At 38.7% G+C, this 288,358-nt stretch overlaps 3 protein-coding genes, 1 long non-coding RNA gene and 1 other non-coding gene across 21 annotated transcripts; 2 read left to right on the top strand and 3 right to left on the bottom strand.

Moving 5' to 3' along the window:
* Positions 1-63,667: 63,667 nt before the first annotated feature.
* On the bottom strand, positions 63,668-77,358 carry CCNA1 (cyclin A1). Of its 9 annotated transcripts, none has more exons than XM_054446427.2 (9): positions 74,082-77,358; positions 73,783-73,971; positions 69,149-69,395; positions 68,833-68,957; positions 68,156-68,379; positions 66,840-67,044; positions 65,782-65,895; positions 64,230-64,363; positions 63,668-63,924 (listed from the first exon to the last, which is right to left on the bottom strand). In XM_054446427.2, exons 1-9 carry the CDS (start codon positions 74,256-74,258, stop codon positions 63,873-63,875), a joined length of 1,467 nt encoding a protein of 488 aa, XP_054302402.1. In that variant the 5' UTR covers positions 74,259-77,358; the 3' UTR covers positions 63,668-63,872. The 9 variants fall into 9 exon arrangements, with proteins under 9 accessions (XP_054302402.1, XP_054302404.1, XP_054302403.1 ...); XM_054446429.2 differs by having other exon boundaries at positions 74,275-77,358; XM_054446428.2 differs by having other exon boundaries at positions 73,783-73,968; positions 74,275-77,358.
* A 68,079-nt stretch (positions 77,359-145,437) lies between these two features.
* LOC134738051 (uncharacterized) lies at positions 145,438-164,118 on the bottom strand. Its single transcript, XR_010123541.1, has 3 exons — positions 163,538-164,118; positions 146,926-147,033; positions 145,438-145,952 (listed from the first exon to the last, which is right to left on the bottom strand). It is a non-coding gene; the product is annotated as an uncharacterized LOC134738051 (long non-coding RNA).
* A 1,978-nt stretch (positions 164,119-166,096) lies between these two features.
* On the top strand, positions 166,097-203,484 carry SPART (spartin). 4 transcript variants are annotated; one of them, XM_054446426.2, is made up of 10 exons: positions 166,097-166,372; positions 176,578-176,649; positions 177,104-177,915; positions 181,366-181,563; positions 183,430-183,585; positions 186,257-186,380; positions 192,627-192,821; positions 194,570-194,728; positions 194,812-194,902; positions 202,448-203,484. In XM_054446426.2, exons 3-10 carry the CDS (start codon positions 177,106-177,108, stop codon positions 202,713-202,715), a joined length of 2,001 nt encoding a protein of 666 aa, XP_054302401.1. In that variant the 5' UTR covers positions 166,097-166,372; positions 176,578-176,649; positions 177,104-177,105; the 3' UTR covers positions 202,716-203,484. The 4 variants fall into 4 exon arrangements, with proteins under 4 accessions (XP_054302401.1, XP_054302399.1, XP_054302400.1 ...); XM_054446425.2 differs by having other exon boundaries at positions 166,181-166,729; XM_054446424.2 differs by lacking the exon at positions 176,578-176,649.
* Positions 203,485-209,241: 5,757 nt separating this feature from the next.
* CCDC169 (coiled-coil domain containing 169) lies at positions 209,242-280,402 on the top strand. Of its 6 annotated transcripts, XM_063650764.1 has the most exons (9): positions 209,265-209,478; positions 211,259-211,338; positions 223,807-223,917; positions 224,000-224,040; positions 253,662-253,760; positions 253,960-254,013; positions 259,161-259,237; positions 277,293-277,333; positions 280,189-280,279. In XM_063650764.1, exons 1-8 carry the CDS (start codon positions 209,396-209,398, stop codon positions 277,294-277,296), a joined length of 549 nt encoding a protein of 182 aa, XP_063506834.1. In that variant the 5' UTR covers positions 209,265-209,395; the 3' UTR covers positions 277,297-277,333; positions 280,189-280,279. The 6 variants fall into 6 exon arrangements, with proteins under 6 accessions (XP_054302395.1, XP_063506833.1, XP_063506834.1 ...); XM_054446420.2 differs by lacking the exons at positions 277,293-277,333; positions 280,189-280,279 and adding an exon at positions 276,271-276,736 and having other exon boundaries at positions 209,242-209,478; XM_054446419.2 differs by lacking the exon at positions 277,293-277,333 and having other exon boundaries at positions 280,189-280,402.
* On the bottom strand, positions 240,546-240,652 carry LOC129012056 (U6 spliceosomal RNA). Its single transcript, XR_008493551.1, has one exon. It is a non-coding gene; the product is annotated as a U6 spliceosomal RNA (small nuclear RNA).
* Positions 280,403-288,358: the final 7,956 nt, after the last annotated feature.

Here is a 288,358-nt window from a genome sequence, read left to right as displayed (position 1 = left end):
TAAAACAGGAGAAAATCTATAAAACATAAGCTGATTATTTGAGAAGATCAAGAGAATTAATGAATATCTAGCCAAAGTAATCAGGAAATAAAGAAGACACAAATTACTAACCTATGAATAAGAGAAGTGAACACACTACAGATTCTACAGATATCAAAAGAATAATAGAGAAATATTTTGCATAACTTTATGCCAGTAAATGACAAATTAGATGAAATGGACAAATTCCTTGAAAGACAGAAACTTCTAAAATTCATTCAAGAAGAAATAGATAACTAAAATAGTCCTATATTATTGAAGAAATCAAACTTACAGATTAAAATCTTTCCACAGAGAAAAGTTCAGGCCCAAATGTCTTCTCTGGTAAATTCTACCAAACCTTTAAGGAAGAAATAACATCAATTCTAAACAAATAATTTTTCAAAAATTGAAGAGGATGAATTAATTCCCAACTCATTCTATGAGACCAGGCCAATATTACCCTGATACCAAAACCAGACAAAGACAATAAAAGAAAAAGGAAAAAATCCTTATAAAAATATATGCAAAAAATATAAACAAAATTTAGCAAATCAAACCCATTAGTACATTATGACCAAGTGAGGCTTACTTTAACTTTCAAAAAATAATGTAATTCATATATAAATTAACTAAAACAGAAAAGTTGTATGATAATTTCAATAGACATATATAAAACATTTGACAAAAATCCAACATCCGTTCCTAATAATACTCTCATTAAATTAAGAATAGAAAGGATCTTCCTCATTCTTATAAAGGGCATCTGTGAAAAATCTACAGCTAACATCACACTTACTGGAGAAAAGCTGGACACTTCCCACCAAGAGCAGGAACAAAGATTCTACTTTCAGTACTTGCATTCAATATTGAACTGAAGGTTCTAGTCATTGCAATAATGCAAGAAAAGGCATCTGGATTAGAAAGGAAGAAACAAACTTGTATTTATTTGCAGAAAACATGTAGAAAATCCAATGGAAAGTACAAGGACTTTTGCAGAATGCATTATCAATTTACAAAAATCAGGCTTGGTGCGGTAGCTCATGCCTGTAATACTAGCACTTTGGGAGGCTAAGGCAGGTGGACTGCCTGAGTTTCAGACCAGCCTGGGCAACATAGTGAGACCTTGTCTCTACAAAAACTACAAAAATTAGCTGGGCGTGCATGCACCTGTAGTCCCAGCTACTTGGGAAGCTGAGCTGGGAGGTTGGCTTGAGCCCAGGAGGTGGAGGTTGCAGTGAGCTGAGATCATGCCACTGCAATCCAGCCTGGGTGACAGAGCCAGACACTGTCTCACCAAAAAAAAAAAAAAAAAAAAAATCAATTGTACTTCTGTATTTTAGCAATGAATAACCCAAAATTAAAATTAAAAATGCAAATGCTTTTACGATTGCATCAAGGAATATTAGGGATAGATCTGAAAAAGATGTGAACCATGTATTGAAAACTACAGAATATTACTAGCAAAACATAAGGAAGACCTAAATAAATGGAATGATACACTCTATTCATGGGTCAGGAGGATAAATGTTGGTAAGATGTGGTTCTCCTTCAATTGATATATAGAGTCAATACAATTACAACAAAAATCCCAGGGAGCTTTTTAAAAATAGAAATTGATAAACTTTATAAAATTCATGTAGAAATAAAATCTACCTAGAATAACCAAATAATGTTGAAAAAGAAAAACAAAGTTGGACGACTGGCACTACCTGATTTCAAGAATTATAAATCTACAGAAATAAAAACAACATGGGACTGGTTCAGTGGCTCACACCTGTAATCCCAGCACTTTGGGAGGCCGAGGCAGGCAGATCACTTGAGGTCAGTAGTTTGAGACCAGCCTGGCCAACATGGTGAAACCCCGTCTCTACTAAAAATACAAAAATAAGCCAGGCATGGTGGTAGGCACCTATAATCCCAGCTAATCAGGAGGCTGAGGCAGGAGAATCACTTGAACCTGGGAGGCGGAGGTTGCAGTGAGCCAAGATCATACCACTGCACTCCAGCCTGGGCAACAGAGCGAGACTCCATCTAAAAAAAAAACAAAACTAAAACAAAAAAAACACAAGGTTTTTGCAAGATGATAGACAAATGGATCAACAAGGAAGAATAAACAGCCCAGAAATAAATCCATGCATATTTGGAAAACTGATTTTGACAAAGGTTCAAAGGCAATGTAATAGAGAAAGGATAGTCTTTTCAACAAATGATGCTAAGAAAATTTGATATCCAAATTAAAATTTTAAAAGAACTTGGATCTATACCTTGTGTATAATATACACAAAAATGAACACAAAGTGGGTCACAGACCTAAATGTTAAATCTAAACCTTTAAAATAGCTACAAAAATACATAAGAGAAAATCTTTATGACCTCATGTTAGGCAAAGATTTCTTGGACACAACAATAACAGCATAATCCATTAAAAAGTTATAAATTGGACTTCTTCCAAATTAAAGATTTCTGTTCTTCAAAAGACACTGTTAAGAAATGAAAAGGCATCCAAGAAACTAGCATAAAATTGTTCAAAACAATATATCTTATAAAGAACTTGTATCCAGAATATATGTTTTTAAAAACTCTGGAAACTCAATAAGAAAACAAGTGACCCAAAAATTATCGGCAGAAGATCCAAACAGACACTTCGCCAAAGAAGACGTGCAAATGGCAAACAAGCACATGAAAAGGTGCTCAACATCATTATCCCTTAGAAAAATGTAAACTAAAACCACATAAGATGCTATTACAAACCTATTAGAATGATCAAAGTTAAAAAGATTAAACAGACCAACTATGGCAAGAATGTGGAGGAACTAGAACTCTCATAAACTACAGATGGAAAACAGGTTGACAGTTCTTTGAAAGTTAGACATGTATTCACTACAAGATGCCACCATTCCCATCCTAGGTTCTTACTCAAAAAAAAGTGAATGGATCTGTCCATACAAGAACTTGTACATGAATGTTCACGGCTTTATCTGTAATCTTCAAACACTGGAAAACATCCAAGTATCCATCAACATGTTGAATAGAAAAACTGTAGTATATCCATCTAATGGAATACTGCTCTGCAATAAAAAGAAATGAACTATGGATATATTAAATATATGTTACAGTGTGACTGAATCCAAAAATAATTTTGCTGTGTAAAAGAAGCCAGACGAGGCCGGGCGCGGTGTCTCACACCTGTAATCCCAGCAGTTTGGGAGGCCGAGGAGGGCAGATCACCTGAGGTCGGGAGTTCAAGACTAGCCTGACCAACATGGAGAAACCCCGTCTCTAAGAAAAATACGAAATTAGCCGGGCATGGTGGCACATGCCTATAATCCCAGCTACTTGGGAGGGTGAGGCAGGAGAATCACTTGAACCCGGGAGGCAGAGTTTGCAGCGAGCTGAGATCATGCCATTGCACTCCAGCCTGGGCAACAAGAGCGAAAAACACCGTCTCAAAACAAACAAACAAACAAACAAAAAAAGAAGCCAGGTAAAAAAGATTGCATAGTACTTTACTGTTTCATTTATAAAAAATTCTAAAATATGCCAACTAATCCTTAGTTTCATTAAACAGATCAGTTGTTGCCTGAGGATGGAGGAGTGGAGTGAAAGGATTAAAAAAGGGTTATGAAGAAACTCTTCGGGGTGATGGCTGTGTTCATTATCTTAATGGGTGTTGTTTTCATGTGTCTATTTATAGTCAAAGCTTATCAAATTGTATATTTCAAATATTGACACACTTGCTGTGTGTCAATTACACTTCAATAAAACTTTTTAAAGTTAGTTTCTCAGCCACAATATCCACATTCAAGTGTTCAGTAGCTACATGTGGCTAGTGGTTACCACAGTAGACATTTCTAATGTAGAATATTTTCATAGTCACAACAAGTGAAAATGGACAGTGGTGCCCTAGAGTTTTGGGAAGAGGCTTTCTGAGAATACATAGACTGGAGAAAGGTGAGGAAGGCACCCAAGAGGAGAAAAACCAATGCCTGCAGATGGAGGGTTGTTCAGCTGTCAATCCCCTGATGCAGCTGAGTAACATGAGTTATAGCGAGTCAGCTTCAGGAGTTCTGGTTTCCTGTATCCTTTCTCAGAATCCACAAATAAGCATTTATAATGGATAACTCTTGGTTTTTCAGTGGCGGAAAGCACAGCTACTGCAACCACTGTGGAGCTAGAAAGAATTATTAGGTGAAGCTTAATTACTTCAGAGATTGTAAAACTGATGCAGGAAGAACATGGGGTCTTGAGATCTAAGAAAAGAATTAAGCTCCACAAATTGATAGGTCTTAGAAGATACAGCTTAACGCTGCTGCTATTAGCACTGTTTATGTCTGCTGGCAGAAAAACATTTACACACTTTTCCTAGGAATAAAATTCCCAGTTTCAAAGTACACATGCCAGGTGGCACTTAGCAACAAACTGACATGCAGAAGGACTAGGAATAGCTCTGCTTTTCGATGTATGAGCTATTTTAATAATCCTGGATTTCTGAGCCGCATGCTTCTTTGGATGTATATTTGCTTCATCTCTCCAGTCTCTTGTGCACATTTGCCTTCTGCTTGTCAGGATTGTTTCTCTTTACACCCACTCCCGGAAAGTTTCACTATAACATCACCTATTGTTTGAGAGGTGTGTATTTTCCCATTAGTGTAGAGCCATGTAAACTCATTGTCCTTATTTTTTATTCCCTTTTAGAGGTCATCCTTTTCCCTGAACACTACTATCTTTAGAATCCCTCAGATTTCTGCTGTTCACCATTACTATGGCTTCCACTCTCAACCCAATCATCAACCAAGAACTAAATCACCAGTCCCTGGAGAAAGAAGGAAGAATCAATTACACCCCTAGCTCCAATACGTGCTTCTTATTAAAAAAAAAAAAAAAAAAAAAAGCTTACTCTCATTAATCAACAATCAATATATTTGGGTGTGGGAAGTGGTGTAGTATGTAAGAGACAGGGTGACAGAGGGCAAACAAGAACTAGATAATCATGATTTTGTCTTCATTAACATACATAATAAACTTCCAAATTAAAGGTATCAGATTGCCTCCAAGCTCTGAGTCATTAGATGAGAATTCAATTAAAGGATGAGTTTTGTTCCTAAATTTAATGAAGAGGCAGTGCTGGATTTTGCTACTTCTTGTTTCCTGGGAATATGAATGTGAAAGAATGTGAATATATTCCTTGCAGTTTATTAGAATGCCAGAGACTTGTCTCCCTAGACATCGGAGGGAGAACCCGTCATCTGTGGTAAGTTTTTTCCCAAATGGGAAGACATTAGAAGACCTATATTTATAACAAAATTATTTAAAATTTTAATGTTCAGAGTTTTTCTGAATCTCATTATATTGGAAAAATAGACCCAAATTTTTCCTCTGTGACTTTGCTACAATAGCAGCAAACATGTAATAATTGCGGAGGTATCTAAGGTAAAACAAAATATTTTTCTTTTTTTTTTTTTTTTTGAGATGGAGTCTCACTCTGTCGCCCAGGCTGGAGTGCAGTGGCGCAATCTTGGCTACTGCGGGCTCCACCTCCCAGGTTCACGCCGTTCTCCTGCCTCAGCCTCCCAAGCAGCTGGGACAACAGGTGCCCACGACCATGCCCGGCTAATTTTTGCATTTTTAGTAGTGACAGGGTTTCACCGTGTTAACCAGGATGGTCTCGATCTCTTGACCTCATGATCTGCCCACCTCGGCCTCCCAAAGTGCTGGGATTACAGGTGTGAGCCACCATGCCAGGCTGGTAAAATTTTTTTTAAGTTTAACTAACATTTGTTGAATGCTTACTAAGTGCCAGGCATTGTTCTGAGAACTTTATAAATATTAATTCATTTTAATCCTTACAGTAATTGTTCTTATTATTATTATCTCCATTTCAAAAATGAGGAAATTGAGGCACAGAAATGACTTGCCCAAAATCACACAGAGAGTGAGTGGAAGGGCCAGGATGAATTAAACTCCTGGAAATTGAGATTGATGGAGAAGATTTAACATATACATTTTGTCTATAGATAAAATTATTGCACTGTATTTGTGCTACTTAAGCTTTCCTAAAAATTCAAAATCGACAAAAATTAAAATTAATCATTAGGTATATTTCATTCTAATCCACTTAGACCATCACAATGTTTTACAGGACTTTTCTGAAGTAGAAATCTCCAACTTTAAAAGGCCAAGTACTTTTTTTCTCAACCTGAGGAAAATGCCTAACAGAATCAAAGTTTTCTTCTCAGATATTTACATTATTTATAATTAAAATTTTAAGGCTGCAAGTGATAAAAACATTGCATAGAAAAAGTGATTTCAGTTTAGTTCAGAAAAAAATATCGTGCATATCAAAAAAACACTCTACAACATTAATAAGTTTATTTAAATGACGAAATGATTAATAATTTCCCAATGTTTTCTAATAAATAGCTGCATTTAAAATAAGCTTAAAACATTTAAATCCTTAAGGGACAGCATAAGATTTTTGGAAACTTCATCTATTCTACCTAAAATGGTTTTTAAAAATCAGATGTTAGTTGGAAAGCAGACATTTCTGACCAGCAAGTATTAGACAACTGGTGGGAAGAATTATAATCTTGGGGAGCTCCCTCTATCCCTGAAGCTCTTCAGGAGAAACACAAACTCTTCTGTCTGGTGGTTCCAGAACTGAGATATTCTCTCCCAAGGCTGCAATGCTCTTCCAAGGGCCATGGACATTAACTCGGAAGAGTCATTTTTGCATTCCATTGCCTCATGCTGAGAAACAAGTGGAAAAAGAAAAACTATCCTACTAAAAAGTTAATTTGACCTCATCTTCCACTACTCGCTATTGGCTCCAGTTACATTAAATTTCTCACAGATCCTCAAATAAACCATCACACATACCTTTTCCTTTCCTTAAAATACCTTTTCTCTACTTTCATTTCCACTTGAAAATTCCTTCTCATCTTCAAAGTCTGCTTCATGTGTCACCTCAACCTATGTAAAGTCTTTTCCATCCCCTCAAGGCAGAGTCTTTGCATCCAGGTATAGGAACCTTCTGGGTCCAAGACCCAGCCAAGAACCCAGGAGACAATGTACTAGGGGGAAACAGAGTATCTGCAAGAAAGAAGGACTCTATGGGTCCCAAATCCAGCAAATATAGAGAAATCAAGATAAAATAGCCTCTGGAAGCCAAATAGAGGAATGCCAAACTCTATGTATTAAATAGCTCCCGAAGAAGTGCAGAAGTCGTAGGAGCAGGAGCCACAGAACCTACATAGGGTCACAGGGAGCAGGGATAAGTGAAGAAAGAATGTCCATTCATTTCACACACACACGTGCACAGGCACACACACTCCTTGCATCTATGAAGGCGTCACGCTAGCACTGTGGGGATTACAGAGATAAGACAATAAGACATAGTATTTACTTTTTCAGAAGCTCACACTCTATTTGGAATATTTTTTTAAAGATCATTAGTTACTTTGTTAAAAGTTAAATGTAATAAACACCATACATGAGATTAAAAACAATATTTTTTGGAAGATAAGCACTTGATTCCAGAATCCAAGAGCAAACATGACACAGAGTGGTTCCTGCTATAGCATCCATGTGGAATGAGTGGAAGAGCGTGGGCTTTGGAAATGGGCAGATTCGTGTCCAAATCCCGGCTTGGCCACTGCTTTGTCCTGTGATCTCTGTCGGGTTACTCTGAGAATAATGCCTTCCTAGTATTGTTGTGAAGCCCAAACAAGAAGATACTTGACCTAATGAAGGCACTCATTGAAGGTTGGTTTCCTCTCTTCCTCTTGTCTTTGGGAGAATCGGACCAGAATGCTCACTCTGCAGACCACCAGGTGATATGCCCTGGGAATAGCAAGAGAAGTAGCACACGTAGGAAGCCAGGAGCACTCTTCTGAGTGTGGATTCCCTGGACTGTCAGGAACTGCCTTGCTTCTTGGCCCCTAAATCTTCACTTCTACCTACTTCCTCCACCTGGAGGCTCAGCTTCATCCACATTATACACACACACACAAACACACACATGTGTGTGTGTACACACGTACACACACATACACTTTTCATCCCGTGACTGTTACCCAGACTCTTGGATGGGCTCTAACCTGTTGCTGGCCTCAAAGCCGAGGCCTCTGATTCTTGTTGCTTCTGTCTTTACCTGGGTTCCTGATACTGTGCCTGACTTCTGAGCGTCTGATCATGTTTTGCTTCCCTAAGAATAGCTCCCTGCACCTTGCTTAGTGGTTCTCCCTGGACTCAACCTGGGCTTAGACCAGCTTACTTTGAGGAATGCTTAGCCAGGCCCCCTCCTTAACACCCCTGGCCTATTTTCTCTAGGGCTGTAGTTTGTTCCTTGAGAGGAAAAAAAATAATACGTAATGTCTGAAAGATTTCCATAATCAGGTTGAAATAAATGCATAGAGGAAACAAATCCAAAAGATTCCAAAAATATCTCTGGAGAAGTAAAAATATGTAATCCTCCAGTGACCAAGTTCTGTCACCATGACCAAAATATCTTGCCACTATTCCTGACTCTCCATCTGCATTGCCAGCACCTTTTCTTGCAGACATTGCTGTGATAACTTACCAACTGGTCTTCCCACCTCCAGCGTGACCTTCTTCTGATCCAAGAATCTAATAATTCAAATGCTTAAGGAGAAGAAACAAGAAACACAAATGAGTGGCCAGGGCTGTGTAATTACATATGTAAACACAGTGCAAATAGTGGATTGAGAGGAACAAGAAAGCACTTGCACCATATTTAGGAGGCACCCACTCCTCAGCTATACCTCATAGTTTAGTTAGCTTCCTCATGCATTTCCAGGAATGCATGCCAGTCTTTCTAGAATATCCTCTTTTTTTTCCCAAAGAAAGATACCCTAAAGTTCAGATTTTATGTTAAAAAAAGCCCAAGTGCTGACTGCACTTTTTTCTCTTTTTGATCTAATAAAACTCCTTACATACTTTAGCCGTATGAAGTTGAGTTTTTGTCATGAACAAACCAAATTTAATAATTAATACAATTCTTTAATGAGCTGAATACACGGCTGTCTTCCAAACACACTTGTGAATTCTCAGAGTCAAGAACTGTGTCAAAGTCACCTCTGTATCCCTGCTGCTTCATAGCGGCTGGCACCAAACTTGAATTTAATTATTTACAAATGAATGGATAGATGGATAAATATATACTCTTTGAAGACCTAAGAGCAGAGAATTAAAATTCGAAAATAATAAGCTGTAGGGGGATTTAGTTCTTGAAATTGTAAGAAAATCTCATTGAAACAGATATTTATGTTTCTTATTCAGGCTCCAACCTCCTTCAAGGAAGGAGGGCTTGCATCTGAGACCTCAAAGGCTGCCATCTGTGTTGACCCCTCGTGAGAATGGGCAGTCAGTTAACAAAATGTCAATGCGTTCAAGCAGAATGAGCACAAAACTCATATTTCCTTGGGGTACAAATTTACTTGGAGTAAAAAGGCAAGTAATGATCGAGTCTTCCCGGCTACAAGGACAGATTAAAGAGGCTTTAAGAAACAAAACAAAACAAAAAAGCTTTAAGTTTACCATTGTGGATAATGTCTTGTGTAATAAGAGGCAATTACACACTTGTGCCATTGTCAGAGGCCATTTCTATGCCCAAAGTTGTTCTTCCATCTTGCTAACAGTCATTCATTGCTTACAAGGAATTGCTTGCTATATTAGATGACTTTGTAAAGGATTGACCTTGGACTGTTACTGCCAGATGTGCACAAAGCCTTCCACTGTATGTGTGAAAAATAAATATCTTCTCCATTTTCTTTCCTAAGCATCAGTTTCTGGTGACACACCAGAATAAATTGATGGTCACCTTTGGAAAGGTGTTGGCGTACAGCTTGTTAGAGTGGAAGGGCAGCTCTCAATTATCGGGTTGAAACTTCTAACTTTGGTCGGAGGAGCCAAGATGGCTGAATAGGAACAGCTCCCATCTACAGCTCCCAGCGTCAGTGACGCAGAAGACGGGTGATTTCTGCATTTCCATCTGAGGTACCGGGTTCACCTCACTAGGGAGTGCCAGACAGTGGGTGCAGGTCAGCGGGTGCGTGCACCATGCGCGAGCCTAAGAAGGGCGAGGCATTGCCTCACTCGGGAAGTGCAAGGGGTCAGGGAGTTCCCTTTCCTAGTCAAAGAAAGGGGTGACAGACGGCACCTGGAAAATCGGGTCACTCCCACCCGAATACTGTGCTCTTCCGACAGGCTTAAAAAACGGCGCACCAGGAGATTATATTCCGCACCTAGCTCAGAGGGTCCTACACCCACGGAGTCTCGCTGATTGCTAGCACAGCAGTCTGAGATCAAACAGCAAGGCGGCAGCGAGGCTGGGGGAGGGGCACCCGCCATTGCCCAGGCTTGCTTAGGTAAACAAAGCAGCCGGGAAGCTCGAACTGGGTGGAGCCCACCACAGCTCAAGGAGGCCTGCCTGCCTCTGTAGGCTCCACCTCTGGGGGCAGGGCACAGACAAACAAAAAGACAGCAGTAACCTCTGCAGACTTAAATGTCCCTGTCTGACAGCTTTGAAGAGAGCAGTGGTTCTCCCAGCACGCAGCTGGAGATCTGAGATCAGGCAGACTGCCTCCTCAAGTGGGTCCCTGACCCCTGATCCCCGAGCAGCCTAACTGGGAGGCACCCCCCAGCAGGGGCAGACTGACACCTCACACGGCCGGGTACTCCAACAGACCTGCAGCTGAGGGTTCTGTCTGTTAGAAGGAAAACTAACAAACAGAAAGGACATCCACACCAAAAACCCATCTGTACATCACCAACATCACAGACCAAAAGTAGATAAAACCACAAAGATGGGGAAAAAGCAGAGCAGAAAAACTGGAAACTCTAAAAAGCAGAGCGCCTCTCCTTCTCCAAAGGAACGCAGTTCCTCACCAGCAACGGAACAAAGCTGGACGGAGAATGACTTTGACGAGCTGAGAGAAGAAGGCTTCAGACGATCAAATTACTCCGAGCTACGGGAGGATATTCAAACCAAAGGCAAAGAAGTTGAAAACTTTGAAAAAAATTTAGAAGAATGTATAACTAGAATAACCAATACAGAGAAGTGCTTAAAGGAGCTGATGGAGCTGAAAACCAAGGCTCGAGAACTACGTGAAGACTGCAGAAGCCTCAGGAGCCGATGAGATCAAATGGAAGAAAGGGTATCAGCGATGGAAGATGAAATGAATGAAATGAAGCGAGAAGGGAAGTTTAGAGAAAAAAGAATAAAAAGAAATGAACAAAGCCTCCAATAAATATGGGACTATGTGAAAAGACCAAATCTACATCTGATTTGTGTACCTGAAAGTGACAGGGAGAATGAAACCAAGTTGGAAAACACTCTGCAGGATATTATCCAGGAGAACTTCCCCAATCTAGCAAGGCAGGCCAACATTCAGATTCAGGAAATACAGAGAATGCCACAAAGATACTCCTCGAGAAGAGCAACTCCAAGACACATAATTGTCAGATTCACCAAAGTTGAAATGAAGGAAAAAATGTTAAGGGCAGCCTAAGAGAAAGCTCGGGTTACCCTCAAAGTGAAGCCCATCAGACTAACAGCGGCTCTCGGCAGAAACTCTACAAGCCAGAAGAGAGTGGGGGCCAATATTCAACATTCTTAAAGAAAAGAATCTTCAATCCAGAATTTCATATCCAGCCAAACTAAGCTTCATAAGTGAAGGAGAAATAAAGTACTTTACAGACAAGCAAATGCTGAGAGATTTTGTCACCAGCAGGTCTGCCCTACAAGAGCTCCTGAAGGAAGCTCTAAACATGGAAAGGAACAACCAGTACCAGCCACTGCAAAATCATGCCAAAATGTAAAGACCATCGAGACTAGGAAGAGACTGCATCAACTAATGAGCAAAATAACCAGCTAACATCATAATGACAGGATCAAATTCACACATAACAATATTAACTTTAAATGTAAATGGACTAAATGCTCCAATTAAAAGACACAGACTGGCAAATTGGATAAAGAGTCAAGACCCATCAGTGTGCTCTATTCAGGAAACCCATCTCACATGCAGAGACACACATAGGCTCAAAATAAAAGGATGGAGGAAGATCTACCAAGCAAATGGAAAGCAAAAAAAGGCAGGGGTTGCAATCTTAGTCTTTGATAAAACAGACTTTAAACCAACAAATATCAAAAGAGACAAAGAAGGCCATTACATAATGGTAAAGGGATCAATTCAACAAGAAGAGCTAACTATCCTAAATATATATGCACCCAATACAGGAGCACCCAGATTCATAAAGCAAGTCCTGAGTGACGTACAAAGAGACTTAGACTCCCACACATTAATAATGGGAGACTTTAACACCCCACTGTCAACATCAGACAGATCAACGAGACAGAAAGTTAACAAGGATACCCAGGAATTGAACTCAGCTCTGCACCAAGCAGACCTAATAGACATCTACAGAACTCTCCACCCCAAATCAACAGAATATACATTTTTTTCAGCACCACACCACACCTATTCCAAAATTGACCACATACTTGGAAGTAAAGCTCTCCTCAGTAAATGTAAAAGAACAGAAATTATAACAAACTATCTCTCAGATCACAGTGCAATCAAGCTAGAACTCAGGATTAAGAATCTCACTCAAAACCGCTCAATTACATGGAAACTGAACAACCTGCTCCTGAGTGACTACTGGGTACATAACGAAATGAAGGCAGAAATAAAGAGGTTCTTTGAAACCAACGAGAACCAAGACACAACATACCAGAATCTCTGGGATGCATTCAAAGCAGCATGTAGAGGGAAATTTATAGCACTAAATGCCCACAAGAGAAAGCAGGAAAGATCCAAAACTGACACCCTAACCTCACAATTAAAAGAACTAGAAAATCAAGAGCAAACACATTCAAAAGCTAGCAGAAGACAAGAAATAACTAAAATCAGAGCAGAACTGAAGGAAATAGAGACCAAAAAAACCCTCCAGAAAATTAATGAATCCAGGAGCTGGTTTTTTGAAAGGATCAACAAAATTGATAGACCGCTAGCAAGACTAATAAAGAAAAAAAGAGAGAAGAATCAAATAGATGCAATAAAAAATGATAAAGGGGAATATCACCACCGATCCCACAGAAATACAAACTACCATCAGAGAATACTACAAACACCTCTACGCAAATAAACTAGAAAATCTAGAAAATGGATAAATTCCTTGACACATACACTCTCCCAAGACTAAACCAGGAAGAAGTTGGATCTCTGAATAGACCAATAACAGGAGCTGAAATTGTGGCAATAATCAATAGCTTACCAACCAAAAAGAGTCCAGGACCAGATGGATTCACAGCCGAATTCTACCAGAGGTACAAGGAGGAACTGGTACCATTCCTTCTGAAACTATTCCAATCAATAGAAAAAGAGGGAATCCTCCCTAACTCATTTTATGAGACCAGCATCATCCTGATACCAAAGCCAGGCAGAGACACAACAAAAAAAGAGAATTTTAGACCAATATCCTTGATGAACATTGATGCAAAAATCCTCAATAAAATACTGGCAAATCAAATCCAGCAGCACATCAAAAAGCTTATCCACCATGACCAAGTGGGCTTCATCCTTGGGATGCAAGGCTGGTTCAATATATGCAAATCAATAAATGTAATCCAGCATATAAACAGAACCAAAGACAAAAACCACATGATTATCTCAATAGATGCAGAAAAGGCCTTTGACAAAATTCAACAACCCTTCATGCTAAAAACTCTCAATAAATGAGGTATTGATGGGACGTATCTCAAAATAATAAGAGCTATCTATGACAAACCCACAGCCAATATCATACTGAATGGGCAAAAACTGGAAGCATTCCCTTTGAAAACTGGCACAAGACAGGGATGCCCTCTCTCACCACTCCTATTCAACATAGTGTTGGAAGTTCTGGCCAGGGCAATTAGGCAGGAGAAGGAAATAATGGGTATTCAATTAGGAAAAGAGGAAGTCAAATTGACCCTGTTTGCAGATGACATGATCGTATATTTAGGAAACCCCATTGTCTCAGCCCAAAATCTCCTTAAGCTGATAAGCAACTTCAGCAAAGTCTCAGGATACAAAATCAATGTACAAAAATCACAAGCATTCTTATACACCAACAACAGACAAACAGAGAGCCAAATCGTGAGTGAACTCCCATTCACAATTGCTTCAAAGAGAATAAAATACCTAGGAATCCAACTTACAAGGGATGTGAAGGTCCTCTTCAAGGAGAACTACAAACCAATTCTCAAGGAAAGAAAAGAGGATACAAACAAATGGAAGAACATTCCATGCTCATGGATAGGAAGAATCAATATCATGAAAATGGCCATACTGCCCAAGGTAATTTATAGATTCAATGCCATCCCCATCAAGCTATCAATAACTTTCTTCACAGAATTGGAAAAAACTACTTTAAAGTTCACATGGAACCAAAAAAGAGCCTGCATTGCCAAGTCAATCCTAAGCCAAAGGAACAAAGCTGGAGGCATCACGCTACCTGACTTCAAACTATACTAAAAGGCTACAGTAACCAAAACAACATGGTACTGGTACCAAAACAGAGATATAGATCAATGGAACACAACAGAGCCCTCAGAAATAATACTACACATCTACAACTATCTGATCTTTGACAAACCTGAGAAAAACAAGCAATGGGGAAAGGATTCCCTATTTAATAAATGGTGCTGGGAAAACTGACTAGCCATATGTAGAAAGCTGAAACTGGATCTCTTCCTTACACCTTATACAAAAATCAATTCAAGATGGATTAAAGACTTAAACGTTAGACCTAAAACCATAAAAACCCTAGATGAAAACCTAGGCATTACCATTCAGGACATAGGCATGGGCAAGGACTTCATGTCTAAAACACCAAAAGTAATGGCAACAAAAACCAAAATTGACAAATGGGATCTAATTAAACTAAAGAACTTCTGCACAGCAAAAGAGACTACCATCAGAGTGAACAGGCAACCTACAAAATGGGAGAAAATTTTCGCAACCTACTCATCTGACAAAGGGCTAATATCCAGAATCTACAAAGAACTCAAACAAATTTACAAGAAAAAAACAAACAACCCCATCAAAAAGTGGGCGAAGGACATGAACAGACACTTCTCAAAAGAAGACACTTATGCAGCCAAAAAACACATGAAAAAATGGTCATCATCACTGGCCATCAGAGAAATGCAAATAAAAACCACAATGAGATACCATCTCACACCAGTTAGAATGGCAATCATTAAAAAGTCAGGAAACAACAGGTGCTGGAGAGGATGTGGAGAAATAGGAACACTTTTACACTGTTGGTGGGACTGTAAACTAGTTCAACCATTGTGGAAGTCAGTGTGGCGATTCCTGAGGGATCTAGAACTAGAAATACCATTTGACCCAGCCATCCTATTACTGGGTATATACCCAAAGGACTATAAATCATGCTGCTATAAAGACACATGCACATGGATGTTTATTGTGGCATTATTCACAATAGCAAAGACTTGGAACCAGCCCAAATGTCCATCAATGATAGACTGGATTAAGAAAATGTGGCACTTATACACCATGGAATACTAGGCAGCCATAAAAAATGATGAGTTCATGTCCTTTGTAGGGACATGGATGAAGCTGGAAACCATCATTCTCAGCAAACTATCGCAAGAACAAAAAACCAAACATTGCATATTCTCACTCATAGGTGGGAATTGAACAATGAGAACACTTGGACACAGGAAGGGGAACATCACACTCTGGGGCTGTTGTGGGGTGGGGGGAGGGGGGAGGGATAGCATGGGGAGATATACCTAATGCTAGATGATGAGTTAGTGGGTGCAGCGCACCAGCATGGCACATGTATACATATGTAACTAACCTGCACATTGTGCACATGTACCCTAAAACCTAAAGTATAATAATAATAAATAAATAAATTAAAAAAAAAAAAAGAAACTTCTAACTTTAAGATGATAAAAACAAAGTCCCAAGAAGGTCCTATCCAACTAGGGCCCATAGCTAGTTACTAGTTATTGGTATATTCACAAAATTGAAACTCTAATTATGCAGTTTTTCTGACCTTGAGATATAAAATGCCATTCCTCTAAAGGGCGTTTGATACATTAGCCAAATTTCAGCAGTTAATTTACAAGTGAGCAATTTTGATTTTCAGATCTTGTTATCAAGGGGAAACGTCTGGACTTTATAACCACCTGGCCTAAAGCAGTCAAGTCACGAATACTCTTTTTTCCTTTATTAAATCCACACTTCAGAACATTGCATTGGGAGGTCAGAAGTCCCTCTTCTCTGCCTGGAGCTCAGAAGCACTTGCAGCTGAGGCAATTCCTGCCTCAGCCTGCTGAACCTTGGGGGTGAGAAATAGAAGACTGCTTCCCAAGCTGAGATTACTGTTAGCACACCAAGTATTAAGGTCAGCTCCACGGAGGTTTGGGAGAACTTCCTGCAAGCTTTTGTTTGCATGCAACTCTGAATCATAAGGTACTGGAAAACACATAGCTTCAAAAGCATTCTTTGCTGCTGCTTGCAGCATGGGCAAGCTGCCTTTACAGACTTGGGGCATCCTTTCCCAAAGATGTTATGAATACTTGTAAAATAAAATGGTAGCCAGAGAAATGCTACTGTCCGCTAAATCTCAAGCCGTTATTACAGAAAAATAAGCTTCCTGGAGATCCCCTACACTGATTATCATTGAATTCTCATCAGTAAGTTTGTCACAGCCATGATGTCTTTAAGGAATGCCTGGGTAGCCTTTGTAATAGGCAGGTGCCTAAACATCCCAATTTAATGAGTATCTGCCTAATTGCAAAAATATCTATGAAGACCTTTTTCTTCCTTCATAACCCTGCCATTTGCCACCATGAAGAAAAACGCATCTCACATGAACCAGGTCAGCCCTGCATAACTCTATGGAGAAACAACAATCTTTTCCTGTTTGTCGCGTTTCTATGGCCCTTCTTGCCTTCTATTCCCCTATTACCATGATCTCTGAGCTATGTTTTTCCGGCCCTCAGGAACCCCCAGATTCAACAACATTTCCATGATCCCAAAGTCTCCCAATTTCACCCCTACTACCACTCAGACATGTTTTTTCCCGCATAACTTCTCTTTCAGTGGGCAAATAACTAGTTAATCTGAGAAACAAAACTGGTGTCTCCTGAACTTTTGTCATTTCTCAGCCATCTTCTTAATTTTCACTGTATTCATAAACCACCACTGCATTGTTGACTGAATATTTTTATTTAAATTGACTCACTTTTTAAATGTAAATAATTGCTTTAATTCCAATCAATGTCTGTGAAATTATAGGTTTGATATGTTGTTTATTTTAATGTGTATTAAGACTATTAAAAGTAGTCATTGATGTACTACTAAAATTATCTTGTGTTCCAATGGTGGTATATTTCTGAAACTTTGCAAAGCAGTAAATTAAATTAAACCCTTGGCTGCTATTGGCCTAGAAAGTCTCCTCTTCTGAATAAGAATTGCATTTTAATGGAAACCTTGTGTGTATATATACACTATATATATATATATATATAGTTTTTACTTTGAACCCAACTGAAGGATGGCAGGAAAATGATGTAGTGGAAAGCATATAAATTTTTAAGCTGGAAAGAGGCAACTTGTTCTCAATTTATATTACACTATTTTATTACACTATTTAATTTTAATTACACTATTTAATTACACTATTTTCTAACATCGTTGCTGCCCTTCCTTACTGAGCCCATCCTCTTAGGCCCTGGGAAAAATGCAGCTTTGTCCTCTTCCAGGGCATGAATGTCAGCCCTAGAGTCTCTGGACAGATCAGATTAAGAAAGAAAGGTTTGTATCAGGGGTCTTCAGGATATTCCAGAGATTCCCCTGGAAACTGGGGTGCCATTCTATGTCCCACTCCCTGCCCTGCCCTGCCCTTGTCTATGGAAGGATCATACTATCACCCCTTATACTGACATGTGACTCATGTAACTTGCTTTGGCTAATAAAATGTGAGAGTAAGGAACATGTGCTGCTGCTGAGTGGAAGCCTTAAGAACCATCTCATGAATCTGCCATCAAGTTCAACTGCATTTTTTTAAAGGCTCTATTTCCACTCATGAGTGACCAGCATGTCAGCCCTCCAAGAGCATCAACTAGTGTTGATGTCCCCATCAACTAAAGGGGACCCTTTAATCCAGTGAGTCAGCTTTGTGGAAGCTGGTTATGAGAGCTGTCCGTATTTCCTTTTATTAATGATTAGAGTTATACAATATTTTCATAAACTTTTTTAAAGTTATGTTGGATTTTATAAGCCACAGTTTTAATGACCATATTATACAAATTTATTGAACAGCTTACACAGTAGAGAACCAAGTCTTTCCTAAATTTGCAAAGCAATTATAATACATTGTTAAGTTTTATAACATGATCATATTTTCATCTTCTTGTTTTTACTAGAAAATTGAGCTTCTCTTGGTTTTCTATATAGAATAATTCCTATACTAGAATTTCAGGTCAATTCTATTCTCATTGGTCTTGGCTGCAAAGGTAAATCTCTTTGTCACAATCTATCCCCATTCTCAAAAAGATAAACCAGCTCAGGTCAGATTTTGCCACAGTCAATGTTTTTAGGAAGCTTGAATGAGTTAGAGCACTCCAAATCAACCTTTTTTGATTCTGCTATGTCATTGAATAGAAAACATTTCTTACCTATTATGTGCCTACCTCAAACATACTCTCTTAAGACATAAGTTTTTCTTTTTCTTTAAAATTGTAAACAATGTTAACTTAAAGAATAGTATAATGAAGAGTATAAAGAACTGAATACCCTACACTCCAAAATCCCACTCAGATTTCCCCCAATATTTCAATAATGTCTTTCATAGCTAAAGGATCCAATCCAGGATCCTTTGAACCCAGTTGCCTCGTCTCTCTAGTCTCTTTCAGTGTGGAACTATTCCTCAGTCTTTCTTCATTTTCATGAATTTTAAGGTTGTAGGCAGGTCATTTTGTAGAATATCCTTCAATTTGAGTTTGTTTTACATTTTGCCATATTTTAACTTTGATCATTTGATTAGGTAAGTTTATGTTTAGGCTAAACTCATACTGACAATTACTCCCCTCCACTATGTCTGGATGTGGCAAGCAGAGCAACAAGGCTTGCACTGAGGCCAAGACCCAGCCCTCCTGGGTTAGTCTTCAGTTTTTGACAGGTTGTGTGCACTTCCTGCTCTTCAAGGGCAATTACTATGAGAAAGTAAGGGCTGATATGCCAGTGTGCTTAGTAGTGGTGTTGGAGTGCCTGACTACTGAGATTCTGGAGTTGGCAGGCAATGGGACCTGTGACAACAAGAAGACATGTATCATCCTGCACCACCTGCAGCTGGCCAGTTGCAATAATGAAGACCTCAACAAGTTGCTGGGTAAAGTCTTTATCACACAGGTGAGTGTCTTACCCAACATCCAGGCCATGATGCTGCCCAGGAAGACTGAGAGTCACCTCAAGGTAAAGGAAAAGTAAAGTATTAATAATAACACTGCCTTATAAACCAAAGGCTCTTTGCAGAGCCATCTTAAAAAAAAAAGGTCTTTTGAAATAAACCAGTTAAAGAAAAAAAGAATAAAAAAGAAAAAAAAAAGGCTACAGGACTTATGGGACATCATTAAGAGAATAAATGATCATATTACCAGAATTTCAGAAGAAATAAAGGTGAAAAGGGCATACGAAATCTATTTAATCTAGTAATAGCTGAAAACTCCCCAAGTCTTGGGAGAGATATGGATATCCAGACCCAGAAATCTCAAAAATCCCCAAATAGATTCAACCAAAAATGTTCTCTTTGAGGCACATTATACTCAAACTTTCAAAAGGCAAAGACAAAGAAGTTTTAAAATAGTAAGAGAAAGTATCAGGTCACATATCAGGGAATCCTCATTAGATGAACAGCAGATTTCTCAACAAAACTATACAGGCCAGGAGAGAAGGGGATGATATATTCAATATATTGAAAGAAATAAACTATTTGTCCATTCTCATGCTGCTATAAAGAACTGCCCGAGGCTGGGTAATTTATAAAGGAAAAAGGTTTAATTAACTCACAGTTTTGCATGACTGGGGAAGCCTTAGGAAACTTACAATAATGACGGAAGGGGAAGTAAACACGTTCCTCTTCATATGGCGGCAAGAGAGAGTAGTGCAGAACTAAGAGGGGAAAAGCCCCTTATAACACCATCAGATCTTATGAGCACTCATTCACTACCGTGAGAACAGTGTGGGGGAACTGCCCCCATGATCTAATCACCTCCAACTAGAGCCCTCCCCCAACATGTGGGGATTGTAATTCAGATTACAATTTAAGATGAGATTTTGGGTGGGGACACAGCCAAATCATATCATATACCCAACAAAGCTATCACGCAGAAATGAAATAGAAGTAAAATCTTTCATGAATAAGCAAGAACAGATAATTCATCACCACTTGATCAGCCTTACAAGAAATTCTTAAGGGAGCACTGTATGTGGAAGCACAAAGACAATAACTACAGTAATGACAACATACAAAAGTATAAAATTGTGTATCTTTGAACAGATACACAAATAAGAAAGATAACATAATCAAACATTATCACTACAGAAAACCATCAAACTCCAAAGATAAATAATGAGCAAGAAAGAAAAGAACAAAGATATATAAAATAACTAGAAAACAATGAACAAATGTAAGTCCTCACCTATCAATAATAACTTTGAATGTAAATGGATTAAATTCCCAAATTTAAAAATATAGATTGGCTGAATGAATAAAAGACACAGATCCAACTATATGCTAACTATAAGAAACTCACTTCATCTATGACACACATATTTTCTTTGTCTGAAAGGATAAGGGGTAAAGCCAGGCATGGTGGAAACATTCCTACAGTCCCAGCTAAAAGGGAGGCTGAGGTGGGAAGATTGCTTGAGCCCAGGAGCTCAAGGCTGCAGTGAGCTATGATTGTGCCACTGCACTTTAGCCTGGGCAACAGAGCATGACCCTGTCTGAAAAAAAGAAAAAGAAAAGAAAGAAAATGAAGGGATGAAAATAGGCATTCCACAAGGCGGAAACCAAAAATGAGCAGAAGTAGCTATACTTATATCAAATAAAATGGATTATAAGTCTAAAACTATATTTTTAAAAAGACAGAGAAGGTCATTATGTAATAATAAAGAGATCAACTCAGCAAGAGGATAAAGCAATTGTAAATATATACTCACGTAACACTAAAGCACATATATATGTGTGTATATATATATGTAGGGGGAGATAGACTTCAATACAATTATAGCTGGAGACTTTCATACACTACTCACAGCATTGGACAGGTCATCTAGACAGAAAATCAAAAAAGAAGCACTCGATTTAGACTGCACTATAGACCAAATGGACCTAACAGACATTTATAGAACATGCCATCCAACACCTGCAGAATACACATTCTTCTCATCAGCACATGGAACATTCTCTAGAATACACCATATGTTAGGCCAAAAAACCAAGTTTCAACAAATTTTTAAAAACTGAGATCATATCAAGTCTCTTTTCTGACCACAATGAAATAAAACTAGAAATCAATAACAAGAGAAACTTTAGAAACTGTACAATTACATGGAAATTAAACAACATGGTCCTGAATGACCATGAGTCAATTTCTTGAACCAAATTAAATAAAAATGCAACATACAAAAACCTATGAGACACAGCAAAAGCAATACTGGAAGGGAAATTTATAGAAAAAAAACACCTTCATCAAAAAATAGAAAGATTTCCAAAAACAACCTAATAATATTCCTCAAAAAACTAAAAAAAGCAAGAACAAACCAAACCCAAAATTAGTAGAAGGAAATAAATAGTATACATCAGAGCAGAAATAAACAAAATAGAGGCTAAAAAATCAATACAAGAGATTAACCAAATGAAAAGTTGTTTTCTTAAAAGATAAACAAAAATGAACAAAACTTTATCTAGACTATCCAAGAAAAAATGAGAAAAGATCCAAATTAATAAAATCAGAAAAAAGGATATATTACAACTGATACCACAGAAAGGATCATTAGAGACTATTATGGAAAACTCCATACCAATGAATTATAAAACCTGGAGGAAATGAATAGATTGCTGACACATGCAACCCATCAAGACAGAACCAGGAAGAAATAGAAAACCTAAACAGACCAATAACCAGTAACAAGGTTGAAGCAGTAATAAAACATCTCCCCAAAAAAGAAAAGCCAGGACCAGATGGCTTCAATGCTGTATTCTAACATTTAAAGAAGAACAAACACCAATTTTCCTAAAAATATTCCAAAAAGCTAAAGAGAGGGAATGATTTTATACTCATTCTATGAGGCTAACATTACCCTAATACCAAAGCCAGACAAAGACACACCAACAAAAAGAAAAGTACAGGCCAAAATCCCTGATAAATGTAGACGCAAAAATCCTCAAAACATATACCAGCAAACCAAATCCAACAGCACATCAAAGTATATACCATGATCAAGAGGGATGTATCCCCCAAATGCAAGGATGATTCAAAATATGTGAGTCAATAAATGTGATCTATTTCATCAACAAAATGAAGAATAAAAACCATAGAATCATCTCAATAGATGCAGAAACAGCATTTGATAAGATTCAACATTTCTTCATGATAAAAACTCAAAACAAATTGGATATAGAAGGAGTATATCTCAACACAATAAAGGCCATAGATGACAGACCCACCACTGACAGCATACTGAATGGGGAAAAGTTGGAAGCTTTTACTCTAATAATAAGAATGAGACAAATACACTCACTTTCACCACTCTTATTTAAAATAGTACTGGAAGTTCTAGCCAGAGCAATTAGACAGGAGAAAGAAATAAATGACCTCCAAATTGGAAAAGAGAAAGTCAAATTGTTCCTGTTTTCAGATAACTTGTTCTTATATACAGAAAAAACTAAAGACTCCACCAAAAAACTCAGGACTGATAAATGAAGGCACAGGATACAAAATCGACATACAAAAATCAGTAGCATTCCTATACATAAACAACAAACTAGCTAAAAAAGAAATGATGAGAAACGTCATCAATCAAATGATGAGAAAGAAACAAGGACTACCATGTGGGCCATTCATTCCACTTCTGGATATATATCCAAAAAAAGGAAATCAATATATTGAAGAGTTACAGAATCAACTTAATTGTCCATCAATGGATGACTAGATAAAGAAAATAGGATACTATTCAGCCATAAAAAGAATAAAATCCTGTCATTTGCAGCAACATGGATGAATCTGGAATCATGATGTTAAGTGAAATAAGCCAAGGACAGAAATACAAATATTACATGTTCTCATTCATATGTAGGAGCTAAGAAAGTAGTATCTCATGAAGATAGAAAGTAGATTGCTGGTTACCAGAAGCCAGGAAAAGTAGGGAGAAAGGAGGAGTGAAGAGAGGTTGATTAATGGGTACAAATAAACGGAAGAAGAAATAAAACCTAGTGTTCGATAAATCAGTAGAGTTACTATACTTAATAATCAATTGTACATTTCAAAATAGCTAGAAGAGAATAACTTGAATATTTCTACCATAAAGAAAATACACATATTTAATGTGATCAGTAGCTCAGTTATGCTGAATTGGTCTTCCCACATTATATGCATGTATTAAATTATCACAGATACCTGACAATTGGTACTTTTCTTTTTTTTTTTTTTGAGACCGAATCTCGCTTTGTTGCCCAGGCAGGAGTGCAATGGCATGATCTCGGCCCACTGCAACCTCTGCCGCCCAGGTTCAAGCGAGTCTCCTGCCTCAGCCTCCCGAGTAGCTGGGACTATAGTTGCCTGCCACCACACCCAGCTAATTTTTGCATTTTTAGTTGAGACGAGGTTTCACTATGTTGGCCAGGCTGGTCTCAAACTCCTGACCTCAGGTGATCCGCCTGCCTCGGCCTACCAAAGTGGGTACATTTATTATGTATCAATAAAATATATAAAACAGAAAAGAGATATGATTCTGAAAAGAGAAGAAAGTGACAGAGTCTATGGCTTTTAGCCAGACATAAGAAAAAGCACTTTATTGGAGATTATATCTTATTGAAAAGCAATTTATTTCTGGTATGGCATGCATATTAAACTTCCTTCTTGTTGGCACATTTAATCCGTTTTTAGAATCCTTTGGAATATTAAATTTCTAATGTTTGAAGCTAAACCAAAACTGAACACTTTCAGGGGACAGAGTTGAAGCAGATAGAGCACACTGGAGGATTTTATAGTTATTCAAATGAGAGCTGGTGGTGGGAGCACAGGCTAGGGGGAGGAGCAGGCTGACTTGAAGGGCAAGCAGGAGGAGATGAGCAGAACATGCTCACTGTGCAAGAAATGCAGAGGAATTGAGGATGACTTCTAAAATTTGTTTGAGCAGCTGGATGGTGTTGATGCTATTTAAGGAGATGAGATTTGTGGATGGGAGAAAGGTTGGAGGAAGTGCAATTAGGAGTTGTGGCCTCTCTCTCTCTCTCTTTCTTTTTCCTTCCTTCCTTCCTTCCTTCTCCATTCAGCCACTCTGTGTCTTTTAATTGGAAAATTGAGTCCATTTACATTCAGTGTTAACACTGATAAATAAGGGCTTACCACCCTCACTTTGTTGCCCGTTTTCTGGTTGCTTGTAACTTCCTCTATTCCTTTCTTTCTTTCTCACTGCCTTCCTTTGTGGTTAATTTATTTTCTCTGGTAGTATGTTTTAATTCATTGCTTTTTATTTTTAGTGAATCTATTATAGGTTTTTGTGTTGTGGTTACCATGAAGCTTACCAAAAAAGTCTTATAGATATAACAAGTTATTTTAAAGAGATGACAACGTATCTTAGATCACAAAGAACAGAAGCCAACAAAGAGAAAACTAAAAAACCTCTACACTTTAAATTCATCCTACCCACATTTTGACTTTTTGTCATCTCAGTTTACATATTTTTATATTGTCTGTGTCTTACGAGATTGCATAGCTATCATTAGATTTGATAGATTTGTTTTTTAGACTTCATACTAAAGTTGTGAGTGGATTGCAGTCACAATTACAGTATTAGAGAAATCTGGGTTTGTCCATGTATTTACCTTTACCAGTAGGTTTTATACCTTCACATGTTTTCTTTTTGCACATTAGTGTTGTTTTTTTCAGACTGAAGAACTTCCTTTAGCATTTCTTATAAGACAGGTCTGGCAGTAGTGGTGGTTAAATTATCTCAGCTTTTGTTTGTCTGGGAAACACCTTGTCTCTCCTTCACATTTGAAGAATAGTTTTGCTGGATGCAGTATTCTTAAATAGCAGGGTTTTTTTCTGTTTCAACATTTGCAAAATGGCATCTTATTCCCACCTGACTAATATGGTTTCCTTTGTAAAGCCTGTTGCCAGACGAATTGGAGCTCCTTTATATGTTATTTGCTTCTTTTCCATTGCTTTTTTAGGATACTCTCTTTGTCTTTGATTTTTGAAAGCTTGATTATTATATGCCTTGGTCATCCTATTTGGGTTGGATCTGTTTGGTGTTCTCTGACCTTCCTATATGGATATTTACATCTTCTTCAAGTTTTGGAAAGTTTTCTGTTATTATTTCTTTGAATAAGATTTCTACTCCTTGCTCTTGCTCAATTCCTTATTAAACACTAATAATCCTGAAATTTGGCCTTTTGAAGTAATTTTCTATATTGTGTAGGCAATTGTCATTCCTTCTCATTCTTTTTTCTTTTTTCTTGTCTATGTATTTTCAAATAGCTTGTCTTTGATCTCACTTATTCTTTTCTCTGCTTGATCTGTTCTGCTATTGAGAGCCTCAACTAGCCTCAACTAAATTTTTCAGTTCGGCAAATGTATTTCTCAGATCCATGATTTCTATTGATTTGTTTTTATTATTTCAATCTCTTTGTTAAATTTATAATGCTAATATGTAATAAATTTATGAATTGCCTTTTCATGTTATCTTGATCACTGAGTTTCCTTAAAATTGTTATTATGAATTCTTGGTCAGAGAACTCATGTAGCATCATCTTGTCACAGTCAATCACTGGTTTCTTGCTTTGTGAGGTCATAGTTCTGTTTGCTTTTGTTTCTTGCGTACATACTTTTATATTTTTGCATTGATATTTCGCATTCGTTATTTATTCCAGTTTTCTCTGTCTTGCTTGCTTTCATTTTCATTGGGTCTGTTCTCTCAGAGATTCTTTATAATTTACCTGTTAAATATTTTCCCCCACTAAGTGAGGAAAAATGATGCTGCTGCTGCAGCATTTGCTAAAGAGGAGACAGCAACTTAGTGATTTGACTCAGTTCTAGTAAATGATTGGAGCACTGCCCACCTCAAATGGGGGATAGCTTAAACGGATATTCCAGTAGTGTGGGTTGGTTGGTTAAGGGTTTGTGTCCAGAGGAACTGTGGAACATACCTTTTACAGCATGGCTACTGAATAGCCACTCTGATTTGGTGTGTCTTTTGGTTGAGTTACAGAGCAGAAATTCCAGGGCTGGGGATGGGAGTCTTGCCTCCTCCTTTTGACTCTGCCTGTCTTCAGGAATACTTCTCCTTTTAGGCACTCATAATATTTCCTATGGATTGAAGCAGAGACAGGTTTCCTGCCAGGGAACCCAAGATGGTGGGGAAGCTGATTGTCCACCTCGCTTTCACTTTTCAAAATGTCAAAATCTTGAGTCGGGGAAATTTTCCACATACTTGATGCTGGGCAGATTGGGGATGGGGGAGTGGTGTCACAGATATGGGAAGTCTAATTCTCTTACTGTCGAATTAAAGTTTTTTAACTTCATTGTGGACCCAGGAGCTATCTCATCTTTATACTTGAGTTCTGGGATATTGCTAGTGATGATCTCAATACTGGGTATATATATATATTCATTTTCTGTGGGGGAAGTGAAGCCAGCTTGCTTCTAAGCCACAATTTTTAAAACAGAATGACTTGAAGAGTATATTTCTTCCTATTTAAATAGTTCTACACGGAATAAGAAACTAAAAGTAATGGAGCAAAACAATAATACACTTCTCAAAATGCAACTGAAAACAACCTGTTTCTTGAGAAAGATTAAGTGTGTGTGTGTGTGTGTACATACATATGTGTACATATATCAGCTTTAAGAAGCATGTGTACATATATCAGCTTTAAGAAGCAACATTTGCTTCTGTTTAGACCTTCTGTTAAAGTTTATTTCACTAGTTTCTTATTTATTTAATTAGAGTTGTACAACTGCATGAAAGAAAAGAAGAAAGAATCATTTGTACAAATAACAGAAAACCTATCAATTTCTTATACTTCCTCAATTCAAGCTCCTTTTATCTTAAAGGGGTGGTTTGGCAGTGAGTGTTCCTATTTGGAATGGAATGAATGGTCAACTTTAGTGGACAGAACATGCACATCTAATTTCCTTTTATGCTATAAGCACCCTACTTTTAGCAAAACTACTGAATGGCTTCTTCTGCCTTTGAATAATGTTACAAGGTTTGCACTGTTAGTCTTATCATAAGATAACCCTTCCCAGATGGTATTTATATCTGGCAGTATGATGATTAGAATTAGCATTTAATTAATTATGCATATTTAACAACTGCAATCCCACATAGATTCTATTACCTGGAATGCTACTGGATTGCTTACTATTTCAAATTCTTAGAACAAAAGGTATGTGCAGATGTCCCCTTTTATTGTATCATATTCAACGATGACATTGTAAGTTCTTTTAAAATTTACCAGAAGTGCAGTTTGTGAAATTAGATCAATTTTACTCTGATACTGCCTGTGGTGAAAAAAGAAAAGAAAACAAGAATTTGAAACTCCTGGAATACAAGCTAGACTCTGCGTATCACCTGGACATAATGCCTTATCACACATATGTCTTGCCTTTCCTTTACCTCAAGCTCTAAAAAGTTATTCCAGAGAATGGTAGAACCTTCCTGAGAGGGCATTTTAATTTTATCAAAATACCAACTGTCCTGTGGCCATGACAACGGCTTTCTTACCTCATGCAATTTCTCTGTACAGCCATATAAACCTTAACCAAAGCTTTCAGTAGATTTTAAATTGAATCACTATAATTCTCTGGTGTTTTTTCTCCACAGTTCTTGGTACTGAATTATACAATGTTATGTGTGTTAGAAAGTGGCTTCCTTTCAAGCTCCAGGGTAGGATAATGAGCAGACAGAAATTTGAGCAGCCATTTCTTGTATATGCAGGTAGAATATTTTTAACCCTTCCTATGGACATTGAGAATCAGAATCCCATGCTCATAAGAATAAATTTCATAATCTTGGGTCAAGATTACAGACAATAGTCACTGACAGAGGAGACCAAACTTCACATATTTTTCATTTTTCTCCTTTCTCATTTTGTGTATGAAAATGCTACAGTAAGTAATGTCAGCTTTAATCCCAGACCACCCAATCCATTCTGTAGCCTGGATGAAGTTTCTAGACAAATGCAATCATGTCAATATCCAGTTTAAAATTATGCACAGTCCTCAAGATAAAGTCCAAATTCTTTAACATAAATTCAGAATATTTTTCCATTTGGCATCTGCCTAGATCAGTGGCCTTAATTCTTGCCTCTCTTCTCCAGCCAAACAGAACAACTTTAAGGTTCTTAAATTTAGCCAAGTAGGTTAAGCATCCAAATTATTTATGCCACCTAGGTATGCTTCTCTAATCCCACATTCCTGGCCTGGATAACCCCTATTCATCCTTCAAATCTCAACTAAGAGGTGGTTTCTGACTGAGGCAGAGCCAGATGGCCAAATAGAAAAGCTATTAATCATCCCCCGACAGGAACACCAAATTGAACAACTATTTATGCAAGAAAACACCTTCATAAGAACAACAACAGGCCAGGCACGGTGGCTCATGCCTGTAATCCTAGCACTTTGGGAGGCCAAGGTGGGTAGATCACCTGAGGTCAGCAGTTGGAGACCAGCCTGGCCAACATGGAGAAACCCCATCTCTACTAAAAATACAAAAATTAACCAGGCATGGTGGTGGGTGCCTATAATCCCAGCTACTCAGGAGGCTGAGGCAGGAGAATCACTTGAACCCTGGGGGTGGAGGTTGCAGTGAGCCAAGACCCTGCCATTTCACTCCAGCCTGGGCAAAAGAGGAAGACTCTGTCTCAAAAAATAAAAATAAATAAATAATAATAAAAAAAGAACAACAGATGAGCAATCACAATACCTACTTTTAGCATAACAACAAGGAAAAACACATTGAAAAGGGCAGAAAAAATAGTCTTGCATTACCTGTACTACCCATCCCCCAACTCCATACAGGGCAGCCAAGAGGCAGAATCTGTGTGCTTTGTGGGAGGGAGAGCAAAGTGAGAGTGGACTTTGCATTAGAGCTTAGTGCTGCCCTGTCACAGTGGAGCACAACATTGGCATCATTCTATGGGTACCCACAAAGGGAATATTTAGAGCAGCCCTGGGCCAGAAGGGAATTCCCCAACAGAAAGAGTCTGAATTCCAACCCGCTTCACCACTGGCTGATTAAAGTGGCCTAGGGCCCCAAATAAATTTGAGTGTCAGCCAGGCCATAGTGACTGCAATTTTTGAGTGAGCCCTGGTGCTGTGCTGGTCTCAGGAGCTGTGGTCTCAGTGTGCCACTCAGTTATAGTTTTTGACTTGTAGTCTATTTCACCTACTATAAGTATTGTCTCTTTTTATGTCTTTTGATATTGTTTATCTCTTCTTGTATTTATTATTTTTGGTATAGTTATCTTTTAGTGTTTAAGGTATGAACGGATGTTCGTGATGCTTGTGGACATTCATTAATGTCTGGGTATTGGAGAGTTAGATACGTATTCTAGTCTTCAGAGTCTGGCCTTGTTTGTACCCATTCTTCTTGGGAGGGCTTTCTAAAAATTCGAAGGGGATTGAGTGTTATCTAAACCTGTGGTTACTGCAGCACTTTGAACACTAAGGGGTACCCTAAGCCCAGGTATGCTGCAAATCTTGCAGACTACTGGATACAGAGCCCTTGCTGGACCTGGGGAAGATAAGGGATAATTTCCTGGGTTCCTAGGCAAAGTCGCTTTCTCTCTTCCCTCTCTTTTTTTTTTTTTTTTTTTTTATAAAAGAGACAAAGAAGGTCACTATATAATGATAAAGGGGCTAATTCTTCAACAGTTTATAACAATTGTAAATATATATGCACCCAGCACCACAGCACCCAGATACATAAAGCAAGTATTATTAGAGCTAAAGAGACAAAGTGAACCCCAATACAGTAGTAGGTGGACTTCAGTACCCCACTTTCAGCATTACACAGATTATCTAGACAGAAATCAGCAAGGAAACATTGGACTTAATCTGCACTGTAGACCAAATGTATTTAACAGACTAATAGACAATTACAGAACATTACATTCAACAGGTTCAGAATACACGTTCTTCTCATCAGCACATGTAGCATTCTCCAAGATAAACCACATCTTAGGCCATATAACTAGCAAAAACAAATTGAAAAAAAAGTAGAAATCACATCAAGTGTCTTTTCTGACAACAATGGAATAAAATTAGAAATAAATAACAAGAGGAACATTGGAAACTATATATGTATAGTTGGAAATTAAACATCATGCTCCTTAACAACCAATAGGAAGAAATTAAGAAGAATATTAAAAAATTTCTTGAAGCAAATAAAGATGGAAACATAACATTAAAAAACCTATGGAATACAGCAAAAGTATTACTAAGAGGGAAGTTTATAGCAATAGATACATCGAAAAAGTGAAAAGACTTCAAATAAATACTTACTGATGCACCTCAAGGAACTAGACAAGCAAGAAAAAGCCAAACCCAAACTTAAGAGAAGAAAAGAAATAATAAAGATCAGAGCAAAACTAAATAAAATTGAGAGTGAAAAAACACAAAAGAGCAACAAAACAAAAAAATTTTTTTAATATAAACAGACAAAACTTTAGCTAGACTAACAAATAAGAAACAGGGAAGACTCAAATAAATAAGATCAGAGATGAAGAAGGAGACATTAAACTGAGTTACCACAGTCATTCAGAAGAGCACTAGAGGCTATTATAAGCAACTATATGCCAATAAATTAGAAAATGTAGAAAAAAGTAGATAAATTTCTAGACACGTAAACAATGTACCAAAATTAAACCATAAAGAAATAGAAGGGGGCGGTTCCAAGATGGCCAAATAGGAACAGCTCCAGTCTACAGCTCCCAGCGTGAGCGACGCAGAAGACGGGTGATTTCTGCATTTCCAACTGAGGACTGAGGTACCAGGTGCATCTCACTGGGGCTCGTTGGACAGTGGGGGCAAGGTAGTGGGTGCAGCCCACCGAGTGTGAATCAAAGCAGGGCAAGGCATCACCTCACTTGGGAAGCACAAGGGGTCAGGGAATTCCCTTTCCTAGCCAAGCAAAGCTGTGACAGATGGCATCTGGAAAATCGGGTCACTCCTACCCTAATACTGCACTTTTCCAAAGGTCTTAGTAAATGGCACACCAGGAGATTATATCCCATGCCTGGCTCGGAGGGGCCCACGCCCACGGAGCCTCACTCATTGCTAGCACAGCAGTCTGAGATCGAACTGCAAGGCGGCAGCAAGGCTGGGGGAGGGGCGCCCACCATTGCTGAGGCTTGAGTAGGTAAACAAAGCGGCCGGAAAGCTCAAACTGGGTGGAGCCCACTGCAGCTGAAGGAGGCCTGCCTGCCTTTGTAGACTCCACCTCTGGGGGCAGGGCGTAGCCAAACAAAAGCCAGCAGAAACCTCTGCAGACTTAAATGTCCCTGTGTGACAGGTTTGAAGAGAGTAGTGGTTCTCCCAGCATGGAGTTTGAGATCTGAGAACAGACAGACTGCCTCCTCAAGTGGGTCCCTGAACCCCAAGTAGCCTAACTGGGAGGCACCCCCAGTAGGGGCAGACTGACACCTCACACGGCTGGGTACTCCTCTGAGATGAAGCTTCCAGAGGAATGATCAGGCAGCAACATTTGCTGTTCAGCAATATTTGCTATTCTGCAGCCTCCGCTGCTGATACCCAGGCAAACAGGGTCTAGAGTGGACCTCCAGCAAACTCCAACAGATCTGCAGCTGAGGGTCCTGACTGTTAGAAGGAAAACTAACAAACAGAAAGGACATCCACACCAAAACCCCATCTGTATGTCACCATCATCAAAGACCAAAGGTAGATACAACTACAAAGATGGGGAAAAAACAGAGCAGAAAAGCTGAAAGTTCTAAAAATCAGAACACCTCTCCCCTCCAAAGGAATGCAGCTCCTTGCCAGCAATGGAACAAAGCTGGATGGAGAATGGCTTTGATGAGTTGAGAGAAGAAGACTTCAGATGATCAAACTTTTCCCAGCTAAAGGAGGAAGTTCGAACCCATCACAAAGAAGCTAAAAACCTTGAAAAAAGATTAGATGACTGGCTAACTAGAATAACCAGTGTAGAGAAGTCTTTAAATGACCTGATGGAGCTGAAAACCATGGCACAAGAACTACGTGACGAATGCACAAACTTCAGTAGCCAATTCAATCAACTGGAAGAAAGGGTATCAGTGATTGAAGATCAAATGAATGAAATGAAGTAAGAAGAGAAGTTTAGAGAAAAAAGACTAAAAAGAAATGAAAAAAGCCTCAAAAGAAATGAAAAAAGCCTCAAGAAATACGGGACTATGTGAAAAGACCAAATCTACATCTGATTGGTGTACCTGAAAGTGACGGGGAGAATGGAACCAAGTTGGAAAACACTCTGCAGGATATTATCCAGGAGAACTTCCCCAACCTAGCAAGGCAGGCCAACATTCAAATTCAGGAAATACAGAGAATGCCACAAAGATAGTCCTAGAGAAGAGCAACTCCAAGACACATAATTGTCAGATTCACCAAAGTTGAAATGAAGGAAAAAATGTTAAGGGCAGCCAGAGAGAAAGGTCAGGTTACCCACAAAGAGAAGCCCATCAGACTAACAGTGGATCTGTCGGCAGAAAGTCTACAAGCCATAAGAGGGTGGGGGCCAATATTCAACATTCTTAAAGGAAAGAATTTTCAATCCAGAATTTCATATCCAGCCAAACTAAGCTTCATAAGTGAAGGAGAAATAAAATACTTTACAGACAAGCAAATGCTGACAGATTTTGTCACCACCAGACCTGCCCTAAAAGAGCTCCTGAAGGAAGCACTAAACATGGAAAGGAACAACTAGTACCAGACACTGCAAAAACATGACAAACTGTAAAGACCATCGATGCTAGGAATAAACTGCATCAACTAACAAGCAAAATAACCAGCAAACATCATAATGACAGGATGAAATTCACACATAACAATATTAACCTTAAATGTAAATGGGCTAAATGCTCCAATTAAAAGACACAGACTGGCAAATTGGATAAAGAGTCAAGACCCATCAGTGTGCTGTATTCAGGAGACCCATCTCACGTGCAGAGACACACATAGGCTCAAAATAAAGGGATGGAGGAAGATCTATGAAGCAAATGGAAAACAAGAAAAGGCAGGGGTTGCAATCCTAGTCTCTGATAAAACAGACTTTAAACCAACAAAGATCAAAAGAGACAAAGAAGGCCATTACATAATGGTAAAGGGATCAATTCAACAAGAAGAGCTAACTATCCTAAATATATATGCACCCAATACAGGAGCACACAGATTCATAAAGCAAGTCCTTAGAGATCTACAAAGAGACTTAGACTCCCACACAATAATAATGAGAGATTTTAACACCCCACTGTCAACATTAGACAGATCAATGAGACAGAAAGTTAACAAGGATATACAGGAATTGAACTCAGCTCTGCACCAAGCAGACCTAATAGATGTCTACAGAACTCTCCACCCCAAATCAACAGAATATACGTTCTTCTCAGCATCACATTGCACTTAGTCCAAAATTGACCACATAGTTGGAAGTAAAGCTCTCCTCAGCAAATGTAAAAGAACAGAAATTGTAACAAACTGTCTCTCAGACCACAGTGCAATCAAACTAGAACTCAGGATTAAGAAACTCACTCAAAATCTCTCAACTACATGGAAACTGAACAACCTGTGCCTGAATGACTACTGGGTACATAACAAAATGAAGGCAGAAATAACAATGTTCTTTGAAACCAACAAGAACAAAGACACAACATACCAGAATCTCTGGGACACATTCAACGCAGTGTGTAGAGGGAAATTTATAGCACTAAATGCCCACAAGAGAAAGCAGGAAAGATCTAAAACTGACACCCTAACATCACAATTAAAACAACTAGAGAAGCAAGAGCAAACACATTCAAAAGCTAGCAGAAGGCAAGAAATAACCAAGATCAGAGAAGAACTGAAGGAGATAGAGACACAAAAAACCCTTCAAAAAATTAATGAATCCAGGAGCTGGTTTTTTGAAAAGATCAACAAAATTGATAGACTGCTAGCAAGACTAATAAAGAAGAAAAGAGAGAAGAATCAAATAGATGCAATAAAAAATGATAAAGGGGATATCACCACCAATCCCACAGAAATACAAACTACCATCAGAGAATACTATAAACACCTCTACGCAAATGAACTAGAAAATCTAGAAGAAATGGATAAATTCCTGGACACATACACTCTCCCAAGACTAAACCAGGAAGAAGTTGAATCCCTCAATAGACCAATAACAGGCTCTGAAATTGAGGTAATAATTAATAGCCTACCAACCAAAAAAAGTCCAGGACCAGATGGATTCACAGCTGAATTCTACCAGAGGTACAAGGAGGAGCTGGTATCATTCCTTCTGAAACCATTCCAATCTAGAGAAAAAGAGGGAATCCTCCCTAACTCATTTTATGAGGCCAGCATCACCCTGATAGCAAAGCCTGGCAGAGACACAACAAAAAAAGAGAATTTTAGACCAATAACCCTGATGAACATTGATGTAAAAATCCTCAATAAAATACTGGCAAACTGAATGCAGCAGCACATCAAAAAGATTATCCACCATAATCAAGTGGGCTTCATCCCTGGGATGCAAGGCTGGTTCAATATATGCAAATCAATAAATATAATCCAGCATATAAACAGAACCACAGACAAAAAACACATGATTATCTCAATAGATGCAGAAAAGACCTTTGACAAAATTTAACAGCCTTTCATGCTAAAAACTCTCAATAAATTAGGTATTGATGGGACGTATCTCAAAATAATAAGAGCTATTTATGACAAACCCACAGCCAATATCATACTGAATGGGCAAAAACTGGAAGCATTCCCTTTGAAAACTGGCACAAGACAGAGATGCCCTCTCTCATCACTCCTATTCAACATAGTGTTGGAAGTTCTGGCCAGGACAATCAGGCAGGAGAAGGAAATAAAGGGCATTCAATTAGGAAAAGAGGAAGTCAAATTGTCCCTGTTTGCAGATGACATGATCGTATATCTAGGAAACCCCATTGTCTCAGCCCATAATCTCCTTAAGCTGATAAGCAACTTCAGCAAAGTCTCAGGATACAAAATCAATGTACAAAAATCACAAGCATTCTTATACACCAACAACAGACAAACAGAGAGCCAAATCGTGAGTGAACGCCCATTCACAATTGCTTCAAAGAGAATAAAATACCTAGGAATCCAACTTACAAGGGATGTGAAGGTCCTCTTCAAGGAGAACTACAAACCAATGCCCAAGGAATGAAAAGAGGATACAAACAAATGGAATAACATTCCATGCTCATGGATAGGAAGAATCAATATCGTGAAAATGGCCATACTGCCCAAGGTAATTTATAGATTCAATGCCATCCCCATCAAGCTATCAATAACTTTCTTCACAGAATTGGAAAAAACTACTTTAAAGTTCACATGGAACCAAAAAAGAGCCCGCATTGCCAAGTCAATCCTAAGCCAAAGGAACAAAGCTGGAGGCATCACTCTACCTGACTTCAAACTATACTACAAGGCTACAGTAACCAAAACAGTATGGTACTGGTACCAAAACAGAGATATAGATCAATGGAACAGAACAGAGCCCTCAGAAATAATACTACACATCTACAACTATCTGATCTTTGACAAACCTGAGAAAAACAAGCAATGGGGAAAGGATTCCCTATTTAATAAATGGTGCTGGGAAAACTGACTAGCCATATGTAGAAAGCTGAAACTGGATCCCTTCCTTACACCTTACACAAAAATTAATTCAAGATGGATTAAAGACTTAAATGTTAGACCTAAAACCATAAAAACCCTAGAAGAAAACCTAGGCAATACCATTCAGGACATAGGCATGGGCAAGGACTTCATGTCTAAAACACCAAAAGCAATGGCAACAGAAGCCAAAATTGATAAATGAGATCTAATTAAACTAAAGAGCTTCTGCACAGCAAAAGAAACTACCATCAGAGTGAACAGGCAATCTACAGAATGGGAGAAAATTTTTGCAATCTACTCATCTGACAAAGGGCTAATATCCAGAATCTACAAAGAACTCAAACAAATTTACAAGAAAAAAACAAACAACCCCATCAAAAAGTGGGCGAAGGACATGAACAGACACTTCTCAAAAGAAGACACTTATGCAGCCAAAAAACACGTGAAAAAATGCTCACCATCACTGGCCATCAGAGAAATGCAAATCAAAACCACAGTGAGATACCATCTCACACCCATTAGAATGGCAATCATTAAAAAGTCAGGAAACAACAGGTGCTGGAGAGGATGTGGAGAAATAGGAACACTTTTACACTGTTGGTGGGACTGTAAACTAGTTCAACCCTTGTGGAAGTCAGTGTGGCGATTCCTCAGGGATCTAGAACTAGAAATTCCATTTGACCCAGCCATCCCATTACTGGGTATATACCCAAAGGACTATAAATCATGCTGCTATAAAGACACATGCACACGTATGTTTATTGCGGCATTATTCACAATAGCAAAGACTTGGAACCAGCCCAAATGTCCATCAATGATAGATTGGATTAAGAAAATGTGGCACATATACACCATGGAATACTATGCAGCCATAAAAAATGATGAGTTCATGTCCTTTGTAGGGACATGGATGAAGCTGGAAACCATCATTCTCAGCAAACTATCACAAGAACAAAAAACCAAACACCGCATGTTCTCACTCATAGGTGGGAATTGAACAATGAGAACACTTGGACACAGGAAGGGGAACATCACACACACCAGGGCCTATTGTGGGGTGGGGGGAGGAGGGAGGGATAGCATTGGGAGGTATACCTAACGTAGATGACGAGTTGGTGGGTGCAGCACACCAATATGGCACATGTATACATGTGTGACAAACCTGCACGTTGTGCACATGTACCTTAGCACTTAAAGTATAATTTTTAAAAAAATTTTTTAAAGAAAAAAAAAGAAATAGAAAACCAGAACATACTCATAATAAGTAATGAGATAGTAATAAAAACTCTCCCATCAAAGAAAAGCCCAGGCCTAACAGAACTAAAGTCTGCTAAATAAAAGGTTTTTAGAAAAGGCCAGGACGTACTTTCTTCATTGCTGAATTCTACCAAACATTTAAAGAACTCATACCAATTCTACTGAAACTCCTCAAAAAGTTAAAGAAGAGGGGATACTTCCAAACTTATTCTATGAGGCCAGCATTACCTTCTATCAAAACCAGACAAAGACATAACAAAAAAGAAACAAAGAATACTACAGGACAAAAGCACTGAGGAACATAGATAAAAAATTCTCAACAAAACACTAGCAAACTGAATTAAACAACACATTAAAAAATTACTCATTATGATCAAGTAAGATTCATCCCAGGGATGCAAGGATGGTTCAAAACATGCAAATAAATAAATGTTATATATCACATCAATAAAACCAAGGGCAAAAACTATATGATCATTTCAATAGATGCTGAAAAAGCATTCCATAAAATTCAACATCCCTTCATGATAAAAACCATCAAGAAACTGGATATAAAAAGAACCTACCTCAATACAATGAAGGCAATATATGGCAAGCCCACACCTAGCATCATACTGCATGGGGGAAAATGAAAAGTCTTTTTTCTAAAATCTGAAACAAGACAAGGATGTCTGCTTTCACTATTTTTATTTAACATAGTACTGTAAATCCTAGCTAGACCAATTAGACACGAGAAAGAAATTAAAGGCATCCAAGTTGGAAAGAAGTCAAATGTTCCTTGTTTGCAGACAATATAATCTTATATTTAGAAAAACTTAAAGACTCTACCAAAAAAAAAAAAAACTGTTAAAACTGTTTAACAAATTCAGTAAAGTTACAGGATACAAAATCAACATACAAAAAGCAATAGCATCTCTACATGACAACAAAAAAATCTGAAAAAAATAAAGTTATTTCATTTGCAATAGCTACAAAAAATACTTAGGAATAAAACTAACCAAACAAGTGAAAGGTCTCTACAACGTCAAATATAATACATTGATGAAACAAATTGAAGAGGACACAAAAAATTGGAAAAGTATTCTGTGTTTGTGGACTAGAAAAGTCAATATCAGCAAAGTGTTCGTGCTACCCAAAGCAACCTACAGGCTCAGTGCAATCTCTATCAAAATACAAATGACATTCTTCACACTCACACACAAAAAAATTCTAAAATTTATATGGAACCACAAAAGACTCAGGACAGGCAAAGCCTTCTTCAGGAAAAGCTCTGAGCTGAAGATACCACATTACCTGACTTCAAATTATACTACAAAGCTGTAGTAGCCAAAACAGCATGGTACTGGCATAAAAACAGACATACAGACAAATGGAACGGAATAGAGATCCTTATATAAATCCACACATTTATAGCCAACTCATTTGGGACAAAGGTGTCCAGAACCTACAATGGGGAAAAGACAGTTTCTTCAATAAATGGTGCTGGGAATATTGGATATCCTTAGGCAGAAGAATGAAACTATACCCCTATCTCTAACCGTATACAAAAATCAAATCCAAATGGATTAACAACTTAAATCGAAGACCAGAAACTCTAAAACTACTAGGACAAATCATTGGGAAACACCTCAGGACAATGGCTGGGGCAAAGATTCCTAGAGTAATACCTCTAAAGCACAAGCAACCAAAGCAAAAATGATCAAATGGGATTACATCAAGTTAATAAGCTTCTGAACAATCAAGGAAACAACAAAGTGAAGAGACAGCCTACAGAATGGAAGAACATATTTGCAAACTATTTAACTGGTAAGGGATTAATAACCAGAATACATAAGACACTCAAACAATTCAATAGCAAAAATAATAATTTTATTTTTAAATGGGCAAAGATCTGAATAGACATTTCTCAAAAGAAGACATATAAATGGCCAATAGGTATATGAAAAAATGTTCAATATTGCTATTCATCAGGGAGATGCAAATCAAAACTACAGTGAGATATTATCTCACTCCAGTTAAAATGGCTGTTATCAAAAAGACAGAAAATAACAAATGCTATGAGAATGGAGAGCAAGCGAACCACTTTTATTCTGTGGTGAGAATGTAAAGTAGTACAGCCACTACAGAAAACTGTATGGAGGTTCCTTCCAAAACTAAAAATAGAACTACCATATGATTCAGTAATTCCACTGCTGGGTATATATCCCAGAGGAAAAAAATCAGTATATTGAAGAAATACCTGTACTTTCATGTTTATTACAGCACCATTCACAACAGCCAAGATATAGAATCAACTTATGTGTCCATCACTGGGTGAATGCATAAAGGAAAAGTGGTATTTATACACAATTGAATATTATTCTGCCATAAAAAGAATAAAATCCTTTCATTTGCAACAATATGGATGGATCTGGGGGTCCTGGTGTCAAGTAAAATAAGCTGAGCACAGAATGACAAATATTGCATGTTGTCACATGTGGGAGCTAAAAAAATGTACATCTCATGAAGATAGAGAGTAGACTGGTGGTTACTAGAGGACAGGAAGTGTAGGGGAGGTGGATGGGGGTGAAGAGAGGTTGATTAAGGGTTACAAATATACAGTCAGATAGAATAAATAAGGCCTAGTGTTCGATAGATCAGTAAGGTGACTATAGTTTACAACAACCTGTTGTACATTTCAAACAGAAGAATAATTCAAATTCTAGTGTAAAGAAAAGACAAAAATTTAAGAGCAACTAGTCTAACTTGATCTTTACACATTATATGAATGTATTAAATTATCACATGTACCCCAAAAATGTGTACATATATTATGTATCAATGTTCTAAAAGAGCGAATTTTGTCAGAAAGAACATTTCTACCACAAAACATTTACCCATAAAGGATTCTTTGCAATGAAGAGCACTTATCTTTTCTATATAGTGAAGGTACGTAGTGTTTAACTATCCCAGCTGCTGATGCTTCCTTGTGATTATTGTATTTGTTTTGAGATTTATAGCAGTAAAGAAGACATTAAGAAATGAGGTCCTGGAAGCCTGCTGCAGTCTCAAGATATCAGGATTAAGTTTATGAGTAATAATATTCACACACCAACAGATTAAGATAATAAACACCACCATCACTTTATAGTTAGGTTATCTTGGGATCTAAAATTACTTGTACTACATTGAGCAGTTAAGATTCACAACCCTCATTTTCCCATACTGAAGAGCTCGACTTCTCTGGATATATAAGCCCTTTTGTGGGAAAGATAAGTAGATTGCTGTCATGCTCTGTGATTACCCCATAGAGCATGATGGCAATGACAACTCTATCCTCCCATTGATAGGAATTTTTCAGAAATGCCTGGTTAGTATTATGATTGCTATATTATAATGAAAACATCTGTTCTGAAAATAATTTTGGCAGTTATCTATAGCACTTACAATCTTTTACTTCTTTGATAATTTCTCTGCAATATTTAAAGACCTCAAAACCTAGGATGTTGGTCTTGCCTAAAATGGAGAACAAAGTGTAACTTAATCGCTCCCTCCTTCCATATCCTACTTCCCAATCAATCATGTAAAAATGAGAACAGCAGCAAGTTGTCCAACATCGCAGCACTGCACAACTCCAGTGTCACCATTTACCTTGTATCTCTGGTGTGCAGCATAGGATACTATAAAATGTGAATTGCACCCCTCAAGTTGGGCAACGTGGCAGAAGTAGACGTCTCTTTTCTTCAGGGATGTGAGCTTCAAGCTACTTACCTGGGATTTAAAACCAGATCCTGAAAATGTATGCAGGATAAAGAGTCTGGATTTTCACTTTTTTCAGATTAACAATTGCATTTTTTCATGTACTATGATTAGGTTTGCCAGACTTACCGCAACAGTAACGGATACTAGGAAGAAATATAGAGCTGACTTAGAAAATTGATTAGTACTGGTCAGCACAGTGATATTAATATACTGGCATGACAAGTGGGACTGATGGATGCAATGTAAGTTTGTGCTTGCTTAAGAAGGCAAAGAAACCAGCACTTACCAAACACTATGTGTCAGGCAGCTTAATGTGTATTATCTCATTAAATGCTCAGAACAACACTGTAAGGAAAGCACAGTTATTTCTATTTTAAAGTTGAAGAAACTGAGACTCAAAAAGCTTAAGGAATTGGCACAAGTTCTCAGAGCTCTTTGCACAACTTCATATTGTCACTCAAGTTAAGTTTAAGATGAGTTTCTCCTACACAACAACAAAAAAAAATAAAGTTAAGTCGTTACCAGCTTAGAATAGACTGTTGACATTTTATGTAAACCTCACGGTAACCACAAAGCAAAAGTCCCATGCTAGATAAAAACCAGATAAAAAGTAAGAAACCAAAGCACACCACTAGAGAAAATTAATAATTACATAGGAAAATAGCAAGACAGGAGGAAAGGAATGTAAGATCTACTAAAGGATCTACTAAACAGCAAAAAAAAAGTAATGGCAGTAGCAAGTTCTTACCTGTCAATGATCACCCTGAGTGTAAATTGATTAAATTCTCCAATCAAAAGACATAGAGTGGTTAAATGGGTTTTAAACCCAATACAACTATGCTGCCCACAAGAGACCCATGACTCTTTTAAGGACACATGTAGACTGAAAGCAAAGGGGTAAGAGAAGATATTCTGTACAAATGGAAACCAAAAGAGAGCAGAAGTAGCTATACTTATATCAGATAAAATAAACCTTAAGTCAAAAATGCTAAGATGAAACAAAGAAGGTCAATACGTGATGATAAAGGAGTTCATTTTTCTTTTTTTCTCTTTTTTTTTAAATTTATTATTATTATACTTTAGGCTTTAGGGTACATGTGCACAATGTGCAGGTTAGTTACATATGTATACATGTGCCATGCTGGTGCACTGCACCCACTAACTTGTCATCTAGCATTAGGTATATCTCCCAATGCCATCCCTCCCCCCTCCCCCCACCCCACAACAGTCCCCAGAGTGTGATGATCCCCTTCCTGTGTCCATGTGTTCTCATTGTTCAATTCCCACCTATGAGTGAGAATATGCGGTGTTTGGTTTTTTGTTCTTGCAATAGTTTACTGAGAATGATGATTTCCAATTTCATCCATGTCCCTACAAAGGACATGAACTCATCATTTTTTATGGCTGCATAGTATTCCATGGTATATATGTGCCACATTTTCTTAATCCAGTCTATCATTGTTGGACATTTGGGTTGGTTCCAAGTCTTTGCTACTGTGAATAATGCCACAATAAACATACGTGTGCATGTGTCTTTATAGCAGCATGATTTATAGTCCTTTGGGTATATACCCAGTAATGGGATGGCTGGGTCAAATGGAATTTCTAGTTCTAGATCCCTGAGGAATCGCCACACTGACTTCCACAAGGGTTGAACTAGTTTACAGTCCCACCAACAGTGTAAAAGTGTTCCTATTTCTCCACATCCTCTCCAGCACCTGTTGTTTCCTGAGGAGTCCATTTTTCAAGAGCATATAACAACTGCAGATATACATGCACTGCACATCAAAGCTCCTAAATATATAAAGCAAATATTAATAGATCTGAAGGGAGAGATAGGCTGTAATACAATAATAGTATGAACATCAATATACCACTTTTAGCAATGTACAGATCATCCAGATAGAAAATAAAGAAGGAAATATTGGACATAAACCACACTTTAGACCAAATGGACTTAACAAACATACAGAACATTTTATCCAACAGCAACAGAATACACACATGGAACAGTCTCCAGAATAGATCATATGTTAGGAAACAAAACAAGTCTCAATAAATTTCAGATTAAAATCAGATCAAGTATTTCTTACAACCACAATGGTATGAAACTAGAAATCAAGTAACAGGGGGAATTTTGGGAAATTTACATGTACATGGAAATAAACAACCTTCTTCTGAACAAACAATGGGTCAAAGAATACATTAAAAGTTACATTTAAAAATATCTTGAGACAAACGAAAATGGACACATAACATACCAAAACTCATGAGATGCAGCAAAAGCAATTCTAATAGGAAAATTTATAGCAATAAATGCCTATGTCAAAAAAAGAAGAAAGATCTCCAATAGACAACCTAACATTACACCTCAAGAAGCTAGAAAAAGAATAACAAACTAAGCCCAAAGTTAGTAGAGAAAGGGAATAATAAAGATCAGAGCAGAAATACATGAAATAGATAGTAGAAAAACAAAGAAAAGATCAATAGAAGGTGTTTTGAAAAGATAAACAAAATTGACAAACCTTTAATTAGACCAAAAAAGAGAGAAAACTCAAATAAATAAAATCAGAAATGAAAACGGAGCAATTACAACTGATACCACAGAGATAAAAAAAACATAAGTGACTATTATCTACAACCATATGCCAACAAATTGGAAACCTTGAAGAAATGGATACCTTCCTAGACACCTGAAATCTAACAAGACTCAATCATGTAGAAATAGAAAATCTGAAGAGATCATTAATGAAAAAGGAGAGACCAGGCGTGGTGGCTCACGTCTGTAATCCCAGCACTTTGGGAGGCTAAGGCGGGTGGATCACCTGAGGTCAGGAGTTCAAGAGCAGCCTGGCCAACATGGTGAAACCCCTTCTCTACTAAAAATACAAAAATCAGCCAGGAGTGGTGGCATGCGCCTGTAGTCCCAGCTACTTGGGAGGCTGGGGCATGAGAATCGCTTGAACCCAGGAGGCAGAGGCTGCAGTGAGCTGAGATTGCGCCACTGTACTCCAACCTGGGAGACAGAGGGAGACTCCGTCTCAAAGAAAAATTTAAAAATAAAAAAATAATAATGAGGAAGGAGACTCAGTAATAAAGTCTCCCATCAAAGAAAAGCCGAAAACTGAATGGCTTCACTCCTTAATTGTACTAAACATTTAAAGAATTAATACCAATCTGTCACAAACTCTTCTCAAAAATTGAAGAAGAAGGAATACTTCCATACTAACTTTATGGGACCAGCATTACCCTGATACCAAAGCCAGACAAGGACTTTGAAAAGAAAAGAAAATTACAAGAAAAGAAATTTACAAGAAAAAGAAAATTACAGGCCAATATCGCTAATGAACATAGATGCAAAAATCCTCAACAAAATACTACCAAACCAAATTCAACTGCACATTTAAAGGATGGTTCACTATGATCAAGTGGAATTTTTCCCAAAGATGCAAGGATGGTACAATATATGCAAATCCACAAATGTGATTCACCACATTAACAGAATGAAGAACAAAAAAAGAAGCTGTAACATCATCTCAGTAGATGTAGAAAAATCATTTGCCAAAATTCAGCCTACTTTTATGATTTTAAAAGAAAAAAAACCCTCTCAACAATTAGGTATAGAAGGAATGTATCTCAACACAATAAAGGCTATACATGACAACCCCATAGATAACATCATACTAAATGGTGAAAGTTAAAATGTTTCTTATCTCACACGATATACTTAAATCAACTCAAAATAGATTAAAGACTTAAACATAAGACCTTAGTCTAAAAAACTGCTAGAGGAAAACATAGTTGAAAAGCTCTGTGATATTATTCTGGACAATTATTTTTTGGATATAACTTCAAAAATACAGGCAACAAAAATGAATATAGACAAGTGATACTACATCAAGCTAGAAAGTTTTTGCACAGCAAAGGAAATAATCCATGGAGTGAAGAGACAACCTATGAAACAGAAGAAAATATTTACAAACCACACATCTTATAAGGGATTAATGTCCAAAGTATATAAGGAACTCAACTCAATAGCAAGAAAACAAATACAATTTTAAAATGGGCAAAGTACCTGAACAGACATTTCTCAAAAGAAGATATACAAATTGCTAATAGGTATATGATAAAATGCTCAATATTACTAATCATCAAAGAAATGCAAATTAAAACCACAATGAGCTGTTACCTCACACCTGTTAGAATGGCTATCATCAAAAAGACAGAAGATAAGTTTTGGCAGAGATGTGGAAAAGAGGGAACCCTTGTACACTGTTGGTAAGATTGTAAATTAGTTCAGTCATTATGAATGATAGTATGGAGATTCTTCTAAAAATTAAAAATAGAACTACCATATGACCCAGCAATCCCACTACTGGATATATATTCTAAGGAAATGAAATCAGTGTGTGGAAGAGATATTTGCATTCCCACGTTCCTTGCAGCATTATTCACAATAGCCAAGATATGGAGTCAACCTAAGTGTCTGTCAACTGATGGATGAATAGATTTCAAAAGTGTTGTATATGCGATCATGCATCACTTAACAGTAAGGATGTGTGCTAAGAAATGCATCATCAGGTGATTTCTTTTTTTTTTGGAGACTTAGTCTTGCTCTGTCGCCCAGGCTGGAGTGCAATGGTGCAATCTCGGCTCACTGCAACCTCCACCTCCTGGGCTCAAGCCATTCTTGTGCATCGGCCTCCCAGGTAGCTGGGACTACAGGCATGCATCACCACGCCCGGCTAATTTTTGTATTTTTAGTAGAGATGGGGTTTCACCATGCTGGCCAGGCTGGTCTCGAACTCCTGACCTCAAGTGATCCACCCGCTTCGGCCTCCCAAAGTGCTAGAATTAGAGATGTGAGACACCATGCCCTGCCTAACTTTTTTTTTTTTTTTTTTTTTGAGACGGAGTCTCTCTCTGTCGCCCAGGCTGGAGTGCGGTGGCGTGATCTCTGCTCACTGCAAGCTCTGCCTCCCAGGTTTACGCCATTCTCCTGCCTCAGCCTCCCAAGTAGCTGGGACTACAGGCGCCCACCACCATGCCTGGCTAATTTTTTTTGTATTTTTAGTAGAGATGGGGTTTCACCATGTTAGCCAGGATGGTGTCGATCTCCTGACCTCAGGTGATCCACCCGCCTTAGCCTCCCAAAGTGCTGGGATTACAGACGTGAGCCACCGCGCCCGGCCCCAGCCTTATTTTTTGAACATTCTGTTCAACATGTTACTATACTGAATACTGTTAGTGACTTGCAACACAATTTTATTGCACCTATTTGTGTATATAAACAAAAGATACAGTGAAAAGAAGTATTAAAAATTGAATTAACGGTATTGGCAACTGCTTGGAATAAAGACAAGGAAAGAGTCGAAGATCCCAGGGTGTCTAGTATAGTACTGGTGTCATTAACAAGAGCAAACAACCAAAACAAGACAAAACAAAAAACAGAGGAAAAGGAGATTTGGGAGGAAAGATGATGGCCCAGTTTGGGATATATTGAATTTAGTTGATAATCTGTTATTGGGTACATAAATAAGTAAATAATAAAATAGAGGTACTTATCTCCTCAATTACGCACAACCTAGTGTTTAGGGAGGTTGGAACTCTACTGTTTACATGTGTGAGAGACAAGCAGCCTCACATCTCTGTTTCTCAATATCCTTAAATGTAAAATGATGACGATGGAAAGTTACTCTTGGGGATGAATCACAATCAAATGAGCTGGTATAAGTAAAAGATTAAAACAGTACCTGGCCCAGAGCAAACACTCCAGAAATGCTAGATATTGCCGCTGTTATTTGTTCCTGTGGCAATAAAGGTCTCCTTCTCATCCCACTTTTGTGTGGAAGACAGAGATAGCAAAAGCTTCTGAGATGACTTAGGGCCTAAGATTCCTGGAACTCTTTGTGGGTAGCTCCAGAGGGCAATTCTATGTCTATGGATGAAGAGTTAGTGTTGCTGTGGGAATCTTAGAGTCAAGTGCTGCAATATGCTCTAGAAAAGTGCAAAATTTTGTGATTTGGTGGAGACAACCTGTACTAACTCTCAGGAGTCAATTGTTAAATGTCTGAGAATTTTGCCGCCAGTTGTTGAACACAGGATTATTAAAAATAAAATTATTATTTTTATTATTTTATTATTAAAATATTAAAAATTATTAAAAATAAAATTATTTTTATTTTTAAAAATATTAAAAATAAAATTTTTTTATTTTTATTAAAAATATTAAAAATAAAATTGTAGACCGGGTGCATTGGCTCACGCCTGTAATCCCAGCACTTTGAGAGGCCAAGGTGGGTGGATCACCTGAAGTCAGTAGTTCGAGACAAGCCTGGCCAATATGGTGAAACCCTGTCTCTACTAAAAATACAAAATTAGCTGGGCGTGGTGGTGTGCTCCTGTAATCCCAGCTACTCTGGAGGCTGAGGCAGGAGAATCGCTTAGAACCTGGGAGAAGGAGGTTGCAGTGAGCCGAGATCTCGCCACTGCACTCCAGCCTGGGCGACAGAGGGAGACTCTATCTCAAAAATAAATAAAAAATAGAAATAACAAATAAAATTGTATAAGCTTACAAATAATTAAGTTATACTAGAAATAAGGTAATAAATGCTCAACACTCATAATTTTAATTATTTTTACTACATTTTAATATTATCTATGTTCTTGAGGTTATTCTTATCTATTATATCCATAGGGTGGAAATACTGTATAATGACGTGCTACTCCACATCTCTTCACAGCATTGAATGATATCACAATGAGAGCTTGAAATCAGCCATGGTGAGAATATTTATATCACATAAGTTGATAACTGCTATGAATTTATTTATTGTTTTGTTGATTGATTTGACCAGAAAATGGCAAACGGTAACACATAAAACAAATCTAGTCCATTGCCCATTTTTGTATGGCTTATGAGCTAAAGTGGCTTTTACCTTTTTTAATTGTTGAAAAAAATTAAAAGAAGAATGATATTTTATGAAAACTATATGAAATTCAAATTTCAGTGTTCATAAATAAAGTTTTGTTGGAATACAGTCACGCTTATTGGTTTACATACTGTCTGTGGGTTGCTTGTGTGCTACAGATGCAGAATTGTATAGACAGAGATAGTTGAGATAGAGACCATATGGCCTGCAGAGCCTAAAATATTTACTATCTGGCCCTTTACAGAAAAAGTTTTCCAGTTCCTTGTTTAAACTTAAGAAAGTGATGGATAAAATGTAAATAATGCAGATTAAACTTTTTAAATATGTTATGTCTCTGGCCATTGCATTGCGAATAGTATTAAAAAATTGAGGAAATATTCTTCCAGCATTCCAGTCAATGACCAAAAAGTGATTTCCCACATACATCTTTGATGTTTTACTTAGTCTCATTCATTGACTTATATCAAAATATCCAGTAACATTCATGTGACAACTACATTTGTTTCTCAATGGCAACTGTAGATTGGCTATAGATTTTAAAATTTCAGCAAAAATTAACAGAAGTGTTCTGTAAGAATCAATTAGCTATATGAGTATTATATTTTTTATTATTTGTAAGTTGTATGCTACATATTCTTTACATTAGTACAATTCATAAGCATATGTACATATACATAGGCATACTTTTTTTCTCCCAGAGAGCCAGTTGTTAATTTTTGTTTGTTTTTTGTTTTTGATAAGGAGTCTCACTCTATCACCCAGGCTGGAGTGCAGTGGCGTGATCTCGGCTCACTGCAACCTCCGCCTCCCAGGTTCAAGTGATTCTCATGCCTCGGCACGCTAGTACCTGGGATTACTCGAGCCTGCCACCATGCCCAGCTAATTTTTGTATTTTTTAGTAGAGATGGGGTTTTGCCATGTTGGCCAGGCTGGTCTCGAACTCCTGACCTCAGGTGGTCTGCCCGCCTCAGCCTCCCAAAGTGCTGGGATTACAGGCATGAGCCACCATGCCCGGCCCAGTTGTTAAATATTTAGTAACATATTGCTGGCTCAGATCCTTTCCTCACCTTTTTGCATTCTTACCTCCCCTGGGAAATGGAAAAATCCCAGTTGATTCAGGGAGTTGGTGACCGTTTCTTCTACAGCAGTATCATTCTGGTATTCTACAATGACAACAGTTCAGGGGCTGGATGACAACAGGTCTAGGGACTGAATGAGTTTAAAATGAAGATTAGACCAGGATCCCTCTGCGAGTCTTTTTCTTAACATTAGGCTTAATAACAACCTATTATTCAATCTTAACAGAATTCCTGAACTGTGCCCGTGACTTCTCATGAGTTTTGGCTTAAATTATTTTCATCTGGGATTTCTTTTTTTCTTTTCTTATTCTCATTTCTCCAAATTGGCCTGGAATCTTGCCTGCTGGCACCCCTGAATCATAAAAATCTTTTGATAGTCTCCCAGGTGACTTACAAGCTTGGACGTCACAGGTGACTTACAAGCTTGGACATCATCTAAACCTGCCTAGTAGAATGCTTCTTCCTTGCTGCCCTTGCCTCAAAAAAGTTACACAAACTGAGACCCCAGGAGCCCCCACCCAAATTAAACCCAGCCTCTGGGCAAACATTAAGTAAGAGACAACTGAAAGGATTACAAGCACTCCTTGTTCTCACTGAAAGCCTCTAACTACACAGACAGAAGGGCATGCTGGAGGCCTCATTGCAGAACTTGGATGTTAATGCCTTAGTCATTCCTTCCTCCCTAAATTTGTTAAGGCTAAGATTATTGGGGTCACTCACAGAAAATGAACTAGCACAGCTAATTCAGCATTAATAATTAGGTGATGATATATTTATATAAATACAAATGCATAAAAGCTTTGAATTGGTAGCATCGTAAGAGAATATATTAACTGATTATTTTCTAAAGTGAAAGAAATGTATGCTGCTCATTTAGAAACTGTTCATTTCACCCAAATGTGCTTCCTGAGCAAAAATGTGTTTTAGGCACCAAATCAATGCTTTTATGTAATCATTTTAAAACTGGAGAGCCAGTTTAGATTACAACCATAATCAAAATTCATAGCGTGACGTTTTTTGAAACATTAGGTGTCTGAGAAAATTATCACACGACTTCACCATGGGACTGTGTTGCCAATTGATTTTAAAACTACACTGATGATCTCACAGTTAGCTTTGGGCCCATCATTGACTAACATGTCACATCCCACCTTCCATCAGCTAACTATGTTCTTGTCGAAAAAATGTGAAGTCAAATCTGCTTATGTTTTCTCAAACCAAGGAAAAACAGGGGGTGTAATGTTTTAAATTAAGCAAGGTTGTTATTCTTGTAGGTATAGAAGAACTTAAAAATACTTTGTACCAAACCAGAGATCCCTTATTCATATTTCATGTATTAAGGTAGCTCTAACTATTATATTTCATCCTTTTGAAAGTTTCAGATTAAGCAATCTGTCTTTTCCTCCTCATGGATGACTTGCAAAAATAGTAAAACCTATTTTTCCAACAGGTTGCCTAAAGCAACAAGATTCCTATTATGTAAGAAAAAAATAGATTGCTTATATTTAGCAAATTAATTGTTGCCCCAAAATACGCCCCTAAGGTTATAAAATTCCTCCTTAAAGCTGCTTATTAGAATGGAGATCCATTTTAGTAAAGTTACAAATTGTTCATGGCCAACAGTCACATCATTCAATGTGTTGTATAAATAGCAGTAGCTAATGCTTGGGAATAGAATATGATTATGACCTTTATTATATTATCACACAAATTTTGAATGGTTTATTTCATTAATAACACTGATTATTAAGTGAGAAGATGGGCTTGTATACTGAGGCTTGACTACATAGGATAAACATTTCTAATTCCAGGAATAAAACGAAGACATATGTACATGTATATCCATATATGTATCTATATCTTTCTATGCTTACACATATGCATTCATATCTATATAATCTGCAATGAGTTTGTTTTCTTCAGGCATAATTCAGTTTTACTGAATTAGACAAAACCCCCCAGAAAAGGTATTGTATCATCATCCAACTGATTAGAGTCTGAGTTTTACACTTTGCTTCAAGCACCTGACATTTTCTTCTTGTTCTGGCAGCCCCATTTTTAGTTCCTCCCTCCTGTTTGGCCAGAAATGAAACCTTGACAACATTCCACATTCCCTTGCAATCTGATTATAAATCACATCTGTGTGTCTTCTCAGCAGCAAGCAGGAGCTTCATGTGGGGCTGTAGAAAGCTGCACAGCTGGAGCTAAACTGTGTTTTTATTCAGACTCTGCAAGAGAATTGGAGAATTATAGGCATAGATAATAAATACACCTCCAGGAGAAAGGATAAAAGACAAAAGGGGGTCAAACAAAATGAAGAAGCACAGGTAGAGGGATACAATGTGGTCTCAGCTGCAAAGACTGAACAGGAGGCTGCTTCCTGTCAAAATTCACATCAGCACTTGGCCAGGAACTGGGTGGCATCAGAAAATGCTTCCTGAAGGAGACAATGCCTGAGATGTGTCCAGAATCACTCACACTGATGCATAATGAAAAAGGAGACAATGCCTGAGATGTGTCCAGAATCACTCACACTGATGCATAATGAAAAGATCATTGGACTTAGAACCAGAGATCATGGTTCAAGTTCTAGGCCTACTACTCATTAGCTTTGTGATCTCCAGCAGTAATCATTGAAGCTAACAGTTATCACCTCCTACTGTGTATAGGCAAGCACTATGCTAAAATCTTTGTGTGTATTAACTACCATATGAATAAGGCCCAATTATTTTCATCTCCATTTACTGCTACGGAAACTACATTACAGAGACATTAAGTTACTTGAGTCAAGGAATGAGTAAAATAAGTGGATTTGAGCCACTGCCATGAACCACTACTGCAAACTCTAAACTTGCCAAGAATTTGGTTAGTTTTCTTAGATATAAAATGAGACTAACAATGTCTGTCCTAGTCTCACATAATCTTGTAAGGATCAAATGTAATAATGTAGTTGAAAGTGCACTGAAAAATTTATATCCCAGAAAAATACAAGACCTTAATTCTTTTTCTAGCCACTGTAGCATTGAATGACTTTGCACTGTTGCTTCATCAACAGGTGCCATAACTATACTCCCCAGCCCAGAGCTACAAAAGTTCTTTGTGGTCATGTCGTGTGCTTAATGCCCAGAGGATATGCTAATTGTTGGCTTCACCACCCATAGGACACACACCCCTGGATGAAAACAATTCTTGCCTAGATGCTCCCACTCCCAACACTGTAAATGTGATACGTCATGTGAAGTACCAAATGTGAAGCACCAAATGTGAAGCTCATGTTACTCACAGGAAACACCACGTCATTAGGGTTGTGCTTAAGGATTCCATCTGGAAGACTCCATCTGAGGCCTGTTCATGCACCAACTCCCTCCAACCTAAGCCCAGGTGTTCAGGAGTTATGATCTTGAACTTGGTTTTTCCATGGTTTCTGGAGTTCCTTTCTAGTTAAGCTTCCTAAGTTAAGGGAGAGGGGGCAGTTGAGTTTACAGTACTGTGATATGACCAGATCCGAGATGTTTTGCCTCTTGAGTTTAACGGAATAGAGAAAGAAGGAGAGAAAACCTCTGAGGGCCTCCCAACTACAAGCAGAGGCCTAACTCATGGACTCTCTTACCCGTCTGTTGTTGTGGGACAGACAGCTCTGAGCAGAGAGATGGCAACTAAAAACTAAATGCTGACTTTCTGCACATTTCTCAGAGTTATACTGCCACATAGAGGACACTATGTGGTTGACAGGAAGCAGGAGAGTGACAGAGATGGCTCCTTCTCTCCAAGTTCGGTGTTTGTTTAAGTACAGGATAGATAATCAAATAGAATGGGACTTTTTAAAACATTCCATTATTTAAATTTTGTCTTGCTGTTTATTTCTAGCAGATGTGTAACAGTGTCTACAGTCCAAAGCAACTCTTGGAACAATGAAGTTGAAACCGATGATCAGTTCTTGAAGGTTCTAGTCTGAAACACCAGCCAAACTTTATTAAGCTCTTACATTTCCAGCATTGAGTTGGGTGCTATAGGCCAGTGCTTCTCAAACTTGAGTGTGCACACAAATCTTCTATCTTATTGAAGTACAGTTTTCAAATTCAGTAAATCTAGGTTGGGGCCAAGGTTATACATTTCTAAAAGACTTCCAGACAGTGCTGGTGTTGCTGATCCATGGACCACACTTTGAGCAGCAAGGCTATAGAGGAAATAAAGAAAAGAGTAGTTCTTCTCTTAAGGAGCTTGTATTTTGCCACAAGATTGACTACTAATATTTGCTTGAAAGTATCAGTCTGAAGCTTTCCAGATAATTTTAAGGATCTTTGAATAACTCTCAATATATAGAGCCAAAATAATTCTCCTACAAGGAGTATTTGTATGTGTCTTGTGGAATCAATGTTTTTAAGTTGATGTTATGGAGTTATAAGTTTCAGAATTCTACAATGTCAGATGTTAGTAACCCAAACTTTAGTTTTTCCTGAAAGTGAAAATATAATAAAATCACTAAGTGCTTAATAATACGAGACATTTAAAAGTATTCCAGTAATTTATCTTCTGTCAATATTTAATACAGAGCCCATCACTAACCTGGTGATTTATATTAGCAGCATTCAACAATTTAACCCCAGGGGATTTGAGGAAGAAGGCTGCAGCTTTCCTGATGCCTCATCTGGGCACAAGGGCAATGACTATAATGCCAACAGGTCTAAGGAGCTAGAAATCTTCCTTAACAGCAGCTGAAGAATTCTTTTTTTTTCTTTTTCTTTTCTTTTTTTTTTTTTTTTTTTTGAGACAGGGTCTCACTCTGTTGCCCAGGCTGGAGTGCAGTGGTGGGATCACGGCTCGCTATAGCCTCCACCTCCTGGGCTCAAGCAGTCTGCCTGCCTCACCCTACCAAGTAGCTGGGACTGCAGGCATGTGCCACCATGTCCAGCTAATTTTTATATTGTTGTAGAGATGGGGGTCTCACTATGTTGCCCAGGCTTGTCTCTAACTCCTGGGGTCAGGCGATCCTCCCACCTCAACCTCCCAAACTGCCAGGATAACAGATGTGAGCCACCATGCCTGGCCAAGAATTATTTTAAATTCTTCTATTTAAAATAAAGAGCTGGATAAAACTTTGAAAGAATTATAGAAAATTTACTAACAGGTAATTTAAACATATCTGTAAAAATCAAATTATAAATAATATAGAGGGCCAGTCTCGGTGGCTAAAACCTGTAATCGTAGCACTTTGGGGGGCTGAGGTGGGACGATTGCTTGAGCCCAGGAGTTTGAGATCAGCCTGTTTGAGGCCCTGTTGTTACGAACGAATGGAAGGAAGGGAGAGAGGGAGGGAGGAAGGAAGGAAGGAAGGAAGGAAGGAAGGAAAGAAAGAAAGAAAGAAAGAACAAACGAACGAAAGAAAGAAAGAAAGAGAAAGAAAGAAAAGAAAGAAAGAAAGAGCGAAAGAGCACCCATGCATGGTGTTGCATGCTTGTAATCTCAACTACTTTGGAGGCTGAGGTGGGAGGATTACTTAAGCCTAGGATTTCGAGGTGGCTTTTGTGGCTTAACTGCTCTATAACCACAAATTTCCTTGCATTAGTTATTCTATTTCTAGGGGCTTTGATGAAGCTGTGTCCCCCTACCATTCTGCCACAAAGCTAAAGCTTTGGGCCTTTATGTCATCATGAAGCGGGTTTTGTTTTTCAGGAATTGAAGAATCATTTTATTAAAAAGGCTTCTGAATTAGCCGGGCATGATGGTGCACACCTGTGGTCCTAGCGACTCCAGAGGCTGAGGTGGGAGGATCACTTGAGCCCGGCAGGCAGAGGTTGCAGTGAGCCAAGATCGTGCTGCTGCACTCCAGCCTGGGCAACAAAGGGAAACCTCGTCTCAAAAAAAAAAAAAAAGTGAGGGGGCTTTCGTTTATGGACTTCAAAAGCAAGTATGATTTATGATACATCAGATTACATGCAAAATAAAGTCATTGCTTATTAAATGGCAGCTCAGAAAGAGTTCTCTTTTGAAGGCAAAAATTTTCTCTCTAAAACAGATAAACACATAAAGGCAAAAAAAGACAGTAAAACTCTGGACTTTTCCTCAAAAAGCCATTGGATCCCCAGTCTTCATCTAAGAAACTCCTTTTGTGTCAAGACTCTAACCAAAGTTTTGCTTTATCTCCCAACTTCTTATACAACAATAAATGTGCTAATTATGAAGAGAATGAACTTTTTAACGGTACATTGATATCATATACTCTTAACCTTCAATTGCAATTTTTTTCTTTTAACTTCATTTTATTGAAATGTATTTTGAAAAGCTTTATACTTCCCAGATATAGTACTTTATAATTGATTGGATCAAGAGCTAGTGATTGTCTAGAAAAAGCATAATCCTTCCATTCATTCAACCAAATGTGATTGACTCTCTAGCTTAAAGCCAGATGCTGGGAGTCCAGGGGTGAAATGCGTCTACCTGTGCTCTAGGAGGGGAGGCAGGCAAGTGGCAGCCAGCCATACTGAGGGACACTTTCCTGAAGCTGCCAGGGGAGCCGAAGCCAAAGATTAGCTCTGAAGAATCACCTCAGAGGTAGACAAGTGGTAAAGGGAAGTGGCAACCGTTTTTCAAAAAGAGAGAAGTATGTGGGAGAGACCCAGGGGATGGAGAGTGTGGCCCACCCAGGGAACCACAGGTTAACTAAAGTGGGTGCTACTTGGGTGGGCAGGGTCTGGTGTGGGAAGGGCCTGTGCACCCCATATTTTATCCCAATGATGATAAGACATTGAAGAATTTGATGCAGGAAAAAGATATCATCAATTTCATCTCAGAAACACTAGAAACAGTGAAGAGAAAACCGAAGGGTGGTGAGATGGCTGCTACAGGGATTGATACAGATGAGAAATGACGGGCAGGGACAGCAGGAGGTGCAGACAGAGATGGATTCAGGCCCCGGGGACATAACTCCTGTTACGCTTTATTTCAAGGAGAAATTCTAGTTTGACGTTTCATCTCACCTTTAAGCACCTTCTCCAGCCCAGCTCTTGCCCTAAATGTCAGAACTGTCATATCAAATTGTCCATCCCCAAAACACAGTATGTCAATCTTCCCACTTCCCCAGCTCTTGCTTTTAGTGCTTGAGGGGGAAGGAGAGGGAGGAGAAATAAGGCAGAAATGAGATGCTGTACTATTATTTAAAGGCCTAAATCCCTATGACCCCTTTCTGTTGCCCTTAATCATTCTAAAATAGTGCTATTCTCAAGAGAGTATGCAGTTTGTGACCAGCAGTCAAACTTCTTGCCCGAGTACTGTTAGGTTTAAGACATATAACAAAGTGAATTCTTGCTGACGTTTTCTTTCTTAAGCATTAAAGATTTTCCAGCCAGTTACTGTGGCTCACTGTGTAATCCTAGCACTTTGGGAGGTTGAGGCGGGAGGATCGCTTGAGCTGAGGAGTTCAAGACCAGCCTGGACCACATGGTGAGATCCCATCTCAACAAAATATCAAAAAAATTAACCAGGCATGGTGGCACATACCTGTAGTCCTAGTTCTAGGGAGACTGATATGGGAAGATCGCTTGAGCCTGAGAGGTTGAGTTTGCAGTGAGCCTTGATCACGCCACTATACTCCAGCCTGGGTGACAAAGCAAGACCTTGTCTCAAAAGAAAAAAATTTTCCAAACAATCGAACAGAATCTCAGATCACTGAATTCCCATGGGCTGATATATGTATCTGAAAGAGCATACATTCAATTGACACACATTCACTAGTTATATATTCTAACGTGTTAGAAAACATGTAACTAGCATATCACATCCATTATTTCAGGAATATTACTGCTAAGAAGATGTTAAATTAAAGTAAGTCTTTTTGGGTTTTTTTTTTTTTTTTTTTTTTTTTTTTTTTTTTTTTTTTGAGATGGAGTCTCGCTCTGTCGCCCAGGCTGTAGTGCGGTGGCGTGATCTCTGCTCACTGCAAGCTCCGCCTCCCAAGTTCACACCATTCTCCTGCCTCAGACTCTTGAGTAGCTGGGACTACAGGCACCCACCACCACGCCCAGATAATTTTTTGTATTTTTAGTAGAGACAGGGTTTCACCGTGTTAGCCAGGATGGTCTCGATCTCCTGACCTCATGATCCGCCCGCCTCGGCCTCCCAAAGTGCTGGGATTACAGGCTTGAGCCACTGCGCCCGGCTCAAGTTAAAGTAAATCATTTTAAAGGTGACATCTAGATATGGCAGAAATAGTAAAAATGGATCAGTAGCTCAAAACCGAAAAATACTGACCCAATCAAATTTATCATTCACCAAGAGACAGAAGTTTGGAACACTAAGTGAGATGCCCACTGTGGCAAACACAGGCTGTTTATCAACACTAAATTCCCCTTTTGTACTGGTCCATTTTTTTTACCTGAGACTGGGTAATTTATAAAGAAAGGAGGTTTAATTGACTCGCAGTTCCATATGGCTGGGGAGGCCTCAGGAAACTTACAATCATGGTGGAAGGCAAAGGGGAAGCAAGCACCTTCAGAAGACGGCAGAAGAGAGAGAAAGAGCATGTGAAGGGGCTTATAAAACCCCTTATAAAACCATCAGGTCTCACGAGAACTCACCCACTATCAGGAGAAGAGCATGGGGGAAACTGCCCATGACCCAATCACCTACCACAAGGTCCCTCCCTTGACATATGGGGATTATGGGGCTTATAATTTGAGATGATATTTTGGGGGCACAGAGCCAAACCATATCACCTTTCCTCCCAAGCCTGCAGCTAAATCACGTCTCCCAGCCCCCTGCAGTCAGAATGTGTGTGCTCCCCAACCCCCCAGCCCCGCCACGTTCTTTCTCTTTCCTCACCTGCCAAATACAACAATACCAGCGGGGACTCCTAGGGAAGGATGGCCATGTGGAAGCAAAAGCTCTCTTTCCCCAACACACACTGGAGAGTGACATGAGATAAGTCTTTAGGGTGGTGGACCACAGAGATTTAGGGATGGCTAAAGTAATTAGCTTACCTAAATGCAACCAGCATCACACAAGTAACAGCCAAGCTGGAATTAGGACCCAGGTGTCCTGCCTAAGGGTCTTTGTTAAGGATAAATTCCTGGGTGAAAGGAGAAAGCCAGTACTTTCCTTTCATTCTCAGTTTCAATTCTCTTAAAAGAATGAGATGCTGAGAAGCACCCAAATTGCAGAAAGTACGTTTTAGATGACACAAATTTAAAGTCAGTACTGTGACAATGAGATATTCATCTCCACAAGTTGATAACAGGATGTTATCATTTCCATTGCAGACTGAAGCAAGGAGAGAAAAACCTTTCCAGCAGGGTTGAGCTTAATCAGATGAAGCCAAGTTGACCCCATTCTCTCCCCTCAGCACCTGACCCAGACATCTATCCAATGTCAGTTTGAGGCTAGGGCAGCGGAGCACAGAAAGCATCCTGGTAGTACTTTCCTGTCATGCTTGGGTCGAACTCCATCCCGAGCTGCTCGCAGAAGCAAGGCAACACATAGGCACAGCCCAGCAGCTGGTAGGTGCAGAGCCCAAGCTTCCACTCTGAGCTTCAATGTAAGTAAGTGTCCTGATGCACCGTCTCCATTAGCTGAGTCTGCGCTTGATAAAGGGCCAGGATTGGCTGCTCTCCCAGCCTTGGGTACTGTGCAACTTTGCAACAGTCTGTATAATTAAAAGGAATTCCATTTGTTCCACGGCAACCCAACAGCAGATTTCCTGCTGGGATTGTAGCTTTGGGTATTCTCTTTCTCCCTTTGCTTACAAACCAGAGGGAGAAAAAGGTGGTTTTGTTTTTGAATGTGATAGCCCAAACCCTGATCATAAAGATGGGATGTCTGCAATGGATGTAAGTCCCCGTCCTACAGGTAACACTTGATAGTGCAGGGAAAGAGCAATCAATGTCAAGGGTTAAACCTGGGGAAAGGGGGAAGGATATTTAGGATAAAAAGTTAATATAACTATAAATCAGTTGAGGACATTTATGCACTTGCTGTGAGTGGGCTGAAACTGCATAACTATCCACCATTCCCTTGTGTGTTTGTTGCAAAGTGGGAATAGCTCTCCCTTTTACCAGTTAGCTAGTCAAATTTCACAGGTAGCAACAAGTTGATGCAAATAATTGTGTCTTGACTGATGTGAGCAAACATACGGAGATGCTCAGCAGGATATCCAGCCAGAGTGAAAGGGAGGAGACAACTAAGGAGAAGCGAGTACCCATCAGCCTGGGCAAACACCTACTCTGGTCAAATGAACGGGCCCATCAGCTCAGTCAGTCAACTTACCTGCCTCAGAAAACTTCATCTTCTTCAAGAACATTCCATCCACAGACCCTGCTTTGACTCAGTTACCCATGGCCTCCTTCCCAGGTCCTTTGTCCTCATGCTTCTCCCCTTGGGCCTTCTCCCTCATTACTCTGGCTCACTGAGCACTGACCATTTAGTTTTTCAAAACTCACCATCAAGTCCAGGAATCACTGATGAAAGACATATTAAACAATTTGCTGCCTAAAGTCAGTTTCTATTCATCCTGTGATGAATGGGACATCCTCCCTGGGGTAACAAAAACCATCCTAGGAGACCTGGGTCTTGCACATGAGCCTTGCCCTGGAGCCAGGATGCCAGTGGGGACAAAGGCATGAGCTCTGAGGAGCACCTCCCCCGCCTCAGGCCCCATCCCCACAGTCCAGACACATGGAACATAAAGCCTAGCCGTGGCACTGGCAAGGGCACTCTCAGCAAAGAGTATACACGCCCGTTTCCAAGTTTTAGTGGTAAAATGTCTAGATATTTTAACTCTGGTGGCAAAAACATACTGGGAAAACAGAAACTGAACAGTTTGAATATATCCATATAATTTCTGGGGCTTTTGCTCCTGATAAAGGGTTGGCAAATGCTTTTCCTATAGTTCTGTCTCATGGCTCACTTCAACAAGAGCCCCTATGTTCATGATCATGCATGAGTTCCTCAGAAAGGCCTGGATCTGTCTGAAGTCACAGGTTAAAAAGCCTGCAGAGGCAGACAGGTATGGCACTCCCACACCCACAGCCCTGTCTGAACAAATTTCCATTGCTGGCTGACAAGGAGTGGGGTAGGAAGATGTGGGAAAATCAACAGAACAGATAATCATCGTGTAGTCATATAAGACAATACAATAGTATAAATAACTAGGATTCTACTTATTCATATAATCTCAAAAAACAATGCCGCCTAAGATCCCTATCACTGAAGGATGTGAGAAAGAGTCAATAACCATTACATTTTAAAAACAAACATTGTTTATGGACACATTCTTATGATGTATAGTCATGCATTGCTTCACAATGGGGATATGTTCTGAGAAATGCATTGTTAGGCAATTTCATCATTGTGTGAACATCATAGAGTGTACTCACACAAACCTCGGTGGGATAGCCAGCTCCACACCTAAGCTGTATGGTATGGCCTCTTGCTCCTAGGCTACACACCTCTACAGCATGTTACTGCACTGAATACAGTAGGCAGCTCTAACACAATGGCAAGTATTCATGTATCTAAACATATCTAAATATAGGTAAGGTACAGTGAAAATACACAGTACTATAATCTTATGGGACCACATCATATACACAAATCATTGTTGACCAAAACATCATTATATGGCACAAGATTGTATAAAAATGATGCACGGATTTGATCAACACCAAATTCAGGGAAGAAAAAGAATGAAAACAAGGCACACGTAGGCTGCTATTCCCTCTGAAACTGGGCAGGAGATACACAGGTGATGGTTATATTTCTATTTTTAGATAAAGTATTTCAGAGACATAAAAAAGCACTAAGAAAGGGAAGTCTAAGATAAGGATCAGGCCTTTGCAATCAGTGGGTGTGTGTGTTGTGGGGTGGGATGGGGTTTGGGCAAACCACTATCAGCAAGGAACATAAAAGTTACGTGTTCAGTCCTATAATATGTTTTTGTAATTGAGAGTCTAAATTTTGCATTTGGTTTTAGAAACAAAAGCTCCTTTGTAAAATAATTCACAGTGGAGAACCTATTTCTACAAGGTCCCCTCTAGCTGACACAAAACATTGTAAGGTAAGAATATTACTAGTGAAAGAAACTGTTATTGTGTCTGGGTCCATTTCAAAACAAACACACATATCACAGGAAAGTGATCAGCCAACACAAGTGTGTAAAGGATGAGAGGAAGCTTCCCTAGCCAAGTCCAAAGCCTTAAGGCTTGAAAGGGACAAACACAGCACTTCTACCACCAAAACCTTACCCAGAATTGCCCTCAAGCTGGACATGGGTGGCACACACCTTAGTCCCAGCTACTTGGGAGGCTGAGGTGGGAGAATCACTTGAGCCTGGGTGGTTGAGACTGTAGTGAGCCATGATTGTCCCACTGCACTCCAGCCTGAGCAACAGAGGGAGACTCTGCCTCAGAAACAAAACAATAAACAAACAACAACAAAAAAAAACAGAACTGCCCTCTCCCACTCCCCGCTTGTGAGGAAGCAATTTGTTTGTCATCCTTTTGAAGTACAAAAGGATAGTTGGAAAGTTCAGCTTGTTCATGCAGTGAACAGAAACATACATAGTCATATATTAGAATATGAAATAATGAGTTATTAATCATATAACATAAAAACAGAATTCAGTATTAATACAGGTCCTGTATCCCCTTTGTGAACTGTGTGCAATAAATGTCAAAACATTTAGGGAAATAATTTCTTCACTGGACCCAGAAACGGAGACACCTTGAGAATGTTTATCTGCTGGGAAAAAAAAGCAGGGTGGAGAGAATGCTAAAATCTTTTAAGAACTTTTGGGTACTTTAAGAACTTGCGGGTACTTTAAAATTTTTTAAAGACTTCATAAAATGTGGCTGTATTTTTATGTTTATAATTTCATTAGAGCTTGAAATAAACAATATCTGCAGTGAATTTCATCTATACCCATTTCACCAAAACCTGCCTGAGTGTAATCTCTTCTATGTAAAGGAATCTAGAAGACATGGATTTCTTATCTCCTTGAGAGGTTTTGGAGGTAGAAAAAGCAAATCATGTCTTCGGGACTGCCCCATGGAGTCCCCTCTCCAGAGGCCCCTCTGCAGAGGCACACATAGCCCAGAGAGCTCAAGAACTACTGGTCCAGGGCAACTAATTTTGGTGATAACAAGAGCACAGTGCAAATTCACATTTAATCCCCAAAAAGCACCACCCACCCTCAAGGCCAAATCTACTCATTTTTCCTTCCAATCTTTAAAAGAAATTCTAAACAATTGTTTTGTTTTCCATTTTACCCATCTTGTAGCCTACATAAGTGCTGGGTGGACACATTGGCTCACGCCTGTAATTCCAGCACTTTCAGAGGTCAAGGTGGGTGGGTGGATCACTTGAGCCCAAGGGTTCGAGCCCAGGAGTTCAAGACCTGCCTGGACAATATGGCAAAAAAACCCATCTCTACAAAAAAATAATAATAATAATACAAAAAATTTGCCAGGTGTGCCAGGCGTGGTAGCTCACGCCTGTAATCCCAGCACTTTGGGAGGCTGAGGCAGGTGGAACAGTTGAGGTCAGGAGTTCAAGACCAGCCTAAACAACATGGTGAAACTGTCTCTACTAAAAATACAAAAAAAATAGCTGAGTGTGGTGGTGGACACCTGTAATCTCAGCTACTCGGGAAGCTGAGGCAGGAGAATCACTTGAATCCGGGGGGCGGAGGTTGCAGGGAGCCAAGATCGTGCCACTGCACTCCAGCCATGGTGACAAGACTGAAACTTCATCAGAAAAGAGAAGAGGAGAGGAGAGGAGAGGAGAGAAGAGAAAAGAAGAGAAACCATATATAGATTAGTGAAGTGAACTGTAGATAATGAAAGATCATGAATAATTCAAGCCATACCAAAGCTTAGGGTAGAGGTCTCCCAAGAGACACAGTTGAAGGGTTGGGTTCATTATTCTGATGTTCCTTCCAAAGGTGAAATTTGCTTTTTCTACTTCCCACAGCATCTTCTAAGACAGAAATATATGCTTAATGGGTGCCTAAATCAAACCTGATCATAGACATAATAGCAGCCCTGTACAAATGAGCATGCTATCCTTGGATTAGAATTAAATGTCAGTGACCTCTAAGAGGTATGTGACTACATTTGGGTCTCAACCCCTGTCTTACTGACTAGGATGGTAGAGTGAAGCTAGAGCAGGCAGCGCTTATTCAAATCCCTTCACCCATCTGTCTAGGCTGTCCCTTCCTTCCTTTACTAATCTATGGAGAGCTACCTGGGGAATAAAGAGACAGGAAGGAAAAAAGCCTCAGAGCAGCCATTTACCAAACATGAATATCCCTGGGTGCCTTGGAATACTTAATCCTATAGCATGCCACGTTTACAAAACCAGTTTTGAAGAATACTTGAAATAGACATAACACTTTTAATACTCTCAACAAACATTCCAGACGAATATGTCAGCCATGATAATTAGTAAATAAGTCTAACACATGGTCATAAGACAAGCAGTTTATTGTTTAAAAAATGTTGGACTATATTACAAACTACTAAAGTCTAAGGGAACCTAAATTCATTTACATTTTTAAAATGTCATCTATATTGTAAACAACATTAGTTGATCCAACCTGCAGAAGCCTATGACAATTAATGGTACTTCTGATGTGGAGGTGAAGTTCTGGAAGTGCTTCCATTCAGAAACTTATTGTAGAAGAAGAACTGCAGGTGGCTCCATGAGGGACACACGCAGGTACCTGAAACAAGACCCAAAGCAAGGTCAGCACAAGCCAAGGACTTCGGTTTGATAAAATCTCAGGCCACAGAAAACTTTCCAGTAGTTTTAACAGAATGGAAGGAAGCTGGCTGACTACAAGTATTAAAAGCTGATAAATTATAAATCTAGGTCTCTTCAAATTTATTTGTAAATTTGTACACGTAACCTTACTTTTCCAACCTGGCACCAGATATACAATTTAATCTATTTTTAATCTAGTAACCATTACCATAACCCATTAAGCTTTAAATAGAGAGCTAAGATATGAAAATGTCAGTGACTTACTTTGAAGCCTTGTACTTCTCCCTAATTGCTTGCTGAGGTCGATGGGGTATATCAAGGTACGCTTTATGAAGCTCACTCAGGCAAGGCACAATTTCACTTAATGAATACCCTGTAAATGCAGCAAGGGTTTCTGGCTAATCAAGACAAAAGAAAAAAATTGCTTCACATAACTTTATATTAGATATCCGAAGATAACCAATTTGAAATAAAGGGAATCAATCCCTTAGTAAATATTCACATTCATCTCGAAAGAAACCAGAACCCCCTTCAGAGACTTTAGATGTAAAGTATCAGAAAGAATAGCCAGGGCTCTAAATTTTCTCATATTATAAATTTATAATGCTCAATTTGGGGCTGGATCACTTTTTCCTTGTTCCCTCATGAGTGAAATTTTTACTGGTCCTTATAGAGCCCTGCTTGCCTGACCATTCTATTTGTACACAATATGAAAAATTTTTAGTCAAAACACTGCAGTGCTGGAATAATTGCGGCACTATTCACAATGGCAAAGACTTGGAACCAACCCAAATGTCCAACAATGATAGACTGTATTAAGAAAATGTGGCACATATACACCATGGAATACTATGCAGCCATAAAAAATGATGAGTTCATGTCCTTTGTAGGGACATGGATGAAATTGGAAATCATCATTCTCAGTAAACTATCGCAAGGACAAAAAACCAAACACCGCATGTTCTCACTCATAGATGGGAATTGAACAATGAGAACACATGGACACAGGAAGGGGAACAACACACTCTGGGGACTGTTGTGGGGTGGGGGGAGGGGGGAGGGATAGCATTAGGAGATATACCTAATGCTAAATGATGAGTTAATGGGTGCAGCACACCAGCATGGCACATGTATACATATGTAACTAACCTGCACATTGTGCACATGTACCCTAAAACTTAAAGTATAATAATAATTTAAAAAAAGAAAAAAGAATTGCTTAAAAAAAAGTAAAAGAAAATTTTTTAAAAAAGAAAATGCAGCAGAAAAATACATAAGCATTCATGAAAATAGGGGTAGACACCCCACTTCTTTTAGTACAACAGTGAGCCTTCAGAATAAAACCTAGGGGTCCATTTCTAATGTTGCCACCTTCTTGGGCAAGAGGCAACACTTTACTGCCCTGTTGTCTTAAAAGCCTGAGGTGCAATCTTCTGGCCATCCTAATTGGACCCAGGTTTTTTTTTTGTTTTTTTTTTTTTTTAAATATAGAGGGTAAAAGTCAACAACTTTTGCTTGAAGCGGTCAATGATTGTACCTCAAGGGCCCTCCCTGAATAACAGTGGGCACTGAGGTTTCCAGGCCTGCTTCTGTTGAAGGAGCATGTGATGCTATCTCCTTGACTTCCTGCAATCTCAGTCCTCATAGAGTGAAGCCATTGAGTCAAAGCCATGATGACTGACCTAGAAGACTCAGTGGCATGTTGTGGTCTGCTGTCAAGTTGACCAGATCCTTATTAAACTAACTTGCCCTCATAAGAGGCAAGCCCATTCTAGATAGACCTTGAATTTCATCTAGAAAGAAGTTAGAATCTTACCCAAAAGTGCTTGTTCACAGTATAGTTTGCCAGACAAAAAGCTGCTGCAGCTATCAATGAAGGAAGATATTTCAAGAATGGGTCTGCTTCAAGTAGACTCAGCTCTGCTACATACTAAGCACAAGAGAAGAAAACACATTGGAATTAGAAATGTGACTAAGGTCACAAGTAAGCCTGGAAATGGCAAGGAAATAAATGGTATCTTATCTTTGTTCAGTCGGCATCTACAAAAATAGATGCTCAAAATTATTTACTGGGTTAGTAATTGGTATGCCTGTCTATAACAACAGTAACATTTATGTTTTGGTAAAATGTCAATACAAAAGTATTTGGCCTACTCAAAGTATAGGTGATAGGTTACTTTTCTTACGCTAATAGTTTAGGTTTATGCTGAGATAAAGTGGTACTGCTCTGGCAGCTGGAATTGGAACAGAGATTTTAGCCAAAAGACAAAAATATTAAAGCTATTAATCTATCAGGCAAATGCATGCAGTTCAGAGACTAGAACAGCACCAGTGGGAACATCTCATATTAGAAGAAACATAGTAAAACATGTGGACATCCTTATTACTCTTTGCACAGCACATAAATACCAGATATCCTAGATCATGGTCACTGGAAACCCAGTTGACCAATCCAATACTTCAATGCCTTCAACTAAAGTTCTGTAACTCCAAACAACCAAATAATGCTCATTACTTAATATATTAGGATGAGCCTAGAACCTTATTAAACTAGATTTACTTTGTTCCCACTCTATAAACCCAGGAGGTTTTGCTTGTATGTGGTCTGTATCCAATAAGGGAACAGTTTCCAAGCTTAAATTTTTAAATAGTTGGGTGATTAGAAAACCCATGCCTGCCAAACATAGTCAATAGTAATGCCTTATAACCAAAAGCTGGGTTCTTAAAATTAGCTCTCTTTCAGCACTGGAACAGTTTTTCTGGGTCTGTGGGAAGAAAACTGAAAAGGAAAAAAGAACTGAAGGATGATTGGGAAAGGTTGATTTTTACGCTCCTTGGCACTGGAAGTTCCTAGAAATCACGCGGCATACACACCTTAGCCAGGTTCTCAGTCCTGACGCACACTCCTTGTCGCTTCAAGTACTGAAGGAGAAACTGGTTGGTGGTTGGTACTGTCAGATCAAAAGCTAGAACTTTCAGAAGCAAGTGTTCCATTTTTAACAGTTGTCGTTTTGTGTACGTATCATCGGTGATGTAGACAAACTCGTCTACTTCAGGAGGATATATCTCTTCATATTTCCTGGGAAAGGAAGAGTTTTTAGAAGTAAAACTTGGAACCTATGGCTCTACTCCTGTGCTACCATAAGCCACGCCTCTCCGCATGGCCCTTGCAGACTTACTTTGCAGCCACATATCCACTTAAATACCACTAAATGACTCAAGGCTATGAAAATATTAGGAGCTTGTTTCTGGACCAAGAACATGATTATTACAAGGATAGGTTATATTTACTGCTAGGAGTAGTAACAGAAACAATTTCCAACCAAGAATTTTAGGTTTGGGCCTGTGATACACTGAAAGATTCTGAATGACAGACACTACAGGTAAATTCCTACACATTCTACAGACCTCAAATCACTTCACAGAAAAAAGTGTTATAATCAACACAATGATAGAAACAAACTCCACAGGCCTCTAGTTTTTAAAAAGATGCTGTTCAACTTTCTCCACTGAATTAGCAAATGATGCTTATAGCCAAGAGACATAATGATATAATTTCACTATGATCAATCCTTTCTTTTGCCTTTGTTTCTACTTTCTTTAGGGGAATTTTGGCAAGTTTTTTATGCATTAACAATAGAATGTTTGAGACCAGAAGGACAGAAAAGAAACTACTACTCAGCAACAGGTCACTTAAAGGTAGCTCAGCCACAACCCAGCTCTCTTTTCCCACACAATTAGGTACTGTCATGAATGACTGATAGTAACAGGAACCAGTTGAAGTAGTTTATTCACTGTAACCAAATAAACCTGTTATTATGGGTCATTTGCTAGATCATGAAGATAGCTTTTTGTAACCACACTGTCTTTAAATAGGACTTAATAGATAGGAAATAGCAAAAAGGCTACACTGCAAAATAGTTAAATTAGATCCTGAATTTGAGCTGATGGCTGCCTTAGTCATGACATTGAACTTGTTGCTATAAATCATAACCAGGTGATTGAAGAGTAAACATGTGGTAGGATTCAGTTTCTCAGTCAATCCTGTGAAGAGGATGATCTTTTATCAAAGGACACATGACTAGTTTTCTTTATCAAGCACTGCATTTCTTCAATAAGAAATAGAGGACAAAAAATCAGTGTTTTGACAAGTGATAGTTTCATATTATGCAAGCTGAAAGAACACTTACGAAGCCAAAAGAATAGCTGCTGTTCCTACAAGCTGCAGTTTCCCTCTCAGAACAGACATACATGAAAGGAACCTGTCCAGGAAGTTGACAGCCAGATACAGGGTCTCTGCTCGAAGTTTATATTCTTCCCCAACCTCCACCAGCCAGTCCACCAGAATCGTGCGCATGCCTTCCGTGATGTCTGGCTGCTTCTTCATGTAGTGTGCTTTGGGTCTGTGCCTTATCTGATTGGGAAAAGGTTTTGATATTTAGCAGTTGCAATTTCAGAAAGATCATTCCACAATACAGTTGCTATTTAAAAATCTCGCAAGCAAAGGTTGGAAAGATCCTGATCAGAGCCAAATAAGTGTTTATCATAACAAGGAAGAAAGTGTACATTTCTGGTTCTGTAAAGTAATTGGTTACAAATTAACCTGGGGATTCGACGGGGCAGGGGAGAATGGCAATATGAATTATTCCTAAGAGTCAAATATTTAACATATAAACCCTTTGAATCATGTAGAAATAGTCCAAGCAATTGCGACTTGCCATCACAACTATTATTTTTCATAGATATTCTTATGTTTAGCTAGCATAAGAGAGCCATTCACTAGTGGTTATGGACCAAGAGTTTATAATTTATCTTAGTAATAAGAGCTTGGGTCCTGAAGATTGAAGTAGAAGGTGGGAAAACTTACTTCAGCTTCCCTAAGGTACTGATAAATTTCTTCAGCATATTCAGTCACATTTATCACATCTGTGCCAAGACTGGATATATCTTCAGACTGGGAGAGGAGAGATGAATCTACCAGCATAGGGGAAACTGCAAGAGTTCAACATTGTCAGATAACTCATTTAATTTAAACATTTGTTCAATCCACTAACCCTCCACAGGCAGTTGTAAATACAGTTATTACTTGCTGTTTTTCTCTTGCTAGTTACTAGCTATTGAATGCTGCAGGCAGTTATAAATACAGGGTACCATCAGCCATCAACCATAGGCAAGTCAGTTACCTGTGTTGAAATCCAGCAGGAAGTGCAGGTCTGACTTGAGTGTGCTGGTGTCTATTTCATACACATCCTCAAACGCCATCCCCTCTCTGACCAAGCAGCTGTCTCCATCTCCCTGCTCTAGTTCATCCATGTAGATGTCAAACCCTTGCTTGGGGGGTTCTTGGACCCCACAGTCAGGGAGCACTTTCTTTCCAGCTGGAGGGAAGGCATTTTCTGATCCAGAATAACACCTGATTCTTGTGATCCCCTAAAAAACATTTAAATCTTTTGTTAGAGGCCACGTCAAAGACCACAGAGGCAGTGTGAACCTGCATGACTCAAACCAACGCCTGGGAAGGTAAGATAAATTCTAAACTGAAAAATCTATGTTGGCAACTTAATTCCAAAAAAAAAAAATCTTCAAAAGTGTAATTTCTCCCCCCTTATCTTTGTCTACATTTGATATTTGGAGAAAGAGCTACCTAAAATTTTAATCTACCTCACATATATATCAAAGGAAACTCAAGATTGTAGAAAAAAGAAAACCTATAGCTCTCTTCCGAAATGAAATGGGTACCACATGTAAAGGGAAAACTGTAAATTGGCTTTTATATTTATAGCATTATGAGATTTTATAAGTAGTCAGCATAACTCTTGATGCAGTGACTGAGTTCCTACAATTCCCCTCCTTAAATAAATAACTTTTTAGCCAGAAGTCCCCTATAATGTTTCCATTTTATATCCACTTATTAAGAAACACGATTTTGGAAACTGATGCTGCTAAATTCTCTTACAAGCCACAGAACCTTTACATATGACATAATGCATTTACTCTTGGGGGAATTTCTTAATCACTTCTCCTTTTTCTCTATTCTTATAACACGAACAATGGGAACAACTGTGGTACAACCACAGTAAACAAGCATAATGCATCAAACACTGTTGCATATTAAGGTGAGCCATGCCAGATGGCATGAATGTCAGCTGAATCAGGGCAGGTGGGCAAGCTCTATGAACCTGAGCTATATTTATGCAAATGCCAGCTCTGTCTACCACATTAACATTTTGTTTATAATGTATCTTGGTGTGTACTGTTGAAGGCTACTTCTAAGTTAGTAGGTGATTCCATAACTTTCCCTTTTATTTATCAAGTTAAATAGGTGATTTATGTCTAGTAAGAAAACAAACACTTATGGTAGTAATTGGGGGGAAATCACAAAGACAACAAAGAGTCACAATCATAAGTTACTGTAACCAGATAACCAAGTTACTGCTAAGTTTGACTCTTGTTACAACCACAGCTCCAAGTTACTGCCAGGTTTGACTCTTGCTACATAGATACTGTGTCCATAAGCTGGGACGTATATTTAATAAACAAATATTTACTGAGTATCTACTATGTGCTAGAAGCTTTTCTCGTGCCCAGAATTTAGCAGTGAACAAAATGTTTAAAAAGAACTACCCTGATGGAGTTTATACTCTAGTCTGTGGGAGAGGAAGGAAACAAACTAGAAAAGACACAGTAGGAGCAAACAGAGCAGAGTGAGACAGTCATATACGCCATGAGGACAGAAAGAAAAGAGAGGCCAATCATGAAGGACTTACCATAGGCCAATTAAGGATTAGTTCTCATTACTATTATTTTGTTTTTGTTCACCTGCCAAGGCTGATCTAAGAATTGGCTTTTATTCAGAGACAGGAGCCCCTGGAATTTTGGGCAAAGGAGTGGCATAATCTTTTCATTTCTTAAAAGGATTATTCTGGTTGTGCACAGGTGGAGAGTAAGTAAGCCAATCAATTACAAAACTTGAAAATTCTAAGTGAGACACAATAGGGATTTGAACCAGGGAAGTAATTGTAAACCATGAAGAGCAAAATGGTTCTAGACATTTAAAAAGTAGAGCTAATAATATTTTCTCATTAGATTAGGTGTGGGGTGAGAGAAAAATAAGAATCGAGGAAGACAAATGTTTGGAGGCTAAATAACAGAAAGGATGGATACTCCATTTACTGAGATAAGGAAGACTTGGGAAGAGCAGTCTGGGAGTAGGGAAAAGGATGGGTGTTTCGTTTTACACATTGCTTATTATATGACCTAAGTGGAGATGCCAAGTAGGCTCCTGAATATGTGAGCCTGCAATAAAGCTCAGAGGCCCAGGCCAGAGATAGAAATATCAGTCATCACCAAATAGAGAGTGTTTAATGCTAGGAGACTAAGAGGCTACTAAGGAAGTGAGTGCAAGATTTAGATCAAAGACTAGGTCCTAGGGCACTCTAACTTGTAGAGACTATATATATATATGAGTAACAATTAGAATATCAAACAGTGGCCAATGAGCTAGGTAGAAAACTTGGAGAGAGTGGTGTTCTACAAGCTGAATGAGAAGAAATTATTTCAAGGAAAAAAGAATGATCAACCATGTCAAATAATGCTGATCAGTCGAGGAAGGAAAATACTATGAACTGAGTCAAAATAGAGCAGGAAAAGAACTAGAGACAGAGAGCATTCATCCAACAAACAATGTGTGTCATCCTGGCCAGGCCCAGGTCTGTTCAAAGTAATGGACACACAACAGTGAACATGACAACCTAAATCAACACATGGATGGAGCTTACATGTTAGTGGGAAAGGCAACATTATATATGTCAAGATACGACAGACTCTCAAGATATGTGGCTTTAAATGGGATAGCTTCTGTCCCATTACTTAAATTTCTTTAAGCACTTAAATTACTTTAATCGACATAATGCAAACAGTTCCTAGACCTATTTCCTTGATATTGGAAAACTAACAAAGAAAATTCGTCACCATTTCTAGCTGAGAAAGGGACTGGTCAAGGTGATTTTACAAAATCAACTTCTTCCCTGTGGTCCAGATTCCAGGGTTGTAATACTGAGAGGGAGCATTTAGTTGAAAGGTTTTTAAGATGGAAAAATGGCAATATATTTGTATGCTTACAGGTTTGGCCCAGTAGAAAAGAAAAAACTAATGAGAGAAAGAGAAGTGGCTAGAGTGACATCCTTGAAGAAGCAAGAAGACATGAGTATATTGTACACATGGCGGAGGGGGGGCACCTCGCATGAGAGCAGGGACATAGCAGTCACATAACAGGATGTAGATGGCAGATTATATGGCACACGGGGATATGTGGAGATTCTCTTCTGCTTGCTTCTATATTTTTAGGAAAATAAGATACAAAGTGATCAGCTGAGAGTGGACATGAAGGAGGAGGTTACTGAGGATTAAACAGAGAAGGGAAGGTACAAAATAGATTTCTAAGCAGGTTGTAGAGGATAGGTACAGGGAAATGCAGAAGTGGCACCAGGTAACATAAGAGGTTAGCAACTGGGAATTTAAAATGCGACCATTCAACACAGGCACATCTGACAATTCATAACAACCAAATTTTAGGCTTTAAGTTTTAAAAAGCAAACATTGCTGAGCAAATTAAAATTTGTTAAAACCACTTCCACTCAATTTTCTCCAAAGCTTTGAACAGATCACGTGAAGAGTCAGTAGATGAGGGGCTTCTAATCTAGTTTCTACCATAGCTTTCTTTTGGCAGAGGCTTAAACCTTTCAGATTTTCTCACCTATGAAATAGGAAAGGCATAGTTTTCAGTCTGTTAAGGTATCTATGATCAGTTAAGTTCACACAACTAATATCTGAGGGACCATTACCTCTTAGCATAGCTGCTTAGTCAGTACTGGGAAGGTGTCTGCCTTCAAAGCACCCATTTTGGAGTAATCTAGTCTAGCCTGATCTAATCCTGATTTTAACACTATCCGCAATGAACACAGCCAAGATTACCTAGGTTTGCTTTAGGCACAGCCTGCATCAATGTGAACACTGCTCTAACCTGGAGGAATCCCAGTTCCACAGTTTATTTGGAAGCATTCACATTTCCTTTTAGCCCAACCCTTAAATTACTTTAATATACATAACCCAAACAGTTCCTAGACCTATTTCCTTGATAGTGGAAAAAATAACAAAGAAAACTAATCACTATTTCTAGCTGAAAACCGAACCCCTCAAGGTGATCTTAAGAAATCAACTGGCCTGCCACCGTGGCTCACGCCTGTAATCCCAACACTTTGGGAGGCTGAGGTGTGCGGGTCACCTGAGGTCAGGAGTTGGTGACGAGCCTGGCCAACATGGTGAAATCCCATCTCTACTAAAAATACAAAAATTAGCCAGGCGTGGTGGTGGGTGCCTGAAATCCCAGCTACTCAGGAGGCTTTGGCAGGAGAATCGCTTGAACCCGGGAGGTGGAGGTTGCAGTGAGCCGAGATCGTGTCACTGCACTCCAGCCTGGCGACAAGGGCGAAACTCCGTCTCAAAAAAAAGGAAAGGAAAGGAAAGGAAAGGACAGGACAGGACAGGACAGGACAGGACAGGACAGGACAGGAAAGGAAGAAAGAAAGGAAGGAAGGAAGGAAAGAGAAGGAAAGAAAGAGAGAAAGAAAGAAAGAAGGAAAAAAGAAAGAGAGAGAAAGAAAGAAAAAAGAAATAAATCAACTTCCCTGTAGTCCAGATTCCAGGGTTGTAATACTCAGGGGGAGTTGTAGGTACAAGGGCAAGAGAAAAGCACCTGGCACCAAAGCGGGAGAGCCGTTCTACACAAGCATCATTCCCAGTGCGTCTGAGTCATTACCTGGCCACAGGTCCTCCTGTACTGCCCATTTTCAGTTAGCAGCCCTAGCACTGTCCTCTGCGGGGGATCCTGGCCCAGCGGGGCTCTGGTGAGTATCTGACAAGCATCGGGATCTCGGGCCGCTGTAGCCAGCACAACTCCACTCTTGGGGTTGCTGCAGTGCATTGCCTCAGACTCCACGGGCTGCTGCTACCAGGGAAAGAGAAACAGACAAGCCGGTTAGTCAACCCCGTCCACCCGGGGCTCCAAGGACACAGAGAACCTCTAGGAGGGAGAGCACCAAGCAATGGGACTAACACCAATTGCTGATCTTCCCAGCAATTATTAGGGCTGAAAGGACAGGTGCGACCGCACAGGCTCTCAAAGTTGCTCTGAATCAAAACAGTCATTTGAATCCCTGAGGGAGGCTTTTTATCCCAAGACCTCGTGTTGGGCTGGAAGGAGAGAAAGATTCTGACAAGCCTCCAAGTCGGCATACTAAACCCACATTACCTGGAAGTTGAAATCTGGGAGCCCCGTTCTTCCCCAGATGAGATACTCTTCTGCCCAGCCCCCAATAAATGATCCAGGGTACATGACTGCGGGAAGGCCGGTCTCCATCCCAAGTGACAAGCAGGGTGCTGCGCTGCGGCCTCCTCCCACCAGACAGGAGGCCCCAAAACCTGCCTGGACCCCAAAGCGCGCCCCGCTCTTCCCGGCGTTATCTTCCTATGTGTCCGAACAACTGGCAAGTGCACTGGAGGATCGGAGTTAAGAAGTGGCCGGCTGGGCGGGGCAGGGTTGGGCAGGGCCGGGCCGGGCGGGGCAGGGCGGGGAAGGGCGGGGCAGGGCAGGGCAGGGCAGGGAAGGGCGGGGCGGGAAGGACCAAGTGTCAAGGGATTCCAGCCTGGGAGGCGGCCGGGCTTAGCGCTGCGGCTGACCTGCCCACCAGCGTCTGTTGAATCGGCCAATCAGCGGCGCTCCCGGACCTAGCGGGAGCGTTTCCATGCCGACCGCGGCAGGCGTGCGCTCTCCTGGGCCGCATCGCCATGGCGACCTGCTCACCTGACTCGCTCCGGGTGGACTCGCCGCGACCCCTGGGCGTTCAGGCCCCTGCGGGACCAACGGGCGACGGCCCTCCAGCTCCAGCTGTGCGTTTCCGCCCGGGCGAGGTGGGGGTGGCCGCGGCCGTCTGCACACGTCCCCTCTGGTCCGCGCCCCCGGCCTGGGAGGGCGGACTCGCCCACCCCACGATGGCCCCGGCTTTGGAAGGGACTGTTTCCGTGACCCGTTCTCCCAACAGCCGCTAACAACCCCCTCTAACGTCTCCTGCGCGGCCCGCTCCTGAGAACCCTGGCTCGGGAGAGCGACGCGGGGTCCTCGGGGCTGCGCAGGCTGCGGCGCCCTGCCCACGCTGGCCCGAGGGCGCGGCTCGCTCCGGGTCGGCTCACACACCTACGCTTCCTGCCGGGAGGCGGCTGGGACGCCGCGGGGCTGCCCCAAGTGCAGTCGCGGCAGTGTTGCGTCTCCATCGCTGGGGGTCCTTGTGGGCCGCGCCTGCCCCGCCAGGCTCCCGGTGCATGTGGCCTGCGAGGCGGCAGAGGAGATGTGGGGATTTAGGGTCGCACGCGGTGCTCGAGGTCCCCACGAGAGGTCTTCCCCCGCGGGCTCCTGCGCAACTGCGTGAAGCCGGTCCGGGAAAGCCAAGATTGTGGTCCAGGAAGAGGAAGGAACGTGGGCGACAGAGCTGGGGCTTGGGACGTTGAGGGGGTCGGTGGCAGCGCTCCGGGCTGGGGGCTGGGCCGGCGGCCCGGCCGCGTGGGGAGAGGAGTCCCTGGGGTCCTTATACGGGGGGCTCCTGGAAACCCGGGGGCTCAGACGCCTGCATAGGTGACTGACAAGCCAGGTGAAATAATCGAACTTTATTTTTAAAAAAATAACATGTATATATGCACACACACATTACCAATGCTATATAGTCTGTTACTACTTTTGCTTTTTTTAAACATCCATCCCTAAATCTCTAAATCAGACCCAAAGTCTATTCAAATGGCCACTTTATGCAAGCAACGGTTATCACCGTTTTTCTAAGTGTGCGTTATTAACATTTTCACCAAGCAAACTGAGTGTGGGCATTGCTTTAATGGGAAAATAGTAGTATTCTAACAAAAGCGCGGGTTGAAAGCCGTGCAGTTGAGTCAAATATTAAGAAGTTGGTAAACATCTGGAGAATCAAGGCTGGATGAGGGAGGAACGCCGAAACGGATTTTGTTCAACATGAAACTCATTTCTATACGTTTGTCACAGACTTCTATTCCTTGAGGGACAGCAGTCCGCTTGCACCCCAGATTTCCTGTGCCTTTGAATATGAAGGAAACACGGGAACTCTGGTAACATCTAGATTGCCGCAACAGAGAGTCAGAGGCCAACGGGGACCAAATGCTCTGCTTCGCAAGGTGAATGAAAGGAGCATTTCTGTCCTCTTGCCTGGCGCCACTATTGGATATCTTCCCGGGAGCCCTCCCCCACCTGCCAACAGTGTTGTTATTTCCTGGGACGCTGAAGGACTCAGTGGCTAACTCCGTCTGGGACTCTACAGCAAGTCCTGCCAAAAGCCTGAGTCGCTTGGGAGCGGACAAGATTGGCTGCGCTCACGAGACCTGGTCCTTTGTACACCCCTTTTCATCTGATTTCTTCGGACAAAAATGACCGAAACCTCACGCCCTTTTCCTTTTCTCCAAAACAGAGGGGCTGGCGCAGTGTTTGTTAGTGGAACCTGTCGTTTTGATCCTCTTTTCTGGGATTGAAGCTGAAGCCAGGGTTGGAGTCGGGGCGTGCAGGGAGTGGGGAGCGCCCGACTCCTGCAGAGGCGGATCTGAGGCTGGTTTTTCTCAACTCAGATGTGGCCAGGACCAGATGACAAGGCTACAAAGGTGTCCAGTGACTTTCAGCCGTCTTTAGCCTTAAAAAAGCCTTAAGAAATAATAGTAACCAAATGAGAACCTCGGATAATTTAATACCCCTCCCCTTATCTGAATGGCTGCACCTGAATCCAGCCTTAATCTTTATGAAACAGGATTATCATGAATATCTTTTTTCCTGTTCCATCCACTTTGCTAAACTTGGCAAAGGGAAATGGTTAGTTTATGATTGTTTTATTGTGCTATCTTAGAATTCTACATTGTCGTTACAAGCCTCTGGTCATATCTTAAACAGGAGAGTGAGTCCGATGAACTGATATCTACGTGTGCATGTAAATTCAGATACGTGTATAACTTGTGCAATACTTATGGTTTTCTTGGCTTTAAAAAATATCTACACTGAGGCCGGGCACGGTGGCGTACGCCTGTAATCCCAGCACTTTGGGAGTCCGAGGCAGGCAAATCACGAGGTCAAGAGATCGAGACCATCCTGGCCAACATGGTGAAACCCTGTCTCTACTAAAAATACAAAAAGTAGCTGGGCGTGGTGGCGCGCGCTTGTAGTTCCAGCTACTCAGGAGGCTGAGGGAGGGGAGTTGCTTGAACCCGAGAGGCAGAGGTTGCAGTGACCCCAGATCATGCCACTGCACTCCAGCCTGGTGACAGAGTGAGACTCCATATCAAAAAAAAAAAAAAAAAAAAAAGTCTTCACTGAATATTGTGTTCCAACGAGTAATGATTTATGACATAAAAACAAATTTAACTGAATAGGTGTTCGATTTTTACTTTAAAAATCTAAACTAACAACTTGGCCTTAGAATTAAGAACAAAAGGAGCAGAGGGAGTAGAAAGGACTTTCTCACAAATTACACAGTGTTAGTGGAATGCATAATTATAATGTTGCATTTAGCAACATTATAATCTAATCTTGATTTTGCTATGCAATCACGAGGCACAGTGTTTGTTCGTGGAACCTGTCGTTTTGATCAGGATTAGATCAGGATTAGATTTGCATAGCAAAATAGGATTAGAACTCAAACATAAGTAGATTTTAATTTTTCCCATCTTTAAATAAACTGTATATTTGGTAGTATATTGAGAATTAAACAATATAATTGTAAATATAACTTCTTTAATATCTAAAATATTTGGCATAACTTAAATACTAATATAACCCCTGTTTTTTTTAACTTAAAAAGTTCGTTGGTCGGCGCTTCCAACCTGGCAGTGAATGCTCAACTAGCTTTAACTCTAGGATTAATTTTCAAAATAAGGATGACAGCTGAATTCTTTACTAGGAATTTTGTTGTTGTTGAGACGGAGTCTCGTTCTCACCCAGGCTGGAGTGCAGTGGTGCGATCTCGGCTCACTGCAAGCTCTGCCTTCCGGGTTCACGCCATTCTCCTGCCTCAGCCTCCCAAGTAGCTGGGACTACAGGCGTCGGCCACCAGGCCAGACTAATTTTTTTGTGTGTGTTTTTTAGTAGAAACGGGGTTTCACCATGTTAGACAGGATGGTCTCGATCTCCTGACCTCGTGATCTGCCCTCCTCAGCCTCTCAAAGCGCTGGGATTACAGGCGTGAGCCACCGTGCCCGGCCCTTTACTAGGAATTTTTAAAACCCAAAAGTCCTATTAAAATCAATTCCCTTCTCCAAATTACAATTCAGACAGTCCTTTCAGTTTGTCAGCAATTACCCGGTATTTCAGAGGCAGTTATTCTATTGCATTTGTTCATCCTAGCTAGTAATTAACCTCCTCTTGAAACATTTCAGTTTTTATTAATTAGTATGAAATCAGGTTGTTTTTCAGGATGAGGCTGAAAGAAAGATTTTTAAAAAAACCCGCCAAGTTTATTTAAGGACAGAGGTCCATTTAGGGACATATTTTGCCTCTTCATAACATGCCTCTGTCATTCTCAGGTATACATTTAACTAAGAACATAGTTTGAACAGTAAGATGAGAGATAGATGTTGGAAAGAAACAAGGAACCAGCTGCAATTTGTGACATTTTAGCACTTAGCTCCAGGGAAGATGACTAAAGGATTGAGTGAGTCCAGCTTGAAAAGCAGCCAAAACTGTACACACCTTAAGGAGCATATTTCATTAGGTTGTGAAAAGTGGATCCCTTAGTACATAATGGGTGAAGTAAGTTTTCATTAAGACTTGTAAGAAGTCACCTTCTCCAAGTGAAAATAGTATGAATACATACATGAGATTAGACAAAGTCTACTGTTCATTCATTTCCCAAAGTTTTTTGAGCATCCATTGTATGCCAGGCAGTAGCTGCGTATGAGTATGACAATAAAAAATGATCCCTGCCCTCAAGGAGCTGTTGTTCCAGGTAAGGAAAAATAACAGATAGTCATGGTGCAGCATAATTAGTGTTTATTTTACCATGAGGAATACAGATGTATAAAGGGGGAGCAGTTGGAGCTTAAGAGAAAAGGAACAAGGTATGTTGCTGGGAAGACTTGGAGGCAGTATCCAGATGATTAAAGTCTTAAAGACAGGGCGAGGGCCTGGCACGGTGGCTCACGCTGTAATCCCAACACTTTGGGAAGCTGAGGCAAGCAGATCAATTGAGGTCAGGAGTTCCAGACCAGCCTGGCCAACATGGTGAAACCCCGTCCCTACTAAAAATACAAAAATTAGCCATGCGTGGTGGTGAGCATCTGTAATCTCAGCTACATGGGAGGCTGAGACAGGAGAATTGCTTGAACCCAGGAGGTGGAGGTTGCAGTGAGCCGAGATCATGCCACTGCACCCCAGCCTGGGTGACGGAGCAAGACTCTGTCTCAAAAAAAAAAAAAAAAAAAGACAGGGCAGGAAGTATAGTCTACATACATCCTAGAAACGGGGCACCCAAAGAACGGGAATTTTCAGCGGTGTTTACCCAGCACCTTCCAAGGGAAAGCTCTAAATTGTGATGTCCAAAAATACCCCTCACAACTGTCTCTACTGGCTCAGGTACAGACTCCATGAGCAATTAACTCATCAAGAAGCCAACCTCCCAGGAGCTTGGTGAGAGGAAGAAGTTTCTGCTGACTTTACTTACCATGAATTAGTCCCTAATCATGTGCACAACTAGAGATGCATTATTAAAATCAGTTTCCCATGATGCACAGTTGAGGCCTTTCCCAGATTCTGCACCAAGGAAAAAATAATTTCAGTGGGACAATACAGCCATTTTCCATTACAAATAATTGGGAAAGTTATTTTTAATTTCTGTGGATACATAATAGGTGTATATATTTATGGAGTACGTGAGATGTCTTGATACAGGCATGCAATGCATACAAATCACATCATGGGAAATGGGGCATCCTTCCCTCAATCATTTATTCTTTGTGTTACAAACAATCCAACTGTACTCTTTTTGTGATTTTAAAATGTACAATGAAATTATTGACTACAGTCTCCATGTTGTGCTATCAAACGGTGGATATTATTCATCTTTTCTATTTTTTTGTACCCATTGCCACTTCCCCAAGCCCCCAATTATCTTTCTCAGCCTCTGGTAACCATCCTTCTACTCTGTATGTCCATGAGTTGAATTGTTTTGATTATTAGATCCCACAAATAAATGAGAACATGAGACGTTTGTTTTTCTTTGCCTGGTTTATTTCACTCACCATAATGATCTCCAGTTCCATCCATCCTGTTGCAAATGACGGGATCTCATTCTTTTTTATAGCTGAATAGTATTCCATTGTGTATATGTACCACATTTTCTTTATCCATTCACCTGTTCATAGACACTTATGTTGCTTCCAAATCTTGACTATCCTGAACAGTGCTGCAACAAACATGGGAATGCAGATAGCTCTTCAATATATTGATTTCCTTTCTTTTGGGTATATACTCAGCAGTGGGATTGCTGGATCCTGTGGTAGCTCAATTTTTAGTTTTTTGAGGAACCTCCAAACTGTTCTTCATAGTATTTGTACTAATTTACATTCCCACCAACAGTGTACAAGGGTTCCCTTTTCTCCACATCCTCCCAACATTTGTTATTGCCTGTCTTTTGGATATAAGCCATTTTAACTGGGGTGAGATGGTATTTCATTGTAGTTTTGATTTGCATATCTCTGATGATCAATGAGGTTGAGCACCTTTTCATATGCCTGTTTGCCATTTGTGTATCTTCTTTTGAGAAATGTCTAATCAAATCTATTGCCCATTTTTGATCCAATTATCCATTTTTTTTCCATAGAGTTGTTTGAGCTGCTTATATATTCTGGTTATTAATCTGTTGTCAGATGAGTAGTTTGCAAATATTTTCTCTCATTCTGTGAGTTGTCTCTTCACTTTGTTGATTGTATCCTTTGCTGTGCAGGTGCTTTTTTACACTTGATCTTAGCCAAAAGCCTAAGAAGCAATATGCAGGAGCTTTTTAAACTTGATGTGATGCAATTTGTCCATGTTTGCTTTGGTTGCCTGTTCCTGTGGGGTATTTATTGCTCAAGAAATATTTGCCCCAATCTATGTCCTGGAGATTTTCCCTAATGTTTTCTTGCAGCAGTTTCATAGTTTGAGAGGTCTTATATTTAAGTCTTTAATTCATTCTTATTTAATTTTTGGATCTGGCCAGGGACAGGGGTCTAGTTTCGTTCTTCTGCATGGGGATATCCAGTTTTCCCAGTACCATTTATTGAAGAGACTGTTTTTTCCCTAGTATATGTTCTTGGCATCCTTGTCGAAAATGAGTTCACTGTAGGTGTATGGATCTGTTTCTGGGTTCTCTACTCTGTTACACTGGTCTATGTGTCTGTGTTTATGCCAGTACCATGCTGTTTTGGTTACTGTAGCTCTGTAGTATAATTTGAAGTCAGGTAATGTGATCCCTCTAGTTTTATTCTTTTTGCTTGGGAAAACTTTGGCTATTGTGGGTCTTTGGGGGTTCCATATATATTTGGGGATTGTTTTTTCTATGTATGTGAAGAATGTCATTAGTATTTTGATAGGGATTGCACTGAATCTGTAGATTGCTTTGGGTAGTATGGACAGTTGAACAATATTGATTCTTCCAATCCAACAACAAGGAATATTTTCCCATTTCTTCCATAAGTGTTTTCTAATTTTCATTATAGAAATCTTTTACATCTTTGGTTAATTCCTAGGTATTTAATTTTATGTGTGGTTCTTGTAAATGAGATTTTGTTTTTATTGCTGTTTCAGATTGTTCACTGTTGTCATATAGAAATGCTATTGATTTTTATATGTTGATTTTGTATCCTGCAACTTTACTGAATTTATCAGTTCTAATAGTTTTTTAGTGCATTCTTTAGGTTTTTTTTCAAATATAAGATCATATCATCTGCAAACAAGGATAATTTGACTTCTTCCATTCCATTCTGGATACCCTTTATTTATTTTTCTTGTCTGATTGCTCTAACTATACTTCCCACACTATGTGGAATAACAGTGGTGGAAGTGGGCATTCTTGTTATGTTCCAGATCTTAGAGGAAAGGCTTTCAGCTTTTCCCCCATTCAGTATGATACTAGCTGTGGGTCTGTCATATATGGCTTTTATTATGTTGCAGTATATTCCTTGTATCCCCAGTTTTTTCAGGGTTTTTAATCATGAAGGGATGTTGAATTTTATCAAATGCTTTTTCAACATCAATAAAAAACCATATGAAATGATCATATGGTTTTTATCCTTTATTCTGTTGATATGATGTATTATAATGATTGACTTGTGTATGTTGAACCATCCCCACATCCCAGAGACAAATCCCACTTGGTCATGATGAATGATCTTTCTAATATATTGTTGAATTAGGTTTGCTAGTATTTTGTTGAGGATAAAATTTTGCGTCAATATTCATCAGAGATATTGGCCTATAGTTTCCTCTTTTTTTTTTTCTTTTTTTTTTTTTTTTGAGATGGGGTTTCACTCTTGTTGCCCAGGCTGGAGTGCGATGGCACAGTCTCAGCTCACTGCAGCCTCCACCTCCCAGGTACAAGTGATTCTCCTGCCTAAGCCTCCTGAGTAGCTGGGATTGTAGGTGCCTGCCACCATGCCTGGCTAATTTTTGTATTTTTAGTAGAGATGGGGTTTCCCCATATTGGCCAGGCTGGTCTCGAGCTCCTGACTTCAGGTGATCCACCCGCCTCCGCCTTCAAAAGTGTGGGATTACAGGTGTGAGCCACCGTGCCTTGTCTGGCTTGTAGTTTTCTTTTTTTGATGTGTCTTTGTCTGGTTTGGGTATCAGGGTAAGACCGGCCTCATAGAAGGAGTTTGGCAGTGTTCCTTCCTCTATTTTTCAGAATAGTTTGAGTAGGGTTGGTATTAGTTCTTTAAATGTTTGGTAGAATTTGGCATTGAAGACATCAGGTACCAGGCTTCTTTTTACTAGGAGACTTTTTATTATGGCTTTGATCCCATTATTTGTTATTGGTCTGTTCAGGTTTTGGTTTTTTTTTTTTTTTTTTTTTTTTTCTGGTTCAATCTTGGTAGTTTGTATATGTCTAGGAATTTGTCCATTTCTTCTAGATTTTCCAATTTATTGGCATATGGTTGCTCAAAGTAGCCACTAATGATCCTTTGAATTTCTGTACTATCAGTTGTAATGTCTCCTTTTTTCATCTCTGATTTTATTTATCTGGACCTTTTCTCTTTTTTTTCTTAGTTACTCTGGCTAAAGTTTTGTTTAGTTTAACTTTTCAAAAAACCAACTGTTTGTTTCATTGATCTTTTGCATTTTCTTCATTTCAGTCCCATTTATTTCTGCTCTGATCTTTATTATTTCTTTTCTTGTACTAATTTAGGGTTTGGTTTGGTCTTGCTTTTCTAATTCTTTAAGATGCATCATTAGATTGTTTATTTGAATTTTTTCTTTTTTGATATAGGCACTTAGAGCTATCAGCTTCTCTGAGTACTGCTTTTGCTGTTTAGTATGTTGTTTTGACATTATCATGTTTTCAAGAAATTTTTCAATTTCCTTCTTAATTTCTTCATTAACCCACTTGTCATTCAGGAGCATATTGTTTAATTTCCATGTATTGATTTCTAGTTTTATTCCATTGTGGTCAGAGAAGATGCTTGATATTATTTCAATTTTTTTAATCTTTAAGAGTTGTTCTGTGGCCTAACATATGGTTTATCCTTGAGAATCATCCATGTGCTGAAGAAAAGAATGTGTATTCTGCAGCCATTGGATTAAATGTTCTGTAAATATCTATTAAATCCATTTGGTCTGTAGTGCAGATTAAATCCAGTGTTTCTTTGTTGATTGTCTGTATGGGAGATCTGTCCAATACTGAAAGTGGACTATTGAAGTCTCCACATATTACTGTACTGGGGACTATCTCTCTCTTTAGCTCTAATAATATTTGTTTTATATATCTGGGTTCTCCAGTGTTGGGTGCATATACATTTAAAATTATTATGTCCTCTGGCCAGGCGCAGTGGCTCACACCTGTAATCCCAGCACTTTGGGAGGCTGAGGCAGGCAGATCACCCAAGGTCAGGAGTTCAAGACCAGCCTGGCCAACATGGCGAAACCCTGTCTCTACTAAAAATAAAAAAAATCAGCCAAGAGTGGTGGCATGCCCATAGTACTAGCTACTCAGAAGGCTGAGGCAGGAGAATTGCCTGAACCTGGCAGGCAAAGGTTGCAATAAGCTGAGATCGCTCCACTGCACTCCAGCCTAGGTGACAGAGCAAGACTCCATCTCAAAAAAAAAAAAAAAAAAAAAGCCTAAAGAATCTGTATAGTTTTCAGTTGTGAAAATTCTGTTTGGAAAGAAGAAATCACAAACACATATAACTTTTTAATAATAATGATAAGTCATAAAGTTGTGTGCATGAATATGTGTTCTTTTTTGGCAATTAATATTTTTTTCTGACTGAATAAGGCAGCTTGGTGGCTCTATCCATGATATCAGAACTATTTATTATTATTTTTGGTTTTTATTGACAAAGAATATCTTTTTTCATCCATCAGTTTCCATTACTGAACACGTTGCCTAATCAACAGTGAAAAAAAGTCCACCTGAAGTACACTGTTCTCTGTTTATATGAAAAGCACAACACATTTTAATTTATTCTAATAATAGACACAGAAGTTGCATAAATGAGTAACAAAGAGTCTTATGCAAAGTTTAGTCTTTTAGGAGACTTTAGTCTTATTTAGTCAAATACACAATTAGCCACAAGATAATTAGAGTGAAGTAAAAATTTTCTAAGAAGTCCAGAGAAAGTTCTGGTTAAAAGCCACATATGTTTTCAGTTAATTACAGAAATGAAGAAAGGTTTCTTGAAAGTGGTGATTTTGTGTTTAGCCTTGAAATCTGGATCTGGTTTTGATCTGCAGGGTTTGGGGAACCTATTTTAGGAAAAGAGTTCTGCATAAGTAAAGACTCTGAGAAGATGATTATAAAACATGTTTTGGGTTATGCTGATGTCCTATAACATCTGAGATTATAGTAAAGGATACACTTTACAATCAGGAACATTGGGATAATGTCCTGTAGTATTTTTGAATGCTAGAATAAGGAGTTTGCTGTGGCACTTTTAAACAGAGGAATGATGAAGTTAGAACTATGTTTATAGAAGAACCATCTGAGAGCAATGAGTAGCCCGGGATTTGGGAGTAGGAGATGCTTCAGGAAACACTTGCTAGAGGAAATGACGACCTGAACAGATCATGCCCTGGACACAGAAAGAACAGGAGGCTCAGTGAAGTCACTCTGACCACAGAATCTAGATGACTTAGCAACTGACTGTATGCTGGGTTTGAAGGAGAAGATGGAGACAAACATATTTTGCAATTTCTAGGTCAGGTTGATGACAGGATAGTGGAGCCAGAAGATTAGCTAAATTCTGAGGAAAAAGAAAGTGAAGAGCAAGTTTGATTTTCAGACATCTTAATCATAAAGTCTTTTCTAATAATTGCCCAGAACTGCCACCTTTCCCTCCACCTCCATCCCTACGTATGTATGAGTTTTGATAATAATGAATTCACCTTATTAACAGAGATTGATTATGGAGTTGGAGATAAAAGTAGATTGATTGTAATACATTTGATACAATGTACCCCCACTGTAAAATAATTATTAGTAGTTAGACAGCTATTCTAGGAAAACCCGTGAAGAGGGAAAGAGCAGCAGCTTCCTGTCTACAATTTCAGGGTCCCACTCTCCCATTCAAAAGGCTCTCTTCCAAAATCGTTAAGTCCCTTAGCGTCATGGATGACATCTTCCTCAACTTTGCAAGCTCTTTTCCTGGCATAGTGCTCAGAACATAGTAGGTACTTCATAAATGTTTGTTGATTAAGTGATTGAGCAATAAGATGCAAGTCATGCTTGTTCCAAAAATGAGAAAAAGATGGCCTCTCTATATTGGTGTTATGTGGTTTACTTCTTCATTACTGACCAAGACCATTGGCTCAAAAGCCTGCCGGCAGCAAACTCAAATTCTTGTACAGCCAATTGTTTTAAATTTGGCCCAAGAAAGCATATTTTTTAGTCATTCAGAGCCTGCCTGCTTTGCTTACCCCAGAAACTCCACAGACATCTGTTAGCCTTAGATATGCCAAACCCTGAGGCTGTAGAAGACCCAAGTCCGTGCTGTTCTTCCTAACTCTGACCCAGAGCCTCCCACATCGTGAGGCTGAGGGACATCACCTAGCCAGGTAACCTCCTTTCTCTGATTTTCCACTCCCCAGGGAGTTCCCTTGCTCTCTTCCCCTTTGGGTGGTGGCCCCACGCCATTGTCTCTGGAAGGTCTCCAAGATCCCTGGGCTTCACCCCCATCTACACTCCTACATGCGAGCCTGTCCAAGCACCACACAAAGCACTTTGTGTACTGCTGCCACCTGGTGGTCATATCTTTCCCCTACCAGCCCCGAAATTCCTGCTTTCATGACATTATTGTTCGTGTATGAGGGAGGAAATCTGATGTATTAAATTGTTTTTTCAAACCTATGTGTTTTTTTCTTTCTTCCTTCTTAGGAATTTCATATTTTGTCACTCACTGAAAAAATTCTTAGATCTGAAAAGCTAGGAGGGTACTTGGAGATCATTTTATTAATCCCTGTCTTATGTAGGTGAGAAAACCTTGGTTCAGACCTATCTCCATCAAATTAAATTTCTAAAAGTGACGTTTCAGAAGTAAATTAACACTAATGAATTCTAATTCTATGATTTATACTAAGAAACTAATCATAAATAGGTTCACCTATAGAGCTTTTTATAATAGAGGAATTAAAAATCATCCGTATGTTTCAAATGAAGGGATTTGTTAAATGAAGTATAGGGCAGTAGTAGTCTATAGTGACAACTATGCAGTAATAGTCTGAAAAACTATTATAGAGTCATGTGAAATTATGTAGAGAAAAAGTGACATACAGAAATGTTCATAACTTATTTTATGAGATAAAGTATAAAAACAGTAAGTTTAGTATGTTGGATTTTCACTTAAAATTTTTATATGCTTGGAAGAAGCACCAAAAATAAATACCAAATATTGAGTAGTTATCTGTTTGCATCGCAGGATTAGCTGATCCTAGTTGAATTCATTTGTTTTATCTGTAGTTTCCAAATTTCCTATAATAAAAATATTAATTGCTGAATAATTAAAAAATTATTATTAAAGAAGTCAATTATCATGGCAAGCTGCAAGTTCAAGCTAAATGTGTTATCCAATATAACTTTCTGGCTGGGCACGGTGGCTCACGCCTGTAATCCCAGCACTGTGGGAGGCCGAGGCAGCTGGATCACTTGAGGTCAGGAGTTTGAGACCAGCCTGGCCAACATGGTGAAACCCCGTCTCTAGTAAAAATACAAAAATTCGCCAGGCATGGTGGTGCACGTCTGTAATTCCAGCTACTCGGGAGGCTGAGGCACGAGAATCACTTGAACCCGGGAGGTGGAGGCTGCAGTGAGCAGAGATTGCCCCCACTGCACTCCAGCCTGGGTGATGAAGTGAGACTCTGTCTCAAAAACAAAAACAATAAAAAACTTTCTGCAATGATGAAAATGTTCTGTACCTACATTTCCTATGACATGTGGCTACTGAGCATTGGAAATGAAGCCATTGCAACTCAATAACTGGATTTTTAATTTATGTAGTCACAGGCAGCTAGTGGCTACCATACTGGTTAATGCAGGATAGACTAGGTGGTAGTTGAGAACAGTCATAGCACATTAAGAGTGATCATAATTAGTCTAGATCTGCTACTGTGTATGCAAATGTGTATGTTTTTCTTGACTAGCTTCCCCCTAAGTTACTATACCATAATTTAGGTTAAAGTGTACCAATAAATGATGACATGAAACCATCTATGTAGAGGTTTTTTTGAGAAACAACTACTTCATCATGTGATTTATAAGGAAGATCCATTTATAAATGAACAAGGAGAGTTCATCCAGAAATTACATCTTCCTTGTTAAAAAACTGTTCATTCTTTTCCAGGATCATGCAATAGTCCAGGGGTAGAACAAGAACAGCTAAAAGATCAATCTGGATTTTGTTAACCTGGAAAATTAACCCAACTCTTATCATTTAACTTTATACATATACTATCTACCTAGATATGCTGAATGCTAGACTTACATAATAGTTGTGTAAATTGTTGCTTAAGCTTCATTTTTGTTACTGAAGTTGTTATGTTAAACTTTGTGACCAAATTCATACCCTCCTTCCATAATTTAAGAATTTGCCTCTCAGATTGACATTTAGACTTGTGATATCCTCATTCCTCAGACAATGCTTTATCAGCACCCAAGATAAGTCCTTATTTGAGATATATTGCTTCATTTCTTGCTTCGTGACTGAACAGACACATTATTTGTGTAAATGAACCTTATTGGAATACAATAAGCTGCCTATCTGCTTTCTGGAAAATATGAAATAGATCATTTACGCAGCAGTGTGCTCACAGTTCTGTCTTTTGATACTATTGTTATTAGACTAACAGGTTCATGTGCCTGCTCTCAGACCAATACACTGAGACAGCAGAGAAAGTTTAATGATTATGAGGCAGACGAGTGATAAGATGGGAGGAGACTCTTAACTCCATCTCCCTGAGGTGTTCTGGGCTGAAGTTTTTGAGGGGATTATGGAGAGTAAGGGGCTGGAAAATTGGAGTCATTGATTGGTTAGGGTAAGGGGCATGAAATCATCAGGATGTGGAAACTGCATTCTTTGGTGAGTCAGCTCTTTGTGGTATCCTTCAGAGCAGCTGGTGTTAGTAGTTTTACGGGTACAGGGGAACTGAAATCATATCTCAAATTGAAAACTCAATATTTCACAATGCTTTGGTTTTCTATAGAGCAGTTAAGAAAAACGATAGTCTACAAGGTCCAATGATTCTGGAACATTAAGCAGCAAACAATTATGAGGAAGCTGGTCAAAGAACAAGCTGACCTAATGATTAATGTCACTATGCTGTAAGCTTGGCTTATTTTTGTTTTGTTTCTCCACCTCCCTTCTTTCCTGAGTAATTTTATAAAATTTATAGGGACAGTTTCACTTTTAGAAACAAATAATTTCTATTACTAGTTTACTTGAGTAGACTTACTTTTCAATAGACAGATTCCAGAGTGCTTTCCTTTATATACTTATTTACCTAATAAAGCAAGCATACTGTATTGTGATGAAAAATCCTGGAGTTGTGATGAGAATAACATTAAGTATTAAGATGATATGTTTTTCAAGTAGAAATTTTCTGGGAGAAATCTTCACGATTACAATGAATATGGAAGATATACAGCTAGAACTATGACTTTTTTGGCTTTCAAGTCCAAGATTATTTATAACAAATTAGAATTTTTTTTCTGAAGCTAGCAGGCACAGTTACTAAAAGAGGAAGAGAAATAGAGTTTGCAATTCAGGCTGGGGGGAACCAAAGGAAGCTAGTGAAATAGAGAGGTCAGTTTAACAGCTTGTTGCTATACCAATCCTTTAGGAGAATAATCTGAAAGATTATTTACCCAGTCAGTGAAAATAAATTCAACTCAATAATGATAAAATACTGTGTACTTTATAAGTGGGATTTGGAAATAATGGCATACTCTAAGCAATATTTGAGATGATCAATATAACAAATATTTTCTTTGTTTCTATTTACTTGCTTTGAATCCGCAATCAATATTTTACCCCACCAGAAGCAGATATTGAATCATGTTTAAGCTGTCTTTGTGTTATAGGAAGCTGGCCTTTGATCCTTTTCCTGAAGAAGTACATAAAAACAAGATAGGAATTTGCTTTTTTGATAAGTAAAGAGGTATAACCAACATAGAAACTTCTGAAATTCTGATTAACTATTGATTACAAGCTAAAACCACAACAATAGTGAGGGAGAAACACTCCAGAATAATTGAAGGCCACCAAAAGAAACAAAAGGGAAAATTTTCTTAGGCTGGGATTGACAGGGCTGGGCATGTCCTCTCACATGTGTTGAGGTGCAGTGCTCTGCCCTCCCTCTAATATTAATAAACTGGCATTTGTTGGGGGTTAATCATCTGTCGGTTCAACAACAGCAATGATTTCTGTGTGATAAGTAAAATGCAATTGCTAACTCATATGAGTGATTTAATAATCTCTAGCAATGTATTTCAAGGGTGATTCAGGGTGGAACTGATTTTAAACATATCCATTTAAAATTTTGTCTTAGACCATTAATCAGAAAGACTTTGTTAATCTTTTTTCCTACAAGCCATATATCATCCCTCTCCTCATTTTCCACTTCAAAACTGCACTTTTGAGAAAAGATGGGGATCTGAATTGTATAAAAACAAAGTTGTACAGCATTTTTTTTAACTTCCAACTTTTATTTTAAGTTCAGGGGTACATGTACAGGATGTGTAGGTTTGTTACATAGATAAACATGTGCCATGGTGGTTTGCTGCACAGATCATCCCACTACCCAAGTATTGAGCCCAGCATCCACTAGCTATTCCTCCTGATTCTCTCCCTCCTCCCACCCCCTGCTCTCTGACAGGCCCCAACGCATGTTATTCCTCTCCATGTCCACATGCTCTCATCCTTCAGCTCCCACTTATACGTGAGAATGTGCAGTATTTGGTTTTCTGTTCTTGCATTAGTTTGCTAAGGATAATGGCCTGCAGCTCCATCCACGTCCTTGCAAGGGACATGATCTTCTTCCTTTTTATGACTGCACAGTATTCCATGGTATATGTGTACCACATTTTCTTTATCCAGTCTATCGTTGAAGGGCATTTAGGTTAATTCCATGTCTTTGCTATTGTGATTAGTGCTGCAATGAACATACACATGCATGTATCTTTATAACAGAATGATTTATATTTTGGGGGTATATACTCAGTAATGGGATTGCTGGGTCAAATGGTATTTCTGCCTCTAGGTCTTTGAGGAATTGCCACAGTCTTCCACAGTGGTTGAACTATTTACACTCCCACCAACAGCATAAAAGCATTCCTTTTTCTCCACAACCTCATCAGTATCTCTTGTTTTTTCGACTTTTTAATAATAGGCATTTTGACAGTGAGAAGGTATCTTACTGTGGCTTCGATTTGCATTTCTCTCATGATCAGTGATGTTAAGCTTTCTTTTATATGTTTGTTGGTTGAATGTATGTCTTCTTTTGAAAAGTGTCTGTTCATGTTCTTTGGCCAGTTTTCAATGGGGTTATTTTTCTTCTGTGAATTTGTTTAAATTCCTTATAGATGCTGGATATTAGATCTTCGTCAAATGGATAGACTGCAAAAATTTTCTCCCACTCTGTAGGTTGTCTGTTTACTCTGTTGATAGTTTCTTTTGCTGTGCAGAAGCTTTTTAGTTTAATTAGATCCCATTTGTCAATTTTTGCTTTTGTTGCAATTGCTTTTGGTGTCTTCATCATGAAATCTTTGCCTGTGCCTATGTCCTGAATGGTATTGCCTAGATTTTCTTCTAGGGTTTTTATAGTTTTCAATTTTACATTTAAGTGTTTAATCCATCTTGAGTTTATTTTTGTATATGAAGTAAGGAAGTGATCCAGTTTCAATTTTCTGCATATGGCTAGCCAGTTCTCCCAGCACCATTTGTTAAATAGGGTATCCTTTCCCCTTTGCTTCTTTTCACCAGGTTTGTTGAAGATCAGATGGTTGTAGATTGCAGTCTTATTTCTGAGTTCTGTATTCTGTTCCATTGGTCTCTCTATCTGTTCTTGTACCAGTACCATGCTGTTTTGGTTACTGTAGCCTTGTAGTATAGTTTGAAGTCGGGTAACATGATGTCTCCAGCTTTGTTCTTTTTGCTTAGGATTGCCTTGGCTATTTGGGCTCTTTTTTGGTTCCGTATGAATTTTAAAACAGTTTTTTCTAATTCTGTGAAGAACGTTAATGGTAGATTAATGGGAATAGCATTGTATCTATCAACTGCTTTGGACAATATGGCCATTTTCATGTTATTGATTCTTCCTAGCCATTAGCATGGAATGTTTTCTATTTGTTTGTATCATCTCTGATTTCTTAGAGCAGTGGTTTGTAGTTCTCCCTGAAGAGCTCCTTCATTTCCCTTGTTAGCTATATTCCTAAGTATTTTATTCTTTTTGTTGAAATTGTGAATGGGAGTTCATTCGTAATTTGGCTCTCAGCTTGCCTGTTGTTAGTGTATAAGAGTGCTAGTGATGTTTGCACATTGAGTTCATATCCTGAGACTTTGCTGAAGTTGCGTATCAGATTAAGAAGCTTTTGGGTTGAGACAATGGGGTTTTCTAAAAATAGAATCCTGTTATCTGCAAACAAAGATAGTTTCACTTCCTCTCTTTCTATTTGAATACACTTTATATCTTTATCTTGCCTAATTGTCCTGGCCAGAACTTCCAATACTATGTTGAATAGGAATGGTGAGAGAGGGCATGCTTGTCTGTCTTGTGCTGGTTTTCAAGGGGAATGCTTCCAGCTTTTGTCCATTCAGTATGATATTGGCTACAGGTTTGTCATATATGGCTCTTATTATTTTGAGGTATGTTCCTTCAATACCTAGTTTATTGAGAGTTAACATAAAGGGATGTTGAATTTTATTGAAGGACTTTTATGCATCTAGTGAGAAAATCATGCAGTTTTTGTCTTATTTTCTTTTATGTGATGAATCACATTTATTGATTTGTGTATATTGAACCAACCTTGCATCCTGGGGATGAAGTCTACTTGATTGTGGTGGATAAGCTTTTTGTTGTGCTGCTGGATTCAATGGTTTGCCAGCATTTTGTGGAAAATTTTTGCATTGACGATCATCAAGGATATTGGCCTGAAGTTTTCTTTTTTTGTTGTATCTCTGCCAGGTTTTGGTATCAGGATGGTGCTGGCCTCCTAGAATGAGTTAGGGAGGGGTCCCTCCTTTTCAGTTGTTTGGAATAGTTTCAGTAGGACTGCTACCAGCTCTTCTTTGTACCTCTAGTGGAATTCAGCCATAAGTCCTGGGATTTGTTTTGTTTTGTTTTGTTTTTTGGGGGGGTTCGTGGGCTATTTATTACTGCCTCGATTTCAGAACTTGTTATTGGTATATTCAGGGATTCAACCTCTTCCTGGTTTGGTCTTCAGAGTGTGTATATGTGCAGGAATTTATCAATTTCTTCTAGATTTTCTAGTTTATGTGCACAGAAGTATTTATAATGTCTCTGATGGTTGTTTATATTTCTGTGGAGTCAGTGGTAATATCCTTTTTATCATTTTGATTGTGCTTATTTGAATCTTCTCTCTTTTCTTCTTTATTAGTCTAGCTAGAGGTCTATCTATTTTATTAATTTTTTCAAAGAACCACCTTCTGGATTCATTGATCTTTGAAGGTTTTTTCATGTCTCTATCTCCTTCAGTTCAGCTCTGATCTTGGGTATTTCTTGCCTTCTGCTAGCTTTGGAGTTTGTTTGCTCTTGGTTCTCTAGTTCTTCTAATTGTGATGTTAGGTTGTTAACCTGAAATCTTTCTAGCTTTTTGATGTGGGCATGTAGTGCTATAAATTTCTCTCTTAGCACTGCTTTAGTTGCATCCCAGATATTCTGGTATGTTGTATCTTTGTTCTCATTAGTTTCAAATAACTTTTTGATTTTTACCTTAATTTTGTAATTTGCCCAAAAGTCATTCAGGAGCAGGTTGTTCAATTTCCATGTAGTTTTATGATTTTGAGTGAATTTCTTAATCTTGAGTTCTAATGTGATTGTGCTGTTGTCCAAGAGACTGTTTGTCATGATTTGTTTCTTTTGCATTTGCTGAGGAGTGTTTTACTTCTGATTATGTGATCAATTTTAGAGTATCATGTGGCAATGAGAGGAATATATACTCTGTTGTTTTTGGGTGGAGAGTTCTGTAGATATCTATGAAGTCCACTTGATCCACAGCTGAGTTCAGGTCCTGAATATCTTTCTTAATTTTCTGTCTCAATGATCTGTCTAATATTTTCAGTGGGGTGTTAAAGTCTCCCACTATTATTGTGTGGGAGTCTAAGTCTCTTTGCAGGTCTCTAAGAACTTGCTTTATGAATGTGGCTCCCATATTGGGTGTATATATATTTAGGATAGTTAGTTCTTCTTGTTGAATTGAATTCTTTACTATTATGTAACGCCCTTCTTTGTCTTTTAATCTTTGTTGGTGTAAAGTTTGTTTTGTCAGAAACTAAGATTCTAACTTCTTTTTCCCTTTTCCATTTGCTTGGTAAATTTTCCTCCATCCCTTTATTTTGAGCCTATATGTGTCTTTGTATGTGAGATGGGTCTCTTGAATGTAGCACACTGATAGGTCTTGACTCTTTATCCAGCTTGCCATTCTGTGTCTTTTAATTGGAGCATTTACCCCATTTACATTTGAGGTTAATATTGCTATATGTGAATTTGATCCTGTCATCATGATGCTACCTGGTTATTTTGCAGACTTGTTTATGTGGCTGCTTTATAGTGTCACTGATCTGTGTATTTAGTGTGCTTTCGTAGTGGCTGGTAACAGTTTTTCCTTTCCATGTTTAGTACTTCCCCCAGGAGCTCTAAAGGCAGACTTGGTGGTGACAAATTCCTTCAGCATTTGTTTGTCTGAAAAGGATCTTATTTCTCCTTCGCTTATGAAGCTTAGTTTGGCCAAATATGAAATTCTGGGTTGGAAATTCTTTTCTTTAAGAATGTTGAATATTGGCCCCCAATCTCTTCTGGCTTGTAGAGTTTCCACTGAGAGATCCACTGTTAGTCTGATGGGCTCCCCTTTGTTAGGTGTCCTGGCCTTTCTCTCTGGTTGCCCTTAACATTTTTTCTTTCATTGAAATCTTGGAGAATCTGAAGATTATGGATCTTGAGGTTGATATTCTTGTGGAGTATTTTACTGGCATTCTTTAGATTTCCTTAATTTGAATGTTGGTCTGTCTTGCTTGGTCAGGGAAGTTCTACTGGATGATATCCTGAAGCATGTTTTCCAACTTGATTCCATTCTCCTTGTCTCTTTCAGATACCCCAATGAGTCATAGGTTCACTCTTCTTACATAATCCCATATTTCTTGGGGGTTTTATTCATTCCTTTTCATTCTTTTCTCTCTAGTCTCATCTGCCTGTCTTATTTCATTTGAAAGACAGTCTTCAAGCTCTGGGATTCTTTCCTCTGCTTAGTCTATTCTGCTACTGTTTGTGATTGCATTTTGAAGTTCTTGTAGTGTGTTTTTCAGCTCTATCAGGTTAGTTATGTTCCTCTCTGAACTGGCTATTTTGTCCATCAGCTCCTATACTGTATTATGATTCTTAGCTCTTTTGTATTGGGTTACAATGTGCTCCTTCAGCTCAGCAAAGTTTGTTTTTATTCACATCCTAAAGCCTACTTCCATCATTGCAGCCATCTCAGCCTCAGCCCAGTTCTGAACCCTTGCTGGAGAGGTGATGCAGTCATTTGGAGGAAAGGTGGCATTCTGGCTTTTTCAGTTTTTAGCATTCTTGCGCTGATTCTTTCTCGTCTTATCTACCTTTGATCTTTGAGATTGCTGACCTTTAGATGGGGTTTCTATGGAGTTTTTGTTGTTTATTTGTTTTCTTTTAAGAGTCTGGCCACTCTTCCGTAGCGCTGCTGCAGTTTGCTGGGGATCTGCTCCAAACCCTAGTTGCCTCGATTTTTTCATAACCAGGAGGTATCAGTGAAGGCTGCAAAACAGCAAAGATGGCAGCCTGCCCCTTCCCCTGGAAGCTCTGTTCCAGTAGGGTACTGACTTGCTCCGGCCCAAATACGCCAGTAGGAAATGGCTTGATACCCCGGTTGGGAGGTCTCACCCAGTTAGGAGGAACAGGATCAGGGACCTGCCTAAAGAAGCAGACTGGCTGTATTTTGGTAGAGCAGCCGTGCTGTGTTGGGGATCCCTTCAACCCGCGGTCGGTTTGGGCTCTCCAAGGCCCGCAGGCTGGTCCAGCTGAGATGCACAAACAGAAATGGTGGCAGCCGGCCCCAATCCTCAGGCACTCTGTCCTAGGGAGAAATTAGAACTCTGTCAGCCATAGAACATGGGCGGGGGTAGCTGGAGGCCTCAGCTGGGGGACCTGCTCAATGAGGAGGAATGGATTGGGGTCTCTTTTGAAAAAGCAGTCTGACCACGCCTCAGCAAAACAGCTGTGCGGTACTGGGGAAACACTTCTGCCCCAGTCAGCTTGTACTCTCCAAAGCCTGAAGGCTGGAATGGCTGGGTCATCCAAACAAAGGTGGCAGCCTGCCCCGCCTCACAGGCACTCCATCCCAGGGAAAGATCAGAGCTCTGTCTGTGGAATAAGGGTGGGAGTGGTTGGAGGCTCTGGCTTGGTGGTCCCGCACAGTGAGGAGGAATGGATCAGGGTCCTGCTTCAAGAAACAGCCTGGCCATGTGCTGGTAAAGCAGCTGTGCTGTGCTGAGGGGTTCCTTCCTAGTCAGGACTGTTTGGACTCTACAAAGCTTGCAGGCTGCAATGGCTGAGTTATCCAAATAACAAAGGTGGCATCCCTTTCCTCCCCGGGGCACTCTATCCCAGGGAGAGATCAGAGCTCTCCCTGTAGTGAGAGGGCAGGCAGGGGTGGCTGCAGGACCCGGTGAGAGGTCCTGCCCAATGAGGAGGATTGGATCGGGGTCCCACTTAAAGAAGCAGGCTGGCCGTGTTTTGGTAAAGTAGCTGCGCTGTGCTGGGGAATCCCTTCTTTGTCAAAACTCTTTGGATTCTCCAAAGCCCACATGCTGGAAAGACTGAGTTATCCAAACAACAACAATGGCAGCCCTCCCCTCCTCCAAGAGGCTCTGTCCCATCTCAGGCAGCTCCACCCTGTTGCCAGTGGCTGGCTGGAATTCCAAGCCAGTGGGTCTTCTCTTTTAAGGTACTGTGGAAGTGGGGCCTGCCAACCCAGGCTGCTTGGTCCCCTGGATTCAGCCCCCTTCCTAGTGGTATGTACGGACCTCTGGTCTCACCTGAGTTGCAGTCACCTTTGTTGAGGATCTCGGGGCCTGAGTATGTAAAGTTCCTGGGTCTCTGTGTGTGCCTGAGCAGCTGTTCTGCCGAGACTCCGCGCAGCCCTGTGTGTCAGACCCAAGGCCCCAGCGGAGTGGACTCACGAGGGGATCTCCTGATCCAAGGGTTGCAAAGCTCCATGGGACAAGTGTGGTTTCCCAGATTCACACATTCACTCACCAGGAGAAATTTTTTTTTCTGAACATTGTTACATTCTTTGAGAAAAAAAATTGTATACTGCATGATATATTTGGAAATCTTCTAATTTAAAAATTAAAATTTATTATGTTCTATATATGTAATAGAAAATGTTTTAATATTATTAAACACTAACTTTTTTTTCAGAACAGAAATAAGTATAAAATCCCCTCAAATTCTGATTTTCCTAATGGCTTTCTACATATGCTTCTAAAATACTACAAAATCTGGCCCCTAATACTGGCTTTGATTTGTTTAACTTATTTGTAGAGCTTCAAAAAAAGTTTGAAGAATATTTGCTGTTTCCTTTCATATAATATCTTACCATAATAAGTTTGAAATGTGATTTGTAAATGTATTATTTTCTTGTAGCTCTTAGGATGTTTCAGAAAACAGTATTACCAAACACTTTGGTTTACATTATTATATCTGAATTTTAAAGAAATAACCTGATATTTATCTATACTGGGGTATTCTTATAATATTTATTTTAAATATATGCAAAACAAAAGTGAAATAAGAATTGCCATTTTCTTGCTAACAGATTCTTAGACCTCTCTCCTCTTGTTAAGCTGCAAGTAGAGTACAGTTTGGGCCCAGGGCAGGTTCTGGGATGGGAATCAGAACTACACAAAGCTAATCAGTTTCATTGTCTCTTTCTACTTGTGTGTTCATCATGTCATTTTCTGCAAATGGGCACCTACTATGTGCTAGGCACTTCCTTAGGTATTGGGACTATAACAGTAAACAAGGGAGACATGGTTCCTGTTCTCACAGAATTTACAATCTAATCCCTACCTTTCCTATAGCAGCTGTGAATCAACCTTACTGATTGTTTTAAGTTCCATATTAAACTATAGATTTAAAGCAATGAGTTATTTTAAAATAACTTTTGCTCTTGCGCAGGTACCTGAGCTGATCCCTCTGGAGCTGTCTGGTTCCCAAGACCCTGAGCATCCTGGCGATTCCTGTGACTGGATAGGGTGCTGCAAGATCCCCAGTCTGAGTTCTCTTCCAGAGAGCATTACCCGCTCACCAGCCACCTCCACAGGTCCCCTCCTTGCTGCCCCTATCACGTAGGAAACAATCCCTAGTCTGAACTGAAGATCTCTCTGGCCCAAATTAGCCAAGAATCTTTAAAAATGTAGTAGCACAGCCCAATGCAAGCACTGTAACCTGGAAGGTTAGTGCAACCACGTCCTCGGTGAGAACCGGACCCTCTAAGACTCCTCTTTTCCAGGACTCCTCACCTCTCGTCTCCTTGCCTCACCCAGTAGCTGTGGGCTCTGCCTTCTGCTGCCTGAGACCTAATCTTCCTATGGTTCTTAGAATCCTTTTGTGATAAAACTGGTCTTTGTGGCAACATCACAAAATATGGGGATTTGTTAACTTTAATTTGTGAGGATGTTGTTTTTGAAACCAGCTCTTTTTTTTTTTTTTTTTTTTGAGACAGAGTCTTGCTCTGTCACCCAGGCTGGAGTGCAATGGTGTGATCTCTGCTCACTGCAACCTCCACCTCCCCAGTTCAAGCGATTCTCCTGCCTCAGCCTCCCAAGTAGTTGGGATTACAGGCGCACACCACCACACCTGGCTAATTTTTGCATTTTTAGTAGAGATGGGGTTTCACCATGTTGGCCAGGGTGGTCTTGAACTCCTGTCCTCAGATGATCCACCCGCCTAGGCCTCCCAAAGTACTGGGATTACAGGCATGAGCCACCACACCTGGCCCAGGTCCTTTATTCTTTGTTAACCTAAAAGCGTGCATTTTTTAAAAACCCATTCAACGTTATTGAGCTCCTACTTTGTGCCTGGCAGTGTTGCAGGAACTAGGATAGCACAGTAGCCTAAATTAGGCACAGTTCTTGCCTTCAAGGACTTTACTTCCCTTTGGGGAAAACAGAAAATCACAGACAAATGTATAATATCATGAAAAGTAGTGATAAGCACTATGAAGACAATCTAAAGCAGGTAAGAGGATAAGGAGTCAGTTGAGGCAGAACCTGTCCTTTATAAGGTGGCCTGGGAAGGCCTCTGTTGAAGTACCGTCTGAGCAGAGATTTGAATAAAGTAAGGGAACAAACCCTGTGGCTATCTGGGAGCATAGAGCTTCAGGGAAAAGGGCCAGCAAGTATAAGGCCCTGAGGAGGGAACATGTTCAACATGTATATTAGTCTGCTCTGGCTGCCATAACAAGACACCACAGACTGGGTGACTTAAATAATAGAAATGTATTGTCTCACACACAGTTCAGGAGGCTGGCTGTCCAAGATCAAGGATTCAGCAGGTTTGGTTTCTCCTGAGGCTTCTCTTCTTGGTTTGCAAATGGCTGTCTTCTTACCCTGTCCTCACATGGCTTTTTCTCTGTGCATACATCCCTGGTGTCTCTTCCTTTTCTTATAAGGCCACACACAGTTCCGTTGGACTAGGGCCCCATCCTTATGATGCTGTTTACCCTTAATTACCACTTTAAAGGCCCTATCTCCAAATACAGTCACACTGGGGGTTTGGGCTTCAACACAGGAATTTGGGAGGGAGGCACAGATTAGTCCATAACAGCATTTTGGGAATAATGATGTCAGAAAAAAATGTATCAGTGTTGCCGTTGGAAAATGGAAATTATATTCACTTTGATTTACTATAATCATATTCACGTGTTTATTCATTTGGGAATTCTTTATTAAGCATTTGCTCTGTAAGACACATACTGTTTTGTAGTCCTATGATCTGTGTGTTTTGGTTATCTTCTGTTGCATAACAAACCACCCCAAAAACTTAGTAACTTAAAACAACAACAGTATGTATTTTGCTCACAAATCTACAATATGGTCAGAGTTCTACTTGATGTTAGCTGAGGCAGCTCAAAGGCTAGCCACGGGAATCATCTGATGGCTCATTCACTTACATATCTGGCAGGTGATGCTTGCTTTTGGCTGAGACCTTAGTCTTGGCTATTGGCCTCTCCATGGAGCCTGGGCTTCCTCAAAACATGGCACTGGTTCAGAGACAGGGATAGACAGAAAGATAAAAAGATCACCAGGCAGACACTATCTTGCCTTTTCCAACCTAGCCTCAGAACTCACACAATGTCACTTTCAGAACATTTCATTTATTAAACTTGAGTCACTTAGGTTGGCTTATATTCAAGAGAAGGGGAATTGGGTTCTATCTTTTTATAGGAGTACTGTCAAAGAATTTGTAGGCATGGTTAAAACCACCATGCCATGTTGATATAGTTTGGTTCTGTGTCCCCACCCAAATCTCAGCTCAAATTGTAATTCCCATAATCCCCACATGTTGAGGGAGAGTCCTGGTGGGAGATGATTGGATCATAGGGTGATTTCCCCCATGTTGTTTTCATGATAGCAAGTGAATTCTCACAAGATCTAATGGCTTTATAAATGGCAGTTTTCCCTCCTCTCCTCCCTCCTGCTGCCTTGTGAAGAAGGTGCCTGCTTTCCCTTCACCTTCTGCAACAATTCTAAGTTTTCTGAGGCCTCCCCAGCCATGCAGAACTTCAAGTCAATTAAACCTCTTTCCTTTATAAATCACCCAGTCTCAGGCATTTCTTTATAGTAATGTGTAAATGGTTAAACATGAATTTGTTAAATACCTTAAAGATTTTCTGTGGCTTCAATGATTGAAAAACTTTACCCTAAAGAACAATAATACCAAAGACAAAACTACAACAAAATGTGAATAACTGTTAAGCCAAAATATAGACCAGGTTATTTGAAGAATGTTGTTTGTTTTTGTGTTTTACCAAATTAGTCCTCAGAGAAAAAGAGTCACTTAATGCTGTAGACTAAATATTTATGTCCCCTCAAATTCATCTGTTGAAATCCTAACTTCCAAGGTGATGGCATTAGGAGACTGAGTCTTTAGGATTTGATTAGGTCATGAGGGAGGAATCCTGGAGGAAACCTCATGAATGGGGCTAGTGTCTTTCTAAAAGAGACCCCAGAGATCTCCCTCTCCCCTCCCGCTCTGTGAAGACACAATGAGAAGACTGCCACTACGAATGAGCAAGCGGGTCCTCGCCAGACACTGAATCTGCAGGCACCTTGATATTGGAGTTCCCAGTTTCCAGAACTGTGAGAAATAAATATTTGTTGTTTATAAGGTATTCACTCTGTGATATTCTGCTGTGGCAGCCCAAATGAACTAAGACACTTAATATCCAAGCCCTCTCCAAGATTCTTGTTTGATGGAAGTATTCTTCCAATTATTCTATTTTAATTACGAATTGTTTAGGAAAGACAAATTAGCCTGAAAAGATGTCAGTTAGAGCTATATGGGGAATCTTAAAAGGTCATCTAACTGAGCTAATAAAAGAGACAAAGCCTTTTAGTACAGATTTGGTAATTATTCTTCCAGGTAGGACCTTCAAATTCTAGTGCTGGGATATGGATATAAACAAGATTATTAAGATCAGTTTTTTATAAAGCAATTCACCTTTGCTTTATGGAGATAACAAACGTATGTCTCACAGGACAATGAAAAACAATTGTTCTAGTGTTTCACGATTGGCTACTTTGTTTTGGAATAAAACTTACAATTATAGTATCATATGCCAATTCAAAGGTATTTTATCTTAAAAGTTGTTTTATCTCAAGATACTTAAAATTGGAAAAAATCAGATGGCTCAAACAGTGGCTCTTCTGATAATGAAGACTCTTGTCTTCAAGAATTTGAAGAAAATTTGAGTAAAATTATTTCTGAAATGAGAAGAAATATTTCAAAATTGGCACGTTTTTATAATATTATTTCAAATACAATTGTATAAGCAGATTCATATTAACTAGCTCAAGTAAACATTGACTATTTTGTTAACATCCATTGTGTTTGTATATTCATGTTGACCAAAAAGCTTTTTATATTTTTCCATTATGAAAACAGAGAACCAGCTCATATCTAGGGTTGCCTTTTAATCAGCATATATATTATTTAAAAAGATTAGCTTTCAGTAATTATCCTTGAGTCCAAATCTATGAATAACATAGTCTGTGTTTTTACTAAATTGGTTTCTTTTCCCTTTGTATTATTGTGTGAGAACTAATACAGTATTACAGATTTTCATGGAGCAGACACATTATCAATGTGATTAATTTCTGAATACAAGCAACCCAACACAGTACCGTATACACAAAGGCCCATTTAACAAAGATTTCACTGAAGTAATTCAGTGAGTCTTACTTAATGTGTATCACAAAGAAATGATGGGATCATTGGCAGAGAAAGCTTTCTTCTCAATCTGTGGGGTGGTGAGAGCCAGGAGACTGAATGCTAGAAGTCCATGGTCAGAACTGCTATCTGGAAAGGTCCAGATCCACACACGGTCTTCTGTTGGAAAAGAACTACAGCTCACTCATCTGTGCAAACTCAGGTCACACCATAAGCTCTCTGTGTACATTAGCATTTTTATGCTGAATTATATTATTATGCTTTTTATACATTTTAATTGAAATATTGTTATATCTCTATCATAATGAAACTAAGGAAAATATAGTTCCTTTTCTTTTTCAATGTACTGTTAACATTTAAAAGAAAAATTTGTATTTTGGCTCATAGGCAGTGACTATGTCTACATATTTCATTTGTCCAATTCTTTTTTTTGGTTTTTTGAGACGGAGTCTCACTTTGTCACCCAGGCTGGAGTGCGGTGACTTGATTTTGGCTCACTGAAACCTCCACCTTCCAGATTCAAGCAATTCTCCTGCCTCAGCCTCCTGAATAGCTGGGATTATAGGCATGCACCACCATACCCAGTTAATTTTTTTTTGTATTTTTAGTAGAGACAGGGTTTCACCATGTTGGCCAGGCTGGTATCAAACTCCTGACCTCAGGTAATCCTCCTTCCTTGGCCTCCCAAAGTGCTGGGATTACAGGCGTGAGCCACCGCACCCAGACAATTTGTCCAATTCTTGGTTTCTTGTTTCCTAGAACAATCATAAATGCACTATTATTCTACTTCTGACACTTTCTCCACAGAGTTCAAAGTATTAGGAATAGCAGATGGTCAACAGCTTTCTCTGGACTGACAAAAGCAATTACTTACTTCTGAAAACAAAGGGAAGTATGTTTTCTATTTTCACTAAATGTGACTGGTGACTTACTAATTAATTTTCACTTAGAACACATTATACAATAACTTATTATTCAAAATAAGTAGACATAGTTATTCCTCTTTGAAATGAAGAATTAAATTGAAATTGAATAACTGTCTTGAATGAGGATGACTTTGTAAAAGGCCAGACTAAGATCTCTTTAGAATTGGTCTCCTTCCCCTATGAAATTAGGAACATGAATTAGTATTATTTAATTTGGGCAATTAAATAATGTTTCAGGATTAATTAGATATGAAGCTTAGTCTTCTGAGCTATCCTGAATCTTATGATATTCTGCTGATACCATTTGTTGAAATATGTCACCCACTTTGACTCTTGTTGGTATCACTGATAGATTCAGTGCTGATAGCACTATTTAATTCTGCATTGTTACTCAACTGTGTCTAAGGATTATAAGACCTTTGTGGAAATTATATATTTATCCTTCAAGCTCTGGGTAACTGAATCTTTACCTTATGGGAACATGCACTCTTCAATAATGAAAATATTTAAATGGTGATTAAAGTTTAATAAAACTGCAAAGTCAATGAGATGAATGTCTTTAGAGATAATTTCCCTTGCCAGATTTTAGAAGTGATATAAAATTTGTTTTCACACATTTATCTGCAAAGGCTTTTCAGATCCACTTACATTAAGGAGATATCATGGAAACTCCAAGAAAAATAGTTTCAAATATTTGGAGGCTTCAGGGATTTTGTTGTTATTTGCTGCTGGGGCAAAGAAAAGCATTCTGGAAAAGGTACCAAGTTACAAAAAGTAATATATTATCTAAATTTGCTTTGGAAAGAAAATAAAAAGGGTATTTGGTGCTGTTTTGATTATTATTTCTCTTAATTATGTGGTCTTCTGGAATTACAAAGCTAGATTATAAACAGAAAGGGTAGCTGATAAAACACATGTATTTGGGATAAACCACTGCTCAAAAATAAGCTGATAGTATTTCTCTCACTTTTGTTTTTAACAATGATTAGATTAATGTGCTTGTTATTGAATTTAACAAAAAACATCATGGTTACCTACTAAATATTCAGAGTAAGGGATACAAGACGGCTAAGATAGTCTGCCTCTGGCAATAGGGCATTCACGTTTTGGTTTTTGTTTTGTTTTTAAACTCTCCTGAAACCAAACACTTAGATACCAGATAAATTTCACAAAAGTCATTTTAAGTGTGTATCAGGGATCATACAAGGGTACGAGAATACCTAGGGATCTTACATGAAGACGGGATTAAAGAGCTAGTCTAGCTCTGAAGCCTCCGCTGACCTCAAGGTATTTGATCAGCAAAACCTAGAGCTTTGTTTCTTTAATAATTCTTCTTGTTCTTGTTCTTCTTGTTCTTCTTGTTCTTCTTGTTCTTCTTGTTCTTCTTCTTCTTCTTCCTCTTCTTCCTCTTCTTCTTCCCCTTCCCCTTCCCCTCCTTCTCCTCCTTCTTCTTCTTCTGAACTGATTTATCACTAAGCACCCTGAAAGTCAACATTTGTTTCACTTTTCATGTTTACAGATAAGCAGAGCTTTTCTCCCTGATATTAGGATCCCCCTCCACTCCCCCAGGAGTTCTACATACTCTTAAGTGCAGAAGCTGGCTCATGGGACTCTGCCCGTAGCTTCCCTCTGGACCCATAAGGATGAGTTAGTGGTTCCCCAAAATAAGTCTAAACAAGATATTCCCGGGAGATTTTTTTGGGTACATCTACTGCTAGACTCTGTCATGGAAACTGACGGAGAACTCCTAGAGACAGCTATAAATATTTAACAAAATATTTACATAGAAAGTAGCCAGTTTTCTTCCACTTAATAGCAATCTTCAAAAATAAGTGCTGCCATCTAAAAAGTGACATACCATTCACCAAACTACTGAAAAGAACTGAATTTGTATGAAACATTACAAATTAAGGTATGAGATGTGGGTTGTGCTAAATGGCTTTTAAGGAATAATCAGCTCTTTTAGTCTAATTCTTTTTCAAGGAAGATATGTGTTGGCCAAACATGGCTTAAACTAACAGTTCTGCTGTGGACTAATTTCATTATGTTAATAGATGTTCGTACTCATGCATCAGAGCCAACTTCCTTTAACAATATACAAGAAGATAAATTTTTTAGGGTGCTAACCAAACACTTTAAGCAATGATATTTATTAGTAAGGATAAAACTGTATGATTTTTCTTATTGCTATCATATCCATATTATCCTAAAATACACCTCTTCCCAATTACTTTTATCATACATGAAATTGTTTTTATTTTTGTTCTTTACCCAAAAGTGCCAAGAAAATACAACCTGACTTCATGTGGTTTTAAAATCACAACTCCTGATATATTTGTATATTTAATATAAAATTGTCCAGGAGTTATTCCACCGTCAAAGACTTTAGTTCCTTTTAGTGATATGGCACGCAGTGAAAAACTATTCCTACACAAAAACACCTCAAATACAGTAAAAAGAGCCTTGAATTTTAATGACTGTTCTGGAGCAAAAAGGAAAGACCTTTGGCCTGAACAAAGCTGAGTTAGATTCCAGGCCTCAACAAACATTAGTACACTCGAAGGACTATACTCTTTTGCTCTGGGTAGAAAAGAAAAATAAAAACTGAAAACTCTCACCTGAGAATCTTTACTTATTTATTTATTTAGGGACAGAGTCTTACTCTGTTGCCCAGGCTGGAGTGCAGTGGTACAATCTCTGCTCACTGCAACTTCCACCTCCTGGGTTCAAGCAATTCTCCTGCCTCAGCCCCCTGAGTAGCTGGGATTACAGGCATGCGCCCCGCGCCTGGCTAATTTTTGTATTTTTAGTAGAGACAAGGTTTCTCTATGTTGGCCAGGCTGGTCTCAAACTCCTGACCTCAGGTGATCCACCCACCTTGGCCTCCCAAAGTGTTGGGATTACAGGTGTGAGCCACTGCGCCTGACCAGGATCTTTAATAATAACCCCCTATCACTTCGATTTATGGTTCAAATTACTCTACCTGCAGCATCCAGGAAACCCTAAACATTTAAAAGTGTATTTGATTGGTAGTATCTTGGAGTACCTGGTTAAGACACCAAAAGATTTCAGATTTGAAATTTTCAAATAGATAATAGAAAATAAATGTTAAAGAAGCCAGGTGTCCATTTCAACATGGTTCCTCCAAAGGTATCAAAAATATGAAGAGAGCATAGGCAATGACCAGAAGGTTTCAGAAAAGAATCAAATGTGTAACTTTTAAAAATTAAAATATTATCACTGAAAGCAATTCAATAGATTGGCTAAACAACAGAATAGACACAGTTGAAGTGCAATTTATTGAACTTAAAGACAGAACTGAAGAAATTATACATATTATAGCACAAACAGGCAAAAAGACAGAAACCATGAAAGAGAGATTAAGAATCATTGAGGATAGAATAAGAAAATCTAATATAACTTGGAGTTCCTGAAAGAGAGCATGAATAGAATAGGGAAGAGACAATATTTCAGAATATAAGAGTTAAGCCACTGAATTAATTTACAATAGTGAATTTTATGTTATGTGAATTTCCAGGATGGATTAAAGGCATCCGTTCTTGAGATTCAGGAAGCACAACAAATTCCAAGTAGGATGAATAAAAAGAAATGTACTACAACAGCTGGGGCAACCAAGGGAGTGCTCGCATCACCCTTCCCCTCACCCTAGGCTGCACAGCTTGCAGCTCCAAAAGAGACCACTTTCTTTGCTTGAGGAGAGGAGAGGGAAAAGTGGGGTGGACTTTGTCTTACATCTTGGATACCAGCTGAGCCACTGCAGGATAGGGCACCAGACAGAGTCGTGAGGCCCTCGTTCCAGGCCCTAGTTCCCAGACAACATTTCTAGTCACAACTTGGGCCTGAAAGGAACTTGTTGTCTTGAAGGAAAGGAGCCAGTCCTGGCAGCATTCATCACCTGCTAGCTGAAGAGTCGTTGGTCCCTGAATAACCAGCAACAATACCCAGATACTACATCAAGAGCCTTGAGTGAACCTCTGAGACTTAGTGGCTTCAGGCACCACCATGGTCACAGCAGGGAAGAGACCGAGTGGCCTCTTGGGGTCCCCAATTCCAGGACTTGATTCTTGGAAGGTACTTCTGGACCTGCCCTGGGCAAAAGGGTAGCCCACTGCCCTGAAGGGTGAGTCCCAGGCCAGGCAGCATTCACCACAAGCTGACTTAAAAGCCCTTGGGCTTTATGGAAACATTGGCTGGTAGTCTAACAGTACTCCTCATGGCCTGTGGTGGTAGTGGCTACTGAGTGGGGCTACACTGCCTTTGGAAAAAGGGAAGGAAGAGTGGGAAGGACTATATCTTGTGGTTTGAGTGCCAGCTCAACCACAACACAATACTGCAGCAAGTAGACTTCTAAGGTTTTTGACTCTAATCCCTGACTCCTGGATGATACCGCTGGACCCACATGGGGCCGAGAGACCTCACTGCCCTGAAGGGAAGGGCAAAGGCCGCTGGCTTTGTTACCTGCTGATTGTAGAGCCCCAGAGCCTCCAGTGAACATAGGCAGTAGCCAGGGAGTCGTTACAGCAGCCCTTGGGTAAGACCCAGCTTCAGGTCTGACCCAGTGCAGTCATAGTGGGGGTGGCCACAGGGGTGCTTGTGTCACTCCACCCCCAGCTTTAGGTGGCTCAGAACAGAGACAGAGAGAGAAACTCTGTTTGTTTGGGAGAAAGTAAGGAACGAGAACAAGAGTCTCTGCCTGGTAATCCCAAGAATTATCCTGGATCTTGTCCAAGACCATCAAGGTGGTACCTCTATGAGTCTATAAGAACCACATTGTTACTGGGCTTGGGGAGCCCCCTAAAGTAGATACACCTTAGATCACAACACCCAGGTCCTTTCAAATATCTGGAAAGCCTTCCCAAAATGATGGCTACAAATAAGCCTAGACACTGAAGACTACAATAAATACCTAACTCTTCAATGTCCAGACACCAAAGAACATCTACTAGCATCAACACCATCCAGGAAAACATGACTTCACCAAATGAGCTAAATAGGATACCAGAGACCAATCCTGGAGAAACAGAGATATGTGACCTTTCAGACAGATAATTCAAAATAGCTATTTTGAGGAAACTCAAAGAAATTCAGGATAACACGAAGAAAGAATTCAGAATTCCATCAGATAAATTTAACAAAGAGATTGAAATAATTAAGAACAATCAAACAGAAATTCTGGAGCTGAAAAATGCAATTGGCATACTGAAGGATGTATCAGAACCCTTAAATAGCAGAATGGATCAAACAGAATAAAGAATTAGTGAGCTTGAAGGCAGGCTATTTGAAAATACACGGTCAGAGAGGACAAAAGAAAAAATAAAAAACAATGAAGCATGCCTATAGGCCTCTTTAAGGCCAGTAACTCTTAGATTTGCCCTTTTGTGGCTTAAAGAGGTAGTAGACAAAGAGGTAGAACGTTTACTCAAAGGGATAACAACAGAGAACTTCCCAAACCTACAGAAATATATCAATATCCAAGTACAAGAAGGTTATAGAACACCAAGCAGATTTAACCCAAAGAAGACTACCTCAAGGCATTTACTAGTCAAACTCCCAAAGTTCAAGAATAAAGAAAGAATCCTAAAAGCAGTAAGAGAAAGAAACACAAATAACACACAATGAAACTCCAATACATCTGGCAGCAGACTTTTCATTGGAAACCTTACAGACCAAGAGAGAGTGGCATGACATATTTAAAGTGCTAAAGGAAAAAAAAAAACTTTTACCCTAGAATAGTGTATCTGGAGAAAATATACTTCAAACATGAAGGATAAATAAAGACTTTCCCTGACAAAGCAAACAAAAGTTGAGGGATTTCATCAATACCAGACCTGTCCTACAATAAATGCTAAATGAAGTACTTCAATCAGAAAGAAAAGGATATTAGTGAGCAATAAATAATCACTTGAAGGTGTAATCACTGGTAATAGTAAGTACACACAAAAGCACAGAATTTTTTTTTTTTTTTTTATTCTTTTATTATAGGGTACATGTGCACAACGTGCAGGTTTGTTACATATGTATACATGTGCCATGTTGGTGTGCTGCACCCATTAACTCGTCATTTAACACTAGGTATATCTCCTAATACTATTCCTCCCCACTCCCCCCACCCCACAACAAGCCCCGGTGTGTGATGTTCCCCTTCCAACACAGAATATTATAACACTGTAACTGTGGTGTGTAAACTGCTCTTATCTTAAGTAAAAAGACTAAATGATGAACCAATCAAAAATAATGACCACAGCTTTTCAAGACATATCAGTACAATAAGATATAAATAGAAACAACAAAAAGTTAAAAATCAGGAGGACAAAAGTAAAGTATACAGTTTTTTTAGTTTCCTTTTTTCTTCTTTGTGTATGCAAATAGTGTTAAGTTGTTATCAAGTCAAAATAATGAGTTATAAGGTAGTATTTGAAAGCCTCATGGTAACCTCAAACCAAAAATCATACAATGGATATGCAAAAAATAAAAAGCAAGAAACTCATAACACCAGAGAAAATCACCTTCATAGGGGAAGACAGGAAGGAAAGAAAGAAGGAAAAGAAGGCCACAAAACACCCAAAAAACGAATAACAAAAATGGCAGGAATAAGTCCTTACTTATCAATAATAACATTGAATATCAATGGACCTAACTCTCCAATCAAAAGACATAAACTGGCTGAATAGATGAAACAACAAGACCCATTGATCTTTTGCCTACAAGAAACACACTTCACCTATAAAGACACACACAGACTGAAAATAAGGGGATGGAAAAAGATATTCCATGTCAATGGAAACCAAAAAAAGAGCAAGAGTTGCTATGCTTATAACAGACAAAACAGATTTCAAGACAGAAACTATAAGAAGAGACAAAGAAAGTCACTATAAATGATAAAGGGGTCAATTTAGCAAAAGGATATAACAATTTTAAATATATATAACACCCAGATATATAAATAGATAGCACCTAAATATGTAGAACAAATATTATTATAGCTAAAGAGAGAGATAGCCCCCCAATACAATAATAACTGGAGATTTCAACCCCTGACTTTCAGCATTGGACAGATCTTCCAGACAGAAAATCAACAAAGAAACATTGGGCTTAATCTGCACTATAAACCAATTGGATCTAACAGATATTTACAGAACATTACATACAAGAGCTGCAGAATACATATTCTTTTCCACAGCATATAGATCATTCCTAAGGATAAGCCATATGTTAGGTAACAAAACAGGTCTCAAAACATTTAAAAATATTGAAATAGTATCAAGCATCTTCTCTGACTACAATGAAATAAACTAGAAATCAATCACAAGGGGAATTTGGGAAACTATACAGACACATGGAAATTAAAAAATATGCTCCTGAATGACTAGTGAGTCAATGAGGAAATTAAGAAGGAAACTGAAAAATTTCTTGAAACAAATGATAGTGGAAACACTACATGCCAAGCAGTACTCAGAGGGAAGTTTATAGCTCTAAGTGCTTGTATCAAAAAAGAGGAAAAACTTCAAACAATCTAACAATGCACCTTAAAGAATTAGAAAAGCAAGAGAAAACTAAATCCCAAATTAATAAAAGAAAATAAATAATAAATATCCCAGCAGAAATAAATGAAATTGAAATGAAAAAATACAAAAGATCAATGAAACAAAAAGTTGTTTTTTTGAAAAGTTAAACAAAATTTACAAACCTTTAACCAGACTAAGAAAAATAGAGAGAGAAGATCCAAATAAATAAAATCAGAGATGGAAAAAAAGACATTACAACTGATACTGTAGAAATTCAAAGGATCATTAGTGGCTACTATGGGCAACTATATGCCAATAAATTGGAATATCTGGAAGAAACTGACAAATTTCTAGACACATACAACCTACCAAGATTGAACCAGGAATAAATATAAAACCTGAACAGATCAAGAATAAGTAACGAGCTTGAAGCCATAATAAAAAGTCTCCCAGTAAAGAAAAGCCCAGGACCTGATGGCTTCACTGCCAAATTCTACCAAACATTTAAAGAAGAACTAATACTAATCCTACTCAAACTATTTTGAAAAACACAAGAGAAGGAAATACTGTCAAACTCTTTCTACAAGGCCAGTATTACCCTGATGCCAAAACCAGGAAAAGACACATCAAAAAAGAAAAACTACAGGCCAATATCTCTGATGAATATTGGTGCAAAAATCCTTAACAAAATACTAGCAAATCTAATTCAACAATACATTAGAAAGATCATTCACCATGACCAAGTGGGATTCATCCCTGGGACGCAAGGATAGTTCGACATGCTCAAATCAATCATTGTGATACATTATATCAACAGAATAAATGACAAAAACCCTGATACTAAAACCAGACAAAGATGCCTCAAAAAAAGAAAAATACAAGTCAATATCTCCGATTAATATTGATGAAAAAAAATCCTCAACAAAATACTAGCAAACGTAATTCAACAGTGCATTAGAAAGATCATTCATCATGACCAAGTGGGATTTGTCTCTGGGATGCAAGGATGGTTCAACATACTCAAATCAATCAACGTGATACATCATATCAACAGAATAAAGGATAAAAACCATATGATCATTTCAATTGATATTGAAAAAGCTTTTGATAAAATTCAACATCCCTTCATGATTAAAAACCCTCAAAAAACTGGGGATATAAGGAATATACCTCAACATAATAAAAGCCATATATGACAGACCCACAGCTAGTATCATACTGAAAGGGGAAAAGCTGAAAGCCTTTCCTCTAAGATCTGGAACATAACAAGAATGCCTACTTCCACCACTGTTATTCAATATAGTACAGGAAGTATGGCTAGAAAAATCAGACAAGAGAAAGAAATAAAGGGCATTCAAGTTGGAATGGAAGAAGTCAAATTATCCTTGTTTGCAGATGATATGATCTTATTTGAAAAAATCCTAAAGACTGCACCAAAAAAACTGTGACAAGTGATAAACAAATTCAGTAAAGTTGCAGGATACAAAATCAACATATGAAAATCAGTAGCATTTCTATATGCTAACAGTGAACCATGTGAAAAAGAAATTAAAAAGTAATCTCATTTACAGTAGCTACACATAAAATTTAATAACTAAGAATAAACTTAATGAAGGGGTGAAAGATCTCAATAATGAAAACTATAAAACACTGATGAAAGAAATTGAAGAGGACACCAAAAAATGTAAAAATATTCCAGGTTCATGGATTGTAAGAATCAATATTGGTAAAATGTCCATACTACCCAAAGCAATCTACAGATTCAATGCAATCCCTATCAAAATACCAATGACTTTCTTTACAGAGATAGAAAGAACAATCCCAAAATGTATATGGAACCCCCAAAGACCCATAATAACCAAAGCTATCCTAAGCCAAAAAAAAAAAAACTAGAGGAATCACATTACCTGGCTTCAAGTTATACCACAGAGCTTTAGTAACCAAAACAGTATGGTACTGGCATAAAAACAGATACATGGACCAATTAAACAGAATAGAGAACCTGGAAACAAATCCATACACCTACAGTGAAGTAATTTTTGACAAGGTGTCAAGAACATATACTGGAGAAAAGACGGTCCCTTCAATAAATGGTACTGGGAAAACTGGATATCCACATGCAAAAGAGTGAAACTAGACCACTATCTCTGGCCATATAGAAAAATCAAATCAAAATGGATTAAAGACTTAAATATAAGACCCCTCAAACTAGAAAACTAGTACAAGAGCACATTGAGGAAAATCTCCAGGACATTTGTTGAGGCAAAGCTTTCTTGAGCAATACCAGACTGGCACAGACAAAAAACAAACAAACAAAAAACAAAGCAAAACTGGACAAATGGAATCATATCAAGTGAAAAAGCTTCTGTGCAGCAAAGGATACAATCAACAAAGTGAAGAGGCAACCCACAGAATGGAAGAAAATATCTGCAAACTACCATCTAACAAGGGATTAAAAACCAGAACACATAAGGAGCTCAAACAACTCTGTAAGAAAAAAAAATCTAACAATCTGATCAAAAAATGGGCAAAATATTTGAATAGACATTTCTCAAAAGGAGGCATACAAATGGAAAACAGGCATATGAAAAGGTGCTCAACTTCATTGCTCACCAGAGAAATGCAAATCAAACTACAATGAGATATCTTCTCACCCCAGTTAAAATGGCTTATATCCAAAAGACAGGCAATAACAAATGCTGCTGAGGATGTGGAAAAAAGGGAACCCTTGACCACTGTTGGTAGTAATGTAAATTAGTACAACTACTATGGAGAACAGTTTGGAGGTTCTGCAAAAAAACTAAAAATTGAGCTACCATATGATCCAGCAATTCCACTGCTGGGTATATACTCAAAAGAAAGGAAATCAGTATATTGAAGACATACCTCCATTCCCACATTTGTTCCAGCACTGTTCACAATAGCCAGGATTTGGAAGCAACCTAAGTGTCCATCAACAGATGAATGGATAAAGAAAATGTGGTATATATACACAAAGGAGTACTATTCAGCTATAAAGAGAAGAATGAGATTCTGCATTTGCAACAACGTGGATGGAACTGGAGATCATTATGGTAAGTGAAATAAGTCAGGCATGAAAAGACAAATGTCTCATGTTCTCACTTATTTGTGGGATGATGATATTGAAAAAGACTTCAATAGAAAAGGTACTTCAAGGCCTGCAAGGGAAATCAAGGGCATTCCAGGCAGAGGGATACATGTACGTGTGGAGGCTGAATGTGAAATCATGTGATGTGAGAGGAATCTCAAGAAAGTTTCACATGGCCTTAGCATGAGAACAGAGGAACTGGGGCCACAGCTAAAGAGATGGCTGGAGAGAAGACAGGGGTCAGCTCATAAGGCATTTGGTTTTCCATGCTAAAAAGTTTAGGCTGTAGTACATGGACAGGAAATCATTGGAAGGTTTTTAAGCTGGGAAGTTACATCATTAGATTTGACTTTTCTATCTATCACCTGCCATTATGTGGTAGGTGAGCCGTGAGACTGGATTAGCAATTTAAAATTAAGATATATAGCAAAAATATTGAATCATACAAGAAAGCATCTCAGATTTGGGGGATAAGGCCAGAAAATCTGACCACATAACATGGAAAATGTAGAAAATTCCCAAAATTCTGATGAGATCAACCAATCTCAAAATAATTTAAACACTTTTTTTAATCAAACAATCTTAATAAAGAAATTTAATGGATATATGAAGGAGACCAAACAGATCCTTCAACTATCTAAGAAAACAAAAGAGGATTCAGTACTTGAATTTGTGTTTCCAGAGTTGTGAAGAACATTAGTCACTGATCAGCATCTTACTCCCTTTATTCTACCTTTATGCTCAGCCTCTGATTCAGTCTTCTGAGAGGATTCCAGGAAAGCATGCCCTGAGCAAATGATAAATGGTAGGTCTCACGTTATCCTGTCAGCACTCCCATTATAAATTAAAAACTTGGTCTTCAGGTTTATGAATTAGCCTCCCTTTTGGTTTGAATAAATTGACTCCCCAGGATTTCTTTTTTTCCTTCTTTTTTTTTTTGGAGATGAATGGGATCTTGCACTATCACCCCAGGCTGCTCACTGTAGCCTTGATGTCTTGGGCTCAAACGATCCTTTGGCCTCAGCCTCCTGAGTAGCTGGGACTACAGGCACATGACACCACATGCTAATTTCATGCCACTCACGATGCTAATATTTTTTTTGAAGAGATGGTCTAGCTATGTTGCCCAGGCTGGTCTTGAACTCCTGGGTTCAGGCGATCCTCCTGCCTTGGCCTCCCAAAGTGCTAGGATTACATGTGTGAGCCTGGCCTCCCCCTCAGGATTTCATTAACTTCAAATGAACTTGAAATGTTTATTTTCCTGAGTCTAACAAAGCTGAGAACCAAATCTCACCTTGTGATTTCATCCAAGATGATGCTTACCTGCCAGCAAGCTTCTCCTTGGCAATGGTGTTATTATCTAAATGTCCTAAGAATAAACCATCCTACTATGAGAGCCTCTAGGCTATATCCAACTCTGCAGCATGAAGAAAAGCATTCAGTGGTAGGTCTCTGAACTTCTATTCCTGAAGCACTGTATTCAAATTTTGCTTGGTTAAATAGTTAATTGCCTTTTACCCAACCAATCAAAGACTACATTTTATAACTCACTGGGAGAATTTTACAGGTGCATATTTTAGATCTATGGGCTTTGGATCTGATGGCTTTAAAATAAGTCAGAATCACAGTGATCTTGACAATTTCTGTTTATTATTCATGGTCTGGGATACTGTATAGTAGCCTCCTGCAGATTTTAATAAAATGTTCATGAAGCAGTTTTAAAATTTCCATTGGCCCATATTTCAAAAATTTTAGCATTTACTTTTAAATATCCTCAAATTTGTCACTTTGTATCAAAAAGTAGATTTTTAAAATAATTCAAGGCATTTCAAACCCCAACAGTCATCCTCCCCAAAGAAGCTGCAACCTTTGTGTGTAATTACATTTCAATGGCTAAATCTCAACAATTCTCCTTAGTTATATTACAAGACCTTTATGATACCAGTTAATTATCAGCTTCAGATGGTACATTAATCTTGTCACTTTTTAAAGTTGTTAATGAGTATGATATTCTGTAAAAACCAATGCTTAAGATAAAAAATTGTATTAAAAAGTTTTTCATCCCAAAATAATCGCCAACATACTATCACATTTCTTTCTTTCTTATTTCACAGCTTTAGTATTAATTAGCAAATACCAGCTGCGTAGTTGGTCGGTACTTCACTGTCCTTTAATTCCTTTCCCAACCCACACACCATTTCCAACACTCTCTGCCTTACCTACATGTCTCTTTATTCCACTGTGTTACATCCACCCTCATATTTCCAAACTGGATCAACTGCTGCTGATTTTACAACTATTGACATATTGCAATGGTGAAATGCAATAGCATTATTCTAGGACATATGATCATGTTAAGGTTTAAGTAGAAGGTAGAGGATTTTTCCTGCTCCCATAACATCTTATAACCCCAGTGATTTCTCACTTGCTCCTGATACCTTTTCTCCCTCATGGGACAGGGCCTGGTTGTAGGGAAGTCAGAGATGGTATCATCATGAGTGGCATGAAATTCCATGCAACTCCAAACATTTATTGAACTCCACTCTCTGTGCAGCTTGTCCTGGCATTGTGAGCAAAGAGGTGCAAGCCTCTCTCTTTAAGATCAAACATAGACACTCCATCCTTGGTAATGACTAATGAGAGTTTCGGGAGACTATCCAGCTAGGAAAGAACTGCTATTCAAGCAATACTTGTCATTTTCCTTCTTGAGATAACTGAGTCTTTTATTATGATGGGACCGTAAAAGTTTTGAGGCTAGGCACAGTAGCCCATGCCTGTAATTCCAACACTTCGGGAGGCCGAGGGGTGTTAGGGATCGCTTGAGCTCAGGAGTTTGAGACCAGCCTGGGCAACCTGGCAAAACCCTGTCTCTACAAAAAATACAAAGTTAGCCAGGCATGGTGGTGCATGCCTGTTGTCCCAGCTACTCAGGAGGCTGAGGTGAGAGGATTGCTTGAGCCTAGGAGGTGGAGGCTCCAGTGAGCCATGATTGTACCACTGCCCTCTAGCCTGGGTGACAGAGCAAGACCCTGTCTCCAAAAAAAAAAAAAAAAAAGAAAAGAAAAGAAAAATCCTTTGAGCAGAGAAGAAATTACCATATCTGTATTTGAAGAACATAAATAAAGTCACCAGGAAGGATGGCTTGAATAGAGCTGAAGGAAGAGGAAACTGCAAAAAGGCTATTAAAATAGTTCTGCAAAGAAATCAAGGAAGGGCTGAAGTCAAGCAAATTATCACTAGAGGGCAATAGAGTTATTACCCAGTACGCGTTTATTGTCTACCCTATTTCCTAAGGGTGCCTCCTGAGACTCTCACAAGGCAGATTCCATAGTTAAGAAATGTATCATACCTCTTTTCTTAAACACTCAGATCACTTATAAGCCTTTCAAAGTTCTCTTAATTCTTGCAGCAAAGAAACCTACTTAACTTTATTTCCGAAACACATTTAATCATAATTTTTTCTATGAAATGCTTATCAAAATTATTCTGAGTTTTCCATGGAAAATTATTTGAGAATCCATAATAAATGATATTTTAGGCTTTGAGAAAAACAGGAAAATCAGTTCTGACTTTGAAAAGTATATATTTTTGGGCTGGGCACGGTGGCTCACGCCTGTAATCCCAGCACTTTGGCAGGCAGAGGTCAGGAGTTCGAGACCAGCCTGACCAAAACGGAGAAACCCCATCTCTACTAAAAATACAAAATTAGCTGGGTGTGGTGGCGCATTCCTGTAATCCCAGCTACTCAGGAGGCTGAGGCAGGAAAATTGCTTGAACCCGAGAGGTGGGGGTGGAGGTGAGCCGAGATGGTGCCATTGCACTCCAGCCTGGGCAACAGAAGCAAAACAACGTCTCAAAAAAAAAAAGAAAGAAAGAAAAGAAAAGTATACATTTTACATATTATACATATGTCAACATTCAATGATATATGTATGATACAATTATCAGACAAAATAAATGGTATTAAAGAGGTAAATCTTCCAGACTGGAGAAACGAGGAGCTCAACAAATAACTTCCTCAAATGATAACAAATACAACTGAACAAATTTTTCAATAGAATCATTTCAGGGTACTGGGAATTAACCAAAAGCACATAAAAATTGAGAATCATTTATTTAAGAAAAACTGCTGAACAGTGAGAGTCTATAGCATTTCAGCCCAGGACTGCTCTCATCCCATCTGCCCTGTACCCCAGCTCCATCAGCCCTTAACGTTACCAGGATAGGGCAGGCTGTGAAAATACACTTTGCCAAAGAGGGCTGACTTTATGTGAAGCAGAGCACAGAAAATCCCCATGCCCTTGGGCATTGTTGGAAACTTTAGTGAGCTTGGAAGCAAAACAGTGAATAAGGCTTACTTGCAGCTAGCCTCAGGTTGCCATCCTGGTGGGGGCAAATAGCAGATCAGCAGGCTTGCAGCCAGAAATTTAACAGAGAGATCCAGGGCATGAGACAACCACAGTAGGACTTGAAAAGTCTCCATATATCCCTGATGGCCTGGAAGGCTCTGCACTGCAAGAGACCTCGTGGATGCTTGGAAGGGACCAGGGAGGTCTTAGCTATCGACATATCCCTTGTTGCATAAAAGGCCTCACACAGGTGTGTCACATACAAACAGCAAAGCAAGCTAAGGCCAGTGCCAATGCCAAGGCTTGACTGATTTGGCTGGTAGACACAACAAGTCACTTCCAGATTCATTTTACTACTTACATAGACAGAAAAAAAAAAAAAAAGAGTAGCCAAAGGTGCTAGCTCTCCAGGTACTTATCATACACATCATCCGGATAGCCATATACAGAAGATTGAAACTGGACTCCTTTCTGACACCATATACAAAAATCAACTCAAGATGGATTAAAGTCTTAAATGTAAAATCTGAAACTATAAAAACTCTGAAAAAAACCCTAAGAAACATCATTCTAGACATAGGCCCTGGCAAAAATTTCATGACGAAGATGTCAAAAGCAATTGCAATAAAAACAAAAATCAATAAATGGGACCTAATTAAACTAAGGAGCTTCCGCACAGCAAAGAAGCTATCAATAGGGTAAACAGACAGCCTGCAGAATGGGAGAAAATATTTGCAAACACACCTGACAAAGGTCTAATATCCAGAATCTATAAGGAACTTAAACAAATTAACAAGCAAAAAACAACCCCATTTAAAAGTGGGCAAAGGATATTAACAGACACTTTTCAAAAGAACACTTACACGAGGCCAACAAGCATATGAAAAAATGTTCAACATCACTAATAAGCATTAAAGAAATGCAAATCAAAACCACAATGAGACCATCTTACATCAGTCAGAGTGGCTATTATTAAAAAGTCCAAAAATAGCAGATGCTAGTGAGGTTGCAGAGAAAAAGAAATGCTTATACACTGCTAGTGGGAATGTAAATTAGTTCAGCCACTGCGGAAAGCAGTTTGGTGACTTCTCAAAGAACTTAGAACTACCATTTTACCCAGCAATTCTATTATTGGGTATATACCCAAAGGAATATAAATTATTCTACCATAAATACACACACACATATATGTTTATCACAGCACTATTCACAATAGCAAAGACACAGAATCAACCTAGATGCCATCAGCAGTAGACTGGATAAAGAAAAGGTGGTACAAATACACCATGGAATACTACATAGTCATAAAAAAGAATGAAATCATATCCTTTGCAACAACATGGATGGAGCTAGAGGCCATTATCCTAAGTGAATAAACACAGGAACAGAAAAACAAACACCACATGTTCTCACTTATATGTGTGAGCTATACATTAAGTACACATGGACACAAAGAAGGGAACAATAGACACTGGGACCTATTTGCGGTTGGAGGGTGGAGGAGGGTGAGCATCAAAAAACTACCTATTGTGTACTATGCTTATTACCTGGGTGACAAAATTTGTACACAAAACTCCCATGACATGTAATTTATCTATATAACAAACACATTTCCTAAATAATCCATGGGTCAAAGAAGAAATCACAAAGGAAATTAGAAAATATTTTGGCTGAATTAAAACAAAAATACCAAATTCCAAAATGTATACGATTTGGCTAAAGCTGTGCTTAAAGGTAAATTTATAGCCTTAAATAACTATATCACAAAAGGTGAAAGATCTCAAATACAACAGCCTAAGCCTCTACTTAAACTAAAACTAGGAAAATAAAACCAAATTAAAACAAAAGCAAGCAGAAAGAATGAAATAATAAAAAGCTTAAATCAAAAATTGTGGTGTAAAGGCAGGGTGCAGTGATTCACGCCTGTAATCCCAGCACTTTGGGAAGCTGAGGCAGGTGGATCACCTGAGGTCAGGGGTTCGAGGCCAGCCTGGCCAACATGGTGAAACCCCATGTCTACTAAAAATATAAAAATTAGCTGGGCATGGTGGCAGGCACCTGTAATCCCAGCTATTCAGGAGGATGAGGCAGAAGAATTGCTTGAACCCAGGAGGTAGAGGTTGCAGTGGGCTGAGATTGTGCCACTGTACTCCAGCCTGGGTGACAGAGTGAGACTCAGTCTCAAAAAAAGAAAAAGAAAAGAAAAATCATGGTTTAAGGATAAACACATAAATCAATGAAGTGGAACTGAGAGTCCAGAAATCAACCCTTACATTTATGTTCGATTGTTTTTCCATGAAGCTACTAAGACATTCAATTGGAAAAGCACAGGCATGTCAACAAATGGTTCTGCGATAATTGGATACCCACATGGAAAAAATATTGACCCTCACCTTATGTCACAAACAAAACCAATCTCAAAATGAGTCACAGATCCAAATATGGGAGCTAATACTATAAATCTTCTAGAATAGAACATAGAAAAAAACTATAAGGGCAGAGATGGGGTGGAGGCTGGACAGCCTGAGGATCTGTCTCTCAACCCTTCTCAGGCCTTGTATGGGTTAATTGCAGATCAAAATAGGCAGAGGTCAAAGAGCAAAGCTGTATAGTAAAGATTAATAATGGTAGCCGGTTATGGCTTACTTTGTGTTGTGCTTTATGGTTTCTTGAATAAAGAGGGATGCCAGGATATTTAGGAAGAATTACACAATGACAGTTTGGATTGGTAGGTCAGGTATGTGGCCCTAAATATGGAACAAACTATAATTGCGTGTTAATGAAATATTGTGCCAAAGAATATACCAGAAAGATATTGTTGATGTATTTAATCCACAAAATAAGAGGAGGGGATGCAACAGTATGTAGCAACAATTGCTTTTGCTGCTTGACTTTATTCAACAACTACTTATAAGTGGGGTGGTCTGCCTTCCTGAGTTTACATTCGGGAGAGAACAGACTGGTGTAAGGAGTGATGCAGATTCTTATGATTGGGGTAATGTTTTCATGGATCCACAGAACTAGGTGGCATTAACTACTAATGTTGTATCATCCAGCCAGAGTTATACAAAATGTCCTCTTCTTTCATTTTTTTTTCTTCATTTGAGAGGTTTGCAATAGTTAAGTGACTGGCTTGAAATTGTCTAGTGTGGTAGGCTGAATAATGGCACCCCAAAAGTGCCCACGCTAATCCCTGGTACCTGTAAGGAATGTTACCTTACATGTTAAAGGACTTGGATGATGTGATTAATTAAGGATCTTGAGTTGGGGATGCTATATGGGTGGGCTCAATGTAATCACAGGAATAACCTTACAAGAAAGAACAATAGGAAATGTTGAGTATCAAAGCAAGAGATTGAAGTGATGGGAGGAAGTGGTGATGGGCCAAGGAACGTGGCCAGCCTCTAAAGCTGGAAGTAGCAAGGAGCAGATTCTTCCCAGGGGATGCAGAAGGAACCAGCCCTATGGATGCCTTGATGTTAGAGCCCTGAAAGACCTATCTTGGGCTTTGGAACTCCAGAACCATGAAGAGAATAAATGTGTGCTGTTTTAAGCTACTAAATTTGTGGTCATTTGTTATAGTGGTCAAAGGATAACTAATGTGCCCAGGAAATGCTCCTATTCAGTATTTTCATTGCCTGAGTAGGGTTGATGTGCTGCTATTGAGCACCCACAGAGCTTGTTTTATTTTCTTGCTGAAAGCTTCCAAAATCTTCACATCATGAGGTAGGTCTTACAGCGAATCCCAGGCCTTTTATAAAGATAAGGCAAGAAGTCTGCAAAAGCATATGGATTAGAAATTTTCTTTCCAAATTCACAGCTACAAAAACAAATGTCTAGTTTTTTAGTTGCCTATATAGTCAACCTCATTGTGCTTGGACAAATTTTTAATTACTCCTTAAGCAATTAGCATTCTTGTATTTAAGGATGGCTAGGATTTCATTTAAAAGAAAAAAATTTTGGAGACTTCAAATGAGATGGATGCAATGGACTCTGAAACTATCTTGCTATTCTAAAATCCTGTTTCTACCAGGGACCAGGGATAGTCTTGTTTTCCACAGCTGCTTTATAGTATAAACAGCCAAAATACAACTTATATTGTAGTTCCTAACTAATAGGCTCATTTTTTGCCTCTAATAAATCCTAATGCAATAATCATAGATTTCCCTTTTGTTGAAATCCCTATAGCCAATTTCCAATGGATACAGCTGAGACTGAAAGAAAATTGAATTTTCTTCTGCAAGTAAGATTGTAAAGCTAATTTCCCTAATGCCCTATAATTCACATAAGCCAAAGTTAACAGATTATACGTATTCAAATTTCAGAATTCTAGTGATTAGTTAGGTTTCCTGATAAAGCTTCATAAAGAGAAAAGAAGAGCAGTCAATTCTATTTTGGATAGACAAATTGTATTACAGTTTAATAAAGATTATTTTTTTCTACAAAGTTTTATCTATGCACATTGTTTGAGGTAGATGTGGAATACTGTATCAAAGAGTCAGAGAAACTTCCTAAGAAAGAGAAGTAGGACTGTCTGGACAAATGATAGGATATGGATCCCTATAGTGTATGGCCTTGTTGGCCACCCTTGAAAAACTTGAAAATTAGAGTTTAAGAGGGCCTTGGGTCAATAATACTTCAGATAAAAAAAACAAATATAAGCTTAAAGAATACAAAGGAAAGAAAAAACCTAATAACCACCCACATTTCTTTAACACTGTAACCCTAGTACCTAGAACAATGCTCGACACATAGTACTCAATACTTGTTAATATTGTTAATATTTGTGGAATGCATGTGTGAACCAAAAAATAAAATTCTAAGCCCCCCCAACCATCTGAATGTACCCCTCTTCTCGGGCAAGGGCATTCCAAAGTTAACCTGAAAAACTAGTTCAGACCATGATGCGGAAGGGGGTTATAACTTACTCCTTTTTGGAATTCAGGAAAAGCCAACCAGCATTAACATCAACACAGACCTTAAGCTTGATAAGAAACATTTATAATCTGTTCTCTCTGAAGCCTGCCACATAGAGGCTTCGTCCACATGATAAAACCTTGGTTTCCACAACCCCTTATCATCACTCAGACATTCCTTTCTATTGATAATAACTCTTTCAACCAATTGTTAATCAGAAAAGTTTTAAATCTACCTATGACCTAGAAGCTCCCACTTTGACCACCCTTCCAGATCAAACCAATGTAAATCTTACATGTATTGATGTGGTATTGTCTCCCCAAATAGCACAAAAGCAAGTTGTACCCCAACCACTGTGGGCACATGTCATCCCGAGGCTATGTCATGGGTATGTCCTTAACCTTGGCAAAATAAACTTTCTAATTTGATTGAGACTTATTTCAGATGCTTTTGGGTTCACACGTGCATGCATAAAAGAATTTGCTAAACCCAGCACTTTGGGAGGCCGAGGCAGGCGGATCACGAGGTCAGGAGATCAAGACCATCCTGGCTAACACAGTGAAACCCCATCTCTAATAAAAATACAAAAAATTAGCCAGGTGTGGTGGCAGGCGCCTGTAGTCCCAGCTACTCAGGAGGCTGAGGCAGAAGAAGAATGGCTTGAACCCAGGAGGCGGAGCTTGCAGTGAGCCGAGATCGCACCACTGCACTCCAGCCTGGGCAACAAAGCGAGACTCCGTCTCAAAAAAAAAAAAAAAAGGAATTTGTTTCCCTGAATATTTTTCTGATAGCTGACATGTCTAAATAGCACTAGGCTTATTTGTTCTTAGTGGAATCACTACTATGCTAAATGAATATTTGAGATGTCAGGGTGTACAGGACACATTACCAAGCAAATGCATTTATTATATTAAAAGATTTTCCCCTGAAGGTAATGCCTTCTCCAGTGGAGCCTATTACAGTTTGTTGTTCTTTAGTAATGAAGAATCATATTATGGTTTGATATGTTTTGTAACAACTAATTATTTTGGGGGCTGCTTTGCAGACTCACTTGTATTGGAGGGAGTGGGCAGAGCACATGGACCCAACAGTTTCTATCCCCAAAATAGAGACATGTCACCAGGACATAGTTATCTCCAACCAGTATACATCATGCAGTATTCTTCACCACAAATGTGTTGCAATTTTTTATTAGCATTTGCTACAGATGAAGAATATGGTAAATTTATCACTTCCTCCCAAATTTAAGTATCATTTTTTTTCATGAAAGTTGGAATCTATTGAAAAGAAGAGAATGTGATTTCAACAGTGCCTTCAGCCTGACTTCCACTGTTGTGATGTGATATGTGTGTGCTGGGCACCTAGGGATGGTAACAGGCAGAGAAGGTGCATCACACACACCATCACTCAATGCAGGTGTTGACAAACAAGGCAGCAAAGCCCCTACAGGAAGGGGACCTAAGCCAGAGGGTGAGAGTAGAGCATGCTAGACAATGCCCTCATCACAGGCAGAGGGACAGTTAGGGACATAAAAGGAGGGTGGAAGCATCAGGCAAGGGGAACTCCTGGGGAGCAAGGAGAATGCAGGTGAAGAGTGAGGGAGCCTGACTGGCCAGGTGGTTATGGGCTTAAGTGTGATTCTGGCACATGCATGGTCAGGATTGGGCATGTAGAGTTCAAGAGAGAGGCAGGGAAATTGGCAAAGAAGAAATATCAGAAAGGATATTTTAGGTGTGGAAATGGCAAGCTGGTCCACAGGCGGATATAGTCAAGGTTGGTCTTGTTTTGCAAATTTTTTTTTTTTTTTTTTGAGATGGTGTCTCTCTCTGTTGCCCAGGCTGGAGTGCAGTGGCATGATCTTGGCTCACTGCAAGCTCTGCCTCCCGGGTTCACAGCATTCTCCTGCCTCAGCCTCCCGAGTAGCTGGGACTACAGGTGTCCGCCACCACGCCTGGCTAATTTTTGTATTTTTAGTAGAGACGGTGTTTCACTGTGGTCTTGATCTCCTGACCTCGTGATCCACCCGCCTCGGCCTTCCAAAGTGCTGGGATTACAGGCATGAGCCACCGTGCCTTGCCTTGCAAATGTTTTTTATCATGGGAAAATACACATAACATAAAATTTATTATTTTAACTATTTTAAGTATACAATTCAGTGACATTAAGTATATTCACAGTGTTGTACACCATCACCACTATGCATTTCCAGAATTTTGAAAAAACATTTTTTATGCTTTATTTTGTTTTTAATTGATATATAACTCTATGTATTTATGGGGTACAGTGTGATGTTCCATAACATAGATGAACCTAAAGGACATGCTAAGTGAAATATGCAAAAACACAGAAAGACATATAGTGCATGATCTCACATGTGGAATCTAGAAAAGTTCATCTCCTAGAAGTAGAGAGTAGACTAGTGATTTCCAGAACTTTTTCATAACACACAGAAACTCTGTATTCATTAAGCAATAACTTCCCTTTTCCCCTTACCTCCAGCTCCTGGCAAGCTCTATTCTACTTTCTGTCTATGAATTTGCCGATTCTCAGTATCCCATATAAGTGGAATCACACAATATTTATCCTTTTGTAGCTGACTTATTTCACTTAGCATAATGTTTTCATATGTAGCATGAACACTGTAGCATGTATCAGACTTTCATTTCTTTTTATGGCTGGCTACTATTCCATTGGATTATATTCCAATATTTTTTATCTAATTTATCTATTGATGGACACTTGGGTTGTTTCCATATTTTGGTTACTGTGAATAATGCTGCTATGACATTGGTGGAAAAGTATTATGCTCCTTCTTTCAATTCTTTTGTGTGTATTCCTAGGAGTGGAATTGCTGGATCATATGTAATTTAATTGTTTATTTAAGTTTTTAAGGAACCACCAGACTTTTTCACAGAAGCTGCAACATTTTACATTCCCACCACCAATGCACAAGTGTTCCAATTTCTCCACATCCTCACTAATATTTGTTGTTTTCCCTATTTTTTTTTTTTTTTTTTGAGACAAAAGTCTGTTTGTCACACAGGCTGGAGTGCAGTGGTGTGATCTCGGCTCACTGCAACCTCCTCCTCCCAGGTTCAAGCGATTCTCGTGCTTCAGCTTCCCAAGTAGCTGGGATTACAAGTGCATGCCACCACACCTGGCTAAGTTTTGTGTATTTAGTAGAGACAGGGTTTCACCATGTTGGCCAGACTGGTCTCTAACTCCTGGCCTCAAGTGATCCACCTACCTTGGCCTCCCAAAGTGCTGGGATTACAGGCGTGAGCCACCATGCCTGCCCTCCCTATTTTTAAAACAATAGCCATTCTAATAGGTATGAAATAGTGTCTGATTGAATTTGCATATTTTGGTTTTGTAATTTTTTAGAGATAGATTTCACTGGAGGTTTGCTCTGTATCAGGTACTGTGCTAAGCACTTTATATGTTTATTACTCATTAATCCTCACAGTAAATCTATGAAATAGATCATTTTATTCTTTCTTTACAGATAAGGCTAAGAGAGGCTAGGTAATTAGTCCAAGTTCAGACGGTTAGTAGGAAACAGAGCCAGGATTCAAATCTGGATGGATCTGCCTCCATACTTCATGCTCCCAGCTGTTCTTGTGCTCCTTCCACTGCACTGACCGAAGGGGAGGGGCTGGCATGGCTTGGCTTTTATGTTCCCTCCTCATTCGGTCCAGGTGATCTCCAGCTGGCTAGTGTCTGCCACTTTCCAGATTGAGGTGGGATTCATCAGCCATTTATGACTAGTGACTATGACTCATGCCAAGTTCAAGTGGAGGCTCTGATTTTTCTAACATAAATCACAAACATATACAAATGCACTGCATTGTGGAAAATGTTGACCAATATTCTTTGGTTCATAAGTAGTAACTAATCTACTAATGCAATTCAGAAGTCATAAGTCAACCCATCTTAAACCCAAAGAGGGAAGTCCTTCAAAGGTTTCTGAGCAGTTATAAAGCTAAAAGTTGAGAAATGGGCTACAAATATTTCTGCATTACTGAATAATATTTTTATAATTATTTTCCTTTTTACAAAATAAGTTAATCAGACTATTTACAATGAATTACACTAGGCAAGAGGTTTTTTTTAAGTTTGAGAAGGCACAAGATATCAATACCATTCCCTACTTTTAAAGGACCTTGTATATTTTGGTAAGATTACATGAACTGCTGACCTTTAGTCAATTTTGTATGATCATGGAAACACACAGTATCATTTCTAGTACCAATTTAAAAAACTATCTTTTATGTGTGGGCAAAATGAAAAGTCAGTCTACATACCCTTTATGTAACTGTTATATAAGTAACTCTGTAATTAAGAAAAAAATTCCCAAAGTCCTTATCCCACCATTTATACCGAGAAAGACAGATTGGTGAAAGCACCCAGGTGCTGGAGGTTTAGACTACAAATTAGAGTTCACTTCAGCAGTAAAAAGGTGCTCACATTTTCTTGAGTTCCTATATTATAGGGTTATACCAAAGAATTCCTTCTTGCCATGGATATAATTTTTGTACCCACTACCTCTTTTAGTTGGGGTTGTAAATTAACATCTATAACATCTATTTAATACTATTCCTCTCTACAATAAATAATCCACTGTTCATTATAACTATCATCTGCTACAGTGTCCTGTGTGTATTTTGGCTTACATCAATACAGTTCTTTCATACCTTTCTCCTGATCAGTCTGCCCCTTGCCTACATATACTTGTACCTTTTTAAAAAGTTCTTTCTAATTTTATTTTTTCATTTATTCCCTGACATATTGTATTGAGCTTTAAAAGAAGGGATGGCACAGATGGAGACATAGTGTTCTTAAGAAGGATCACAATGCAGACAGTAAGTCGGTGGAGTCACTACAACCCCAGATTTCTTTCTTAGCTCTGTAGACTCAAGAATTCAGTTTTTTAGCCTTCTAGAATTTACAGACCAGGTCAGGAATTGCTTCATATAAGGCTTCATACAAACTCATATAACACTAATTTAAAACCCCAAATTTGATTATTTCTGATTTAAATATTGGCAGGGAATATTACAAATGTTAAGCAAGTTGAAAGCATCAACTAAGCTGGCATGTATGCTTTCCCCAGCAACTATGCCAGATACAAACCCATGTAGTGCATTGTAGCTCAAAGACACTAGCCAGAAGGATTCTTTATTGAGAATGTTCCCTTCTGGACAGTAATACAGAGGTAGCAATTTTTGCCTTACTCCCAACTCCATTCTGAGGTTCCATGCAGACTGCTGTCCACTGATGGAATAAAACAAAGTTCTTACCGATTTCTTTATATTTTCAATCCGAGGTATTCAACCTAGTTAACTCTACTGAACATGGGCAGTTCCCCAGTCTTCATGATCAGTAAATGTACTATTGGTGAGGCATGGTGGCTCACGTCTGCAATCCCACACTTTGAGGGGCCAGAGTGGGAGGTTCATTTGAGGCCAGGAGTTCAAGACCAACCTGGGCAACATAGCAAGACCTTGGCTCTATATTAAATTATTTTTTTTTAAATGAAGTGCTAAGGGAGACCCCATCTCCACAAAAAATTTTAAAAATTAGCCAGGCATGGTGGTGCACACTTATAGTCTAAGTTACTAGAGAAGCCAAGGTGGGAAGATTGCTTGAGCCCAGGAGGTCCAGGCTGCAGTAAGTTATGATTACACCACTGTACTCCAGCCTGGGTGACAGAGTGAGACACTGTCTCAAAAAATAAATAAATAAGGTTACTATTTTGTAGGGCAGCTATGGTAGATGCTGCTATTGGCTGCCCACCATCCAATTTCACTAAGACTTCCTCCCCATTAGATAGGTAATCAAGGGCTCCACCCTCCCCTCGCCAAGCAGTTCACCAAGCAGATGCTTTTCTCTAAGAATCTGACTCTTGAGCAGAGGGAGACTGAAAAATGTCAGAGTTTCATTCTATTCCACACTGACTGGTCTATCCCTGCTATGACATGATTGTGTTTCCAGCTTCCTTGCCTCTGGAATGACCTTGGTCCTTGCCCTTCCCTAAGCCCAATGTCATAGTCACCAATTGATGCTGACAGCCTCCAACATCATTCTCCCAAACAATTTTTCTAAAGTTAAAGTCAGTTTCTGTTTCTTGCAACCAAAAAACCCTAAATGGTAGAGTGAATTGTTTCTTCAAATGGCTTACCTCATCTCTGTTGTGTTAGTTTTTACCAGTTTTACCTTTTAGAGACTCTCTGGAGAAAACTGAGGGTAAACAAATCCATCTTAACTGTGTGGAATGTGTACAATGGAAATAATAATGTCTGCACCTGAAACTCAGTGGTCCATGAGTGACTACACCAATCTCTAGCTAACAGCTCTGTATCATCAGAGAAAATCTTGCTGCTGCTAGGAATGATATCTAAATAGATGCTATCTATACTAGAAAGTCTCCCTTTTGAACAACACTGTTTCTTAAAGGAAAAAAGTAAAGATCACTCAAAAAAGAGAAAGTTTAAAAGATGCTGTTTATAAAATGTAATATAGCCTTACATCATTTTCTATGTCTTTCTTATTTATATTTACGAGTGTTTCTGTTTGTTTGTTTTGTTTTTGAGATAGTCTCACTCTGTCATCCAGACTGGAGTACAGTGGCACAATCTCGGCTTACAGCAACCTCTGCCTCCCAGGTTCAAGTGATTCTCCTGCCTCAGCCACCCAAGTGTCTGGGACTACAGGTGTCCACCCCTCATACCTACCTAATTTTTGTATTTTTAGTAGAGACGAGGTTTCACCATGTTGGCCAGGGTGGTCTCGAACTCCCAACCTCAGGTGATCCGCCCGCCTCGGCTTCCCAAAGTGCTGGGATTACAGGCATGAGCCACCGTGCCTGGCCCTTCCCAGTGTTTTTATAGAACATAACACATTGACAATGCAAGAAAAATTTTTGCTTTAGGTATAATTAAAGATGAAAAAATCATTTTTCTTAAAGACTGAATTAGATGCTCTCAAAATGGGTTTATTTGAGGAGCTGGCCCTCCTTACTTATGTTGGCATAAATAAGCAGAGAATTGTTTGACTGAACTAAAAACTGAATACTTGAACTTGACCATCAGAGCTTGTGAACAGTTAAAAGATAACATTTGGATCTGAACATTTGTGCTAACTTCAGGTCTATACCAGACAGCAGAATGGTTTCGTTGCAATCCACTCATGTCTGAAAGATTTTATTTAACCTTAGGAAAAATTATTTCACCCAAGAATGCACTACCTAAGAAGGCAGTGATCTGTGCTTGTGCTTGATTCACCTGTCGTCTGGATAATGATTCAAACAGGAAAAGCAGAGTGAATGAGTGATGACTCAGTGGTATTGAAGCGTGCTAACTATGATAGTGATCAAAGCAATTTTTCACTGGGTGATAATATGTAACAAATACTTTTGAGGACTATATAGAATGCTTCATTTTATTTCCTTTTTGTATCTTAAAAAAGAAATGCTGGCTCGGTGCGGTGGCTCACACCTATAATCCCAGCACTTTGAGAGGCTGAGGCTGGCAGGTCATGAGGTCAAGAGATGGAGACCATCCTGGCCAACATGATGAAACCCTGTCTCTACTAAAAACACAAAAATTAGCTGGCCGTGGTGGTGTGCGTCTATAGCCTCAGCTACTCAGGAGGCTGAGGCAGGAGAATCGCTTGAACCCAGGAGGCGGAGGTTGCAGTGAGCCAAGATCGCACCACTGCACTCCAGCCTGGGCGACAGAGCGAGACTCCATGTCAAAAAAAAAAAAAAAGGAAAGAAAGGAAGAAATGCTATTAAAAGTTAAGAGGATTTGTAACCCATATCTCAATTTCAGTTATATTTCAAGGATGTACACATTTAAGTAATAATTAGGAGCTTGGTCCTCTAATCTGATGAGTTAAGAAGTTGAACTTATTATTATTCTTCAGGCTCACAAGTGGCTGAGGAATCCTGGACTGGACTGAACTGGACAAATTCAGTCATTCAACAAATCTCTAAGACATATGTCTTAGAGGCAAGCAACACTGGGAATGCACACAAAAAGCAAAGTGGCTGCTCTCATGTGGAGTGTCTATTTCATTAGGAAAATATAAAATTGATTTTAAAAAGTCAAAAATGAGATTTAATATATTTTATATAAAGAAAAAATAGGGTAGTATGAAAAGAGAGTGAGAGGTAAGTACTGTGGATTGGGTGGTAAGTAAGGAAGGGTCCTATAAGGATGTGACATTTAGGTTGAGTGGCAAAGAGTAGCCAGCCATAAAAGGATCAGGAGCAACAGCTTTCCAGGAAGAGGAAGAGTTAGTACAAAAGCCCTAAGAAATGAAGTGGCAAGTTCAAGAAACAAACAAATGAACAAACAAAAAGACAGCTTGTCTATGTCATAGTGAGCAAGAGGGAAATGGCTTAAGATGAAATCAGTAAAGTAGACAGAAGCCAGTTATGGAAGCTTTGTAAGCTCTGCTGAAGAATTCAGATTTTACTCTGAATATAACAGGAAGCTAGTTGAAGATTTTAAGCAAGGAATGGGCTTGATCTGATTTATAATACTTGGGGTTGTTTGTTTGTTTGTTTGTTTGTTTGTTTTTTGAGATGGAGTCTTGCTCTGTTGCCCAGGCTGGAGTGCAGTGGCACAATCTCAGCTCACTGTAAACTCTGCCTCCTCGGTTCCAGTGATTCACCTGCCTCAGCCTCCCGAGTAGTTGGGATTACAGGTGTACACCACAATGCCCTGCTAACTTTTGTATTTTTAGTAGAGATGGGGTTTCACCATGTTGGCCAGGCTGGTCTTGAACTCCTGACCTCAAGTGATGCACCCATCAGCCTTCCAAAGTGCTGGGATTACAAGTGTGAATCACCACACTCCAACCCTATAATGCATTTTAAGAAGATCAATTGAGCCACTTTGGAGAAGGTAAGAGGCATGAATAGAAGCGAGGATCCCCGTGTGAAGACCAGTGTAGTAGTCTAGGAAAGACATGTGAAGACTTAGGCGAGGTTGGAACAGTGCTGACAGTGGGGAAGGGAGAGAGTCAAGACATGTTTAGAGGCAGCAGCAACAGAATCTGCTGGTGAATTAAATGTAGGACATAGGGGAAAGAGAGGAGTCAGTGATGACTTCTAGATTTTTGGCTTGAGTAGCTGGGTGGTATCATTCACTGAGATGGGGATGAGTGAAGGAGAAGTGAGTTTGGCAGTAGACATCAAGAGTTCCATTAAGTCCCATCACAGTCATGTTGTGATAGTGAGATGCCATGTAGACACATCTGCCAGGCAGCAGAATATATGAGCATGGACGTCTGTTCATCAGCATGGGTGGTATGTAAAGCTATAGGTCTTAATGAGGTTACTTCAAGACCATGTGCTGCTAGAGAAGAGAATGGCACCCAGGAAAGAGCCCTGGAGCACCACTGTATTTATAAATTGAGTAGTGACGAAAACATCGACAAAAAGCTGAGAAAGCAGAGAGAGGAGGAAGATGATGTGACTGCTTTCATGGAAATCAAGGAATGAAAGTGTTTTAAAGAGGGAGTGATGGATTGTGTCAATTGTGCTAAAGAGTCAAGTTAGATAAGCAAAATAAGTGGCTATATTAGTGATAAGACCACTAATAGGGGCTCTGATGTCTAGGAGGATTCTGGATGGAGTTTAATTTCATGTGGTACTGCTTTTAATTTCAATGAAAAATTCCTGAGATTCTACTGGTTGCCAGTTACTAGGCCAAGGGAGGGGCATAGAGATTAAAAAGTCTAGGAGCTTAGATTGGAAAAGAAAGACATGGGAACAAATAGCTGCAATTCAGTATAATAAAAACATATTCAAGATGGTGTGAGAAAAGCAAAATGATTTAGGTGTATGCAGTCCTGACATAGCTGCTTGTTATAGATGGCCTAGAAATACCAATCAGAGCACATTGAGCCATAGTAAGCACTGAATAAATGCCAGCCATGGAACGGGAACTGAGAAGACGGACAAAATCTGTCTGGAAGAATTGAGTGAGGTGTCACAGAGAAGGTGACATTTCCAAACTGGGTCCTGAAAGAGCAGTGTTGAATCTATCAGGCTTATAAGAGGGATACAGAAATTCCAGACTAAAGAAAGAGAAGGAGCAAGAATAAAGAGAGTTGGAAACGCATGACCTACATAGGGAAGTGCATTCAGCTCCGTGTGGCTAGTCAGTGGGTACAGGGAATGTAGTGCATTGAATCAAGCTTCGCTGGGACTAGATGCAAAGAGCCTTGTAGGACATGTTAAGCGATCTGGACTTCGATCTTTAGGCAGTGGGAATTCAAAGAAGGTTCTTAGGCAGAGGCACGGCACAATTAGAAATGGGTTTTAGGAAGATGGCTATTGACAATCTGAAACATAGGATGAAAGAAGTGAAGCCAAGAGGATTTTCTTTCGATGTCAGCATGTTAGAGCCTAAGGAACATTGGTGTTTATTTCTAAGAAATATATAGAAAATAGGATGCCGGTCGCTGTGACTCATGCCTATAATCCCAGCACTTTAGAAGGACAAGGTGGGCAGATCACTTGAGGTCAGGAGTTTGAAATCAACCTGGCCAACATGGTGAAACCCCATCTCCACTAAAAATACAAAAATTAGCCAGGCATGGTGGTGGGAGCCTGTAACCCCAGCTACTCGGGAGGCTGACACAGGAGAATCACTTGAACCCAGGAGGCAGAGGTTGCAGTGAGCCACTCAACCACTCCAGCCTGGCGACAGAGCAAGACTCCGTAGAAAAGCAAAGCAAAGCAAAGTAAAGCAAAGCAAAGAACAAAGAAAAGAAAAGAAAAATATAGAATATATAGATATAAGGTAAGGCTTAAAAAGTTTGACACTTTGGAAATCTCAGGAAAGTTTGACTTTGGTGATTCCCAGGAGGTCTAGACAGAGTTGGGAGGCTGCTGGAATGGTGATGGGTACCTGAAAATGAGTGTAGCAGTAGAGGAAAGAAAGGGGTGGCGTCTATAGACACAGACATAGGGGTGAGAGGCAGAGCTGAAGAACACCCTGAGCGTCCTTGGTCTTCAGGTGACCCCCAAAATGGTATGGACCCAGAAAGCCCTGGGCCGGGACAGTCTTGGGGTGGAAAAATAACTGAACATCTGTAGTTGACAAAGTAAAAAAGATTTCTGTGCACATTACTTCCGATAATCTTTATAGCACCTTGCAACATAGCCATTATTATTACATTCCATATGAGACTCAGAATGATTAAGAGAATTGCACAAGATCCTGATAAGCTAATGAATTCCAGATGGGAGTTCTATTCTATTTCTCCAGAAACCCAGAGAAGAGCTCTTTCTAGGCCACAGCAGCCTATCACGAAGCAGGAGAGTATAAAGAGAAAAATATGGTTTGTATTACCTTCCAGATTTCTATGAGTTCGCTGTCACCCAATTTAAATTCCATATGTATATTCCAGTATACTGGACTATAAACAAGTGTTCTTCATTAAGAAAAACATCTCTAAGCTATTATCTGGGCTACAGTTTAGACCCAGGACCATGACACAGACTCTGTATGTAGGTCAGACACATGAAATGAAGCAGAAGGTATAAGCAATGGAATGGGAGGGTGAAATTGTTGGCTCTTTGTTGTCAGGTACCTTTTTAAATACAATGAGCATAAAAATGCAACAGAAATACACAGAGGGTGGCATAGATAAAATGATTTTGCTTGTGAAATACCTTCTCAAATCACAGCTATCAACCACAACCCCTCACTGGTACACAGAAAGTCTTGCCTTCTAGGAGCTCAGAGAATGAAACAAAGCTTGATACTTAGAGCAAAGTGAGGCATCTTATGATGAATTATAAAAGACAAGATGAAATTTAAAATAAACCTGCTTGCTGGGCACGGTGGCTCATGCCTGTGATCCCAACACTGGGAAGCCAAGGTAGGTGGATGACTTAAGCCCAGGAGTTGGAGATCAGCCTGGGTAACATGTTGAAACCCCGTCTCTATGAAAAAAATACAAAACTTAGACGGGTGTGGTGGCACATGCCTGCAGTCCCAGCTACTCAGGGGGCTGAGGTGAAAGAATTGCTTGAGCCTGGGAGGTGTAAGCTGCAGCGAGCTGGGATCATGCCACTGCACTCCAGCCCAGTGATAGAGCGGGAGCCTCAAAAAATAAATAAAATAAAATAGAAAAGAATAAAATAAAACAAATCTGTTACAGAGAATGGTAGAGCTGTTGAACACTGAACTTTCACACCTGTTTTCTATAACAGAAAACCCACATGCACCTTTAGGAGAAAGAAGTCCTTCTTCAGAGAAGACGCATGAACTAACATATAAGCACAGAAAACTATCTTCTATAGGCATAATAAAGTCTCCTTTCCAAAATTCACACTTTCATGAAAGTCATAAACACCAGCAGTGTTATTTTAAAGATATAAAATGAAGAACATTTTCCTCTGAGGATACAGCCCCTCAGGAAGGCAGTCTTTCCCCCAGCATAAAGGTGACCTTGAGTCACAGAGTGAGGTCAGCTTTCAGTGTCTCTTACTTGTCTTCTCAACAATTCCTCAAATTCTCTTTTGCTTAGAGTCTCCATTTCCTTTAGAGAGCAAGGCTTAGAGATTTGAAATAAATGTCCCCAAGAGAAGCCACTCTTGAAATGATACCAGTCTTTTATACTTTAATGACTACTAAAGACTTCAGGTGGTGCAAGGAAGGGGAGAGTAAGAAATGCTCTGTGTTGGCTGGGCGCAGTGGCTCACTCCTGTAATCCCAGCACTTTGGGAGGCCGAGGAGGGTGGATCACCTGAGGTAGGGAGTACAAGCCCAGCCTGACCAACATGGAGAAACCCTGTCTGTCCTAAAAAAAAAAAAAAAAAAAAATACCCGGGCGTGGAGGCATATGCCTGTAATCCCAGCTACTCAGGAGGCTGAGGCAAGAGAATCACTTGAACCCAGGAGGCAAAGCTTGCGGTGAGCCGAGATTGCACCATAACACTCCAGCCTGGGCAATAAGAGCAAAACTCCATCTCAAAAAAAAAAAAGAAAGAAAGAAAGAAATGCTCAGTGTCTGCTGGTAGAGGAATGAGCCTGAACATTCTCGGCATCAGACTGCTAATCACTTTGTCTTTGATTTAAACAAGCCCACGGTGCCCCCACACAGGGCAGGAGAGCAGGCCTTTAGGTTGATTTTGTTTCAGGCTGTTCCACTGTCAAGTACAGTATTATTTTGATAAAAATAGGATAAGAAGGTGAAGAATATGAACTGTCTCAATCTAGCAGATTAATGAGAGTTTAGTTTTCTCCAGTTTGAACTTGGGTTTGTGAAGCTTGCAGTCAGTAGATCAGTACCACCCAAGACTGACAATCTTTCTTTCAAAGACACACAAGAGTCATTTAAAATGTAAATAACTTTAGCAAAAAATAGAACTCTTCTTCTTCGCCTTACTAGACGTAATTTGCATACTTATGACTTTTCTGATTTTTAACTCTGTATATGCTTACTTTTAAATGGTTATAATTATATATACTAAACTTCATTTAATTTTTAATCAATCATTATCTTGTATGCTTCTTTACATAAAAAATACAGCTTCCTTATTATTTTAAATGAAATGATTGCATAAAAGTCTATGAAGTTACTGGATAATAATTGAGTTAATCATCTTTATATTTTTATACTTTGGAGCTTTTAGCTTTGGAGCTTTTAACAGTAAAAATGATGTATAGGGCCAGACATGCTGGCTCACACCTGTAATCCCAACACTTTGGGAGGACAATGCGGGCAGATCGCTTGAGCCCAGGAATTTGAGACCAGCCTGGGCAACACGGCGAAAAATACAAAAAAAAAAAAAAATTAGCTGGGCGTGGTGGCACATGCCTGCAGTCTCAGCTACTCGGCAGGCTGAGGTGGGAGGACTGCTTGAGTGATCTGGGAGGCAGAGGTTGCAGTGAGCCAAGATCATGCCATTGCATTCTGGCCTGGGTGACAGGAGTGAAACCCTGTCTCAAAAAAAAAAAAAAGAAAAAAGAAAAAGAAAATGTATAGAAACTGTTTGTTTCCCTTTGAATTAATTATTTAAAATAACAGGCATGGTGACTGACTAGTGGCAGATGTAAAGGCTTTGGAGGAAGAAAGATTTGAGTTCAGATCCTGACTTTGCCACTTGGAGGCAATGGGCCCATGAGAATACATCCCCTCGGAAGCTCAGATTTCTCTTATTTAGAATGGGGCTAACAAGTCTTAAATGAGAAAATACAAACAGAGCATCTAATATGTGGTTGCATTGTGGCCATGGCATAATGAAGGGCAGCTATTGTGCTGCAGCAAGAACTATTAAGTAGGATGTTCAGATCCCTCCCTGATCCTCTCCTTCCAAAACACAATGCAGTACTCCACTAAGCACCATGCCTACTCAGTTGTCCCTGTGTCGCTTCCACTTAATGAGGAAATTTTTTGATTGCTTGCATAGAAACCAAGGTATCTGCCACAGAAAGAGCAGGAAAGAAGAGAGCAAGTTCCACATAAGGTAGGGTCTCATGGGACAGTTTTAGTGTTGACATATGAGAGAAGTTCTGGAGCATACAAGAAAATTGGAGCGTGAGAGAGGCGTTTTTAAAAGGTTTTGCCCCAGGGTCGGAATCATATCCCTCTAACGTTCTTCATCAACTAAAAATAAAGAATGTAGTCACTTTTTAAAATTTCTGTGGCTGCTGAATTCTGCCGCTGGAACATGACTTTGCTCTGAAAATAAGCAGGTGATCCCTAGATGTATAAGGGTTGCATTATCATGATCATTGTTATTATTATCAGTATTTATTCATATATTTGGAGCCCAGCACCTGAGCCCAGGAAGTCGATGCTACAGGATGAAGGGGTGAAATCATCTTCGTGGCTAATAACATTTTACTATTTAGAAAAACTGCTCTGGTTTACATGGCCTGGTGCCTTTCAAAAGAGTTAAGTTCCTCCCCTGGTCTTAAGTGCCAGGGTCTCCAGCTGGATGAAGTGTGTTGGTCATTAGGCATCCTCTCTCTGGAAAACTTAGGATGTGTCTGAACTTAATGGTGGTGGGGCTCACTCAGTCTCTGGGGAGAGAGGATACTTCTGGAGAATCCTATTATCTCATAAGCATTAAAGGCAAGAAAGGACTTGACAGCTATTCTCTCCCTAGGCTACCTCCCTTGCCCTCTCTGGGGGTATGTCATACCACAAGGGGTCAATCCTTAATGTTAATTATCTCAGCAATTCCATGGTAAGTGTACACAATTACATCACAAATTGCAAAAAGTTTAATCTAGATTTACCAAACAGATAAGAACAGCAGTTTCAGCTTTGAATGGATCCAATTCTTAATAGCTTCTCAGAGGAGTTGTATTTTTAAACAGCTTTAACTGTTTAAAAGCTGTTATCGGCCGGACACGGTGGCTCACACCTGTAAATCCCACGATTTTGGGAGACCAAGGTGGGCAGATCACGAGGTCAAGAGATGGAGACCATCCTGGCCAACATGGCAAAACCCCATCTCTACTGAAAATACAAAAATTAGCTGAGCACGGTAGTGCATGCCTGTAGTCCCAGCTACTTGGGAGGCTGAGGCAGGAGAATCACTTGAACCCGGGAGGCAGAAGTTGCAGTGAGCCAAGATCGGGCCGCTGCACTCCAGCCTAGTGACAGAGCGAGACTTCATAAAAAAAGCTGTTATCTTCTTGACTACCCATCAAAAAGCTAAAAACGATCAAACAATCAAACCTCTGTATTAGCTCAAGGTTACAACTATGTGAAAAGCTAAATTTAGAATAAAAACAAAACCAAGAAGCAGATCAGTTCACAAAAGCCACATACTATCATCAGCTCCATAAATAAATAATATCCCTGGCCAGAGTAAATAATTAGGAAGTATCTATCTTTGCATTATAAATGGCAATAGAAATAAATCAGACATTCACACATACAAAAGGAATGGCCACTCCCATGCCTCCATCTAATTAAAAAATTAAACATGGCCAGGCACGGTGGCTCACACCTGTAATCCTAGCACTTTGGGAGGCCAAGGTGGGTGGATCACTGGAGCCCAGGCAACATGGCAAAATCCCATCTCTACAAAAAATACAAAAATTAGCTGGGTGTGGTGGTGAGCACTGTAGTTCTAGCTGCTCAGGAGGCTGAGATGGGAGCTCAGGAGGTCACTGCTGTGGTGAGCCCAGCACCTGAGCTCAGGAGGTCAATGCTGTGGTGAGTTCCCACTACATTCCAGCCTGGGTGATAGAGTAAGATCCTGTCTTAAAAAATAAAGAAAGAAATAAATAAGTAAATAATAAAATATAAGAAATCTACAAAAATTAATATTCTGGTCTCCACCAATCTATACTAATAGAAGTCGCAGAGTAACACCGTAACTCCTGCCCACAGTCATAATTCACAACACCGCTTCTACAGTCAAGGCAATGTGTCAAATAAGTTTTGTGGGGCAGTAGAATCTCTTTAGTAAGTGTATTAGTTCATTTTCACGCTGCTGATAAAGACATACCCAAGACTGGGTAATTTATACAGGAAAAAGGGTTTAATGGACTTACAGTTCCACGTGGTCGGGGAGGCCTCACAATCATGGTGGAAGGCAAGGAGGAGCAAGTCACGTCTTACATGGATGGCAGCAGGCAAAAAGAGAGAGTTTGTGCAGGGAAACTCCCCCTTATAAAACCATCAGATCTTGTGAGATTTATTCACTATCATGAGAACAGCATGGGAAAGACCTGCCCCCCATGATTCAATTACCTCCCACCAGGTGCCTCCCATAACATAGTGGGAATTTAAGATGAGATTTGGGTGGGGACACAGCCAAACCATATCAGTAAGATATTATAGATATGTATAGAAATCCGAAGTGTTAAAGATGTCACTAAGTAAGCAGCTTTTTAAAAAAATTATTTGACATAGGCCATTTTAAAGGGATGCTTGAAGTTCTATCTAGGCTAGTGAGACCTGAAGCTCAGTCATCTTCACTCCAGATACACACACATACACATAACATGCAGAAACATACCACATGCTACAAACATATGTGCAACTAAAAAAAAAGTCATAGATAACTGTGAATGGGAAAGAAATGCCTAATGCCTGTGAGGGCCACGAGTAGGCTAAACTTGGTAGGGCTGAGATAGGTGGTTGGCTTCAGCAAGTAGTTTGCAAGTGAAACTTAAATCTTTTTGACACCAGAGGTGAAATTACCCAGGCCCATCAATCACCAGCAACAGCAGCAGCCCTCTGCTTCAGGGCTCCTGATTCGTTTTTCTTCCTGCCAAATGAAAAGACCCTCTCTGTGGGCAGAAAGGGAGGTAGGAAGGAGCAGGCAGGTAGCAGAAGGCAGTGTTGAAGTACAGATCTTGTTTCCTCACCTTGGAGAGGACTGCTAATCAGCCCTCATAATTGTTAGTTAGTTTTAATGTTGGTACTCTAACAGAGATTTAGTCATGTAAGTATCTTTTAAAAATCAGTTACCGTTTTTATTTCATACAAATAACCACTCCTTCCTCTTTATGTGCCATACCATACACTTCCCAGAATAATTTATTCTATAGATCTCTCTCAGAAGACAAGAACCTGAGAATGCATTGATTGTCAAGGAGGATTTATTGAAAAGCATTTTCTATAGTTAGTATAAAGTTGTTCTATGTTAACAAGAACTGTTTACCCAAATATCACGAAATAAATCTATTTACAGAATCCTTTCTTCTACAATCTCATGCTTACATCCTGCTTAAGGCAAAAATGGAAACTTGGTACAACTATATTATACTGCATCTCTATTAGCATTAGCTAAATGCACTGCAAAAGCTCCATCTTATTACCCTGACTTGAGTGGCCTTTCATTGTGTGTGTGTGTGTGTGTGTGTGTGTGTGTGTGTGTGTGTGTGTGTGTGTGTTCTGGGCATGCAGGTTTTCTGGCAAAGAGTTTTGGACCACAATGGCTGGGGGATTAAATGGGAAAGTGTGCTGGTGGGAGATCTTAATCTGCCACAAAAATGACACTAAACAAAGGAAGAATGTCATGCTAGATGTTAAAATGCAAGTTTTACAGCGGCTTGAGATCCTTTCAACGAAATAGTCAAAGAAACCACGAAATCAGTAGGCAATCAATTAGGAATAGATGGAAAGTGATTTGACATAAAGAAAAACACCACTGCCACCTCAACTTGGTGACAACTGACAAACAGTAAAGGGAAGAAACTATGGCCTGAGGCACATCATGACTTTAAGGGATTAGACGAGAACATACATTGGAGATACGTGTACTGTACATATATATATACAGAACATACATACATAGAGAAGTTACACACAGAACACACACTGGAGTCTCCTTGGAAGCTGTGCTACAAAGCAGTGGTTTTCAAAGTGTGGTCCCAGACCAACAACATCTGTATTACTTGGAACCTGTAAGAAATGTTAATTTTGGGACTCCACCTTACCTAGCAAATTAAAAATTCTGGGTTGATGTCCAGCAATATGCATTTTAACAAATCTTTCAGGTGATTCTAATGCCTGCTAAAGTTTGAGAACCACTGGAATTATGTTTCAGTTAGGCTTTCATTTCTAGCTGCTTCATCTACATGCAGGGTGTGTGTGTGTGTGTGTGTGTGTGTGTGTGTGTGTGTGTGTGTTATATGTCTGAAATTTTTAAAAAGGATATTAATCTTTAAATTTTTGCTTGTTTTAATCCAGTGGTGTTAATAGAAGAAATAAGAAACACAAAAATGGGGTCAATAAATAGAAATAAGTAAGCTAAAATGATAGGAAAAGGCCAACACAAAAATAAACAATTTTTTATTTTCTCTTTCATATAGTCAAGTGTGAGCCCCTTGAAATTCTATTGATGTAAAAATCGTATTTGTTTTCATTTGGAAGGAGCCTTCGGAGCCTCTGCTGCCACCTTCTCATTTTACAGATGAAGACCTGATCGGGGTAAGGTTTTACTGACCTGCCAGGTTAGACGGCAAGTTCGTGACCCTGGGTCTGAGGAAGAGAGATCGCAGGTAAAAGTTTAAATTGAGTAGATATTCTTGGTTTGGGAGAAAAATAAAGTGCTTATCCACATTTTTTTAAGTTATGTGAATCATTTAAATTGTCTTCCCCATCTCCTGGCTCCTGCCAGAGACTGGTGCTAAGACACGCGTGGTTGGAGGAACACACACTCTCTCGGGAGGTGACGCCCCAGCAGATGGATCAGCACCACAGACCCTGGCCCCAGCTGCAAGGCTGCCTTTGCCAGGAGAATGAAAGAGTCTTTTCACTCTTGTTTCCTCTCTCCCCATGCCAGGCTCAGCACCAGTACCAGCCCCCACCTTCCGTCTGTGCATGTTTTCTTCAATCCTGGAAGGAAATCATAAGTGATTTGCCCCAAAAGGATTGCTCTTGAGTGAGTAAAGAGATAAAACTTTATTATCATTATTAATCACTACTGTTTTATTTATGCTCTATAATAACCCTCCTTCTTTCAGAAGGTATTGGGTGGGGCCGGAGGAGCTTTATTTTTAAGGGCTGGTTATCTGTCCCATCCCCGACCAGGCCACAACGTCGTCAAAGTTCTATTGTGTATTTTAAACTTAATAGAAAGTTCAATTCAACAGAAAGCCAAAGGTATGAAGAGCCAGGCCTGCGATCTCCATGGCTTCACTCTTCCTACAGTGTGGAGTTCACTGCCTTGCACACCATGAAGGCTCTATAAATATTTGGTGAATTACTGAGTGAATGTGAGAGGGCAATGAGGGAAAATGGCAACATAAAGCAGATGAAAGAGAGAGCTCCTGAGAGTTGACTCCTTTGTTTGCTACTTTACCTGTAGGAGAAAGGCAGTCAGTGGGCATTGAATCATGTTAAAGTCACCCTAAAGTAGAGGATGGCAAACCTGATCCTTATGTATTTCCAAGCCTGGGCAGAGAGATCTTCCTGTATTTTCTTGGGGGAAAGTATGTTGGCTTTGGAGATGCTCCAAACCAGATTCCAGGCAGTCATCAGCAGCTGGGATAAATCAGTTATGGTTCCAGATTAAAACTTAAACTCAGAGCTAACAAAAAGGCATTGATGAAAACACAGCAGAATTTGGAGACAAAATTGTGTTAAATGCCATCATAGACCTTAGATGTCTGCTAGTTCTAAGATCATTATATACGATTATGAAGAGTATAAGACTAACATATCAGTTATAGGACATTTAGGAGTACATTGCAACACTCCTAATAACTCTACTATTTTTTCAACAACAGCTTCTGATACAGCTTTTAAGGGACTAAATGAATTAATACAAGTTATGTTTTTTCATTTTGTATGGCCTCTTGCTGTTTAAAGTTTTATAAAAAGTGAAATACATAAGATAATGACACTTGGAAGAAAGATGGGAGGCAAATGACCTTGGAAGAAAATCAATAGCTGATTTAATTTTTGAGAAAAATAGCATTATTTAAAGAAAATGTTCTGCAATTTTTAAATTTATTTTTATTTTTTATTTTTTGGACAGAACCTTGCTCTGTCGCCAGGCTGGAGTGCAGTGGCACGATCTCAGCTCACTGCAACCTCCGCCTCCTGGATTCAAGCGATTCTCATGCCTCAGCCTCCCGAGTAGCTGGGATTACAGGCAAGCGCTACCACACCCAGCTAATTTTTGTATTTTTAGTAGAGACGGGTTTTCACCATGTTGGCCAGATGGTCTCGATCTCCAGATCGTGAACAGCCCACCTCAGCCTCCCAAAGTGCTGGGATTATAGGCGTGAGCCACTGTGCCCAGCCAATTTATTTTTTAAATTGTTATATTTGTGCTCAAAAAAGTAGAGTGTAATATATTAAGATTTTTAATGTTAGCTTTAGTAATGACTGATTGGAAAAATGTAAAATATATCTATAATACTGATAGCCTCACTTCTCTTAATATTGAATTATTACACATAGTAACCTACTGATTAAATCAACAAGGTATCTTAAGGTCTAGCTAACAGTATGACTTGCATGCAATCTACTAGGAAAGGCAGCTTTCTGTTGGCAGGTTTTTTTCTTTTTCTTTTTTTTAATAAGGAGGGGTAATAATATATTGGCTGGAGAATCATTGAAATTGTGGAGAATATTTTATTTCAGTGATTGATAAACATGATCTCAATACATTCTCTCTGTACCTTTTTTAATGGTCCTTCTTCCTCAAAAGCCTTCCAGATTTGTTTGTATTCATCTGGAAGCTCATTTATGCCTGGTTTGGGCAGAGGACACACCTGTGTTGTTGTTTGTTCCTGTATCCTCAGCAGCTCATATAGTGCTTAACATGCTGGAAGGCAGAAAGGAATGAGCAAATGAAAGAATTTATTTTTTGTTGACATGTTTAAAATATGCCCGACTGTTTCCTTGAAAGAAAAGTGATAAGCCTTGAAGTTTTAGAGCCATGATCATTTTACTAGGGGCAAAGGTTTACTAATATTAATGTATGCATATTGAATCCTTTTCTTGTTTATATTTAGCCCTAAAGCATGTTGCAATGAGAATAGAGAACACACAAATAAATTGTGGGCCTTAAATTTGCAGAGGCAAATGATTATCCATCGTATCCTGAGAATATATAATTTTTTAAAAGCTTAGGAAAAATGAGTTTAATATTTGTGTCTATTACTATATTTAGGCCAAAAACTCAGACATATTTTAATTGAACTAGAGGACGCTGTGCCAGATGACTGAATCATCACATAGTGAGTGAGGAGATATCACCTGTGAATAGAAGCCCTGCTTCCCGCTCACTTGCTTAGCTAACAAGGCCGGGAATACACTGCCATCTACCTCCCTGTTTGCTTCAGATCTTCTCTTCCAAGAGAAGCTTACAAGGCTTTTTTCATCCCAATTTAATTATTTTAAGTTTTTTTTTTTAATGGTTTTAAAGAGCGGAGAGTTTAATAGGCAAGAAGGAAAGGGGAAGACAGAAGGAAGAAGCTCCCCTGTACACAGAGGGATGGGTCTCCAAAGCCAAAAGAGAAGGTCCCCACCTTGCCACAGATACCAGCCAGGTATATATGCAGAGGCTGGAGGAGGCGGTGTTTGATTTGCATAGGGCTCAGGGGATTGGTTTGACTAGCCATGTCATTCATGTAATCCGCGAAAAAGCTGGCCCTCCCACCCTACCCTTTTAATATGCAAGTGCAGGGTGCCATGATTTTCTACACATGTGGGGATATGTGGGGGCAGCCATGTTGCCAGGATCATGTCGGGAAAGGGCAAGAAGGCCTCCATGTTTGGGTGGACCCAGTTTCTGATGGCCAGCATTTGCATATCAAAGGTTGCTGGCCTGGCTGTAAGAGCCGGGGCTTTACAAGAAACTTTTCCGGAGATGCTTTAAAAACCGAAAACTTCCCAAGGACCCCTTTTCCTACAACACTCCCTGCTGTGGAGATGCCACACTAACTGCTGTTAGGGGATTTTGGGCAGTGACTCTTTCCGGCTACTTCCTGCTGAAAAGGGGCATCGAATAGGGAACAGCAGCTAGCGCTCCTCCTGGGGTGGATCTAAGGGTCCTCAGAAGAATGGTGTGTCCATGTGTGGTTCAGTTTACAGCACCATTTGGAGTTTGATTGCTTCAGTCTGATGATTGAATTTTCTTTCTTGGCGCATGCATCAAAATGATATGGCTCTGATGAGTGGAGGAACACCATGGTTCTTGGTCCTCACGCTGGTTTAAATAAAACGACACAGACACATGTAGGGTGGTTTTAAGGAGTGGAGAGTTTAACAGGCAAGAAGGAAGGGCAAAGACAGAAGGAAGAAGCTCCCCTGTACAGAGACAGAGGTAGGGGTATTCCAAGCCGAAAGAGGAAGTCCTCCAAGATTTTTATAAATGCATGTATTTTCATACTTTTACAAACTAATAATTTTTCAGAACTCAGCTGCACTCAAAATTTCAACTGAAAAGTGAGTTGAGTATCAGAAATGGCGTCAGTACTTTGCACATAACAGATGTGCAAATATTTGATTGATTCATTGAAACTGCTGAACCAGAAAATTGTTTCTATGGAGGCAGGAAGTTGAAATAGGGAGAGAAATATAAAGTTATCTTTGAATTAATGAGGAAGTGTAGAGGATACAGGGAGGTATACCAGGTAAGGGTTGTGGTGCTAATGGTGGTAATAGTAGTGTGATTATTTAGATAGAGAGACAGGATGAGACTCCATGGAATGTCTGACATTTGAGATGAATCTAATAAGCAAAGAGTTGTGAAATATAAGGTCTGTTTCAGAACAGCTGAAAGTGTGGCACAGCTGGAGAATAGAAGATGTAAAGAGAGAGAAGAAAAAGAGGTGGCGCTGGGTAGGGAAGTCAGACCAGATTTCATGGAGGGCCTTGAACTCCTTTCTAAAGTATTTAGATTGCTTTTCCAGGCACTATGGAGTCATTCAAGGTTTTCAAGCAGGACAGTGAAATGAACAGATTGTGTTTTAGAAAACCCTGGTCACACATAGAGAAAGCATTAGCTTAGAGAGACCAGAGAGAGGAAGCTACTGCAGGAATCCAGGTTAGAAATGGTAAGTCTGACAGAGCGATGGTGGCTGTAGGATGTGTAAAGACATTTTGAGGGTTGAATTTGCAGGATTTGGTGATTGGCTCTATATGAGAAGGGGTAAAGAGACCAGAAGATGAGCTCTTACCTCCAACATGCTGGGCATTCTAGACTGAGGTGATAGGTCTTTAGTCCACCCATGCATTCCACAAATCTTCACAGCTCGCCTGTTCCATTGCAGACATTGTACTAGGTGCTGGAGCATGGAGATAAAAAAAGATATGGTCATTGTTCTAAAGGCATCTACAAGTATATACAAATTAAAATTCCTCATCCTTACAAAGTCAAAAAACTAGGGATAAAGTTGGACAAATATTTCAACATACATGACCAATATCCTTCACCTGTGCTCCATAGAGAAGTGGGTAGGTATCAATAGGCAGTTTATAGGAGAAGAAATCCAGGAAGAGAGACTTGGCTTTCCTAGTAATCTAAGAGATTTGCAAACACAAACAAAATGAAAAACATTTTGGAGAAAAGTCTGGAAGATAATAAAAATGAAAAAGAATAATAATAACATAGTAACATATCCCAATTTTATAGGCTAGAACACACATACACACACACACAGAGTAGGAAAAATGAAAAGTATGTACACCATACACTTAATAGTGGTTCATCCCAAAAAATGGGGCCACAGATGTGGTAGTTTTTACTTAATTCTTTGCATTGTATAATTTTTTTTTTTTACTTTAACCATCTGTTGCTCCTATAAGCTAAAAATAACCAATAATTCATTTTCTACTTTGGATAAAATGATAAAGAGTGCAGTGTGTAGAGGAGATGGGAGGAGAGCAGTCCTGGCAGCAGCAGGACACGTGGAAAGGAGTAGGAAGTGGAAGTGTGGGGCATTGGTGGGAGCCCCTAGCAGTTCAGCATCATGCAACCTCCAGTGTCAGAGGAGACAGCCAGGGAGTCATGCAAAACAGTTTAGTTCTTATCCTAAAAGGGCAGGAACCAGTGACAGCTTTGGATCAGGAGAGAGACATGGCCCCGTGTGCAGATCCCTCTGGGGTCAGTGTGGAGAATGGATGAAGGCGGCTGATTGACAGCAGAGAGGTCACATAGGAGGCCTCTGTTAAAACACAGCAAGAGGTAATGAGGCCCCTGTGGCAGGAGGACCTCGGTCAAGTTAACTTTTGCAAACTTTGTGTTCCTTGATTGTCTCACTGTAAAATGGCAAGAATAGCATTTATCTCAAAGACAGATAATGAACTTAGTGAAGGTCAATTTTCAGGGCCCCTCACTTGCACTAGCCCAAATATTTCCCTTGACAAATACTAATTCTAATATTTGTAGTCTTCTGTTCTTTTTCTTTAATGGGACCTGAAACTATACAAGTTTCAGGCTTCGTGAAACTTGGATCCATTTCTGACAAAGCGTGGGATTGCCATCAAAACAAAGTGAGCTGATCCCTCAAGCAGGTGTGGGAGAGTATCCGGTACACAGTACCTGCTCTAGGAGTGTTGGCTGTTTTTACTATGTGGAGGTGGATTAGGGAGACTGGATGCTTCTAAGATGATCCCTGGGAATTCTGACTTGGGCCACAAGGTGTTAATCCCTCAAATAGAGATTATTAAGTTTAAAAATGAAGGAATACAGGTTCAGTTTTTGGCTATGTTGGAGCTCAGGGTACAGATAAAATAGTCGGTGGGTGCCCAGAAGTAGGCCAGGAAATGGTGAGGTATAGAGCTCAAGAGAGGTTAAGGTTATACATTTGAGAATTATCCAAATAGAAAGATAGTTACAGTCACCATTACTGATAAGAGGGTCCAAGGATAATGTGGAGAATGAAAGCGGAATAGCGTTCAGGACAGAATCCTGGAGAACACCAACATTTAGCAATCAGGAAGATTGTGATGGTGGTTCCATGAATCTATACACAGATATGTAAAACTTTATACTACTGCATACAGTCCCCCAGCCCAAAAAAAGAGTGCATATAAAAACTGGTAAAATCAAAATAAGGCCTGTAGCTTAGTTAATAATACATACCAATGCTAGTTTCCTGATTTTCATAATGTACTATGGTTATATAAGGTGTTATCTTTGAGGAAAGCTGGATGACGAACACTTAAAACTATTATTTGTGCATCTTATTATAGTATTTGTCTCAAAATAAAAAGTAAAAATAAAAACAAACAACAACAACAAAAAAAAAACCAACAGGCTGCAACACTATCACTGCTGAGACGCTGGGGCATGTCCATTTTGGCAGAGCTGATTCAGTGTTGCCAGATAATTCAGAATTAAATACTGAGTGCTGATGTTATTTCATGGCTATCTTGAGCAGTAATCTAATTTCAGGCTAATTTCACAAGAATGTGACCAACTGCACAAGCTAAAATAACTGGGACATTCTTGCCAAAATTTGTCTCCAGTCAATAAAAACCCCAAATCTTCATAGGGGAAAAAGGATCAAGCAAAGGCAGAGAAGAGTAGATGGAAAAATTCAGAGAAGGGGGAGGACCAAAAGGCAGCAGCTCAGCATTTCTCTAGAGTTCAGAGAGAGAGAGAGAGAGAGAGAGAGAAAGAGAGACAGAGAAAAAGAGGGACACAGAGAGAGAGAGATGCTTATTTAACTCAACACCTGATTTATTCCCAAACACTAGGAAAGAGAATTCCATTTAATTCCCATGCTCTCATAGAAAAAGTAAATAGGGAAAAATAAAATCAACTAGAAATCATTTTAGTTGTTACTGTTTTCAGAAAAAAGAATCATTACTAATCTTTAGACTGATCCTATTCTCACAGATCATCAGGCAGATACAAGGACTGTTTGAAATACTTTCGTTCCATGCCACTCAAAGTGTGGTCTGTGGACCAGTACTTTGGGGCTTTCCACAAATGCAGCCTCTCAGGTGCCATCCTAGACCTATTGAATCAGCATCTGTATTTTTTTTTTAATATTCCGAGGATGTGTATGCATGTTAAAGAGTGGGAAGCCCCGATTTAGCCAATCCTGCCTTTCCACCATGTTGATAATCACCAGCAGAAAATTAGTTAATACAGAGGACAATTACTGCCAGCATTTTGGAAAATAATCTTACATAACCAAAAAGAATAGTGGAATAAGGTATTAATTTTTAATTTTTAGAGTCTCCTAGGAACAAAATCTCATTTAAAAAAAAAAAAAAGTATCCTCCACATTACAGTCTGCTTTCTTGCTGTTGGTTTTGGGCTAGCAGCTGAGGGGCAGCAAGCTGTGGGCTATCTTAGGCACCAAGCCAGCCCTGAGGGTTAGCCTGGTGGAGGAGTAGGGCCCACACAGCTGAGGCCATAAGCTTCCTCTTCACTGTGGTGCAGAGGCCACCTGAGAAGGTCTGGACGCATGTAAAGCACACAGGGGAGAAAGAAACAAGGGATTCTGCATCCTGAGAGCAATGTCTCAATCAGAGCATGATATTGAAATGCACTTTTTTCAATAACTGAGTCACTACTGGACAAGTTGCTTAACAAAGATGTAGTGAATACATGTAGTCAGCTGTGACTCATTAGATCTGGGTATAGCCACACCCCTTCACAGCTGGTCACCTCCTGAGCCTCTGTTTCTTCTTCCATAACATGGGTATTTTTTTTTTTTTTTTTTGAGATTGAAGTCTTGCTCTGTCACCTCGGCTGGAGTGCAGTGGCGTAAATGCAGCTCACTGCAACCTCCACCTCCTGGGGCCAAGTGATTCTCCTGCCTCAGCCTCCTGAATAGCTGGGATTACAGGCGTGCGCCACCATGCCTGGCTAATTTTTGTACTTTTAGTAGAGATGGGGTTTTGCCATGTTGCCCAGGCTGGTCTTGAACTCCTGACCTCAGGTGATCCGCCCATCTCATCCTTCCAAAGTGCTGGGATTACAGGCGTGAGCCACCACACCCGGCTGACATGGGTATTGTTTGCCTGAGGTCTAGTACAAGGACTGGAGTGATAATAATGCCTGCCTACAATGCAGCGTCCTAGGCATTGCTCAAGTTAATTTTTGCACAGCATGCTGACAACCTTGAAACATCACACAGGCATAAAATCTTTTTATTATTGATATTCATGCAGTCAAGAATTTGTCTTAAAACCAAAGAGCAAAAATATCAATTGTAAATATCAATAGAGATTATAATAGTCATCAGTAATAGCTTTCTTACTATAAGAATGTTGTAGTATAATTAAAAATGTAAATAGTAGCAATAAATGCTTAGTAAAGTTTAGAAAGTTTGCAGTTTCAATTATCCATCAGAATGAAAACACAGTTTTAGGGTGATGCAAAGGGGCCAGGCGTGGTGTAAGCACTTTGGGGGTCTGATGCAGATGGATCACCTGAGGTCAGGAGTTTGAGGCCAGCCTGGCTAACATGGCGAAACCCAGTCTCTACTAAAAATACAAAATTAGCTGGGCGTGGTGGTGGGCACCTGTAATCCCAGCTACTCAGGAGGCTGAGGCAGGACAATTTCTTGAACCCAGGAGGCAGAGGTTGCAGTCAGCCGAGAGCAGGCCATTGCACTCCAGCCTGGGCAACAAGAGGGAAACTCTGTCTCAAAAACAACAACAACAAAAACAACAAAAAAGAATGATGCAAAGCGATTGAAAAAAATTATATTAGTGTTCCCTCTGGTGGTGCTTGTGTTTGAAAAATTTATGTATTCTATAATTCAAAACTTGTTTTCTTTTAGAGAGTTCAGAAATATCCTGAAAAAGACAGATTCTTTTGACTCTTTGAGGTTCTGCTTAGTTTAATGTATTTTGTTCCCAAAAGTTTGAGGTAATACAGATGGCATGCATTTTTCAGAAGATTGCAATAAAAACATGTATATACGTTGGTTTGCTTCCACCTGGAAACAGTTACATTATATTAACGTTGAAATTGATACAGACAGCATTATGAGGTTAATGTGCAATATCATTACACCATGAATTTTAGCTCCATGATAGTATGTCTGTTTCTAATGTGAGTATTGGAGAAATATGACAGCTCCCAAGACATTTCTGGACAGAATTGTCTAACCATCACAGATTTCCAAGTTATTACAGAACTTTAGAGCCTGCATCGCATCTCAAAAGGTTCTTTGTCTATGGAGGTATTAAAGGACTAACTACCAAGAATAGAAAAGGGTCACTTTCTGGTGAAAGTAGTGCCTACTGTAACATAGCAATATAAATATTATGTGAAAATTCAGAGCTTAGTGGGGGAAGGGGGCAAGAGAAGAATTCTTACCATATTTATGCAGCAAACTTTTATCTGGCAAGTTGATTCACTTGCATATATGGCAAAACACACGCCTTTAAAGATTTTCACAGATCTCTAAAAACAGAGTAAAACCCGAAAGGTAGTTATGAGAATGAAATGAGTTACTCTGTATACAAAGTGCCTAGCACAATGCGCGGTACTTGGGAGATGCTACAAATGCTAGTTCTTTTACTTCTTCTGTTCCCATATGCATAATTCTTCTCTTCCCCACCTCAGTACGAAATAGCTCCTAGTGTCATCTGGGGATTAGTTACCTAATCCCCAATCTGAAAGACACTCTTAACACCTTCCTCTCTGCCTCATCTTCCTACCCCCAAATCCAGTGAACTTACTAGGGTAGCTCTAACATTCATCATTCTAGAACTGCTGATTTCATTTGACATGTTTCCCTAATGGCAATGCAGGAATTTCCTCCAAAAATCAAAAATTTAAGTTTAAAAATTTATTTATTTATTTATCTATTTTTGAGACAGAGTCTTGCTCTGTCACCCAGGCCTGAGTGCAGTGGCATAATCTTGGCTCACTGCAACCTCCACCTCCCAGGTTCAAGCGATTCTCCTGGCTCAGCCTCCCGTGTAGCTGGGACTACAGGCGTGTGCCACCATGCCTGGCTAATTTTTTGTATTTTTAGTAGAGACGGAGTTTCACTGTATTAGCCAGGATGGTCTCGATCTCCTGACCTCGTGATCTGCCCACCTCAGCCTCCCAAAGTGCTGGGATTACAGGCATGAGCCACTGCACCCAGCCTAAAAATTTATTTTTAATCCACCTGGGTGATTGCAGAAATTCAGCATCTACTATGTTCAAAGAGGTGTTTTTTTTTTTTTTTAATTAAGAACTTCTTACATAGTGTTTAGTGTTCTAGACACTATCCTAAATACCCTGTACATACTGGCTCATGAATCAGTTACTATCATTACCCTGTTTTAGCAGTGAGGACACAGATGACACAAATGAATACAGCAAACTTGCCCAAGGTCACCAAGCTGGCCAGTGGCAGATCCAGAATTTGGACTCTGAATTTGAACAGCTGGCTTCAGGATCTGTGCTCTTGACTACTGCAATCTGCTGTCTCTTGTGGAGTACAGAGCTTTGCATACGTTATTTTATTTAATCTCAAATACAATCCTATGAAGTTGTTACTGCTTTCTCAACAAGCCAAGTTGGAAACAAGCTTTGAGGGTAAGTGACTTGCCTAAGTTCATGTAGGTAGTAGGTAAGACTGTTAGGACTCAAACAGCTGCATGTGATGGTCCATGGCATTACGTATATGTCTATATTTAGAGCTAACCTGAAGAGGCCATCTCTAGCCTTGGCAAATTACTCTTTTTTCTAAGGTGTTTCAGATTTTTCCAAAGTATATTACCTCTTGGGAATTGGATAAACAATAAGACACTGTGGTATAAGAAAAACATGCTAAGGTTTTAAAGTCAAAGACTCCAATTTAAATTACAGTTTTACCACTTACTAGCCACAAGACCTTGACCGTGTTATGTAATGTCAATAAACCCCACTCCATATAATTTTGGGGGGGAGAAGTTTAAAGACAATATAGGGAAACTAATCATGCTGAGCATACAGTATTCAACAAAATGTTAATTTCAATAAAATAACAGTTCTGAAAACAACCTTTGGGAACCTTGGCTTTGTCTGGTACTTGCTGTGGTTTGGAACATATTACATAAACTTTCTGAGCTTCTACTTCTTCATCTAAGCATAGCCACCTTATTTGTTCATTGGGGGTGGGAGGTGGTGCGATAGAATGATGAATAAAAAACAGTCAGCAGAAGACCTTCCACTTGGCCCCCCAAAATAATATTTATTAGTCTTATCCCCAATTTAATTTTGCAGAAAAGTTAATGGGAACTCTTTTTATCTAAAAAAGTTAATCAAATTCCAAAAGTCCTTTAACTTATTCTGATGGAGTAACTTAAAGACTTGGCAAGTAGGCTTAATATATATGTAGTTTGTGTGGGCTACTTAAAATAGGATTTTCTTAGCATTTTAATTTCCATGTCTCCAGGACTGCTTAAGAAGTGCCCTGCTGTTATAATCAAACCTTGTGAGTAAATATAGTTCAGTGATGCTCAGCTATGCTGTGATCTGACACTACAGGGACTTCTCTATATATAAATTAAACTAAGGAAATATTTTGGATTGCAGAACTGACTCTTTTAAAAGAAACAAGGATTCTCAAGACCTACTTGTGTCCTGAATGAGAGTTTTAAAAATGGCCAATAGCTTCTTTTGGTCAGTAATAGTAATACAGTACCAATTGTTCGAGCCAAACTGGGACTACGAGAAAAAAATAGGTAAATTCAACTTCCATTTCTCCTCTTCATATATTAGCCATGACAGCAACAAGTCTTTGCAGCTGTGTCAGGGAGATGATGGTTTTTCAAGTTAGTATCGCTTTACGAAAAAGAGCTTTATTTTTTAAAGAAACAGCAGCAATTAGAAATCCAAACATGCAAAAAAGACTAAGAAATAAAGACCATTCATAAAATGAATATGATTGAATAACAAAAAACAAGAGTTTCTGGGAAGAATCATTTGAAAATTTTAACTGTAAAAATATAAATGTTGGTGTATTTTTGCCAAATCTTATAAAATACCAGGTTTTTCTTTTTTTTTCTATGAATAGTGACTTTGCTTATGAACCTTTTATGAACTGATGCATTTAAATCTGCTGAGTATTGTGTTCCTGGTAATCAGCTATAATATCAGTTCATTTGGGCAATCAGGCTCAGATGGACCAGCTCCAAGAACTGAGAGTCCTGGAGCTGGAATTTCTGGGCCTTGATCTTTCCATCCAAAACCTGCATATTGCCAGAAAAGTGTTAGCTGTTCTGGAATGGTAATTCTCCCAAGACAATCAAGGATGTTCAACAATGAATTCCTGGTGTTCGGTGGATTTTGCCAGCAATTCATCACACATTTTTCTTCTTGGCTGCCCCCATAAATAATCTATTCATGAAGGGCTAGTGTCTGACTGATGATACAGTGAACCAGCACTAAAGATAGTCTTTTTATTCTTGTAATCCACAATTACACAGAATTTTAAAACCTTTTATAAGTATACAGAGAATACCTGAACATAACCAGTGATTATTTTAATAATGCATAATTCTTAACCACTTAGCTGTTTTGCCAAGGGGTTCTTTCACATTCCACTTATAGGTTCCTTTTATAAAAAGACAAGCGTGTTTAAACAGAAGTTCTGTGGGTGTGACTTGCTGCAGGCTGCACAGCGTAGGACATTCCTCTTCTCCCCTGAATCCTGAATTTCAGCAGGATCCTTACCAGGGGCCTCAGGGGCTTTTTCCAAGGAGGCCATACCTTCACATTCTTCTAAGAAAATGACTGTTTCCAACAACTCGCCTCTGTACCAGCAAAGATGACTTGTGACTGGTCAGGTCTAATCTGCACTCCCAGAAAACTATCCCATGGGTGATGGCCATCAATGTGCAAGGGGCTTGAATTACAAAAGTTTCACTCATGCACTTGCCTCCTCAGGAAGCAGGTCCCAGATAAAGCCAACCATCCACCCTTGAAAAAAAACTGATTAGGTATCCATGGTTGTAAGAATGGGAGCATCCACGCTCTGCCTCACTCCAAGGAGGGTTCTTAGCTAATGGTTACCTGGACCCCCACGGCAACTACAACCCTGAGAACCTAGGAAGTGCAGCCTTTATGAGGAAAGGGACAGTTGCCTTTCTCAAGTGGAGGAAGAATATCTACATTAAGACATTCACATATTGGTGGGGAAAATAGGTTTGAGGGATAATGATTAAAACTGTTTTTAAAAGTGCTTATCTTTACATTTCTTGAAATAAAACAAAGCACATTTAATACACAGAATAATAACATATGAAATATTTTACAATTTAATAAATCATTCAATTTAGTAAATCATGCACACTAACTTCCATGTATCTTCCCTTACTTATGTTGACAAAAAGAGTCAAACTCTGTAAGATATTTGAAGAGATTTATTCTGAGCCAAATACGAGTGACCATGGTCTGTGACACAGCCTCCAGGAGATCCTGAGAACATGTGCCCAAGGTGGTTGAGGTGCAGCTTGGTTTTATACATTTTAGGGAGGCATGAGACATCAATTAAATACATTTAAGAAATACATTGGTTCGGTCCAGAAAGGGGGGACAACTTTAAGTAGGAGGGCTTCCAGGCTATTGGTAAATTTAAACATTTTCTGGTCGACAGTTGGTTGAGTTTGTCTAAAGACCTGGGATCAACAGAAAGGGCTGGCTGTCTGGATTAAGACAAAGGATTGTGGAGACCCAAGTTCTTATTTGCAAAGGAAGCCTTCAGGTAGTAGACTTCAGAGAGAATAGGTTGTAAAATGTTTATCATGTGGGGGTCTGTCCCGCAGACCCTCACCCAATGACGGATGAATAAAGTACACTAACATACAGATATTCTGCTTTGCCAATCCAGCTGAGCGTCCAGGCTGCTTACAGACTCCAAGCAGAGTGCTGTAAAGCACGGCCTCAACCGGCCAGCAAGACTCGCCAGCGAGACTCGTATTTATTTAGTAAAGATTAATTGACAAAGGCTTGAGTCAACACCACTAGGGGGTAATTGATATTGTGGACTTCCGGAGTAGAAGGCAATTAAGCACCCACAATAGATCAAAAGTTAGTCTTAGGACCACATGAGTAAACAAGCTAGTTAGGTAAACTCTCCACATTCCTTTGTTTCTACTCTAATTTATTTAACTAAAGGGACAAGGCTGCCTTCAGCTAAGTACTATATGTAAAAACCCTCAGGCCTTCCCAAAGGATTTGTGCATATTCTCTATAACTAAAATTTTTCCCACCAGCCTGACTGAACCCCCACATTATCAGACTTAAAGTCTGTGTTGATGTTAATGCCAAGGAGCTATTACGTTAGTGCAAAGGTAATTGTGGGGTTTTTTTTTTTTTGCCATTACTTTAATGAGAAAAACTGCAATTACCTTTGCACCAAACTAATATGAGTCATGTTTCGACCCCCACTTCCCATCATGGCTTGAAACAGTCTCTCAGGTTAAATTTTTTATTAAAAGAGCCCTGGCTGAGAAGGAAGTCCATTCAGATGGTTGGGGGGAACCTTAGAATTTTATTTTTGGTTTACACTTACTAGAAACTTCTCATGATTTTACACTTTCACAGTTTTATAAGATGTTTATAAATTTACTTTGCTTTGTTGCAAGTAACATATATAGTAGGAGATATGTTGGCATGTCATTTTCTGTGCTGTTCCAATATTCCAAACCTTTATTTTTTTGACTGAAAATAGCTGTCCCTTTCCAGGCCTCACTGAGATTTCAGAGCAAGATTATGTTATGTGGATATTGAAAACAGATATGACCTCTTGGGTTTTTCCCACATTTCCTTTCTGGCACTCAGAATTGTATAGAGTTAGCTCTGCCATGATAACTTAATACAAAATACGTGTTGTAGAGCTAGGCATGGTGGTGCATGCCTGTAATCCCAGTTACTCAGGAGGCTGAGGCGGGAGGATCACTTAAGCCCAGGAGTTTAAGGCTATAGTGAGCTATGATAGTTCCACTGCACTCCAGCCTGGCAATAAAGCAAGGTGCTGACTCAAAAAAGAAAACCAACAACAAAAACACAAAGTATGTGTTGTGAACCCACATACCCACATCTGTTCTAAAGATCACTGTGACTCCATTATCAAGCAATTGCCTGCTACAAAGCAGGTACTTAATAAATATTGTTTGAATGAATGAATCAATACAATCCTAAAAAGCAGACTTACTTTATCTCTCTCAAGATTTTTGTTGTAAACATTTCCACTTTTACCTTGTCTTCTTTACTTACATTTTCTGTTTCTAGGTCTAGTTTCCTCTTCAGCTATTACTAAAAGTATGCCAAAACTGAAATTTATTTTCTTGTGAAAAAAGATTAAAGAAGTAAATCCACATAGAGTAGAATTGGCTATAAAGAAGACATACAGTTGGAGAATTAATCATGAGTCTCCAAGACCATGCTCAGAATTGACAGTTCACTAGGAGGACTCACAGGACTTAGGAAAGCAATTATACCTACAGTTCTGGTTACTTACAGCAAAAAAAATACATTAAAATTAGCAATGGGAAAAGGTGCATGGAGGCGAAGTCCAGGAGAAAACAGGCGCAAGCTCCAACATATCCTCTCTCAGTGGAGTTGTACAGGCATGCTCAATTCTTTCAGCAATGATGCATGACAACATGTGCAAAGTGTTATTAATCAGGGATGCTCACCTGAGCCTTGGTGTCCAGGATTTTTACTGGGGATCAACCTTATAGGCATGCAGTGCCTGTAGGGTTGACCTCCGCAACTCAGAATCCAGCTCCCACAGGCAAAAGGCATTAAAAAAAGCATTCTTGTCAGAACAGAATATTCCTCAAGTGCAGAGGACAGTCCTGAAGACCAGGCCTTTCTTGGGACAGTGCTGGGTCTGAGCAATCAAGGTCTGCTAAGTTATTCACATTTTCCTGGACAGAGGGAGATTACTTTTTTAAGGAAGGGATGGTCATGGTAGAACATCTTATGATGTAGAAAAAACCTCCTTTATGCTTCTTTTGTTATAGTCCTCTACCTACAAAGGACATCAAATAGCTATTGTTAATCAACTAATTGGCTGATTAAAACATGACATAGGTTTTCTTTTTAATGACATGGTTTAAATGGGGGAATAGAATTTAATCAACTAGCCCTCAATCTCATAAAATAGATCTAACCCAGTGTCATCTAAGGTCACTCTACTTCGTAAAGTCTGTGAGAAAGAAAGAAAGCATCCTTTGACATCTGGAACAGGCCTAGATTTCCAGGTGTTGCCAGGAGCTGGTCTGTTATCTCTGTCTAGGCCTTGGAGTTACCCAACTGAACATAAATAATTCACAGAACATGCACGTCAGACAAGACCACTCTGTGACTACTGAAGGATCAAGACAAAAACACAACCACTCTGAAATCATGTCTGAACAGAGTATTTGAATGTTGTCGAAACCACAAAAATGGCCAAACATCTGCCTGTCTTGGCTAATATGAGTGACTGCTGCTTCTTTCCTAATTACAGGTTTGGTGTGGCTCTCATCGTCCCTCCTAGATAAGGTTCAAAATCCCCAATCATAGAATTACTCCCGATTCCTGACAGCGCCCAACCCAGAGCAAAGCCCAGTTCCTTATACCAAACCAAAATCACCTAACACAAGCCCAAGTGCTATAATAGGGCCTTTCTACCTCCCCATGGTGTGTGTTCTCCCTCACTTCAATGAGTAATAAACCCAGTTTGCTAAAACCTCCAGTGATTCTTGGTTGTATCTGGCTGGAGGGCATTGACATTTGCTTTGAGCTTCCATTCCCACCTCTCATAGAAAATCTAATGCCTTCTTCAAAATGTCCAAGGGTCTCCCCAGGGGCTTACAGTCTGAGGACATCTTTGGCTCTGAGCCTTTCCTTTCCCTAACGAGTTCAGTTCATGGGTTCTCTCAGCATCATTCTTCGTCTCATTCTTTACGTGTTTGTCTTGCTCTGTACCATGTAAACAAGACGAATGGTGAGCCTTTTTCCTACATTTCTAGACAAAGCAAAACAAAACAAGACAAAACAGAGCATTTTTTGGCAAACTGCTCTAAAGTATTCAGAAAATGTAGGTAGGCTTCATACATCACAACAGCAAAAGCAACCTCAAATGCAAAATTTGGAAATTTTGTTCTGAGTCTTTTGTCAATCTATCATGTTACTTGGCTTTTCCTCTCTTCTCAATTCTTAAATTTTCTATTTTTGAGACAGGTTCTGGTTCTGTCACTCAGGCTGGAGTGCAGAGATGTGAACACGGCTCACTGTAGCCTCGACCTCCCGGGCTTGAGAGATTCTCCCACCTCAGCCTCCCAAGTAGCTGGAGCTACAAGTTTGTGCCACCATGCCTGGCTAATTTTCAATTTTTTTTTTTTTTAAGAAACAGGATCTCCCTGTGTTGCCCAGGCTGGTCTTGAACTTCCAGGCTCAATTGATCCTCCCACCTCAGCCTCCCAAATTGTTGGGATTACAGGTGTGAGGCTACCATGCCTGGCCTCTTCTCAGTTTTCACCGCTTCTCATTCCCTACTCCACTTGTGCAAATCTTTGCTCATTTGTAATGTAGTGACAGTATTACAAAATGCTGTGTAAGTATTCTCTCATTTATTTGTCTGATTTTGCCTGTGTCCTTGGGGACTCGTCTTGAATCTAGGTGGCTTACCAATATATTTTCCTAAAGGAATGCAGTTATTAGAAGTATTTTGGTGTCTGGTTTTAAATCCCACTCCACCACTCTGTTATACATATAATAGCAAATAAGATAGCCAACCCATTAGCCTATTTATAACATAATATAAAAGTACAATTTAGCTAGTACAAAGTCAAATTAGGTTAGTAAGAAATGTTAAAGAAACTGTTTTCCATTTTTAATCAATAAATTGCCCATCATCCACTATATTTGGTCTGTAAGAGGAAAGTTATACTTTACTAAAAACATCACAATTATTGATCTTTTGTCAAATGCATGCTTTTCATATAATGTAGAGTTCAAGAAAGAAAAATGTAATGAGATCACAGGTCGGAAACCTTACCTCATGTACAACTTTTAGAACATTATTAAAACATTAACCCTCAACATAACGTACTCACAAGGAGTTTCAGTCTACACCGAGTCACCCCACTGATTTCAACATGAGCTTGGAGCAATTCGGTTGTATCATTAGTGATAACCTAAGTTCACTACATGAGATGGATACCCTGACATCTAACTCAATTCATGGCTAAAGTAATTTGGACATTTCTCATTTTAATGATATTCATCATTATGTGATATACTCTCTGGGTTTTCTAATACCCACTGACAATATTATATAATAGATGAAAAGAAAAAATACTATATTTTCAGCATGTGAATAAAAGAAATGACAACCTGAATGAAATTGAATCTAGCATAATTTATGATGAAACTTTTAGCACATTCATCTAACTAAACTACAGGCTTCTACACAAAAGTCTTTGGCATAATCACCCAGGATTTGTAAGTATAATGGATATTGCATGCCTAAAACCCAAATATGCATATATTATTCCTAAAGTCCATTAACAAGTAGATTTTTCTTCTGAGAACATTTATGTTATTAAAATAATGCCATGTATAATACTACTGTTTTATTAATGGCACTGTGACAGGGTTACAATAGTATTCATATTTACCATTTTTTGTACAGTGAAATAAATTCTTTGCCAAGAGAAAACAACATCAATCTTAAGGAAGACAATTAGACTTTAAAAAACAATCAGATTTGCTTAGAACCAAATTGCTCTTTGCTAATCATTAAAGAATGTCAGCAAGAAGAGAAGAAATTCATATATTACTACCAATATTTATTGAGTGCAAACTTTTTTTTTTCAAAATTAGAGATGAGGGCTTGCTTTGTTGCCCAGGGTGGTCTTGAACTCCTGGTCTCAAGTGATCCTTCTGCCTCAGCCTCCTAAACTACTGGGATTACAGGTGTGAGCTGCTGCACCCGGCTTGAGTGCCAACTTTAAATGAGTTACTTCAGTTAATTTAGGTAACCACCCTATGAGGCAGATTCTATTATCACATCCCCATATTACAGATGAGAAAACAGGCTCAGAGTGTTTAAGTGGCAACAACTGTGAGATGAAGGCGGCTTCAAACTCAGGTTCTTGGATTCTAGAACTAATGGTCCCAGACTCTCTGCTACAAGTATGTGATGTAAAAATATTTGACCGGGGTATGTATACCACTGGAGGTATGCAGAAAATTTACAGGGATATAAGATAAGATAATCAATATCCAGATTTTAATTTCTTATGTGCTATTTCCTAGTATCTTTTTTCCTACTCCTCCTTTCACATTAAAACTTCTCCCACTTTATGCAAGAAATACACCGCCCTCAGCTCCCTAAATCTTACTCTGGTGCATTACCCAGGGGTAAAAGCCCCAAAAGTGCCACGATTTCAAAATATTGTTCTCTTCTATAATGGTATGATAGTAATTTTCATTTAAAGACCTCAGCCACAATTATTCACTAGTTTTAGAGAATTATTTTTTAGAAGGATCTGGTGAGAAAAAAAGATAGGGGAGAAAAGTTAGAAGTTAAGTGATAGCAGCTGGTCTTCAGCCAATTATTCCTAGCCTGAGATGGCCAGGTGGAAATGACCAAATCAAATCTCCTTGTAAACATGCAAGGTATATTCTGGTGGAAAGAGAATGGGGAGTACTTGTCTATGAAATGCTTTTTAGCAGGGTACACCTGGTCTGTCTAGATGGCCTAAGGTAAATAAACCTGGAATTGATCGATATATTAATACATGGAATGGCCCAGTGGAAAATGTCAGTGTCCACCATATAATTATTTCAGTATAAAACGGAGATAGTTCCTGACTGAAAGAGCTCCATCTGTGTAAGTGTTCACTGGCATAGCTTACTCAGAGACCTCACCCGCGGGATCTAAGCCAGAATGTGTTCTAAGGAATTCGGGGAAGCCCTGGGGACCTGGGTTAGTGGTTTTGGATACTGCCATTATTTTCTTGTGACTGGGTAAAAGAAAGCTCTGAATCTTGTCAGTCTGATTTGACAATCCAAGCCTTGTTTTACCTCAATAAGATATATTAAATGTTAAAAATGGCTTTTTACATGTTTCCAAATATACGCAATTATTTTCTGCTAATCTCAAGCACCCCTTTGGCCTAAGCAGATCCAAGTTTTGTGATGCTTGCAGCTTTCACAGTTTGAATGGCCTTCTGTAGGAAAAGAATAAAAGTGAATCAAAAAATTACTAATTTAAAAAAGCTGACGAATACTACAGATACCACAAAATCCAGAAAAATAACATCATTCTGTTATTCAGGTGCTCGGCACAGCCCATAATACTTTTCCCCACCTTTCTTGGCTCTATGCTGATTGCTTCTTCATATGAAAACGATTTTGCAACATATTCCACAGAGATAACAGATAATTCAGTTTTTCCTCTAGCATAGTTTTTCAAGATTAGCTTTTTAATATAATTTAGGAAAGCTTAGTTCAGCTTCATAATTCAGTATTAAGAATGTCACAGAATTTCACAATTATTGAATTTGGAAGGACCACTAATACAGGTTTTGACCAGGTACTGATGAGCAAACCAAATCCTTTGCTTACACTTTTCTACAGATGAGCTTCTGGCCCTGTTCACTTTACTTGTTTCTTCTACCACATCCTTCTGGTATTGGGCACTGTAGGACCCAAACAGAAAGCAATATGATGCCTGGCCAGTGTCTTTCTGTTTGGATGCCAGGTAATTCTGCAGTCAGTAGTACGAATATTCCTAGAAGTCAGCACTAGACCACTATGGCTAGCAGTAACTTAACCATACATGGAAGCTTCTGTGAACATAAACGTACCTCATAAAACAAAAATTAACCATACTGACTTACTGCAGTTTTTTGTTTGTTTGTTTGTCTGAGATAGAGTTTTCCTCTTGTTGCCTAGGCTGGAGTCAATGGCACAATCTCGGCTCCCCGTGACTTCCACCTCCCAGGTTCAAGTGAGTCTCCTGCCTCAGCCTCCCGGGTAGCTGGGATTACAGGCATGCGCCACCACGCCAAGCTAATTTTGTATTTTTAGTAGAGACTGGGTTTCTCCATGTTGGTCGGGCTGGTCTCGAACACCCGACCTCAGGTGATCCGCCTGCCTCGGCCTCCCAAAGTGCTGGGATTACAGGTGTGAGCCACCATGCCTGGCCTGCAGCTTTGTAGTAAGTTTTGAAATTGGAATGTGTCAGTCCTCCAACTTCATTCTTCTTTTTCAAGATCTGTGTGTGTGTGCGCATGTGGCTATTCTGGGTCCTTGTATTTCCCTAGATTGTATGAATTTTAGGATCAGCTTGCAAAATTCTGCAAAAAAGTCATTTGGGATTTTGACACGGATTGTGTTGCATCTGGAGGTCCATTTGAGAAGTACTGCCTTCTTCCCAATATTAAGTCCTTCAACCCTTTAACATGGGATGTCTTCCCATTTATTTAGGTCTTTAAGTTCTTTCAGCAATGTTGTATGGTCTTCAGCATACAAGTCTTGCACTTATTACATTTATTTCTAAGTATTTTATTCTTCTTGATAATATTATGAATGGAATTAATTTCATTTTTGAAATGTTCATTGCCAGTGTATAGAAATACTATTGATTTCTGTACGTTGACCTGTTGTCCTGAAACCTTGATGAACTCATTTATTAGTTCTAACAGTGTTGTAGTAAATTCTTTAGGGTTTTCTATATATAACAATTTTGTATATAGAAATTCTACATGTTTTAAACACATTCATCTTTATGGCTGTTGGAAATTTTAAAAATTCTATTTAAATGTATGTACTTTTTAAATATAAAGAAGTAGAGTAGATGACCAATAAAAGATTTCCTTTCTTTTTTTGGTGGGGGCTGGGGGTTACAGGGTCTGGCTCTATTGCCCAGGCTGGGGTACAGTGGCACAATCTCAGTCACTGCAGCCTCTGCCTCCCCAGCTCAGGTGATCTTCCTGCCTCAGCCTCTGGAGTTACTGGGACTACAGATGTGTACCACCATGCCCAGCTAATTTTTGTGTTTTTTTGTAGAGACGGGTTTCGTTATATTGCCCAGGCTGGTCTCGAACTCCTGGGCTCAAGCGATTCTCTTGCCTCAGCCTCTGGAGTAGCTGGGACTACAGGCATGAGCCACCAAGCCTGGCCAATATTTGCAAGACTAAAGAAATATTGACATACAATTTCACAATATGGAACGGAAATATGAGTTCAAGAAGAAAAGAAATGATGTAAAATTTCCTTCTGTTAAAAGCTTGTTCACGTAGTTTTAAAAATTGATGATTTTAGATATTAAATTGGTATTTAGATTCCACTGGCTACATTTAAAAGTTATATAACTTTTATTTTAAAATGTTAATTTACAATAAAACAGAAGTTGCTTTTTTTGTAACTATTTAAGTCAGATGAGAAATTATGATGGTCAGTCCAAAAATGTGGAAGTGAGAATACAGTCATAGTCTTTGGGGATTCCTTTGGGGGTATAAGAGCAAAATCATTTTGAAACCACTGTATTAATATATTCCTAATAGGTTTTGCTTTTTGGGATGACTGACTGCTACCTTGAGATTTGAGGGAAGTACCAAATGGCTCTCAGTTTTAAATTTAAAACCCTCTTCCAGTCCAATAGTCCCCATCACTAATTAATTTTGATTAAATTAATTTGATTAATTCATCTGGAATAAGTCACTGCAATCCTTAGGAAGGTCACTTAACTGGTCCTAAGGCCAGGCGCGGTGACTCACGCCTGTAATCCCAGCACTTTGGGAAACTGAGGCAGGTGGATCGCTTGAGGTCAGGAGTTCGAGACCAGCCTGGCTAACTTGGGGTCAAGCGTTCGAGACCAGCCTGGCCAATATGGCGAAACCCCGTCTCTACTAAAAACACAAAAATTAGACAGGAGTGGTGGTGCACAGCTGTAATTCCAGCTTCTCTGGAGGCTGAGGCATGAGAATCGCTTGAACCTGGGAAGAGGAGATTGCAGTGAGCCGAGATCATGCCACTGCACTCCAGCTTGGGCAACACAGTAAGGCTCTGTCTCAAAACAAGACAAAAACACAACAACAACAAAACTGGTCCTAAATGCTCCGGGCAAGTACATACTGCTTTTTCTTTTTTCTGTTTTTTTCCCAAGGCAGCCCTATTGAAGAGTACAAGTCTGTCATCTACAATATTTTACTAATTTAAAAACACTTGTCAAGAAAGGTAAAGTATGTTCCTCTTGATTTTACTCTTTGTAACTTGGAATCAGTAACTAACAGTTTTATGATAGTGATATAGACTTTACACACACACCAAGACTTAAAACACATGGTGCAGGCCGGCTTTTGGAAATTAACTGTGCTCTGGATACAGAAGTCACAAAGCTCAGGCTGCAGAGACATTGAGGGGATAATCAGCCCTTATTGTCTCTCGTGCACTGTGCCCAGCGCTCCCTCTAGCGGCTACAAGCGCTCACTGCCCACACTCTCTTCTAGTCTCTCCGGAGGCCTCGGTTTCGCGGGGGGAGAAAGAGATTGCGCAGGCGCGGAGCAGCCGACGTGGCCGAAGGGGACCGTGCTTGGGGGGTCTGCGCGGAGCCACTGACTCGCGAGGTTCTCTGTCGCCTGCCGCCCTCGCTCCTTTTCTCCCCTTCTAGAGTGTTACGGTGACTCTTGGGTCCGAAGGGGACGGACGTCCTCCCACGTACCATTTAGAAGGTCAGAGTGGGCAGAACCTAGTCTGAGCAGGCCGGTAACGAATCCGCCGGCAAGACGCGCGCGTGGGCGCTCACGTGACCTAGGCTGCGGCGGCGGCGTGCTGCGGGCTCTGTGGCGGGAGCGAGGCCGACGGGCGGGGCGGCGCGGCCGCGTGACGCGAAGCGTTCGAGAGCGCGCGTCTTGGAACGTCTTGGTTGCCACGGCGAGCGCGCGCGCGAGGCCTTGGGAACCGCGGGACCGGCCCCCGGGGAGCGCAGCGGCGACCAGTGTGAGGGAGTGGGAGCTGGCCCGTGCCGCGGCGGCCGCGCGGGGAGCTCTCGAGGCGACGCCGGGGCGCCCGAGATCTGGAAGGCGCAGGTGGGGCGCGGGGGAGTTCACCCCTGCGCGGTCCCCTGGGTGGGCGGGGTGGGCGCCCCAGGCCCCGCGGACTCGGCTGGGAGGCTGAGCGGGCGACGGTCACGGGACAAGGGCGGAGGGGTTGGGGGCCTCATCCGAGTCTCAGAGATGGAACTTTCGAGGAAGGGAGCGATTTCGAGAGAGAATAGTTTGAGAAGTTGTTCTCAGTCCCTTCACCCGCGGGAGTGTGGTATTTAGGGAATCTTGGGCCTCTAACCTATGGACTGTTAGGATGGAGGGAATCCTTCCCGCTCGCTTCCTATCGCGGGGTCCTTTCGGAGCATCGCTATTGATCATTCTCGAGGCCCCAACCCCGTTGTTTACTTTGGCTTCGAAGATCTCTGTGGTCTTTTGCCCTCCCGCAGCGCCCACGGCCCCGTCAAGGTTGGGCAGCCTTTCTCTGCAAGAAGGCCCACGAACAACTGCAGTTATATTGGGATGGATTGCGCGTGATTTTACTCTTTATAATACATTCTTTCATGCTTCCTAGGGATTGAGCTGCGCGGAGGATCCCTCCGACTTAATTCTGGGCCTGAGAAAAGTTTCTCTTGGAATGCGCAGTTTCGTGACGCGGCATTATTGCGTGACTGTAGGGCTGACCCAGTTTTCCACTTTCTAATTGTAAGGAAGTGCACTAGTAGTCCACCGAGGATCCTCGAGGCTGGCCTTATTGTATTATAATTTAACGAATTTGCGTTCCAGGTTGTTACAGCCTTTGAAATAATGGCCTCATATTTAAGAATGTAGCAATTTTTCTTTGAAATTTCCGAAAGTGGGGAAAAAAGTAATAAAAGTCTGCACCTATATGGAAATATTTGCTGATGCGCAGTTCTTTATAATCGTAGACTTAATTTGGTGGCTTTATTGGACCTGTTTGAAACAGGAAGCCTTTCTGTAATGTGGTTTCGGGTCGGCTTCACCTCTGGCATTCTCTGAAACGTCGTTGTCAGTGGTTTCCCTAAAAAGCTAGAATGAGCGGGATGCTACGGAGGGAGGTGCATACAGGTATTAGACAAAGCCCCCTCCGCTTTTTTGGTAAAGGGCCAAATAGGCATTAGATCAACTTCTGCTAGCCCTAAGGAGATAAATGCGGTATTATTAAAGACTGCTTGTAATGTTGACTGTTAAGTGAGAGTGTTACTTCTTTCAGTGTTTATGGAATCGAACTAAATTGCTATCTATTTTAATTCAGAATTTTACCTTTTCTCGGGTATTTTTTAAGACATACATATACATATAGTTATATTGAAATAAATGTGTTTTATTAGAACGTTACAAAATTAGAATTTAGGTGAACTACTGGTATCTAGGAACAGATTTTGGTTTGTTGTTGAAGACTGTTACACTGGTGTAGGTACTGTTTAATACATCAGATTGTCATTTCACAGACTTTGTCTTCTTAACTTTGAAAATTAAATAATGTGAAATAATGTAATAATGGTTTTTATCTTTTCAGGACACTTGATTGACACTTAATTGTGCTTAGGAATAGAATAGGCTTTTTTTTAAGTCACCATCCTCCAATCCTTATTTCTGTAAAATGTATTTTCTGAGACTGCTGAGGATATAGCAAATCCCAGTCACAAAATAAAAATGTGATATTTTAATATAAACCTTTTTCTTTCTGTTTTGAGATTCCCCAGAGATTAGACTGAAATTGACCATTAGACTTATATGTAACCTCTGGATATCCAGGCTCTTCTCTGTGTATCCTTATTTTCTCTTTAAGATGGAGAGGTAGCAAGGAAGGTTATTAAGCAATCCTGTGGAATTCTCCACCCCTACACACAGACACACTCTTCTTTCTCAGTAGCCATCTTGTTCCCTCCATTGACACATTATTTAGGAAATCTTTAATCACACTGTATGTAAAATAAGCTTAGAAATAAAGGTATACCCAAGGTAAATATTGTTTCTAGCTGTATTCCTTCATTATGCCTCGCTTCTACTTTCAAATGCTACCTATTGAAGATTTAAGCCACATGACTTTCTACCATGGGACACTCTGGGTTTTCTTCACCCCTCCCTCACTCTGCTGACTTGTAAACATAGTAGGACTTTTAGATTTGAAATCAAACACATCTCATCAAATTTTAATTTTTCTTTTCTTTTCTTTTTTTTTTTTTTTTAAGAGACAAGGTCTTGCTCTGTCACCCAGGCTGGTTGGAGTGCAGTGGTGCAGTCATAGCTCACTGCAACCTTGAACTTCTGGGCCCAAGCTATCCTCCGGCCTCAGCCTGTGCAGTAGCTGGGATTACAAGCGAGAGTTCATTTAATTTTCTTGACAGATAATCTTCTGATCCATGAACTGATTTGAATCTATCATTTACTAGCCCCCTTCTTGGGCAAGCTGCTCAGTATTTGTAAAACATTTTTAAAATCAGATATCAACCTCCAAGAGTAAGGATTGGATGACCCTAAAAAGGTGGCAGACACATAGAGAGAGCTTAACAAAAGATAGTAAATTTTGGTGCTTCTGAGGGCCAGAGACAGACCATGTCCATTATATCTTTGCTACATATTATAGTAGTGAGTGATTTTTAAAGCAGTACTTTTAATTTGCTTGTGAATCCCCAAATAATTTTTGTAAAACTGTCCCTCTTGCACACTTTTGGTTAACTTACAGCATTTTACATCATGCGTTAGTTGAAAAGGATGCTATTTCCCACATGGTATTGATATTAACATTTTAATACTGGTACATCATTCTTTCAACTGTATTCAGCAGGGTATCTTATCTTTGTAGTTTTATATCCATCACCATCAATTTTTAAAATACATTATATTTTACACACTTCCTTTTTTAAAAAAATTTACTTTTTTATCACCCCCACCCCACAGAATATTATCTTAAGGTAATGTATTTTTATGCTTGAAAGCTTTTTATTAATCTCTGTGATACATGTCTTTAATAACAATAGTTACATAAATTGAAGCTAAGTTTAAAAATTTCCTATAACTAATTCTATAAGTTGTAATTTTTCTTTTGGGTTGAGTTATTATAAATAGTTGATCAGAATAGCATAAAAACTTGATGATTTTAATGAATAATAATTATTAAGAGTAGAAGTTTACTGGAAATCTGTGTCCTAATGGAATGGATAGTGAGAGTTGTGCCTAAATTAAAGGAGGGTCTTTGAGCCCTTCGACTTATTGTTTGTTGGTAGGGAGGCTTTTCCATCCTGGGGCAGTGTACCATCATAAGAATAGGAGTGGGTGAGAAGTATGCCTTTATTTTGTAAAGTGGAAGATTGTGAAAGGATCTTGGGGAAGAAAAACCAGCATGATAACTGGACAATGGACATATTCTCAGGCAGATCAGTTCAGTGAGAAGTACTCATGGGAGTAAAGGATCTGGAAGCCTTTTTCTTAAAATTACGCATGTTGTTGATGTATGTTCCATGGAAGACTTTATTTGTCCTGGGGGGCACACATCCCCCAGTTTGAAGACCATTTAGAGTGGTAATTCTCAGTGGGGGACGATTTTGCTGCCCAAGGTACATTTGGCAATGTCTGGAGACATTTTTGGTTGTCACAACTGGGATGGGGGGGTGGTGCTGCTATGGGCATCCAGTGGACAGAGATCAGGGATGCTGCTAACAAAGAATTATCCAACCCAAAATGTCAACCATGCCAAGAGAAACCCTGATTTAGAGGATTTGTTTTGGAATCAGACTATTTAATTCTGTAAACTAGTGCAGGGTTAGTAAACTTTTTTTGCGAAGTGCCAGATAGTAAATATTTTAGGCTTTTGGGGCCCTGTATGATCTCTGTTGCACATTCTTCTTTGTTTTTATAACCTTTAAAAAATGTAAAAGTAATTCTTAATTCCAGGGTCTTTCAGAAAACAGGTGATCTAAGGCAGTTCATGCTTTCAAACTTCAATTTTCTTCTCTGCAAAGTAGTACTAATAGTAATATTGCTTCAAGAATTGTTTGTAAGGATTGAGATAAACACCTAGCATACTGTCCAGCATATGTTAAGTACTCTAAATGATGCGGGGGGTAGTGGTGTCCTATTGTATGTAGCACAAAAGTGGGTGCCAAGTCACAGTGTCATTCAAAACCCTGTTCAAGTCACTTGGACAAATTTAATGATGCTGCTGAAGTTCCCAATCAACTCACAGAAGCCTATTTAACCTCTGCTGTCTTAGTCTGGGCCTCCTTGTATCCTGAGGAAGATAAAGTACAAAATGCCTGTCTTGTGGTTTCTTTGGAAAGATATGGCAATCTTATGACACAACAGGATAGAATTCCAGGAGAAGAGATTGTTAATTTTGATAGGGGTTGTGGGGTAGAGCAAGTAGGTGGGTCTGTATATGGTCAATGGTATATGGTATTTTCTAAATTGGGTACTGAATATATTCTGTTGACTACCATGAAGTTGTTGCATGATAAGGCCGACTAGTGGCTCTTCAGGTTAGAAAGTATAGTTATATTATTAATCAGAAGCTAGACCAATTTTAATGAATGCTTTCTGTGATGCTTCTGTGATGCTTTCATAGTGTAGATTGCTGCTAAAATAGTTTCATATCAGTGAAATTCTTCTATCATAAGTTTTCGTGAGATCACAGGAAAAGAATTGCCACATCTAATAACAGTTGCCACTAGGTACATGTGGATATTGAGCACTTGCAATGGGGTTAGTTGGAATTGAAATATCTTTTCAGTGTAAAACACATACTGAGTTTTGAAGACTTCATACCAAGAAAAGCTAAAATATTTAACTGAAAGTTTTTATATTAACTGCATATTGAAATAATATTTTTGATATATTTGGATAATCATTTGAAATTATTGAAATTAATTTCACCTGTTTTTTACCTTTTTAATGTGGTTATTAGAAAATTGTAAATTACATATGTGGCTTGCATTACAGTTCTGTTCGACATAGTTGCTCTAAAGCTTCCATTTACTTTTTTAATAGTAATTAAATTTTCTATCATACACATAGATTTAAGAAAAATCTTACCCATTCCTCCCAAAGTCAGCTTGTATCATTTTTCTTACCCAATTCTTTTGGTCTTTTTTGTACTCTAAACAGTGTGAATATATTGTTACTTTTTCAGTTTTAGGCATTGTCCGTTAACTTCTCAGTGAGAAAGATGAAGTTTATCTCTTTCATCCTTTGTCGCATGCACATAAACTTTTTATCCATCCATCTTCCCATCTTTTCAATATGGTTGTACCATAATTTTGTTTATATTGAGATTCATTGTGTATATTATGACACCAATCAAAACTGAAACATTTAGTACATTATGATTACTTTTTATTTCTTGCTCAACATCGTTTTCCCTAGAGTTAATCCTTAGTTTTTAATTATTACTAATGAAACCCTGAATACTCTCACGGTTGTGTAGATCTTTTTTCAGAGCTTACAATCACATTGGGTATTCCATCAGTTTTACTTTCTTAAAAAATTCTTTTCTGTTGTCTCCTACTCCACCTTGGAGTGTTTGCCTAATTGTTACCTTGGAAACTCATCATCAGTCTTGGGATTCCTTTCATCAAACATGGTACCCAGCAAACAGAAGATGTAATAACTGAGCAATCACTTGGCTGGGTTTAGAAGCTATTTTTACTCAGAATTATGAATTAAATGTATAATTTCCTTCTTCTATTGTTGCCTTTAAGAAGTTCCTTAGCACTCTTATTTCTCTCTCTCTTTTTTTTTTTGTGTGTAAGTATTTTAAAGATGATCCTTTTGAGCCTAGTGTTCTAAAATGTCATGGTATGTTTCTTGGTGTGAAATCTTTTTTTCTTATTTATTTATTTATTTATTTATTTTTATTTTTTTGAGACAGAGTCTTGCTCTGTCACCCAGGCTGGAGTGCAGTGGCGTGATCTCGGCTCACTGCAAGCTCCACCTCCCGGATTCAAGCAATTCTCCTGTCTCAGCCTCCCTAGTAGCTGGGACTACAGGCGCCCGCCACCACGCCTGGCTAATATTTTTGTATTTTTAGTAGAGACGGGGTTTCACCTTGTTAGCCAGGATGGTTGCGATCTCCTGACCTTGTGATCTGCCCACCTCAGCCTCCCCTTTTTTTCTTATTTTTTGCCCATTGGTCTTTTTATTTACTTTTATTTGTTAGAGATGGGGTCTTGCTCTTTCAACCCAAGCTGGAGTACAGTGGTGTGATCATAGCTCACTGCAGCCTTGAATTCCTGTGCTCAAGTGATTCTCCTGCCTCACTTCCTGAGTAGCTGGAACTACAGGCACGCATCAGCACGTTTGGCTAATTTTTTAATGTTTTCTTTGTAGAGATGGTCTCACTATGTTGCCCAGGCCGATCTCAAACTCCTGGACTCAAGCAATCCTCCTGTCTCAGCCTCCTAAAGTGCTGGGATTACAGATGTCAGCCACTGCGCCCAACCTGTTGGTCTTTTTAAATTAGGAAATTCATGTTTTCCAATTCTAGGAAATTCTATGAATTATTTCTTTAATTCTTTCATCCCTTATTTTTTCTCTATTCTCTATTTCTAGGAGGTTTTTTATTTGTTGGTTTTTTTTTTTTTTTTTTTGATGGAGTCGCGCTCTGTGAACAGGCTGGAGTGCAGTGGCACGATCTCGGCTCAGTGCAACCTCCGCCTTCCGGGTTCAAGCAATTCTCCTGTCTCAGCTTCCTGAGTAGCTGGGATACAGGTGCATGCCATGATGCCCTGCTAATTTTTTTGTATTTTTAGACGGGACTTCACCATATTGGTCAGGCTGGTCTCGAGCTCCTGACCTCAGGTTATCTGCCCGCCTCAGCCTCCCGTATTTCTAGAAGTTTTATTATTCAAATGATATGCCTTATAGACTAGGCCCTAATTTTCTTTTTTATTCTTGCCTATTTTTCATCTCTGTGTTTTTGCTCTGCTTTCTGGGCATTTTCTATAGTGGTATGACCTCATCCTTCTTGAGTTTTTCCTTCCTGCTTTTTAAATATTTAATTTCCCAGAGTTCCTTTTGTCACTCGAATATCCTTTTCTCAGTGTGCGTGCATCCCACTTTTTATTTTATGGATGCAATATTTTCTTTTTCTTTATGTTGATATAAATGATAGGTTTGTTTTTTTTTTTTTTTTTACTTTTCCTGCACATTGTCCATTTCAACCAAATTACATTGCTCTTCTTTTAATCTTTTATACTGGATGTTTGCCTCAGGTTTTGTGATCCTGGTCTGTGTGTCTGTGTGTGAGTGTGTGCGTGTGAGTGAATGAAGCACTAGAAAGCTGATCTGAGATTCTATGGGTAGAACCTATCAACTATGGCTTCTGAACGATGAATTGCTTGGACAGTTTTCCTTAGGGAGCTCTCCCTGTCACTATTCTTTGTGTGTTTCTTCTTGGTGGTGATCAGATTCCTCAAGAAGATAACTTCCAATCTCATTTCTTGAGGGGTAACTGGCAGCTGAAACTCTAATTACCAAGTTGTGGGGAAGAAGGCTGTGGGTCTCAATAATCAATGTGTAACATTTCATTTAATTCCCCTGCTTTTGGTTTTTACCCTTAATCATGCCGATAGTTTCTTATCCACACTTTATTTTACACTCTTCTAGATCAAAGCACTCAGTCTTTCAGGGCTGTAGAGAAACAGTGTCCTGAGTGCTTGGTGTAGGAAAGATCTGAGGGTGCTAATTTGTAAATAGGCTTTCAGCCAGTCCTGTTTTTTCAGCTCTACGTCTACTTCCTTTCCATGGGAAGATGGAATTCCATCAATTCTTATGCCTTTGGAGGTTCTTGATGTGATGTAAATGCAGCTGCATCTCTGATTTTCCCACTGACAGTTTAAAGCATCTGTTTTCTCAAGTGTGTTTTGGGAGTTTTCACTTGTCTGCCTCCTTTTTTGGCACCAAGTACTGTTGGCTCTTCATCCTCCCTATTTGTCCTTGTGAGTTATGGCTTTATTATTTATCTGTTTTATTGAGGAATCACATAAAATGCATATAGTACCCTGATCTTAAACGTATGGTTTAGTGATTTTTATGTATATATACAGTAGTCCCCCCCAACCCCTTATCCAAGGGAGATAAGTTGCAAGACCCCTAGTGGATGCCTGAAACCATGAATAGTGTGGCACCTAATTGCTTTCAATTGGAACATGTTTCTGTTCATATCTCAGCCTTTTCCATCTTAACTAAACACTTATCACATGCTTTGACCATAAGTTTTGCGGTTTGAGAGACAACAGCAAAACTAGCACTAATTTCTTTTTCCTTCTTCACAATTTCAGGAATAGAAAATATGTTATTAATGGTAGATCTTAGCAACCTCAGCGTATGATTTTTTTTCTTGTTAAGTTGAAAACTTTAACCTTTTCACTTGAAGGAAGCACTTCACAGCTTCTCTTCAGTATATCCAAATTGCCAGCATCACTACTGTTGCACTTTGGGGCCATTATTAAGTAAAAAGAATTACTTGAATCCAACCACCACAATATTGGAACAGTTGATCTGATAACCAAGATGGCTACTGTATTAGTCCGTTTTCACACTGCTGTAAAGAACTGCCCAAGACTGGGTACTTTATAAAGAAAAGAGGTTTAATTGACTCACAGTTCTGCGTGGCTGGGGAGGCCTCAGGAAACTTACAGTCATGGCAGAAGGCGAAGGGGAAGCAAAGAAGAAGCTTCACATGACAGCAGGAAAGAGAGAGCTAGCAAAAGCTGGAAAAACTGCCTTATAAAACCATCAGATGTTGTGAGAACTCACTATCAGGAGAACAGCATGGGGCAAACTGCCCCCATGATCCAGTCATCTCCCACTGGGTCCCTCTCTTGACACCTGGGGATTATGGGTATTACAATTCAAGGTGAGATCTGGTTGGGGACATCGCCAAACCATATCAGCTACTAAGTGATCATGGGAGGAGACCATAGACAGCATGGATGCCCTGGACAAAAGGATGATTCATGCCCCAGGGGGCACAGAGAGAGACAACAGGAGATTTAATCATGATACTGAGAATGTGCAATTTAAAATTTATGAATTATTTATCTCTGTAATTTTCCATTTAATATTAATATTTTCAGATCATGGTCGACTGCAGGTAACTGAAACCACAGAAAATGAAACTATAAATAAGGGGGGACCACTGTACACCCTTGTAGTCATCACTCAGATCAACAGAGAACATTTCCAAAGGCCATGAGATTCCCTCCTGTACCTGTGAAGTCTATAGCCTCTACCTATAAGCACTATTTTGATTTATGTCATATCATAGACCAGTTTTTCCCATTCTTTAATTCATTCATATAGAATCATAGTATGTGGTCTCAATATGAAGTCTTTTGTATTTGGCTTTTGCTCAAAGAATTGGTGAGATTCATTGATGTTGCAGGCAATCAGGTTTAAAAAATTTTTTTGTGTATTGCATTGTATGAATGAGTGAGCATTTGGGTTGATTTAAGGATTTGCTTTTTGTGAATATAGTTGCTGTGAATATAGTCATACATGTTTTTGGCATGCACATGCATCCATTTCTCTTGGTTATATACCTGCAAGTGGAATTGTTGGGTCATTGAGTGGGTGAATGTTTAGCTTTAGTAGAAACTGCCAATTTTCCGAAATGTTGTATCATTTTTCAGCTTTCACCAGCAAGGTAGAAGAGTTCCACTTGTCTTCACTTAGCACTAATCAGTCTTTTAAATTTTAGCCAGCTGTTAAGTGTCTAGTTGGTATCACTCGATTTTAGTTTCACTTTTCTGAGGGAATAGTATGTCGAACACCTTTTCAGATGCTTTTTGAAGATTTTGTTCTGTGAAGTGCCTATTCATGTATTTTTCTCACTAAGAAAAATGGTTGTTCCTTTTTCGTAATCTTTCCAGAGTCATCTTAGTGGGATTTGGGGAAGCAACAGGGCTGTGTGGGGTAACCTGCCACCTTTAAGTGGAAATCAGGTAACAAAGTTTCATTCACATTTTTTTTCTCATTTCTGTTTTCTCCAGTGTATGATTCAATTCATTTTTTATTGGCTGGATATAATCTGGATTTATATCATAATGAATTTTAGAATGAGACTCTTGTTTCAACCATAGGGATGTATGATAGGAAGCTATTATAAGAAACCAGAACAAGAAAATGATTTAATAGATGTATTCTGATTTATTCTCTTATGTTTTTAAATTAAGGTATTTTGGACCAAGAGTTTTCATTTATTTATCCATTCATCAAATACATATTAAGTGCTTTCTTTATGACAGACCTAATAGTAGGCTTAAAGGATAGTATAATAGTGAACAAAACAGAGATAAGCGAGGCACTTGTCCTCTTAAAATATATTCAGGTAGGAGATATGAATAATAAGTAAACAATAGCTAAGCAAGATAATTAAATATGTTTCCAATTTTGCAGAAATGGAGCAAGAGCCACAAAATGAAGAACCTGCAGAAATTAAGATCATCAGAGAAGCATATAAGAAGGCCTTTTTCTTTGTTAACAAAGGTCTGAATACAGATGAATTAGGTCAGAAGGAAGAAGCAAAGAACTACTATAAGCAAGGAATAGGACACCTGCTCAGAGGGATCAGCATTTCATCAAAAGAGTCTGAACACACAGGTCCTGGGTGGGAATCTGCTAGACAGATGCAACAGAAAATGAAAGAAACTCTACAGAATGTACGCACCAGGCTGGAAATTCTAGAGAAGGGTCTTGCCACTTCTCTGCAGAATGATCTTCAGGAGGTGCCCAAGTTATATCCAGAATTTCCACCTAAAGACATGTGTGAAAAATTACCAGAGCCTCAGTCTTTTAGTTCAGCTCCTCAGCATGCTGAAGTAAATGGAAACACCTCAACTCCAAGTGCAGGGGCAGTTGCTGCACCTGCTTCTCTCTCTTTACCATCACAAAGTTGTCCAGCAGAAGCTCCTCCTGCTTATACTCCTCAAGCTGCTGAAGGTCACTACACTGTATCCTATGGAACAGATTCTGGGGAGTTTTCGTCAGTTGGAGAGGAGTTTTATAGGAATCATTCTCAGCCACCGCCTCTTGAAACCTTAGGGCTGGATGCAGATGAATTGATTTTGATACCAAATGGAGTACAGATTTTTTTTGTAAATCCTGCAGGGGAGGTTAGTGCACCTTCGTATCCTGGGTACCTTCGAATTGTGAGGTTTTTGGATAATTCTCTTGATACGGTTCTAAACCGTCCTCCCGGCTTTCTTCAGGTAAGCCAAAGAAAAATGAAAGCATAATTTGAAATATGTGTAGACTACATCATTTTTATTTGTGAATGTTTATGTGTCCAGTATAAGTGCAAAAAGATAACGATAAATTCTACTTTGTTTTTAAATATACTCCATGAAATTATGAGCCTTGAACATCTGTTTGTGTTTGTCTTTTTCTTTTTTTAAAAAAGATATATTAATAGTTTTATTTTGGTATTAAGTTTGTGATGATAAAACTTGAGAAGAGTGGTCATCCTTACATTTTTAATTCTTTATCTGAAGAAGAAACCTAATAAGTTTAATTTCAAAGGGGATTTATGTAATTCCTGTGGATGTATAGCTGTAAATATTCACAAATGTTGTGAAGACTCAGCTGAGGGTGTGAACTGGGCGAGACCCAGCCCATGGTCCAGAACAGTTGTTCTCAACCCAGGGTAGTTTTGCCTCCCCGGAGAACATTTGACAATGTCTGGAGGCATTTTTGGTTGTCATACTGGAGGTTGATTGCTACTGGCATAGTGGATAGAGGCCAGGGATGCTGCCACACATTTTCACAGGACAGCCCTCATAAACAAAAAAAAAATTATCCTGCCCAAAATCTCAACTATGCCAAGGTTGAGAGACCCTGGTTTAGAAGTAGAGACTGTGGTGATAATTTAAGATGTAATTCCAACAGTCCAAGCAGAGAAATTTACCAGAATGCACTTGGTCCAAGAGTAAAGAGTGCTACATAAAGATTGATGTCAGGGCATTGCTGTGGATTTAGTGAGGTATTCTGAAGAGAGTGGTCCAGTGACAGTCTCCTTTTAAAAGATTGGATGTAGGTATAGGAAGATGAGTTCTTGAAATGAGGACTCAGTATATGTTGAATATAACAAAGGAGTTTGCATTGAAGAAAGATCACTAAGCAAAACAGATGTTTTGTCCACAGTCCAAGTAATGTGGTTTAGTAATAGCACAGCGTATCTCTATTCATTTTCTCTTTTGGTATACTCTCCTGTTGATTCTTATGTAGTTTTTATATGGAGTCAACTTGAAAGTTGTTTAAAGACAATTCGAGGCTTACTAGGGATGTGTGAGGGAGATACTTGAGGGCATTATTGAAAGGAAATATTTGATACTGGACAGGAAGAATATTGTGAATCCTGTAGATTATTTTAGGGAAGGAGCCTTAAGGTTACAAAGAGCAGGCTTATTGATTGGGCTTTGTAGTGGAGGGTGATAAAAGCTATAACAATTTCTACTAATAGTGTTGCACTGTAATGATGGATAAAAAATCTTTGGATCCTTAGCAACTGGAGATGGGGTAGTGAATGGCAGAAATACTGTACCATGTACATTCACTCATCCATTGAAATGACTTGTACTTTAATACAAATTTGTCCTTAGTGCTTTTAATTTTGTTTTTAATCTTTCTCGTGTATTTTTTGTCCTAAAAGAAAAGTAAAATTGCACCCAAAATTTAATTTGAGTCTCTTTAACAGGTTCTCATTTGCTTGTATTCAGGTATTTGTAGCAGAATGTCCTTAAAAGGAGTTAACGTATGTGTTTACTGAATGTTTTTATCCAAAAAAAAAAAAAAAAATACAATAATAAACCAACTAAATACTAGAAGTTAGATACTTCCTATGCTAAAAATCACTGTTAAAATCACTATTGGTCTAAATAGGAAATTAAGATTTTTTGGTTTTAGGTAGATAGAATTCTAGAACTTCAAAAAAAGGTTTTTCTTTTGGTTTTAGTTTTAATACCAAATACTTTTTAAACCTGTTAAATCTATAATTACAGAAATTGGACATGAGATTGCCCTCTGAAAATGAAACTGGGAAAAAATCAGCCTATGGTGGATGACTCACTTATCTGTAATATCCTGCCCTAGGAAATGTCTATAAAGTGTTGGTTTTTTTAAAGACAATTTGGTGATATTCCAGTTCAATTAAGGTGACCGGGATATAGATAATCTGAAAGAAACCATGGAATAGTTAAAAAAAAAAAAAGAAAAAGAAAAACCTTTCCTAAATTTTATTTTAGAATAACTTTTACAATTTTTTTGTCAACTCCATACCGCTGCTATTACTTGCTTTATATTTTTACTAAATTGTCCCACTTATCAGTTTTATCTTAATAATAACTGAAATTAAGGGAAATATGTATTTTTCTCATACATATTAAAATATATAACTACTCAAATGTTAAAAGTTTGTGGGTAAGACTGTTTTGATGTTGAGCACAGTTATATTTTGGTTTCTCAAAGAATGTATTGCATTAGAAATAAATTAGGCAGCCAGGATGTGAGCTTAAGTCTGTGTATGTACTGGCAAGCTGACCTCCCCAGATGACATTGCAGGAGTTGCTTTTGTTATTTTGCTTTTAATTTCACAATAGATAGATAATCCATAAACATTAACTTAATGTATTCTGTTATGTCAGATTCTCTTGGGTTTAGTACAAAAAATTATTCCACGTTGTGAGTGAGTGCTGAGTTTCTTATTTATTTATTTATTTTTTCTTTGAGACAGAGTCTTGCTGTGTTGCCCAAGCTGGAGTGCAGTGGCACAATCTTGGCTCACTGCAACTTCCACCTCCTGGGTTCAGGTGATTCCCCTGCCTCAGCCTCCTAGGGAGCTGGAGCTAGGATTATAGGCATGCACTACCACACCCAGCTAATTTTTGTAGTTTTAGTAGAGACGGGGGTTTCACCATGTTGGCCAGGCAGGTCTTGAACTCCTGACCTCAAATGATTCCCCCGCCCCCCATTGGCCTCCCAGAGTGTTGGGATTATAGGTGTGAGCCACTGTGCCTGGCCTGTGAGTGCTGGATTTCTAATTAAAAGAATTGTTCAGCTTCTCTGGTCCAGACTACATGTGTTAAAATCCAGGCTCCACTTTTTAGTTGTTGGTTCTGAGCGACTTAATTGACCTCTCTGTGCCTCAGTTTTCTTGTACATAAAATGACAATAATAGTAACTGATTTCATAGGATTGTTAGGAGGATTAAATCAGTAAATACTATTATTTCAGTAAATATTTCAAGTAAATAATACCTGAAAATAGTTTATTTACCACAAAAGGAATATCTAATTTCAATAATGAAGAAAACCTTAATTTATTATTTATTTATTTATTATTTTTTATTATTGATTATTATTTATTTAAAGTTAGAGTCATTATTGATTAACACTAGGCTAGTTAAGGCCATCAGCTTTAAGACTGTATAATTAGTGGAGCCATGGCATATTTAGCACAGTCCTTATTGCAGGAGGATCAGACTAGCAAATGATTAATTTTCTTGGGGATTTGTTGATGTTGATGGTTCTATAAAGCCTTTTAAAATATGTTTCCAACTTTGAAGTGTTTATATTCTAGTATAACAATTTTATTAAAACGTAAGTGAAAATCTAGTTTCATTCATTTATATGTATATATTTTTTTCTTCTAATGAATCCTTTCAGGTTTGTGACTGGTTGTATCCTCTAGTTCCTGATAGATCTCCAGTTCTGAAATGTACTGCAGGAGCCTACATGTTTCCTGATACAATGCTACAAGCAGCAGGATGCTTTGTGGGGGTCGTCCTGTCCTCTGAGTTACCAGAGGATGATAGAGAGCTCTTTGAGGATCTATTAAGGCAAATGTCTGACCTTAGGCTCCAGGTAACTTGTGTGATCATCTTTAGGGTGAAAAAAATCTACTTTAAAATAAGCACTTAAGCTTTTAGAGAAATTGTAATAACCTCTACTGTGATCAAGGTTAGGAGACTGACAGTTTATCATTTGTTTGTGTGTTCACAGCTACATGCTTGGAATTTGCCGTAATAGTGGTTAAGATTGTGAGCTCTAGAGTCAAATTGCCTGTATATGAATTCAAACTCTTCCACTTAATGGCCGTTTAGCTCAGCTGTTACTGATCTTCTCTATACTTTAATTTACTTATAAAATGGGGATAATAACAGTGTCCACCTCATTGGGCTGTGGTAAAAATTAATACATTAAGCACTTATATCAGAGCGAGTAGTAATGCTCTGTGAATGTTAGCTATTGTTTTCACCACTGTTTTACTGCTCAGCTGGAAAAGTGTACTAATGGGTCTAAATGGTGACATGAAGATAATTTTAGCTTCAGTAGATAGGTTATGTTGGACATTTTAAGGGGTATGGTTGGCATTCTGAGGAAGAAACAGGCTTTGGTTGAGATAATTATCTTTATTCTTGTGGTAAATGAAGGCCAAATAAAAAAGTCAAAAGAAAATACGATTTAAAATATGATCATCTTGGAACTTTCCTTATTTGGCATGTTTCCTCTGCCCACATGCGTACCTTAGAAATAGAGTATTTCTGTTTAACAGGGAACTTGAATAGAGTATTATGGAGAGACTTTCTTTATATATTGTTGTAGCAAGAGGGAAAAAGTATTTTTGATTACGAATATTGACAGTCATCAGGGGTTGAATGAGGTGGGCATTATAATAGTATAATCTTTTATTCTCTCCTTCAATCAGCAGTTACTTGGAATTCATTATTTAACCAGTTACTGTGTTAAGTGGTGGGATGGGCAAAGTATGAGAACAGGAGACCACAAAGGTGTGGGGGATGTGTGTGTGTGTGTATAAAAATATAAAATCAGCCCCATTCACCTGAGAATGACCTACCTGGTGGTCAACAAACCAATACTTCAGCATAGCAGCAATTATTTAACAAAATACATGATCAGCATACAGAAGTGTGTAGCCTCATTGTACTTGTGAGGAGGAATTCACAAAGGCAGGAATATGGTCAAATGAAGGAGTTCATCTTCACTTCACTGTTTACTAACTGAGTGAAATGATGCTCTTAAGTATTCACAGACCTAATGTGGAACTATTTCTCCCTTCACCCCTACGTTAACTGGACCTGTATTACTGGGCTTTAGGAAAGAAACTAAGCAGACTTTTAGGTTGTATGTTTATTTTCTCTCTTCTATTTTATTTTTTGGTATTTGTATGTTATTTTTAGCTTGCTTTACTGTCCCAGAACTTCAACCGTAAACATAAGCTAGTTACTAGCTATAATTTTGACTGGTTTTTACTCTTAAGCATTCATTCAGCAAAGTGTATATTGTGCAGAAAATTAAAAAATAAACCTCCCAATAATGCATAATGAAGTGGACATGAGTTTTGTTAATTGCCTTTAAATTCATTTTCTCTTGTATATGTTACCTAAAATTTATTCATTAATTAAATTTAAATGTAGCTGCATCTGATTCAAAGATAACTTATACCAACAACTGCTATAAGTTGTCTTTTATACTTTGTCTTTTGAAACTTACTTAGGCATATGCTATGAACCAAAGAACTCAGAGGTTTGGGGTTTGGTGATGAGACAAAAGAGAAGCGTAGAGAAAAAAGCAAAAGTAGTTGTTACTTATAGACTGCCAAACTGACATTCAAACAAGTATGTCATTTGATCATGGTGTAATATAGCTGGCAGAAAGTCATCTAAGAAAAATTCTGATTAGAGCTAAGCTTAAACCTTTATTCTCTAGGCCAACTGGAACAGAGCAGAAGAAGAAAATGAATTCCAAATCCCTGGAAGAACTAGACCCTCCTCTGACCAACTAAAAGAAGCCTCTGGCACTGATGTGAAACAGTTGGACCAAGGCAATAAGGATGTACGTCATAAAGGAAAACGTGGAAAAAGGGTAAATAAAAGAGTAATGAGTGTGTGTGTTATCTTCTAATGGTACCTTTCTCCAGTTTCGTATATTTATATGATCATATTCCCGTATACTAAAGCAAAGCAACTTGTGCATACTCAACAAAGTGATCACTGGCAAAAACAATTAGAATCAGTTGTAGTATTTCCCTTTTAAAGTGTGTGTTACTTAAACTATTTTAAAAGATACTCTGTGTTTGGGGGATAGATTTTTTTCCCAACTGTTTGAGAGATTTTATTTTTTTTGAGACAGGATCCTGCCTTGTCACCCAGGCTGGAGTGCAGTGGTGCAAACATGGCTCACTGCAGCCTTGACCTCCCGGGCTCATGTGATCCTCCCACCTTACCCTCTACGAGTAGCCAGCATTACAGACATGAGCCACCACACCTGGCCAAAATATTTTTATATTTGCATTAATTATGCACATACTTTCTTATTTGTTTTGTGTTATTCTCTGCCTTCCTATATTCACCAAGAACTTGGGGGCTAGATATGCTACTGTCTCTTTTTTTCTTACACTCTGCCATTTTTGTTCAGTTTCCTGTTTTTTTATGGATGGGCAACAGGACAGAGATTTGATTTTAAAAAATATACAGAGTGGTTTCTTCTTTCATTTCATAGGCTCTGAGTATGTAATATATTCTTCCTGGTAAATTTGGATTAGAGTTCAGGAAATATTTATTGAGTGCTAGAATGTTAGGCATACATAGGGAAAAAGTTTAAATTTCTTGTCTCAATGAATTTACTGTCTAATGGAAAGGACAGATTAGCAAAGAGATCATTTCTATCCAATGTGGCTGTTAGATAGAAGATGCAGCCTAGCCTAACAGATAAGTGTGAGTGGATGAGTGGTATGGGAAGCAGTGAGGAGCCCCCTCCTACAGGACATTATGACTAAAATGAATCTTGAAGGATAAAGAAGAGTTGGCCATATGAATAGCAAATTTAAGGGGATTCTAGGCAGAAGTGGTAATATAAGCAAGTATATGAATAAAACAGCATTGTCTTGAGTATCATAGGCAGTTTAGTATTGTTCATTGCTGTATTCCACATGGTAAATGCTCAATAATTATCTTTGGAATTGATGAATATCACGTGAATATTCTACATTTATTTGCAAAGTGTCACTGTGGTTATGTTGAACATCTTAGACCAGCTATATGAGGATATTGTGAGTCCAAAATGGTTCCAAGATATATATTTTACTTAAAAACGTTGTTTTAAAATTAATCACAAGAAACCAAAGTTAAAGGGTACAAAAGAGTATATGGTAAAAAATAAGTCTGGGCTCTATTCCTGTCCACCAACCACCTACCTCCCCTGTGCAGACACATAATCTTCCCCCATCTTCTCACCCCTGCAGATGGAGTCTCACTGTGTCGCCCAGGCTGGAGTGCAGTGGTGCGATCTCAGCTCACTGCATCCTCCGCCTCCCGGGTTCAAGCAATTCTCGTGTCTCAACCTCCCGAGCAGCTGGGATTACAGGTGCCCCACCACCATGCCCAGCTAATTTTTGTATTTTTAGTAGAGACAGGGTTTCAGTTTCACCATGTTGGCCAGGCTAGTCTCGAACTCCTGACCTCAGGTGATCCACCCACCTCGACCTCCCAAAGTGCTGGGATTACAGGCATGAGCCAGCATGCCTGGCCTCAGACACATAATTATTAACTTCTCTTGTCCTTCTAGATATATTTGATGCATAGTTAAATACACACACACACACACAGACATATATAATATTTAACATAAATGGTGGCATGTAAAACATAATGTTTTTCTCCTTGCTTTTTTACTTAACAGTATATTTGGAAATTCTTCCATATCATTTAGAACTTCATGTTTTAAAATGTAATGTCTTGTTCTAAAAAAATCAAATGATATTAAAAAGTATATGCAGTGAAAAGCTTTAGATTTTACTTATGGGTGACTTTTATCCCATGTAGAAGTTGTTTTGTTTAATGTTGTTTTTATATTTTATGTGACATTCTTTGTATTACTGGCCACTTTGATTTTCAAGTTATTTTATTATATTAATACTGTGAGGTCTGAGTTAGCCTGCGTCTTATTTCTTAGAATGAGTTCATTTAGCTTTAAGAGTTTGGTTGTTGGCCCAGGCTCTTATCACAGCTGTTCAGTTAGCAAAGTACAGATATATGTTCTCCGTTTCCTCTTAAATGGAATAGCAGATTATGCTGTGTTTATATATTCCTTCTTGTTTCAAATTAGACATTTGTTTGATCTCTGTCAAAATCAGTTTATGAATTCATCTTTGCTTACTGATTGAGTCATTTAACAAAAATCTTTTAATCTTACTGAGTACCATGTGCACACTAATATCTAGGGATGATATCTGTTTGAAGGAAATCAGTCTAGTCCAGAAAAGAAGTCAATTTAAATGATTTGATAAATGCCATATTGGACTTATATTGGTATTTAAATCTTACCAGTCAAGACTTATATGGACCAGAACAGTTTTCAACTTCATGGCAGTTCTGGTATTGTACTTTATAAGACCATACTGGTAACTAGGTTGGCTGGAGATATTTTTCATTAATTATATCTAGTATTTGTTGGCTTCATATTTGTTATATAATGCTTACAGTTTTCCCCCTCTTAGTACTAACTCTTCACATTTTGAAACATTTTTACTGTTTAGACTAAAGATACTTCAAGTGAAGAAGTTAACCTGAGTCACATTGTACCATGTGAGCCAGTTCCAGAAGAAAAGCCAAAAGAATTACCTGAATGGAGTGAAAAAGTGGCTCACAACATTTTGTCAGGTATTACAGTAGTGTTAATTTTTTTCCCTGTATGACATTAAGCGTTTGGAACCAAATAAAGATATTGTTTATTAGGGAATACTGAGAAAGATAATATTTTGTATTTTGGTTTTAAATGATCAATTTAGAAATAAATGTAGAAGGAACTAGTCTTTTGAAACATCAGATATTGTCATATAAGTATAAATTCTTCCTGGCCTATTATTCTGTTTTACTATTGGGAAAATGGATAGTGAAAAGCTTCAGGAATCTTCAAACCCTTAATAGTTCTGAATCTAAAATTAGTTACATTCATTTCCCCTTTGAAGCTCCCTCTTAACCTCCCCCTACCCCTATCTCTCAGCTGTGGTCTGAATGTGTCCCTTCAAAATTCATATATTGAAATCCTAACCCCTGAGGTGATGGTTTTAGGAGGTGGGGCCTTTGGGAGGTGATTAGGTCATGAGGGAGGAGCCCTCATCAATGGGATTAGTCCCTTATAAAAGAGATCCCAAAGAGCCGCCTTGTCCCTTTCACTATGTGAGGAGGCAGTAAGAAGGTGTCGTTCTATGAACCAGGAAGTGGGCCCCTCACCAGAGACCAAATCTACCAGCACCTTAGTCTTGTACTTCCCAGCCTCCAGAATTGTGAGAAATAAATTTTTGTTGTTAATAAGCTACTAGTTTATGATACTTTGTTATAGCAGCACAAATGGACTCAGATACCCACCCAAAAAATGAGAACATGTTCATTCATCTTTGGAAGCAAAGCAGCACTGTATAACTGTACAGCAATGCAGACATGAGAACATCTGAGGGTTATAGCCAAGCTCTTTGAGAAGTAGTCTCTGCTGTTTAATTATGGTTATAAAGGGCTTCAGATCAATTATTCTGAAACCAGAACGATCATTAGTGACACATCTTTCTACTTTAATTGGTTAACATTTCACATAGCTTTTTAGCTGTAGTAACTCTCTGATTTATACCTTTTATTTTGTTTTTTAAAAAATATTGCCAGTCACCATTCAGTATGTCAAATTCATAACCCCGTTAAATGGGTCTTGACTCATTTAAACAACTGTCAATTCAGATTTCCATGTCCACTAAAATCCATTTTAAAAGATGTCTAAAGCAGAGGAAATCTTCAACATAAAAAACCAACAAGCTAAAATAATTAGCTAGCTAGGAACTAATAAAATACTTTTCCTAGTGCCAAAGAACTATGCTTGAGACAAGAAAAAAAGATAAAGCCAAATTTTAAAATGTAATTGCGATAGTTAAAATTGATTTGAAAGAGATTTACAAAGAAACTGCAATGAGAAACCTTTTCACTTTTACTACCCTAGCCCCCAACTTTATAGGCTGCTAAGCATTATTATTAGGAGGCCATTATTCGGAAAACTTGCCTGTTACCCCCACACACTAAATTCAAAGGTCATTTTCCCAAGTTTTTGGAATTTATACTTGTCAGGCCTCTGAGCCCAAGCCAAGTCATCGCATCCCCGGTGACTTGCACGTATACGCCCAGATGGCCTGAAGTAACTGAAGAATCACAAAAGAAGTGAAAATGCCCTGCTCTGCCTTAACTGATGACATTCCCCCACAAAAGAAGTGAAAATGGCTGGTCCTTGCCTTAAGTGATGACATTACCTTGTGAAAGTCCTTTTCCTGGCTCATCGTGGCTCATCACTGAGCACCTTGCGACCCCCACTCCTGCCCGCCAGAGAACAAATCCCCTTTGACTGTAATTTTCCTTTATCTACCCAAATCCTATAAAACGGCCCCACCCTTATCTCCCTTCCCTGATTCTCTTTTCGGACTCAGCCCGCCTGCACCCAGGTGAAATAAACAGCCTTGTTGCTCACACAAAGCCTGTTTGGTGGTCTCTTCACACGGACACGAGTGAAAATACTGTTATAAGTTTGTTCCATTTACTATTGCTATGTAACAAACTGCCCAAACCCAAAGGCATAAAACAACAAACATTTGTTTGTGGAATTCAGTGGGCCAGGTGTTTGGAAAGGTCACAGCAGGAGTGGCTTATATCTCTTTCATGGTGTCTAAGGACTTCATCTGGGAAGACTCAAAGGCTAGCTAGTGACTTGACAATAAGCTGAAGACTGGAATCATTACTGATACCTCTGGCATCTAGGCTGGGAGAGGTCAAAGTCTAGGACCGCCAAATAGAGTGCCTACACGTGGCCTTTTGTGGCTGGACTTCCACCCAGCATGGTGGTCTTAGGGTAGTCTGGCTTCTACATAGTGACTTGGGGCTTCAAATGTGAATCATCCAGCAAACAGAAAGAAGCTGCATTACCATTTCTGACATACTCTTGGAAATTTCCAGCATCATTTGGTTAAAAGCAAGCAACAAGCCAGCCCAGATGCAAGGAATGTGACATAGACCCCACTTCCCTCTGGGAAGAATGTCAAGATCTTGTGGAAAGGTTAACATTCAGAATAGCAGACACCGTGGTCATCTTCAGAAATTTTTTCATCAGCTGCCACCAAATCTCAGGCCTCCTAGGTACTATAGATACCACACCATGGTGCTACCAGAAGCAGTACAGCCAGTTAATCCTGGGAAGAGGTCTCTTAGGAGATTTCAAAAGAACTTTCAGCAGTGCATAATTTTAAAACAAGCAAAAACTGTGTTCTGGTAACACTCAGAGACCTTCTTTATTACTTAAGACCTCAGTTTCTTCATGCCAGTACCTCTTTTCCTTTTTATTCTGTACCTTCAGGGCTGGGGTTCTAGTAATGTCTTCATAGTTGGTAACTGTAAACCATTTAACTGCCTATCAGAGTATGTGTCTCTTTATGAGCTTTTTAATAGGTAGAACAAATAGTTCGTCAAATGTTTATGGTACAAGTAAAACAAAGGGGGGCAGAAAATTAATAAAGATTTACTCCAGGGAAAATTATCTGATCTATCAAGAGACTATTGTTACCTGACTAATTCAGTCTATGTACAGAATGAGTAACCAGGGATATAAATTGAGCTCATTCATCTTAGCCCATAATTGGTGCCTGTCCACTGTCAAAGAATAAGTAAAGATCACTAAAAGCTAGTCTGAGGTTTTCCTAATGTAAAAGGTGAAAAAAGTAAAACAACCATGCTGAAAGTTTACCTGTATAGGCTTGAGAAACCTAGACTTAACACTTTAAGAAGGCAGCGGCTATGCAGTATCAATGGAGTAGAGCCTAGTAAGCTAATTTGGGAGGAGGTAGAGGGTTACTGACAATAAACTGATGGAGCCCACCTTTGGAGCAATCTACCTTCAACCATTCTGAAACACTTTAGTGGTTGTGAGATAGCAAAAGATCATCAAGGGTATTTGAATGTCCCCTCTCAACTCCCTAATCTTTCCCAATTTAATTTACAGATGGACTCTGGAATGCTAGGCAAACAGTTGACATGGAGTGAGAGGGAATGATCACTTTCTGCCTACCTATTCCAACATATCATCCTAGTGTTGAGAGTGAGCAGAACAGAGGGAACTATGATGCCTCCCTAAGGTTTCTCCAAGATTATGCATTTTTTGCTACCATTTTGTGCTTTTAGGCCCTGGCAAAAACTTTTCCATTTTGGTTAATTCAGTCTGTTAAAGAATAGACAAACAAGTCCTCCTGTTCTTCAGTAGATTCTTTCTGGGACTCCATTAGCCTAGTACAGTCTTCCAGCTGTCAGATCCACAAAGACCTTTATTCTAGCATAAATTATATAGAATGAACAAAACATCAAAGAGCAATCATATATTCAGTTTATACTTTGATGGGTATAGGGTGGTTAAGTGCTAAGACAAATCATTTCCAGGTTTTTAGAGGACTACATCAAACATAAGATATATGTTGTATGATTGGAAATTCAGTAGTAGCCATGTGCTAGCCAATTTTCTGCCAGTTTTCCCCCTCTCAGCCAGAGATAAAGAATATCAAAAGCTGAAAATAAAAAGATCAGTGATCAGTGTTTTAAACTTATATTTCTCATGATAAAAATTATTAAAACTTACCAAAAAAGTTGGGTTCTATATAATCTTAGGGTTCAGCTAGCTTTTTACCAGGAGAGAAAGCTGTGATTTGGGACTTCTGTGTTTTTGTGTTTTGTTTTGTTTTGTTTTGTTTTGAGACAGAGTCTTGCTCTGTTACCCAAGTTGGAGTACAGTGGCGCTATCTTGGCTCACTGCAAACTCCGCCTCCAGGGTTCAAGCAGCTCTCCTGCCTCAGCTTCCTGAGTAGCTGGGACTACAGGTGCACACCACCACACCCAGCTAATTTTTTTATTTTTAGTAAAGATAAGGTTTCACCGTATTGGCCAGGCTGGTCTCGAACTCCTGACCTCAGGTGATCCGCCCAACTTGGCCTTTCAAAGTGCTGAGATTACAGGCATGAGCCACTGCACCTGGTCAGGGACTTCTGTTTTTAATAACAACTGTAAATGGTAGCTTTCTTTAGTTCAGTAAAAGTGGACAGTGTCCCACAAGCTGTAGTAGTTAGGTTTAAGTTAGGTAATTTTAACATCTGCCAATGTCTCATTTATTCAGCAAACTTTCATGGTCTGCCATATGGCAGCATTAGTTCAGTGCATAGGATGCAAACGTGAACAGAATCAGTCTATATCTGGCATTGTACGTGTCATTTAAAGTATCTACATAGCTACCAATGAAATATTGCATTTCCTTATCTTCTGTTGCAGTGTTTACAGTTTTAACATATTTATGTATACTATATACTTCCATGGTGATATGTGATTATTTGCATCTAGTATTTCTCTTTATTAGTGCTGTGACTTTTTATCATTTTCATTTATTTTTCTCAGTCATCATTTGACTTCATCCCTATTATTTCTTATAGTTTCATTACAGGATTATAGTCTCCTTTGTTTCATTGTCATTTATTTTATGATTTCTCAGTCTTCATGTTCAGCTGGTTTCTTCTTAAAACTTTTCAACCTATAAGTTAATCTAAAAAGATAATTTTTTTAAATGGACATCTTCAAGCCTTTTGTTGTTTATGGAAGCCTGTTTGCTTGGGTTTGAATCCTGCACTTCCCCAGAAGTTGATTGTCAGGTAGGACAGTGGGGGTAGGATTGGAGCTGGAGGTAGAGATGTTGACTAAAACAGGAAGAGAAACATAAAATTTCTAATTATTTATTACATGTCACTTTCCATTGTTAACATTTTAAAATAAATTGCTGTGGTTTTCACATGATTGCTGGATGCTTATTCATGGGCTGGAGTAATCATGTAAAACCATGCCACAGACCTTGAGAGAACATAATTAAGTATTTCATATGTTCAGCTTTGAAAGCTCATTGTTAAGTGTTAGCCAAAAAAGAAATATTTTAAATTGAAAGTCTCTGCAGAGTAGAGTAATACTTCTTCCATCTTAGGGGACACTGTTCTTACGTATTTTTTCTTTTCCCATCCCTCTCCCACTCCTTTCCCCACATTTCCACTGGCTGAGGACCTTTTGTCCTCACTAGAGAAGGCCCTTCCATCCCTCTGTTCCTCTGGTGAGCACTTCTGTCACTCAAGCTGCGAGAACATAAGCAAAGCAAAGGGCTAGGGCCCCACTGTCATGAGAAATGGCTAAATTATCTGGGCCTCTCTCTTCTTTTAGATTTTCTCTTCTCATGCATTTGAGTGTTCTCACGTTTTTGTCATTCAGGTATGTGTAGCAAGCTAAACGATGCTGAGATCCAAGATTTTGGGTTTAGGATTCAGGAAGGAACAGGAGCCCCTGACTAAAGCTTTTAGCCTAAAGAAAGTAAGAGTTCTGCCTTGGTGTTTGAGAGGCAGTTTCTTTGGTTTCCATTTTGTGATGTTTCTGTCTTTCTCCCTCAGGATTTCATGGGGAAAAGTGGTGCCTGGCCTAAGGCAAAAAGAGCAAGAATATCTAGGTTCTTTAGCCAAATTCTATCTTAATGGCACCAAAACTAAAAATTAATACCTAACAGTAATATACTATGGTAAGTAACATATAGAGATACTGTTTGTGGTCATCTTCAGAAATTATCAGCTGCCACTAAATCTCAGGCCTCCTAGGTACTAGGTAGTGGCAGCATAGAGTAACGCAGAACTGTGTCACTAAGTATTCAGGAAGAAAACTGTAGGTATAAAGTTAGCTTGAAAGTTTATGACATGGCACATTTAGCATCTGAATGTCAAACTCCTTTTATTTTTTTCTGGTTGATGTTATTTATTAAAGTGTTTAAAAGCATAATTAGCCCTAATATTGTGCAATTTTAAATTTTCTTTTAAAAAGGTGCTTCCTGGGTGAGTTGGGGTTTAGTCAAAGGTGCTGAGTTTACTGGCAAAGCAATCCAGAAAGGTGCTTCTAAACTCCGAGAGCGGATTCAACCAGAAGAAAAACCCGTGGAAGTTAGTCCAGCTGTCACCAAGGGACTTTATATAGCGAAGCAAGCTACAGGAGGAGCAGCAAAAGTCAGTCAGTTCCTGGGTAAAGTAATTCTAGATAACTTTACTTCTTTAAAGTTATATTTAAAATAATGTCTTAATCCAGGGTTAATCTGCACGTTCATTTAGATGGTTTAATCTCAAGAATCAAGAATTAGGAAAAAACAGTTTCTCTTTGTTATTCATAGTGAGACCTGCGGACCAGCAACATCACATTGTCCTATCTGGAATCCTTAGAAATGCAGAATTTTAGGGACAGACACACCTACTGATTCAGAATCTGCATTTTCACAAGATCCCTAGGTGATTGTTATTTGCACATTAAAGTTTGAGAAACTGGTTAAAGGGTTGTTTTGATGTGTTGGAGAGGAGAATGTGTGTATCTTTGAAAAAGAGTTCTGAATGTAAAGTCATGTATTGTTTAACGAGGGGGTAAGTTCTAAGAAATGTGTCATTAGGTGATTTCATCATTGTGTGAACATCATAGCGTGTACTCACACAAACCTAATAAACGTTGCCACTCCACACCTAGGCTGTATGATATAGCCTATTGCTCCTAAGCTACAAACCTATACAGCATGTGACTGTACTGAATACTATAGGAAATTGTAACACAATGGTAAGTATTTGTGTATTTAAACACATCTAAACATAGAAAAGGTACAGTAGGAGTGCAGTATATAAAATATAAAAAATGGCATAAAACCTGTAGCGAGCACTTACCAGAAGTGTCACTTGCAGGACTGGAAGTTGCTCTGAGTGAGTTACTGAGTGAGTGGTGAGTGAATGTGAAGGCCTAGGACATTACTGTACACTTGGGCCACACTAAATTTATTTTAAAAACAAAGTACTTGCACTATGATGTTATGGTGGCTGTGATGTTATTAGGCAGTGGGACTTAATCAGCTCCATTATAATCTAATGAGACCATGAAATGTGAAATGACCAAAACATCATTATGCAGCATGACTGGATGTGAATCCTTGAATCCTTCTAAGGGAATGACACATTCTTTCAAGGAGAGCAGTTTACTGCTTAGCAGTTGAGGGTCAAGAGGGAGGGATCTGTTGTTTGAGAAAAGCTGACTTAGTGATTCTGGTGCCAACCTTCCCAAACAATATACTTCTAACTCCTTGCTCTTAGGGAATCACAGCACTGAAATTTGGTGTTTTGAGGTGGGTAGATAGGACCTTAATGGATTACCATTAAATTTAGTACAATTATCTTTTTTGGTATTTAGTATTTTTTGAATCAGATTTTGGATTGTTTACTTTTATAGAATTAAACACTTTACTCTTATTTCACCGAGATAACTGAGATATTTATCAATAGAAAAATATGAGTACACTAAGCTGGAATAAGCTAAAAGTACCAACCAATCTTGCATTGCAACAGTCAGATAAAAAAGGTGGCTGGTTTTCTCAAGCAGAAGTGCAAGAACATGTATATCTGAGAGGCAAGGTTATAAACATCAGTAGGCTCTGCAAGCAGAGCTTTAAAGCAAACAAAAGCTTTCATTTAAAAAATAGCCAGTCTATGCTGCATGCCTGTAGTCCCAGCTACTCAGGAGGCAGAGGCAGGAGGATCACTTGAGCCCAGGAGTATAAGTCAAGGCCAGCCTGGGCAACATAGTGAGACCTCCTCTCTAAGCTTCATATCCTTAAGAAGAAATTGTAACATTATATAGTAAAACAATTTAGATGTTCATTTAAGAATGTTGCAAGATGAGTGGTAAAAATCAAGGGAATAATATATTTTTCCTAAGTTTTCTTTTTTTTATGGTCATATTAGTCGATGGAGTTTGCACTGTAGCAAATTGCGTTGGAAAAGAACTAGCTCCACATGTCAAGAAGCATGGAAGCAAACTTGTTCCAGAATCTCTTAAAAAAGACAAAGATGGGAAATCTCCTCTGGATGGTGCTATGGTTGTAGCAGCAAGTAGTGTTCAAGGTAACAAAGGGCCCAGAATTTTGACTATGAAGGTCCGTTTGCTTTGGACTAGATTTACATTGTTTTAAATATTATTTTTACAGGATTTTCAACTGTCTGGCAAGGATTGGAATGTGCAGCTAAATGCATCGTTAACAATGTTTCAGCAGAAACTGTACAAACTGTCAGATACAAGTAAGTTGAATTTTATTTTAATGACTAAATCTCTGTTTTGTTGTTGTTGTTGTTTTTCTGAGAGGGAGTTTCTCTTGTTGCCCAAGCTGGAGTGCAATGGCGAGATCTCGGCTCACTGCAACCTCCGCCTCCCAGGTTCAGGCATTTCTCCTGTCTCAGACTCCCGAGTAGCTGGGATTACAGGCATATGCCACTATGCTCGGCTAATTTTTTTTTTTTTTTTTTTTTTTTAGTAGAAATGGAGTTTCACCACATTAGCCAGGCTGGTCTCAAACTCCTGACCTCAGGTGATCTGCCTGCCTCAGCCTCCCAAAGTGCTGGGATTACAGGCGTCAGCCACCACGCCTGGCCAACTAAATCTCTTATAGCATTCGTAAAAATCCGTGACGGTAAAGATATTTTTATTAAGTATCTGATAAAATAATTTTTTTCACTCACTGCTTTTCTTAAATAGGGAGAAGAATAGTATTTCTAGTATAATAACAGAATTCTTGTCACTTTGCTTTATATTACTAATCGTTATAAACATTTGTTCATCGTTACTGTGAAGAATAAGTTTAATTTTTTTAAAAGCCTGGAATTTCTATATACCTTATTAACTGACTACATGTTTTTGATGGGTAGTATCTGCCTGAAAAAACTTGAATTATAATTAAACTCTTATACCCCATGTTAATATTAGCCCACTCAGTATATACAGACTGTTAAAAATTATGTCATATCTTACTTGACTCTGATTACCACTGTACATTTGTATTGGAATGGGTAGATGGTATATCTTCAATTTCATATATTAAGAAATGGACAAACAGAAATTAATGATTTGCACAAACTCACCTGATTAGTGTTAGGATTGCTTTCTCATTTGGCCTTAAGGTCTGTCTCTGGAGAGTGGCTATAAATTCTAGTCCTGCTGTGTTGTGGCTCAAGAGGAAAAAAGCTCATGGATGTTTTCAGTGTGCCTTTCACAGGATACTTCTTTATCCTGGCACACCAATGACCAGGTGTCCCTCTCTCAGGGAACTTGTTTATGGCAGATGCCCTTGTGGCTCTTTTCTGACCTGTGTCCAGTTTATTCCTACTAAGATAGCTACTCTCTAGGAGACCCTGACTAGGAGGAGAGCGAGGTTTGCATGTGTTGGTCAGGTGACACACAGAGAAGGCAGCACAACCAAACACACGAAATAACAGAAACTTTTTATTACTCGCAGACCCTTGAGAGAAGAGGGGTACGCACGAGGGCCAACAGGAAGTCTGGAGATAGCAGAGTGCTCAACCAGTGGGTGGGGCGAGAGTGGGTGAACAGGGAGCACGAGCAATGGAGAGGCGTTTTGTGTGACTGCCTTTACAAAAGTCTGTGGGTGTTCTTCCTTTGGCTTTCCAGTGGGGCCTGTGGATTGACTAGTTTAAAGAAAACAAGTGTGAAGAGGGGAACATTTACATGACTCTAGTTTTACATGACTCTAGTGTTGACCATTGGATTTTCTCATGGTCAGCAGCTGTGGGGGTGTGTTGGGTTTTGAGTCAGTGAGATGAGAAACAAGTATACTGTACTGCAGACAACCACATGGGGAGGGGGAAGTTTTAACTAGGCCAAAGGTGGTGGGATACAACTAGGTTTCAAGCCACTTATGTCAGGCCTAAAAATAAATGCTGAAGCAGCAACTATATAACAAATTTATGACAAGTGGTATTGAAGGTGAGAGTAAAGCAAGGTCTTCTGGCTTTTAGCTCCTTACTCTTTCTACCTGACTCTGCTTTCTTTATACAATACTAGAAGAATCAAGGTCTAAAAAATAAATCTAATATGAAGGACCTGAGTTGCTTTCTTAGCCTTGAATTAGTTTGGATCTTACTGTTTATTTAGAAAAAAGAAGAGCAATATTAATAGTATTCACAACTCTTGGTTATTTATGTTAATTATCCACTTACTGACAGCATTTAGTTGAGTTCATACTTTTGTATCAGGCACTGTGATCATTGCTTTTCCTACGTATTAATTTTCAACACTGTTATCTCCATTTTGCAGATGTGAGGAAACCGAAATGTAAAGTTAAATACCTTGTTAAAGATTACTCTCCTAGTGAGTAGTAGAGCTGGGATATAAACCAAGTGTTTCTGTCATCAGAACCTGTGCTCTACAGTGCTAATTTAATTTCCACCCTTAATTGGTTCGATCTGCTCTGTCTGGGGCATGTATACATTTGTTTGTTTTAAGATAGGAAATAGGAATTGCTTTATTTTTACTTTTTTTATAATTTCAACTATTATTATAGATTAAAGGGTACATGTGCAGGCTTGTTACTTAGAATTTGTTGTGTGATGCTGAGGTTTGGGGTACAAATGATCCCATCACCCAGGTAGTAAGCATAGTACCCAATACATGGTCTTTTAGCTCACACTCCCCTCCTCCCTCCCCCACCTAGTAGTCCCCAGTATCTGTTGTTGTCATCTTTATGTCCATGAGTATCCAGTGTTTATTTCCCATTTATAAGTGAGAACATGTGGTTTTCTGTTCCTGCATTAATTTGCTTGGAATAATGGCCTCCAGCTGCATCCATGTTGCTGCAAAGGATATGATTTCATTCTTTTTTTAGGGCTGTGTAGTATTCCATGGTATATATGTAGCATGTTTTCTTTGTGCAGTCCACTCTTGATGGGCACCTAGGTTGATTCCATGTCTTTGCTGTTGTGAATAGTGCAGTGAACATGTGAGTGCATGTGTCTTTTTGATAGAACAATTTATTTTCTTTTGGGTATCAAATGGTAATTCCATTTTAAGTTTTTTGAGAAATCTCCCAAAAGTGGCTGAACTAGTTTACATACTGGGGCATACATACCTCTGAATCAAATCAAAGCAATATGGCATATCATTTTGGAGAGTCAGTTTTGTTTTTTGTTTTTTGTTTTTTTTTGAGACAGAGTCTTGCTCTGTCGCCCAGGCTGGAGTGCAGTGGCACAATCTTGGCTCACTGCAAGCTCCGCCTCCCAGGTTCATGCCATTCTGCTGCCTCAGCCTCCCTAGTAGCTGGGACTACAGGTATCCGCCACCATGCCCGGCTAATTTTTTGTATTTTTAGTAGAGGCGGGGTTTCACTGTGTTAGCCAGGATGGTCTTGATCTCCTGATTTCGTGATCCGCCCACCTCGGCCTCCCAAAGTGCTGGGATTACAGGCATGAGCCACCACACCTGGCCAGAGTGTCAGTTTTACCAAAAGAGTTGAGAGATAAAACATACAATAGATCTCAAATTCTTCTGATAGAAATATGAAACTGAAGTCTTCCAACTCACTTCTTGTCACCTGTGGCACTGAACTCTAATATTCATTCATTGTTTTATGGCTCTGAGGTTACTTTGGATCAGTCATAATTAGAAAAATAGTTTATTTGTAGCAAGAACAGGAGAAATTCAGAAATGCCTTTTAGGCCAAAATGAATTATTTTTAGATTATCATATTAGAAAATAGGAAGTGCTTTGTTGGGTTTGTTTCATGGCCTACTCTAATTAAAAAAAAAAAAAAAAAACTTACCTAACTACAATTAGCTTATTAAACGTTTGGGATTCACATAACTAGGAAATACTGGATTTTAATGTAGATTTTGCACTTCTGGTCCTTAATGAGAACTTAATATGATAAATAGCATATTTTTAACAGTGATTCTCAGCTCATTTATTTCTATTATGGTATTATTGCTATTCTTTTTATCCTTTCTTCCAAAGATTCATGGAATTTAAATAAAAACCAGGTAAGTGAGAATTTAGTTAAGTAGCTTTGTATTTCTAACTATGAGGATGATTCAGTCTTAGCAGTAATTTAGTTTCTGCTATTAGAAATTTAGAAGGATGGGAGAGGCAGTGGGGAATAAAAGATTTTATCTAAGTAATACTGTTTCTCACCTTTGGAGCTAATCTGGCCCAAAGTAGAAAATGTGTTTTAAGAGAAGAAACTGAAAGTATTGAACCAGTAATAACTTAGTGATAGAACTGAAGAAATGGAAAAGCTTGTTGTACCTTTGTTTAATTTTGTTCTTATTTGTTTACATACACTTAGGTTTATTTACACTCTTCTGTATTTAAATTTACTATCAAAAAGTATTTGATAGAATGACCATTGGTGGAGTATTCAAATTGAACTGACGGTAGTATAATAAGGGAAATTTGTGTTCTTAATTGCCTGTGATAAGCGATTGCTCTCCAAAATAGTTATTTTAAATGTCCTTTAATTTTATGCTTGGGAGAAAACCAAATGTATTATATAAATTTCCTTATCTGATTTCAGGTGGATAAGCCAGTACAGAGGATTAAATAACTATACTCTTAAAATTTTTAGGTAAATGCATAAAAACTATTCATTAAGATTCAGTTTATTTTTGTCAGTTACATTAATACTTTTGTCTTATATTTGGGGATGTGACGACATACAGGAATAATGAAAAACAATAAGTAACTTTAAACCTGCTACACTTAATTGAGGTATAGTACCTATTCAGTAATTCATCATTCTGCTACATATGAAGCTTAAGTTTCACCTTTAAGCTTCTTTTATTCCACTTTAAAGTGTTTAAAGAATAATAATATAGCTTTGATAGTTAGATCTATTTTTATTTTCCCCAGCAATATTTTCTTTGAATATATATTTGTGGAACATAAGCTTAATAACAGACTTTTTTTCCTGTAGAAAATTTACTGTTTTATGGTTTTTGGTACTATGCTATAATTAAGTGTAGCTGGTTTATTTGTTTTAGTGAAATTTAGTTAAAATTCCTCCTAAATTTGCACTGGATGAAGGGGTAACTTCAGTGACAGGTGTCATATTACCCAAAACCAGTTTTGTATAACTGAAAACATTGGAGAGATTTCAGAAAAATCTGGTTCAATTGTAGTTTTGAATCTCATTGACTTATTTAGGCCTACTTCATATTCATTTTTTATTATTTTTCAATTGGTAATGTTAGTATATAAAATCCAACTTAATGAGCTCTAATTAAAGTAAATTTGTTTAAAAATAAGAGATCAAAAATAAATTTAACTTCCTGCCAGACATATGCTTTCTAGGAGTTTATAGCAGTATAGTTTGAATCTGAAGAAAAGGACTAAACAGTTATTTATGAAGAGAAGAATAGATGCCTATTAGGAAAACTAGCTCTAAGGCATATTGGAAAGCAGGAGTGATAGTTGAGGATATATTAAAAAATAAATACAACTGATGAAAAGCCGTTTTATAGTATATTTAAAAATACATGTTTAGTATTTTAGAATTTTAAAACTGCTTTCACACATATACATTGTTTTTTTGAGATAAAGAAGAGAAAGTTGATGATATGCGAAGAGGTAGAAACTTGACCAAGGTCATATGGCTAGTTACTGGCATAGTTGGCATTAGAATCTAGTTTTCTGAATATTCTGGTTTTTCTTTTTTTCCCAAATTAATAGGAATTGCTACTGACATTGGAGATAGCATAGAAAAACAGACAAAATTAACAAGGTGCCAAAACAAATTCATTTTTAATACATTATTAAAGACAATGTAGTTTTTAGAATTGTGTTACATACAGAAATATGAGTGCAGTTGGAGGTATCAAACTGTATCAGTGGAATAGGGAAAATTCCAAATTCTCAAAAGTGGAAGTTTGTGAATATGGAGGATTTCCTATACTTGAAAACATGACGGTGAGTTATGTTGTGAGTTATGTTAAGTTATGGTGTCACTTCATTGTAGCTCACATGGTCCTGGAAAAATAAGCCCTCAGGGAAACCGGCTCCACCAAGAGTTACGGTCACTGTTTTTCAGTGCTGAAACTGCTGATAACCTCTTTCTTTTTGTATAGACACAGCCATTACCACCTGACAGTAGTATTTGTGACTGGGGCTTGGTTGACAATGAGAAGGCACCATCAGCAATGGTGCATCTCCTGCATCATCAGCAAATCCTGTGGAATGCTGAGGGGTGCATAACAGGGACTGTCCGAAGCAGTTGTAGGAAGCTTTTCTGTCTGTTGACTGGTGAGAAGGCCCCCAGTTAAGAGTAGTACAGACTTGGAAGGTTTGACAGACTAGGCTCTGCCATGTGCTAGCTCTAATATAATTATTAACATTAGGCAAAGGGCAGAATAGAATCATCATTTAGGGGCACTGTAAGATTATTTCACACTGGGGTTAAAAAAGCCAAGCACAAACAAGCCGGTGGGATCACAAACCAGTTCTAGGCCAGGCTATTTAGTAATAGAGGACTTGTTAATTCAAAAGGCAGATCTAGTGTTATATAAGATATCCAGATATAGGTCACAAAGCATCTAGGAAACTTCACTGTGTCCTGGAGAAAATGTAAACTTTTGCCTCTTTGTTTTGTTTGTTGTTTAAACAGTCCTCTATTTGGAGAAATCTGTGGACAAGAAAAGCTTTAAAAGCCTGTTACCAAAATGGGGTAAAGAGTAAAACAAAACAGTAGGGAAATGTGTTTTGGTGTGCTTGTATAGGACCTCAAAATGTATTTTATCATAGAAATAGTATTAAATGCAGATGTTATTATTATCAATAATAACTTCTTTTGTATATGCTTTATAATTTCCCAAGCACTTGCTATGCATTTGATGCTCAAAAAACTCTGAGGCAGATAGGGCAGGAATTACTGATTTCATTCATTCAGTGAATGTTCATTGAATATCAGGCACTATTCTCAATGTTTAGGATATGTTAAAGGACAAAGCTAAGATTCTCCTCTCCAGTAGGGTTTATATTCTAGTGAGACAAGCAAGACATGAACAGTGATAATTAATAAGTTCTATAGTATGTAGAAAGTGGTAAGTTATAGGAGAAAAAAAGCAGTTTAAAGGGGAATCGATTGTCAAGAGGTGGAGGTGGGCATGTGGAAAAAGGCAATTTAATTTAAACAGGTTACATAATGAGAAGATTATAGTTGAGCCAACTTGAAGAAGGTGAGGCAGAGAGCTATGGGAAGTCCAAGCAGAGAGCAGCCAGTACAAAGGTCCTAAGGCCTTTGAGTGCTTGGTGGGCTCAAGGAACAGCAAGGAGGCAGTGAGTGTGCAGCAGGGTGGGATGCAGGGGAGAAAGCCATGGAATCTCTGTTTAAAGATTAACTCAAATTCCCATAATTAAAAGATGTAGCCAAAGTCTGGTTAAGGTAGAACTTGAAACCACTTACGTGACTCCAGATTAGTTGCTTCTGTGAATATTTTCCCTCATATTTCTAGAAAGGGAGGATTAAAAAAAGAAATAATGACTGATTAATGACCTATATTATAATTTACACTTTTATTTTTACTTGACAGTCTTTATTACATCATTCTCAGTTAGTCTGAGTTTATTTTCACACACTGTTTTTACTAAAGGAGAAAATACTGTTTTGTCACAGAGTGTGATTTCATTCTCTACTGTGTTTTAAGTTATTAATTAAATTGAAACCTAAGCTCTAATTTTGCTTTCAGGGGTAACACAGTAATCATTTGACTTACTTAATACTAATTCAGAAGAGCTTATTTTATATTTATCGTTTCATTGTATGTCCTGTAATCTTTCTTTTAAAGATACGGATATAATGCAGGAGAAGCTACCCACCATGCGGTGGATTCTGCGGTCAATGTCGGAGTAACTGCCTACAATATTAACAACATTGGTATCAAAGCAATGGTGAAGAAAACTGCAACACAAACAGGACACACTCTCCTTGAGGACTATCAGATAGTTGATAATTCTCAGAGGGAAAATCAAGAAGGAGCAGCAAATGTCAACGTGAGAGGGGAGAAGGATGAGCAGACGAAGGAAGTAAAGGAGGCAAAGAAGAAAGATAAATGATGAAGTGCTGGGAATCACCTATACCAAAACCTTATGAAATGGATGAAATTTTGCTAAATAGGCAAATGTGGAATTCCTCACAGATTAACCAGAATTTTTTAAATGTATTCATTCCTACAAATTAACTTTCATAAATTTTATGGCATGTCTTCTATTTAAAAGGAGAAGAATAAATATTCTTGCATCTGGCCTTAGAAATGTGAAGTTATATTCTCAAGTTTATTTTTTTCCAAGTGTAGCTAAAATATTTTTGCAGGTAAAATAAAGCTAATAATACATGTGTTGTTCAAACCTTATTAAACCTAATATTGAACTATTTTTATATCTGCTGTCTTTCAGAAAGCAAATAGGAAACTATGTATTTGCTTAAAACTTGGCATTTAGTAACCTTAATTCTTTTTATAGAAGGAATGACTTAAAAGTATTGTCCCCTCTTTTTGCACTAATTGTGGATTTTTTTAGATGCTTCTCAAAATTTTCAGTGTGTAAGCTAAACAAAAACTAATCCTAAACTAAGAATTCTCAAAAAGACTTGTTCAAAACAGGGAAAGACTGATGAAAAGTAAAATGGACTACTTTTGTAACTTACCTGTTTGTTAGGAAATGGAATGGTCTTTTTGATTTAAAATGAATAAAAATAGATTATTACGTCTTTTGTATTGAGACTGTATTGTTACGAGCCTAGGAAATTTGGGAACATGATTGTATTGTATTAAAATTCGAAGTGATTATTATCAGCTTAATTGGATTAAAAAAGTACTTCAAGAAATTATTTTGTCGTATCTGCTTCTGTTTTTCCAAAAGGTTAAAACTTGTAAAAAATAAAAATAAAAATAAACAGAATTGAGTTTACTAATGCTAAACATTTTTATTCTGGGATTCGGTCATTGGAATTTATATTAAAAGACAAGTTATTAAAAAGGAAAGGTTCTATTCATAATCAGGGTAAAGAATATGAAAACCTTAGGCGTAATCCATGGTGGATAGGCATTATGGTGTCCACTTTGGCAGAAGGCAGACTATTCACAGCCCTATTTACTTACATAGGCTAAAAAACTATGTAACTAAATACCTAATGGTATTTTATTTTTGTTTACTGAATTTAAGAGATTGATATTAGTTTTCATAGCTGTAGTCCATTCTAACAATTTCTGATCTTCTAGTGGCTACTTAATTAGACATTATTTGAAGCTGTCTGAAGAATGTACTTTATGAATTAAAAAACTCTGAATTGCCTGACCTCATTATCACATGGGCTTATATTTTGGGAACACATAGAACTGATGGAGGCTTTTCCTAAGGCCAAGGATAATGTACTAGTTGTTAAAATGGAAATAAAAGTGAAGTGGTAAATAGTTTACAGACAGTCTATGCTTTGTTTAAGTTTAAGAAATGGAATGGCACTTCATATATTCTCATTTGTGGGAGCTAAAAATTACAATAATCGAACTTAAGGAGATAAGAGAGTAGAATGATGGTTACCACAGGCTGGGAGGCATTGAAGGGATGGGGAGGGAAGTGAGATTGATTAATGGGTACGAAAATATAGTTAGTTAGAACGAATTAGTTGTAGTATTTGATAGCCCAACAGGGTGACTACAGTCAACAATAACTTTTTATACATTTAAAAATAAAAGAGTGTAATTGAGACGTTTGTAACACAAATGAATGCTTGAAGCAGTAGATGCACCCTGATGTAATTATTATAAATCGCATACCCGTATCAAAATATCTCATGTATCCCATAAATACATACACCTACCATGTACCCATAAAAATAAAAAAAAATTTAAAAAGAAATCGAATGGCAAATAATGGAATATAAACTTTAAACAGTTAGCTTTGACCAGAGGTCAGCAAATATCCTCCATGGGCTAAATCCAGATGGCCACCTGTTTTCATAAATAAAATTTTATTGGAGCATAGCTGTACCCATTTGTTTACATATTGGCTGTGGCTGCTGTCTAGTTCAACGTGAGAGTTGAGTAGTTGCATCAGAGACTATATGGTCCACAAGCCTAACTTATTCGCTCTCTGGCCCTTTGCAGAAAAAGTGTGCTGCCTTAGACTATAGAAAATGGACTTTTCCCACCATTCCCACCATTCACTGAATCATTAGGAGATAGGCATCTTCTAAAGATTTTTTTTATATTGTGTAATGATTGATACATAGATAAAATTGTATATTACTTGTATGATGAATAACAATTAACACTTAAAAACTCATCACACCTAAATAAAGACATGGAAAGCTGCCAATTATATATATGTATGTTCTTCCTATTTTCTTACCTCTTTCCCCACGTCATTTTTTATTGTTCCTTGCCGTTTTTTAATCACACATGTATATTCTGCAAACATACTGTTTCATTTTTTGAAGCTTTCTACATATAGTGTCTGAATGTGAAGTCTTACTCAACTTGCTTTTTTGAGTTTATGTTTAAAATTCATTCTTGTGCTTATACGCACGGATGGTTTACTTGCTCTATAGTATTCTGTGTGAGTATACCACAATTTAAGTGTTCATTTTCCTATCAGTTGACATTTGTTTTTAGTTTTTGTTGGTAGAAACAGTACACTCAAAACATCCTTGACTGTCCCCTAGTACACATATGCAAGAGACTTTATACATAAGAGTGGAGTTGTTGGCTTGTCAAGGTTTGCAAAATAATGCCAGGCATTTTCCAAAATGATGATATTTTCTTGAGTAGTACTTGCCTTTGCAATGTTTTTATTGTTAATGTAGCATATATAAAAAAGTATCTCATAATTTGTGTTTTCCTGACCTCCTTTCCTGACCTTAGATCAGTAATTTTTCATGTTCATTTGCCATTCATTTCCCTCTACTGTAAAATTTGCCTGTTGTCACTGCTGACAATTTTGCTTCTCATGTTTAGGTGTTTACTGAGAATTGTGTATATGTGTGCAAGATGTAAGGTATCTAATTCCTCCCCTCCTCCCCTGCCCCGTAGATATAATCAGTTATTTAACCCCCATTTATTGAATAGCTCTTTTCTTCAGTAGTTTCCCACAGGTCTTTCTCTATATATCAAGTATGAGTGTTTCTGGGCTCAGACGTTTGTTCCATCTGTCATTTCTTTTGTTCCTGTGCCAGTCCCACACTGTCATCATTGTAAATTAGTAAGTCCTACTGATTGTTAGGGCAAGAGGCTCAGTTCCCTTGACCAAATTCTTTAAGAGTATTTTGGCTGATTAAACAAGTTCCATAAGAAGTTTAAAATCTTCCCACAAAGAAACATCAGCCCCAGATGGACTTACAGGTGAGTTCTAACATACCTTAAGAAAACAATGTTACATTGGGTGCAGAGGTACACACCTGTAATCCCAACACTTTGGGAGGCTGAGGTTGGGTGGATCTCTCGAGTCCAGGAGTTTGAGACCAGCCTGGGCAACATAACGAGACTAAAGATATTGTTGGACATTGTGAATTTTACCTTATTGGGTACTGGATGTTTTGTGTTCCTATAAATATTGTCGAGCTTTGTCTTGGGAGGGGATTAAGTTACTTAGAACCAGTTGGATACTTTTGGATCTTTCTTTTAAACTTGTTAGGGCTAGTGTTTTTTTCCACTCCTAAATCAAAATCCTCTGTGTACCTGATGCCCTGTGAATTCAGAGGTTTTCCATTCTGGTGGGTGGTAGCAGGTATTATTGCTACCTCTGTAAACTGTAAGGATTTCCCCTCTAATCCTTTGTGATGGTTCTTTCCCCAGCCTGAGTACTTGCTTCACCATGTGTGTGCATTCATCAGTATTCTGCTGCAGAGTGTACCTTGTGGCAGGCCAGGTCTCTCAGGCCTCCATAACAACTGTTTCAGTACTGACTGAGTGGCTAAGTTAAAAACTAAAAGCTAAAAAAACCAAGGCCCTTATACAAAGGCTCGAATGTAACAAAAGCCCACCAAGAACTAGGCCTTAAAGCATGACAAAAAAAAGGAATTCTTAGCTGGACCCGTTTAGGATTAAACAAGTTTATTGGGGGTCTAAAGGAATCCCCAAACCTCCCTGATTTAGCAGGAGACAAGGGTAATCACCCTAGCACCTGGACCCATTTAGATTAAGTAAATTTACTGAGGCTCCAGAGGAAGGTCTTCAGGACTCAAGACCTTAGTTGTAGATTATAAGAAGTTAACCACATGTCTATAGATGAATGCACACTTACACATAGACATATAGCTTAGACGGTATTATAAGGTCTGGAAAACTTTGTAATTTTGAGTTGGTCTGGTTATAATTTCCAGGCCTTCTCCCTGTAACTGGTTCCAGAAATAAAAACTCTCTTCCTCCCTAGTTCATCTACATGTTGTTACTGGGTCACAAGAAATAGCAGCCCAACCCTCAGTTTGGTGTGGGAACACCTGCGCAGCTCTCCCCTCCAATATTTGCCCTGCAAAGTCTAGCTGCCTTGTTCTCTCTAGACTCTTAGAGAAACTCTGTTTCCTCAACTTAGGGCAACCACCAGCCTCTGCCTGTTTTCTCCCTTTCTGCTTTGTACCCTGGCAGGCCCAGGCCAATTTGGGAGCTTGCCTCATTTGTGTCTCATCTCTTGGTGATCATTGTCCCTTATTGCCTGATGTTCAATGTTCTTTTTTTGTTCCTCTTAGTTTTTTAGTTGTTTCGGGCAGGAGGGTAAATTCAGTTCCTTTATCTCTGCCAGAAACACAAATCTGTGGTTTCTGTAGTTGTTGACAAACCTGTTTTCTGCTTGCCTTTGCTCTTAATTTCCCACAGTGAGATCCTGCTAACAGATCTTTTTAAGAAATCCTCTGGGCCGGGTGCAGTGGCTCATGCCTGTAATCCCAGCACTTTGGGAGGCAGAAGCGGGTGGATCACAAGGTCAGGAGTTCAAGACCAGCCTGAGCAATACGGTGACACCCCATCTCTACTAAAAATACACAAAAATATTTAGACGGGCATGATGGTGTGTGCCTGTAGTCCCAGCTACTTTGGGAGGCTGAGGCAGGAGAATCGCTTTAACACAGGAGGTGGAGTTTGCAGTAAGCTGAGATTGTGCCACTGCACTCCAGCCTGGGAGACAGATGAGACTCTGTCTCAAAAAAGAAATCCTCTGTACATTTGGATTTGTCAACAGATAATCTAGTCCTTTTCACTTCATTCTATTGTTTACTTGGTTGTGAGTTGCCCTTTCAGACTCAACAGCTAGACAAAATTTTGATAAGCATACCTCCTATATTAGGGTAATTCACAGAAACAGAACCAATAGGGAGTGTGTGTATAAAAGATTTATTATAAGGAATTTGCCCTTACAATTATGAAGGCTGAGAAGTCTCAGAATCTGCAGTTGACAAGCTGGAGATGCAGGCAAACTGATGTGTAGTCCCAGTCTGAGCCCAAGGATGGAAAAGTGTTCCAGCTCAAGCTGTTTGGCTGTAGGAGCTCCCTCTTACTCCTGGGAGGTCAGCCTTTTTGTTCTATTCCGTCTTCAGTCCATTGGCTGAGGCCCACCCACATTGGGGAAGACAATGTACTATACTCAGTCTACCAATTGAAATGTGAATCTCATCCAGCAACTCAATTGGAAAACTATGTATTCACAACACTTCTGACACCAAATTATGTTTTCCACACCAATCAATTATCCCATTCTCACTAAAACCTTGGTCTCCACAACCCCTTTATTTTCTAAAGACATTCCTAAGTCTTTAGTCAGTAACTTTTCAACCAATTGCCAATCAGAAAATCTTTGAATCTAGCTGTGACCTGGAAGCCACCCCGTCCCCCATCCCTTCCAATTGCCCTGCCTTTCCCGATGGAACCAGTGTATATTTTAACATGTATTTGATTGATGTCCCATGTCTCCCTAAAATGTATAGAACTAAGCTGCACCCTGACCACCTTGGGCCCGTGTTCTCAGAATATCCTGAGGGCTGTCACCAGCCATTGGTCACTCATTTGGCTCAGAATAAATCTCTTCAAATATTTTACAGAGTTTGTCTCTTTTTGTCAAGGAAACACAGATGTATCAAGGGTAGGATGCAAACTTTGTGATTAAAAATATAATGAAATTTCAAGTTGCAGTGAGCAGCTCTGAGGTATGTTCATGAACAGCACACAGATGCAAAACAATAATCTGGAGGGTTAGCAGTCTTCCCGAGTTCAGGAGGTACCTTTTTAAGACCAGTTCCTCCCGCTCCGACACTGCCAAATCAGCGACTCTGGTGCTTGTTCAACTGAAGCAAAGAAGTGCGCAGCTACTCTTGGATCCAGCATTTCCCTAACAAGGGCTTAGAGTGAAGCCGACTTTGCCGCCTGGGGCAATGTTTAGGAAAGCAACCAAAGCCAGCAGGAGGGAAGAAAAAGGAGAGGGATATTCTTGGCCCCCTGACACTCCGCTGTGTAGTCGGAGCACGTCTAACCCCAGCGTCTCGAGCAAGGAGTGTCCCTCGAGCTGTTCTCCAGGGTCACCGGACAGAGTAGGTTTCTTCTCCAGTCTCCCCAGCCGCCCTCGCCCCACCCTCTGCCGTCTGCGGGCATCGCTTTATGACGTCACCACGTGCCTCTGCGGGCAGGCGCGGGAGGTGCGACAGGGGGGCTGTCGAGGTTCACCGCCTCCTGCCGTACTCGCTTCTGGGTGGCCCTTAATGTCTTGTGCTCTAAGGTGCTGTTGGGAAAGACGCGGGAGGTCTCTAGCCTGACACTATGGAGGAAGAGAGAAGCTACAACTTCGACGGTGTGAGCACCAACCGCCTGAAACAGCAGTTGCTGGAAGAAATCCGCAAGAAGTGAGTCGGGGGGTGGCGCAGTGTGGGGTTCCGTCCACGCCCCCCGAGCCTTCACCTGTGGAGTCTCAGGGCCGAAGCCGCTGAGGATGCTGTAAGACCGGCGCCGTGATTAACCCCCTGGGCACTTCGGGCTGGGTTCCAAAAGTCTTCCATGCGAAAGATTCACGTGCCTCTTTGACTAAGCCTTTGGTATTGTAAGTAGGCAGCTTTCAGGGTAGGATGTGCTGCCCTTAAGGATCCAATCATATGGCGTGTATTTTGCCCATATACTGTAATGCCAAAAGTTGTGTTTGGTTTTGATGTCTCCATAAATCCAGGTTTTCTGCTTAAAATTCCAAAGATTTTATTTAGTTATACGGTTTTTTTTTTCTTTCATCCCTTTAAGGGGAACTTCATAAAATGACATTTAGTAAAACTGTTACTCCTCCTTTATGCTTTTTAAAAACAGTATTCATACTTCGTGTTAAATTTTTGAAACATTTAAAGTATTTTTTGGATATACTCCCAACTCCATCCACAAGTCCCGTGAGAATTGGACTCTCCTTTGCGCCCAGATGGGGTTCTGGGTTTTCCTCTATTGTAGCTCCAGTCACAGTATTTTAATTGCCTGTCTATTTCTTGTTTTGCTACCAAACTACACGCGTTCTGAGGACAGGTTCTGTGTATTCTGAGGAAGTAGAGAATAAGAGCAAGTACTTGAGGACAGTCCTGCATAAATGCAAACCCCATCTCTTGTCACTCAGTAATTATGCAATCTTGGACAAGTTAATTAACGTCTTTAATCCTCAGTTTTCTCAGCTCTAAGACTGGTATACAAATAGTCATCTCATACCTCCTGCAGTTGTTCCCAGGTCGGAATGAAATGCACTATAAAGAACTTAGCATTGGCTTGTAATACGCATCCAGTGGAACTTTGCTGCCGCTATTGCTATTTTTCTGTTTACTGTTCACTGAATTCTTCCGTATTTAATACAATGCCTTGAACATAATAGGCAGTCAGAAATATTTATTGAATAAATGGCCCTGTCATATGATAATGTTCTATTTACTGATGTCCTAAATAGCTAACCTTTTAAATTAGTGTTTGTTTTTTTTCCTCTTTGTTTCAGTTTGTCAGCTGTTATGTATTGCCCTAGGTATGCCTTTCTGTAATAATGTGCAGTGCCTAATTTGCTTGGTTCTGAAAAACCAGATAACTAACTTCTTTAGGATGATATTTAAGTTAAGAATAAAGGATTTCCAAGGGCCAGGCGTGGTGGCCCACGCCTGTAATCACAGCACTTTGGGAGGCCGAGGCTGGGTGGATCACAAGGTTAGGAGTTCGAGACCAGCCTGGCCAATATGGTGAAACCCCGTCTCTACTAAAAATACAAAAAAATTGGCAGGGCTTGGTGGCACATGCCTGTAATCCCAGTTACTCAGGAGGCTGAGGCAGGAGAATTGCTTGAACCCGGGAGGCGGAGGTTGCAGTGAGCCGAGATTGCCCCACTGCACTCCAGCCTGGGCAACAGAGCGAGATTCTGTCTCAAAAAAAATAAATAAAAATAAATAAAAGATTTCCAATTGTTGCCTGGGAGTCTTTGAGCTTTAGTGCATATTTGAGTCCTAGAACTGACTAATTGGAAGTGTTCCTTTGCCTGAGTCTTATTTCTTAACCAGTTCTTCAGTAAATGATGTATCATAGTAAATTGTTCCCGAAGTAGTAGTGGGTTACTATGTATTATTTTTCTGATGTTATTTTTAATTGAATTATAATCAAGAAAAATATTTTAAATAACAGGGATGCAGTGCAACTCTCAATATTTGAACTAAGACACAAGATTACAGAACTGGAAGCCAAACTCAATACTGACAATGAAGGTATATAAGTAAATACTTATATTTGTGACTCCTGTATAATTATTGTTCATTTTACCAGGATATCTATGATGCATTAAATTCCATATATTGAATAATAGTACCAACGTTTCAATATTGCTTTTTGGCCACATTAATACTAGTTTATGATAGAGGCTTTAAAACTGATACTTCAGAATATCAAACTTATTACTGTTTAATTATTTTTCTACCTTTCAAGTTCAAAATGTTCATTAATTAGCAAAACCTTTGTTACATGACATCAATATATTATTTTTTTATTAAATAAATATCACCAGTTTTGTATTCACCTCAAGTTACACTCTTTATATCTTAACTTCTAGATTTGGGGTGTATTTAAAATCCATATCTAGGTTTTAGCTATTGTTGTTGGAAGAATGTGCGTTTGGTGTGGAGGATGTTGTGTACCTACACACTCATATATCCTTAAAATTTGTAATGTATGCAAGATATGACCCTGCCATATGTCAACACTTTAAATGGAAGACCTTTGTTTTCCCTGTTCTAAAGAGGTTCATTGACTATTGGGAGAAAGTATCAAACCAGAATATGGATATGAGAAGTCGTATAAGTTCTACGTAAGGATAAATGAAAACTTAGGGAAGGGAAACCTAACAGAATTCGGGTGAGTTAATAAAGACAGGCTTTCCAGAATGGGCGTTGCTTGAACTGAATGCTAAAGAACAGGAGGAGTTTATTAGGGTTATCAGGGTGGGCATTTATAAGGGAGGAGACCACCCCTCATATTGTCTTATGCCCAATTTCTGCTTCCAGAGAAAGAAGAAATAAAAACTAAAAGGCAGAAATGAAATCCACAGGCAGACAGCCCAGCACCACACCCTGGGCCTGGTAGTTAAAGATTGACCCCCGACCTAATAGGTTATTTTCATGCGCGTCCGTGTGAAGAGACCACCAAACAGGCTTTGTGTGAGCAACATGGCTGTTTATTTCACCTGGGTGCAGGCGGGCTGAGTCTGAAAAGAGAGTCAGCGAAGGGAGATAGGGGTGGGGCCGTTTTATAGGATTTGGGAAGGTGATGGAAAATTACAGTCAAAGGGGGTTTGTTCTCTGGCGGGCAGGGGTGGATCTCACAAAGTACATTCTCAAGGGTGGGGAGAATTACAAAGAACCTTCTTAAGGGTGGGGGAGACTACAAAGTACCTTCTTAAGGGTGGGAGAGATTACAAAGTACATTGATCAGTTAGGGTGGGGCAGGAACAAATCACAATGGTGGAATGTCATCAGTTAAGGCTGTTTTTACTTCTTTTGTGGATCTTCAGTTACTTTAGGCCATCTGGATGTATACGTGCAAGTCACAGGGGATGCGATGGCCTGGCCTGGGCTCAGAGGCCTGACAGTTATGTTATCTATAGATTACATTGTATGGAAAAGCACTGTGAAAATCTCTGTCCTGTTCTGTTCCATTCTAATTACCGGTGCATGCAGCCCCCAGTCACATACCCCCTGCTTGCCCAATCAATTTCGACCCTCTCACGCAGACCCCCTTAGAGTTCTAAGCCCTTAAGAGGGACAGGAATTGCTTACTTGGGGAGCTCGGTTTTTTGAGATGTGAGTCTTGCTGATGCTCCCAGCCGAATAAAGCCTTTCCTTCTTTAACTCGGTGTCTGAGGGGTTTTGTCTATGGCTCGTCCTGCTACATTTATACTCTTCCTCAATTGGGGAGCCATGAACAAAAAGGATTAGTGGCCATATGGGAAATAAAATGCCACTTTCTATAAGTACCCAATGCTTTGTTAAAGCTTGGTTGTAGAATACTACTTTGTCCCAAGGCTGAAGTAGCTTCCTCTATCTACATATCTATATCTTAGATATAACTCAGTCTCTGGGGGCAGGTTCTAAGTGTACTTATCAAATAGCTGCGTTGGCAGGGTAGCTGGAACTTCCTCATGTACCCAGTTACAGGAAGAACAGAAGGCATGCTCACAGGTACACATGCAGTAACTATGCCCACTAGTAAAATGTGGCTCAACAAGTTGTAGCAGTTCTCAAAAGAAGGAGCTAGTTTGTGGGTATAAAGAGAAAACGTCAGAATGATAGGAGAGAAAGTTCTTTCCTTAGTGGGCCAAAAGTAAGGCCTAAGGTGAAGGGCAGAAACATTTACTCCTTTAAAGCCAGGGACTGTGTCAGGTGAGGTAGTTATTATTATCCCCATATATGGAAGAATGAAATTCAGGAATTCAAATAACTTCTAAGGTAATATAGCCAGGGAGTGGCAGAGCCGTGACTTGATCCTAGATCATCTATTTACCATGCCTTCAGTAAATGATAATACAACTGCCACCTACCACATCACACTCAAAACACTTTTGCTTGTCTTTTGCTACATAGCAAATAACCCTATAATTTAGGAGCTTAAAACAACAAACTATCTCATATAATTCTGTGGATTAACTGGGTTGGTTCACCTGGATGGTTCTTGATTGGGGTCTCTTGTTTGGTTGCAGTCAGGTATACTGAAGATTCAAGTGAGCTGGTCATTCCGTGATGACTCATTCACATGGCTAACATCTGACACTGGCTTTTGACTGGAAGCTCAGCTAGGGCTGCCTGTCAGAAATGCCTCTTATACCTTTTTCTTCTCACAGCATGGTGGTTAGGTTCCAAGAGGATGTATCCCAAGAGCAAGCATTCCAAAAGACATAAGTAGAGACTGCCAGGCCAGTCAAGGGCTACTCCCAGAACTGGCACAGGGTTATATCCACTGTATTCTGTTGGTCATAATAGTCACAGATTCAAGGGACTGGAGAGGTAGACTGCTTTTAAGGTCACATTACAGAGCAACACATGGGATGGGATATATTATTGGCAGTCATCTTTAGAAAATACAGTCTGCCACAGGAGCATTAAACATAAAGCCATTTGGGGAATATGCTAAGTAATTGATAAAAATGGAACATAGGTCATAATGAGAATGCGTTAGGAGATGAGATTAAAGTTTATGAGGAGATAAATCAAGAAGATTGCATGATGCTAATGAATTTACGCTTATCCTGAAGGCAGTGGGGCAATATTAAAGGTGTTTTAAAAGGAATTTATTATTGGAAATATGTGCACATGCGACAAATAGGGATACATTCACTGTTCAGATAATTTTTTCACCGTTTCTGCTTTCTTCTCAAACCTCTACCACCTCTCCACTCAATCACATTCTCAGGTAATGAGCTTACCCTCCTCTTACAAAGAAAAAAAAGAAGCAATCAGAAGAGGACTTCTACGTGTTTCTACCAGCAGAGCTACCCATCTACCTGCACCCTTGCACATCCTCTTCCCTCTTGTTTCTATGAATGATCTGTCCTTATTCTTGTCTCAGGTTATCTCCTCCCTTTGTGCAGTAGATCCTACCTACTCGCACCTACTCAACGATATCACTCTAGTGATGGCCCTCTCTTCCCTACACTGTCTGTTTTCCCTGCTCTAGTGGATCATTCCCAACAGCAGACCAACATGCTGAATTTATTTTATCTAAACAACAAATGATAGGCTTCTTTTGGCCCCACTTTTCCCCTTCAGCTAGCATCCCCTGTCCCTGCCCCATTTACAGCAAAAGCCTTCAAAAGAGTAGTTTTTATTTCTACTTTCTCATCTGCTTATTGTTTGATCTTGCTTGTCACTGGATTAATTTTTAGGCAGGTGGTAAACAGCCAACTCCAAAGAGCTTTATATTCTCAAAGTCACCTCTTGAAGCCTTTTAGGATTCATAGGAAACTATATGTAGAAAATTTGGTTTTATGTTTTAATTTGAATTTCACAACAAAGTTTAGTGATAAGAAAATGTTCATGTGACTTTTTTTTTAAGCAAGAAGAATTAGTGTTTGTGTAGAGCTTTAAGTACATTTTTTTAAAAAATTGAAGCCTCACAACTACCCTTTGAAAATAATATCATTACCTTCGTTTTATAGATTAAAAAATGGAGGCCGGGTGCGGCAGTTCACACCTGTAATCCCAGCACTTTGGGAGGCCAAGGCAGGCAGATCACCTGAGGTCCGGAGTTCGAGACCAGCCTGGCCAACATGGTGAAACTGTGTCTGTACTAAAAATAACAAAAGAAAAATTAGCCAGGTGTGGTGGTGGGTACCTGTAATCCCAGCTACTCTGGAGGCTGAGGCAGGAGAATCGATTGAACCGGGAGGTGGAGGTTGCAGTGAGCAAAGATTGCACCATTGCACTCCAGCCTGGATGACAAGAACGAGACTCCATCCAAAAAAAAAAAAAAAAATGAAGACTTACTGACAACACACAAGTTTACATCTTCATATAAAAGTTTGAATCTTTTATAGGCTGGTTTCTATGCCCAAATACCTTTGGCTAGTGGGTAATATATTAATAAATCCAATATATTTTTTTTAAATCACCTCAGTAAATGCTAAAATTTTAAAAATAAAACTCCATTTGTTTTTCTTATTTCAAAACAAGGAAAAGAATACTTCTATTTATCTCAAACTAGCATAATACTTAACAATGAAATAGTAGAGGCATTTCCATTCTTGGGGGGAAAAAATACCAAAGCTGTCTGCTGCCATTATTAAAATGCAATATAGTTTTGAAAGTTCTAATTAAGCAATAAAATATGAAATAGAAATAAGAGTTATAGCTATTAGAGAGGAAGTGATACAATTATAAAGGTTAGTATATTAATAAAGAATTAGAAAATAGTTGGATACAATAATGAAATAAATGTTTATTTAAAAAAACAAATGCCAGCAATAACCAGTTAGAAAATAGGGTTTTTAAATGATCCCACCCACAATTCCAACCGAAACCATGAAAGATCTGACAATATTCCTGACAAGAAATATGAGGACCTATATGAAGAGATAACAGAAGACTATAACTCTAAGGGAATAACTGTTGAGTCCAAATTCTTACTTATTTAACATAAGAGATTTCATACAGGAAACTCTAGAATAAAATGAGTTTGGGAAAGCTTTGCAGCATTAACACATGTTTGCTGAGCTTTTGAGAGACTTTGTTAGCAAGTGAAACATAACAGTGTGTGTCTCATTGCTACAAAGAGTCTGTCTTGTCAGTCTTATGTGATCTCTATTTTAATGTTAATGCTGGTCATTTGTGTCTAAACTCCAAAATGGGGGAAGGTATAGTGTGGCATGTCCAACCCTCCACTTCTCATAATGGCCTGAACTAGTTTTTCAGGTTTCTTTGGGATTCCCTTTGGCCAAGAGGTGGATACATTCAGTCTGTTGGGGGAGCTTAGGAGTTTTTTTTTTTTTTTTTAAGTTCCCCCTTTTTTGGTCAAGGTATGCAGAGGTAGTATCCATAGCTAAGCTTTTATTAACTTAAGTTCTGGGGTGGTGTGGCTACTTGCCCCTGGTCCATCATGCCTCTCAGTGGAACCCCTATTGCCAAGGAACTTAGAGTCAAAGACTTACATCCAATTAAACGTTTTAGGCCAGATGGGAGTGGAGGTGAGCAAGTATTCAGTAATCTTTAAAACCCCTTTTAGGCAACATAAGAGCCAAAAACCAAAAGTCAAAAAATAAGGTTATAAAGTTGAGTTATCTATAAATTCTCTGCATTGAAATACTGTAATCTTGACTTGTAGCAATTAGCTGTACAAAACACAAGCATATTGTTCAGCTGTTTAGGCATCTGTGTGTCTATCCTTGATTTGGAGGGTCTTAATTAATTTTATCCCTCAAAATCTGGCCCTTACAATGATACACTTCTGTGATAGCCCCTGGGCCTGGAGGGATTGAATAGTTTCAAATTCTGGAGGTAAAAAAAATTGTAAAGTATTAGCAGTGTTTCAAACAAAAAGGTCATAAGCCCTGCCTAATTCTGACAGTTACAGGAAAGGAAACTTCTAGGTAGCTAAACATTTAAATTATTCAGTATCAATTTAGGCACTAAATTTAAACATTTAAATTATTTAGTATCTATTTACGCACAGAATAAATTATATTATTTTAGATAGAGGCAAAATTATTAAGTGAATCTTAATTTTTTTGTGGTACAGGCGTGTCCCTGTGTCTCTTGAAAGTAGTTTACTATGATTGTCATCTTTGCCCAGATCTATAAATGGGGCTTCGGTTAACTTAGATTTGCTGTCAGATACTGGCAGGAGTCACTGCCTTCTTTAGATGAGATATGTGTACCCAGGAGTCAAAGCCCTGTAACTTCATAGTACAAGGATTAGTTAATAGCACCTGATAAGGACCTTTTTAAGGGGCTGAAGGTGGTGACACTGGAGTCCATGACTTGACTGGAAGCTGTAAAAAGATTCTGTAACCTTGCAGTGATTAACTTTTATAGCTTTGATAAACACCAGCAATAAGCCAGAGACTTAATTTTGGTTTCAATTTTGAAGATGTTTCTCAAAAATGTTAAAGGGCTCAAAACATTTGATTAAAACAGTTCCACAGGTCATTGTAAACCAATAGTTACTAATTTAACCAAAATGATCATTGAAAGACTTAAAGGCAATACAGAAGGTTACATGCATGTAACAACTTTCAGCCTTTTAGGTCTCAGTTTTTCTAAGCAGTTAAAAATCTAATAAAGACAACATATGAATTATTTTGATAAAAAGTAAAATGTTGTTTCTTATGCCAGTTACTAGAAAGGCAAAGAAAAACCTGCAACGTGACTACTTTTCCTTATAGGAAGCTTATTTAGACAACCTGGAAGTTAAACCTGATGAAAAATGTTCTTGAATTTAATCAGACACAGGAAGAATGTGTTCAGGGTTATGAGTATAGCAGAGGAGTACATAGTTCTTAGTAAGTGCATGAGAAGTTTTTTGATTACATTGAAAAATTTAAATCTATCAAGAAAGCCAAGAGTACAGAATCAAATTATACTGAAGGAAAATATTGCTTTTCTAGACCTTTAAGATAAAACATTTTAGCATCAGGCCACAACAATGGAACCAGAGGAAAAAAGTTACAGAAGCTAATTTAAAAGCTGAAGGAGAGAGCTGTCATCTCAGACCTTCTCAGGGGGAGAAAAAGCTGAAAGCAGTGAGACAGCAATAGTTGAACTTCTGAGATATGATTCTGAGAAGTTTTTAAAAGAAACAGGTTCTAAAATTTTAAAAATCTCTTATAATTTTATTAAGAGAAAAGTAATACCTTAAGAAAACCTTGTTTTAAGATAGGGGATCAATCTTAGAAAGACTATGAAAAATAATTCCCTTTTAATTATAGCCAACTTAATATATAAAATAGCTTTTGTAATTTTCCTTTTATGAACCTTATCATAACTTACATAGACCATTTATTACATGCTTAGACTTTCTGACTTGTCCTAAAATTTTCTGTTTTCTGAATAACTAGCCATTTTATTTTAGGATAAAAATTTACTATATAAAATCTTTCTCATGTAAAATTATTTGCTTGTTTTATAACTTTTTTATTATAAATACATTTTTGTATCTACAACTTTCTTTATATCTCTCTCCCCTACTCACTGATTCTTTTTTTACCTTCTTTTAGAAATAACTTTTAAATAACCTTTGAATTACTTAAATTACTGTTTTTTAAAAAATGAGAACACAACTTGCAGAATTATATATTAGAATTCTTAGTAACCTTAAATTTTAGTGAAAACTTAGGAAGCAAGAAATCCTGAACTGTTTATCAGATGTTAGCATTTTCTGGATGAAACCATTCTACAATTTTAGAAATATGTTTTCCCATATCATAATCTTTTCTTAATTGGAAATTTCACAGAAATCAAATTACTATCTATTGGATTGGAGCATCTATTATTTAATTCAAAATAATTTTAAGATTTTAAATTACACAAAAAGTCCACTTACAAGCATTTATCTCATTTACATGTATTCACTTTTTCCATTTCTTAGTAATTTATCTAGATTACTTCTGAAAACTGAGATATTACACAAAACTAATCATTATTTAAAGTTATTTCCCGGCCAGGCACAGTGGCTCACACGTGTAATCCCAGCACTTTGGGAGGCCGCAGCGGGTGGATCATGAGGTCAGAAGATCGAGACCATCCTGGTGGCTAACATGGTGAAATGCTGTCTCTACTAAAAAAATACAGAAAAATTAGCCAGACATGGTGGTGGGTGCCTGTCGTCCCAGCTACTCGGGAGGCTGAGGCAGAAGAATGGTGTGAATTGGGGAGGTGGAGCTTGCAGTGAGCCGAGATTGCGCCACTGCACTCCAGCCTGGGCGACAGAGTGAGACTCCATCTCAAAAAAAAAAAAATTAAAAATAAATAATAAAGTTATTTCCCTATTAACCATTTTTAAAATCTGAACACTAAATGGTGAGCACCTAATTAAGAACCTTAAAATTAAATGTATTTGCTGATGGGTCTGAAGATTTAGCTGTTTCATTGAACTAACAAGTTAGTCTTATTTGTCAAAAAAAAAAATACACAAAGATTATTCTGTTTATGGTTGAGTTTAAAGTCTTAGAACCTTTGTGTCAACCCTTGACACCTTTGTATACACACTGATACAAATATAAAACCACTTAGACAAAAATGTATGTGGACAATTCTGAAGACCTTTCTATTTTTATCAATAATTTTAAAACCAGTTTTATTTATTAAAAATTCACATGCACTTGAAAAGCATTTGGACTTAATTTCTGAGTACTCATTTACTTATAAGCCAGTTTGATAGCATGCTAGACATAACACAGAACATAATACATGAATATTACATAGATATATCTAAACATGTATACATACACACGCAAAGAATTAACTAATAGCTTTTACCTTGGAACTCCAGCCATGAGACAGCATTACAAACTCACAGACCTACAAAAGATAGCTGGCTTCAAGTTCTTTTTCTGACAAAATTGGAACCTGTTCATATGGCCAAACTTCATTTGCCCTAATAGGTAATCCAAGGAAATCTGTGAACCAAAATTTTGGGTAAAGGAGTCTCTATAGCAGTTTTTTTAAACCCCTTTTACCCTTGTTTTTTTTATTTTCAGTTTCAAACAACTTTCCAGTGTTTACATTCTAGTTAGATTATAAATGAGTCTTAGCACCAGTAGCTTAGTAACAGCAGATTTAAAGCAGGCAGAAAAGAGGGGAAGATAGCTTTAGAAGACTCTACTTAACTCTATAGCTTCAGGTTAACTATTTGAGCTCTAAATTTTTCTTGCTGTAATATGCCCGTCAGTTTAAAATGTACACAAAAATGCACCATATGTAATCAGCTGGAGTCCCAAAGAGGATGACAAAATCAGGGGCCAGGATGTTGAAAATTGTTTTTCCTCTTCAGTACTGGTTTCCTGGTTTGAACAGGAAAAGAGAAAAAGGAAGGAGTGGAGAGGAGAAAGGAGGTCAGGTTTTATGGGCAGGAAGAGGAAAGAGAAAAGAAGGAAGGGAGGTTTATAAGCCTTCCAGCCACTGCACAGTACACCTACCTCTCTTGTTTATCTCCTCTTAGGGAGAGCCTCAGCACCCTAGAACTGAAGGGTGTAAGATGAATCCCTCCCATTTCCTCAAGTCACCAGTCAAGGTAAACTGTTTCCAGCCAGAGGGAGTGAAGGGTGGTTTTGGCTGAGAAGAGTACGGCTGTAGATGGCTTCTGAGATAATCAGGATGACGAAGTTGGAAAAAAGGGGAAAGAGAGAGAGAAAGAGATCAGGGTTCACAAAGATCTCACACACGGACAAACAGGTGGTGTGCCTCCAAACAAATCCCTGGTTAAGGGGCTGTGTAGACTCCCAAATCCCTCATTTCAGTTTCAAATGGCTCCCCCAGGCAACTGAGTCAGAACTGAGCAAAGGCCCAAGGATGCAGCAAACACAAACAAAACCAATGCATAAAATGCTCATATAGTGTCACTGGCAGCCGAGTTTAAATAAAGCAGAGCCCCAGTGACACCCCAAAAGAGGCAGAGGGTGGCTGGGTACACTCTGACTAATGCACCTAATTCCAAAGTTTGTCAGCTTCTCCAGAGGTCACTTTCTTTGCACCAGTGAAGCATTGAAGGTAGCAGACACCATAGCAGGAAGAAAAGAGAGGATCCCTAAGACAAAAGATTCTTGGCAGCTGCTGGAAAATTCCCTAATATCCTAGCCATGGGTCAGCTAGCCATCAGCAACTAGTATTCACAGGTGGCCCTATGCCCCATCTGATAGAAACCAGACTGGCAGGCTCAGGCCCTGGAGCATACAGCACTCACCATACGGGACACTAAAATTGTAACCAGCAATTGTAAGTGCTGATTGCGTAGTTCAATTAACAAAAGCGAGGTCCAGTAGAGAGAAAGTGACTTCATTGACCAAAACTAATAATGGACAAGTGGCCAGATTCACATCCAAAATAACCATGTCCAATTTCTAGGGAAAAGGCAGGGGGCTTACAAAGGGAAACAATATGGGAGGCATGCAGGAGTTGTGCTGGTTACAAGGTCTGTGTGTCTTGTTTTGGTGTCTATCTTGGGTCTTTTGTGTTGTCCCATGTTGATGTTGGGGTTAATAAAGTCACTTTCTGCCAGACCTTCCTCTTATTAATTGGACTCTGTAAGTGGCGAGTAGCCAGATTCCATTTGGTTATGATTGTATACTAATAGGTCTGTCTGTCTGTCTGTCTGTCTATCTATCTATCTATCTATCTATCTATCTATCTTATTTTTATTTTTTTGAGAAAAATTTTTATTTTTTTGAGATGCAGACTCGCTATGTCACCCAGGTTAGAGTGCAGTGGCGCAATCTCAGCTCACTGCAACCCCGCCTCCCGGGTTCAAGCAATTCTCCTGCCTCAGCCTCCTGAGTAGCTGGGATTACGGACACCTGCCACCATGCCCGGCTAATTTTTATATTCTTTAGTAGAGAACGGGATTTCACCACATTGGCCAGGCTAGTCTTGAACTCCTGACCTCAAGTGATCCGCCAGCCTCAGCCTCCCAAAATGGGATTACAGGTGTGAGCCACCGTGCCTGGCTGGCTTGTCTATATTTGATAATCTAAATTTGATGATTGACTTAAAAGTCAATAATATTTTAAAATAAAATGGTGTCAAAATTTATAAACTGTACTCAGATGTGCCAAAAATAAATTGCATTTTTAATTTTTTGGTAACCATTCTCGTCTTGCTCTGAAGCATCCATTACCATGGTAGGAAAGGGGATACCATGACAAAGGGAGACTTTAGGTAGCAAGTTATAAACATGATTCCATACAGTTGAGCTCTACTGTATCTTTTGGGTAAATGTTTAGTCTTTCAGGGCTTCTCCTTTCTTCTTGTACCTTTCTAAAGCTTTTGGGTTAATGACTTTCAGTTTCAGTATGGGAGGGTGTTCCAGCCCCTTTGGTAGACCACATTTGCATAGAGATGAGGGTGTAAGGGAGACCTGTGTCAGGTCTGAGGAGGTTGGTAGTGGTATGTGCTAATACTCTTTCTACTTAACTCTTCCACCAACTGTTACGTAGCAGCAGTTATTTCAGACATGTGAAGAGCATTTAAAGTTGAAAAAGAAGCCATCTTTTTGCCCTCTACAAAGCCTGACTTCAAAGACTCGAAAAAGTTAGCTTTGGGCTTTGAATCTGAACAAAGACCTTTTAATTTTTGGCTGTATTCTTCTTTTTCCCCAGACGTAAGGAAAATGCTTTGACTTTAATAGCTAAAGGGGTTTAGTGAAAGAAAACTGCTTAAGGTTAAGAGAAAATGCCTGAGAAGATAGCTAAATGTACATTGTTCCTTCAGCTTAGCAGTTAAGAGGATATGATTTCAAAGGCAGATAAAACTGGATTAAAAACCCGGTTCCCTTATTTATTAGCTCTGTCATCTTAAGAATGTTATTTGACATTGACATCTTTGAGCCTTGGTTTCCTCATCTTTGTAAAATAGGTAACTGCATTTCTAAAATGAGGATTAAATTACTTAATGTATGTAAAGCATTTTGTGCTTTACACACAGCAGACACATAAGTGATAGTTATTAAGCAGACTTCAGAATTGCTTTCAAAGGAAAAAAACATGACATTGGATAGGTTAGAATGTTTAGGATATTTTATATACATATAAACATATATAAAATATATAAATATATATTTCAAGTTTCCTTGGAACTTGAAATATTCATATGTATATTTATGGATATATATGAATATTATATATATGGGTATTTCAAGTTCCAAGGAAAGAAACATGTCCTGATATTCCCTCTAATTGAATTCATTGTAAGGATGCACAAGAAGTAAAAGAAAAAAGGGGGTGGGAAGTAGGGAAGAAGAGGAATTGCAGTAGTTGTGATAAGGTTTGGCTGTGTGGTAGCCTGAGTGTGGGTCTAATTCTTGCAATCTGGAAAATCTTACTAACAGAAATACAGACTTAATAATTATTTCCTTCTAGTTGATCTGTATTGCCAATAAAGTCAAATATAGTAATAGAGTAAGATCAAGCTCATCATGTTATTTTAATGAATAAATGAGAGGTAGTGGGGTGATCTTGATTGTTTCCCCCTGTTTTTACTCAGGTAGTGAATGGAAAACCCGTTATGAGACACAACTTGAATTAAATGATCAACTAGAAAAGCAAATTGTTTATCTCAAGGAGAAGATGGAAAAAATCCGTGGAAACTCTTCAGGTACAAAACCAATCATATGTATGTTTTATAATTTGAGTTAAAACTGATAAAACATTAAGTGCTCATATTTGATTTATTGTAGATAGACTATCTTCTATTCGTGTCTATGAACGAATGCCAGTGGTGAGTAGAAATGTGATTAAACACAAAGAATAATTGAAGGAAATTATGTCTATTTTTTCCAGACATGTTTCAAACAGAAGTTTGAAGACTAGGGCAAGGTCCAAATAAACTATTTTGTTCAAGGGACCTGTTTGAAGTAACAACAAATAATTTTTGAGTAGCTATAGGTGGAGCACTAAGTTGCCAGCTATATTCACAGGTGTCCTGAAGAGCAGAGCATGTATGGATATTGCTTTTTGAATCACTGCCAACCTTCAGAGAAAGATATAGACAAATACTGTGTTTTTGCTAATAATGAATTGAGGAGAAATAAGTCTTTTTGCGCACTTGTTATTTTCAACCCAGACATGCCTTTATTTCCATATCTTGGAAAGTCAGGAATTTTTCTTTTTTAATTCGAAAAATTGTTTTCCTGTGTGCTGTCATAGAGTTATATCGCCCTCTTGTGGCATTTAGAAATAGTTGCTAGGGCTATGTTAAGCTTAGTGCCTTTTCTTAATTGCAGGTTGAATTTTATTACTACCTACTGGATATAAAATAGTCTATCTACTTGCTTCTTGATAACTGAGGCTCAGTCCTAGCTCAAGAGAGTGGGTATCACCACCCTTGTGGAGAGTAGCAACAAGTGCTGGTATGACTTGGTAAAATACCTTAGGGCATATCTAAGGAGCATTTAATTGGTTTTCTAACTACTACCTGAGACTCTGGAACATATTCATGTTGGAAAAAATACATTTATTTTCCTTGATGTATTTGTGTTATTTTTGAAAATGTGGTTCTCTAAGAGGTTTAATAATTTAGATCCAGAGACAGAGAATTATATTTCTCCACAGTAAAGGACTGAAGAAATATTAACACAACGAAGAGTGGGACCACAGACCAAGCAGAAAGGAAAGAGAATTAAAGTTCAGTATAAACAGAACTGGTCCTCTCTATTCTCTGGACAGGTGCTTTCATGAGTATTTGGTACTCATGAATCCAAGAGGGGTGTGTCTGAGCAGCAGAGATTAGAAATCTAGCCAAGGAGTCAGCGATAGAAGTGTCCAAATACTAAGCAAAAAGCATTGGGATCCAACAATCCTATATCCAGTCAAGAGACCCTCTTAGCTAAGGACAAAAGATACTAAGTCTTATTCTTTGATATAAAGAATAATATTTGTGAAATTCAGACACATAATTGTGTAATGCAGACATATTTTTGGCTTCCTGTTAAATTGACAATTAGGGAAAAGGGCTTAAATTAGTTGCTTTTGTGAGATAGAGTATGAATTCAAACACCATCTGTAAATTTCCCGATTCTTTATCCTTGTTGTGGATTGTTTAGTGTTTAGGAGTAATCTGTACAGACATACTTATGAAATTGATGTGTTAGTTTGAATACTAATTTTGAGTAATTTCAAACTACAGATTTGCTTATGAGTAGCAAAAGGATGGGCACTTGTTGTTGACTAGTATATGTGTAATATTTTATATGTTATTTGACAAAAATATATAAAATGTTATCTTTAAACTAGATCATTAAAGTGGACTTCATTTTAATATAATTTTATCTCTCTTTAATTGTGGTAAATATACATAATGTAAAATTCACCATTCAGCATTTTTTTTTTTTTTTTTGAGGGAGGGTCTCACTCTGTCACCCGGGCTGGAGTGTAGTGGTTCAATCTTGGCTCACTACAGCCTTTGCCTGCTGAGCTCAAGCAATCCTCTCACCTCAGCCTCCTGAATAGCTGGGACTACAGGCTTATGCCACCATGCCTGGCTAATTATTGTATTTTTAGTAGAGACGAGGTTTCACCATGTGTCCCAGGCTGGTGTCGAACTCCTGAGCTCAAGCAATCCACCTGCCTCGCCTCCCAAAGTGCTGGGATGACAGGTGTGAGTCACCACACCCCGCCTGTTTCAGCCATTTTGAAAGTAAAGTTCAGTGTGATTTTAATATTTTAGAAAAAATTATTCACATAAGTGAGAGTGAAGCTTTAGTCTTTGTTCTGATATTAGGTTGGTGCCTCCAACTTTTTTTTTTTCTTGAGGTTCACTTTTCTCCTCTGAAGGTAAGATACATTATATTATCTTCTAAGTGTCTTTCAGTGGGGTAATTTATTAAAATTTTATTTTAGCATGATGTATCAAGGGTTGCATTTGGCAGAATGTAAGAGAAAGGTTTAAACAAGTAAAGTTTTTTTTCTCTTTTCTTTTTTTTCCTCATGTGACAGAAAGTATGAGGTTTGCAGTCCAGGGGTGGTGCAGTAGCTGTATAATGCCTTAAGGAATCCAGGCTTCCCCTAAGTTTCTACTCTGCCATCCATTTGTGAGTGGCTTTTGTCCTCGTGTTTAAAGGTGGCTACTTCACCTTCTCAGCTGCTTCACATTATCATTCAAAAAAAGAAGTAGGTGAAGGAGAAATGGTAAAGGTGAAAGCCAGTCAGGTCTACTCCCCTTCAAAGAGCTTTCTAAGATGCTACACCCAGTAATTCCCCTTGACATTTCACTGGCAGTTAGAACTGTATCATATGGGCACCTTTGTGTGCATGACAGGCTAGGAAATATAGTGTTTTACTGAATATACAGGAAGAAGAGAAGAGTGGATTGTGAGTGTACAGTTGGCTGTATCTGCCACACACAAAGTCATTTAAAGTGAAGGCATTTCATTTTATGTATTCATTCAATTCATTCATACATATTCATTCAACATGTATTCAGTTTATATTATTTGGAAAATAAAAGGCAAAGAAAAAGAATATGATAAAATCAAACATATCCACTGTAGACAGTTCTGTTTTTAGTAATTTTTGTATGCATACATATTGATTAAAAAGAACAACCAAATAAATAAGTCAGCCAAAAAACAAAGTGAAAAAGGATTACAGCTAGTTTTTATTGTTGTTTAAAATATAATTACAACCTTACCGCATGGACAGTTTTGAATCCTATGCTAATCAGGGTAATTAAGTCAATTATTTCATATGTTATGTTCTCTTCATGTGCATTTTCCAAGGATATATTATGTTCCATTGTGTTGGAATGTGAATGTTCAATTACTTTTCCCTATAACTGGGTATTTTAGGTTGTTTCTGGTTTTAATTTTGAGTTAAAACCCACAGAGTGTATTATGGCAAACAAGTCCATATTCTAGTATTTATAAATCTTCAGATCTGTGTCCCTTTTTGACTTTAAATATTTTAATGAAAACAATTTATAGAGTTGTGATCCCTTTTGTTCTCCTCCCTGCCTTCTTTTTGTTTCCTTTTCATAGGCAAGGACTACCATGAATTTGGTATATATTATTTCAGTTTATTTTTAATATCTCTCTACATGTTGTATGTATAAAAATGCATATAAAAAGTATCATACTGTGCATATCATTCTTTTACTTATTATTTAATTCCATTCATGTTAATAAAGATCTAGTAAATTTTATCAGTTGTATAGTATTTCATTATATGTGTATATCCTTAGTATATTTGTTAGCCTATTTACGTACATCATGAATTTTTCAAAATCTCACTATGACAAGCATTGCCACAGTGAATATCTTTATATATGTCTTTCAGTGCAAAGTGTTCTCTAGGCTTAGCAAACTTTTCTGTAGATGGATAAATAGTAAATATTTTCAGCATTGCAGCTGTATGATCTCTGATCTTTGTTGTAGCTATTCAACCCTGCTGCTGTAGTATAAAGGGAGCCATAGACGATACCTAATTGGTAGGCTGTATTCTAAAAAATCTTGGTTTACAAAAACAGGCAGAAGCTGAATTTGATCTTTAGGCTATAGTTTGCCAGCCCCTGCTTTAAGGCAGTGATACGTAAACTTTGGTAGGTTGTGGAATCACCTAGGGCACTTCATAAAAATACTTCATAAAAAAAAAGGATAGGCCAAGTCCTATCCTTCAACCTACTTGCCACCTCTATACATTTTTATTAATTCTTCAGGTAATTCTAATAAAAAAGTTTGAGAACCACTGCTTCAAGTATACATGTTCTTAGAAGTGGAATTTTAAAATCATAAGATAGGTAGATTTTCAAATTATTATAAAGTATTTCTGGGTCAGTCTGTCTAAAGACACCCCAGCTCTACAGTTAGTTCAGTATGTCTGGAATAAATAAGAGGGATGATGAGCAATGATGCTGGAAATAATATGCAGGGGCTAAATAATAAAGGGTTTGGTATTCATGTTAGGGAGTGTGAATTTTTTTATATATGATAAGAAGCTATTGAAATATTTTATATAGAGATTGAAAGATCCTCCCACCCCCACCCCAACTACCATGAAGAAAGGATTCCTCAGGGTGGGTTAGAATTGAATCAGAGAAACCAGTTAGGATGCTTTTGTCATAGTCTAGGTAAGGGAAGGTGGGTTTTTCTTTTAGCTTGGGCAGTATTATATGGGGATGGAGCAGAGGAGACAGATTAAAGATCTATTTAGGAATGAGGATTTCATGAATACTTAGATATTGGGTGAGACTGCAAGAGAATTTAATGACAGTTGAGAGTTTTGGCTTGAATAACTTCATGGATTACAATGAACAGGATAATAGAAATTGAAACTAGTTAGGATGTTAGGAAATGTAAGTTTAGTTTTGTTTGTGTGTATTACACAGGTGATAGTGGTTTGGAAGCAACTGAAAATAATTTTGGATTATGGAAAGTTGCTTCTCTGAAAATAGAGATCACCAAGTCATAAGTGTCACATGAAGTCATGAAACTACAAGGGATTGCTCGGGAAAAATATGCAGTCTGAAAAATAGGATTGAGGTTGAAACCCTGGGGAATGCTGACATTTAAAGTGTTAGGAGGCAGTTTAGGGAATATTATTGAGAAGGAAAAATATTGAGAAAGGATGAGGGGGACAACTGAAAGAATGGTATCACAGAAGTCAAGAAGGGGAAGGCTTTATGAATGTTCAGCAAAAGAATGTTCTAGAAACTTCTGCTGTAGGAGAGGATAAAACTCGTTGTCCAGAGTTCAGGAAAATTATTCAAAAGCGAAGAAAGAAGTGCCAATTAGAGGCTAGGGCATTAGGAGAAAATGTGATGTGGTGTGTAGTGGAAGAGTGGGGGTGAGAAAATGTACTGAGTATAACCTATTTTCCCTAGAAACGTAGGTTTTGGAATCAGACCATCATGGCTCAAATTCAGACTATGGGATACTGAGGAAGGTATTTCATCTCTCTGAGGCTTATCCTCATCTGTAAAATTGAGTTAGTTAAACTCTCATGCAGGGTTACTGTGAAGATTATTAGAGATAGATAAAACAAATAGCATAGTGCCTGACATAGTAAGCTCTGTGTTAGTTCCTGTTCTATTTACCCTTGATAAAGGAAAAGTACTATTTTATTAAAACAAGTCTGTTGTGAAATTAACCCCAATCGTCTTGGAAGGAATAAGCATAAGGCCCAAAGATGTGCAATCTGTTTTCACTTATTAAGCTGTGCTGTTACATAAGTTGCGAATCTTCTGAATCTTTTGGTACCTTCTCAAAACTATAATAGAATTCATTAGATATTTAACCCCTTTTTTTTTTTTTTTTTGAGATGGAGTCTTGCTCTGTTGCCCAGGCTGGAGTGTAATGGCACGATCTCGGGTCACTGCAACCCCCGCCTCCCGGGTTCAAGCGATTCTCCTGCCTCAGCCTCCCAAGTAGCTGGGATTACAGGTGCCTGCCACCACTCTCAATTTTTGTATTTTTAGTAGAGATGGGGTTTTGCCATGTTGGCCAGGCTGAACTCCTGACCTCAGGTTATCTGCCTGCCTCAGCCTCCCATTACCAGGCATGAGCCATCTCACCCGGCTGATATTTAACCCTCTTAATAAAAAGTGCAGAACCTTTACTTCCCTTGAGCTAGTTGGGTGTACATTTTCTAGTCTCTAACATGTGCATTCACCAAAAAGGGACTTAGTGCCTACCTGAAATTCCTTCCAAGAATTTCCAGGTATGTTCAGCAAAGACCTGTAGCCATATTAATATATATTAAAGGTATATTCTTTTTTAATTTTAATGTTTAAGTTCTGGGGTACATGTGCAGGATGTGCAGATTTGTTACATAGGTAAACATGTGCCATGGTGGTTTGCTGCACCTATCAACACATCACCTAGGTATTAAGTCCAGCATGCATTAGCTATTTTTCCTAATGCTCTCCACTCCCCCACCCTACCCCCTGACAGGCCCCAGTGTGTATTGTTCCCCTCTCTGTGTCCGTGTGTTCTCAATATTCAGGCCCCACTTATAAGTGAGAACATGGGGTGTTTGTTTTTCTGTTCCTGCATTAGTTTACTGAGGGAAATGGCTTTCAGCTCCATCCATATCCCTGCAAAGGATATGATCTCTTTCCTTTTTATGGCTGCATATTATTCCATGGTGTATATGTACCACATTTTCTTTATCCAATCTATCATTGATGGGCATTTGGGTTGATTCCATGTCTTTGCTATTGTGAATAGTGCTGCTTAATGTGTACTTTTATATACATTATGTATGTATACTAATGTATATTAAAAGTATACGTTCTGAGGATTTCCCCAGAAATTTGGTAGGTCTGGAGTAAGGCCTGGACATTTGTATTTTTTTGGCTGACATCACAATGGCTCTATTACAGAGCACAACTTGAGATCAACAGATATAGGGGATCTATATCCCTCAGGGAAAGATGTGGAATACAGCCTTGCTTGTGATAAGTTACAGTAATGGCTCTTATCAACAAGCCTCACCATATCTCTGTAGTCAATTGTATTGCAAAGTGGAAGTCCTATTGCTTGACTCATTCAGAGTCATAAAAGTGATGACCCCTATTTTTCTCTTTCTCTAGATTTCCTATCAATACCCTCCCCCTTGTCCGCCACTACACCCAGGCAGCTTGGATCCTTCAGGGAAATCTCTCACCAGTGCATATGCTTTGTCAGTCAGATGGATCCTGTTCCTAAAGCTAACAAGACTAGCTGGTGGTGAAAAGAATGGGGGAGAAGGTGTAGAAACAGAGAAACATTATTTAGGAAAATACTTAATCTCATCTCAAACATTCTCTGGAAGACTCTTGATCAATTTGTAGAAAACCAATTCACAGGAAGCCAATTTGCCAAAATCCAAATCCTTGAATATGTTCTAATGAATATAATTTTATTTAGTAACATTTTAAGAAATGTTTATTGAAAACCCAAAACTTATGGAAATCATTTAGCATTTAGTATTATTATTGAAAATATTCTTAGAAAAAGAGTATATTTCAGACTGTAAGTTCACATATATGAATGATTTTCCTTAAAGCGAATTTTTAGTAAGTTTGGAATCGTAGGTAGATTGGTCTCCCTGCAAATTAATCCTTTGATGAATTGGCTTTTTGAAATATTAATCTTTGACTGTTTGTCTATATTCCCTTCTGACATATGTTTCAGCTTGCCATAGGACAAACAGGAGAAGAACATATTACAAAAGCAAGAGAAGCCTGAAGAAAGAGATGGTTTTAAGTCTTAGTTCTTTTAAACCATAGGGCCATTGTTTTTATCACACACCTGGCTCTTCAGAGAAGCAAGACTCTCCCCTCTATTATTCTCTGTTGTGGTCCATGTCATGTCCCACTCTCTGACTTCCAGTCTTATTACTCATTGACCTACTTATCTTTTCTTCATCCTGATGCCCCACACCATTTTCCTGACTGTGATACTAATTTCTTTACCATGATTCAGATTCTTCTTTTAGCTGTGCTGCCTGATGGACATCCAGCCCCATTTGGGTCTTCCTGGGACCCATTACCTCACTGTACACCCAATTAGTCATGCTCCCACTGGGCTCACTCTGGTAGTTTATGCCTTTTGAAAATTCTTAGAAATGTTGTTTTTAATGCCTGATAACCAGTCATTAAAATTAGTGACCCTAGAGCACTATTGACATGTGTAAGTATATATTTTTAAAGTATTGAGGTTATGAAAATGCTATAATCTCTGAGACTGCCTCCTGAGCTGTTCTGTGGACAGCCCTCACTGGGTTTGTGTTCTCTCCAAGATCAGAATGGTCAATTGATAGGTACATAGCTTGAAATCACAGAGAGATAAGTTAGTTTAAACAGATTTTATATGCAAATCTAGTAACAGTGCTGTCCACAAGGGGGCATTTGGTATTTAAGTATGTAGAAGTCTGTGTTCTTTCATTGTTGCAGTTGCCTATATTGAAAAGTACTATATATGTAGGAGCTGTGCTTAACTACATTGTATTCTCCTGTTTTTTCTTTTGTAAGCGTTCAGTGGAGTGATTTTTTTTTTTACTTTTTTTGTGTGTGTTTGTTAGCAATTATTGGTTTAAAAAATAATATACAGGCCGGGCGCGGTGGCTCACGCCTTGTAATCCCAGCACTTTGGGAGGCCGAGGCAGGTGGATCACGAGGTCATAGATCGAGACCATCCTGGCTAACACGGTGAAACCCCGTCTCTACTAAAAATACAAAAAATTAGCCGGGCGCGATGGCGGGCTCTTGTAGTCCCAGCTGCTCGGGAGGCTGAGGCAGGAGAATGGTGTGAACCCGGCGGGCAGAGCCTGCAGTGAGCAGAGATCACGTCACTGCACTCCAGCCTGGGTGACAGGGAGACTCCGTCTCAAAAAAAAAAAAAAAAATGCAGCTAATGGAATTTTCTTTCTGCTTTGGATAGAGATGAGGGACTTTTTTTTAAAACCTAAGTATACTTTATTTCAGGTGTGTAAACGGTATCTTGAAATTTCTTATTCTTACCCTGTTGTTTCAATCTACTCTTGGAAAATGACCTTTAAAAAGCAAATTAAAACAGGATCGTAGGTGAAATATGTTATTGCTTGGAATGCTAAGAAGTTATTAGTGTCAGAAACAAAACAAAACAGCTCTTTTATGATAATAGGAGAATTAGCTTTATGTATGTGATTTTCGTTGTTGTTAATATCTAGTAGAATTTTCAGTTTAACTGTGGTGTTGCTTTGTCTTTCCAGGCTGCAGTTTTCTAGTATATTACCATTGATTTATATCATCAGATAAAAGCAGTTCCTTGGGAAGATCAAGAACATTAAGTCATAAGTAGTCCAGTGAATTGGAAGTGATGGAATGAGAGAGTCTGTTCTTCTGTTTTAAAGATATCTAGTTCATTTTGGAGGCAGTAAAATAAGAGGGAACCTTAAAGTTATTGTAGTACAATTTTATACTTTTCAGGGATCTCCGGTATGTATATTTATAAATGGATAATTACAAATATCTTCTTGTTAATGGTCCAGGTTACTTCATGATTGCTGTAGTTTTTGCAAAATCTGTAATGTGTTTTTGTCGTCTCCCCAGGATAATTTATTTTTATGCTGGCCTTATTCCCGTGAGATTGCCACAATGAAGCATCCTAACTTCCTGAGTTACAGTATAATTTCAAAGCATAGTATGTCTAAAACACAACTCATAGGAAGCAGGTACAGAGAAGGAGAGTGAAGTGGGTTATTCTGGGAATTCTGGGCCACACCAGCTGTAACTGTGTGTGGGGGCAATGCTGAGGCTAACTGCAGAAGAGAAAATACTTTTTGTCTCTCTGTTGAGCCTGGAGAGAATGAACATGCACAGAGCTGGGAGACAAAGTCATGTGTTAGAGGCTGGAAGAAGAAACCAAGGTGTTAAAGCTTAAAGATAATAGTGAAGAAAGAACGAAAGACAAGGCACGAAGACCACAACTGCTATGAAGCTGCTTCTTAATACATTTTCCACATGGTGCTTATAAAGCTTTAGAAATTAGTACATTACAAAAAAATTTTAAATAAAAACATTGATGGAATTTCTAACTCAAACACCAGGGTGGGTTGTTAACAATCTCAAATGTGATCTATTTTAGAATTCACAGTTTTTGAGTATAAAATTACTATTTTTAAATCTTGTAGAATAGTAGAAATATTATTGAAGCAGTAGTATTATTGTACTTTAAAAAATGCAAATGTGCATAATTAGAATGTTCCCCATTTTAGTCAAAACATTTTTTGCTTGTGAAACTAGTAAGTAAGGCAGTATGTCTGTGGGGCCTCAGGAAATTTTTTTTTATGACTATTACGTCATTTGGTGTGTTCACTCTTACATGCTCCTGTCTCACAAGCCCATATTCATCCCATGTATAAAATTCCTAAAGTACTCCCACCTGACAAAATCCAATAACAAATGTAAAATTGGAAAACTGTGGGTATAATTGGTGTAAGTAAAATCATAATTTTTATTTTGGTAAAGTTGAGTTTGAATTGTGAAGAAAATGTTAAGAATAGGCACCCAGGGGCCTACTTTTACATTTGGATATGATATTTATTAGACAAGACATGATAGCTGATCATTGAAATTAATGCATAAGAAGAAATCTCAGCAGGTGAGTGATTTAAACAAATTTTGGAAGGCTTATAGCTGGAAGAATACACATTGACTTGATAGAAGTTGAGGAAGCAACAACAGAGTGCCTGCAGAGAAGAATATCGGTGAAAATAATGCATTCACTCTTCTGATCTGCTTAGTGCTTTAGAACTTGGCAGGTATGGAAGAAGGTGGGGGTGAGAAAGGAGCTGAAAACTGGGAGACAGTTGAAGATGAACACATGGAACAGTTGGTTACTGGGACCCCTCTGCCATCCCATGCAGCCAGGATACTCTCCTTCAGTTAGGAGTCTATTTTCTGGAGAAATTAAACTGCAATAGCTCTTGTACTTTGGAGTTTCAGACACAGAGAAGTGTGAGTGAGATAGAGGTCTAAGAATGATGGGATCAAATGAAAATATGCAGTTTGAATAATGGAACTCTCAGCTCTCTTCTCCTGCCCTACTCCATAAACCAGCAGCTAGGATTAAACCTTATGGGGTAGGAGATTGGAGGATTCTTCAGCAAAAAACCTGAAATGCCCTTTAGAAAAGTTAGTGTGTTGATTGGGAAGAAATAGGAAGAAAAAATGAGAGAAAAAATAATTTAAAAAAATAGAAAAGTTAGTGTGGTGACCCAACAATGAACCTCACAGACTTCCCAGGACAGGAAGGTTAATTGAGGACCCTAGGTGCTGGGCTTCAAAAATTTTTATACGTGTCACTACTTTTGTATCAGGTTTATACTTCTTAAGGGCTATTCTCTGCCTATGATTAAGTGCAGTGGAGCTACTAAAGCAGACCCATTCCTGCGAAACATGGGACTCCATTGTTAGCTGACTTCGACTTAAAGTTCCCTGATGTCTTTTTTCAAAAATTTTTTATTTCAATACATTTTGGGGTACAAATGGTTTTTTTTTGTCACATGGATGAATTATACAGTGGTGAATTCTCAGATTTTAGTGCACCCATCACCTGAGTAGTGTACATTGTCCCTAATGTGTAGTTTTATTATTTTATTATTATTATTATTTTTTTTTTTTTTTTGAGACGGAGTTTGGCTCTTGTTGCCCAGGCTGGAGTGCAATGGTACGATCTCGGCTCACTGCAACCTCTGCCTCCTGCGTTCAAGCGATTCTCCTGCCTCAGCCTCCCAAATAGCTAGGATTACAGGCATGTGCCACCACGCCTGGCTGATTTTGTATTTTTAGTAGAGACGGGGTTTCTCCGTGTTGGTCAGGCTGGTCTCGAACTCCCAACCTCAGGTGATCCACCCGCCTCGGCCTCCCAAAGTGCTGGGATTACAGGCATGAGCCACCGCGCCTGGCCTATTTTTTTTTTTTTTTTAGTTTTTTTTTTTTTTTGAGATGGAGTCTCACTCTGTCACCTGGGCGTGAGTGCAGTGGTGCAATCTCGGCTCACTGCAACCTCCGCCTCCTGAGTTGAGGCGATTCTTCTGCCTCAGCCTCCTGAGTAGCTGGGATTACAGACGTGCACGGCCACTCCAGGCTAATTTTTTTGTATTTTTAGTAGAGATGGGGTTTCACCATGTTGGTCAGGTTGGTCTCGAACTCCTGACCTCGAGATCCGCCCGCTTTGGCCTCCCAAAGTGCTGGGATTATAGGTATGAGCCACCACACCCGGCCACTAATGTGTAGTTTTTTTATCCCTTCCTTCCCTCCCAGCCACCCACTTCTGGGTCTCTAAAGTTCATTATATCACTCTGTATGCTTCTGCATACTCAGTAAAGCTCCCACTTATAAGTCAGAACATACGGTGTTTGGTTTTCTACTCCTTTGTTACTTCACTTAGAATATTACCCTTCTATTCCATCCAAGTTACTGCAAAAGACATTGTTTCATTCCTTTTAATGCCTGAGTAGTATTCCATGGTGTATATATAACCACATTTTCTTTATCTACTTGTTAGCTGATGGGCACTTAGGTTGGTTCCACATCTTTGCAATTATGAATTGTGCTCCTATAAACATATGTGTGCAAGTGTCTTTTTTGTATAATGACTTCTCTTTCTTTGGGTAGATATCCAGTAGTGTGATTGCTGGATCACATGGTAGATCTACTTTTAGCTCTTTAAGGAATCTCCATACTGTTTTCTATAGAGGTTGTACTAATTTACATTCCCATCAGCAGTGTATAAGCATTCCCTTTTCCCCACATCCATGCGAACATCTATTTTTTTTTTACTTTTTAATAGCCATTCTTGCAGGAGTAAGGTAAGCATCTTTGTGGTTTTAGTTTACATTTCCCTGAGGATTAGTGATGTTGAGCATTTTTCCATGTTTGTTGGCCATTTGTATATCTTCATTTGAGAAATATCTATTCATGTACTTTGCCCACTTTTTGATGGAATTGTTTATTTCTTGCTGATTTGTTTGAGTTCCTTGTAGATTCTAGATTCTTTATCAGATGTGTGGTTTGCAAATAATTTCTCCCGTTCTGTGGGTTGTGTGCTTGCTGTGATTATTATGTCTTTTGCTGTGCAGAAGCTTTTTAGTTTAATTAGGTCTTATGTATTTATTTTTGTTTTTGTTGCATTTGCTTTTTGCATCTTAGTCATGAATTCTTTGCCTAGGCCAATGTCTATGAGAATTTTTCCAACCTTGTCTTCTAGAATTTTTATACTTTCAGATCTTATATGTAAGTCTTTGATCCATCTTGAGTTGATTTTTATATAAGGTAAGAGATAGGGATCCAGTTTTATTCTTCTACATGTGGATTGCTAGTTTTCCCTGCACCATTTATTAAAAAGAGGGTCCATTCCCTAAGTTATGTTTTTGTATGCTTTGTCAAAGATCAGCGGGCTGTAAGTATTTGGTTTTATTTCTGGGTTCTCTATTCTGTTCCATTAATCTATGTGCCTGTTTTTTATACCAGTACCATGCTGTTTTGGTAACTATACCCTTGTAGTATAATTTGAAGTCTAGTAATATGATGCCTCCAGGGTTGTTCTTTTGATTAGGATTGCTTTGGCTATTTGGACTCCTTTTTGGTTCAATATGAATTTTAGGATTTTTTTTTCTAATTCCATGAAAAATGATGTTGGTATTTTGATGGGAATTGCACTGAATGTATACATTGCTTTGGGCAATATGGTCCTTTTCACAATGATTCTTCCAATTCATGAGCATGGGATATGTTTCCTTTTTTGTGTGTTTCATCGGTGATTTCTTTCAGCAGTGGTTTGTAGTTGTCCTTGTAGAGATCTTTCACCTGCTTTGTTAAGTATATTCCTAGTTGTTGTTTTGTTTCGTTTTTGCAGCTATTGTAAAAGAGATTGAGTTCTTGATTTGATTCTCAGCTTGGTCGTTTTGTTGTGCAGCAGTGCTACTGATTTGTGTACATTGATTTTGTAACCTGACACTTTACTCAATTTGTTTATCAAATCTAGGAGCCTTTTGGGAGGAGTCTTTAGGATTTTCTAGGTATACAATCATGTCGTCTGAAAACAGCAATAGTTAGGATTCCTCTTTTCCAATTTGGATGCCCTTTATTTCTTTCTCTTGCCCGAATGCTCTGGCTAGGACTTCCAGAACTATATTCAATAGGAGTGGTGCAGGTAGGCATCCTTGTCTTGTTCCTGTTCTCAGGAAGAATGCTTTCAACTTCTCCGCACTCAGTATGATGTTGGCTGTGGGTTTGTCATGTGTGGTTTTTATTATTTTGAAGTAAGTCCCTTCTGTGTCTAGTTTGTTGAGAGTTTTTATCACAAAGTGATGCTGGATTTTGTCCAGTGCTTTTTCTGCATCTGTTGAGATGATCATATGGTTTTTGTTTTTAATTCTGTTTTTTGTGATATATCACATTTATTAACTTGCATATGTTAAATCATCCCTGCATCCCTGGAATGAAGCCCACTTGATCAAGGTACCTTATCTTTTTGATGTGCTGTTGGATTCAGTTAGCTAGTATTTTGTTGAGGATTTCTGCCTCTATGTTCATCAGGGAAATTGGTCTGTAGTTTTCTTTTTTTGTTGTATCCTTTCCAGATATTAGTATCAGGGTGATACTGGCTTCATAGAATGATTTAGGGAGGAGTCCCTCTTTCTCAGTCTTTTGAAATAGTTTCAGTAGGATTGATACCAATTCTTCTTTGAATGCCTGGTAGAATTTAGCTGTGAATCCATCTGGTCCTGGGTGTTTTTATTGTTGTTGGCAACTTTTAAATTACTGATTCAATCTCATTGCATATTATTGATCTGTTCAGGGTTTCTATTTCTTCCTGATTTAACCTAGGAGGGTTGTATGTTTCCAAGAACTTATCCATTTCCTCTAGGTTTTCTAGTTTCTGCACATAAAGGTATTCATAGCAGTCTCAAATGATTTTTTTTTTTTATTTGAGTTGGAGTCTTGCTCTCTCACCCCAGCTGGAGTGCAGTGGCACAATCTCAGTTTACTGCAACCTCCACCTGCTGGTTCAAGTGATTCTCCTGCCTCAGCCTCCCGAGTAGCTGGGATTATAGGCATCCACCACCACACCCAGCTAATTTTTGTATTTTTAGTAGAGATGGGGTTTCACCATGTTGGCCGGGCTGGTCTTGAACTTCTGACCTCAAATGATCTGCCCACTTCAGCCTCCCAAAGTGCTGGGATTACGGGCATGAGCCACCATGCCTGGCTTGAATGATCTTTTGTTATTTCTGTGGTGTTGGTTGTAATGTTTCCAGGATCATTTCTAATTGAGCTTATTTGGATCTTCTCTCTTCTTTTCTTGGTTAATCTAACTAATGTTCTATTTTGTTTATTTTTTCAAAGAGCCAGATTTTTGTATCATTGATCCTTTGGGGTTTTTTTGTTTGAATTTAATTTAGTTCTACTCTGATCTTGTTATTTCTTTTCTTCTTGTAGCTTTGGGTTTGGTTTGTTGTTGTTTCTCTAGCTCCTTGAGGTATGACATTAGGTTGGCAGTTTGTGCTCTTTCACCTTTTTTGATACAGGCATTTAGTGCTATAAACTTTCCTCTTAGCACTGCTTTTGCTGTATACTAGAGGTTTTGATGGCTTGTGTCATTATTATCATTCAATTCAAAGAATTTCTAAATTTCCATCTTTATTTCATTGTTAACCCAGATATCATTCAGGAGCAGATTATTTAATTTGTATGTATTCGTATAGTTCTGAGAGTTCCTTTTGGAGTTGATTTCTAATTTTATTCCTCTGTTGTCTGAGAATATACTTGATATGATTTCAATTTTTAAAAATTTATTGAGATTTATTTTGTGGCCTATCATACGGTCTGTCTTGGAGAATGTTCCATGTGCTCATGAGAAGAATGTATACTCTGCAGTTGTTGGGAAGAATGTTCTGTAAATATCTGTTAAGTGCATTCCTTCTGGAATGTCATTTAAGTTCATTGTTTGTTGACTTTCTGTCTCAAAGATCTGTCTAGTGCTGGTCAGTGGTGTATTGAAGTCTTCCACCATTATTGTGTTGCTGTCTCATTTCTTAGATCTAGTAGTAATTTTTAAAATTTAAACATTTTAAAATGTTTTATAAATCTGGGATCTCCAGTGTTAGGTGCATATAAATTTAAAATTGAAATATCTTCTTGTTGAATTGATCCTTTTGTCATTATATAGTGACCATCTTTGCTTTTTTTAATGTGTTATTGCTTTGAAGTCTGTTTTGTCTGATATAAGAATAGCTACTACTGCTCACTTTTGGTTTCTGTTTGCATGGAATATCTTTTTGCACCCTTTTACCTTGAGTTTATATGAATCCTTCCATGTTAGGTGAGTCTCTTGAAGACAGCAGATATTTGGTTTGTGATTTTTAAAATTCATTCTGTATTTTTTAAGCAGAGCATTTAGACCATTTACATTCAGTGTTAATATTGAGATACGAGGCACTGTTCTCTTCATCATATTAATTGTTACCTAGATAGTTTTTTTTCATTGTGTTATTGTTTTATATAGTACCTGTGAGTTTTAAGGTTTCAAGAGGTTCTGTTTTGGTACATATTGGGTTTTTGTTTCAAGGTCTAGAACTCCTTTTAGCATTTCTTATAGTGCTGGTTTGGTAGTGACAAATTCCCTCAGCGTTTGTTTGTCTGAAAATGACTTTATTTCTCCTTCATTTATGAAACTTAGTTTTGCTGGATACAAAATTATTGGCTGAGAGTTATTCTGTTTAAGGAGGTTGAAGATAGGACTCTTATCTTTTTTGGCTTGTAAAAATATGAAATTCTTCATGAATTTGTGTGTCATTCTTGCACAGGGACTATGCTAATCTTCTCTGTATCATTCTAATTTTAGTATATGTGCTGCAGAAGTGAGTACTCTTGGTTGGCTTTGCCAAACTTTTCCTAGACTACATTACAGCCTAGGATGCTTTTGCTTTCAGCCAACCTTCTCTCACTGTCCTTTACTTAGGGCTAAGACTTGCATTACTGTCAGACTGCTCTCCTGGCCTTCTCCTGCTCCCTCTCTATTTCCTTTTACATGGGCATGTCTGATAACATGATCCTTGTACATGTAATCCCATCTTAGTGTCTCCTTCTCAGAAGACCAGGTCTAAAACTAGGAGTATGGATAGTGATATGAGAAAATAGGAGGTAATTTGTAACTGGCTCACTCACCATGTAGCAGGATCTGTTCTGATTGGTAGATGTGACAGCAATAGATCCTGGCCCAACGTGGCAGTTCACTTCATAAAGACTGCACTGATGATGATCTTGGAAGATGTCCTGTTGGAGTGGAATACTGTGGAAGAAGCCATGATGCAGGCATTTGCTGCTAAGTTGTATTGACACCCTACATAAGGATAATGAGAGGCTGAGAACTGTTAACAAGTATGTGAAACAGAAAGCCTTGGTGGTAGCCTCATAAGAGTCCCTCTATACCAGTAGTGGAAGGGTGGACAGGGTAAAACAACAGGCTAAAGACCTAATTGTGAGAGTTGCAGAGCTCCAGAGGCATCTGAATGCTCAGCCCGGGTAGGTCTGTTATGTGAAGGACAGGGCCCTGATAGGGATGACCAGGGATCCTGAAAACTCTGACAGGACATCTGGATAGGTGCCCCTAAGGATCTGGAGTCTACCTGAACCCTCTGGATGTGCAGAGGTGGCCCACCCTTCCCTAATAAGGGCTAGAAGAGTACCCACTGTGCTGGAAGATGCTGCGGAGGCCTCTTCCCAACAAGACAACTGTTTCCCCCTCAGGAGCTGCACCCACCTCCTCCCCTGGTTGCCAAGCCAATTAAGAATGGTGCTGTTCAGCATCTCTAATTAAAGAAAGAAAAGCAAGAACAGAGGAGCAGGAGGCTGAGGACACTCAGCCCAGCGGAAAGCATAATTCTTTACTCATTTCTCAGACCTGAACTAATTTCCAGAACCAGAAACTACTGACCAAAGAAGTGGCTGGATTCCTAAGAAGGGCCCTGCAATACTAGTCAAAATTTATATTATGACAGTATCCACAGTCCTCCCAAAAGGGACCTCTGGCCATTTATACAGGTGACTGTACACTGAGGAAAAGGAAATAACTAGAACTCTCAAGGATGATTGAGCACAGAGTCTGAGTTGACGTTGATTCCCAGAGTGGAAATCTATGACCAAATTCCAAATCACAGTGGGCTCAATGTGCCCACAGACTCCCCTACCCCTGCAGTGATAATTATCTCCATCACCAAGTACATAATTGAAATAGATATACTTGACAGTTGAAAGTTACCCCCTTATGGGTCCCTAATCTCTGAAGTAAAAGCTATCATGGTAGGGAAAAGACCAAATAAAAACTTCTGAAACTGCTCCCTTCATCAGATCAAAATTGTAAATCAAAAACATTTCTTATCCCAGGGAAGACAGTAGGGATTAGTGCCATAATTAAAGACCTGAAAGACGCAAATATACTGCTGCCTAACCTAGCTCTCTTTAATTTGCCAGCCTAATGGCTGCAGAAACTGGATGTCTCTTGGGGAAAAACTGTAGGCTACTGCAGACTTAAACAATTAGTAGCATCAATTGCAGCTACTTTGCCTGATGTGATATCACTGCCAGAGCAGATTAATAAGGTTTCAGTTACAGGGTGTACAGCCATTGATTTGGAGAATACATTCTTTTCATTTCAGTTAGAAAAGGTGATCAAAGTTTGTGACTCCTTGTTTCAACTAGAACATGTATATAGCTTGAAAGTTGTCAATCTTGTCATTACAACAAGAAAATGGTGATCAAACTGAAAATCAATGACTTTTCTTGGACCCATTGGAAAATTGAATTTGCAGGGCAAACTCCTACCCTGAAATCCGGATAAACAGACAAAAGTGGACAGTCACAATTGAGATCTGTTTACCTAAAATGAGAGCTGCTAGAATTGTAAACTGGTAGGTGCACCTAAATGGTAATTTTGATAAATTACTGGAGGAAAAATAAACAAATCCATTATGAAAGTTGGAGACTTCAACATCCCACTGTCAGTGATTGATAAATAAAGCAGGCAGTTGACCTGAACAGTGCTACCAATCAACTTGATCTGACATTTATTGAATATTCCATCCAACACCACCAGAGCACAGATTCTTCTCAAGCTCACATGTAACATTCATCAAGATAGACCACATTCTGAATCCCCTATTAGATTCTCAGCTTCATGAGGACAGGGTCTGGGTTTGTAATTCTTAGTGTGCTATCCCTAGCACAATGCCTGACACCTAAGAGGTGCTTCATAAGTAGTTTTTGAATAAATGCATGAATTGTAAAATTAGGCTACGAGACAAGGAATCTAGTCAGGTTGGGAATAGCAGCAAGATATAGTCTAAGTCACAAAGGAAGTACAGGTATATTAAAAATTTTTAAGCCTCGAGAGTTAGAATTGCAAATTCACACCTGAAAGTAACAGAAAACATCCTCTGTCATAGAGACTGCCACTTGACTAATATTCCTAAGTCCCTATTTTCATCATGTCTCTTCTTTAATAACTTGGAATAGCTCCCAGTTCTTAGACTCCTGAGCCTAACATGTTAAGCTTTCTTTATCCAGGTCCTTCCCTAGGTATCCTACTTTGTTTTTTATTTATTGCTCAAATATTTTGCTTCAGCTGTATCACTCCCATTAAATAATCATTTCTGATTCAAGCCTGTGACCAGTATATAGCTCTTTCATCTCACTTTTTCCATCTAAATCCTTCTCATTTTAGGGACTCTGTAGCCCATGTTGATCAACTTCTTTTAAAAACTTCTGAAGTATTTATTGTCTATGTTTCAGATTTTGGCTTTTAATCATATATTGCCTGTAATTTTAACTGCTATTTTGAATGTACTTTTTTTGGGTATGAATTTCTAAAGTTTTGAATCCCATCTAATTCAGGTCATCTTTAATGCAAAAATAATTTGTGTTCCAGAAAATTATTTGTAAGCTAACTTCTTTTAGAACTTAGATACATTTTCCATTAAAACTATACTAAAAAGGGTTGGATTCATTTTACATCTATAAATGTATTTAACAAATTATGTAACTGATCTATGTTACTATGGTAGCCTAAACTTGGAATTCTTGGAGCAAGCATCCATGTGGCAGAATTTTGAACTACCTCCCTCACCCCCTGATTATCCCTTCAAAAGCTCTTCATATTGAGCAGTTTATTTCGTAGCGCTTTAATTTTCTATAAAATGACTCAGTTTAGCTTCTTGCATATGTTTACCTTTTATTGATTTTCTTCTGGAGCAAATTTGTATTTGGGGGAAGGGAACTGGAAACCATTCATGATACTAGTGTGTAATTAATTTTTGAAGAACAATAATACCTACCTGAGAAATATCACCCAATTATGTTTTAACAGGGACGTTAGTCAAACATATATAGTGAGGATGTGTCATTTCTGAGGGACTTGTTTTATCACTAGAATTATTTTCAGAGACTCGAACTTGCCCTGTTTCACCTAATTATTCTCTTAATATAATTTTTAAAATTCTAATAATTGTTAAGAAGTATCTAAGAGAGAATAAAGTGTTTAGAGAAGTAGCTGTGTTTCAGGAAGGTATGAGCTCTAAAATATTTTGCAGTTTTGCTTTGTGAAGATTTAAATCAGCTGCTTCCATTTTTCTTTGAATGATTCTTTTAATAGATTTAGTGACCTAGATCATGACCAATATAATTGAGAGAATTTGACTTGAAGATTTTTTCCCTTTAATTTGCAAGAATGTGAGAACTAATTGAAGTTACTGAAAATGATCAGTTATCAGTTGGAGATTAAATTTTAAACCAAATGAGTGTATTATTGCTCTGACCTCTATCTAACCCTTTTTTTCTCTACTTTCCTACCAATGTTTTGGGGAACTTGATTGTAAATTCAACACATACTATAGCCTCGCAATTCCTTGAACTGCTTAATTCTATTAATCCCTCCCTCTCCTACTCCTTTTCAGCAACCCAGATACCATGGCCAAACCCTGGGCTTTAACATCTCCTTTGTAGAGGGCATTTTGGTTTGGTTTGATCAGCATTCCCTCTGGCTTCTTCCAGGACAGAACTCACCTCCTTCTGCAAATTGTATTTTCTCCTTCTTTCAGTCATATATTTTATACCAAAAGAGTTTTCACTGCTTTATATGTTCCCAGAACTCATTAGTCTAGAGGTGGAGACCTTACATAGACTGGCCAACCACAGTATCTCTTAGAAAAGAGATACCCCCATCACTGATCCAGAGCTGGACACAGAGACATAGTTCAAGAAAGCAAGGCCACTAGCTCTGGACCTATAGTTAGATGGCCCTTTTATGCACAGAGCAGAGCCAGAACATACTTACTAGGTAAAAATCGTTCTTTAAAGATGCTATGTTGGGCTCTCCAGTATATACCAATCTTCACCCCTCCAGCCACCTTTATCCTTTCAGTTGGGGCAGGGGATCTTCAGGTTTTCATGATTGAAGGCTTGAGCCACAATTAAAAGCATATTTGAAGCATGACTTGAATTCCTAGGTATAGTTCAAAGCTAGTAGTACTTCTATTTAGTTAGGTTTTAGAACTAATCTTTGTGGCACATGTTAGGTGTCCAAGACTACCAGGACAGGGCCAATAGGAGACTAGATCTAGCAGTAAATCAATATACAATGTACTTTCACACCCAGAAGGAGATGGAGATGTTCATCATTCATCAGGTGCTGGCACAGTCATGCTGGTACAGTTCAAATAGCATTATGTGAGAGTTGATCAGGCTGGCCTTAGAAGATTATTTCCACTCATCTCCTTTTTGTCTAAGGATGAGATCACATACCTCCCCAAGGGCTGTGTATTTGGTAATCTGAACACTATGTGCTGACGTGTTGGCAGAGGAGGTTTAATTGTTAGCATAAGTCATTTCTGGGTGGTAGATTCAAGTTGGGTGGGGCCAAGCATTTCTGGGCAGCACTAGAGGGGTAGACAGTTATTCCTCTATATGAACTTCCTGAAAAAGTTTCTGACATGTGACAGTCTCTCATCAGGGGCACCTCTTAATGGTTTTCCCAGAGTATAAGAGAAAACTAAAAAGTATGGGATGATTAAACAACCCAGACCTAAGCAGATTTAGAGTAAATTGGCATCTGGGTCTATTGGGCTAAAATCAACTGACGAATTTACCTGAACTCACAAATGCACTGCAGTAAATTCCAACCAGCAAGTTCAGTTCCCAGTGGCATGTTTCTAATGTTCAGTTCTGTAATCACAGGGCAGGCTCTGGAGGCAAGTCTAATCATAAAGAATACAGATCTCCTACAGAACAGGCACACGTTCTAGTGATAGTGTGGGTTTTCTTTGCTACAAATTAGCTCTATGCCTAGCATTCTGCCTTCGACTCATATGCTTTGAGCCACTAATTATGCTAGGCTGCCAGTCTTGGATATTAACCAGTTGACTGTCCAGCCAGTCCCACCTGAAAAGGATGGTAAGATTGTTTTTTTGGCCTAAAGGAGCCCTTTTGAGTGAAAAAACAAACTTCCTTCTCAGAACTGATAGATTGCCAAATTATGTTGCTGGCTGAGGCACTGTGGTAGGAACACTTGTCAGGATGAATTGTTGCTCTTTTGAGGTTGGAAGGCATCTTGTATAATCAGCTTGCCACCAAGCAGCTGATTGATCTTGAAGGATGGCACAGTAACAGGGGCTTATGTTGTCGTCTCTTGTTGGCAGGCTAGACATTGAGCAGCAGCAGTACTAGATTAGTCTTGGTGGGAAGGAACCCATGCTGTTGAGCCAACGCAAAGTCGCCATCTCAGCCACTGTGGTTACTGTTCATGAGCTCATTGTCCACCCACTGGGGTGACCAAGAACAGAAACCAGATGCTATCTCCTGGTTAAGCCTTTGGTCCACTTGGTTTAATGTCTCTTACATAGTGGGTGCTCTCTGGTGAAAATTACTGCGCAATACAGAGATTTCACCCTTTGTTCCCACTTTTATAGGACCATCCACATACCTCTTTCCCAGATTTCCTCATCCCCAGTCATCAAGTCAGTACAGATTTCTGCCCTCAGTGAATGTTGGCCAGGTAGAAGGATTATTAGATTCTTGAAAGCTTTTCTACATTTCTATATGTGATACCCAGGAAACGGTGTACTTCTAGGTCCTCTCTGAAAAGCTAAAACAGATGATGGGGGTAGGAGGCTGTTAAGAAAAGTAGCATTCAGAAAAGAAAGTTCTAGAGTTTGTGAGGGATGCACTGACACAAAAAAAGAAAAACAATATGATCAGGAAAAGGAGATTATTTATCAAGCCAAAGAAGTGAAAGAAGTAGAGTGGTAGAATAGGCACTAAAGGTTGGTAATCAGGAGAATTGTGAGGATATTACAGAGTAGACCAGTTGTAAGACCTTAACCTAGATACTCCTCATCACAAGTAGCTGGAGTTTTTTACGTAAGGGTTTCCTTACATTTATTTCACTAATACCAGGAAACTAGTGTAACTCAGATTGGAAGATAAAAATTATACATTTTAATTGTGTATTTCTCTAACAATTTATAATTATGTGTATGTATGCTATTATTGATATGGATCAAGATAATTCACTACATTCCATCTTTTTATAAAAAAGGTGCCATACACTTTTTCCTATATTTGGATGCCTGTTTGATCCTGTTTTTGTAGATTTCTAAGTTAGTTTTCACCAGGAAGTAAAAATCGACTTAGACTATACAGTTAACAATAGGACATCCTCTTTAAATGTCTTTGCCTGTACCTCTTTTGTTACAATGGTAACAATAAAATGAACACGCATATAATAATTGTTTACCCTCTGTGGCCTTTGGAGTCATTTTACCTGGGTTCACATTCCAGCTCTACCATTATTAGCTGCGTGTCTTTGAGCCAGTTATGTAATCTCTATAAGCTGCGATCTTCTCAAAAGTTAAATGGAAATATATTAGCCACATTTCAACTGTAATGAGGATTAAATGAAATAATCTATGAAAAGCATTTAGGCCCAGGGCTCCCAGAGGCATGGAGATGGACTGGGCTGGGGCAGGCCAAGGAGGCACCTCCATTGGAGCAGGCCATGCCCGAAGGCCACAAACTGCCCACCTGCCTCAGTCAGGCCTGTCAGGCACCTCTCCCCTCCCTGCGCCCAGTCCCTGCCAGGGCCAAAGAGGCCACCACCTGGTGGGAGTCTGGAGAAGATGAGGCAGGAGAAGAGGGTCTGGAGACAGGGAGCCTAAGGCCAACCTGCTTCTGACTTCTTGGAATTAAACCTAAAGGAAAACTTCAGCCTTTGACTGGTCACGAGCCAAGTCTTTACTTCAGCCTCTGATTGGTTGTGGGCCAAGTCTTCACTTCAGCCTCTGATTGGTCATGAGCCTATCCTTTATTTGCATAGAGTGTAACTCCACTTCAGCCTCTGATTGATTGCAGGCCATGTCTTCAGTCTCTGGTTGGTCGTGGGCTGTCTTCATTTGCATAGGGTGTAACCAATTGGAAACCTCTAAAGGGTGTTATCAAGTTCTTTTAGTTAATAATCTCAGGGAACATACTCAGACCTCTTGAGCCACTTACTTAAGCCTGCTTCACTCTGTGGGTGTCCTTTTGCTTCAATAAATGTATGTCGCTGTCGTCCATTGCTTTGTTTGAGCATTTTGTTCAAGTCTTTGTTGAATACACCAAGAACCTGGACAACTGGCAGTCAAGACTTACCATCCGGTAACAATGGGAAACCAAGAAGCGCTTCCTGGGGGAGAGCTCATAATGTTCCTGAGGGAAGCCACGACAAGATGGTGGCTCTGAGAGGGAGACAGGGACCAAGTGACTCAGCTCATCACCAGGGGGCAGGACGCTGCCTTCTAATTCCGCCATCCTGCTCTCGGCCCTCACTATCATGGCGGCTCTCATCACTTTAGTCCTGCTGCCTACATAGACTGTGGTATCCGAGGGAGCAGGATCCTGGGAGTCCCTGGAGCCTACCTTCTTGGAAAGAGCAGGGCCCCAGCACAGGAACACATTTTAGATGTACCTGCAGGGAGCAGGATTCCTCTGCAGGCACTCATCCCGGCAGCTTCAGGCTCTTGGTTTTGATTGTTCTCACACCTGTGACAGATGACATGGCCAGTCACACTGTATGTCTGGAGAAACTTAACGGAAAGAGGTCCCGATCCAGACTCCAAGAGAGCGTTCTTGGATCTTGCACAAAAAAGAATTAGAGGCAAATCCATAGTGTAAAGTGAAAGCAAGTTTATTAAGAAAGTAAAGGAATAAAAGAATGGCCACTCCATCAGCAGAGCAGCCCCCAGGGGTGCTGGTTGGCTATTTTTGTGCTTATTTCTTGATTATATGCTAAAGGAGTGGATTATTCATGAGTTTTCCGTGAAAGGGATGGGCAGTTCCTGGAAATGAGGGTTCCTTCCCTTTTTAGACTATACAGGTAACTTCCTGATGTTGCCATGGCATTTGTAAACTGTCATGGTGCTGATAGAAGTGTCTTTTAGTATGCTAATACATTATAATTAGCATATAATGAGCAGTGAGGATAACCAGAGGTTACTTTTGTTGCCATCTAGGGTTTTGGTGGGTTTTGCCCCATTTATTTACTGCATCCTTTTATTGACCTGTACCTTGTGCCAACCTCCTATTTCATCCTGTGATTAAGAATGTCTAACCTCCTGGGAATGCAGCCCAGTAGGTCTCAGCCTTATTTTACCTAGCCTCTATTCAAGATGGAGTTGCTCTGGTTCAAATGCCTCTGACAAAAACCTCTGTAGGGGAGCAGGACTCAGCAGACAGGCTATGGCTCAGACAGCAGCTGCCGAGCTGATGGAGCCTGCACCCACCCAATTTGGCTAAAGAAGCCCCCATACTATCCGTGAAAAATATTTCCAGAAACTGTTGTGTCAGTAACAGTCTCAAAAGCAAAACCACCAACACTGAAGATCATTCTAGAGTCTGATTTGAAAACTAGGGTCAAATTCTGCAGAGGCTTTCAAGTGGCAAAAAAATCACCCTAGTAGCCAGATCTACGGTCTCATCCATCACACCAGGGAAAATGTTCCATTTGCCATTCCTCAGCTTCTGGTTCTGGTTTCTGAGTTCTGTCTATATTGGAGGGGTTTTAAAGCTAGAGGGACTTTACCCACTAACTCATTCACAGATCTAAATATGGAGGTCAAGAGGGGAAGTGACATGTCCTAAGTCAGAGTAGACAACAAAATAAGACAATAACTGAGCCCTTAGTGTATGCTGGGCACTGGCTAGCTACTGGAGATATGGAGATGAAGAAAACATAGTCCCTTTTACAAGGAGCTCAATCTAGTAAGGTAGAAAGATTTTTTTTTTTTTTTTTTTTTTTTTTAGATGGAGTCTTGCTCTGTTGCCAGGGTGGAGTACAGTGGTATGATCTTGGCTCACTACAACCCCCGCCTCCTGGGTTCAAGCGATTCACTTGCCTCAGTCTCTCGAGTAGCTGGGACTACAGGCGTGTGCCACCACATCCAGCTAATTTTTGTATTTTTAATAGAGATGGGGTTTCACCATGTTGGCCAGGATGGTCTTGATCTCTTGACCTCATGATCTGCCTGCCTTGGCCTCCCAAAGTGCTGGGATTACAGGCATGAGCCACCATGCCCAGCCGTTATTCAGACGCTTTGTAGGCAGGACCAGGCTTCCCTGAAGCAGAAGGAAACTTGAAATTAGGGTAATGAACCTCACCAGGGATGGGCCACCACAGTGCCCTGAGAGGATTATGTGTGGACACAGGGCTATGAGATAGCCCTGCTTTGACCTTCTAGCTGTGCTGTAGGGCTAGATGGGGCCTGAAGTGGCCTGAGCTAGGGGCTGCCACGAGCTCTTTCCACTCCCCCAAGGCATTGCATAAGTAATGTCACTTTCTATTTGTACAGCCAAATCAAGAGCACAGTTTTCTATAACACCGGGTACCTGCCCTATCCCCAGCTCAATGGGTGGTCTGCCTGGTCGTTAGGCCCTTGTTTGTAATAAAGACAGAACACTAGTGGTCAGCTGTGGCCCACCGGCCACTGGCGAATGGAAGCAGAGCTGCAGAGCCCTCAGGAGCCAGAGAGCACCTCTGCCTGCCACACAGTGCCTACCCAGCTGCTGCTGGCCCACCTGTGGGCAGTAGTAATTAGTGATGTGCAGAATCCTGGGACTAGTGCCAGGGAACCTATGGACACTCTGGGTGATCAGACATGTGCTGCTGTGGTGGCCTTTATGGTCAGGAGATGACATGCAGTGAGAAGAAGGGAAGAGACAGCCCAGAGGGGTTCAGCCCAAGGTGAGGTCCACAGAGAGGCCAGGGCCAAGATGTGGCCAGCACCCCAGGCCGGTGGGGTCCTCATATCACCCATGCTGGAGGTCAGTCCTTGATCACTCAAAAACCTCTGCTTGAGGGGTTCTAAATGAAATGAGTAGGCCTTCCCTTCAGGACGTGACTGAGTGATATGGTTTGGCTCTGTGTTCCCACCCAAATCTCATCTTGAATTGTAATAATTCCCACATGTCAAGGGTGAGACCAGGTGGAGGTTATTGATTATGGGGGCTGTTTCCTCCATGCTGTTCTTGTGATAGTGAGTTCTCACAAGATCTGATGGCTTTGTAAGTGTCTGGCATTTCACCTGCTTGCTCTCATTTTCTCTCCTGCCATCCTGTGAAGAGGTGCCTTCCACCACGATTGTAAGTTTCCTGAGGCCTCCCCAGCCATGCAGAACCATGAGTCAGTTAAACCTCTTTTCTTTATAAATTACCTAGTGTCGGGTATTTGTTCATAGCAGCATGAGAACAAACTAAAACAGTGAGCTTCTGAGAAAAGCGTGACAAAACAGGCCTCCTGAACTTCCCTAAGTGACTGATGCAAATCACGCCCCTCACACTTCACAGCATGCTGGAGATCTTCAAGGGCGAACTACAGATGATCTGAATGACAGCACTGACCATCAGCAACCTGCACAGCTGCCCAGCCAAGAAATTGCAAGATGGAAGCAACACTTGCAGGCAAAGAAGGAGAAGGAAAGGCTGGAGCAGGCCAAGACAGGAATGAAACAGCCCACATGAATATTGGAGTGAGACAACTGACCTCCCTGGCCCACACCGTGCTGAGCACCCTGCATCTGCTCAAGGGTGGTAAGAGACTACGTGGAGGATGAGGACTTGGCAGTGAATGGGGATTGGGGAAGCAGGACATAGTGGGTCCTCTTCAGCGTCCCGGCCACAAGTTCTTCTGAAGACTGTGGATGACAATGGTAGCTTAGGTGTACCCTTCTTATTTCCTGAGGGGAAGTTGGAGAAACAGAATGCAGTTATGGGAAGAAATCCAAAGAAGGAAAGAACTCACAGGACAAGTCCAAAGTCTGATCGGCAAGCAGGCCTCTCCGTTTTTTTGTTTTTTTTTTTAATGGAGTCTTGCTCTGTCACTCAGCTTGGAGTGCAGTGGCGCAATCTCGGCTCACTGCAACCTCTGCCTCCTGGGTTCCAAGCAATTCTCCTTCCTCAGCCTCCCGAGTAGCTGGGATTACAGGCATGCACCACCATGCCAGCTAATTTTTGTATTTTTAGTACAGACAGGGTTCGCCATGTTGGCCAGGCTGGTGTCGAACTCCTGAGCTCAAGTGATCTACCCGCCTCGGCCTCTCAAAGTGCTGGGATTACAGGTGAGAGCCACCATGCCAGGGAGCAGGCCTTTCTGCAGGGTGCAAGGGCACAGCCTGTGGGAGAGTTCCCGAAGCTGTAGCTGACCCTCCCCACTCTATCTGAACTGCATAGAGGACACATGATGGGGCCTCAGCAGCAGTCCATGGAGGAGGACACCTACTGCCTGGACCCCGACCAGAGACTTCACAAGGTGCATGAAAACTTGAACTGCTTGTGTCAGATTGCTACAAGTTGTTCCAAGAACTGGCCCAAGAATTGAAGAAAGACACTTCTAGTTTTCATAGCAAGACCCTCTTCCATGAGAAAACACCTCAGGAAAGCTGGATGACCGCCATGTCCACTGAGAGAGCACTCTGGGCACTCTGGAAAAAAAATGACCACAACACGCAGAAGCCAGCTAACTGTGAGGCCAAGTTCCTGCCCGCATAGGGGCCAAGAAGTGCCAAAGCCCCCAGGAGGGAGGCAGGTCACGATGTGAGGGCTTGGGTCCAAAGCACAAGCTGGTTTGATTCTGTTTTCCCTGTAGCCAGGTCCTGAATGCCCACAGCCTCGGCAGAACATCAGCCAGTGCTGCTCCTTTGAAAGCGCTTTTGATTTATCTCTTGTTAGTTTAGCTACTATTCATTAGTTGATGTTGAAATTGCCCTTATTGAAGTTTGATAGAGAGTGTTAGGTTTGTACAATACCATTTTTCAAATAAAGATAGTTTAATATGAAAAAAGAAAAACACTTAGTACAATACATGACATATTGTTAGGGTTCAATAAGTATTGTGATTATTACTATTACTTAAAAAGTACACTGCCTGGTGCAGTGGCTCACACCTGTAATCCCAGCACTTTGGGAGGCTGAGGTGGGTGGATCACCTGAGGTCAGGAATTCGAGACCAGCCTGGCCAACATGGTGAAACCACGTCTCTACTAAAAATACAAAAAATTAGCCTGGCATGGTGGCAGGTACCTGTAATCCCAGCTACTTGGGAGCCTGAGGCAGGAGAGTCGCTTGGACCTGGGAGGCGGAGGTTGCAGTGAGCCAAGATCACGCCATTGCACTCCAGCCTGGGTGACAGAGTGAGACTCTGTCTAAAAAAAAAAAAAAAAAAAAAAGTACACATCATAGAATTATGAAATCACAGAATATTAGGTATACAAGGCATTTGCTAGTGAAGAAATTGATGGTCATTTCTTATTTTGTTTAGAACATGAGTACATATAAAATTTTACTATTTATATTTTTAGGAATCCTTAAACACACTACTTAAACAGCTAGAAAAAGAAAAGAGGACTCTTGAAAGTCAAGTGAAATACTATGCACTTAAACTGGAACAAGAATCAAAGGTTTGTTTTTACTCTATACTTAGCAATTCCTTTGAAACTGCCATTATTTCTAATGTTATCTACAAACCTACTCTATGATTATCACAAAATGCTTACAAAACTATTTCCTACACTATAGAGACATACACCTTAACTTAGTCTTGCTAATATTGCTAATCTTCTCATATGTTGGACCCTTTGCTTTTCTATCTTCACACAGGCTTACCAGAAGATCAACAATGAACGCTGTACATACCTAGCTGAAATGTCTCAGGTAACTCTTTTTTATTTCCAAATTCTAAGTGTTTCTTCTTACTATAAATTATGTTTTTCAGTTTTCTAGGTTTTGTTTTTGGTTTGGGAGAGAAGCAGATGTTGGAATTAAGTTTCTAAATATGGAGGGTAGACAGGAAAATATACAACTTGTATAAAAGATAAAAAGGGCTGGGCACGGTGGCTCAAGCCTGTAATCCCAGCACTTTGGGAGGCTGAGGTGGTCGGATCACGAGTTCAGGCGTTTGAGACCAGCCTGGTCAACATAGCGAAACCCTGTCTCTACTAGAAATACAAAAATTAGCTGGGCGTGGTGGTGGGCGCCTGTAGTCCCAGCTACTCGGAGGTGAGGCAGGAGAATAGCTTGAACCTGGGAGGCAGAGGTTGCAGTGAGCCAAGATCACACCACTGCACTCCAGCCTGGATGATAGAGCAAGACTCCATCTCAGAAAAAAAAAAAAAGTAAAAAGGACATAACAGTTTTTCCAAATTAAGAGGTTATTTTTCGCATTTGCTTCCTTAATTATTCTTTTAGTTTCACCCGTAATCACTAGAATTCAAACAGGTAGCTGCTATCTCTGTGCTATCATGAAATTCAAGGCACTTCACTTTATAATTATGCATGGTAAGATCTTGAGAGATGGAATTGCTGTTGGTAGAAGTGCGTACTTATAAATACAGGACAAAGAGGTGATCAGTAAATTATGAAAGATGTTGCATCTATTTTCAAGCTATTCATTTGCCTTTCAGTTTTATTTATGATATTGTTGGTATTGTAGAGTTTTTGTTTTGAGGTTATCAGAGCTATCTTTTATTTATGACTTCTAATGTTACAGTTAAAAAGACCATCTCAATGTTTCATAGCATTCACCACATATTTTAGTATTTGTATATCATAATATCTGACATTTAAATATTTAATCAATATTAATCTTATTTTGGCATATGTTTTAAGATTAGGATGTAAACTCAGTTTTCAATGTGTGTCATCCAAATGGAAGTGTCCAAAGAGCAGTTGGATATATGACTCTCAGGAAACAAATAAAGATTTGAAAATTATTAATTTCAAATTATTATATAAAATTTCAAAATGTTATATAAAATTTCAAAATTATTATATAAAAAGTGAAGTCACTGAATGAATGAAATGCATTGGGGAGAATATACAGTGGGAAAAGAAAAAATAGTCTAGGATATTGCTCTGAAGAAGTTCAACAGTGACAGTTAAGGGAAGAAGAGCCGAAAAGAGGGTTGGAGTCCTGAAGACATAGCTAGGTCAGACAAGGAGGTAGAGGATTTTGAGGATGGGAGTGGCATGAAGAATAATCTGCTAGTCACTGATCCAGAATATCTACAGGGATTAATGAAAGGATTGAGAGGAAGGGCATTAAGTTTGGGGATTAGAGCCAATAGGGGGATATTTAGAAAATTTTGAGAAAGTCAGTTCTATCGTGGGTAAAGGGAAGTATGTGTTGTAGGGTTGACTAAGGTAAGTAAGAAATTGAGACAAGATAGGATCAGTTCTTGCAGTCTCTTGTCTGTAAATGGTTGATTAGCTCAAACTTCATGGTCCTTGATACTGGGCTGAAGGCACTGATTCCTCCTAGAACACAGGCATCTTTATGCCTTTCCTCAGACTATGTGCTTGGAATGTGCTCCTTCTGATACATGCCAATTCCACTTACTTCAAGGTCTAGCACAAACACTACCTCTTTATGGGGCCATGACATGATGAAAAGACCAGACTGTAGTGGCATTGCAAATCTGAATTTGAATCCCAGCTCTGCACTTACTACTGTGTGACCTTTCTGGACTTTAATTTCCTTCCTCACCTGTGAAAAGGAAATATCAGTATCTTGCAGGGGTTTTGTGAGTATGTAGATAAATAATATATGTGAAGTGCTGGGTGAAGTTTCTGACACATAATAGGTTTTAAATTCCAGTAAATGGTGAATATCACTTTCCTGTGTTTCTTTTCTGATTTTCCTATCTCCTCTCTGTGACAGGGGCACCAGAATTTCTACTTGCCTTAGCCTGCCTCTTGGTCCCTTATTGCTGATATATCTGTTTGCTTCACTCAGCTGTAGGTTCCTCCCTGAGGTCAGTCAGGGTGACTCATGCTTTCTATTCCCTTTCACAAAGAGTGGCAAAAAGCAAATATGCAAAATTATTTACTGAACTGAACATAAAATAGAAATGTATGTTCATAATCATAAGCCCAAGTTATTAAGAAAAAGGTGATATACAAAACATTGTTGGAGGATTTTTTTAAGGTTAAAAGTAAAGTCTTTTGTCCCCAAAGCATTCATTTACCTTTGTTTATCTGAAAAATTCACTTATGTGAAATAATCCTACTCTGACTCTGCAGGATCACTGAACATATGATAAAAGCCTATTTTAACAGCTTCCCAGGAAGATGTTAATCCTGTCCCCAATATAAATGTTAATAAAGATTTTCACTCTAGAGTGAATTGTTAATCTTTATAGTGAAGGACAGTTCTAACCATGTGGATACTACAGTGATTGGAAAGGTTAATGGATGATTTGCAGTTCTTCCCATGCTGAATACATAAATAATTGATTCATTGGTAGATAACTAGAGCTATTTGCTGAGTGTGCTGTTTATCCTTCTGCTGCTGTCCTCTCTGTAGCTTTGTCTCACTCTTGATTCACTGTTTTGAATGAAACTGAGTTTCCCTCTCTTGGGAGTCTTCTGATATGCACAAAGTAAGTACAATACGGACATTGCTTTTTAATACATAGGTATGTTGCATTACTTAAAATTCAGGCAGAAAGACTGATTAGAGCTTTTTGCAACACATAATAAACTTAAGTTTTAGCTTCTATCTTCATAAACAGGATTTTAGCAATGGCTCTGAGAGATTAAGGAATATAATGCTTTTAGCTCACAGATAAGGAATCTGAGGCTTTTCTGTTTCATTATCGGGAAGTTCTAATTGTTAAAATTGTTAAAACATCATATGATGCCTCTTATTCTCTTTTCCTGAAACTTCCTTAAAATCCACTGGTTTTAGTTACATCCTCTGAAGAATAAGAACAAGTCTCCACTCCTGCGAGATAGTTTTTCAAAGATTTGTAAATGACTCACAGTCTTCCCATAGTTTTTTGTTTTGTTTTGTTTTCTAAGCTAAAATATTAAGTTACATTAGCCATTCCTCATAACATAGATTCCAGACTGCCCAGGTATTTCAGCTGCCTTTTTGGACAATTCTGTTATTGTTCATTTAAAAATGTGGCTCCCTAGGTTTAAATGTAGTACTTAGGTTTAAATTTAGTACTTGAGATATAATGTCAACAGCATAGTTACCAAAGTCTTAACTAATTCTGCCACACACATTTTTCTTCTCTGCTGCCTATCATTCTGAAATAAAGATACAATAGTGTTGTTTCCTGTTAAAAACCTTCAGTTTGCATTACCCAGAGGATCACAGCCAAGCTCCTGTGGTGTGTTCTCTGCAGGGTCCTCTTCAACTTGCCTGTTCCTGTCTCTGCAGCCTTATCCCTGCTAATATCCTAGACTGCCGTTAGACCAAATGCTATGTGCTATTCCTGGATATATCTGCTGCTTTATACCTAAGGTCCTTACTGTTACTTCTACCTAGAACATCCTTTCCTTAGTTCTTAATTGGCTGCTCTTCCATGTGGAGCCCCCCATACTCTCAATTAGCTACATCTCCTGTATGCTTGCAAAGCACCTGTGCACATCTCCATCAAGGCACTTAATTGTAATCACCTATTTATTTTGCTGTTTCCCCAATAGAGCCATAACCCATTTGTCTTTGTACCTGAGTGCTTAATGTAGTGGCAGCATATAGTAGATGCTCAATAACATTAGCTGAATGAATGAATGAATTCTATTTTCTGTTCCAATATACCCAACCCTGTCACTCATATCAAATGATCTAATATCTTAGCTCACACACAAAAAGAGAATCTATCAGGTGTGAAACCCAATTTTCCTCCTTTTTATTTTCAAATTTACTATCCTGTTCTTCCTGTCTTAAAGGAAAATGATCCCAAACCTCTTCCCCAGTCTTATCTGCTGCCTCTAGGACTTACTTAATAATATCCCCTCTCATATTTTTAATCTCTCTTTTACTGCCTTTGGCTTATCCTTTGCTTGTGACATGCTCAACTCTTCCACCAAAACAAAATAAAAACAAACTTTTACTTTACGATTAACTGTCCTCATAAAACTACCACCTTAGCTTTCTTTTTCTCAGCCAAACTTCATGAATAAATGAATATACTCATTGCCATTGCTTTTTAGTCCTCTATCTCTTTTCATTTATCTTGTGACCCCGCCATCATGCTTTTGCCTAGTTTATCTCTTAATAGCCAAATACAGCAACTCCTCTTCAAGTTTGGCGAAGCATCTGTGAGGCATTTTACACTGCCAACCATGCTCACTTCTTTGAATACTCCCCACCCTCCCTGACTTGACTTCCATGACAGTATTTTTTCCTGGGTTTTCTTATTGTTTAAATGATGGCCTGTCTATCTTTGTTAATTGTCCTATCCTTTAAAAGTTGCTTTCTCAAGTTTGTATTATTGATTCTCTTACTTCTCTGTGTACCCTCAATGAATGATCTCATTCACTCTTGGCTTCATTTGCCATCTCTAAGATCATCATTCTCAATTGTTTCTGAATTGCAGATTACATTTACACTGACCACTAGAAATCTCCACTTTTATATCCTGGAGGAATTTCAAGATAGGCAAAAATGAAAATATTATCTTATCTTTCTATTTCTGCCTCAAAATACTACAGCTTCTATTGTCTTACCTACTGTAATGGCAGGGTACATGCATTATCTATATTTAGTGTCTTCTACAAGAAGTTTTAATGATCTATACCACATAGGTGATATGGTTTTCACAGTTTCCTCTGTATTTTTTTTTTTTTAAAGTCACATGGACTGTGGGGCTGAGATAGGGGGATTTCCAGAATCTTTAGAGGCTTGATAATAATGGAGAAAGCCAGAATTTCCCATTTTTCTCAGCTTCTCTTACACATGCTGCAAAAGAACCTGGTTATGGGAGAGTTAATTGAGAATTGACTATCTCTCTTATTTCTGAAATCAATTATGAACTAAGAGGATAAACACTCAAATTTTTGTATTTCAGGGTTCTGGTTTACATCAAGTTTCTAAAAGGCAACAGATGCATCAACTGCCTAGGATGCAAGAGAATCTAGTGAAAACGTAAGTCTAGCTATATATTTTCTTTCTAATTAGTTACATTTGCACATAAATGCCACTGACAAAACAGGTGTCCACTATATTTTGGAAGTTGAACTTCTAGGTTTTATAGCAACAATATAAAATTGCAGATGGTAAGATAACTTAAAGAAGTTGTGATCTGTTCCACTATTTATACACATTTTTTTTAGATCCCAGATACATTTTTGGTCCTCAAGCATGATAATATATTATTTTTTAAACTAAAATAATATGTACCTAGGAGAACTTAAAACTACACCATTAACAACCACATAAACACAGGCATACCTTGGAGATGTTATGGGTTTGGTTCCGGATCACTGTAATGAAGGAAGTATCACAATGAAGTGAGTTACACAAATTTTAGGGTTTCTCATTATATATAAAAGTTATTTTTATACCATTCCTGTAGTCTATTAAGTGTGCAATAGCATGTCTAAAAACAATGTAAATGCCTTAATTTTAAACAGTTTTATGCTGAAAAATGCTATTGATCATCTGAGCCTTCAGTGAGTTATAATCTTTTTGCTGGTGGAGGATCTTGCCTCATTGTTGATGGCTCCTGATGGATCAGGGTGGTGGTTGCTGAAAGCTGAAGTGCCTGTGGCAGATTTTGAAAATAGGGCAACAACGAAGTTTGCTGCACCAATTGACTCTTTTATGAAAGATGTCTCTGTCATATGTGTTGTGGTTTGATAGTATTTTACCCACAGTAGAACTTCTTTCAAAATTTGCATAGTCCTTTCAAACTCTGCTGCTGATTTATCAACTAAGTCCATAGAATATTCTAAATCCTTTGCTGTCATTTCAAAAATGACATCACAGCGTCCTTACCAGGAGCAGATTTCATCTAAGAGCACTTTCGTTGCTCATCTGTAAGAAGCAACTCCTCATCCATTCAAATTTTAACATGAAATTGCAGCAAGTCAGTCACCTTTTCAGGCTCTACTTCTAATTCTAGTTCTCTTGCTGTTTCCAAAACATCTACAGTTACTTCCTCCACTGAAGTCTTGCACCCCTCATAGTCATCTGTGAGGGTTGGAATCAACTTCTTCCAAACTTCTTTTAATGTTGACATTTTTCTACCTCCTCCCATAAATCACAAATGTTCTTAGTGGCGTCTAGAATAATGAATCCTTTCCGGAAAGTTTTCTTCCACACCCATCAGAGGAATCACTATCTATGGCAAGTATAACCTTATGAAATGTATTTCTTAAATAATAAGACTTGAAAGCTAAAATTACTCCTTGATCCATGGGCAGCAGAATAGATGTTATGTTAGCAGGCATTTAAACAGCATTTATCTTCTTGTGTATCTCCCACAGAGTTCTTGGATGTAACCAGGTACATTCTCAAAGAATTGTAATATTTTGAAAGGAATCTTATTTTCTGAGCAGTAGGTCTCAACACTGGGCTTAAAATATTCAATAAACCATGCTGTAAACTTTAAACTCTTGTACTGTCATCTGGGCTTTGTTGTTTCATGTATACAGTACAGGAAGAGTAGGTTTAGCATAATTCCTAGGATTTTCAGAATGGTAATTGAGCATTAGCTTCAACATAAAGTCACTGGCTGCATTAGACAAGTCAACCTGTTTTTTGATGCTTTGAAGCCAGGCATTGTCTTCTCCTCTCTAGCTGGGAATGTCTGGGTGATATGGTTTTCACAGTTTCCTCCATATTTTTTTTTTAAAAGTCACATGGACTGTGGGGCTGAGATAGGGGTATTTCCAGAATCTTTAGAGGCTTGATAATAATGGAGAAGGCCAGAATTTCCCACTTTTCTCAGCTGGCATCTTTTTCCAACAGAAGGCTGTTTTGTGTACATTGAAAATCTGTTGGTTAGTGTAATTGCCTTCATCAATGATCTTAGCTAGTTCTGGGTAACTTGCTGCAACACATAAGACATATTTAATTCCTCCAGCAAAAAATTGCAGCAACAGGTGTGACATCAGCACTTGCTGCTTCACTTGGCATTTTTATGTTATGAAGGGGGCTTCTTTCCTTAAACCTCATGAACCATCCTCTGCTGGCTTCCAGCTTTTCTTCTGCAGCTTTCTCATTTCTTTCAGCCTTCATAGAATTGAAGGGATTTAGGGTCTTACTCTTGATTAGGTTTTGGCTTAAGAGAATATTGTGGTTTCTTTGGTCTTCTATCCAGACCACTCACACTTTCTCCATGTCAGCAAGAAAGCTGTTTTGCTTCCTTATCATTTGTGTGTTCACTAGAGTGGTGCTTTTAATTTCTTTTAAGAATCTTCCCTTTGCATTTACGCCTTGGCTTAACTGTTTGGCACAAGAGGCGTAGCTTTCAGCCTATCTCAGCTTTCAACATACCTTCCTCACTAAATGACTAAGCTTATCATTTCTAGCCAAATTAAAGTGAGAGATGTGCAACCCTTCCTTTTACTTCAACACCATAGTAGGGTTATTAATTGGCCTAATTTCAATAGTATTGTGTCTCAGTGAATAGAGAAGCCCAAAGAGAGGGAGAGAGACCCAGGAATGGCTGGTTGGTAGAGCAGTCAGAACATACATACCTTTATTAAACAGTTTGCTGTTTTATATGGGCATGGTTTATGGCTCCCTAAAACAATTACAGTAGTAATATCAAAGATCACTGATCACCATAAACAGATATAGTAATAATTTAAAAGTTTGAAATATTGTGAGAATTACCAAAATATGACGCAGATAGGAAATGAACATAAGCTATTGGAAAAATAGTGCTGATAGACTTGCTCAACACAGGGTTGCCACAAGTCTTCAATTTGTAAAACATGCAGTATCTTTGAAGCACAATAAAGTGAAGCATAATAAGACAAAGTATGCCTGAATAATTACGGCATCAGCCCTACCCTTTTTAGTCAGGAAATATGTTCACTGGAGTGGACACTAAAATAAACGTAGGTGACAGTGCAGTTTCAACTGTTTTTTCTATGTAAATAAAACCAATTTAAGATAGATAAAGAACAGAGGGCCTGGTGCAGTGGCTCATGCCTGTCATACAACATTTTGGGAGGCTGAGGCAGGAGGATTGCTTGAGGCCTCAAGTTCAAGACCAACTTGGGAAACATCGCAAGACTCTGTCTCTACAAAAAATTAGAAAAGTTGACTGGGTGTGATGGTGTGCACTGTAGTCCCAGCTGCTTGGGAGGCTGAGACAGGAGGAGCACCTGAGCCCAGGAGTTCAAGGCTGCAGTGAGCCACGATTGCACCACTGCAATCCAGCCTGGTCAACAGAGCAAGACACTGTCTCTTAAGAAAAGAAAACCAAAAACACAGGAATGTTTTGTGAGTTTAGAAGGTTATATCTACACACGATTTTCCCTGGTCCTGTACTAAATACAGAAGAATTACTCAGGTAATCCTTGTCTGAGTAACTTTATCCCATGTAGGGAAAAACATTAATATATAACTTAACCCTATAAAAAATTAAGCCAACATGTGAATCAGCTATAAGTCAGCATCCTTTTTAAATATAGGTCAGGGTAAGAGCCACTCAAGTATAGCAAATTTCCTTGGTGGAGATTAATGAGGTAGCAACATTTTGTCCAATATTTGGCTAGATAAAGTATATTCTTTCTTGAATAGTCAAATTCTTTAAATTATTATTTATTATCTTTATACATTTTCATTATTGGAAATATAATGTAGTTTAAGTATTAAAATAAATTCTGACAAAGGACTTCCCTGGAAAAACTATTATGCCACTGTGTCAGAGTCCCCAAGACCACTACCATCCATATTCAGTGATTCACTAGAAGAATTCTATACTGTCAGAGTCCCCAAGACCACTCCCATATTCAGTGATGCACTAGAAGAATTCATAAGGATTGGCATATATTTGTACTTATGGCTAATATATATTTCCTTCCTTCCTTCCTTCTTTACTTCCTCTCTCTCTCTCTTTCTTTCTTTTTTTCTTTCTTTCTCTAATCCATGTGCCCCACAGGGAATTTATAGCTAAGGAATACAAAGCAAAATCAACAAAGGGATAAGGCACATGGGATGAATTCTCAGAAAATTAGGCTCAAGCTTCTGAAAGTTTTCTCCAAGTTAGGGTCACATAAGAAATAGTTAATTCCTCCAGCAAAAAAATTGCAACAACAGGTATGACAGTACATGAAGTTTTATCTACCAGAGAAGCTCATTAGATACTTAGCATCTAATGTTTCTATTGGGAGCAGATCACATAGGCTTCCTCTGCCTGGCATGCACCAAAATTCCAGACTCGCAGAAGGAAAACAGGTGTTCAATATAAACCACATTGTTTGTACAAACAGCATAGGCACAGTGAATCATTCTTTTCATTTGGGAAAAGGTTTATATCTGTGTAGGGAACTGTTTACCAGTAAGTTTCCAGATACCAGCCAAGGGCCAACCTCGCAAGCAAGCTTTTCCAAAGACAGTAGCCTAAAGCCTGCTATGTTGACTTTTCTGCACAACCACCCTAAATATTTTTATTAATATCTTGTAGTTCAGGTTTATTTTCTAATTCATATCTGTTCTAAAAATATATTACCTCTGTTATTCAAATTTGCTTAAATAGTGAAGAGGGAAATATTTCAAAAATGAAAGTTAAACTTCTTTATTCTAATCATATGTTAGCACATACACGTATGTATGTCACCAGAATGTAGGTCTACGAGGGCAGTTTGGTTTTCCATTGAATATTACTGGGAGTTGTATCTCTCAGGTAGTAGACTCTGAAATAGGAATCAGCATGTAGGAAGTTTATTTTACTCATTTATTTATTTATTGAGGTGGAGTTTAGCTCTTGTTGCCCAGGCTGTAGTGCAATGGTACCATCTTGGCTCACTGCAACCTCCACCTCCCGGGTTCAAGTGATTCTCCTGCCTCAGCCTCCCGAGTAGCTGGGATTACGGACACATGCCACCATGCCCGGCTAATTTTGTATTTTTATTAGAGACGGGGTTTCTCCATGTTGGTCAGGCTGGTCTCGAACTCCCGACCTCAGGTGATCCACCTGCCTTGGCCTCCCAAGGTGCTGGGATTACAGGCATGAGCCACCACGCCTGGCCTTATGTATTTATGTGTTTATTTTGAGATGGAGTCTTGCTCTGTCACCCAGGTTGAAGTGCAGTGGTGCAATCTCTGCTCACTGCAACTTCTGCCTCCTGGATTCAAATTATTATTCTGCCTCAGCCTCCCAAATAGCTGAGATTACAGGTGTGTGCCACCATTCCTGGCTAATTTTTGTATTTCTAGTAGAGACAGGGTTTCACCATGTTGGCCAGGCTGGTCTCAAACTCCTGACCTCAAAATATCCTCTCTCCTTGGCCTCCCAAAGTGCTGAGCTTACAGGCATGAGCCACTGCATCTGGCCAGGAAGTTTATTAGTGAGGGTTCTTAGGATCAACACCTGTGGGGGAAGGCTAGGAACCAGGTTTGGGCAGAAGGAGTAGGGCTATATAGCGCAACTGCAGTCCCATGTACCAAGCTGATTTATCCATGACCCAAGTGTGGGCCTTTTCTTCCTCTGGCAGGATGACCCAGACTCTTATCCCTGGGGAATCTGAACTTGTGTTTATCATGTCCTTTCCAAGTCATGGCTAAGATACTTGTCCACTTACTGTCAAAATTGAGCAAGTTACTACCAAAGGACAACCAAGTAGATCACCTGGGTGCCAAACTCATTCCTCCCACCCCCTTATGTAGCAGCAGCTGTGAATCAGGCTGAGATCAGGTTGTCTGTGAGGCCCTCCACACCACAGGTCTGCACTGAGCTTAAGGTGCTGGTGCATCGAGGTAGATGGCACAGTCAGGTATACCTGCCCATTCAGCTGGTTTGTGCCCTCCAGCACTGCTTGTGCTTGATCCCAGATCAATCACTTCCATCTCTGATGAAACTTAATGTTGAATAGAGTGCCTGGCATAAATTGGTATTTAATAATTTTTGAATGAGTTTATGACTAAATAAATGGTCAAATGGAAAAAAAAAACCCATTCACTCTCTGAAACTATAAACAATGCAAATCACTCATCTAATAGAAACATAGAAATATCTCTCTAATCATCCAAATTAGGTATATATAATTGGTACTACCTCAAAATATTGTTCTTCTTACTGGCTTAACTCTGGAAATTAGTATCCTCCTTTTGTTGATGACTCAAATTTGAGTCTTTAAAGGAAGTTACGGTATTAGGCACCTCACAGAATGGAATATCCAAATGGCCAAAGGACATGTGAAGAGAGACTCAACACCATTAGTCATCAGCAGAATGCAAATTAAAATTACAAGATACAGCCACAAATTTTGAAGATTGATGATTCCAAGTGTTGTCAAGGATGTGGAGGAATAGGCGATTCTCATACACTGCTAGTAGGAGTATACATTTATACAACCACTTTGGAATATTGTATTAGTTTGTTTTCACACTGCTATAAAGAACTACCTGAGACTGGGTAATTTATGAAGAAAAGAAGTTTCATTGAATCACAGTCCCGCAAGTTGTATAGGAAACATGTTTGGGGAGGCCTCAGGAAACTTACAACCATGGTGGAAGGGCGAAGGGGAAGCAAGCGCCTTCTTCACATGGCAGAGCAGAAGAGAGAGTGAATGGGGAAGTGCTATACATTTTCAAACAACCAGATTTCGTGAGAACTCACTATCACAAGGACACTAAGGGGGAGATCTGCCCCCAGGATCAAATTATCTCCCACCAGGTTACTCCCTCAGCACCAGGGATTACAATTCAACATGAGATTTGGGTTGGGGACACAGGGCCAAACCATATCAAATACATTTTAGCATTACTTTCTATATTTAGCTGATCATATACCTTCTCTATAACCCAACAATTCCAGTAATATATCAAATAGAATGGTGCATACATTTACACCAAAAGAACAAGAATGTTCATAGCAGCTTTATTCTTGACAGTTCAAAACTGAGTACAGCCTAAATGTCCATCAGTAATGGAATGGATAAAAATTATATATACATATATGAAAAACAGCAATAAAAACAAACTATAACTCATACAACATTCTCAGTATTGAGTGAAGTCGGTCAGAAATAAAAGAATATGTACAATGTGATCCCATTCATTTAAAGTTCAAAGACAGACAAAATTAAACTATGATGTCAGAAGACAGGCTAGTAATTATTAATACCAATGGAAAGGAAGAAGTGAATAATAATTGTGAGCGACATGATGGCATCTTCCAGTATGATGATAATATTCTAGTGATTGACCTAAGTGGTGGTTACATCAGTATTTGCTTTATTATAATTTACGGATTGGTATATTTATGATTTGTGAACTTTTAATCAAGTCTCCATGGCTTTTAATGTTTGCTTTGGTTGATATTCTCATATGTACTAATATTAAAATATTGACTTACCCATTTTTCCTAACATTCAGAACAAATCAGAACATTAGAAAATACCCATGTAAATGTGAAATTCTCTTTTAAAAATCTAGCAGAAAGGGATAGTGCCTGATTTAATATTAACTATTATAGTCCTACTATGTGGACTATGTAGATTTAATATTAGCTATTATAGTCCTACTGTGTAGACATAATACTATGTATTATGACCACAAATGAACAAGATATCTATACGGCTGTTGAAGGATGTATTCTAGAGATCTTTACATATATCAATTGGACAAAAGTCTCTTTAAGATTAAATAGGAGAAACAGTCTTTTTAGGATAAGTTTTGTAAGTTGCCAAAAAAGTCTAGACAAGTCAATAGGTAACTTTATTGACTGTGGCCCATGGTGTGTATTAACTATGAAAAATCATATTCCCGAAAGCAAGGAGCTCAAAACTGATACCACAGGAATAGTTCCTAAAAATAGAAAACTAAAGTTTATTTTTTTCTTTAGTGTGAAATCTCATTTTTTTCTGCTTATGAATAGTTTTAAAGTGACTAAAAGCCCTAAAGGAAGAAAATAACCAAGGAGCCATTGGTACACTGGAGCAAAAGAACCTGAGGGAAATTGATACTAGGACTTGGTAAGAGACAGATTGTTAGGGGCGCATCCTTCTGATTTTGATTTTTTTAAAAAGCAGCTACAGTAGAGATAACACAACCAAAATATCCAACATTAAAAGAGTAAGTCAGTAACTCTGTTGATATTAGGAAGTTGCAAAAATTACATTCTAGGAGAGTACATAGCTAACATAGAAAAACGCTTACCTGTAATAGTAAACGAAAATTATAGTACAAAATAGGTTAGTGAAATTGTGGATGATTTATATTTATGCCTCTTAGGTTTTATATAAGAATATGTATACTTTATAATCATTTTAAATAATTTTATATTAAAACAGAAAAGTCAAGAGACAGTCCAGATAGCCTATGGAAATTCTTAAGTCAAAACAGCAGTATAAATACTGTATAACTAATACAGTACAGTGTTTAAAAAAATAGTGAGAAGCAAGGTGGTACAGTAGTCCTCTCTTACCCAAGAGAGATACATTCCAAAGACCACCAGTGGATACCAAAACCATGGATAGTACTGCACCTTGTGTATGCTAAGTTTTTTTACATACATAGATATCTATGATGAATTAAATTTACAAATTATGCATAGGAAGAGATTAGCAGTAACTAATAATACAACTTAATTATAACAGCATACTGTAATAAAAGTTATATGAATGTGGTGTCTCTCTCTCTCTCAAAATAGCTTATTGTACCATAATCACCTATTTTCAGACCATGGCTGACCACAGGTAACTGAAACTGTGGAAAGTAAAACCATGGATAAAGCGGGGACAAGTGTAAATGAAAATCGGCACTGACTTTGGAGCAGATAGATCAATCAGTTTTTGCCTCCATTTCTTACTATTTAATGTGGCTTTATATAAGTAACCACTCTCAGATTCCATTTTCTCCCCCATAAGATGAAGAGATGAAACCCAAAATGAATGATTGGTATGAGAATTAGAGATTATTTTTAAAAATCCCAAATTCAATAAACATTAACTATTATCATTACTATAGCGCTTTATTGAATATAAAGAATCAGCAGAGTAACAATGTATTGATTTGTGAGGACAGAAAAATACATATGACAATAATTTGGAACTGCAAGTGACTGTTTTGCTATTAATAACATAAACTTGCAGGAGGCTTAGCTGCTATTATTTATGTAAAAACCATAATGCTCAGGAGCATAGAATAGTTTCCAAACTTTGTTGACCATGACTAACACCATATTGTGATCCCTATACCCACATATATATTTATATATTTTACAATTTATGAAAGAATATTTTCTCTTACTATGTGTGATGCATATTGATATTTCTTTTTTTGTTTTTTTTTTTGTTTTTTTTTTAAAGAGACAGGTCTTGTGCTGTTGCCCCAGCTAGAGTGCAGTGGTACAATGATTGCTCACTGTAACCCTAAACTCCCAGGCTCAAGAGATCCCCCTGCCTCAGCCTCCTGAGTAGCTAGGACTATAAGCATGAGCCACCATGTCTAGCTAATTTTTTGATTTTCTGTAGAGAATATAGACAGGGTCTTGCCATGTTTTTCAGGCTGGTATTAATCTCCTGGGCTCAAGCAATCTCCCACCTTGGCCTCCTAAAGTGCTGGGATTACAGGCATGAATCACTGCACCTGGCCCCTTTTCTGTTCTTTTTATTAATATATGTTCTTTTTCTTCTTCTGTTTCCTTTTCTGTTATTTTTATATTGCTATTGTAATTCAGTAAATCAATCCACTAATGAGTTGCATTCTGCAGTTTGGAAAACACTGATCTAAAAGACATCTAGGAGATTAAATATCTTTTACCAGTGAAGTATCTCAGCTTCATCATTAGTGTCATTAGTCAGTTATTATTCAGACATTTGTGTCATCATGTTAGTTAGATCTTTTAGAAATGGGCCATATTTTGGAAGCTACTCAAAACATCCTTAATGTAATAGAAAATCATTTAGTACTATAAATAATAAATATCTATAATGAGCTATATTAATTAGACATAATAATTGAATGATTGTGGTTAATTCCATATTTCACCAGAAGAAATCATTTTTAAACATGATTAATAAACTAAAGAAAATTTTAACAGGACATGGATTATTCCCAAAGTACATTTAAAAAAATTTTTTAATTGAGATATTATTCACATACCAAAAAAATTATCCTTTTAGCCTACAACTCTGTATCCTTAGCACTTTGGAAGGCCAAGGCAGGACAATCACTTGAGCCCAGGAGCTGAAGGCTGCAGTGAGCTATGTTCATGCCACTGCATTGCAGCTTGGGCAACAGAGCCAGACCCCATTTAAAAAATTTTTTTAAATATAATAAAGTAAAGTGTACAACTCAATGATTTTTCGTATGTTCATGGGGTCATGCAAGCATCACCGCTAACTGATTCCAGAACATTTTCATCACCCCAAAAAGAAAGCCTATATGAATGAGCAGTTAGTTCCCAAACCCCCTTCCACTAAACTCCTGGCAATTACTAATCTGCTTTCTGTCTTTATGGTTTTCTCTGGTCTTGTTATTTCATATACTGTCAGTCATGTGCCCCTTAATGATGGGGACATGTTGTGAGAAGTGTGTCATAAGGCAATTTTGTCATTGTGCAAACATCATAGAGTGTGCTTACAAAAACCTAGATGGTAGAGCCTACTACACACCTAGCTATATGGTATAGCCTGTTGCTCCTGTTACAAACCTGTACAGCATATTACTGTAGAGAACACTCTGACAATTTTAACACAATGGTATTTGTGTATCTAAACATAGAAAAGGTACAGTACAAATACAGTATTATAATCTTACAGGAATACTATCATATATGCAGTCCATTGCTGACTGAAATGTTATGTGGCACATTTCCAACTGTAAATGGGAGCATACAATATGTGAACTTGGGTGTTTAACTTCTGCTGCTTAATGTAACATTTTCAAGGTTCATCCATGTTGGAACATATATGAATTCTTTATTCCTTTCTGTGGCGGAGTAATATTCCAGTTTTTGGATATGCCACATTTTATTTACAGAATCATCAGCTGATGAACATTTGCATGTTTACACCTCTTCACTATTATGAATAATGCTACTATGAACATCCCTGTACAAGTTTTGTGCATAAATGTTTTTAATTCTCTTTGGTGCATGCCTAGAAGTAGAATTGCTGGGTTAATTCCATTTTGTTTATCTTTTTGAGGAACTGCCAAGCTATTTTCTATAGTGGCTGTACCATTTTATATTCCCATTAGCTGTGTATCAGGGTTCCAATTTCTTTACATCCTTGTCAACACATGTTGTCCTTTATTTAAAAAAAATTTAACCATCCTAGTGGATGTGAAGTGATATCTTACTGAGGTTTTGATTTGCACTTTCCTAATGACTAATGATGTTGAACACCTTTTCTTGTACTTGTCGGCCATTTCTATACAGATAGCCTTCCATATCCACGAATTCTGCATCCATGAATTCAACCAACTGTGGATCAAAAAAAATTGGGGAAAAAACAATAATAATAATAATACAATAATAATAAATAATTTTTTTAACTCAATAAAGTATAACATCTATTTATGTAGCATTTACTTTTGTGTTATGTATAAGTAATCTAGAGATGATTTAAAATATACTGGATTATATGTGTACATTATATGGAAATGTGACACCATTTTATGTAAGGGACTTGAGCATCTGTGAATTTTGGCATCCATGGGGGTCCTGGAACCAATCACCCTTGGATGTAGAGGGACAACTGTATCTTCTTTGGAGAAATGTCTATTCAAGTCCTTTGCCTATTATTAAATTGGTTTGTTTGTCTCTATTATGTTGCATTGAGAGCATTTTATATTCTGAGTATGAGACCTTATCAGATAAAAGATTTACAATTTTTTTTTTCCATTCTATGGATGCTCTTTTTATTTTCTTGATGATATCTTTAGAAACACAAAAGTTCTTAATTTTGATAAAGACCATCATCTACTTTTTCTTGCTTGCTTGCGTGTTAGGTGTCATACATAAGAAGTCATTGCCTAACCTATGTTTTCTTCTAAGAGTTTTATAGTTTTAGCTCCCTTTTCACCCATTTTGAGTTCATTTTTGTATATGATGTGAGGTAGGCATCCAGTGTCACTCTTTTGCCTGTATTTATTCAGTTGTCCTAGCACCGTAGGTTGAAGACACTATCCTTTGCCAATTAAATGCTCTTGGCAGTCTTGTAAAAAAACAATTGACCATAACATATGGGTTTACTCTTAGACTCCCAGTTGTATTTCATTGATCTATAACCCTGTCTTTATGCCAATACCATACTGTCTGGATGACTAACTTTTTAGTGAGTTTAAAATCAAGAAGTGTGAGTACTCCAATTTTATTGTTCTTTTTCAAGATTGTTTTGGTTATTCAGAGTCCCTTTTATTTCCATGTGGATTTAGGATCCACTTGTCAATTTCTTCACAAAATATAGCTGGTGTTTTGATGGAGAGAGTATGTTGAATCTGTAGGTCACTTTGGGTAGTATTGTCATCTTAACAATATTAAGTCTTCTAATCCAAGAACATGAATTTCTTTCTATTCATTTAGATCTTCTTTAATTTCTTTCATAGATATTTTATAGATTTTAGTGTACAAATCTTGCAATTCTTTGGCTAAATTTATGCCTAATACTGTATTCTTTTTGATGCAGTTTGAAACAGAATTAAGTTTTAAATTTCATTTTAGGACTGTATATTGCTGGTGTCCAGAAATACAGTTGATTTTTGCATATTGATCTTAAATCCAGAAACCCTGAGGAACTTATTAGATCTCATAAATGCATGTATGTGTCTATGTCTGTATGTGTATGTGTATGCCTTAGTATTTTCTGTATATAAGAACATGTCACCTAAACAGAGATTGTTTTACTTCTTTTTTTTTTCTTCTAATTTGGATGCCTTTTATCTATTTTTCTTGCCTAATTGCCCTGGCTAGAATCTCCTATACAATGTTGAAGAGAAGTGGTAATAGTGAACATCCTTAACTTGTTCCTTATCTTAGAGAGAAAGTTTTTGGTTTTTACATTAAATATAATGTTAGCTGTAAATTTTGTTCATAGATTTTCTTTATCAGGTTTAGTGCTTAGAGAGAAATTTATAGCTGTAAATACATTTTTAAAGAAATCATTTCAAATACAAAATCAAATCTTTTACCTTAAGAAACTTGAAAAAGAAGAGCAAACTAAACCCCAAATAAGCAGAAACAAGAAAATAAGAGTAATATTTGCCTCATAAAATAAGTTGGAAGGTGTTCTCTCCTATTTCATTTTTATGAAGTGTATGTGAAGGATTGGTTTTATATATGTATGATTTAATGTTTGGTAGAATTTACCAGTGAAGCCATCTGGTCTTGGTCTTAGTGGTTGCCTGGGAATTACAATTAAGATATTAATTTATAACAATCTACTTTAGGTTCAAAACAACTTAAATTCAATAGTGTACCAAAAGTTCTTTCCTATGTAGCTCCATTCCCTCCACCTTACTTTGTGCTCTTATTATCATACAAATTACAACTTTATACATTTTGTTTCCATCAACAGATTTACAATTGTTGCTCATGCAGTTATTATCTTAATCAGTTAGGAGATTTAAAAAGAAGAATTACAGACAAAAACCACATTTATCCTATTTTTATGTTTACCTATGTAGTTACCTTTGCCAGTTTTCTTTATTTCTTCATATGAATTTACACTACTATCATATGTCCTTTTAACACAAAAGTCTCTACTATTTTTTTATAGGGCAGGTTTGCTGATGATTAATTCCTTCTGTTTTTGCTTATCTGGAAATGTTTAATTTTTCTTTTATTTTAGAAGGATAGTTTTGTTGCATATATAATTCTTAGTTGAAAGTCTTTTTCCTTACAGCACTTTGAATATTTCATCTCACTGTCTTCAGGCCTTCATAGTTTCTGATGAGAAATCAGTTGTTACTCCTATTGAAGATCCCTTATACAGACTGAGTTGCTTCATTCTAGCTGCTTTCAAGATTCCCTCTTTGTATTGGCTTTTGATAGTTTGATTGTGATGTGTCTGGATATTCATCTTGGAATTTGTTAGGCTTCTTAAATTTGTAGATCAATATTTTTAATGAAATTTGGGAAATTTTTAGCTATTATTTTTCAAATATTCTATCTGTCCTTTTCTCTTTCCCTCTCCTTCTGGGACAGTCATTATACATATGTTAGTATAGTTGATAGTGTTTTACAGGTCTCTGAGACTGTTCAGTTTTCTTTAGTGGGGGCCATAGGCCCTTGGCCCCTAAAGTTTGCTAAAAATCACAGACATGAATCAGATTTATTAATGGGAGAAAAGGCACACAAATTTATTTGATATGTATATATGGGAGTCTTCAGAATGAAGACCCAACTTCTCAATGATTTACAGAAACTTATATACCATTTTGAGGTTACAGAAAGAGTGGGGGCTTAGATTCTGATTTTAAAAAAGGTTTTGGGAGCAGGGAGAAAAGATTTGGCGAACAAAGGTGGACTTTTGATGTAGATGAAGCCACCCTCAGAGAGAATAGATGGTAAATGTTTCTTCTTAGACTTTTAAATGTAACAGACTTTCAATCTCTCCTAGATCTGGGGAAAAGCATAGAAAGGGGAGGTGGCACAGCTGCATTAGTGGAGATTCTCCACATTAATGCAAACTTTCCCCACTTAAGACAGCTTTGTAAGGCCATTTCTGCCTGCTGGCCAAGAGACTGACATTTTAAAATATGTCAAAGAAATATATTTTGGGGGAAAATATTTCAATTTCCTTCACTTTATTCTTTGTTATCTGTTGCTCAAACCAGACGATCTTAATTGACAAATCTTTAACTTCACTGACTCTTGTGTCTGCTTCAATCTGCTGTTGAGCTCTTCTAGTGAATTCTTCATTGCAGTTATTTTCTTTTTCAACTCCAGAATGCCTATTTGGTTCTTTTTAAATAATTTCTATCTCTTATTAGTATTCTTGATTTGCTGAGACATCATTCTCATAATTTCCTCTATAGATATGATTTCCTTTAGTTCTTTAAACATATTTAAAATAGTAGATTTAAAGTCTTTCTCTATTAAGTCTAACATCTGGACTTCCTCAGGGAAAGTGTTTATTATAGTTGCTTTTTTTCTTGTATAAGAGCCATGTTTTCTTGTCTCTTCTCATATATTGTAATTTTTTTTTGAAAACTGGATGTTTTAAAAAATATAACATGGCCACTCTGTATATTAGTTTCTTTCCCCTCCCCAGGGTTTGTTGTTGTCACTGTTTTTGCAGCTGCTTGTTTGGTGACTTTTCTAAAATAATTATGTAAAATCTGTATTCTTTGTTGGGGTGGACACTGAAGTCTCTGCTGAGTTAGCTTAGGGGTCAGCTAATGATTGAACAGATTTATTTAAATGCCTAGCATCAATAAATCTAGCCTTTGCTGATGGGCTCTGTGTGTGTGTTGGAGCATGCCTTCAACAGTCGGCTAGGCAAATTACAACTCTACCGTATTCTTTACTTCCTGCTTGTGCAGAGCCTCAAGGTCAGCCAGAGGCAAGAGCTTAGGGCCTTTTCAGGCCTTTCCTGAGTATGCACACAGTCCTATGCATACCCACAGTTACACATGTGTATGGGCTTCTAGATTCCAAGAAATATAATGGAGTTTATTAACACTCATTTCTCAGCTTTTCTTTTTTTTTAGAGACAGAGTCTCACTCTGTTGCCTAGGCTGATCTCAGCTCACTACAACCTCTGCCTCAGGCTCAAGTGATTCTCATGTCTCAGCCTCCCAACTAACTGAGATTATAGGCATGCAGCACCATGCCTGGCTAATTTTTTTTTTTCTTTTTTTGTATTCTTAGTACAAGTGGGGTTTCATCATACTGGCCAGGCTGGTCTCAAACTCCTGGCCTCAAGTGATCCACCTGCCTCCCTTAGCCTCCCAAAGTGCTGGGATTACAGGTGAGAGCCACTGAGCCTGGCCTCTCAGCTCTTCCTTTTAAGCTTCCTGGTTAGCCTATTTTTTGCCTCAATTGTTATCTACTAACTCTGGCAGCTCTGAAATTAAACAATGGTTTCTTATTGTTCCAGCAAATGCCCCTAGAGAAAAGGCTATTTACACTGGACAATCTCCATGTCAGGTCAAATAAAGATAGCTTTGTAAGTGGTCTTTCAAGTAATCACCAGACTGTTTAAATAATGAAATTCCTCTTGGAATGAAATAGATGTTAAAGGAGCTCCAACCCTATTCTGCCTCTTATGGTGGCCGCCAGGCTACTGAGTTTTCACTGCAATTGTGCACTGTTGGTTTTCAAGGCTACCATGGAGCTGGGGATGAAAGCCAGGGGAATAGTGGATAGGCATAGGGCAAGTTAAAATGCTACAAAGCTCAGTGTTCGAAGTTTCCGCCATTTGTTGCTGTTGTTGTTATTTTATAAATTCTCCAGGATTGTTGCAACACTTTTGTTAATTTCCAGGGTTTTGATGAAGTTGCTTCTAACCATATTTGCCAATTTGTCATCACTTTTATGGAGGAGAGAATTTTATCCTTCATTTTAATGAGGAGAAAATGACAAGTTCTTACTCTGTCATTTTGCTGCCATCACCCCCTAAGAAAGTTTTTAGGAAATTGAAGTGGCCTTTTACTCTCTCAAGTCAGAGTGTAAGGAAGATTGGCTTTTTAATGCCACATAAGTCATTAATGGAAAAAGGATCTCATGGAAATCTAAGAAAAGGAATTCATGGATCTGTCTTATCCTCATTAGACAGAACTTTCCACATTAGGGTACCTGACATGCTGCTTCCAGACTTTGAATTATCTGCCCTTAAGCTGTATGCCTCTGTAGCTGTGGAGATGATGTGCTGTAACAGAAGGCTGCCTAAGATATTCACTGTAAGCAGAAACTATTCACAGGAAGGTTTCCATGTGAAGGTCTATGGGGGGAACAAGGTGCAATATACATTTCTCCCTGTGTGGCCTATAATGTTTTTGTTGTGCATAATGGTGACTGAAAAATTATGATTAACACTTATTTATTTCAGTGGAAGATATAATCCAGCTAAACAGAAGATAGTGAGTGCCAAGAGAGGACCAGTAAAAAAGATTACAAGACCAAACCATCTTCCAGAACTCCATCCATGATTCCAGAACTGGGTGGATTTCTATTTCTTCCTCTTTTTTTTCCATTTATAATATTCAACTTATGAAGTTAATGGTCAGCACATTTCTTCAGGGAATAAAATAGATAAGAACTGCCAAATTTTTCTTTAGCTCCTTTTCCAGACGTGTGTTCCTTTGTCTGCATAAAAGTAATTTTTTCCAGTGATCCTAAACTATGTAATAGAAGTGCTTGAGAGTTTAAAAATATCTAGGGAATCTGAAGGCTGGCATCATTACACTTGCTTTTGATAATATACCCATGATCTGCTCTGATAGTAACATTGCTATTCTATTTGGTTTCTAGTTGACTGTTAGCAAAAAGTGTGTATTCATAAAAGCTTTTTGCCATTTTGGGCTGGATCTTGCTCAGTTTTTTAAATTGTAGGTTTAAACAAAGCCGAAAATCAAGTCCATTTTAAGTTTTGACTTGAAATATTATGGTATCGTAGAACAACCTTCGATCATAAATAAACTTGTTTGTAGTCTCCACTCTGCCATGAACTTAGGAGATCTTGGGCAAGTCTCTTCACCTCATGTTTATTTCCCACACCTGTAAAATGATTGAGGCAAAACTACACACTTTCTGAGGTTTTTACAATTCTAGAAAACCAATATTTATTCAATCATAACGTCCTACCACTTACTTAACACTGGTGATTTAAGTCATTTTGTGACGTGTGGTAATTCATAGTGATGGACTAATTCTTTAGACCAAACTGCAATTGTTCACAATACTCAAGTCCAGATGTGGAGACAGAATGAGGATAAGAAAAGAGTTCTTTTGAGGCATTTATAAAATGTATTGAATCCTCTCATTCATGGTTAGACTGTTTTTGTCTTTTAGATAGTTTTTGTAACTGTCAGCTAGGTCCAGAACATATAACTTGTTTGTCCACTTTAATAGGTGAAATCATTGGACTTCAGATTTATAGAAATCACCTAGAGGTAAGTATAGTTTCCAGCTAATGGTGTTCTCACCCTATGTCTGGCACCAAACCTAAATTCTATTCTGTATCACCAGTAATGAATACCAAGTGCGTTTCTGTAACTACTTCTATAAAAGTTTATTTTCTTTCTTTAAGGAAGAATATATAAATTTCATGTAGCCAAAAACATTTTAAGTTACTTTAAAATGTAATGCGGAAAAATATGAAGTAACTTTCTATAAATTATTCTACATTGGAATTATTTGTAAATATTTTCCCCTATTCTTTAGCTAACTATTAATATTAGGTGCCTTGACCCATATCATTAGACAAACATTAGATTTTTATGTCTTATACCATCTTTCTCAGCATTAGTAGAAAATTAATAATTTAAATAATAATTATAGGCCAGGTATGGTGGCTCACACCTGTAATCCTAGTACTTTGGGAGGCCAAGGCAGGCAGATCACTTGAGTCCAGGAGTTTGAGACCAGCCTGGCCAACATGGCAAAACCTGTCTCTACTAAAAATACAAAAAATACAGTTAGCCTGGAGTGGTTGTGCATGCCTATAATCCCAGCTACTCAGGAGGCTGAGGCACGAGAATCACTTGAACCCAGGAGGCAGAGGTTGCAGTGAACTGAGACCATGCCACTGCACTCCAGCTTGGGAGACAGAGCAAGACTCTGTCTCAAAAAAAAAAAAATTATTATAATAATTATAATTATCAATGAAAAATAAACACATTTTTTCCTTTCATACAGAGCTAAGCTATTGTGGGGACTATTGAGGAACATTTAAAGTTATCTCAATCACTGGGATAAAATATTAGTTGAACATCTTATCACAGGGACTCTATTACATTTAAGTGTTGGTTCTGCAGGAGCTACTTTGGGATACTTTTCAGATACCATAAAATGTCTGTATTAAATAGAATGATGGAGTGTTGAGAGAGTATAAAGAACTGAAATGAGGGATTCCAAGATCTGTATTCTAATACCAGTTTTGCCACTTATAAGCTTCTGACTTTGGTAAATAACTTTTCATATCCTCAGTTTTATCCTTTATAATTACTGCCTTGAGATTGCTGTGCAGATCAGGGGTACTTACCACATATTTATTTCTTTACTTCTTTATAGTCTCTTTCCCACTAGAAGGGATGTGGATTCGCTTTTACTAATGTAGAGGTATCAAAAAATACCTACAAGGTAAAAGATGAAAATTAAAATTAAAATTTAGCAAGAATTTCCAACCAAGAAAAGTTTTAGTTTTAAGCTTTCTACCAGTCAGTGCAAAGAAGCAATGACTGCTTTCCTTTGTAGAAGGAATATACAAGTAGAGAAAAAGTTTTATCCAGTTCTAAGCTCTGAAAATAATTTTGTCATAAAGCAAATGCAATTACTGGCTGGGCATGGTTGCTCACACCTCCTGTCACTTTGGGAGGATGAGGCGGGTGAATTGCTTGAGCCCAGGAGTTCCAGACCAGCCTGAGCAACATGGCAAAACCCCATCTCTACAAAAAATACAAAAATTAACCAGTTGTAGTGACACGTGCCTGTAGCCTAGTACTCAGAAGGCTGAGGTGGGAGCATCACTTGAGCCAGGCCAGGAGGTTGAGGCTGCAATGAGCCACTGCACTCCAGCCTGGGCAACAGAGTAAGACCCTGTCTCAAAGAAAAAGAAAAAAAAAACTAATTATTTGTTGCAATAACCACAGCAAAAATGAGAGTTTAGGATCTTTGATACTCAAATATGTATTGACTTCAGTAGTTGTTTTCTTTCATTGGAAAGTTTAGAATTCATAAAGCAAAACCATCAGTAAAACAATATATATTAAAAAATTTAAGATATCTAAATGTATTACAAAATATCAAGACATACCATTTTTAAAAACAAATATTGCCATAATAAAAAAGACAGATCATGAGTATTGACCTGAGTGTGAAGAACCTGGAACCCTCATATGTTGCTGGTAGGGATATAAAGTGATACAGCCACTTTGGAAAACTGTCAGTTCCTCAAAAGGTTAAACATAGAGTTACTATATGACACAGCAAGTCTCTTCGGTATATGCCCAGGAAAAATGGAAACCTATGTCCACGTAAAAACATGTACAGGAAGGTTTGTGGCACCATTATTCAAATAGCCAAGAAGTTGAAACAACCCAAATGTTCATCAGCTGATGATTGGGTAAATAAAATGTAGTATATTCCAACAATGGATATTATTTGGCAGTAGAAAGGAATGAAATGCTGATATATGCTACAACATGGGTAAACCTTGGAAACATTATCCTAAGTGAAATAATGGAATAACAAAAGACCATATATTGCATAATTCCATTTGTATGAAATGTCCAAAATAGGCAAATCCATAGAGAGAAAATAGATCAATAGTTGCTGAGGGTTGGGGGAAGGTCGGTGATGGAGAATGGCTGCTAATAGGTACAGGATTCCTTTTTGGGGTGATGAAAATGTTCTAAAATTGATTGCAGTGACAGTTGCACAACTCTGTGAAAATAATGAAAACTATTGTATACTCTAAGTGGGTTAATTGTATGTTTTGTGATTTATACCTCAGTAAAGTTGTTGTAAAAAATGTTAAATATACATTAACATTTTAATATTAATTAGTAGATAAATGTTAATGAAATATTATTTGGTCTTTCTCAAAAATATGATCCTAAAAATACAAAAGTGCATCATCACTAGTGCTATTACTGGGTATAGAGCTTACTTTTATTTATTTATTTTTGTGTATATGTGTGTGTTTGTGTGTGTAAAAATACAATAAACTGGTTGGAACATCTGCTTTATTAGCATATTTGTACCTTCTCTGTCCTTATTCATGTTCTATTCACATCGCTTCAAACAGCCTCCTCTTAAAAGAAGAATTGGACCCTTTAGAGGTCAGCTGCTTGGAGACATTGGGTTTCAGTGCTGCAGATGTGGCTGGACCAGAGAACAGGACATGCCTCGGATAAAAAGCACTCTGGCCCGCCTGCTTACATGGGTCCTCAACCTTGGCTGTGTGTCAGACTCACCTGAAGAGCTAAAAGTAAAATACTCAGACATGTGCACCACCCCCAGGATTGTGATCTCGCATGTGTTTCTTTAAGCCTACCCCAGGAAATTGTGCAGAAAAGATTGGGACCCACTCTGCGGGTTTAGTGTGGCTCCATCTCTCAAACTGAATGAAACTTCTTCCAACTCTCCTCAAGCTGACTTCACCTTGGTCTTTTTATTTTTACTTTTTTACAGTGAGAGATAAGGATTTTATTTTTTCTTCGTTGTTATTTATTTCAATTTTTATTTTAGATTCGGGGGTACCTGTGCAGGTTTGCTATCCTGGTATATTGTGTAATGCTGAGATTTGGGGCACAAATAATTCCATCACCCAGGGACTGAGCATAGTAGCCAACAGTTGTTTGTCAATGTTTGCTCTCCTTTCTTCCTCCACCCTCTAGTGGTCCCCAGTGTCTGTTGTTGCTATCTTTATGTCCATGAGTACCCAGTGTTTGGCTATCACTTGTAAGCGAGAACATGCAGTATTTGGTTTCCTGCTCCTGTGTTAATTTGCATAGGAAAATGGCCTCCAGCTGCATCCATATTGTTACAAAGGACATGATTTCATTTCTTTTATGACGTGTAGTATTCCATGGTGTATATCAGGAGTCCCCAGCCTCTGGCCGTGGACTGTTACCCATCCATGGCCTGTTAGGAACTGGGCTGCCTAGCAGGAGGTGAGCTGCAGGGGAGCAAGCATTACCACCTGAACTCCACCTCCTGTCAGATTACCAGCAGCATTAAATCCTCATAGGAGCACGAACTCTTGTGAACTGTGCATGTGGAAGATCTAGGTTGCATATTCCTTATGAGAATCTAATGCCAGATGAGAATTTAACTAATGATTAATCTGAGGTGGAACAGTTTCATCCCAAAACCATCCCCTCCCCACAATACAGTCCGTGGAAAAATTGTTTTCCATGAAACCAGCCCTTGGTGTCAAAAGGGTTGGGAACTACTGGTGTATATGTAGCACATTTTCCTTATTCAGTCCACTGTCGATGGGCACCTAGGCTGATTCTGTGTCTTTACTATTGTGAATAGCACTGCGATGAGCATGCAAGTGCATCTGTCTTTTTAGTAGAAAGATTTGTTTTCTTTTGGATGTATACCCAGTAATAAGATTGCTGGGTCAAATGGTAGTTTTAAGTTCTTTAAGAAATCTTCAGACTGCTTTCCACAGTGGCTGAACTAATTCACATTCCCACCAACAGTGTCTAAGTGTTCCCTTTTCTCCACAGCCTCACCAGCATCTGTTGCTTTTTGACTTTTCAATAATAGCCATTCAGACTGGTGTTAGATGGTATCTTATGGTGGTTTTGATTTGCATTTCTCTGATGATTAGTGATGTAGAGCATTTTTTTCATGTTTGTTGGCCACTTGTATGTCTTCTTTTGATAAGTGTCTGTTCATGTCTTTTGCCCGTTTTTTTTAATGGGGTTATTTTTTGCTTGCTGAGTTGTTTCAGTTTCTTATAGATTCTGGATATTAGACCTTTGTCAGATGCATAGTTCATGGATATTTTCTCCCATTCCGTAGGTTTTCTGTTTACTCTGTTGCTAGTTTCTTTTGCTGTGCATAAGCTCTTTAATTAGGTCCCATTTGTCTGTTTTTGTTTTGGTTGCAATTGCTTTTGAGACTTAGTCATAAATTCTTTCGCAAGGGCAACATCCAGAATGGTGTTTCCAGGGGCCAGGCCTAGTAGTTCATGCCTGTAATCCCAACACTTTGGAAGGCCAAGGCATGAGGATTGCTTGAGCCCAGGAGTTTGAGACCAGCCTGGGCAACATAGTGAGACTGCCATCTCTATAAAAAGTAAAAAAATTAGCGAGGCATGGTGTTACACACCTATGGTCTCAGCTGCTTGGGAGGCTGAGGTGGGAGGATCACTTGAGCCTGGCAAGTCAAGGCTGCAGTGAGCTGTGATCATGCCACTACACTTCAGGCTAGGCAACAGAATGAAACCCTGTCTCAAAAAAAAAAAAAAAAAAAGTGTTTTCTAGGTTTTCTTCTAGGATTCTTATAGTTTGAGGGCTTACACTTAAATCTTTAATTCATCTTGAGGTAATTTTTGCATATGGTGAAAGGTAGGGGTCCAGTTTCATCCTTCTGTATATGGCTAGCCAGCTATTCCAGCACCATTTGTTGAATAGGAAGTCCTTTCCTTATTGCCTATTTTTGTTGACTTTGTTGAAGATCAGATGGCTGTAGGTATGTGGCTTTTTTTTTTCTTTTATTATTATTATTATTATTATTATTATTATTATACTTTAGGCTCTATGGTACATGTGCGCAACGTGCAGGTAAGTTACATATGTATACATGTGCCATGCTGGTGCGCTGCACCCACCAACTCGTCATCTAGCATTAGGTATATCTCCCAATGCTATCCCTCCCCCCTCCCCCCACCCCACAACAGTCCCCAAAGTGTGATGTTCCCCTTCCTGTGTCCATGTGTTCTCATTGTTCAATTCCCACCTATGAGTGAGAATATGCGGTGTTTGGTTTTTTGTTCTTGCGATAGTTTACTGAGAATGATGATTTCCAATTTCATCCATGTCCCTACAAAGGACGTGAACTCATCATTTTTTATGGCTGCATAGTATTCCATGGTGTATATGTGCCACATTTTCTTAATCCAGTCTATCATTGTTGGACATTTGGGTTGGTTCCAAGTCTTTGCTATTGTGAATAATGCAGCAATAAACATACGTGTGCATGTGTCTTTATAGCAGCATGATTTATAGTCCTTTGGGTATATACCCAGTAATGGGATGGCTGGGTCGAATGGAATTTCTAGTTCTAGATCCCTGAGGAATCGCCACACTGACTTCCACAAGGGTTGAACTAGTTTACAGTCCCACCAACAGTGTAAAAGTGTTCCTATTTCTCCACATCCTCTCCAGCACCTGTTGTTTCCTGACTTTTTAATGATTGTGTGGCTTTTTTTTCCTGGGTTTTTTATTCTGTTCCATTGGTCTATGTGTCTGTTTTTGTGCCAGTACCATGCTGTTTTGATTACTATAGCTTTACAGTATAGTTTGAAGTCTGGTAATGTGTTGCCTCTGGCTTTTTCCTTTTTGATTAAGATTGCTCTGGCTATTAGGGCTCTTTTTTACTTCCACATGAATTTTAGAATAGTTTTTCTAGTTCTGTGAAAAAATGATGTTAGTAGTTTGATAGGAATAGCATTGAATCTGTAGATTGCTTTGGGCAGTATGGCTATTTTAACAATATTGATTCTTCCACCCTATGAACATGGAATGTTTTTCCATTTGTTTATGTCGTCTGATTTCTTTTGGCAGTGTTTTGTAGTTCTCCTTATAGAGATCTTTCACCTCCTTGGTTAGATGTATTCCTAGGGGTTTTTGTGTATGTCTTTGTGTATGTGGCTATTGTAGATTGGATTGCATTCTCGATTTGGCTCTTAGCTTCAATGTTATTGCTGTATAGAAATGTTACTGATTTTTTATACATTGATTTTTTATCCTGAAACTTTACCAAAGTTGTTTATCAATTCCAGGACCCTTTTGGCAGAGTCTGTAGGGTTTTCTATGTATAGGGTCATATTATCCTTGAAGAGAGATAGTTTGAATTCTTTTCCTATGTAGATGCCTTTTTTTTTTTTCTTTCTCTTGTCTGATTGCTCTGGCTAGCACTTCCACTACTATGTTGAATAGAAAATAGCTATTTGGGAGAATTTTCCAACCAAGATGTCAAAACAATAATGATGACAGCATTATATGCTAATTCCCAAAATTTCCTTTGGCTTATTTAAATTTAAATAATCTAATTTTTTTACCTAATGACCTTGTAGAGATATTTATAAAACACCTTTTGATTTTTGACTGTCGCTGGATTTTTAAAAAATTTATAAAGAGCTGTATAGTATTGATTTCAAATAAATTATTTCTACCTTTTCTTCATCTTAGTTTTATCATGTATAGGAGATTCCAAAGCAGAGTTACCTATATCAATTTTAGTACTATTATTTTCATATTCTACTGGATAATAAATTACTTATTTGGGACTAAGAATTATTCTTGCAACAGAAGCTTATCAGTAACACTATTTGATTGCTTTTTGCTGTGTGCACAGGTGAGGACCTGTCTAGACTTCTATACTATGTATATTTTATTAATTTTGTTCATAAATTAAGTAATTGAGTTATAGATACTAATTTAATATGTAAAAAATTTAGATTGTTGATTTTAAATATCAGAATAACCAAATTGTAACAACAGCGCTGGGATTTTGGTATTTAAAAAGGGCAGAGTATACAAGAATATTAAAAACTGGTACTGAAATCACTACATATAATTGAGTTATGAAAAAGTACCTTTAAGATAATAAAGCACTACATAAATATGAGCTCATATCATATATTTGACAGTAGGGCATTATTTTTACAGGTTAACATTCAATTAATCTGACTATAAATTAGAAAAATCTTGAATTTATAGAGTTCATTTAACTTTATTAAAGCAATTTGCCAACTCAGCTACAGAAATACAGAAAATATTACTATCTGGAGAACTACCCAGTCGTAAGTTTATCATCGTTGAAATTGTTTAAGCAGAGATTAGGTGACCATTCCTCAGGAATAGTATACGAAGGATTCCTGCAGTGGTGGAGGTGTGTATTTGGTTGCTGTCAGTGTGCCTTCTGATACTAAGATTCTGTAATTCCCTGCTCATTTATCACACAACAAAACATGAGACAAAAATAACTCCCTAAAATGTATGTTGATTACACCATATAGGTTGTATACATATAGACTATAAATATGAGCTTTCAAAAACGTTTTGCCATTAGCTAATAACTAACAAAAATCAGTTTTATTAGGGTGGTTTTGTGTTTATATTGCATGGTGTTCAGTGAGCTTATATCTGTAGTTTTCATCAAATGTGGAAAATTTGGGGCTATTTTTGTATTATTTTTCTGCCCTTTCCTGTCCTCCTGGGACTTTAATTACAGCCTGTTGTAAACCACTTGATATTGTTCCTTTTGGTTCTTTTTTTATATCTTCTGTCACTGTATTTATGTTTTCCTTTAAGTAATTAGATAGGCATATAATGACTTTTAGCATACTTATTTGCTAATTACAGTATCTTTTTCATTTCTCAGTCTGTTTCTGGTGACTGATTTTTCTCCTGGTTTCAGGTCTCATTTTCTGCTTCTTGTAATATCTACTAATTTTATATTAGATGCCAGGCATTGATGATTTCACATTATTGGTTATAGATTTATTCTTATAGGCAGTTAAATTAATTGCAGTTCAGTTTCTTCTTTTCAAGCCTTTGTTAGGGTAAGTATAGAGTGACCTTCGCCCCACAGAGAGTTTAGCACCATTTCTAAGGCATAGCTATTGTGGGAACACTAGAAAATTCTGTGAGTGATCAGCTGGGACACTCAACTCTGGCTAGTTGGACCTCAGATGCCCCTCACAGGCTTGTGTGGCACTCTGCTTGACCTCGTAGAGTTTTACTCTAGGCTTACATGTCTTAATATCCAGCCAACTCTCAAGGGGCTCCTACGCAGATTTCTGGAATTCTGTTTTTACGTATCTGTTAGCTCTCTGGTACTCTGCTCTGCAACTTCAGCCACTTCAGCCTCCCTGAACTCCAGCCTCTGTCTTCTCAGCTACATGAAACCACCATGCTTTGTTTGGGATCCCCTACCCTGCTCTGAGATCTGTACCTGCAGGTAGAAATCTAGAATGATGGATGGACCTCACTTCATTCCTCTCAGGGGTCATAGTCTTAAGGTGCATGTCAATATCTGTAGTTGTTTCATATATTTTTGTCTAGTTTTCTGTTTCTTCACAGTAAGAAGCTAAATCTTTCCCCTGTTACTCTCAAAGCCAGAAGTAAAGGATAAAGCATTAAAATAAAAGCAAAGAAAATATTTTAAAATCTAATATAAAAATCCATTTTGCTGTGCATCTGTAACTTTTTTTTATGTTATCACCTAAATATATTTTTCTCACCTTAATCACTGAAATTTGCACTGGATAAAATGACTGGATGGGGCTTTGTCTTACCTTGGCGAGGAGGTAAGTATATTCTGGGAAAAAAGAGCAAAAGGTATTTATTTGGTGATCAAATTGATGGACTGTGGCAAAGACTGTTGCTATGCACTCACCAAACTGTTTTCTTTTTCTATGGGACACAGAACTAGGCTACATTTTGTATGTGTTAAACACTTTGTTTGCCAGTGTGTGATGGTGCACACATACTTCTTTGCTTAGTGATATATGCATGAAACACTGTTTAGTAGTGTGTGGTATGTATGCTACTGTGTTTAGAGATAGGGGTGTGAAACACTGTGTGCACCTAGGTGTGACCCTGCGACTGACTTCAGGCCAATATAACCTAGACATAAGTGATACATGTCGTTTCTGTGACTAGCCCATTAAAACCTTCCAGGTGATCCTTCTCGTTTGTGCTTTTTAAAAAAAAAAAAAAAAATTGTGTTATGGGTGGATATAGAGGGTCTAAAAGCAAATTCCAAGGCCTCAGGGATAGCAGATCCACAAAGTAGAAGAAAATTGGGTCCCCGAATCACTTCATGTAGCACATCCATCCCTCTCACTTTGTTAATCCTCGTTTGATTTTTGAGGGAAAAGGAAATCCTTTTGTATGTTTCTGTGTGTATTAAGACACTGAGATTTAGGTTTTACTGGTTGAAGCAATCAGCCTATGCTCACTTGTATTGTGTCAAACAATATTTTTAGTAAGACTTACAGGTATTTAGGTTTTCTTCAGTAGATAATATCTTTCTTGGCAACTACATGAGAGAGAAATTCAGCTATTCATTGATGGTGATAGCTCCTGGCCTGCTGTGTCACTGAATCAGGTTCTTGAATCTCAATTGATATTTTAAAATTGATTCTAACTTGGTATATTTTCAAGTCTGCTGAACGTAACTAAAACAATGATTTTTTTTTTAACTGAACAATCTTTTTGCATTTCCATCAATGTCTTTCTAGGATGCTGTTCTTTCAAGCCTTAGTACAAATACTGTAAAATCTGATAGGCAAATACTTGCTGGGCCCAAACAACTGTGGAATGTAGCAGTCAGTGTGAGCATGGAAGGATGCCCATAATAACCTTTGCTCAGATGAGGAAGAACGCACAGCATCACTCATCCACAACATTTATAAAATCCCATTGGGAAGATATAGTGAAGGCCCTCTTCACTGGGAATGGGGCTGGTTCCTTTCTTAGGCTCTGACTCTGCTCTTGGGAGGAATGTTCTTGTCCATTTTTTCTCAGTAGCCTCTGGCTCCAGTCCATGGGAGTTTCTTCCTTTTTCATCTTCTTGCCCACATTCAAAGTGGATGATGAGGTTATGCCCTCTATTGGGGATGCATATCTTTCAGAGCTCATACTCTGTTTGAACAAAATTCGGTGTCTAAAGGTGATTTTACAGTTCAAAGGCTTTTTAGTCCTAGTTTATATAAACTCCATCAAAATAGTAGCCAGTTCTATGTATAATATAATTTCAGAGCATGATTTGTTTCTTTGGCCGATACCTCTCTCTGCCTAGTGGCAGCTACCATGCAGGTTATTTAACTAATCGATTAAGGTGATGTGAAGTTAACACCTATCCATAATCCAATCCTTGCCACAAGGCTGAGTATTAGTGGCCTTTTGTGGCTCAAGACTTTTCTCAGCCTTATCTCTTTCTTTTTGGGATCTAGAAATAGTTGGCCTTTCCAACTCTTTAATGCCCTTCAATGCCCCAAATTTCTAGATTCTTTCCTAGACTCTCTCTATTCCCTTTTATTTCTCCTTACGAACTAGTTAGCTATATTGCAAGCTCATCAATTTATTCTCTCTTACCAAAGGCAGCCAGTAACATTTAGTACACATTTAGTAGTCCATTCTCATGCTGCTAATAAGGACATACCTGAGACTGGGTAATTTATAAAGGAAAGAGGTTTAATTGACTCACAGTTCCAGCATGGCTGGGGA

The sequence above is a fragment of the Pongo pygmaeus genome, chromosome 14 (assembly GCF_028885625.2).
Source record: "Pongo pygmaeus isolate AG05252 chromosome 14, NHGRI_mPonPyg2-v2.0_pri, whole genome shotgun sequence".
In the NCBI taxonomy this organism is placed as follows: Eukaryota; Metazoa; Chordata; class Mammalia; order Primates; family Hominidae; genus Pongo; species Pongo pygmaeus.
Note: the sequence above shows the minus strand (reverse complement) of the source record. Positions and strands in the feature narration are given on the sequence as shown.

What these genes read in the sequence shown, in the direction of transcription:
- CCNA1 (XM_054446427.2), bottom strand. Translation starts at nt 74,258, where the DNA reads ATGCCGACTTGGAGGCTTGTCAGAATCTTTCTCTCCTTCCAGCCCAAC. An exon ending in GCAGCTATTCTTTTGGCTTC is followed by an intron (nt 67,045 to 68,155) that starts GTAAGTGTTCTT and finishes TTCCTTTCCCAG; the next exon opens with GAAATATGAAGAGATATATC. An exon ending in CTGTGAACAAGCACTTTTGG is followed by an intron (nt 64,364 to 65,781) that starts GTAAGATTCTAA and finishes TGTCTTGATTAG; the next exon opens with CCAGAAACCCTTGCTGCATT.
- SPART (XM_054446424.2), top strand. Translation starts at nt 177,106, where the DNA reads ATGGAGCAAGAGCCACAAAATGAAGAACCTGCAGAAATTAAGATCATC. An exon ending in AAAAGTCAGTCAGTTCCTGG is followed by an intron (nt 192,822 to 194,569) that starts GTAAAGTAATTC and finishes TGGTCATATTAG; the next exon opens with TCGATGGAGTTTGCACTGTA. An exon ending in AGCAGCAAGTAGTGTTCAAG is followed by an intron (nt 194,729 to 194,811) that starts GTAACAAAGGGC and finishes TTATTTTTACAG; the next exon opens with GATTTTCAACTGTCTGGCAA.
- CCDC169 (XM_054446419.2), top strand. Translation starts at nt 209,396, where the DNA reads ATGGAGGAAGAGAGAAGCTACAACTTCGACGGTGTGAGCACCAACCGC. An exon ending in AATCCGTGGAAACTCTTCAG is followed by an intron (nt 223,918 to 223,999) that starts GTACAAAACCAA and finishes GATTTATTGTAG; the next exon opens with ATAGACTATCTTCTATTCGT. An exon ending in CAAGAGAATCTAGTGAAAAC is followed by an intron (nt 259,238 to 280,188) that starts GTAAGTCTAGCT and finishes CGCTTCAAACAG; the next exon opens with CCTCCTCTTAAAAGAAGAAT.